Genomic DNA, 260,400 nt, shown 5'->3' with positions numbered 1-260,400 from the left:
TAGAATATAAAAGAGAAAAATTGACAATTTCCCATTTTTACCATAAATAATCTCAAACTTACGGTGTCGCGTTTTGTTTTTGACAAATACGATGAAGAGGTTATGTTTTGCAAAACTAAGCTTTTATATTTAAAATTATACGGTTATTAACGATGAGAGAAACATTCAGCTCAAAAAGGAGAATCTCCTAAATTTCCTCTCAAATTCAAATGCAAAGAAAATCTTTCCAAGTTTATGGAATCTTCATTCAATCAATGTTCTTGATCTTCCGAATTTCAAAAGCAAAAAATCATAGAAAAAATCATCTCATCAAAGAGAAGAAACTGTTTCTATCGCATGAAATCAATTGCAATTAGGTAATTCAAAAATCAGCTCATCCAAGAAGAAGAAGACCAGGTTTGAAGAATTGAAATCAGGTAATTCGAGATTCATTTCATCATATTTAAAGAAGATCATCATATTTGCATTGAGATTTAAATTAGAAAAAAGTTACAATCGATGATGATCGCTATTGTATTGAATTGTGTAATATTTAGTTCTGATATTCAATTATATATTTGGAATCATGAATTGTTTATGGATGAACACTGTTTAATGATAAAAATTGAACACTGTATCTTTTATATTGATGAACACTATATAGTTTATATTCAGCTCATTATTAAATAACAATGATAAAAATTGATTGGAAATTTTATCAAAACCTCAATGAGGAATATCAAAATGTTAATCTTGATATATATTGTACTAATAGTTTACTTAAGATTATCAATATAAATCAATATTTTAATATTTTGTTAACTACAATTTGAAGGTTTACCATTGACTTAAGGTTATCATTAGAAACAGGTTTATGATGGACTCTTTTTTATTTATTGAATATATTAGCAGTAATTTTTTTGATTTGAAATAGTTTATTAAAACAGTATTAGTTAACTATTAATAGTCGAAATGTATTCTACCAGTATACCAGTACAATTATCAGATCATGTAAATAATAATAATGATTTTAACTGATTTTATTAAATGTTTACAATTGTTATTTTGCAGGAATGACAACGTTGCAAATACTTGTTTACTGCAATGGAGTATGGGATGATAGTTTCAATTACTCGAATTACAAAATCAAAGAAATTTTGGTTAAAGAGGATACCGATTTTAAGATGATGAACGCTGTGATTTGTGGTGTACTGAAAGAGAGCAGCCGGGAAACCAAATGAGATATCAAATGTTATTTGGAACCTAATCAGGAGACTTTGGATGTAGAGGATAATGAAAGCATACAATTTTACTTAATTAAAACTTTTATCATCTCGATCGTAGTTGAATGAAAACAATTTTAAATTTACCAATAATATACTTGAATTTTATTTTGTAACCAGGAGTGTGCTTAATAATAGTAATTGGTTTGTTATAAATCATTGATTCATTTTGTTTTGTAGTATACTATTGGTCATTACTTGGTATACCGTTAGTAGCATTTTTGTACAGTTGTTATTTTGCAACTATTGTTGACAATCAATGAATAAATATGTTGTTATTGAAGCGAATTACTGTAAGATGTGTATTTCTCAACTATTGTATAAGTAAAATGATTATGTTAAATAAATAATCATGTGGTTAACCAAACAATGACCACCTAGTATTTACTAAAAATACAAGTTCATTTATACTATTATAAACTTATATTATGTTAGAAAAATTATCCAATGGTTAACCAAACGATGACCAAATATATACTGATAAACAATTGATATTGTTGGTATACCAACATATTACCAATTATAAATCTGAGAGTATAGCAAACACAATTAATTAAAAAAACTATCATGAATTAAGTAACATAAAATTAAAAAAAAATCTATTATATCAAATAGTAACTGATGGTGTATTTTTGTGTTACTTATTTTTGTGAATTAAGTAACACAAAAATAAACAAATTTAACTGAACAATCAATGTTAATGAATGTTAAAGACCTGTTACAAACAAAATCATAATTAAACAAATAAAAATATTTTAAAATAACAACTCATTTCATAAAACTCCAAAGTAGATACTAGTATGCAATCTGTTTAATCATTTCTTCGGTCTGCCTGCCTTCAGTTTCAATTATGGTTTAATCATTTACACTCCAAATTAGATACTAGTATGCAATCTGTTCAATCATTTCTTCGGTCTCCCCGCCTTCAGTTTCAGTTTTGGTTTAATCATTTACGCCCTCAAGATGGATAACTTTAACAGCAAAATGATCTGTAAGTTTAATATAATACTCCCCCAGTCCTACATTCAAAGCATTTATATAGACAAAAAATAAGTAAATACATATTTCAAAATGAAATCCGAATAACATCGTTTAGGTGAACCAGTAGATACCAACTAGTGTACCATTAGTAATAGTTATAAAACAGTTTTCGGCCAATGGTTCACCAAATAAAATGCTAACATCAAAAGCAAAAATTGATAAAGTAGGAAATTTCAAATATCAATGGCATAGATCATAAAAAAGAAAAAATAGCTACAAGTAAAAAATAGGCTTATCTCCTTAAAAATCCCCCACCTTTTAGCCCCAATTCGTTTGCACCCTCACGTTGTAAAACCACCAAATATACCCAAATTACGACCTTTTACTTTCAATTGCACCCTCAGCCATCAAATTGACCTCTTTTCACTTGAAAAATGTTCAAATTAATACTTTAAACTTTAACATATATTCTAAATAGGCCTTAATGTTATATTTAAAACGAGAATAAAACTATTTTTTTGAACATTTTTCAAGTGAAAAAAGGTCAATTTGATGTTTGAGGGTGCAATTGAAAGTGAAAGGTCGTAATTTGGGTATATTTGGTGGTTTTACAACGTGAGGGTGCAAACGAATTGGGGCTAAAAGGTGGGGAGTTTTTAAGGGGATAACCCTAAAAAATAAGTACAAACACTTTATAATTGCATTGGTTATTCTTAAACATATTGTTAGGAACTAACTAGACAACTGAATCACAAAAAACATACTAACAACAATTCAAATTTAAAATCAAATAAAAGAAACACTAATTAACCAATAGTCATCTGCTGGTTAACTATAACTCACTAACAATTAATAGTATACAAAAGAAATTAATATAGCACAAATAATTACAAACACTCACTAATAAAAAATCATAAATTAATTACATTAAACAAAATCATAAATAAATATAAACATAAACTAAATATCAAACATATACAGTTTAAGAATCAAACAAAGACAATATAACAAATCAACATAAAAAGCAAACCTAATCAAACACACATTTAAAAAACAAACACAGAATTAAACTAAAGAAAATCAAAAAACAATACTAAAAATTATGAAAAATAAGAAAAATACCTTCGGCGAATCATTAGTATGAACAGTAGTGGTCTTGCTTCTATTGATGATTTTGAAATCTTCAAAATCACTATCTTCTTCATCACGATTACGGACTCTACGATTCTTAATGGATGACCGAACTTCAACAAAATTTAGTAATCGAAAACTTCTTCGTTAGGAATTCTTTTGAGACTGACCTAGTTGCTACCACTGCAAAATTGTGATTTAAAAAAAAAACTGATTAGGAAGTTTGATTGAGGGTTTCCAGTTGTAGAGAGTGGAGAAAATAATGGAGAAAATCTCGGTTTCCTTTCAAAATTCAAATTGAATCAAAGACATGCAAAGCGGTGTATATTATCTCTAACTGTATCTTTCAAATTATGAAAGTATAATTTTGAGATAATGAAAGTTATAATTGCGAATTAAAAACATAAAACCGTAACTTTCAAAAGAGAAAAGAAGGCCCGTAGTTCTGAGAATAAAATAGGCTAAGCCCGTAATTGGTCTAAAAATCTCAATATAAAATGGGTTGGTCCATTAAATGACTAATTAGATTTGCCCAATGAATGGATCGACCCATTTTTGCTATAGCAAAAGGCTTTTGTTCGGAGATAAGGCCCATGGTAAACAATATTTTTTCTAGATAAATATATTTTTACGTTTTTACTTTAATTTCTATTACGATTATATTTTTTATTTAAATTAAGAAAACTAGTGATAAACTGTATTTTTAAAATTTATAAAATAAAAATATTCTAAAATAATATACAATAAGATAATGTTCGTCTTTTTTATATGCACGTCTGGTTGAGCATTTAGTTATAAAAAATTTAGTCATTAATTAAAGTATGTATTGAATTTTTATTGTGCCAAAGAAAGATACTTCCTCCGTTTTTTAGTTGTGCATGTGAAGAAAATGTTTTTTTTGTCTTAAATTGAAAGTGTAAAGACAATATAACAACATTAGTTGACAATTATTTTATAAATTAAATTATAAAACTATTTATTAGAAAGAGCAATTATGAAAAATACTTATTAAAACAGTTAAAAGTCCTAAAAAAAACTACTCCCTCCATTTTTTTAGTTGTCCATTTAGCTAAAATTGTACATATTAAAAAAGTGGGGTTTTCGTCTTAAATTATGAGAGTAAATACTCAAATAACCCTACTATATAGTAAATGTTTTTATAAGTTGAGTCATAGAGTCATTTATTAGGCAAGGGATAAATTTGGAAGATAATAACTAATATTATCTTAAATTTCTAAAAAGACAACTATTGATGAAATAAATATTTATATTTATCTAAAGTGACAACTAAAAAAAATGGAGGGAGTAATTTATATAGATACCAAATGCACAAATATAAAAAAATTAGAGGGAGTAATTGTAGAGACATGTGAGGTGGCTTATGGGCTCATGTGCTTTGCCTAGTTAATTATTGTACGGATTCACGTGACCACCTTCCTTTTTTTTTTCACTAGCTGCAATCTGCCCATATATAACTTATAATACTGCTGGATTCTCGGAATTTTAATTGCCAATGGAGTTCTGGAGTTTTAGCTTCAGTTATAACGATCAAAATAAAAAATATTTTAAATATTCCAAATTTTGAGTTGATTTTAATCTTGAATTACACTTAAAGGTGAACAGTTTTGGGAATTAATATGTGAATAGTTTATGTAGGAAGATAAAATAATTTATTAGGAGCATATGATGGTTCACGTGCACTGCCTTAGCATTGGGATCATCTTAACTTGACATGCAGCGTGATTCAAGCTATCTTACACCAATGCTCAATAACTTGGTGCCCATGCCATGCATTATTATGTTTAAAATAATCTAATTATGTTTAAAATATTCCAAAAACCTTGGTTATACATAAAAGTTAGAATTGCATGCATTTTCTTATTGCTTGCTGGTCATTTTTTATTTCTTGATGAATCAAATTGATTTTAGTTTCAAACAGAGGCGGAAATAATCAGCCCGAATTCATCATCTGGTTTATTTTTTATTTCCGGAAGTTTAGACTTAACCTCATTTTGATTTTGAATCCACTATAAACTGTATTTTTACTTAAAAAAAAAAAAGAAATACCAGCCTACCTTAATTTTAGAATAGTTTAGTTTTTGACTACAATGTGGTTATTTAAATTACATTTTTTAGATTTATAAAATATATTTGCGATTAAAACTAGTAGCATAGGCTTTTTTCTTTCATTATCAGATTATCAATTTTATCCTAAATCATGTATGGTATAGCCATTGCGGGTCCAATCCCATTCACAAGCAAAGAATATAAATTGCAAAATTAATTTTTAGAAATGAAGATAAAGCGCACGGTACGGTTGGTACTTTAGCCATTTTCCCCCTACTAACCACCGCCACCGACTATTACTAAAAACAAAATGTTAATGCCAGCTGGATCCAGTGGTGGTGCCGTCAGTCAGGCTTCTGCTACGCTCCTTTTTCTACTGCTTCTGTGTTTCCGTTTGAGTTGCCAAGTTTGGTCCCACCATTTGCTTTCGATTTTTGTCTCTATGTGCACAACCAATTGGCAAACAAAACTCAGAGTGTAGCCTTTTTAAAAGATAGTACTTAGTAATAATTTGATTGAAACAGACAACTTCTGGTTTGAAAAGTAGAAAGAAATTAAGCGGTAGAAGAATATGTACTAATGAACTCAAATCGTATAGGAGTTTCACAGTAAACTGTTAAGTCGTGTTTTAATACTTCACACAAGTGTTTCCGCTCCCTAATTATATAAAAAACAATCCAGGTTTGTGATTAATACTCAGTTGAGTTGCTGAGACATAGAAGCTTTATCAGGTTTCATGATCAGTACGAATCAAAGTAATAAGGAGCATTGACCAAGTACGTAATTTATTGAACTGCCTAATGAATTTATTATGCTTATGTGAATGATTAATGATTAATGAACAAGGATAATACAACTGTAGTTAACAGTAACTTCGAAAATCTTTTCCTTGATGCACTAAATAAAGAATTCTCTTGGGCATATTACTTTCTTTACCCTAGGTCAATCCTTAGCATACAAAAATGTGCAATGAATCTTTGGTTTAAGCAAAATAGGAATATAATACTAGTAACGCTTGATGAAAATAGAGCCAATGTTTCTCCTATACTATGCAAATTACCATTGTTTTCAGTGCTTAATAAACAAAATTATTTAGGAGTAGTGAATATATTTTCTTAATTTTTACACCACTGCCATTCATTTGCCCCCACAAGTCAGCTCCTAACTTGGCTTTTTTCACTTATTGAAGAGGGCGAGAGTAAAACAATACTAATAAAAATAAAAATAAAACCCATGCTGGCAGTCACAGAAGTAGAGCATGTGGAGCCATGTGTTGATGATTGCATGAGCAACTCCATGCACAACATTTACTACATCTTCTCTTTTTAAACTCTAACTTCCGTCCATTTTCTTGCTTGCTTATCTTTTTTAAGGTTTAGCAGAGTCTCAAAATAGTAACAGTAATGGACATTAATTGCATTAATTCTACTACTACTGCACCAGATACTTACTTCCCCGTCGACGATCTTCTTGATTTCTCCAACGATGATCTCTCCGCCTCCAATTCTACCTCCACCTCCTCCCCCGCCGCTGATCACCAACACCACCTTCCTCCGCCACTAAATCCCTCCTCCTTCTCCGCTCCTTTTAATCATTCTCTCGCTAATGACGACTTCACCAATCATCTCTTTATTCCTGTAAAACTTCCCTCAATCTCAATAATCTTTTATTTTTAGTTATAAGTTAGGCAGCACGGACACAGGCAAAACAGTGTTTTTATAAGATTTTTATGTGAAAAATGAAGTTCCCTGTGTGAAATATAAAGTATCAGAAACAAATATATTAATTGAATGAAGTGTGTGCGCTAACTAGTTTCATCAGCTTTACTTAAATGCATGTTTCGTTGTGTTTTTTGTTTGTAGAGTGATGATGCAGCTGAGTTAGAGTGGCTATCGCGATTCGTAGACGACTCATTCATCGATTTTCCATCCAACTCACTCACCGGCACCATTAACCTCCGATCCGACACGCCGTTTTCCGGCAAAGCACGTAGCAAAAGGTCAAGAGCAATAGGCGCAGGCACAGCAACTGCTATTACAATGACATGGTCATCTTCTTTGCCGGAAACCGCAACTTCAAAATCAAAGAAGGGAACAAGTAACAGATCATCGTCGCCGATAACTGACGGAGGAATTAGGAGGTGCAGTCACTGTGCTTCAGAGAAGACTCCGCAATGGCGCACTGGTCCACTTGGTCCTAAAACGCTGTGTAATGCGTGTGGAGTAAGGTATAAATCGGGTCGGTTAGTACCCGAGTACAGACCTGCAGCTAGCCCGACGTTTGTGCTGACTCAGCATTCCAACTCACACCGTAAGGTTTTGGAGCTCCGGAGGCAGAAGGAGATGTTTGTACAGCAGCAAGAGGATCCACGTATCTATCACCGTCATCACCCGCAGCAACATGATTTTGAAGTTTGCTAAATATAAATTCATAATCAGTTGTTAATTGGATATTAATTACATTTAACTTTGGGTTAATTATGTTTTGTGACGCTACTAAACTTTTGTTTTGTTTTAGCTGATTAGATTCTAATTGAGGAAAGCATATGTTCTTCTACTGATTAAAGATTTTGAACTACTGTTTTTTTATCATCAGTTGAAATATTTGAATGAATAGGCATGTGTGCTTAGAAAAGGACTTTCCACGTGATTTACTGGCAGATGAGGCTAAGGCACAGGAATTTTCTTTTTCTTTAAACGGCGTTATGGTATGGACCTTTTTCTTTAAATAGCGTTACGGTATGGACCTTTTAAGGTCACATGGAAACTCAGGGTGTTTGGTGTGTGTTTGGTGCGAAGAATTTAATGAAACCTAACAAAGGGAGCAATCCGAGGGTGGAAGCAGAGGCGGAATGCGGAATTAGAATTTTATTTCAGTCCAACTTTACTCTAGTCTACCTCTCAATTCTCATCGTCCGGCGGCTCAGACTTAACCTTCCTCTAGTCCTCAGACTCACTATAAATCCTACATTTTTTCTTTTGAAAATTTCTGATAACAATCTGGTTTAGAGCATGCCTTAGTCTCTTTATAGACCCGCCATTGGGTGGGAGAACATACAGTCAGAGATCATTCAGTCACAAACCTTAGATTGGACTCTGACTGCTGGTCATCAATAGTCTAACATCTAATTGGTTAAAAAAGAATTAATTTTCTAGTTTATTCATATACTGAAATGAGAATTGGTGAAATTATATACAAAATTTTCTAGCATCTAATTGGTTAGATCTATCAAACTAAAATTCTGATTCCATAGAAATTTGGGCTAAATTCAGGAATTATAGCGACAGCAATTTCATCAATGCATTTCATAACAAATTGATATAAGTCAGTTCACCACAGAAGGAAATTGTTTCATGTCCTTGATTGGCTCATATTCTTCAAGATAAGTTACAGACACCAACCTGTTCATACTCAAACCTGAAAGAACTTGGCAAAGGCATACAATATTGCTATTGTAGAGGGCATGTATTTTTTAGATAATAATAATAATAATACTAATAATACAAACAAAAACCGTTAAGCATTTACATTTTACACATTTCCAGCAAATACTGAGGCAATAAAATTAGGGTTCTGGCAATGATATGACAGGTCTCCTGCAATTAGCAAGTAGTATTATTTTGGTGATGTTGTATTGTTGTTTTGTTGTCCATGGCAAAAAGCCTTTTTGTAACTGTAGTTACTTCTCTGCAGATGAATCAGCAACTACATTACATTTTTGTCAACTTGGTACTCTACAGAGAAGCAATCTCCTACGTTTTAGGTACGCTTTTGTGGTTTAAATCTCAAGGACACAGAGCAAAAATGGATCATAAGAGAAGATTCCTCAGACCGAGATTCCATAGTTACTAATTTTTGTGACCTCCTTGGTCAAAGCATTCCTTTCTCGCTTTGCCTCAGAAGCAAGATTAGAGACCTGCCAGTGAAATTGTTCCACATAAGCAAGTTTATCAAGTATGGTATAACAACCGACAACCGTGTTTGTGGTTCACCCGTCATAATAGTGTACTAATCAATATGTGAAATAGCTAATGCAGGTAATGCAAAAACACGCGTGAACATATAAATATGTACTCCGCAATTGTTGCAGCAAGTGATACCGTGATTGTGGTTAAAACTACAAACACTTACTTGCGATCGGAATCTAGAAGCTTCTCGGCTAGGCAGTTCCTGAAGGATATCTTTCAAGCCTGACACACAAGATAAACAGTTTGAGAATACACTAGAACTGTGCTTGTAGAAGTCATCTTGCATAAAGTCAACAGCAAAAGAAATTGCAAAAAAAAGATAGTAGCTGCATACCTGCTGCTTGTCTAGCAATTTTGTAAGTTGAGCTAATCACACCTTGGATCTGCTTACCAGCTTGTCTATATAAAAAGAGAATTAGCCAGATTAGAAAATCAACAAACTCTAAGAAGACATAAATGTTGAATAGTTTTTCATCTGAAAACCTGAGTTTTGTCCTTCCACGAATCAACTCCCCTTCGGCTGAAGATACTCTTTTCTGAAAGAAAGAAAAAAAATGTATGCAACGTTTAAAGCCAAGGAACAGTTGACTAACACTAATAGTTGTATGCAAGAGAAAATGTTAATTTGTGATTTAAAACTTGATCTCCTAACAAGAGTTTGATGATTTTCTGAGCAACAATAAGCTAATTGACATTGGATCTGAAGGTCCCAAATATATGAGTGCTTTATTTATTGATTAACCTTTTGAAAAAGTAAAACGCTTTCTTTTTGTTTGGGTTTCAGGAAGCAGGTCTCTCGGCAATTTCAGATTTGACATTATCAAATATTGAGTGCTACATTTTATTGATTAACCTTTTCTAAAAGTAAAATGCATTTCTTTATTTTTTTTGGGTTTCAGGAAGCACGTCTCTGGCGAGTAGTTCTGAATTTGACATTAACATAAATTGAGTGCTTTATTGTCTTGATTAAACTTTTGTAATAGTAAAATACTAGTCCTTTTTCTTTTCTTTTTTGGGTTCAGGAAGCAGAACGCTGAGCAGAGAATTTTGGGAAAATGATTATACTGATCTTCAAAACTCCCGAGAAGAAACGGTTTTCTGACTCCAAAGAAACAAGCATGCTAAATAAAAGAAAGCTATTTGGACATAGTTTTAGCATCTCTAAATTGTCAGATAAACTTGTTGGAAGAAGGAAAGATACCTCTAGCTTCTCACTTTCAGCCCTAAGGAGGTTGATTGACTGCTGCAATTCCTTTACTTTAGCATCAGCTTTTGAAAGTAATGCCTGCAGCCAGAAAGAGCATCTCAAGTTCAAAACTTCAAAAAAGTTCTCCCAATATTATGTATGACAATTATGCGAGGCAATAGTTATAGTAACAAGAATTGTGTGCATGCATTGCATAGCCTTGTGTCATCAACTTGAGTCTGTGACTCTCAATACAATATAAAGCAAAAATGATCCCTTTTCAATTAAAAACTGCCAATAAGAAAAATTATTCAATATAGAAGTAGGAAGTTGCTTTAGTTGCTTGTTACAGATAAATCAACAAATTTCATTTAGTTTAATAGACAACCTTTTCCGAATACTTCTTTTCAGAAACTGCTTAGAAAAATCATCTATAGCACAATTTTTGCTACTGTGATTTGTGAACGTGAATGAACATTCATGAGGCACATAACAAGACTAGCATTTCAAAAAGGTTGGTCAATAAACAATAAGAAGCATTCTGCCCCACATTTCCAACTTGTAACATAGCACAAGACGATTGATTTCAGCAAACTACATCAAAAACTTTATTGGCAATTAAATAATAGCTTTAAATGAATGTGCATTTGTGATTGCTGCCAAGGGTCAACTAACAACCATGATGAAATTTTGCTCACCTCTTCACTAACAAATCTGCGCAAGGTATTATAGTACAAAAAACGTCTCGGCCCTGAAAATCAGAAACCGAATGCATAAGATCTTCAGCTTATAATTCAAAAATTCATCATAACAGACAATTAATTTGTTGAACATACTTTTAAATAGCACAAATCCTAAACCAGTAGCAACGCCGGTAGTAATCAATGGATGTGAAGCCGCAACATTAATGCCATCTACAATAATACAAATGATATAACACAAATATAAACACGTATTCAGAAGAAAGCTACAAACTGAACAACATAGTTTAACCGAGATGCACCTTTAACCTTTCCAAAAAGCATATCCTCATAAACAACAATCTCAGACCTCACATCTTGCAACGAGTCCTGTGTATAACAAACAATCACAATGTCTCAATTTTTATTTTACATTTTATGGGTAGAATCCAATTATGTTAGCAGTTAGCGGTTGATAGTTAGATTTTTCAGATGCTAAAATGGCCTTAAACAACTGGTCGAGGCTCGAAACCGAGACCTTAGTAATGCACTTGTCAACAATGTGATGAAGTGCATTTGCATTAATGAGAATAACATGAAGAAAAAAAATTGATGAGCTTACAATGGTTTGATTGAAGTGAGCGGACGAAGTGGATCGAATTTCGGAGAGGCGAGATCTTAGGGTTTTAGTGGCGTCATCGGCAGCCTCTCCGATTGTTTTCTGGTAAATAAGAGCTTGTTCAATGGCGTAATCGATCCATGGAGTGGCTTGTTCTAGGGTTTTGTATTTTATTGCTTCAGCTATTTCGCTGATTGGCGGCGAGCTTGGCTTCTCCACTGATGGTGGTGATTCTTCTGAAACTGTCGTCATTTGATGGCGGTGGTTTGATGGGATTGGTCAGTTTGGTTAACAATCCTTCGTGCGATTTTCGCCTCACTGAACTTGCTGTGTTTTGGTTATTTTTGGGTCTGATGGACCTGATTCGCGTCTTCAGTCGGGCATTACCCGTCCTTATGAAAAGTGGGCCTGCTCGTTTTTGGGCTGGCTTCACTTTCAAAGCTCACATTCTTGTACCGGCTCGACTATACATGTTTATGAGTCTGAGTACCTGTCCGGCCCGCACAGGCCCATCCACCTAGTGTCCGGCTTGAACACTGATTTTTGTTTCAAACCTTTTATGGGATAGTTCATTTTTATCTTTGTATAATTTTTCATATAAACTTGAAAAGACTATGTGAATCCTCAAAAATATAGTACAAGAGTTGGGCTTGTGTAGTCAAAATGAAGTTCGGATCAAAGTGGATCAGGTTTGGGTATCAGAAATGAAACTCGGATCAAACTTGGACTTGCATAAAAAAATCAAAAACCTCAATAGGTCCGGCCCATTAGTAGATCTAGGCTCAAAATGGAACGTTTGTTCATTTCGGGAGTCTTCTTCATAAATTACTCAACAAAACATTTTATCTATATTCATACTTTAAATATTTACTCCCTCTATTCAAGAAGATTCTCATTTGTAAAATGTTAGCTAACTTTGAGCAAATTACGTTGCGATCCTAAGGTATACATAACATTTTGGTACTCCTTGTTTCAAAAGTCTACTTAATGGTCCTTTAATTTTAATTCTGTTAACTGAGAGACTCTTCTGCTAATTTGGAGGGCCAAATCGTTTAGCGGAATAGAAACTGAGGTACCAAATCGCTTAAAAATGAGGTACCAAATCATTTAACAAGATTAAAATTGGGGGACCAAATCATTCATGAAATTAATGGCGGGGTACCAAATTGTTTGAAAGTAAGTGTCAAAATTAATTGAAGGGTCTAATAGTTAACGAAATTGAAAGTGAGGGACTATTGAGTAGTATTTTAAAACAAGGGGTATCAAACTATTAATTATGGTACACCTCTGAGATCTCAGCGTAATTTGCTCTTAATTTTTTATATATCACGAAAAAAACTTAACATTACATTAAGAATATTCAATATTTTCTATTTAATAAGGGGTCTTTTTGGGCGGCTATTAACTGTATAACCTTTACCTAAAATGGTAAAGGTGTCTTTCAATTTTAGCAAGAAATCGAGTAGTGTAAGTGTGTTGGCGGCGTGCTAGTGGGTGGATTCCAATTTTTATGTCACTTGACTTCATAACAAGTAATTGGGTCTTAATTAATCTTATAACAACTACTCCAAATTTTACTAAGTAAACGAGAATGAAAATACTAAAAATAAATTGAATTCAACTGTAATTGTCACGACCCAAAATATTGAGCCGCAACCGGCGCTAGGGAACGGGAGTGGTAGCTCCGGAACCCGTAGCAAGCCTTAAATCACTATTAATTTTTCGCAAATAATAAACAAATAACATAAAGCAACAGAAGCAAGTATACATAACATGTATACACAAACATTTACACTAACTGTTCTGTTATCCTCGCGGGCTCTAGTTACCGTACCTCGTACGAACTGGCCTCGCGGTACTATATACATCAGTTAGTGTATCCAACATATCACTAGCACCTAGTGCCATGCACCACATATAAAACACGTAGCCTACAAAAACATCTAAACTGGACAGCAAGTAATATGTACACTCAATGTGTACTGCTGTCTAGGCTATGACTCTGTCAACGCGGGACCACTACTGCAGCATTCACAGAAGTCAGAAACTATACATACACAGCTGACTTCTGGACTTCAAAATCGGCCTCTAGCTAGGTCCACAAACTAAGCACCTGAAAGACATCAAAGGTGAGGGGTCAGTATTTGGGAAAATACTGAGTGAGTTTGCATTTACTAACGGTATTATTATAGAAATATAGCATCGCATTTTAAATCAACATTAATACAAAAATACATATGAACAAGTACTCGATCCTTTCGAAACTAAAATCCTGAAACATGACGTAACTCACTATTATTCAAATCATACTGATTCCAATAGTCTGACCCGGGAGCGTTCACGTTCAACCACGTCAGTCAGAACATATCTCTTAATCCCAAAGTGGCACTAGATACGGGGCTCAGGTTACTCTAACCGAGTTCACTCTCGTGGGGCTCAGGTTATTTTAACCGAGTTCACTCTCGTATCAAATTCATATTTTAACTTTCATAATCATATCATCCATGCATATCAGATCGTACCTCATAGTCAGACACGCTAGACTGACACATTACTGGTGATCACACAGCCTATTGACACCCAATAGGTAGCTAGTTTCGTTGGATCGTATACTAGATTCTTGTACGTAAAAACTTATTCAAAACATATAACATATCAGTAATTCAAATATATATAGTGCGATGCATATCAACAGCATATAGATAGTAATACCAAAATAGTATCAATTGATAATACGCGAAAGTAAAATGCAACTCACCGTGACCGCAATCCAATCAATGACGTGGTCTATGAAATGATATGCCCTTGCTAGTCCGCTTCTACTGACTCCACTACTTGCTGACACGTCTGATAAATCATTAATAGTTAGACGTGATTCTCGCATTCTTATACGTATAATACTTTTAAGTTCTAAGTTTAAGTTGATTAGATTCCATTTCTAGTTTGCTTCTAAACTCGATGATCCTTAGTCGTACTTGCGACTTATCGAGTACTATTCCTCGTACTCGAGAATTATATGACTTTCTTAACTAATTAACATTCACTTCTATAATGTTTTACATCCATTTCAGGACATTTGACTGAGTTTCACACTCAAATCAAGCTATCGGAGGCTCATTTTCGCTCCCGGAAGTCCCACGGAGGTTCTGGTCGAGTTAGGGCACGTCGTGTCACCTTGGCACGTCGTGCCCTTCCATTTTTGTGAAGGGAACGTCGTGCCCTTCATGGTGCACGTCGTGCACCCTTGTGGTGCACGTCGTGCACCCTGTGGTGCACGTCGTGCGCCTGCACGACGTGCTGAAGTGCAGCACGTCGTGCACCGACGTGTGCAGCGTTTTTCCAACGCTTCCGAACCATTTCCGGGGCTCTAAAACTCCCAAAACTCATACCAATACATACCCACTTCATTTTAATCCATAATCCATCATTTTACACTTCAAAATCAATCCAAAACGCTCCAAAACGTCGAATTCAATATGATCACGATAGAAACGGTAAAACAGCCACGAAATCTTCATTTTTCATGGTAGAAACGTGTAACTAACCTTGTTTTGATGCTTGGGAGAGATAGAGGCTTGAATTCCGAAGAGATCGACGCGAAAATCGTTCGAAACGGACGCCGAACGGCGAAACGGCGACGGAACGATCGTAATCGGCGATGGTTTGAAACTTCTGGAGTCCTTTCCTTCTCGCTGATTCCTTTCTTCACTCAAATGGTAAACTCTTATATTAAATGGCTAAAAGCTCACTTTGATCCTTGTTCTTTTTGTTTCTTATCATCATCCTTTAAACTTTTCTTTTATACGATTTAGTCCATACCTAAATCGATAAACTCTTTTATTACGACTTATAAGTATTATTTATATCCGATAAATAATACAAAGCTCGATATTAACACTTTCCCGTCAAAATCTAATATTTCATTTTTCGACCCAAAGTGGCTAAATTACCACTTTGGTCCCTGCACTTTATTTTGGGCTTTTCTTGACATTTTTCTTTTCAATTCCAATTCTGTCTTTAGAATTGAAATATATTATTAAATTCCTCGCATATAATCCTTTCCAAAACCGACCTACTAAAACTTATTTATCGGAAAACTTTCCGATTTTGCCACTCTGGCAAATCCAAAATGGACACGTGGTCCAATTAAATAATTAAATATTTTGGGGTATTACATTCTTCCCCCCTTATAAAAATTCGTCCTCGAATTTTCATAAACTTGTTGGGACTTTTAAATTATTCTTATATCTCCCTTGACGCCCATTACTATGTGTTAATCACAGCTTTTTCTTTTGCTTTAACTCTTAGCTTTCTGCCTAAAGCCGTGACTTTACACTTATCACTAATCGATTATCCATCTTGCTCATAGTAGTCTCCTATTGTAGCATAGCTGAGAATCTTCTTATTGTTGTTCTCGCTCAATCCATTGCTTTTAGTATGACCTTTGTCATTTCTTTGATATCGTAATCCCTGGGTCTTCACCACCTTGTCGGGATTTCCCTTGCTGGTCGTCACTAAACATTGTTTAATATCCTCTCATTCCATTATTCCATTCTTAGCAGCTATTGGGTAGTTACGTACCTCTCTTATGGATAAATAGTCAATGACGTGTTACCCACATCCTTAATGACGTACTAACTTTATTCGTACTTGTAACGACAATCAGCGATTTTAATCTTTGCTGGCATCCCTTTCGCCACGCTTCTTTCCTAGGCGATTATCTTTCATTCCTACTTCTTTCTTTGACTAATCGCCATTTAGTTTCTTTGTCGATTAGTTCCCCTCGAACTGCACTTCATTTATCATTATCGCTATTTCTTTGCGAAGATGAGTCTAATACATCTTCTATTGTCTTTAATTTCCCTTCCCATTCTTCTTCGAGTTATGGGGAGCTTTACCTCACTGGGCTAATCAAGAACCGTTCTCTGTTACTATAATGTTCTTTTCTCATGTCATTATCTTTATTTCTTACTTTCATCTTTCCTTATCTGATACTTCGTGTCTTATTCAATCAATTTGTTTCAATTTGTACCTTGTCTATCACATTTGTTGTTTCTTAACATAGTTAATTTCTGACGCTTCTTTTACTATCTGTATTATTGTTTCCTTTATCTTTCTTTATATGATCTTTGAAGATCATCTCAAGTCTCATATTGACTTATTAGTCAAAACTGTCTTTCCTTTATGTCATAATTCCTTATTCATGTTGACCTTATACGTTTCTTATCATTTAACTTTCTTAAGAATCCCTTTTTCTGACTAATCTTCGCTTAACTTTATCTTTAATCTTTAACTAATTCATTAGATCCTTAATAACTTATTTACTTCCTTTATCGTCATTCCTTCTTTCTGTATAATCAACTTCTCTTTTATCTTACACTTTTGTTTCTTATTCTCAATTAGCTTCACGACTTTAGTTTCACTGATCGTAATCGTTCCTTAGCTTATCCTTATTCTGTCTCTCATCTTCTTCATAAAGGGTTTTCCGATTCTCCTTAACATTTAGATTGTACTTAACTTTGTAACTTCCAAAACAATTGGGAGTAAATTTCAATTTCTGTTGTTCAATATACTTTATGCCTCATTAATACTTATAACATGGTTCTATTTGTCTTTTAAACAACTTGATTCTTTTGTACTAGAACTGACTTCGTCTTTATAATACCATGGCTTTTTAGATATAATTCATTCCTATCTGTTCAATAGCAATGAAGTATCATCTTATCCTTTACTTACTGTATTCATTACGTCCTTCCTTCATTTATAATAGCTCTGCTACTGCTGTGCTATTCTGATAATCCTTCTGATATATCTCTAGAACTTTCCACTTTTCTATTTATCTTACTAAATCTTGAGGGTATATGAGTTTCTTCATTATACTTTCTTTCATATTATCCACAATTCTTACATTTACTGACACGTATGCCTATACGTGTGCCTTTCTCCTTATACTAGAATTTTACAACTTAACTTTTCTCCTTTCAGTTAACGCAATCTATAGCTCTTAATGCTGACAATAATAGGGTTATGTATCCTTATAATATTACTTGATGATCATCATCCATATTACCGTCTTCTCGTCCTTTATACTTTTAATTTCTCTCCTCCGACGTGACTTTTGGTCACTATGTTACTTGTCTTAACATAAGGATAATCATTATATTCTTCATCATTACATATTCATTACTTCCCTTTCGTCTAATTTAACTCTCTGACATTTCATTTTTCATTCTAACATAAGGATAATCATTGTATCCTTAAACATTGCCAGCGCATCGCATCCTAACTGCGTATGCTTTCCGGCGGTAACTCTTTATTCGAACTTTACTCTAGTCTTGTTAGCCTTGTCGCAATAATTGTTAACATGGCTTTATTTGGTTATTGGGATTTATTTTACAAGTCTTATTCTTACTTATTAAGAATCTTTTGTTATTCGTCGCAGAGTTTCACATCTGAGTTCACATACTCAACAAATGATTTCAAAACATTCTTTGGCTAGCTAGCACTTTAAATCATTTTTTTTTTTTAAATCATTTGAAATCGATAATACAATTGTAGCTCAGAGTGATGACACCTCTCATCACCAAAGAGTTGCTCAAAACCGCATTTTCTTCATCATTGCGAAAATATGATGCATGATCTATGCTTTGAAAATCATTCTTTTATGCATTCCTATCGTGATTATCTGATGTCATATGCGATGACTGAGCACAATTGTACTTTGAAAAATCTTAAAAATCTTTCATACTTTTCGTAGAACGTAAGTTTACTCCAGACTGTACTTTCTGCGACTATTAACGGCTTTCTTTATTGTTATTGGGTATATTACAAATTTTTGTATTGCTGTCACCTTCTGTCGTTTTACTGACTATTCTTCTGCTAACACTACTCCTTCTTTCTCCATATTTCCGATAACCCAGTTCATTCTGAAACTTCTTATAGCCGTAATTACTATTGTCACCTCTTTACTATACTTGTATCATACCATGTACCAGTATAGATATTGGTACACATCACTTATGAGTGCAGGTATCAGTTCTTTCATATCAAGTTTCCTTTCCAGTATTCCATCTTTTCTTTCACGACTTCTAGAACGTAACACAGGAATTACGTTCGCGATAAATGTATTATTTATCGTTCATTATATTATTGTTTTTGTAAGTTATGTTTATATATTCACTTCTTAAGCGTATGTTTATCGATATCGCTTCCTATAGGCCCTGCCTATTTGAGGTATTATCCTATAGGTACATTCTACTCGTTATGCTCTAACATGCATGCAGTAAACATATACACAACAATGCAACATATAAACACAAATACTCAAAGCATATTGATCATTTATACCTGGGGGTGCCTGATGTGGAACGCTAGGTTCCCTAATAACTATACCAGTGTGTCGACCCTTAACTCTTCTACTGGAGTTGCCTCCGCCTCTATGCACGGAGTGGGGGTTAGTCCTAATAACAGAGGATCGACTAGTATAATCTGGATAGAACGCACGTCTGAAAAAAATAGGGTCGAACAGGATTGTCATGCCACTCGCGGTCAGCCTCGATCTTACGGGCCATCATAGTGAGCGTCCCAAAGTGCTCGTGAACATACTCATATAGCTCATCAAACTCTGGTCCTAATCTCCTGACATATCTACGATTAATTGTTTCATTATCTTTATCTAGATCTGGGATTCCCTCGACCATACGTAAAAAGTCAGTGGAACACAGTCCCACTGGTAACATTCCTCGAGAAAAAGGAGCGCATCATCCTCCTAACCTGATTCAAATTCACTTACGCCCGATCATTTGCTATCTCTGCATCCTCTCTCAGATTGCGGTATCTCCGCACATTGGACCAGAAATATTCACTTCGGTACTCCTCGACGTTTGACTCGTCTGATAATTCTTCTTCTTCAAAGTCCTCTTCTAGTTCCTCCTCAGGGTTCTCCTCACTTTCTTTACTGTACTATATCTCTGATGGGTGGGTTCTACCCCTAACTCTAGAAGAACTGCTAATCCCAGATACCGACATGTAACCATTCTGACAGATAGGAGGCGCTTCCTCCCATTCATCTGCAGCATGTGACTAAGCTCCGTTCTGCCCAGACACACCAAAAAGAAACAGTTCCAAACGCCAACGACCATCTAAGCCCTCTTTTTCCTCGCTTAACTTCAATATCAACTTATAAGGTGCTATAAATGTTTATCATTCAATCAATCTGTATGTAATTCGCAAATACGCAATCACTGAATACCCCTTGCACAAGTAATAAACACTTAGTTGCCTTAGCCGCTCATATTTGCAAACATTTAACCATTTTCTATCTCTTAGCATAAGCAACAATTACTTAGTTGCCTTAGTCATCCGTATAAAGAGATACTAGTCACTTGCTAGTTTAATAGTCCTGATTCGCGCGCGTTATGCCATATACTACTAATGCACAGATCAAACGAATGCAGACAACTAAGGTCCGACTCTCTGCTGCAGTAGTTCCTAGGTTTACTTACTGACAGAGTATTCAAAGTCAAACAGACATTCAGACACAACTGACAGTGGTAATTAGACCAACTGCTCTCAAACAAACACTGAAACAAACTTGCAGTGGTAACTGGACCAACTGCTCTGATACCAACATTGTCACGACCCAAAATATTGAGCCGCAACCGGCGCTAGGGAACGGGAGTGGTAGCTCCGGAACCCGTAGCAAGCCTTAAATCACTATTAATTTTTCGCAAATAATAAACAAATAACATAAAGCAACAGAAGCAAGTATACATAACATGTATACACAAACATTTACACTAACTGTTCTGTTATCCTCGCGGGCTCTAGTTACCGTACCTCGTACGAACTGGCCTCGCGGTACTATATACATCAGTTAGTGTATCCAACATATCACTAGCACCTAGTGCCATGCACCACATATAAAACACGTAGCCTACAAAAACATCTAAACTGGACAGCAAGTAATATGTACACTCAATGTGTACTGCTGTCTAGGCTATGACTCTGTCAACGCGGGACCACTACTGCAGCATTCACAGAAGTCAGAAACTATACATACACAGCTGACTTCTGGACTTCAAAATCGGCCTCTAGCTAGGTCCACAAACTAAGCACCTGAAAGACATCAAAGGTGAGGGGTCAGTATTTGGGAAAATACTGAGTGAGTTTGCATTTACTAACGGTATTATTATAGAAATATAGCATCGCATTTTAAATCAACATTAATACAAAAATACATATGAACAAGTACTCGATCCTTTCGAAACTAAAATCCTGAAACATGACGTAACTCACTATTATTCAAATCATACTGATTCCAATAGTCTGACCCGGGAGCGTTCACGTTCAACCACGTCAGTCAGAACATATCTCTTAATCCCAAAGTGGCACTAGATACGGGGCTCAGGTTACTCTAACCGAGTTCACTCTCGTGGGGCTCAGGTTATTTTAACCGAGTTCACTCTCGTATCAAATTCATATTTTAACTTTCATAATCATATCATCCATGCATATCAGATCGTACCTCATAGTCAGACACGCTAGACTGACACATTACTGGTGATCACACAGCCTATTGACACCCAATAGGTAGCTAGTTTCGTTGGATCGTATACTAGATTCTTGTACGTAAAAACTTATTCAAAACATATAACATATCAGTAATTCAAATATATATAGTGCGATGCATATCAACAGCATATAGATAGTAATACCAAAATAGTATCAATTGATAATACGCGAAAGTAAAATGCAACTCACCGTGACCGCAATCCAATCAATGACGTGGTCTATGAAATGATATGCCCTTGCTAGTCCGCTTCTACTGACTCCACTACTTGCTGACACGTCTGATAAATCATTAATAGTTAGACGTGATTCTCGCATTCTTATACGTATAATACTTTTAAGTTCTAAGTTTAAGTTGATTAGATTCCATTTCTAGTTTGCTTCTAAACTCGATGATCCTTAGTCGTACTTGCGACTTATCGAGTACTATTCCTCGTACTCGAGAATTATATGACTTTCTTAACTAATTAACATTCACTTCTATAATGTTTTACATCCATTTCAGGACATTTGACTGAGTTTCACACTCAAATCAAGCTATCGGAGGCTCATTTTCGCTCCCGGAAGTCCCACGGAGGTTCTGGTCGAGTTAGGGCACGTCGTGTCACCTTGGCACGTCGTGCCCTTCCATTTTTGTGAAGGGAACGTCGTGCCCTTCATGGTGCACGTCGTGCACCCTTGTGGTGCACGTCGTGCACCCTGTGGTGCACGTCGTGCGCCTGCACGACGTGCTGAAGTGCAGCACGTCGTGCACCGACGTGTGCAGCGTTTTTCCAACGCTTCCGAACCATTTCCGGGGCTCTAAAACTCCCAAAACTCATACCAATACATACCCACTTCATTTTAATCCATAATCCATCATTTTACACTTCAAAATCAATCCAAAACGCTCCAAAACGTCGAATTCAATATGATCACGATAGAAACGGTAAAACAGCCACGAAATCTTCATTTTTCATGGTAGAAACGTGTAACTAACCTTGTTTTGATGCTTGGGAGAGATAGAGGCTTGAATTCCGAAGAGATCGACGCGAAAATCGTTCGAAACGGACGCCGAACGGCGAAACGGCGACGGAACGATCGTAATCGGCGATGGTTTGAAACTTCTGGAGTCCTTTCCTTCTCGCTGATTCCTTTCTTCACTCAAATGGTAAACTCTTATATTAAATGGCTAAAAGCTCACTTTGATCCTTGTTCTTTTTGTTTCTTATCATCATCCTTTAAACTTTTCTTTTATACGATTTAGTCCATACCTAAATCGATAAACTCTTTTATTACGACTTATAAGTATTATTTATATCCGATAAATAATACAAAGCTCGATATTAACACTTTCCCGTCAAAATCTAATATTTCATTTTTCGACCCAAAGTGGCTAAATTACCACTTTGGTCCCTGCACTTTATTTTGGGCTTTTCTTGACATTTTTCTTTTCAATTCCAATTCTGTCTTTAGAATTGAAATATATTATTAAATTCCTCGCATATAATCCTTTCCAAAACCGACCTACTAAAACTTATTTATCGGAAAACTTTCCGATTTTGCCACTCTGGCAAATCCAAAATGGACACGTGGTCCAATTAAATAATTAAATATTTTGGGGTATTACAGTAAAAGTGTTTATAATGTTGAAAAGTAAGAAAAATACAAATGTTTGTCGGTGATTTATCGTTGGGGGATGTTTTTTCGTGAATTTATTTGGGGTCCCAAATGATAAAGTGTTCTTTTTTTTTAATAAGGAATGTGGTGGCAGTTGAAACCTCTTCCAACTTCTTGTGGTTTCTTCAGGACCCCTTGAAGCTTCCAGCCTCGTGATGATTATGTTTCACATCAAACTTTCATTATATAATTGTTTCCCACATGCATGACTTAATGTAATATATCTAAAAAAATTAATGGAAGTTTACCTATATTTTTGTCTCTTTTTCAATCGTGGAAAGTTTCATTTTCTTGTTGAAATATAATACCCATGATTCGTAACTTTTTTTTCTATGTTTAACTCGTTTTCCACGTGTATGTCTTCATCTACAATCTCCTAAATGTGGTTATAAACATTTGTGCCCATCTCACAATTGTTTTTTAACTTCTGGAGGTTGGATTTCTTCTTGACGGAGTTGTAAACGTTTGCTTGGTGTATTTCTCTTTTTTTTCAAATACCCAACCTCTTTTGTTTATAGAAAAGCTTCTTTTATATTTTTGCGTTTGCACTACATATGATTTACGAAGACTTGAAAAAAGCCTCTACAAAGTGTTTTAGGTATGAAATTGTAATACCATGTATTTTTATAAGCTATGTGTAACGATACTATTAGTCGGGAATACGTAAATTAAAATTTAAACATAATTTAATCTATTGGTATATCAAAACAATAGGAGTTTAAAATTTAAATCGGAAATTTAAATTTTAATAAAGGGATATGAACGAGACTAATAGAATAAAGAATATGACCGGGCGCCGTATATAAAAACATAGTGATAATTAATATATCAATATATCACTCTAAATGGAGAGTTTATCATTTCGAATATAACCCTAAAGTTTAAATGTCGAAACTCGAAAATCTCGAAGAGTAACTAAAAAAACATTTTTATATATATATATATATATTTATTAAATAAAAAGAAAAAAAAAGAAATGAAATGAAATGGATCATGTGGTGTGTTGTGGAGAGCAAGAAAGGAAACAGATACGGTTTAGTCCCTGATTTTTTTTCTTTAATTAATTTCAGTTATTAGCTAATTAAATATTATTCGTTAGTCCAAATTGAAATTAAATAGTTTATAAGTCCCGAGCGAATAATTTTAATGTTAATATTTGCAAAATAATTTGACAAAACTACCGTCAAATTTTTATGAAATTTTGATATAGTAATTTTTTTCAAGTGGGACTATTTTGGACCTAATAAATCTTATGAGATTTATTAAAAATAAAATATAAGTCGGATGCGAATGAAAATTATATTTTTATTCGTTTTATATTTTATTATATTTTTTAGTTAAGTTTTGCGAAATTTGAAATTAGTCTCCGTTTATACTAAGGACGACTAATTAAAAGTTAGGATTAAAGTGCATGATTAAACTAATACTTAAGGACATTTTTGCCATTTCTATATATATGAAATTCCATACACAATTTCATACACATAATTTATTTCTTCATTTCAAAGGAAAAATGAAGTGAGTTGTTTAAGCTCAGAGACACGCCTCAAGTTAGGGGTTCGCGATTTCGCGATTCTTACTCTGATTTTTGTTGATAATTCGTACGTATACGAGGTAATAATCGCTAATTTGAATTCGGTTATTTATAAATTAGATTATAATTAAAATTATAACTTCGACCGTATCGAATCGATCGAATTCGAATCGGTTTAACGTTTAAATTGCGAAATCAGATTGTTAGATGTGTGAATTGGTGTTCGGAGCAAAAAAAAAAATTGGAACCACGTCGGTTTGATCCGGGGGGTTATCCCCGTGGCTGTGCACACGCACAACCAAAGGGCTATGCGGGCACACAGCCTAATGAAAGGTTATGCGGGCCCCCACCCTTGGCAAAGGCTGTGTGAGGGCACAGCCAGGACTGTGCGGACGCACAGGTCCCTCTGTGCGAACGCACAACAACACTGAAGGGGCGTAACTATTTTCGCCTGTTTCGAACAACATGTTCGATATTAGTCCAATCGGACTTCGAAAAGTAAAGTAAGACATTTTAAAAGGTTCGAATGTTTATGTAAAGTAAAAGGTATTCGGTTTATTAAAACAACTTGATGTTTTAATAAAGCACTACGTTAATCAAAGTGATTAATGTTAAAAGTACTGTAAGTCCATATCGATAACGGTTATAAATTGAACAATAGGTTCAATGTCGAGGTAGTTTATACATTATGTTTATAGAGTCGTCTATAAATGGGAGTTGTTTAAAGTCTATCATTTATACGATAGGACTAAGATTATGAATTCAAAGTCTGATATTGTTTGACATTTCAATTCTAACTATATATGACGAGTAGTCGTCGATTTGCCAAGTCAAGACACTATGGTGTTTGACTAGTTGGCTAACATGAGCATACGCTTTTGGGGGACATCGGTTTTGTGAGTTTTATTTTGTGGTTTTTACTTTTGAATATTTATATTTAAAATATTTTAAATAACAAGCTTCGTATTGGTTGTCAATAGGATTGTGTGATCATCAGTAGTGTTTTTCGATATGAGTGTGTGTTTGATATAGAGGTCAGTTAAGTCATTTTGGCGTTGGAATGCTAGACACCCTGACTTAACAGTCTGAGACGGCAGTAACGGTTATGGTCACATGTAACATTGTGATGGCAGTTTCATGGTTACGATCTAGACACCCGGATTAGACGACAGTGATTCAGTTCACGGTCTAAGGCCCGAGTCATATAGGTTGAGACCTATACAATAGTATACCTTGTAAGGTTTCATCTGGATCAATTGATTGATAATATTTTAAATATACAAAATATTTTATGTATTTGGGATTTGAATATTCAAACATAAAATTGTACTCACTCAAAAATATTTATATTTATGACCTTCCCCAATGTACACCTTTCAGGTTATCAAGGTTTCAGGTTGGACTTCTATAATAATTCTGGAAGTCAATGTCCACCATACTTCTAGAGCTGCAAGTAGTTGGGTACGAGAAGTATGTCTTTCTGGTTACAGTAGTTCATACTATTTTGATAAACTCTGATTTGAACTACTATATATAATGTATGATTTCAAAGCTGCGTGTTTTCTGAAACGCTTGTACCCGTTGTTTAAAGAAGTACATTGGTTTTGTGTAAAACGCGTTTTAGTATTATATTGAAAACAGAGCAGTCACGTCATATGAGATTGTTGTTTGCGCTCTGGTTTCTTGAAATACAATCGGGGTTTTAAGAACCCGTTTTCAGAAATATGTTTTCGTTAAACGAAAAAAGGTTTTAACAGTATTTTTCAAAAACAGATCATATGTGATATATGGTCTTGATTTGCAAAAAATATATAAAGGTTTTTAGGCTTGCTACGGATTTCAGAGCAACCACTTCCATTCTCTAGCGCCGGTCCCAACTCGAGTTTCGGGTGGAAATCGGGTCATGACATCAATTTGTCGGTTGAAGAATAACAAACCGATTTCTTCTTTAATTGGCACGTGTAAGTGTGCGCGCTCGTCAAGTTTGTACTTACTCGATGAGTGCCAAGTTGAACTATAGGTTTGTTGCACATACTCGTCGAGATTGGACATTGGCGGGCTTTTTCATTTTTCGACAACCTCATGTATTTTTCAACAGACTCTACCTCTTTTCCTTTTTTGTGATATTATTAAACACTACTTTACATCAGTGATAAATGTGCAAACAAATGAAAGATGGCGAATTTATATGACACTTTTTGAAGGACACGATTAAAATGAAAAAACATGTAAAGATGATGATTTTTTATGAAATCAAAAAAAAAAAAACTCATTCCTCTTTTTTTGTCAATTCGGTTGCCGAATCAGCAAAACTATACCTGATTTTTACCTTGCTGATAGAATTGCAAAAAAATATAAGGTGGTGAATTTATATGGAGCAATACTTGCATGAACCTAGTTCGCCACATAAGTTTATGAACTATCCATTTATCGTGTGACACGTGTTAACAATAATTGTAATAACCAATGAATAAATATCACATTAATTCACATTAAAATATAGACAATTAATGTGATATTTATTGATTGGTTAATACATTTATTGTTAGAATAAGATATGTATCATTTTGCTTTTCTCTCTCTAAGATTTTTCTCTTTAAGAAAAACTCTCATCTTCTTTATTTGTTTAAGGGTGGGAGAAGATGATCTTTCCGGCTAGCCGGAAAATCATCTTCTCTCCGCCCATAATACTTATTATTATAGATCTACTATTATTTTTAATAAATTCTTTTTAAAATTTCAGTTTTAGTTTGGGTCTTTATTTTGTTCATCTTTTAAGAAATAATAAGGTCTTTTATATCCTCATTTGTTTATATTTTTTAGATCCTCAAGAACATTTAGTGTTTGTTTGAGCTTTAGATCCAAATTCTTGTAGATCTAAAAAAATAGTGAAGTTGTGGATCTATCTCTTTAGGCTAATAATCACCCACGGACCCTGACTTTAGGGGTACCTTACGCTAAACCCACTGATAAAAAAAAAACTGCCGTAAACCCCCTTAACTTTACCTAATGATCAGCTAAACCCCTTTTACCCTAAAACCGCCCCAAAAAACCGCCCCAAGCCCTTTATTTTCTCAAAAATACCTAAAATACCCCTAAGGTCAATAACAAAAACCAAACCAACCCAATCTAACCAAATCTAAAGTCATTATCTAATCAAATCAGACATAAACCATCCAAATCATACTTAAACCACCAATCAACTCAACTAAATCAAACCATCCAACCGAAAACTTCCACCCGCCGCCGCCGGTTTTTTCCGGCCACCACCGTCCATTGCCGCAAAAAAATTATTCAAATAAAAACTCATTTAATTTTAAAAAATAAATAAATAATTATTTTTAATTTAAATAAAAAAAATAATTTTTTTTTAAAATTAATTTTAAACCCACCGTGGTGGGTCTGCTCACCGGAGAGCAGACCCACCACGGTGGGTCTGCAGCAGACCCACCGGCGTGGGTCTGCAGCAGACCCACCGGCGTGGGTCTGCTGCAAAGAGCAGACCCACCGCGGGTCTGCTCTTTGCAGCAGACCCGCGGTGGGTCTGCTCTTTGCAGCAGACCCGCGGTGGGTCTGCTCACCGGATTGGAAAAAAAAATTATTATTTTTTATTTAAATTAAAAATAATTATTTATTTAATTTTTAAATAAATTTAGGTTTGATTAGATTGTTTGGTTTGATTTGATTGGATCGGTTTTAAGTGTGGTTTGATTGAAGCTGTCTGGTTTGTTTGTATTTATTTACAGATTTGAAGGGTATTTTGGTCAATTTATGCGAAAAGGGGTTTAGCTAATTATTGGGTAAAGTTTAGGGGGTTTACGACAGTTTTTTTTATCAGGGGGTTTAGCGTAAGGTACCCCTAAAGTCAGGGTCCGTGGGTGATTATTAGCCATCTCTTTAGTATCTAAATGAAGATGGAGATCGGAAATAGTAGGTTTCAACAGATCAAGCGGATCGACAGGCAAATTGGAAAGAGAAATCATCTAACACCCGCTCAACGAATCGTTGTGTTTAAGTTTCGGGACTCAAGTTTAGATTTTCTCTTTTTTTCCGATTTTTTATAGTTTGTATTTGAATTTTTACTTATTATTTATTATCTCAAAATTAGAAAGATCATATATATATATATATGACTTTTGTTATATAACTTTCACTTGTTGTAATTTAATCTTCATCAATGATTCTAACTTTGTAAAAAAAAACTACATTTATTGTTTACATGTGTCACACGATAAATAAATGGTTCATAATCTTATGTGATGAACTAGGTTCACCTTAAAATTTCTCATTTATATGACACCTCTTAAAACACCTGATTAAAATGAAAAAACGTTCAAAGATGATTTTATATAATTGACCAATGAAAATGCCCTAATTTAATAGACAACGTGGCAGAAAATAAATGCCAAGACAAATGACCCGCAGGTAACTAAAGCATAACCCAACACGAAGGCACCTGTTTGTTTTTGCTTGAGATACATACAGCGTTGAGTCGGGAAAAGTTTCACCTCTATCTACTATCTGCAATCTTCGGAACCCAACTAGCATTCCATTCAATCTAATCTTCTGATACTCAAAGCACAAATACCTAGGTTTTTTCTTCAATCACAAACCCTAATTTTTCTGTCTCCCTCGCCGAGATGCGGACGTTATCATCAACAATTCCGAATCACGTACGGTTCTTGCTCCGCGACTTGACCGAAGACAACGCCGATTCTGTTTTTCGAGAGCTTTGTCAGGTATAATTTTCATTCGTTTTATCCATTGATTTACTGATCATCTGTTTCTGGTTGTTATTATTAGTTTCACTTCAGTGAAACCCTAACATTTTCCTATCTCCTTTAGTTTGCTACGTTTATGCTCTCTAATTGCATTTTTTGTGCTCCTTTATGGTGTTAATGTATAGTAGGAGATATGCAAACGTTTTGTTTTCACAACTTGAGGATGTGATCCAGCTAGAGACTCACTCAGTTGATTCGTTATAGTAAAATATTCTGATCATATGGACTAAATTTGCCAATTTTAGGTTTAGAAATAAGGGTGCTGAGTGCTGACCTAGTAGTGAATTTACAATGTTCAAATCAATAGCGTTCTTCAGGGTGTAAAAGGAGAATAAAGGAATAATATCAATTGTTGACTTATATGACCTTTTTAGCAATCGTTTTCTAATAAGGTTTTGTTTTCTGGCAGTTTATTGAATATGGTGTTGAGGAAAGCAGTATGGTGCTTCAATCTTGCTTGGAAATTGTGCTTTCCCAAACAACAGAATTGAAAAACATGCAGCTGGAATCAGTTGTTTTGTCTATTTTCAAATTTCTTTTGGAGAGACCGAACTTTAGCATGGTGCTTCGCCAGTCGCTTATAAGTTCAGAGATCAATGAAGAGTTCCTAGAGAATTTTTGTAACTTGTTGCATTTATCTCTTACTGAAAAAATTGCTATTGGCTTTGCTCTTTCTGATTCTGAGAAAATAGAAATCAGAACAACTGGTGGGTATTATTTGAAGTTGTTATTTCTTAAGTACTTGGCCTCTTGCTTTATTTACTTTCTTGCGCCTGAGGTTTCTCATTGTCAACAATTTTCCTCCATTTTCCAGCAAAGAAATTTTGCATTGCTCAGATTGAAGAGCTGTGTTCCAATCCAGTTTCTTTGAATTCTGCGGACCAAATTCAGAGTATTGTTATGTTCCTCCAGCAGTCTGAGGGCCTCTCCAAACATGTAGATCCGTTTTTGCAGATGTTATCCTTGGTTCAACCTAAAGATGTTTTCCCTTTCTTTCTAACTCCATTGCTCTCAGATGAATTGCGGGACAATAATTTCTTGAGGTTTTATTCTCTTATCCTGTTTTAATCCACTTTTTTTTTTCCAGAAATAACCGCATGATCATTTAAACTTGTCTGTACTCTGCTGTGAAGTCTATATCTTGCCGCCTTACTATATTTTTTATAGGAGCATGGATCTGTTCCATGAATCCGAGGAAAATGAATTTGATACTCTCTTAGCTGAAATGGAGAAGGAGATGAGCGCTGGTGATATTGTGAAGGAGTTGGGCTATGGATGCACATTTGATGCCTCACACTGCAAAGAGATACTGACCAATTTCTCACCTATGACTGAGAGTACTATCTCAAAGATAGTTGGGATTATTGCCCGGAATCATGCTGGCCTTGAGGAGAACCAAAGCACATTTTCAAACTTTGGCTTAGCTCTTGGTTGCAGCATTTCTTCTGAACTCCCACTGTTAAGCTCTTGGAATATTGACATCCTTGTAAAAACAATCAAGCAACTTGTGAGTTTACTTGTCTTCTTTTATTGCTTTATGTGGCAATTGCTAGAATTCAAAGCTCAATTGGTTTTCTTGCATGCATGGTGAATACAGGCTCCTGCTACCAACTGGATAAAAGTGATGGAAAATATGGATTATGAGGGGTTTTACATTCCAAATGAAGAAGCATTCTCTTTCTTGATGTCTGTATATCGACATGCTTGTAAGGTAAATCTTTACTGTGCTTTAATGATATGAAAATTTTGTTTCAGGATTTTGGTTCTATTAGAATAAGTTTCTTCCTTATAACTCTAAATTTCTACTATTTATGTAATAGGATCTCTTCCCTCTCCACGTCCTATGTGGGTCTATATGGAAAAATGCTCAGGGTCAACTATCTCTTCTTAAATATGCTGTATTGGCACCACCAGAAGTGTTTACTTTTGTTCATTCTGGAAGGCAGATGGTATGATACCGTTTCTAAACAGTTACTACTTCTGTTCTCACTTAATGGGTAAATTTTACCTGGTTACCAACTTTTTGTGCAGGTTTACAATGATGCAGTACATGGACATAAGCTTCAAGTTGGACATGCAAATCATGCGTGGCTGTGTCTTGACCTTTTGGAAGTGCTCTGTCAACTTGCTGAGAGGGGTCATTCTAGTTCTGTTCAATCAATGCTTGAATATCCTCTGAAGCACTGTCCAGAAGTCTTACTACTTGGGATGGCACATATTAACGTATATCTTTAGCTTTTTTGAATTTCAGATACTTTTGTTTTTCTATTTTCCTGAACTCTTATGACCTTGTGGGTTTTTGTTCCATGATTGCAGACTGCTTATCAACTTATTCAGTACGAAGTGTCTTTCACAGTTTTCCCCATGGTAATGAAAAATGCCTCAGGTAGTGGTATGATACTTTACCTCTGGCATGTAAATCCTACTCTTGTTGTACGGGGATTTGTGGATGCTTTCTACATTGAGCCAGCCTGCATTATCAAGATACTCGACATCTGCCAAGAGCTAAAGGTAAAAATTAGATGAAATTGATTTTGCTCTATTGATATGTAGCTTATTTAAGATGTCATGATGTATTTATGATAATATCTATAAAGGTTAAAGTTTAGAGAACTTTCAATGCCTTTTAGTTTTCTTTCCTTTGCTTAAGTGAAGCTGTTATATTTGCAGATTCTGTCATCAGTGTTAGAGGTGATTCCTTTTGCTGTTGGTATTAGATTGGCAGCTCTAGCTTCACGGAATGATTTTTTAGACCTTGAAAAGTGGCTGACTACTAACTCAGTAACATACAAGGATTTTTTCTTTGAGGTAAGTTCTACTGGTCCTCTCACTTGCAGAGTTAAGCATGGTGCTAGGAGCTCTGTAGTTTCCTACTTCATGCTGGAAATCTAACTTTCCTGTTGTAGCTAATTTATAATAAGAATGGATATGATGTGCTGAATATTTCTTATGCAACTTCTCAGGAATGTATAAAGTTTTTGAAGGACGTCCAACTTGTTGGGTCGCAGGAACTCTCTTCTAGCAAACCTTTCTATCATGAGAGTTCTGTTATGAATATTTATACGGAGACTAGCACTACCTTCCTGAAGGTTCCACATTCAATGTTCTCTTCTCTAATTCATCTCTATGAATATTTGTTTGGTTTTTTAATCCTATAATTTTTCCAGGTCCTTAAAGCTCACACTGGCATAATCATCTCTACTCATCTTTCTGAGGAAATGGAAAAATTACATGTTACTATGGATAATCCAAGGCTGCAAAATGGTGGCTCTGCAGATCCATCTACCCCTGAACCGTTCTCTGATGATATTGAGGCTGAAGCAAATTCTTATTTCCATCAAATGTTTTCTGGTCAGTTAACAATTGATGCTATGGTTCAAATGCTTGCTCGATTCAAGGAATCACTTGTACAAAGGTATCTCTTAAAGCTTTTTCATGCTCTTAGATTAGATTTACAGTCAGCTTTTAGTTTTTTTTTCCCTATATTGGCAGCTTGCATTGCAGAATCTTGACTTCGGTTTTGTGACAATTGTATATCATGACGCATAGTTGGGTTCATGGATTTTGAACACCATTAATTTTTTTTTTTGATGATATTTATGATTAACTTGATTAAATGACAGGGAGCAGTCTATTTTTGAGTGCATGATTGGCAATCTATTTGAGGAGTACAGGTTCTTCCCTAAGTATCCTGAAAGACAATTAAAAATTGCTGCTCTTTTATTTGGTGAGTTTTAAGTATAGAATGCAACATCATACCGTTCCGCCTATTTCATATCATATTGTCAAATAATTTTATGATATCATCTTAAGTTTACATCCTTGTTATGCAAGTTTTGTTCTTCACTCATTTGCTCTATTATATTGAGGATACCTTTTACTATTTGTAATTTTTATTCCTTTACTTAAACTATTATGATTGTTTCTGTAAGCTCTGGCTGTCCATGTATCTTCCACAATAAAGAATAGAAGTAAAGAATATATTTTTTATTCTCGGGGGAGGGGTGATTTTAGTGCTGAAAATAAAATTTTAATTGTTTCACCATTCATTAAATTCATCTAAGAAGTTTTAAATATGTTATTGTCTTACTGTGGCAGCACAAATAAATGTTTAAAGGGACTGATTTTGCCAGTTATTTCAGCATTTTAATTGCTTGAGTCACTGCTTTTGGCTAGTTCCAGTTATGCTATATTTAATAAAATGTTCAAAAATAACATGGGCACATTTTTAGATAAAATTTCGCTGACTTGGACACCCGATGTGAGTGGCACGTGGCATGCCACGTCAGCAAAAACGCCACAAAAAATTGCCGATGTTGTTTTTGAAAAGAAACGAAAGGTGATCCCTGAATTGACACCTTTTAAAGGTTGTGTTATTTTTGAGATTTCGTGTAAAGATGATTTTATTTGTAATTAACCCTTTTTTTAACAATCCGGTGGCATCCTGGTTTGCAAGGTTCTAGTTTAAATTCTATCTGCTCTGTGTACATGGAGCTAATGTCCATAAATAATTGTTCATTTAAGCTGTCTGTTTATGGGATAAAGAGATGTTAGAAATTAGGAACTGGGTAGTTGATGTTGACTCACTCGAAAAGGTGTTGCTGTTCTTTGCTTTTGTGCCTATGATTATTCAATATACATGCGTGATTATGGACATAGTATGCAAGATGATAATGTTTGGACTGTTCTTTTTTTCTTTTTTTCTTTTTTAATTTGAGCAATTTGATACTATGTGGAGTAGGGAATATTAACTGTGTTGCCTTTTTTCAGGTTCTGTTATCAAGCACCAGCTTGTAACTCATCTAACTCTTGGGATAGCATTACGTGGTGTTTTGGATGCACTACGCAAACCACCAGATTCCAAAGTTTGTTCGCGTCGTTTTGAATTATGTTTTCTTGCTTCTTATTATTGTGTAATGTTTCTGATAGCTTTTCTGCCTGCAGATGTTTGTCTTTGGGATCAATGCCTTGGATCAGTTTTTAGATCGCCTGATAGAGTGGCCACAATATTGCAATCATATCTTACAGATATCTCATTTGCGTTCAACTCATTCAAATATTGTTGCTTTCATAGATTTGGCACTTTCCAGGATCTCATCTGGTCATTTGGAATCTGATGTAGACAATGCTTCTACTGTTTATCAACGTGGATTATCTCAGTCTAGCTTTGGAAATGGGGAGGTAAATTGCAGTTAATTGTTCATCTCGTGTTGCTTTTTCTAATGGCTAGATGAGTCATGGGTATGAATGCTCTACAGATTATTACATTTTTAAACATTCTAAAGATTCAGCAACAAAGTTTCTTTGTATTGCATATGTAATCTAGTTTTGGCAACAGGCTGAATTTTATGCTTTAAAGTTTGCTTAAACATGCGGAAATTGAAATTTAAGAAAGAGGGAATTGTCTATTAAAACTTGTTGGAATGCTCTCTAGATTTGATTGATCATAGGGCATTTCTTATCATATATTCCTGCTTGTCACAGTACTATTATTAGTTTTAGTAGAATCTAAATAAATTGTTTGACTTGTATGCTCCAGTTGAGTAGAACTGACAGAATTTATATGTATTTTTTTTATACTTTTTTTTTCGTGGCTGCCCTATAACCTGATAGTTGTGAATCGCGATTGAACACAAATCATTAAACTGATAAATTGTGCTAACATTTCTTTATTTATTTGTTTCGTAATATAATAATATTGGAAAATACAGTTGAATGGTGTTAGCAGTGCGCAGCCTCTGCATCAACTTTCCTCTACACTCAATGTTCAACAGAGACATGAAAGTCCTCTTGATGACCGGCATAAAATTTCTGTGGCTTCATCGAACGATGCCAAACCTATTTTATCACCTGGGGGTCAATCTTCAGTTGCTCTTTTAAGTGATAATTCAATCATACCGAAGGTGTGGTTTCTATACTAATTACATATATGATTAGTTTTGCAATTGCATTATTGTTTGGCCTTACCTTCTTATATCTGAAGTTTCAACTGCAGAGTGCTGTCAGTGCTCCATCTATGCTGTCTTCTTCACATAGTTTTGTCCGTTCCTCCCGAGGAGTGACCTCAACCAGTAATTTTCTATTGCTAACTAGTTGATACTTTTTTTTTTCTGTCCGGTGTATTTAGCTGGCATGCCTTGCTTTATTTATGTAAGATGCCTTATAGTTGCAGTTTTCGTATAGGATTTGGCTCAGCTTTGAACATTGAAACTCTTGAAGCTGCTGCCGAGAGGAGAGAAACACCGATTGAGGTATGCTGTTGACTGGTTTCTGTTTTTTTTTTTTTTGTCGTTGCTTAAATCTGTAACTACTGGTGTAGTTTAGAATATCAAGATTTTTGAAAGGCTCTGCAGTGTGTTATTTATGGTGAAAACCTTCTAGTGGATATGTTTTGCCTTGCAGTCATTCATTTAATATAATTACCATTCTAACGAAAATTTAAATTATCCAAGGGATAATGTGTACCTCGCGTGCCTGTTTTGGCCTTCTTTCATTTGGAGAGTTCATGCCAATTAGAAATTGCCTTGCAGTTGAAGATTGCAAGTCTGTAAAACTTGTTATCTGCTGAAGCCTATTGTTTTAAGTTCATGTCTTTTTGGTTTTGAGGTGTTTTTTCTTTCTTGTTCCCTTTTGAATGATCGAGTCTGTCTAATGCTAATTTTTATTAGTTCTAGCTAATTAAAAATATTAGGAAAAGATTCTACTTTGTTTGGCATCTACTGTTATTCTTACATGGTTAACTATTTGAGTTCCTACATATTTTGCAAACCTAATCTTTTTTGTTTTTGGTTACAGACACCGACACAAGAGATTGAGGGCAAAATAGCATTCATAATCAACAATATCTCATCTGCAAATATTGAAGCTAAAACAAAAGAGTTCACTGAAATATTGAAAGAGCAGTATAATCCCTGGTTTGCCCAGTATCTGGTTATGAAAAGGTTAGAAGGTTTACTTATATGCTTTCCATGTGGTTTTACACCTGTCTCTCCTCTCCTTGGGTACGCCTGTATACCTCCATTTAGCATGCGGATAATTTGGGCTGTTCAGACTAGTTAATTTTTGAGCTAGCTTAGGGAAATTAGGAAAGAAGGGATGTTTGGTAAGGTTATTAGTGTGGACCCTTTCCCATAAATTTTTGATTTATGTTTTGGTCTGAATAAACCAAATGCAGAATGGATGTATCTTTTCAGTTGTGTGTACTGAATCTATGGTTTTGCTAATTGATTTGCTGCCATTTCTCTTCCATTCACCCAAGCAGTAAATAATTTGCATGTCTGCAAGTACTTTTGTGTAGCTGATATATACAAATTCTAAGTTGCTATTCTTTACTGTATTTATTTTAAAAATGGCTTGAAAAATAACTAAATGTAGATCATTGCTATCAGATACCTGTTGTTCTCAATATTTTGTTGCTGTTGATCATTACTGGGCACTGTAATTGCAGGGCAAGCATTGAGCCTAATTTTCATGATTTGTACTTGAAATTCCTTGATAAAGTTAACTCAAAGGCCTTGAATAAAGAGATTGTCCAGGCCACTTATGTGAACTGCAAGGTTTGTATTCATGCTAGCTGATTTAGACAGAAGCTTGATTGTGCAACCTGCTTTTAAGAAAATGAAGAGGAAGTGATGTTTGTCTTTGACAATTTGTTAATATTCAGGTTCTCTTAGGTTCAGACCTGATAAAATCAAGTTCAGAAGAACGGTCATTGCTAAAAAATTTGGGAAGCTGGCTCGGGAAATTAACAATTGGCAGGAATCATGTTTTGCTGTCTCGTGAGATAGATCCCAAATCTTTGATCATAGAGGTGATTTAGTACAAACAAAGATATTGTGCAATATTATGAAGTCCACTAACTGTTCTTTTAATTTTTTTTATCCTTTTAGAACGATATCTTGCTGTCCTCTCCTCTGTGTCTAATTTTCGTTTCATTGGCAGGCTTATGAGAAGGGTTTGATGATTGCTGTAATTCCATTTACTTCCAAGGTATAGTTAAAATGGTAGTTTTGTGGTGTTTGCCGTGAAGTTTAGTGTTCTGACACTTGTGTTCCCTTACTTGTGGTAGATTCTGGAGCCATGCCAAAGCAGTCTAGCCTACCGGCCTCCTAATCCTTGGACTATGGCAATTCTTGGATTGCTTGCCGAGATTTATTCTATGCCGAACTTGAAAATGAATCTTAAGTTTGATATAGAGGTATAGCTTTAAATTGTATTATTTCCGGATTCATGGCTCTGTAAATTTTATTTATTTGACTGCCATATGGACTTGAGCAATATATGGTATTCCTTCTTTATTTCAGGTCCTATTCAAGAATCTTGGTGTGGATGTGAAGGACATAACACCCACGTCTCTTTTGAAGGATCGGAAGAGAGAGATGGAAGGGAATCCTGATTTCTCTAATAAAGATGTCGGACCGTCTCAAGGGCACTTGGAAGCTAAAACCGGAATAATCTCTTCCCTTAATCAGGTTGATTTACCACTTGAAGTTGTCAACCCGACTAATTCTGCTGCCCCGACTCAATTGATAACTCCGGTTTGTTTCCATCTGGTCTTGTGTTATATTTCAAAGTCTATCTATCATTTTCTTGTAGCTTAATCTGTTGTGTTTGTATAGTATGCTGCTCCTGTTCATCTTCCTGGTGGGACATTAGCAGAGGATGACAAATTAGTTACAAATGTGTCTGATCAGCTTCCTTCTGCTCAAGGGCTATTCCAAGTTCCTCCCCCTCAGCCGCCTTTCTCTGTCAGTCAGGTTGAGTTGCTTCCCCATCTTATGTTTCTGCTCTTACCAAAAGATTGGCTTTTCGCAGTTACCAACTTGTCAATTCCTGTATGCTTTGCAGCTTACCAGTGCACTACCGAACTTTGCTTCCCTTGTTATTATCAACCCGAAGCTCAACTCTTTGGGGTTGCAACTGCATTTTCATAGGTTAGAAAGTGCTGATGCAAGAATTTCTTATTTTTTTAGGCAAGTTAATTTTGCAATTTGATGAATTTCTCTCATTCGTATATTTCAGAGTGGTTCCTCTTGTAATGGAAAGAGCTGTCAAAGATATAGTTAATAGCATTGTTCAGCGTAGTGTTTCTATAGCTACCCAGACGACAAAGGAACTTGTTTTAAAGGTTAGCTAGCATCTTAGTTTCCTATGAATCACATCTTAATCCCACTTTTCTGTCTTCTCTTATTGCCTCATACAAACTTGTTACAATTGTTGGTTTGACCATTCTATTTTGTGGAAGTTCATGCTTTTCTCTTTTATATGTGGGCATCTCAGAGTTTGTTCTAACATAATACTCAATTGTAGGATTATGCAATGGAAACTGATGAGACGCGAATATATCACGCGGCACACTTGATGGTTGCAAGTTTGTCCGGAAGCCTAGCCCATGTAACATGCAAGGTTTACTCTCTCCATCATACGGGTCTTTTTTTCGCCTTTCTTGTAGCAACCTGAATTGTGAATCTGTGACGTTCTTAGAATGTTGAGTTGATGTTAAGTATGTCTCCGGCTGTTAGGAAATGTTAACTGACATCATAATATGTCTCTTGTTGCTAGGAACCATTGCGTAATTTGATATCAAATCAGCTAAGGAATTCACTCCAGGGTTTGAATATAGGAAGTGAACTGTTGGAGCATGCTGTGATACTTGCAACAAATGATAACCTTGATCTTGGGTGTGCAGCGATTGAGCATGCTGCTGCAGAAAGGGTTTACTTTTTATCTTTTACATAAAGATACTCTATTTTTTGTATTTATGATTGTGTTTTTCATGTTTAATTGATAGAAACAGAAGCTCACTCAGGTAGGATCAGTTATAGGGTGTTAGTTTGTGGCGTGCCATACCAATTGGCTGTGTGGTGATTAGTAGTCGCTTAGTTATGCATTTTAGAGCCAGTGTAGCTTATTTGCAGCAGTCTGTGGTGCTGTTGTATGATATATCCTGCCCTGAAAAGCGTGACTTGCTTGTTATCTGTACGGTCTTGTATTTCTTTCATGATTCATTTTTGGCTAACACGTAACCGGGATTGCTGTAGTCTGTGTTGGCCTCTTATTTCGGGATTTTAGGAGCTAAACTGTTGGTGACCGATATCCTACCTTAGGTAGTGAACTGGAGAGACGTTTGTGTTCCTGATGACTTTAGCTAGTATTTTTAAGCGATAGGTCTGTGGTGTTTCTGGAGAAGCAGTAGACATTCTTTTATAATACAGCCTAGAGAGCATTTTAAAATTGAAATAATGATGGTAGCTGAGAAGGCATTGGAAGCAGTTGTAGATAACATTGTTCTTGCAGGGACACGAATTTTGAAGCAATTAGTTCAACCTAATCTGTTTTTCAAACTATGTGCAGGCAGTAATAGCGATTGATTCAGAAATCGAGCAACAGCTCTCTGCAAGAAGAAAGCACCGAGATGGTGTTGGTGCAGCTTTTTTCGATGCAAACATATATTCACAAAGTTCTATGAGTCTTGTGCCTGAGGCCCTTCGGCCCAAACCTGGTCACCTTTCTGTCTCTCAACAGCGAGTTTATGAGGTGCACAGCTGTTACTTTGTCGCTCGGGGGTATTTTGTTTGTTGCTTATAATATCAGCACTTAAAGTTTCCCTTGATATTTGCTTTGGCTTTCAGGACTTTCTTCGGCTTCCATTGCAAAGTCAATCTAGCCAGAGTTCACATACTTTACTAGCAAGTTCCTCAACTTCTGCTGGCTCTACTGCTATGGCTGGTACATACAGTTCAGGGTCAGGGATTGTCAATATAGGCCAGTCGTCAGCTCCTGGAAATGTTGGGTTTGAAGCAGTATCTCGGGCAATAGATATTACTACTGATCCGATTGAGTCTAATTCAGCTGCATTTTTTAGGTAATTCTCATTCTTATTGGTAATTTTCAGGTCGATACTTGAGTTACTAACATTTATATTTTATGTGTTATGTTTCAGTTCTCCTATTCATAGTGGGGTTGATGGTGCTAATCAGCAAAGTTCTGAAAATGAATCCGTCAGTGTTCCATTTTCTTCTGCTGCTCCAGTCCCTGAACTTCATTCGGGGGACGCTTCTGATGGTTTAAAGGTGAATAAAGATATCTTGTTTTGAATGTTATGCTGTCAAAAGCTTTATGGTGGTTAACTTGTTATTTATACGTCTTCTCAAATTGTTGAAAAGGAGACGGGAATTTCTTTACAACCAATATCTTCGTCAACTGCTTCTGATCGGCTTGTGAGTGGCAGTTCAGACCCTTCATTGAGTACGAGGGATGCATTGGATAAATATCAGATTGTTGCACAGAAGGTTTATTCCTGAACACTTTGTTTTTTGCTTTTATTTTATTGTTCTATTTAATCCTTTGGTTAGTTGGAAAATGTGGCATATCCTTCTGTTGTCTTATGCATGTTTTTCCAGAACTTTCCAGTTATTCTAGTATTTGGATGGTATTAAATTATTAATGGCTTTCTGTGAGATTTTTAAGCTTTGTTTATGCTTTTTATGCCCTTTGTTTTGCTTTAGCTCTAATGTATAAAATATGATCATCTGTCTTCATCTAACTTCTCTTTAATTGATTTCAGTTGGAGGCTTTGGTTATGAGTGATGGCAAAGAAGCAGAAATCCAGGTATTGTTTGTTTGCCTTGTTGGTATGAGATACACTTTGGGATGCTTGATAAAGATCTATTATTGGGTGTCTTTCTAGTATATTGGGAGAATAGTTGTCTTTTTTGTTTCAATCGTGTGAGATTTGTCAACTTGAATGCATTTGCAAATTTGTGTCCAGGGCCTAATTACTGAGGTTCCTGAGATCATCCTCAGATGTGTCAGTCGAGATGAGGCAGCTTTAGCTGTGGCTCAAAAGGTTTGCTTTGCTATCTACTGATGATATGTTTTCCATAATCTTATTGTGGTAGCTTCTGTTATATCCATTTCATTTCACGTTCTGTATTTTATTCATTTGTTCAGGTTTTCAAGGGTTTATATGAAAATGCATCAAACAATTTTCATGTCAGTGCCTGTCTTGCAATTCTGGCCACTATTCGTGATGTTTGCAAGCTTGTAGTCAAAGAACTCACTAGCTGGGTATGTTTCAACTCAGTTTTTCTGAAGTAATGATGTGGTTATGAGATCACTATTTACTTGGTTTTACAAATTGATTAATCATGGTGTGCCATAACGGTTCATTAAATTACGTCTATCTGCATTGGGCATGAACTTGGCTTGATTAGTTGTCTAGTTCTGCATTACTTTATTATTCGTGTTAAGATGCATCCTAATGTTCTTCCAGCGGAGTATGTTTCTTTATTTATGACTTTTGAGTTGTTTGCACAGGTCATTTACTCAGATGAAGAGCGGAAGTTTAACAAAGATATTACTGTTGGCCTTATACGCAGTGAATTGCTCAATCTTGCGGAGTACAATGTTCATATTGCGAAACTTATTGATGGGGGAAGGAATAGTAGTATGTATATAAAGGTTTTTATTTTTTAGTATGTACCACTGCAGTTTATGCAAATAGGTTATTTTTACAAATGTGCAGAGGGTGCAACTGAATTTGCTGTCTCACTTATCCAAGCTTTAGTTGTCGAGGATTCGAAAGTTATTTCTGAACTCCACAGCCTTGTTGATGCACTGGCTAAGGTTTGTATTCATTCTTCCTTTTTTTTAATGTTTAATTGTGTTAATAACTTAATGCTCTCTTTTTGTGCCCTTCTCCAGCTTGCTGCAAAACCGGGATCCGCTGAGTCATTACAACAGCTTATTGAGATTGTCAGAAATCCTGTTACTAATTCTGCCGTCTTATCTGGTTTTACTGTCGGAAAGGAGGAAAAGGTCAGACAGTCTAGAGATAAAAAGGTTAGAAGAGATGCTTGACTTCTTGCTTTTCTGGTCACAATCTGATCCTGGATTTTTTGTTTGAAACAGTCTTCAAATCAGCTTACCTCTAACAGGGAAGAACACGTCATTGTTGATTCTGCAGAACCAGATCCTGCTGGTTTCCGCGAGCAGGTTCTTTAAGTTTTTTGAGTGCATAACTCCATTAGTTGCAAGATTAACTGGTTTGAGTAATGCAGAATAAAATCAATTTTGTTTTAAGTTGATTGGAACTTTTGGGTTGTTCCATTTTATATAGACCACCTTTAATTTTTTATAACTTCCATTTAATTGCGAGTAGTTATTTTGGTCCTTTTGGTGAAAGTTTATAACTGGGCTTAATCAGAGACCTTCTGTTCTTATGAAAGAAGTGATTGAAAGTCTAAAACTTTTCAGTCCCCTGTATATGTGCTCTCTCTTTTCTTTAGCCTTCTTTCTCTCTCGAACATGTGGTCGCAAATGTTAGATTCCATCTTAAAACCAATTGGTTTTAAGTGGAGGTGCCCAACCAATATATAAACACATGTCCACTCACACACACAACCAATGTGGGATTTCCCACTTTAACACTCCCCCTCACGCGTAGCGTGTACGGGCCGAGCAACAAAGTCCCCCCTCACGTAAATCTCACGTGGGCCGGGCCAAACTCAAATTGTGTGAATGGACAAGGCTTTGATACCATGTTAGATTCCATCTTAAAACCAATTGGTGTTAAGTGGAGGTGCCCAACCAATATATAAACACATGTCCACTCACACACACAACCAATGTGGGATTTCCCACTTTAACAGCAAATACTCAGAGAGATACAAACATGTGCATGGAAAGATACAGTTCTAGTTATAAATCATTAGTGCTTGAAATTTTATTCTAAATGATTGAGCGCTTCATGTAAATATGCATATTGGCATTGTTTCATGTAGGTCTCCATGTTATTTGCGGATTGGTACCGCATTTGTGAACTCCCAGGTGCAAATGATGCAGCTTCCAATCATTATATCCTACAATTGCATCAAAATGGACTGTTGAAGGGAGATGATATGACAGAGCGTTTTTTTCGTATCCTTACAGTAATATTCTTTCCACTTTGACATATTTTTAAGCGTTTGTTTGAAGTTAAGTTAATATTGTGAATTCATCCCAGGAACTTTCTGTTTCACATTGCTTGTCTTCGGAGGTTATTAATTCTGGTGCATTGCAATCATCTCAACAAGGGCAGACTTTGTCCTTCCTTGCCATTGATATTTTTGCAAAGCTTGTCTTCTCAATCTTAAAGGTAAATATTTTGCTTATAGAACTTCCCATTTTTGGCTTTCTTGTATCTAGTTTTTATGTTATACCTTGTATACTTAATATGTATTTATATACTGGTAGGTGGAGCAGGGATCAAGCAGGTTTTTTCTTTTATCCAAGGTGAATCTTATGTCTAAATATATATTCATATTTATATATATATATATATATATCTGTTTTTTTGCTAGCTTCCCTATATGTTTAATACATATTCACGACTTTCAACAGATTTTGGGTGTGACTGTGAGATTAATACAGAAGGATTCCGAGGAGAAGAAAATATCTTTTAATCCAAGACCGTATTTCAGATTGTTTGTGAACTGGCTTTTGGATCTTGTTTCCTCAGATCCAGTTATTGATGGTGCAAATTTTCAGGTGAGGCTTTATTGCATACACTTGAATTAAATTGTGTTCTTTTCTCTTAACTCTAATTTTCATGTTACAGATCTTGACAGCCTTTGCCAGTGCATTTCATAACTTACAGCCCCTTAAAGTTCCTCCATTCAGGTTAGCATTCTGCGCATGTGTTTCAAGGATTGGTTAGTTGAGGCTAGATAATCAACTAACTGTAATCTTGCTTGTCGGTATTAGCCTGTCCTTTTTATTGTTAGCTAAATGTGGAGCTCCTGTTGTAGATCATATTCTTTATTTTGTCATATTTGTTTGATATATGGGATTAAATTAAAATAAACCTGCCCACCTTCAATAACACAATTTTATATCATTTTTAAGAAAATCTTATTACTTGGCTAGTATGAAAATTAGAGAATTGATATATTGATTTATGATGGTAGCTATCTTATTGATACAAAAAATCAAGGATGTGCTTTTCATGTGAAAAATTGAAATGTTGGGACATCTGGCTCATGGATTTAAATCGCGGTAACGGCCGCAGTCGCGGCCGCGGCCGTATATAACGGTAAAGGTTACATAACGGCCGTAACGTTGCGTAACGGTCTGCCGAAGCGCAATTTTTTAAATTTTTTTTGTAAAGTACATGAAATTAACATTAATTTAAAGAATTAAAGTGAGATTTAAATATACAAACCTCTAATAAAAAAAAACTGTATAAAAAGCCTATTTTATAATTTTTTTTATCATAGTTGAATATATATTAAATTTTTTTATAATAATAAAATTTATTCATATTAAAAACAAAAATTTAAATAGAATTTAATATGTTCACAACATAAATTATTACAAATAAAATCACACAAAAAATAATGAATATATACTTTACAAAGAATATATTCACTAACCATAACCAATGAGTTATAGCTCAAATGACCGAGACAGTAAAAACTGTTAGGTCGTGGGGGTGCTCTCCTCTTCCCAATTATAAAAAAAAAAAGAATATATTCACTATTAATATTTGTCACTTTTCTCCAATTATTTTTAGAGATATCTATAATTTTATGAAAATAATTAATTTTTCTAATTTTGAAATTGAATTATTTATTGACACACCCGAACCATTTATATTGTCCCACTTTAATTTTTAAAGTTACACATATATTATTATAAACAAATTGCTCTACCCAACCACTCACTACTAATTCTTCTCTCATTTCAAAAATCATGTGGCCTTCTATAGGAATAAGAGTTGTCATTCCTTCAAATCACATCATTTCTCTTCTCCTCATTTCACTTCATCTCTCCCAAACCCTTCTTTTGATCTTCACCTTTCTTTTTCTTCCGAAAAAAAGACATTTCTTTTCATTTTCACCGCCCGTTATGTAAAGGTAACGGCCGGAAAACGGTGGAACCTGTTACAAAATGGTGGTAACGGCCGTTACCATACAAAAACGAAAACGGGTGTAACGTAACGGACAAAACGGTAACGGACAGCTTCAAAACCTAGAAGTAACGTAACGGCCGTTATTTAAATCCATGATCTGGCTAGATAAGAACGTAGTTAAGCTCAGCTGATGCCCATGCTTTACCAGTCTATTTCTTGGTTTGAGAATTTTCTTTACAGTATACACTTTGCAGCATCTTGTCCCAGCAATTAGCGAAATTAAAAAGCTATGGTGTTTGTATTTTCTATAATTTTTGCATTTATAACTTGTTGAAACTGTTCTTCAGCTTTGCATGGCTCGAGTTGGTGAGCCATAGGAGCTTCATGCCAAAATTACTTACTGGAAATGCTCAGAAGGGTTGGCCCTTTGTCCAGCGCTTGCTAGTAGACTTGTTTCAATTCCTGGAGCCATTTTTAAGGAGTGCTGAACTAGGAATGCCAGTATGCCACCTTCACTTACTGCATGTGATCTCATTAATGATTTACCGTGTTGATTTTTTTTTTTTGACTTATTCTGTTCTCTTTTACAGGTTCACTTTCTTTATAAAGGTACACTTAGGGTACTGCTGGTACTTCTTCACGATTTCCCCGAATTCCTATGTGATTATCATTTCACGTTTTGTGATGTGATTCCTCCAAGCTGCATACAAATGCGTAATATTATCCTTAGTGCATTTCCCCGCAATATGAGACTTCCAGATCCATCTACTCCCAATTTGAAGGTGACCATTGACTTATTGGAATTGTGTTACTCGTTCTTTACAAAGCCAGTAACTGATTCTCTTTTTTAACTGGTGCTCGGGAAATTCGTTCCTTGTCTCATAACTTGCAGATTGATTTGCTACCTGAAATAAGGGAGGCTCCTCATATTCTCTCTGAGGTTGATGCAGCTCTTAAAGCAAAGCAGATGAAAGCTGATGTGGATGAGTATCTGAAGGTATTTTTTGCCTCCCTTTATTATTTATAGAGGCGTAGTCAATTGTTTTAGTTTAAATTGCTGAAATAGTGAAATCTAATCGGTTTTACTTCCTCCTTCGTTAAACTTGTTATGCACTATGCTCTTTTTTTTTAAAGGATGCACTATGCTCTTATTTCTGCATCACATTCACCATTATAGTCAGAAATCCTTACTTACATGGCATTTCAAGTTAAAATTTCATACTCTATTGCTGTATCCATCTTGTAGTATATAATTCCCTCTACTGCAATATATTCTCATATTTTTGTTTTTGGAACTCTCCTTAGACGAGGCAGCAGGGTTCTTCATTCCTGACTGAACTGAAGCAGAGATTACTGCTTTCACCAAGTGAAGCTGCTTCTGCTGGCACTCGCTACAATGTACCATTGATCAACTCGCTTGTGCTTTATGCTGGGATGCAGGTCTGTTCTACTTATATGGCATATATTTTCCTGGGGAGTATCTGGATTTATGCATGCCAGGGAAAGTTTGCATTAAGCTCCTAGGTCCATAAAGATAGACAAAGTTTTCATTGTGGGCGTCCCAGAATATAGGCAAAGTTGCTATTTTTATTTGGATGGTTAATAACAAACTTATTTTTTTAGCATTCTCAAAAAGCAATTGGTTTTTTCATTATATACAATTAATAATATTTAGAATATCCAGAAATTTAAATTAAGGAATAATAACAAAACATAACTAATTTAATTAACCTCTATTTTTTAATTCATGAGCACTAGTTTTGTTTTGGTATCGGTGCTTATAATTATCTTTTATTTTCTCTATAAAATAGAGATTGTAGTCTCTTGATATAATATTATTCACATTTATTTCTTAAACTTTTCTTAAACTTAGGCCATCCAGCAGCTGCAAGCAAGAGCACCTCATTCCCAGTCAACAGGGAACACTGCACCTTTAGCTGTATTATTGGTAGATGCTGCTTTGGATATTTACCAGACTCTTGTACTGGAACTCGACACTGAAGGGAGATACCTCTTTCTGAATGCTGTCGCTAATCAGTTGCGCTATCCAAACAACCACACGCATTACTTCTCTTTTGTCCTCCTTTATTTATTCGCTGAATCGAACCAGGTAGAGCTACCTTGTTTATTTCATGGTTTTCCTATATCTTCTATTACTGAAAAGATTATTAGTTTATTCAAATTTTTTGTATTATTATATTTTCTATTGGATTAAATATACACTAACCGAGAACTTTCTCAACTCAAAAAGTCAACAAATATTCATTTCTCCTCTCCAACTTGGGCGAAAGATCAAAGTGCAAGTCTGGCTTTCGATGAAAACATTCACAATTTACCAATTTTGGGTCATTTTACATCTTTGAACATCAAGAATGACGTCAGATTATGGTGTACAGAAAGGGTGTAAACTGATCCAAAATTGACAAGCTGTGGGTTCTTCTTGTCCATAACTGAAGTTTGACTCTTTTGATCTTTCCTCCTGAGCTGGAGGAGCCAAATAAATCTTTATTGCTCAAAAACTATAGAAACATGCTTCTCCTAAGATAAACACTTAGATGACGGGTTCATTTATATTCCAACAGCATTAACAATTTTGTTTCCCTTAAGCAGGAAATCATTCAGGAGCAAATCACCAGAGTTTTATTGGAGCGCTTAATAGTTAATAGACCTCATCCGTGGGGGCTTCTGATTACTTTTATTGAGCTCATCAAGGTAATGTGTTTCTGCTGTGATACAGCAATGTTTTGAGTTGGCAACCCCATTTCACTCTTTAAAATAGATTTTATGTTTTCATGCAGAATCCTAGATATAACTTCTGGAACCGATCTTTCATAAGATGTGCACCAGAGATCGAGAAACTCTTCGAGTCAGTTGCAAGATCATGTGGTGGCTTAAAGCCTATGGATGAGAGTATGGTCTCAAACTGGGCTTCTGAGGGCACACGCTGAGGGTTTTGACATGACTGCCTGATTTTTGTTCAACTTGTAACATTTTTATTATTTTGTAATTAGCACCGAGAATAAAACTTTTTAGGAAAGACTGATATCTTGTACAGGAATACATTAGAATTTGATGCATGATATCTTGTACAGCGGTAACAATTGAAGCATTCTTAACCTTTTCATTCGACTATCGAAGAAATTCAACTTACATTAGGAAATCAAAAAAAGAAAATCCTGTTATTTTTAGGGTTGTAAGAATATAAATTCACCAACTATGAATATTAATTTTATTATGTAAGAATATAAATTCACCAACTATGAATATTAATTTTATTATGTTTTATGAAGTGGATAATTGATAGACTATGCTCGTAGATTATGACTTAGAAGCTGGATATTTAAATTGATGTTTTGATGCGTGAATTTCTTGGCTAATTCCGGTTGCCATGTCATAAATTGTCACCTGACATTCAATCTGTGCCGGTGTATACTATAAGTAATGGTTATTTACATGTAAACTTATGAATTATACAAGGTTTTTGCAATTTAAAACAGAAGTAAATTGATTCCTAATATGTTGTAGGATACACTGCACAGAGTCCACACTCTAAACAATTGCAAGTGTGCTTTTACGGCTTAATACATAGTTTGACCCCTGAACTTGTACCCTTTTACCCATCTAACCCCCAAACTTAACGTCTCACCTATCGAACCTCTGAACTTGTTAAATAACCCGATTTGACCCCCGAACTTGATAAATTCGTAAACATTAAACCCCTCCGTACACAATTTCTTCTAGAATGTTTCAAGTGACAGGTGGAAACGAAGGGTTCAATATTTACATATTTATCAAGTTCAGGGGTCAAATCGGATTATTTAACAAGTTCAGAGGTTCGATAGGTGAGACGTTAAGTTTAGAGGTTAGATAGGTAAAAGGGTACAAGTTCAGGGGTCAAACTATGTATTAAGCCGTGCTTTTACTGCTTTATTTTGAATTTAGATATCAACAAAACAAACATGGAAAATTTTCATAAAAGTACCAGGTATAGCCTTACAGACAAATTATAAATTAATCTCAGATAATATATTGTGCATCGTATTCCCTTTTCGAATTGAATATATAGAATAATCGATTGAGACATTTGATTATACATTTGAAGGTTAAAGGGTTTGATCGACTATTTTAGATAATTCACCCCTTGCCTATCATAAAACATTATCATACAAAAAAAATCCAATAGCTTAACTTTTTTTTGGTTATGTTCTAATTTTTAAAATTGTCAATTTTGTTTGATTTTTTAATTTTAATTGCAGCCATTTTTATTCACAATTGATAAAATAATCAAATATGTCAATCGATAATTTTAATTTTTAATACATTTTAAACAAAAGCTTATTTAAACTACGCATAAGATATAAAAATTATATTTAAACTTCTTTCAAGGGAAAAAACTCTAATTTTAAAAAATAAATACCATTAAAATTAAAAATTGAACCTCTAAAAAAATGACTATTTTAAAAGTTTAAATTATAAATTAAAAAAAAAAGCCAAAAAGGTAAATTTTTTTGATGATCATGCCAAATCCAAATACAAATAGGATTTGGAGCAACTAATTAGATAATATATCAGCTTAACAAGTTATATCCAAAAGCAGTACTCTATATAAAAAGCAGAATGCCTACTGTGTCAAAAGATCATGTAATTATAACCACCATTCATGTAAAACCTGACTCAAAATCCAAAACTCAACATTCACTAATGATATCGCTATTCTCTACGAACAAGGTAGAGTTTTCCTACAACATGCAGAACTGCAACAAATGCAATAAACCCGATGCTCATGATCAGCACAACATTTGGAGAGATTTTGAGTCCTGGAGCATCATCTGTGTAAAACTGGAGCATAGTACCGGCTGCTCCGCCTGAGGTCCCGCCATTTGTTGTTTTTCTCCTTCGCAAACTTGCAGTAGCTGCTGCACTGCCTCTTGGGGGAGCGGTTCCACCTAATGCCATTTTCTGTAGTCACCAAAATACCAAACAGTTTAGATCCATATTGCTTTTGAAAGCTCATAGTTTGCAATTCTATCATTCATACAATACTGAATATCTGTTTCAATTAGATGATTATAAAGTTCATTGACCCGACCTAAGTGAATACAGCAATCTTACAACTAATATAGGAAAAATTTATAATCATCCGGTTAAGATCAATCTAAACCAGCCGATTATGCATAACGATTCAACATGCCAACTATTAAACAACTTAATAGAAACAGCCAATCAAAAATATTCCAAACCACATATACATCACCGAGAAGAATCACATGCGAGGCATATCCAGCAAGAGGCAAGAAATTTATAGGTTCAGTCTTGCCAAGTAATACAATTGTTCTTATGTTCTCCTAATGTTTTATATTTTAAATCAAAATAAAGCAAGTTCAACAAAAATAGACAAGCATGATTTCTAAAAGTGCATTGTACGATTAGACTTAAACTTCCGAGTCACATGCCCTCATTCACAAAATTCAATCAATAAAGGCGTAAAATGAAATAGTGTTTCAAAACAATGCAAGTATGCCGAAAAATAAACACGGAAGCTGAAAACAGATACAAAAATTGCATTTAGACAGCTAGTAGTTTGCAATTCTAACGCATAAAATTCTGAATATCTATTTCAATTTCTTGATTAGCTGTTTATCAAGTTCCGCACCTTAACTCGAATGCAGCACTCTCACAAGAGGCAAGAAACTTACAAATTTTTCCATGTTTTGTTTAAATATTTGATAATTGCCATCAAGATAAAGCAATTTTAACACAAATAGACAAATATATTACTATAAACTTAAAATCCAGATTTACATGCCTATATTCAAACGATTTTCAATCAATTTAGACAAAATATGGAGTATTCTTTCGAACCAATACAAAATCCACGCATATGTATCATCAAATATATAAAAACATAAATGGAGGCCGAAATTCAATAATTAAATCATAAACTGAAACAATGAATAGATCTGAATTCAAGAAATTCAACAATTAAATTATAAAATTGGTAAATCAAAAGATAGATAGATCAATTGAAATGTAAACCCTAGATCTAAATATTGTTTAAAATAAATTTACAACAAATTGAATAAAAGAGGTTGAGAAGAACTCGCCTGAATTGAGTTGGGAAATCCGCGACTAAGAGGCGATAAATGTGTAAACTAAATTTGTGAAATCTCGATTTTTTTTTAATGAAATTACAATTTGCTTCTGTATTTATATTGTGATGTTTTCTGACCACGCAAGCGTAGCCAATCTTGACCTGCCATGTAGGATTTTGGTCTTGTTTAGAGAAACCATGTGTTTCCATCTATGCTATTGCTACTTGCTAGGCACTGCTTATTATGAAATTATAAATATTTTAACTCATTTTTTTATCCTTTTTTATCATTACCTTTATATATTATGTGGAATTGTTTATTACTATATTACTATTATTTTAGCATTGATTCTTACAAAATTAATTCCAATGTAGTGCTAAATATACTGTTTTTTTTACTGTCAAAATTAACAATAATTATCATATATTTCAAATTTTTAGCATTCAATAGTAATTTTATAATTTTTTATTTTTTATTTTTTCTATTTTAGTATTTTAATTTTTGACTTTATACTTTGATTTTTTTTAACCATAGAACACAAACCAATATAAAACAAACTCATCTTTTTCATCTAAAATATCGTAGTTCATCTCTCTTTTTTAAAAATTTATTTTTAAATATTTTAATTAAATAAATAAAGTAAATAAAATGATTATCTTATTTTTTTTTAAAAAATTTTTTTTTTAAAAAAAGATGATTATCATAATGATTAATAATCCATGAAAGTACTAAACAAAACAGAAAAGATACCCATTATTGAATATCCATGTAAATATAATCAACCAAAAAAAACTTAATATTCCTAATCAACCAATTAAAACTTGAGAATCCTACAATTAGCAACAAATTTAAGCATCTCCGCGATGCAAGTAGAGTTTGCCGATAACATGAAGCATGACAACGGAAGCAATAAAGCCAATGCTCATGATCAACACAGTAGATGGAGCAATCCACAATCTATTCGTCTCGTCCGTGTAATTCTCGAGCATCTTCTGAGCTGCTCCTCTGCTCTTTCCGCCGCCTCTTTTACGCAAATTCGCGGCACCGGCACCACCTCTTTCACCTAAAAACATCTTCTGCAATCACCAAAACACTAAATAAGTTTGTTTCAAAACACATAAAACGACATTCAATTGTACTATCATATTTGAGTTTTAAGAATAAAATGGACTTACAGTTATTCTTGATGAGTTTTCTTGTCGGACAGGAATTTCAAAGCTTGTGACTAATTGGTGACAAAAACAATATGATATGCAAGAACGAAGCTTGAAGGAAAATAAAAGATGTGTTGAAGTAAATAAAGAGTTTACTTGCGTTTCTATTTATAGAGATAAATAGTTCTTCAAAATTCTACAAGTTTTTGGATTTTTTTAAATACAAATCCTAAAAAGAAAAGAAGTTTCATCCTAATACAATCACTCAATTAGTCGTCTGGAAGAATCATTACAGGAGCAAAGAGTCAACTCGGCCCGCTAACTTGTGTCTCCGGATCAAATAATTTCTAACTTTTCTTTATTCAATTAGATTTCAAACTCTCTTAATTCAGGTTACGTAACCCCTAATTTCTCAAACAACTTATTTGACCCCAAAATATAAGTTTAAGAATCTAATTGACTAAAAAAGTTGAAAATGACTTATTTGACCTCGAGGCACAAGTTCAAAAGCCGGGTTGACCTTTTTCTTATTATTATAGCATAAAAATTACAAAATTAAACAACAAAAGAATTTTTTGAATATCAAATTAACTATAAATTGATATTACATTCAATTATTCAAAGTCGTGTAATATCAATGATATTATTTATGCAGAGATTTACACATGTATTCCTACTAACTCAGATTACTATTGCTAACTGAATTAGAATATCTGACCTAATTGACGTCAAGAAGAAGGAGGACAAAAAAACCCTGCCTTTAACTTAAAACCTCTGCCAAATCCCCCTCTATTATGGACTAATTATTTCAAATAGATAAGATAATCACTGGAGGATTTGTATGAAGTGACTGAAACAACCTTGCCATAATTTAACCCTTCATTCCCTTGAAAAATCTACCACCTTTATTTCCCACTCCAGTTCCAGCAAGACTAGAGGAAACAAGAGATTTGGAATCTGGTCTCCATTTCAACTCTTTTAAGACAGAGAACAGAGATGCCAGCGCCGGACTCACTTCACCGTCTTTTATTTTGTTGCACGACATTACTCGTAATCTTTGAAGATCCTTCCAGTTAAGAATAACGGCTTCAAGACCTCCTGTAGTCAGCGATGAGCATCCTTCGAGAGATACAAGCTTCACCCTCCTATCAAGAAAGCCAAAATCAAAATTCATCATAATTCTGAGTCACTTTCTTTCCCAATGTAATGTAGTGATTTTAGAAAACTGGTTGCCATTGTTTTCATTGGACAAGATCATCGTACGGCTTAATAGCTACTCATCAACCAAGTTAAAATTGTCTCAACACAGACATAAGGGCGTTAGAGACCACTGACAGGGTATGTGGTTTCGTTATAACAGTCAACAGATACAAAAGCACATGTATTTGAATAGATAAAAAAGACAGGCCAACTCTAAATGAACCCGAGTAGTTATCAATTATCATTCTCAATACAGCTTTCGGCATGATCATATGGAAATATTAGAAAGATCATAGATAAGATCCACTTGAGGCATGAACGTCATGATTAAGTTATATGCTGTTCGAAGCATGAACTCATGATTAAACATCTGAAACTTATTAGAGAAGTGGAAGCTTGGAAAAGCACTTCAGGAAGAGAATAAGAAGAAGCTACTCTACTTATGTGGGTGAATTTTAGAAATATGCCGCTCTACATAGAATATTTGTTTGCACTCTGAGCAGAATACTATTGCAAAGAACTACAACGAATTCTTTAAAGATGACAGTGGAGAAAATAAAAGCACCATTATTAAAAAGGCAGAACTTCAAATAAATATACAAAACATCAGAAAACAAGTGAAGCTAAACACAAGTATTACATGAGATACATAAACTGAAAAATTAAGCTATTCTTCCAATGGTGTCGATATCATATACATATAGAAACAAACAAATAACGACACAAAAACCATACCTACAAACACTTGCAGTGGCAAATACTTCATCCTCCAGACCCCAGCAGTTTTGAAAAACAATCTCCCTAACAGCATCACAAACTAAAAAGAGAGCTTTAAGCCCAGGTTTATCCCGCATCTGACACTGTTGCAAATGCAACTCTTCAAGTGTAGGACAAGAACCCAGATGCTCAACCAGACCTGGACTCGAATCAATGCTCTTGCAAGACTTCATTGTCAACGTCTTCAAATTTACACAGAATGACAATGCAGCCAACCACCCACCATCCATTCTATGATCAGAAATAGTCAATTCCCCAAGCATTTGGCAACACTGCCCTATCGCTTTAATCCCGTCATAACTTCCCTCACATCCACAAAGCTCAAGCTTAACTAACCGACTGCACCCCTGTGCTAGAATTGTTAATCCAATATCAGAAACTACTGTATTATAAAACCCATCAACACAAGCAACCAATTTAACTACTTGTAAATTCCTGCACCCCGAAATACCATTCAACGCGAAATCCCCACAACAATGCAGTTCTAATTCTTGCAAAGTTTCGCACTTCCCCGAAATACTCAACAACCCAGTTTCGCTAGCATTAAACACCACAATTCTTCTCAAATTAGAATACTGTTTCGCAATCATTTCGAGTCCACAATCAATAAAATCCGAAGGCAAAATGCGACTTCCTTCAATAAACATCCCATAATCTGTATAATCAGTACCAATATGAATTGACAAATACTTATGAGTCAACACAATACCAGAATTCCTCGGCGTCACGAAACAAGCATTGAGAATACCAATCTCTACGAGATTCGGAAACCGGGTGAAGATTCGACCCGAATTAAGAAATGACCATTCATTGAGCTTGATAGATTGAACCAAACGGCCATGAATATACAACCACCGTTTGCACACAAGAGAATTAGATATATACTGAGAACTCGGAAGCCTAGAGAACACTTGAAGAAGAAGCTCGTCGGAGAGGAGAGAGGTGCAGTCGGGTCGGGTAATCGGGTCAAGTGGAGATTGAAACCCTAATAATGAAAAATCAGAATCTGAAGAAGGCGGCGACGGTGTAGTAGATAAGGATCTGAGATGCATTTTCCAAACTACATGCTTCAGCGATTGATCTTTGAACCATACGTCCGGTAAGCTTAAAGTTCTGCCCCGCTTTGTTAATGGAGGTGGTGGTTTTGAATTAGGGTTAGGGTTAGGGTTAGGGCTCGGTGGATTTGAATTTCTATTTCTAATTCTACCCGGTGAATCAGACATTTGGGAATTTATAAGGATTTTTTTTTTTTAACTTTTTACTGTCTTAAATTTGAATATCTGGGTTTATTTTCAGCTTGCTGTGTCGTTTTTTTACTGCTTTTTTTTTCGTCAGGTTATTAAACGGGAAACAGATTAACCTTATTTTATTTTTTTGTTTTGGATTCGTTGGATTTCTGGTTTTTATTTTGTCCAATTCATTTGGAACTGATTATAGTGATTTTTTAAATGTCTAAAAGGAGAGTTTTAGTTCCACATTTTAATGACGTGGCGAATTTTCATTGGGTGGGATTGAGTTGAAAGAGCTGTACTTGATAAATTTGTTAACTAATTGATTATTAATTTTGGAGGCCGAAATGATTAAAGAAATCAGCTTTTTGTTTTGTTTAGGGTTACTTGAAGAATTTATATTCTGTCTTATGTATGGTTGTGCAATTGTGGGTATAGTACCTTAACCTTTAAGGCTAAAAACTCATACAATCAATAAGAAAGAGGATTTATACACTTTATTGATTTTTTTTTAATAAATTATCTGACATTTTAGTTTTCTTGATGAATTTTTAAAATGTTTTTTGCAAAGTAAATAAATAAATAGTTAAATTTATTTTTGTTTTGTTCGAGAGATATAATATGAAGGGTTAAAAATTCTCTAATGCATTTTTGAAGTTTCGATTTTGAATTTCAATAACTTAAGTGGCAATTCGCCATAAAAAACTTGTAAGTAAAGGGCAATTAACATATAAATTAATTTTATATACAAATTAGTCACGAACTTATTGATTATGGACAATTAACCCCATTTTGATAATTTGTCCGTTCAACTTATAAACTAATTGTTCCCTAAACTGAGAATTTGTCTCTTCAACTTGTAAGTTAAGTTGTCAAAATGGGGTTAATTACCCATAATTATTAAATTCGTGACTAATTTGCCTACAAAGTTAATTTATGCATTAATTGCACATTGCTTATAAGTCGGGGGGGGGGGGGGGGAATTATCACTTAGCCAGTGGTCTAAAACTAACTTAAAACTCTACAATTAACTACTAATCACTCACTAATGACGTAATTAGATTTTCATTTTGTAAAAAAAAAACATCCATATTGGTAACTTTGAGTCTTCATAGTAATCATATGTTCGAGTAACAAAATCATAAGAAACCATAGTGAGATTGTTTGAGAACTATTTTCATGATAAAGTCGAGTTCAGATCATCGAAAAAATGAAAGCGTATTGAAGTAAGAATAAGTGTTATCTTCAAGCGATAACTGCCCTTATCTCTTTATAGTTTTTCAAATCAAAAAGTTAGTATGAACTTAAATTGTCCACCTTCAATACTTTTCTTACAGTTCATAGCTCATGATTTAACGAATGATATAAAATAATGTGTATCGCCTATATATAAATGGCTATTCGCCTAACTAGTTCGGAGACTCGGTACATGATCCTAAATTAGTTTTTAATTGAAATAGGACTATATGTAAAATCAGATCTATATTTCACTACAAGGCAAAAGGTGATGAGAATGATACAAATTTTACTTGAAAAGGGCTGTAAAAGAATTCAGAAAATCATATTTACTTTTAGTAGCATATTAATCTAATAATAGCTGTTTGGAACTTGTGATTAATCAATTTAGGCATAAATTACAAACTGTGGTGGGCCAAAAATGATATCTCTACATAGTGGCAGAAGAAATGACATGTCACACATTTATTTAATTTGCTGACGTAATAGTTTCTCTGACATTGCTGATGTAATACTCTTATGTTCTGTCTGTCCATAAGCCTGCTTTGTACGGCCCAAAATTATGGGTTGGATTGAACCAGCTAATAGTAATCGGTATGTATTGGATTTCTTGGAGTTCGCATGAGTCCATTATTAGGAAACCCACAGCCACACATCACAGAAGGGATATTGCCAATATTATTATTATATGTTAATAGTATTTTACCTAAAATCAGTAAAAATTCATCAAAAGAAGAGCTCCAAATGAAATATATTGCCATTTAAATAAAAAAGAATAACAAAAATTAAGAAATACTTAAATTTTGGACAAGAAAATCCAAATTTATCTATAATTTTAATCAAATAAAATAAAGAATGGCAATCAACTAAATATACAACAAAAGAAAGTAGTAATAGCACATTAAAAATGAATAATCTGAGCTAAATTAAGTATTCTCAAATCTATTTGGAGGCAATTAATACTATATATTAGGGTGAAGCTATTTTCGGGCAAAAGAAAAACTAGACAATTTTTGTAAGTAATTTTTTATTTTGTCAAAGATTAAATTTTTTATTAATAATAATAAAAATTATATATATGTGATCACCTAATAAAAGATACAGTAGAATATTCAATGGTCACCTAAATTTTTTTCTTGCTGTAATGTGGTCCACTATTTAGGAATATTTACTCTTTTTAAATAATTTTGGACTTTAAAAATTTACTATTACACGTGTGAAGAGTACCGTGCATTTACATGAAATAGCCCCCGGCAGCTCAAACTTCTCACGCGCAGTCGCCAGACAACTCCACTGGGTGACGTCAGCATTAAGGTCCCACGCTAATTATTCTCCTATCATCTCATTTATCCCGCAATCCTTCGCCTCAAATCTTCAACAAAGGATAAAGGATCACTTATCCCCCTAAATTTTTCATGAAATATCAAAATTTACAAAAATAGACTTTGACATAACAGACCATAAACTTGACACTTAGAATCAATCAAGTCCATTTGTGTGCCACTCATTTACAAATCAAAGGACTCGATAAATATTTATTGCTACAATAAATCTATTTTTGTTCAGTTTGTTAAACTTTGTGTTTTTTAGTAGTTTTTGTTTTGCTTTATGATCCAGCTAATTTATTCTTTTATATTTGTGGAACAATTTCATATGTAAGCTCACTTTTATCTATGTTTTTTTGTTGTGGCTTATATTTAAATTCATATCAATGAACATCTTTAGTTTATTTGTCAAGATTTATCATTGTTTTTAAAGATAAAATCTTAAAAAAAACAAAAACAAAAAATATGCGGCGTACGTTTTTTTGTTCGAAAATCATAAAGATTCGATATGGAGAGGACCTGAGTTAAATTTTAAATTTGTATTTAATGAATTAAATATATAATTTTTAGAAAAATAAGAAAAATGACTATGACTTGAATATTTAAAAATTTATTAATTTTTGGATTTGATTTTTTTCTATATAGTTTTTTTTAAAAAAAAACTCCCCACATTTTAATCGATTAATCCATCTTTAACTTTCTTCTTTTTGACTTGTTCAGTTGACTAAAGCGGGTGTGTGTGTATACATATCGAAAATATGTCATTTGTATCTTACATTATAAAAATAAAGACTAATATAATCCTATTAATCAAATTATTAGTTAATCAATATTTTGACTCGTTGATGTTACGAATTCGTTTAATAAACATGTCGTGTTTGAAATTGTCATTTTAACACGATTGATTGAATGGATCGTTTGCGATGTTGGATATATCGCGTTTATAACAAGTAGACACAATTTTCAACTCTAGTTATTATCATACAATCATTTATAAAAAATGATAAATTTGAAAGATAATGATCATTTTAAACTTCTAAAAGGACAAGTGATCATAAACAAATAAGTTTGATTATAAAGAAAAACAAAAAATTTGAAGGAGTAGTTCATATATGTACAAATTACTCAAACACCATTAATTGATGTATGCACAATTGTCACCTTTCCTATGTGAATATTGACTATATGCTCTTTTCATTTTATTTTTTTTAATTTTTATTTATTTTTTATATTAGTCAGTTAAATCAAATTACTTGATTTCATAAAAATAAATAAAATCTAATTTTTAAATTTATTTCTATTTGTGATATAAATATAAATATGAATATTATATTTTTATAAAATCTAATTGTTTAATGAATTCAATTTATAACTTTTCCTATTATATTATATTTTTTCTTTTTAAAAAACTAAAACTAAATATTAAAAAACTAATAAAAATTAAATATGTAAAACTAAATTGAATTTTTAAGTCATTAAATCTCATTAAAAATACAATTTTTGTTTTTATTCATATTTAAAATGAATTTAAAAGCAACTGAAATTTAATTATAAGAAATAAGTTCTCTAACTTAGTGTAATTAACAGAAAAATTAAAATGTAAACCAAATAAAAATAAAAACTACTCCCTCCATTCTTTTTTAGTTGTTACTTTAGACTAATATATTTATCCATTATTAGTTGTCATTTTAGGATTTTTATGTGACATTTGCAATAATTTTTCAAGTTTAACTTTTTTATTAAATTACCTCATTAAATGTTGGTTCAATTTTCAAAGTTAAATTATCTAATAGTATAATTAAAAAATTAAAATTAAATTTTTCATAGTGAAGTTTATAAATAGGGTTAAACTAGTCTTTATGCTTGTAATTTGAGACAAAAGATCACTTTCTTAATCTAATAATTTATCCAAAAGTGACAACTAAAAAAAATTAAGGGAGAATATTACTTAACTTTTAAGTAAGACAAACTATAAATTATGATAAATGCTAGAAATGTCATCATAATATATTTGGTCTAATTGATAAAAGAGTTAATTATAGGAAAATGCTATTTAACTAACCATTTTGTACCTTTTTAATTGTCCCTTTTTATGTGGTAACATTTAATTCGTTCAATTACCCTCCAAAAATATTTATCTCAAATAACTTGTAATTGAACCACTTTTTTTTGATAATTGGGGAGGAGAGAGCGCTTGTGGGAGGATTTGAACCCACGACCTTGACATTTGCTGCCCAGCGCTTATACCATTTGAGTTACAGCTCGTTGGTAATTGAACCACTCTTTTAATGCCACATCAGATGGATTAAAAAATGTGGGTTAAAGAGGAGGGTTATATAGCATTACTCTTAATTATATTAACATAGTTAGTCTAATTGATAAAACAATTAATTACAGGGTCACGGATCTATTACGTGCAAGTTGAAGAAGTAGACTACTATTTAAGTCTTTGGGTTGAGCTAAAAGTGTCAATTTTTGTGCCAAATGCAAGTACCAACATGATCCTTTATCCCTTCCAATTACTTTTTTTTTTTTTTTTGAGAAGCAATGTAGGATTTTATTGCAGCACTAGAAAATGTATTACAATTCAAGCATATAGCTTTTTGCGAATACATTAAAAAACAAATAAATAATAAAAGCTGCAACCCTCTTGCGCAAATCAATAAGATAAGAATTCCCGATGATAGCAATATGAAATCGAAAATTGCAAATTGTTGATAGAGCATCACAATGTCTTCTGGACGCAACTGATCTGGATTTCGTCAATTGGGCATTAGATTCAAAGTACACTTTATCAAAATCCACAGCTCTGACAGTTTCAATCTGAATTGTTCAACTGGATTATATATTTGAATGAATTCAATTGAAAACCTAAAAATAAAAATTTCATCATAAACGATTCAAATCTGCACCGCAATAGAAGATCCACAAAGGGAACATCAAATCCCATAAAGGGCAATATAAAATTTCCACGGAGGAAAATATAAACTCCATAAAAGGAGAGATAAGAACAACCATAAATAAAAACATAAAGTAGCAAAAAAACAACGATCATAAATAGAATATATAAATAAAAACTAAACTAAAGGAAAACGAGACCACCGCCGATCAAAATATTGATCGGCGGTGGCCTTGAAGGAAGCCAAGTTTAGAGTTTGTTTTTTGTTGGGAGAGGATGTGTGCGGCTAGGGTTTTTTTTGAAACGTTATCCCTTCCAATTACTATATGCAAAAAGATTGCACCGTCGATCAAAGAATCCAAACCGGTCATCTAATGATTGTAAATAATGGATAATTGATTTTCAGATATCCAAATTATTGTTATTTTATATCCATGACTAAACTTTGATTATTATTTTCAATTGAACTTTACTTTCATTTTAATAGAAATTATTCTGGTTAAGATACATCCATTACAGCCAAATTTTACTTATTTTTGTAACATAAAAATCTTTTTACTTGCTTTTCGCTAAAAACTTTATATGTACATATATATATTAAAATTCTGTCAAACACTGAATATACATATATGACATGTTTTTTTAAAAAAATTGTGCTATTATAGCCAAAAAGCTTCATATTAAGTAAAGTTAAAATTTGATTGTTAAAATTACAATCACAAAATGGTGATTTTTTTAGTTGTTCATCCGATTTTTAGAGTTTTGTCCTGATTAATCTGGATTCGACCTCTATTGCTCACCTAATATGATGGGTGAGTTTGCCAGTAGAAAACTTTTACATTGACAAGACTCGAACCCGAAACCATATTTAAGTAATATCAAACCGCTTACTACTTGAACCAACTCCGTTGGTCAAAATAGTAATATTCTAAATAACTTTATAATCAAATATACCATGTAAATACTAGTAATGGCTAGGCCTGTGCATCGGTCGGTTTCGGTCGGTTCGGTGAACCGAACCGAAAAAACCGAAACCGAAAATAGGCTAAAATCAAAAACCGAATCGGTTCCGAAATAGACCAAAAACCGAAATTGAACCGAACCGAACAATTCGGTTCGGTTCGGTTCGGTTCGGTTAAAAACCGATTTTTTTAATTAATTTTTTTTCCAGTTTTTTAATATAAAAAATTAAAAAAACATTGATTAATAATAATTTTATATATGTTGTTTGTATATTTTATCTATTATAATAAATTTATTAACTTATATATTACATATTATTAAATAATAAATACTAAAAAAGTATAAATAAACATACAAATTTTAAATTTTTCAAAAAAAAAAAAAAAAAAATTTGTTATTCGGTTTTTCGGTCGGTTCGGTTTCTAAAAACCTAAAACCAAATTGAAAACCGAATATCAAATTTTTAGGTTGACAAAAACCAAATTAAACCGTTTAAACCAAAAAACCGAACCAATTTTGAAACTTCGGTTCGGTTCGGTTCGGTTTTTCGGTTCAATTCGGTTTTTGCACACCCCTAGTAATGGCCCACCTTTCTTTTCAACATTTAATACCCCAACACTCTTAATTTTACCACATATGGACCCGAATATCTGCCCCCTATTTTCTTCCTTTGCTCCCTCAAAATTGTTCTTATCATCTTCCACAGTAAAGGCCAGACCACCCTTCATCACTACTTTTTTTCCCTATCCTATTTTCATTATTCCATTCCCACATTACACACGCTACATCAAAATCAATAACAAGAATCTCTCTCCCTCCAAATTTAACCAATTATAAATAAAATATATAAATATTCTTCTTCTTCTCATTCTACAGAGAATCGTAAAAATAAATCATAATTAAACTAGCCAAAATGAGCCAGTGTGTTCCTAGTTGGGATCTTGATGATAATGTACCCAAGCTTTCTCTTCGATCCAATAACACCCCTGATGTACCCATGTAATTCTTTATCTCAAATTTTATGTTTTAAGTATGTTTTTAAAAATATTATTATGATGATGGAAATATTTATATTTTGCTCTGTAATTTGTTGCAGATTAGACTATGAAGTAGCAGAGCTGACATGGGCGAACGGCCAGTTAAGCATGCACGGTCTAGGTCCGCCGCGCTTGCCTGCCAAAGCTGTGCCTCCGTCAAAATACACATGGGACAAGCCACGCGCCGGTGGTACTCTCGAATCCATTGTAAACCAAGCCACTCGTTTACCGCCGCCGCAGCAGCGCAAAAATAACGGCCATGAGATTATTAACTGTAACACTTGTGGATCAGAGGAGGCTGTTCCATGGTTCGAGCAACAGCGCCGTCGTGCCTCAGCTCCTAGTGCCAGCTCAGCTACTATGACAATGGACGCTTTGGTCCCTTGCTCGAACCGGACGAATGATCATCACCGTACCCGTCAGGGACACGTGGTTGAATCCGTGCATGTAGGAAATGGCGGCAACTGCGCGGGGTCTTGTAGCGTCGCCCCTACAACTGCCACACAAGAGGAGGAGGCTCGACTCCCAGCTAGGGCGGCGCGTGTAGAACAAAGTGTTAGTGGTAGCGCAACTTTTGGAAGAGACAGTCAGTTTATAACGTTAGACACGTGTGAGAAGGAACTTGGTATGGGATTTACTTCTACTGCTTCGTTTGGATCTCATGAAAACACCAGCTACGGCCAACAGATGACCAAAACTGTCACCGTCGATGAGAATGACTCCGTTTGTCACAGTAGATCACAGGCACACGTAAGAATTGAGTGTTTATTCCATGCACCGTTATAACTCGTTATTTTAGTTAATTAGTATTTGTGGTGAGAAATTTTTAATACTAATTGTTTATTTTTTTATCACTAAATAATAGTATATGGTTAAGGTTTTATTGGTTTATTGTACGAATAATATGACATAACCGTTGTATTGTATAATTATTCGTTAAAATTTAATCATTTTATCAAGGATTAATTGGTTTTTTTTATAATAATCTAAAATTAAGTGTTGTTTGTTTTTGTGGTTAAAAAGAAAGAAACAGGTGATGAAGAAGAGAAGAAGAAATGTAATGGGAAATCGTCGGTGTCAACAAAAAGAAGTAGGGCGGCGGCTATTCATAATCAATCTGAACGTGTATGTTCATTTTCTCTTTTTTCAACTATATATTAATTACTTGTAAGAAATTAGTAGTTTTTTTTTTAAATAGATAGTATATTGATAGAAACAACCCGAATTTACAAAAAAGTTGGTGCCGATTTATAGTTGGAATCCGTTGAGGACACCTCTGATTTGGTGCCGATTTATAAAAATCAATGGAAAGTATAATAATTGTTATAATTTGTTTAATTGTTACCTTGTTAGTATCAAAGTATTCTATATTAATCCTACCGATTTTAATTTTTTTTATATTTACTAATTAAATTTTATCAATTATGACTCGTGACATGCCATTGAATATTTTTTGCTAAACTTTTATTTATGTTTAAAATATATAAAATATTTGCCACATTTTATTTATTTTAAAATTATAAAATTATAGTATAATTTATTTAAAATTTTAAATGACATGACAAAATTTAGAAAGCATATTTTACTATCAACTATGTAATGATAATTTTTTATTTTAATTTATTTAATAATTTTTAGGTGTTGGTACAATAAAAATTAAATTATTAAAATATAAAAATTTAAATGAGAACTATAATTTGGTAAGTGCAAAAAATAAAATATATAACAAAGAAAATCCATTTTCTTTAAAGAATATATCAAGAAAACAAAAAAGTCTGCAGAAAGTCAACCACGTTATATATATTCAATACTGTCAAAAGGTACTGACTACAGAATTTCATTACCAAATTAACAGTGTCTACAATTTGATTTCTTTTTGCTATAATTTGTTCATGCTACTATTTTGTATTCAATAATTTATTGATGTTTATTGCCAGAAAAGGAGAGATAAAATTAACGAAAGGATGAAGACACTGCAGAAGTTGGTCCCAAATTCCAGCAAGGTACGGAGTTTCATTGGCAGCCTTTTTTTTCTCTTTTTGTGCAAAAATCAAATCAAATTAAGTAACCGTCCAAATCGACAAATTTAATTAATTTATTATTATATAAAAAGTAAGTTTTATTTCGATGTAACATTTTATTTAAATTTTAATATAAATCAAACTAAAACAACCAAATCAAACTGAAAAATACCAACTGATGGTAAGATTCAGTTTATAAAAATTTATTTAAAAACGTACATTGTTTAATTATGTTAATTTCAGGATATTAGAACTCGAATTAATCCTTAATTTTGACATTGATGGGCTCTTAATTATAAACATAAATATTTTGGATAGACATTAAAAGAAAAAAAAGGTGCATGGTTGAAGAGGCTGTACCATTCAAATGGCAATGCGTATCTGGGACTGGTCCAGTAAATATAGTCCACATACATAATATGCTATGGGGACTACTTGACAGAAGCTTGTGTCTTTGTGGAGACAGTCATCTGTTTCCACTTAAACTCATATAGGCCCTAATGTTCTTTGGCCAAACCCATGTAGAGGCCCCTGTACTTTACACTTTTTTTTCTATAGGTCCTTATACTTCATTTTTGTATTATCTGGTCCCTCTACTTACTTATTTTTTATTTTCATATCCTTTTTGAGTTTTTTCCAGTCCTTTTGTGTGACTGGAGAAAAAACAAATTGTAAGTAGAGGGACTGGAGGAAAAAAAATTGCAGGTACAGGGACTGGAAAAAACTCAAAAAGGATCTGAAAATCGAAAATATGTAAGTAGAAGGACCAGATAATACAAAAATGAAGTATAAGGACCTACGGAAAAAAAAGTGTAAAGTACAGGGACCTCTACATGGGTTAAGCCATGTTCTTTTGTTTGTTCATAATTGTCCATTTCTCATCTCATTTTTACTTTTTTTTTGGGTGAAATATCAATTTTATTACTAGTTGCCGCTATAGTAATCATTAAATGAAGGTTAACCCATAAAAAGTATTTACACTTTCAACTTTTTATTTGTTTAATCCCTTTTTAAAAAATATTCTTATTTATTTCTTATTTTTTATAAAAAAATTGCGAGCATATCGCTACGTAACTTTATAACGTCATACTTTTACTGCTTAGCATTTACCACATAGCAAATAATAAAAATTCATATATTTTTTAATTTTTTATTTATTTGATTTCTCCTTAAAAATTGTTATTCAATAGGTCCATATATTATTTATTCCTATAAACGAATAAGAAGATGTCATTTTGTTGACGTGGTCTATTTGACTAACATGTCGAGTTAGGTGACATTTCAATCTTGTCTCATGTGCGTTTCACAAGTTATATGCTACACATTTTGTATCCGTCCAAAAAAATTTAAGAAATTAAAAAATACAAAAATTAAATTAAGAGAGAGGTTTAAAATAGCACGGGATAAATCAAAAATTTAAAATGTAAATTGTGGGTCATATGAACTACTAATCATGGTTAAATAAACATGCTTAATACTTAAACTATTAACTAAATTGTTGTTAATTTGTTATGCAGACGGATAAGGCCTCAATGCTGGACGAAGTGATAGAATACCTAAAGCAATTACAAGCACAAATTAACATGATGAGCAGAATGAATATGCAGCCGATGATGATGCCGATGCCTATGCAACAGCAGCTGCAAATGTCCATGTTGGCTCCGATGAGCATGGGCATGAATCTAGCCGGAATGGGAATGGGAGTCATGGACATGAACCGTCCCAATATGGCTCCGGTTCTTCACCCGGCTGCTGCTTTCATGGCGCCTATGACTACGTGGGATGGCTCCGGTGGGGGACAAGTCTCGTCTGCTCCGGTTATGCCTGACCCGTTGGCTGCATTCCTTGCATGCCAGTCACAGGTTAGCTTATTTACTAATCCCCTTCAATTCTACTCAGTATTTTCTTTTATTAACTTATAAATAAATCTATGTAGTGATGCATTCTTTTGTTATGTACTCATTTGAATCAAATGCGTTATAGCTCATGATAAACAACGGTGATTAAGAATCTAAGTGGACTTTCCACACAAAATCTTATTAAAAACTTTAAAATAAATAATTGAGTTACCTATTATTATTGAATTAGGACTTATCATTTTATTCTTTTAACTAGTTGGCTCCAGTTGAAAGATATAATTAACAAAATTAGATCAAAATTAACTTTTCTTGAATACTGTAAATAGAAAAAGTCATAAAGATCAAATGTTTTTGAGTTATTAGGCCACCAAACTTAAAAATCCAAAGCTCGATCATAAACTATAAATTAAATACTCTAATAGAAATTTATAGTTTTGTGTATATAGTTTTGTATGTACTTTCGTATAATGTTGTTATAATTTGTTGTTGCAGCCTATGACGATGGATGCTTACAGCAGAATGGCAGCCTTATACCACCAGCTACAACAGCAGCCACCAGCGTCTAACTCCAAGAGCTAGAAATTATTGAAGAAGCCGACGAGCCATTGATAAAAAAAAGCCATTGAATCCGATAAATTGCGGCTGTAAATATGTAAATAAGTGTATTTGCTGCGCATTCAATCGGAATATTCTGTTTTCATAATTAATTTTTGTGTACTTTATTTAGCTTTACAAATTAGGCAAGAACATGACTCATTTGATGCTCTTTTTTGGGTGCACAACTTGTGTAAGATATTTCTGTCTTTTCATTATTTCTGGCCAAGTTTTACTTTATCTTTGCTTTTATTTTGTCAACTTTCTTCCTGTCATGATTAATAAAGAGGTAATTAATCTATATACATTTATAATTTAAATAAAGACAAAATTAATATAAGAAAATAAGTAGAAAATATTCAGCTTATCAAATTTACTCAACTTCTAAATATATTTATATATAATTAAATTAAATGTAAGAGGGAAAAATTAAAAGAACAATTATTACGGCATCACAAAAATCCTAAATGCTAAAGGTAATTAGCAATTAGTATAAATTTAAGACTAATTAATTTTGAGAATCATTACTGCAACTTTTGTAATATTTCATATTGATCATGTGATATTTTGTTTTTAGTTATTTAATTTTCATTTCTTTACGACAAGAATGTTTTAACTAATTTAAAGTTAAAAGTTACCTTCATATCATACGTGACAATTAATAAATTACTATAGTATTTTATTTTGACCATGAACTTTCATAAACAATCACTCATTTTCATGTGTTTGCGAGTTTGAATTCCGGTTACGTCCTTTTTTAATATGGAATGGTTGGGGTTAGGCTGTTGGCCATTATAATTTGAAATTATTAGGTATATGGGCTTGTGGGCGGTCCATATTTCGGGATTTGACAATGATATTAAATTTTGGCTCAATAGAGTGAGTCCTCGTCAAAAAAAAGTGACCTGAAATGAGATAACATCTTCCTATTATAAGAAAATTAAGGTTCAATCATTATATTGAAACAAATTAAAATATCATAAAACTTTACAAACTTTTAAAATTAAATACTTTAATTATTAGATAGGTATATCGCCTCTAGATTGATATAAAAATATTGAGCTAGATATGACTATATACATTTTTTTGTAAGTGAAAAAAAGAAGCATCTGTGAAAATTATTAAACTCATGATCTAGCAGTTTGCTGCCAATAATTATAATATTTTATAATTAATCAGTTATGATTGGTTACTTCATAAAAAAGAATTAAAAATTTATTTAGTTCAAGTAATAATAATGGGCATTACTTGGAAAATTACATCATAAAAAACAAAAGAATTAGCTTCCAAAAACTCATGCCATATGTTTTAAATTAAGTATATTTAACTATTAAGATTATACTATATATTGAATACTGAATAGTATAATAAGTGGAATCTTTCTTCAAAAATAAAGGCTAATTACCGATTATTTTTCAATAGCATCTCGATTTTATATAACGGTCAACTTTATCTTATTTTATATTTTTGATTTTTAATAATGCCCCGACCTTATAAAATAGTCAATTTTACTCCATATTTTTAACCCTCAATAACACTTTAAATCATCAAATTGAACTCTTTTATTTAGAATTTATTTGAATTTTTTAAATTGAATGACTTGTTTGAATTTGTCCAAACAGAAAGAAAATGTAATCGACACATACATTTAGTTGTTTTGAAATATTTTCATTCATATAGTATTAAAATCATCTAATTTTTTTAATGTGAGATGCTAAGTAAAAAATACAAAATAGGGTAAAACTGACCGTTTTTCAAGGTTAGAGTGCTATTAAAAAAAGGTCTGTAATTTTTCAGCCTATTAGCCAAAAATTAAATATATTTATAATATTTTCATTTATTCACAATCCTAAAATTTTACTTTCACCTCTTTTTAATTATAAAAAAAATTACTTTCAGTATAAATAAATATATTTAGAGGAGAAAAATACGCATGTTTTTAGTTAAACTATATTTTGTATTTTGGCGAAGTAAGTATTCTTTTCATCTCGTTTAAAAAGGACCATATCCTTTGAATATGAATAAAAAAGATAATAATTAGTATTTTTTAATCATTTCGTCTCTATTAATAGTACCTCATAAATTCTATTTAAAATTATAATCATTAATTTAGAAAACGGAAAAATAAAATAAGAAGGTTCCTATAAAATAATATTGAAATATGTTATTGAGTTTTTAAAAAACATTATGTAAAAATGAAATATGTCTGTTTTTAAAGGAGAGAAGATGAGAGTAATAAACAATTACTAGAAATTATCTGATTTTATGTCTTAACAAGAAAATGTAGAACATGCAATGTTTATAAAAAGGTAAACATATTGATGATTGGATGCTTATTTGTTAGCTTGATTTAATTTGTCTCCACACATTTTTTTTAACAACTCAATCTATCATGCTTCTATAATAATTGAAGCAATACATTTTTTATCCGTCTTAAACCACATTTTTCATTTTATATAAAATGAACAAATACTTTTCATCAAAAAATTAAATATTTATTTAAAATAATTGAAGATGTTATAATAGAAATAGAGTTAGATAAGTACGAACTCTAGTCAAAATAGTGGCAGCAAACATGAGTATATTTTTTGATAAATCAAATTAATCGATATATTTCGTTTAAATGCTTTTGGTTAATTTGATAATTCATCCGGTTTGATTAATTATTAATTTATATCCGGTTACAACTAATTTTTAAAAAAAACAGTCGGCTGAGTTAATTAATCTTATTATTTTTAACAATTCTTTTTTATATTTAATTGGTTTAACTAAATTAACCATAAAATTTAATCAGTTCAATTTTGTCCAGTAAGAATTGTAGTTTATTCGGTATCAGCTAATTTAATTAAATTATTTGATTCAATCAGAACAATAAAATAGCAAGCAAATAAAGGTACCTTTGCAATGATTTTCTTTCCGCATGGAAATTTAATTTTGTTGAGTTTATGTGAAATTTCTAAAATAGAAGTGTATAGTGTTTGTTTAATTCTCACATTGCTTGGAGATAGATCATTTATTGGTTTATAATGGTGGACTCTTCCACTAGAATTCACACTCCAAAAATAGTGGAAGAGGAGATAAATTCTTTTCGAACTATCACATATTGTTCGATCGTTTGATCTGGTTTTTTTGGTCGTTTTAAACACTTATTATTTAATTTTCTAACGTTATACATATATCTATTTTTTTTTTTACCAAAAACAATCTCTTGATTTGCTCTACTGTTTTGAGTTTCGAAACATTTTCACTAATATTTTGCTTCAATTGAATCACCTTTTTACAAATCCTAAACACGTGTATTTTTTGCAAAAACTGAATTTTTGAACAATAATAAAGAGAATGTTATAGATCGATAATTCACAGTGTGCAGTGCTTAGCATATATCTACACAACTGCTTTATCTTGGAAACAACTTGATTGGTTGTCGATTTGCATCAAGATGGTAGAGCCGTAAAATATTTTAAAGAAAGCGACATAATTCACGATTCAACGGTAACGTTGTTTGATAATTTTACTCTTTTTATAATCTGTTTCAACAAGTTTTACTAAGTTCAATCAGTTTATAACCAAATAGACTGTTTGTTCGACCCCTAAGGGCAGAAACTTTGATTAAGGACAGAATAGAAAAAATAGAGAGTAACTGGTCATCCAAGAAACGCTTGGACTATGGAATGGCCACATGCTTTACTTTTTCCATAAAAATCTTAAGATTTGCGAAGATTGTATCTTAATTAAGGCAAGGGCCAGAGTGCAACAAATTTTGTTTTGGGTGATGTAGACTCAAAAAAAGTGATCAAATGGGGGATTTTATGTAGACATGAATATACTCTTAAACTTTTATATAAAGAAAATAAATAACTTTTTTTGTGTGTGTAGATAATGGGGATTTCTGAAAACCATATTGGAGATGCCTTAGGACCAGATACTGACCCATATTAAGATTGTCAATTCTCAAGAATTTAGTTATTAAATCTTCTTCTTCTTCCTCTTCCTCTTCCTCTTCCTATAAAATAAATCCACCAAAAAAAACGACTTAAATTGAATATATGGATCCTGCATTATTATTCAATTTTTGATTTTCCCCTATATATTTCTGTTTCTCAAATAATATAACTGTCCACTTTTATTTGGTTAAAAAATAAGGCTTCTTTTATATTGAAAAATGAATAAAGGATCACTTTAACCTTTTAACTCGTGTCAATATATCAAAAAAGTTTAAAATAACAAAACCAGATCACTTGTACCATGAATTTGTATAAAGAGAAAATATACTCTATTTTTTAAAATAATATGAATTTGTACCATGAATTATTTTTTAAAATAATTATACCTACTTTTTATTATTATTTTACTCTAACTAAACTTCTTTTACTCTAATTATATTACAACTTGTCATTTTTTTTATTCTCTCTCTTCTTTTTCTTCTTCTTTTCCCTTTTCTTCTCTGTTCGTCATTTTTTTTTGCTTCTTCTTTATTTCTTCTCTGTTTTTGCTTTTTTTCTTCTTCATCGTTCCTTCATCGCTCTGCCATTACTCCGCCATCGTTTCGTCGTCATTCCGCCGTTCTTTCATATTTGATTTTAGCGATTTTTTTCTTAATTCGTGGTGATCAATACGATTTATGTTAACTTTCAGATCTAAATAAATTACTCTTTGATTTTTTCAATTTTAGATCTAAAAATCTTCATGACACCTTAATTAGAGAGTGAATTTTATAAAATTATAATTTATATTAATTAATCATATTTAAATACTAATTTAATCATAATTAAACTCTAATCAAAATAAATTAAATTAAAACCCTTTTTGATCCTTTATTAAAGTTTTTTCAATATTTTTTTAAAATTTTGTAAATAGATTGGCCGAAAAAAATTCCGGCCAATATGTTCCTCTTGTTCTTGAAGAAGAGAGTTTGTTCTACAAGAATGGTGAAGATCAGACCCAAATGGATTAACAATTTATATACATCTAATTTTTTTTATTAAAAGATGAATTGACACCGTCACACGGATTGATAACCTTTTTGTCAAAATAAAAATGTAGACTTGTATTTCTAAGAAATAAAAGTAAAGATCTAAATTCGAAATTAAACAATAATGGATGAGCTAAATATATATTTTACCAAAAATTTAATACTAACGCGTAAAAGTGTCCTCATTTCCAATTGCAATGCGATTGTAACCTTGCAATCACCGACTTCATCCCCAAACGCATGTTTATTGGGTGTTAATTCAACTAAATTTCTAAGGGCGTTCAATAAGTTACCCACATCTTCTTACTTTGTTATTTGAAAGCCAAACAATATTGTTGGTAGGGAAGAAGCAACCAAAATTAGGGTTATAAACAAGCCGTACCGCTCTTCAAATTTAGGATTATAAATAAAGTGAGTCGTTTATAAAAAATTTGGCTTTCGACTTGATAAAAGTTAGGCTTGGTTAGTTGTATAGATAAACAAATTCAAACTCTAATTTTTATATTTATAAACAAACTGATTTTAAATTTAGTAGTGTCCAGTTTGTTTCTATTCACGAATAACACATATATGAGCTCGTAAGTTGACTCGATTATAAGATCGCAAACGGACTCATATATAAGCTTAATTTTGAGTTCGTATGTGAAACTCGTTCAAAAGTTCATGAATTGACATATATGTAGGTAAAATAATGTAGTTCTAATTAACATGATATAATTTTTAGTTAACTGGTCTAAATTGATTTATGTTTGTTAGATTACATGTCAAACGAGTTTGGTTTATGAGCTTGACTCATTTAACACTTTAATGAAAAAGCTCAAACTCGATTCTTTTACCACCTATATCAACGAATTCTGATTCTACTCATTTAGCATCCTAACGAATTGACACAAGCTAATCTTGATCCAGACATAAATATAAAAAATTTAAATGGACGGTCTTTAGGGATCTTGGACAATAATTTTTCATTCTAAGCCCGGCCCGAGCCCGTACCCGAAAAAAGTCCGCTATTTTACGGCCGGGCTCGAACTTTCATTTTTATAGATTTACAGTGTAACCCCGCGCAACTCTAGCCCGAGTCCGCAAAAATATAGTGTTAGGGCTAGATTTGAGTACGAAACATAAAGTCCAAGTCAGGATTGGGTGGAGATTGGACTTGTATAAAAAATTAAAAAGTCCGGTGGACCCAGCCCGAGCTCGAGCCCGCCTATGAAGAAGCATACCCTCCACTAGTACATCTCCCTCATTTTTTTCCTTATCTATGTTTATTTACCTGTATTGAGTTCTTTTTTTTATTTTTATGACTATGCGTACTGATTGTTGCATTATATAAATATTTTGTTAATTATATCCCATGTATATATATTATCCATTAAATAACTAATCCATCTTTTTTATATTTTATATTTAAACTTAATATATTATATTTTCTAAATTTTATTTAAAATGTTATTTGTTAATATGATTTAATGACGTGATAAAGATTTTTTTTAATTAAACGATTGGTTAAATATTTAGAATTGAATTTTTGCTATTATCGGGACAAAAATGAATTTTTGCTGGGCCTGTGGGGGGGTCGTGTTTATTTGAAAAAGGACACCTAAACTATTGTAATTAAACTGGGTTACGATAAGCCCATATATAAGTGGGCTTTTCTGTCTCTAGTCTATTCTTGGTTGTGTGTTTGCACCGAGCCCTAGTTTCATTGGCTCTTGTTTTCTCCATATATTTTAGAGGTGTTTAATAAATATTAGGAAAAGAGTACATATTTATAAAAATATTATCTAATTTTTTTACGAAAATATGATTCAAAAAAATATTTATAAGAATATGGTTTTTGATACAAAAATACATTTTTGATAAAAAAAAAAACAATTTCGTATACATTTAGTACAAATTATGCATATAATCCGAATAATATAAGTATATAATTTATCACTTTTGTATATAATTTATAATTTTATATACATTTAGTACAAATTCCCTATATAATACGGAGTATATACGGTTTTTTTTTAAAATACCAGATCTGTAAATTTTAAATCTGATATTTCAGATCCGATCTCATATTTGATATTTCATATCCAAACCATACAAATCATGTAGGATTTACGAGCCATGACATCGTGTAGGGTTGATGAGCGGCAACGACATGAAGGATTAATGAGGGACGACTGTGTGGCGAGCGAAAAAGGAGGACATTGGCGGCGAGCGGATAGGGAGTGTGGCGGCGCGATATGATGTTGTGGTGGTGATTTGTAACGGAAGATTGACGGTAGTGGATGGAGTTAATGAAATAAAGGAAGTTTTAATAGATTAAAATGGTGAAGAGGAAATTTAAAATAGGATTTTCTGTGGTACTTTTTCTTCTTGTTAAAAAGGTCGGACAAAGCAGGATTGAACTATATAAACATACACATATTAAATTGGGAGTGATAATATAGGTCATGACACCAAATGATTTGCATAATAAAAAAATAAATTATTATAATTAAAGGTAAATGTGTTTATGTTATAAACAGATCGGTCTTATTATGACACGAATTAGAATGTCTCGTGTAAGGGTTACCATGTAAATTCATTTAACTTACACGACTTAGAAAGTTTAATGCTATATCACGCCGTGTCATGTCAATCATATCAAATATGTTATCGATAAATATGATAAAAATGCTGTGTTTGCGTTACACATATTTGACAAATTTACGAAAACGAGTTAAATGTATAGTGTTAGTATAACTTGTATTCAGCGTATTTAGATAAATAAATTGAACGTGTTGTATTGACATGATCTATATTCAACCCATTTATGATAATATATATTAAATGAATAGATTATATTTATTGACACACATTATTCATCTATTTTCCGTATCATGTTCATATTAATGTTTATTGAAGAGTTTGTACTTTTATTTACTCCAGTTATAAAATAACCCGCATGACACAAATACGATCCGTCAATCCATTACGAGAGCCCTATACCAAATGTTCCATAATATAGTGTGTAGTATTCTTTCTATGAGCAATTTATTTTTCATGAGTATGTGATTAAAGGGGGAAATAGAATGTAGGGTTATAGTATTAAAGTATGTGATTAGTTGGGAAGTGGAAGATTATGTGGGTTGAAAATGACAAGTTGATTACACAATCTGGCCCAACTTAGATTCTGAGCCTTTGATATTCAACACTTTTGGATTTTGGGTCGATATAGAGTGATTCTGGGTCTTTATACATTTGCTGGGCGCCATGTGGGCTCTACTGGGCCACTCAGATATTTTATTGGCTTTATTTCCTGTTTGAGAAGCTAAAACTTTAAAGGAAAAACAAAGGATGTGAAGATTATTTATTTAATAATCTATTTCCATGTTTTAGAATGAGATGGGAGAAGATATGTTGGAAAATATCTTTTGTTCAATTCAAAAATAAAAAAATGGCACTATAATATTATTTAATTTATTATATTTTTCTAATTTTTTAATATATTAGAGATCCATTCAACTTTTAACTAACAATATAAAAGATAACTCAGTCTTTTTAGAGCATCCCCAATGGTATTCTTTAAAATAAAGAGCATCTTTTGTAAAATAAAGAGCGTCTTAAAAATAAAGAGTGATATTTAAATTTTTTACTCCAATGGACTCTTTAATATCAGTTTTTTGTTGTATATAATTTTAATAATTAATAATAAAATAAAAGTATTAAATAATAATATTATTAAAATAATTTCCTCTCCGATATTTAATTTTATTTTATTTTATTCTCATAAAAAATATTAATAAAATATTAAATATTAATAAAAATAATTTTTTTATTTAATTTTTTATTCATTTATTTATTCAGTTTTATTGTCAAACTCTTTAATTTAAAGAGTTTGACAATTTTAGAGAGTCCATTGGGGATGCTCTTAGAGCATCCCCAATGGTATTTTTTAAAATAAAGAACATCTTTTGTAAAATAAAGAGCATCTTAAAGATAAAGAGTGATATTTAAAATTTTACTCCAATGGACTCTTTAATATCAATTTTTATTGTATATAATTTTAATAATTAATAATAAAATAAAAATATTAAATAATAATAATATTAAATTAATTGCCTCTCTAATTTTAAATTTTATTTTATTTTGTTTTCATAAATATTAAATATTAAATATTAATAAAATAATTTTTTATTCAGTTTTTTTACTAAAAGTAAAAATATAAGATTTAAAAGTAAAAATAGCCACCTTATTTTTTAAAATTTAAAAATTTACTATTTGAAAAATGAAGTAGAGAGTGAAAATGACTCTCTACATGTGGAGAGCCATTTTCACTCTCTACTCCAAATATAAAGAATAGAGAGTCCATTGGACTCCTAATTTATTGTCAAACTCTTTAATTTAAAGAGTTTGACAATTTTAAAGAGTGCATTGGGGATGCTCTTATAACTCTATTTTCATTAAATTTTAGATGGCACGGTGTTAATTTTGATATTCATATAAACAATGATAGAGAAATTTAAATCCATTAGACATCATATTACATATTAAAACTATTTGATTCTATGTTATCGATGTTACGTCGAGTGTAATATCAGTATTGAGCTATGTGATTTGTATAATTTTAATATGTACCATGATGTTAAATAAATTATTAAAATATTTTAATTTAGTCCATCCATAGATTTTTATACTATTATCTTTATTTATTTTATCTTAATAAATCTTTTTGATTTTTAAAGAATTTCTTACTATTAATTTTATGCATTGGAATATTGTTTGATTAACATAAAACAATGATGTTTTTATAATATTAAAAAAACTCACAAATATACAAAATTAATTTGAATAAAATAAAAGCTAGTTGTGTATAATTATTTGGATGCATTTAACCAAAATATTTATTTTCTATATAAATATTTAGCTAAAAATAGAGTCATACTAACTATACAGATTTTCAATATAGAAATAATAAAATTGAGAGATTTATAAATATTAAAATGTTTAAGTATTTTAAAAATTAAAAAATTTAATATTTTTTATAATTTTAACATTAACTTTCAATTTTGACAATTTAATACGAAAATTGTCATTTTAAAGCATATAAAAAGTTACTAATGTATGAAAAAAAGTAGAATGCAATGGGAGGGTAGTACTCGTCGGTGTCCTTATGAGTTAGGGTGCAAAGGGGCAATGAAATAAGGAAGAAGGTCAAAGCAAAGTGCACGTGTGTGAATAAGACCCAGTTTGGACTCAGTTGAAAGCACAAATCTCAATGCAAAAACTGCACTTCGTCGTCTTCTTCTTCTTTAATGGCCATATATAGAGTGGGCCCTCAATCCCAAACCAGCTATGAATTCTTCCATTCCTCTAAATGCCCACTGTCGGCGACCTCTTTTTTTCCGCCATTAAAATATTTTTTTGTTCAGGAAAGATCCCTTTTTAAAATATTATTAAGGCTTAGCTGTTTTTTCTGTATTTTAACTTTACATGGAACAGGATTTATTTTCTCATATTATCTTTGCTTCCATCTACCTTCCATTTGCATCGAACCAATTTCATTTCTTATTTCTTTATCACCAACTACTCCAGTGTCCACGGTTGCATTTAATTAGATTTAATTCAGTAGTTATAAATAAATTTTTTTATAAACATAAAATTAAATAAAATTTTGATTCAATTTTTGTAATTTAGTTTTATTAAATTAATAATAAATTACATGTAATTATTAAACTACAATTCTATCCATCCCAAATTGATAGAAATAAAAAAATGACAGTATTTAATTTATTTAAATAAAATAAATTGTTTAATAAAAATAAATTAATTTATAAAAAGTTATCATAGTTATTCTTATTTGATGCAGTAGTAACATTTTTTTAACATATCTACTATTATTAATAAAAATATATATAACTACAAATTATTAAAAAAAATAACTGATTGCCGATAATTTAGAACATTAATTTTACAGGAAATTCATCTTAATTTTTATACGTTTTTAATTTTAGATATGTTTTTTAAACTTTAAATTTTTATTTTTTAATCAGTTTGATAAATTAGTGATATAAAATAAAATAAAACTAAAATTTTAAAATTAACTTGATTCATTAACATTCAAATTATGATTTTCAATTTTATTATAATTAATAAAATAAAGATTTGATTGATTAGTTAAATTCTATTTTTGCTACACCATCAATTGCCTTTAGGCTACCTACTGAATTCCACTAACAAGTATAAAATCCCCCCAAAAACCCATCACCTCTTACCCACTTAACCATTTCTAGTTATTTCCAACCCTCTCTCACACCCTACACTAACACTCTCAACAAAACTTAAAATCTTTCTTGATTACAACACCACCATCAAGAAACTTCAATCAAGAAAAATGGCTTCATCTTCTCTCGCAATTTCTCCAAGAAAACTCCGATCAGATCTCTACTCATACTCCTACCAAAATGACTCAAACACCCCTCTCGTCATCTCCGTTCTCGCTTCACTAATCGAAAGAACCATGGCGAGAAACCAAAGAATCGCCAAGAATTGCTCGTCGGCTTTAAATTTATCGACGGACTCTAAAACTCGAGTCTTTGATTGCTATGAGACTCCAGACATGACGATTCAATCGTATCTTGAAAGAATTTTCCGATACACTCGAGCCGGGCCATCCGTTTATGTCGTTTCGTATGTTTATATTGACCGTTTTTGCCAAGCAAATCCTGGGTTTAGAATCAATTCAAGAAATGTACATCGATTGCTTATTACAACTATCATGCTCGCTTCCAAATATGTCGAAGACATGTAAGTCCACGATCTTAGCAGAATACTGCTGAACGCTTATACCATTAAAGCTATTTTTAATTTGTTTTCAATTGATTTGATTGGTTTTTTAAATTGGGTTTTTATTTTCTCAACAGGAATTACAGAAATTCATACTTTGCAAGAGTTGGTGGATTGACGACAAATGAATTGAACAAATTGGAGCTGGAATTTCTGTTCTTGATGGGTTTTAAAATGCATGTTAATGTCAGTGTTTTTGAGAGTTACTGTAGCCATTTAGAGAGAGAAGTGAGCATTGGAGGAGGATATCATATAGAGAAAACCTTGCGATGTGCGGAAGAAATTAAATCAAGGCAAAATCAAGATAAGAGATACATTAATAATCAAATTGCTAGAATTATGTTCTAGATTATAAATTTGAGGATGAAATTGCAATTTTTGCCTGCAATTATAGGAAGTATATAATGTGTATAGCAGATTGAATTGTATAAAACATATGCAATGGTTTTTTTTCGAACAAAGGATCAATTTACCCCCTCAATTTGGCACGAAATATCAAATTAGTCATTTTGGACGATTTTAGGTCAAACTAACCCACAACTTAACAAAACCGGATCATTTTAACCCACAACTTAGCAAAATCGATCAATTTCACCCTCCTGACACAAAAAAGGAGAGTGAGTTTTCTAATTAAAAAATTAAATTTTAACTAATCCTAATTAACACTAATTAAAATTATAAATTAAACACTAATTTAAAAAATTAACCCTTCTTCTTCCCTTCCACCTTCCACCCCTGCCGCCATCCACAGCCGGCCGCCGTCCACCCTTCAACCTTCCAGATCTGAAGAGGAGCAGATCTGCTCCTCAGAGAGCAGATCTGCTCCATCAAAACGTGGAGCAGAGCTCCTCTGAAAACGAGGAGCTCTGCTCCTCGTTTTTCCGGGAGGAGCTGCTGCTCCTCGCCGGAAAAACGAGGAGCAGCAGCTCCTATGAAACGAGGAGCTCTTCTCCTCGTTTTCCGGTGAGGAGCAGCTCCTCACCGAGAAAACGAGGAGGAGCAGCTCCTCGTTTTTTCCGGTGAGGACCTGCTGCTCCTCGCCGGAAAAACGAGGAGCCTGCTCCTCAGTTTTCCGGCAGCAGAAATTGGGTAGAAAAAAAGTAAAAAAGAGTCCCTGAGTTTTAGTTTATAAAAAAAATTGATTTTTGAAATTTTGAATTATAGTGGGCAAAATTAAAATTTGAAATACATTAAGTATTAAACCAGAAAATGAAAAAAACATTGAGTATTATTTTGAATTTTTTCCCTTTAAAACCAGACAGTGGGTTACACTCTCTTAAAGAGGGTGCGATTTGTTCGATTTTGCATAGTTGCGGGTCTGTTTGATCCAAAAACGGTAGAAATGACTTATTTGATATTTCGTGTCAAGTTGAGGGGGTGATTTGATCCTTTGTTCGTTTTTTTTCTTCCGGGTAGTTGGTTTCAGTAGTAACTAAACTTGTTTTAATTAGTTACTATAGAACTTTAATTTTATTCGATGTAAGATTACATGCAAGAAAATACATGCATGACAATCGATTCTTATTTATTTTTATATGAAAATTTGTTATGTATACATAATTTAGCCCGATTACTTTCTCATAAAATAAAAATATGCAAATTTAGTTATCCATTAATAAAAATAAGCAAAAAATGGTTGCCACGTATCCAATTTTATTTTATTTTATAAAAAAGTACATTTTTTAAATTTAAAATATAGCCTTTAAGTTTAAATTTCTATATAATTGGCCCCCTTAACTTTTTCCTCGTTTAAAACCCCGTCTAACTTTTTTTTTTTATACTAATATTTATGGCTATTAAATTTTAATTGTTGTGTAATCGACCCTCATTCTAGTTCCGGCTCCGCCGTGGCCATATATACATTTTTAGTCTGAAAATGTTATGTTGAAATTAAATTATAGTAAATTATAGTTTGGTCACCGAATTTAAATAAGATGACATTTTAGTAATTGCAAGAATCAATTACCATATATTTTTCTTCTCTTTCTGATTGTAAAGGGATTTGTTAATACAGTAAAGGCAATCATGTATAAGCAAGTTTTTAGTTTTAAACACAAGAAAAATTAACAGATTTTGCTCTTATAGATATTTATTCAATTGTGCTACTATAAATAAAAAAATTCTTAATCTTCCATGTTGACCTTCATTCACTAAATATTTTCCATTTAATGGTATTAATATTCTGAAAATGGAAACAAAATAAAATAAAGGAGAGCAGGATTTGCTTATGCTGGCCATACAGTAGCTCATGTGTGTGTCGGTGTCGGCATATATTTGTATCAATTATATGTATTTTAATTTCCATAAAAGTACAAGCTATCGATTTTTGTGTTATCAAATCTCTAATTGATTAAAAATTTAGAAAAAATATATCTTTATTCTGATAATTTGAATGTAAAACATTAGTTTATCATCGAAAATTTATAATGTGAAATCACTTAGAGCACTTGGAGCATGTTTGGTATAGATGACTTTCATAACTTTTAAGAAATTCATATAAAAATTTAGAATATTCGTATTTGGTTTATTTTAAAATTCTATAAAATTCATTATACTTATTTTAATTCCTAATAAAATTGATGGCATTTTCAATGAATATTCCATAACCTTTTTAGAATGATAAAAACTATCTCTTGTAGTTAAAGAAGAAACTAATATATATAACTCATATAATATTCTTAACAAGATAAAATATTTAATTAAATTAGAATTACTTCAAATACAATTTTAATTAATTTGAAATAAATTCTATATATTTAGTTGAAATACTAAACATAATAGTTCATTTTAAAATTTATTTTAGTTTAAACTTTGTTTAAAATATAAAATAAATTCTAATATATAATTGAACTAAACAATACCTTAAAGATTATATATGAGCAAGATGTTTTTAGATACCCAAAACTATGATCATTTCGATCTATCATTTATTCAATATGTGCCAAATGTTACATACAACTTCCATGGAGTATTAAAATATCATCATTTTGGATGATTTATATTGTTATTTGGATATTTAAATTGTATTCCAAAAAAACGATATAGATATATTTAACATATACCAAATGAATAATAAATTAAACTAACACAATATTAAAATGATGATGTATATGACAAACAAACTATAGCTATATATATATATATATATATATATATATATATATATATATATATATATATATATATATATATATATATATATATATATATAGTTTGAATTTACGGTTAATTAACTATGAAAAAGTGTTGAGAACTTATTGGTTCGAATTTTATATATTCTATCATGATAGGTTACCTTTCTTAAAGGAATATGGAATGTTCTTTTGAAGAACTGTCAATTAAAAATATACCCGTGCGACCTTTAGCTAATATATTATCATTTACCACTACTAATCTTTTTAATGCCCAATTATGTATTATAGTCTTCTGTTAATGATATGATACTCCGTCAAAGCATGTAAAGCTGCAAAATCGACAAAATTTGATATAATGTAATTAAACTAAAGTAATAATGTAGTATCAACAGAAGACAATCTATAAGATAGGAAGGGGGAAGGAAACAGGGCGAATATAGATTAATTAGTTAGTTAATTTAAAAAATATTAAGTACTGTATATTAAGTTAGCTGATTAGAAATAATTTAATGTAATCAACATTATTTTTAATGAAAATTTGCATTGTTTTAACATATTATTCTATTTGATCATTGTCCTATTAGCATTTCAATTAGGGCAAGCAACTAGTTCCAAAGTTTAATTAGAAGAAGTGGTTCCATCACCAACCGACGAACTTGATTCTGTAGATTTGGTTCAATGGACAAATACTTGTATGAAGATATGTGTATATGCATATGTATATAATAGTCAAATTCTTATGACCATTTTAATAATATTTAATAATATAAAACTTGGGTCCACGCAATTATCATGTTTCTAAAGTTTACATCTACAAATAGAGAGAACCATTTGAGTTAAGTGATAATTTGCCTTCTAAATTTACAAGCGGTGGCTAATTAGAATTCAATTTGGTTAAATGGTCGATTTCATTATAAATTTGGATTTTTAATCATTTTTTTCTATTCTTAGCATAATAATTATCATTAGAGTTGAAGAACACGCGCTAAATCAGATGTGAAAATAAAATAAATTGGTAGAAAATGTAAAGTTTAGGACTAAATTGAACATAAAATTTAAATATATGCTAATGAACCCTCACTTGCAAGTTGAGAGGTTAAATAGCCATTTAATTCCCACATTATCATTGAACCCATCAATCATGAGATTATTACCCGCAAATCTATTTTTAAATTGCATGAGTATGAGAAATTATGGAAATTAATTAGGCCATTAAATCAAACATCAAGTAGGTAGTCTTTTGCTTTTTATGCATTATTTTTTTAGCTAAGTGCCTAAACCCAACCACTATGAAATTAATTTAAGATGCTCTAATTGAAAGAAAGCAATAGCTCTGCCTGGCCAACTTTAATTTAATGATTAATTTGACGTACGGATCATACAAAAGATAAGGAAAAGGAAATTAGGAGAGTGGCTTCTTCTCTCAAATTTTTAATCCCTTAATTTTCCTCTATTATAAAAAATATAAAACAACCCCTTTAAATAGGAAGAAGGAGTATTATTTTTAATATTAAAATATCTTTGTGGAAGCACTAAATTACTCATTTGCTCAGCAATATTATAAATTAAAGTTTTTAGGTCAGACAGAAAAAGGGAAAAGCTCGGCATTTGTTTGGTAATTTAATTAAGTAGTATCATTGTTTACGACCACATTCTATAGGGGATACACAACCATTAAATTGTTAATTTATGCATTTCATAATACAATTAAAGAAACAACAAACTGAAATTTAAAGTAATAAAAATAAGCCAGTGTCTATATTCGATTGAAAGAGTATTATATAGGAATGGAATTAAATGTTATCTAAAAGTACTTTTTCCCCTTTACAATGATGATTAATGATTATCGAGGCGCAAAAATGACCCGATTGCTGCCACTGGAAAGCAAAAATACCCTAATATTCTGAAAATTGAGATTTTAAACCTCTGTTAGACAATGATATATTAAACCGTTAAACTAGGGGTCATTTTATACCTCTAAAATTATTATGGTCAATTTTGTGCCTCGATGGAGACACTAGGGCCATTTTTGTATATTTTTGTTCATTTGTATTGAAAAATTATTTCTCTAAACCTCTAATATAAAATTATCACGTAAATTATTATCACATTTAATTAACTTTCTTTAATCGAAGTTCAAAAATGACCTTAATAAATTTTGAGATGCAAAATGACTCTAATTTTAACGGTATGATATAACTTTGTCTAACGGGGGGGGGATAAAATCTCAGTTTTCATGAAGTAAGGGTCATTTTTGTGCCATTGTAGCCACATTCATGTCATTTTTGCGCCTAAAAAATCATTAAGGTCATTATTTCACTTCCGAAGCAACATTGGGGTCATATCCGTATCTTTCCCCCTATATATAATAATTGGTCTTTTGTTTAATCTTGAATTAGGCCGGTTGTTTTCCGCGAAGCAGTTGTCGTTTTGGCTCTGACTAAGAATGACAATGTGACAATGTCATAGTTTTGTTCTTGTCGTTTTCGCATACAAATCAATTATTGGATCTTCAATTTTGTCTTCTATATATATATATTTATTGGCAAGTAAAGCCCTGTGCTTTTGTAATTTCTCGACACTAATCATTTACGACCACTTTCTATTAAAAACTACCACCATTTTCAAACTTAAGCCTCTTAATTAATGATTTTATTATATTTTCAAGGCATAATACAACTAACATTGTTCCTTATCAACCCCATCTTATTGTTAATATGCATCTTTATAAATCTCTGCTAATCATTTTAGATTGGATTTTCTTCATAGGATCTCTCTGAATCCATGCATGGATCAATTTACTTTGTTAATTTGTAATCACTTATGCTATTTTCATTGACATAAATATGGTTTAATGCATTATTCCACATGAAATTTGTGTATTTTCACCTATTTAATATTCAAACTACTAATATAATATTTTACACTTATGAGCTTTTATTATTTATCAATTGAACCTCTAATTATAGAGAGAGCAACAATTGCTCTCATGTGGTTAAAATATTATAGCATTGGTTAAACTAAATTACATATATTATGATTATTGTATTATTAAACCCGTGATGTGTTACACTTTCATATATTTTACCTCGAATTACTAATTTAACCTATTGTGCATATAAATTTTTATTTGCCAAATTAGCTTATAATACGCAACAATCATTTACGCATTTAAAAGTGTTTGTAACAATTGTTTGTCCACGCTGTACGACAAAGGTATAATTATTATATAATTAAAAAGATTATAAGTTAAATTGACAATTAATACAAATTTATATATGCAATATATGGTTCTAATAGTCTAGGGGTCAATTGGTGAAAAAAATAAAAATCTAGAGGTGAAATGATGATGTTTCTTTTACAAAATGTTGATGTCTATACAGAGGCGAAGTTCTTGTTTTTCAGATAATTTATAGACATAACTAATAAATTAATAATATAACATTAAATTGTGTTTTTTAGCTGATTATATTATTTATTGGGCTAAATGTCTTAAAAAATACTTATCTTTTAACTCATTTTTAATTATATATTGACCTTGTAAAATCATAAATTCTTTAAACTAATCAAATAAGGGTTTGTATTGGATCTAATCATGGGCCAATTTTGGACTTAATTGGATTGGACCCAACTGAACTGACTATTTTAAAATAAAAAATCAAATTCAATTTAGGTCTCATACCTACTATCTGAACTCAAATAACATATTATACTTATAGAGAGGGTGTTTGGTTCAGCTTTTTGCTGAATCTTTTAGCTTTTACTTTTTAAAAAACTTCACCAAAGTGTTTGGTGAAAATTTGTTTTTAAAGTTTTTTTAACCTCTAAAAGCTGCTGCTTGAAAAACTTTATTTTGAATTTTTTTTACCAAAAGCAGCTGATAGCTGTTTCAATATTTTTAATTATTTAGACAAATTTACTCCTATTAGAATATATCGTTTTTTTAATATATAAAATTATTTTTAAATACTCTAATCATTTATAAATTATATAAAATTATTTTATTTATATTAAAACAACTATAATTTAATAATTTTTTGAACATTTTATCATAATTTAAAAAAAAAATATCTAAAAAGTTTAAACTAAATATTTTTTTTTATAAAAAAAATAATTATTAATATTTTTACTAAAAAATATATGATATATAATATATTCATAATTTAATAAATAAAAACAAAAATTATGTTTTTTACGGTCATTTTATATATAAACAGCTGCAATTAATTAAATTTCATCAAACACTTATGGTCTATCAGCCAGTGTTTTAAAAACCGGACCGGACCAGCCGGTCGAACCGGTTGAACCGCGAACCGGCCAGTGGTCTGGTCTAAAACTGCAAAAAACTAGATTTTTTAGTTGGACCGGGTTGAACCGGTTGAACCGGTACAAAACCGGATATTGAACCGAATCGGACCGGATTGAACCGATAAAAAACCGGTGAATCAGAATTTTTTTCAATTTTTTAATTTATTGAACCGGTCATTGAACCGGTTATTGAACCGGTTCAACCGAAAACTGGTGGCCTCACCGGTTCGGTTTTTAAAACACTGCTATAAGCTACCAGTTACCAGTCAACAGCTACCAGTTATAAGAAACAGCTGAATCAAATAGGCCCATGATTTTGGATTGAGCTTTTTTGAGACCATAATTAAATTTAAACAATTGTAAAAGTTCAAATCCGCCCATTAAAATGAGTTATTATGGGTAGGGGTGTTCAAATTCAGTTTGATTGGGTTATGAGCTTATAACCATCCAAACTGAATTCTTAATATTATCTTGGGTTATAACCCAAATAATTTAGGTTATGTTAGTTTAGTTATTCAAAACTAACATCGGTTATGTGGGTTATCTAACTTGCTTTTCTTTGCTTTTTACCACTTTAGATGAAAAATTTAAAATTCAAATTTCAATCTGATTTTTTTATAAATAATAATAATAAAAAAAAATTCCAGAAAAAAAATATATTTTTAGGAAAAAATTAAAATAAATTTTTCCCAGAAAAAATATAAAATTTTCCCAGAATTTTTTATTTTTTTAAAAAAGAATATTGTTTCAAAAATATTTATTTCCAGAAAAAAATATCAAAAAAATTATTTTTGAAAAAACTTGGTGAATCAATAAATAAATACATATGTACTTTAAATAATATACTCTCTCCTTCCCACAAAAATAGGCCACCTTTCTATTTTGGGTGTTCTAAATTATAGGCCACCTTCTATTTTTGGTTAATAATTTTAAACCTAAAAATCTTACTTACCCCTAATAAATGTACATTGTTATCTTCAACTTAATTAATTGCTCCATATTCCAATATGGAATAAATGTCATTTTTTAATACCAATGCAAAATACACCAATACAAAAATTAGTCACCAATACATTATTAATTTATTTAAAAAATTATTAAAGGCTAAAAATGGAAAAATAAATAAATAAACTAATTTTAACTAATCTAACTTTTTTTTTTTAATTTCCGTGTTTGTCCAAACGGCTTATTTTTGTGGGACGGAGGGAGTATAACCCAAACAAATCCAAATAAACCAAGAAACTTTTTTATTTGGGTTATAAAATTTCAATAATCCGATGGTTTATGATTAAAATGAATATAGTGGTTTGGGTTGGTTTCACATGGTTATGTAAATTTTGTACACCCCTAATTATGGGCTCTGATTTAGACCAGGCTTGAGAAAAAGACAGTTAAATCTCGGTCCAAGGTGGATGGTGCTCATGATCTGGTCTGATTTGGCCCCATCTTTGTGAAAAACAAATAGTTCCATGTCAGCTTTTGGATACTAGGTATTGGATTTCATCTAAATGTTAGGATTTTCTGACATAGATGGGCTAAACTAGGAACAGATAGTATTGGCTAATTTACTGTTTAAGCCCATGTTTGATAGATAGTTCATGCACCGTTCTATAGGGTAGATGCAACAATTTCCAAATGTAAGAGGCTTGACCATGTTCTTAAATTATACATACACAGTAGGTTATAAGCGGTAGAGTGGTCGGCTGTTAACTGACTGATTTTTAAATTAAATTTTATTTATTTTCTGGTTTTAAAATTATGAAAAAACGTATCTTTAAATACTTAAATAAATCTCCATTTTAAATTATGTTAGTTATGTGACAGTCTTTTAAAAAAAATTCGCTATTTTTAGAGTGTGAATCATACGTTGTTAGTGATTAAAAACATATTTTTTTTATAAGTGCAGAGACCAAAGAGAAACAAAATTTATTTTATAGACCAGTTAATTAAAATACGTATAATTTAAGGACTTAATAATGGATCTATATAGTGTTAGGTAGTGAAATTTCACACAACGTTTTTAGTATGAATGGGGACAAGGCGCAGGGCATGGATGGTCTCACCCCAGCGTTTTATCAGACATGTTGGTCTATAGTGAAAGGTGATCTGGTTAGAGCCATTAACGGTTTTATTCAGACAGGTGTGGGTTATGAGGTATGAATGACACTGCAGTAACGTTGATTCCGAAACATAAGTATGCTTCAAAGATGAGTGAGCTTCGGCAATCTCGTTGTGCAATGTTTTTTATAAGATCATTTCTAAGATCTTGGCAGGTCGTATGAAGAATAGCTTACCGAATATCATCTCCGAAAGCTAGAGTGCTTTTGTGCAGGGTAGATGTATTTCAAACAATGTGTTGATAGCTTTTGAAGCAATGCACTTTTTAAAGAGAAAGAAGCAGGGGAAGGATGGTTATGCAGCATTGAAGATTGACATGACAAAAGCTTATGACAGACTTGAGTGAGGTTTCCTTCATAAGATGTTGTTAGCTTTTGGTTTTGGGAAAAAAATTTAGTGAGCTGATTTGGCGTTGTATCTCTTCTATAAGATACTTTGTTGTTCATGATGGGATGGAGATTGGGCCTATTGTTCCTGAGCGGGGTTTAAGGCAGGGCGACCCTCTTTCGCCCTACCTGTTTATTCTGTGTGCGGAGGGGTTAAGCTCGATGTTACAAAATAGAGAGCGTATGGGTTTGATTCATGGCTTAAAGATTTGCAAGAGGGCCCCATCTATCTCTCATCTGTTTTTTGCAGATGATTGCCTCTTGTTCTTTAAGGCTAATATGATGGAGTCTGAGCAGATTTGTGAAGTTCTGAGTATTTATAAAGGTTTTTCTGGTCAGAAGGTGAATTACTCTAAATCTTCCATTTACTTCAGTAGTAACGTGTAAAGTGAAATTGCCGAGGGAGTTAGACAGAAGTTGGGTGTTTGCGATATGAGCATAGATGGATCCTACCTTGGGTTACCATTTACGATTGGTAGGAATAAGAGTGTTGTTTTCGGCATGCTTAAGGGAAGGATTTGGACTCGGATTCAGAGTTGGAAGCATCAGTTTTTATCAGCTGCAGGTAAAGAGATGCTTATTAAGTCTGTTATGTTAGCAATTCCAAATTATTATTTCAACGTTTTTCTTATTCCATTGAGTATTTGTGTGGATATTGAGAGTTGCCTAAATGCTTTCTGGTGGGGTAATAAGAAAAAAGAGGAGTCTAGAGGTATCCATTGGAGTGATTGGGATAAACTTTGTCTTCCTAAGAACCTGGGAGGTATGGGTTTTAGGAAATTGAGAGACTTTAATTTGGCTATGTTGAGTAAGCAAGGTTGGAAGCTTCTTAGTTCTCCTAATTCCTTAGTTTACAGAGTCTTTCATGCTAAGTATTTTTATAATTCTGATTTCTTGAATGCTAAGTTGGGTGCTAATCCTAGTTATGTGTGGAGGAGTCTAATGGCAGCTCAAGAGATTGTTAGAAAGGGTACTAGATGGAGAATTGGGAGAGGGAACTCGGTGAGAATTGGGTTAGATCCTTGGCTTCCTGATGATGGGTTTGGCATGGTGAATTCTGTTTTGGATGATGCTTGTAAGCAGTCCAATGTGGAGTCTCTGATTACAGTTGAGAATGGAGTTAGGGTGTGGGATGGCTACTGTCTTGGGTGATGCTGATAGGGAGGTAATTAGAAAAATTGTTTTGCTCAACAATATTGAGGAGGATCGGCTGATTTGGTACCCAGAGGTGAGGGGGACGTTCTTAGTTAAAAGTGCTTATAGAATGTCCTTTGGTGATAGAAGAAATGATAGGGTTGGGGAGGAGTTTTTCTGGAAATGGTTTTGAAAGTGTAAGGTTCCAGAAAAGTGTAAAATTTTTCTTTGGAAAGGGATGCGTAACTGGCTGCTTACGTTACATGCATTGAAGGCTAAAAGATGTGATGTTTCTAGTTTATGTCTCTTGTGTGAGAATAATGCTGAATCGGTGCCTCATTTATTCATAAATTGTGTCTTTGTTATCAATTGTATGTGGCTGATTAGTATTCCTAATAATAACCGGGTCTGAAACTCGATCCTTGACTTTTTTTATGTGGATGAATATATGCATGAATGAGGAAATAAAGCAGTTATGGCTGATGCTTCTGTGGAGCGTGTGGGCAGCGAGAAATAATTTGCTGTGGAATAAGGTTAGAGATACCCCAAAGGTAGTGGTTAATAGAGCTAGTCATGTTCTGTATCAATGGCAGCGTGTGAAAGGGCCTCGATGAGGGATGTTCTGAACAATACTTTTAAAGGAGGAGCTTTGGTGTGGGAAGCACCACCTGTTGGGTGGTTGAAAATTAATGTGGATGCTGCTTGTTTTGATTCAGGAATGGGGACGGGGTGTGATGTTGTTGAACGAAACCAGACAGGTGCTTGGGTTTCTGCTTTTACGAATAGAAAGGCAGAATGTTTATCTCCAATTGTGGCTGAAGGTTGGGCTCTTAAGGAGGCTCTTTCTTGGATCAAGAGTGTAAAAAAGCAGAAAGGTGATTGTAGAATTTGATTGCTTGAATGTGGTTCAGTTTCTTAATGCTGAACTTAACTCTACTTATGTTCTATCTTGTTTGTTATTAGATTGTGTTAGTTTGTTGAATTCCTTGGTTGATATTAAGGTTATTTTTGTTTATCATTTTGCGAATTGTGTTGTTCATAGTCTTGCTAGAGCCACGTATTCCATGACAGGACGAAAGGTATGGGTGGATAGTCCACCATACTTTCTTACCGATGTATTACGCGCTGATTATCCTTAATGTTAGTTGTTTTGAGTAAAAAAAAACATTTTAATTGATCAAACGGTTCAAAACATATAAATTACGGTACATTTATCATATATGTTTATTTCATGCAACGGATTAAACCAGCATTTATGCATTGTTTAAACCATTTTTATAACTGAGCAAACCCAATTTAGGACATCTTTTGCTAATTTGAGTAGTTTACTTTAGGCTTAATGGCAAAAAAAACCCAAACCTTTACGACTTGTTGCAATTATATCCAAACCTTTTAATTTTTGCAATAATATCCAAATTGCATTATTTTGTTGCAATAATATTCAAATTGCACTTTTTATGTGAATTTTTTTGAGTTTTTTGTCATTTTTTTGGGACTTTTACTATATTATTATACATCAAAACATAATAATAGCTTAATATCTTAATTAAAAATAACAAGTCTAGCCATCAATTTGACTATTATTGCTACAAAAAATACAATTTGGATATTATTGCAACAAAATAATGCAATTTGAATATTATTGCAAAAATTAAAAGGTTTGGATATAATTGCAACAAGTCGTAAAAGTTTGGGTTTTTTTTGCCATTAGGCCTTTACTTTATTCTCAAGTATTCTTATACATACATTGCTTTAATATTTTTTTTTTGATAATTTACATTGCTTTAGTATTTCTCTTTTGGAGTTCTTTCAAACCGATTTTCTTTAAAATAGAATAAGATAAATAAATTTGAAAATCTCTTTCAAACTGCTTCATCTGCTAATTAATCAACTTTATTGTCCATCTCTATTTTAAAAGCCACATGCTTTTATTGACTTCAACAATCTGATTTTATGCCATTTCTACCAGTGGTATTTATTTTAGGTCATTTTTAATATTTCACCAGCTATTATGGCCAGATATTCACAAAAATATATGACAGACAACTTCTTATCTTATAAATTTAAATAATAAAATATTATTTAAATTCAATAATTTAATTTTTTATTTTATTCACCTTTATAAAATTATATAAAAAGTTATAATTTTTTATTTTGTTTTTACAGATTTTATGAAAAAATTATGAGGCGTCCACTGCCTACTAAATATTTTTTCATGAAATGTGAAACCATTTTTTTCTAAAAAAAAAATAGTTTATTTTTTCTATAATTGAAATATGGTCTAATGCCTTAAAAAGTTCCGACCTTTTAATCCCTTTTCAATCATAATCTGACGTTAAAAACTGGTTAATTTTATCCTATTTTGCATTTTCTCGTCTCAACTGTACCACAATTTTTAAATTTTTGACAATCTTTTTATTTAAAAAATGAAAGCATTCAATTAATTAAGTATAAAGATAAAATTAGATTCATTTCTATTCAATAAAGTACAAATAAATTCTTTATTTTTGAAAACTAACTAAAAATCATAATCACATTAAAATTATTTTAAATTTTTAATTAATTTAAATAAATTTTAAACATATACAATTAATATATGCTAGATATGGAGAACGTTTTCGAATTTTTTTTAAATGAAAAAGACGTCAATTTAATATGTGGCGATACAATTGAAACAAAAAAAATGCAACATAGGGTAAAATTGGTAATTTTCCAATGTTAAAATAGGATTAAAAATAGGTTACAAGTTCGATTTTTTAACGCATTAGGCTTTTAAATATTTATATAAAATCTAACATGAATGTAAACTGAAAATGATAGCCGTCGTGGCTTATGTATGCTACATTTTAAAAGGAAAAACAGAGTTAAATTTCTATTAAGTCGGCCTCAATTTTGTCCTTTGATTGTGATAACCATGTGAAAATCTTGCTTGATTTAAGTTTAACTATTGGAGTCAAATAAACCATAACTCTTTCTTTTTTTTATCTTCAACATTTTCTAAACAATTTACATTATTTTGTTTAGCAAAATAATTACTAAAATCTACATTATTCATCAATGTCCCTACCAAACATGTGAAAATTTATGAAAGCCATTATACATCACTATCAGATAGCCTCATCCTTGTGATAAATAATAAATAATAAACACAAAACACAACAAAATTACATGTTAATAAATTAAATAAATAAACACCAAGACCAAAGTGAATTGGTAAGGCGCTCTTTTAATTTAATTGAGATTGCAGATTCTAACAGTATTCATGTATGCATCTATTTAAAATTTAAGATTAAAATTTTATCTCTCGCAAAGATCTATCCGGATCAAATAGAATTAACTTGAAAGTAGAAAGGTTTAAGGTGTATATTATAGTTGAATTCATTCAATCAAAACACCTTATGTTAATAAAAAAATGAATAAAAAAATAGAACAAAATACCCCAATTTGCGGCAAATATTGCGTTTATGAATGATGTGGAGTGTCACGTGGAAATAGGAATAATTGTGGACCGTTGGATGAAGGAATCAGGTGAGATATTCAACTGCCAAAACCACATTAACGGCAAAAGTAACGAACTCTTTTCGCTTTCAGTTCGAATCTAGTAAGAGTCCAATTCGTATCCCTTTGAAAACGGGTGGAGGGCCATACCATGCATGTGATACTATCAACTGATTAACTTCCATGCACAAGCAGACGCAAGTTAAATGCCAAGCTTCATTTAGAGACAATTAATTGTATTAATTTCAAATTTAAAACTGATTTTAAATTGATTTGTCATGCCAACCATCTTGATTGATTATTAGCATATAAATATAGCAAGCTATTAATGAAGATCTTCCAACAGATAGCGATTATTATGTTCTGTAGCTAGTAGTCGGCTAACAACAATCAGAAATATATGTGAGAATTATGCACAGCTCTTGAGAATTTATAGACAAAATATATTTATCTATCCATAACTATGTCTAGTTTTCAAAATATATAATAATTTTACAATATGACAAATCTGTTCATTTTTTTTTCGAATCTTACCAAATATATCCATACTTTAACCGATGTGGCACGATATTATATATAAATGGACAAAAGTAATTTTTTTTAGACACACACACATTAGTAGTTTATGTTTTTGATTATTGAAGAGAATGGAGCGTTTATGAGAGAGATTAAAATCACGGTCTTAACAGAATATTGCTCAACACTACTATTTAAACTATAGCTCTTTGATTATATTGTTATATAGTTTAATTAATTAGATATACATTGTTACGTTAAAATATATAATTCTTTTTGTCAATCTCTCATCTTCCATTTTAAATAATAAATATACATTCATGTAGTCCAAATATGTACACATCAAATGATAAATATATATATATATATGTCATCTTAAAATATGAAACACACATATATAATATATTATAGCTAAAAGAATTTTGGATGCAGGATAGACCAAGAGGATAATAAAATCTTTTACCCTTTTTCATATACATTTATCTATGGCCCATAAGAATTTTCAAATTAATTCCGTATCTCAAAGATCTAACATTTTGGCTTCTTCCTGAAGTAAAGATCACTGGTACACTTGGCACTTGATTACTGGTTGCATTGCAAGCCATGCACTCCCTATATACTCTATAAATACGGCTCTTATTATCTTCTCAAATCCATCAAATATATTCCATCATATTTAGTGTTTCTGTTTGATAATAAGCAATAATAATGTCTACTGTCAAACAAAATTCAATCCTCCTGTCAGTCTTTGCACTTGTCTTTTTGTTGAACTCTTGCCACTGTTTTAAACCCAAATCTTTCAATGTTTCAATGTCTTCAGACTCTGATTGGTCACCGGCCGGAGCAACTTGGTACGGTGGTCCCACTGGCGCCGGTAGTGACGGTATGATAAAAATGAAAAAAACAAATCAAATTAAATAATGCATGATGACAAATAAAGCATTACTATTTTGTTACTATAAATTTAAATTATGATGAATTTTGTAGGTGGAGCATGTGGATATCAGAATGCAGTGGATCAGGCACCGTTCAACTCACTGATTGCCGCCGGAAACCCTACAATATACAAGTCCGGCAAAGGATGTGGAGCTTGTTATCAGGTGAAATGCAGCTCACATTCTGCATGCTCAGGCAACCCAGTGACTTTAACTGTAACGGACGAGTGTCCAGGTTGTACATCAGAAGCAGTTCATTTTGATTTAAGCGGTACTGCTTTTGGAGGTATGGCCACTTCCGGCCACGCTGATCAACTCCGTAATGCCGGTGTCTTGCAGATTCAGTATAAAAAGTAAGCCATCGATATAAAAGACGCTAAAATGCCATATCAAATCCTTCTTAATTATTCTAAATTAGTTTATAGTCACATAATTTTGGTCAACCGTACATAATTCGTTTTTATTAACTATTTTCGGAAAAGGACTTTATGTTTGAATATTTCACGATCGATTTCAATACTTTTCATGCTTAATTAGAATAATTTATCATATTATGAGAAAATAAGTATTTTAATAGCCTAATAGATAGAAAAAAAATCAATTTTTCGAACATATAAACCAAAGCTTTGGTTATTTTAGCCTAACTTAAAAGTTTGACACTATTTTAGCTCATTATTTAAAATTGCTTAATAGTTATATGAATTTAAAAATATATACATAGATATTTTTTATGCATACATTAAAATATTAAAAATACATACATGCCAGATTAAACCATCAGTGGAACTTGCTAAAATCACAATCAATTTTTTAAATACGATTGTGAATATTGTAATTAAAAGCTTAAGCGAAACTTGTACGATGACGGAAATAATTTTTTTGGTAAGTTAAATATTTAAATATTATAAACCATTGACCTAACTTAATTTATAACACTATGGGTATCAGAGTTCCGTGCAACTACCCTGGCAGAAGTGTGGTGTTTCGGGTGGATTCTGGTTCAAACCCTCACTATTTCGCAACCCTAATCGAGTACGAAGACGGAGATGGCGAGCTACGTTCCATGGAGCTCAAAGAGGCTCTAGACGAAGAAGAGTCATGGATGCCTATGCAACAATCTTGGGGTGCAGTTTGGCGGCTCAATTCTGACTCTGTTCTGCGTGGCCCATTGTCTCTCAGGCTCACCTCACTCGAGTCCGGCAAGACCATCGTCGCAAGTGGCGTAATTCCGGCTGGTTGGCAGCCTGGGAAGACTTACCGATCAGTTGTCAATTTCTAGGATAACTGTAATAATAACTATATATATTATAGATTGTAGCTGGTATTTTCCATGGAGCAGACTTGTTAAAATTAGAGTCCACGTGGAAATTAAAGGCTTTATTGTACTATCTGATTATGCCCTACTATTATAAAAAAACTACCAGTACTAATTACTATAAAGTTATATCTTTTTATTAGGCATCGGTTAATCTCAGGTGGATGTGTGGTGTGGATCTAGTTATGCTAATTTTGTTTGTCCTGCATGCATGGAAATAAAGACCAAATATTTACCATACAATTTAAATTTAAGTAAAATATTTACCATACAATTTAAATATAATGCTCAAGAAACAGGATTATGTAAGCATAATTATTAGGGTTTTAATTCAGCTGATCCTAAGTATTAAGCATGGGAGCATAATATAAGTTGGAACTGATCATCAACTCTCCACAATGGGCTTCAGGCACAACTCATTTTCTCATTTAAATGGACTTCATGGGCCACGGAATTCAACTCAGCAACTGGCCCTGACCCCTTCTCTGTATTATTATCCAACGTTCGGATGATCCAATCATTCAAATCCTACTATCCTAGGGGCCAATGCAGCTGATCACAACTATTAAGATCAATTTCTATAGGAATAATTGGTCTAAACTCTTTCAGATACACCATTAACATGTCTGAATTATTTATTTATTTTGCTAGATAAATTATTAACCTGATATATTAATCACTGTTACCCCTTTAGTTTACTGTTGTCCCCTATAAATTTTCAAAAATCACATTTCCCCTTTTACACTTTAATACTTTAAATTAAAACCCCATTATAGAAGGGTTTCATCTGTGTAAACATTTAAATCATAGAGGTGATAGTAATTTTCAAATGGAAAAGGGAAATAACATTTTGGACCTAAATTTAAAAAGATAATAATAACTAACCCTATATAAATTAGATATCAAATAAGGTTTACGTAAGTGGAAAGTTAATTAATTGCTCAAATACTGATAGGCAAATACGAAAAAGTATTGAAAATATTAATGTAGTTCGGCGTTAGTGTTAGAGTCGAAATAGCTTTTAAAGAAGTCTAAGTGACACACATATTGTGTTAGAGTCGAAATAACTTTTAAAGAAGTCTAACCGACAAACATATTGTGTTAGAGTTGAAATAGCTTTTAAATAAGTCTAATGGACACACAAATGAAAAGCAAGATCACCCCTACTTAACCTTCCGGAATGTAAGGCGAGGTGTGTAGCGAATGTGTTATACCCTCATGAACTAATGCAATTATTTCACTTCTAATTTTTTTTTCCACTACTTTAAAGACTTTAAGTAAGTTTAATTTACACTTGCAAAAGGCTTTCTTTTGAAGAAAAAAAAATTGGGTATTGCAAAAGGCTTTGATATGAAATATGATCATCTTATCATTGCCATAAATTGCCAAATTCAAATGAAGTGGGTCACTTTGTAATCAGTTAGGTGAATCACTCATTTAGTGAAGTGGTAGGTACTACTAGTAATTAATCATCTAAATTAACCAAATTAATTTAAATTAACTTATTTAGTAAGGTGTCTCAATCAAATAGCATTGCTAGAGCAACTGAGATTAGCTAGTAAAAGAACTAAACTATAAGCAAGTGAGCTCTTTACTTGTCACCATCACCTACTTAAGTAATCAGTAATTAGATTTGTGTATGCTTTAAATCGAAGCATAAATATAATTATGATAATTAATGAATTATGGACTAAACCCACTGCGCTACTCCATGGAATTAAAGCTTTGCTTAGCCTTGAGTTCAGTACCGACTAGTTGAAAATGCCCACTCCAACTCGATTCATTACACATATAATGCTATTATTTGCGTTAACTCTGAAAAATCTTTAACAAGGAAAATTAAAGCTACTTACCTTTAATTAGCGATGAGGTGGAGTACATAATGAATCAAAAGTTAAGACATAACCCTCCGTTTTTTTATTAATTGTTGTTTTAATATTAAAAAATTATTCTTTTATTTTAAATTACAAAAATTTAAAATTAATATAATCATATTTGTTAAGTTCATTGGTGAAAATCTTAATTTTGAAAATTGAATTGCCTACTTAATGACGTGATTTGATAAGAATGATAAATTTAAATTACAATTATAAAACTATCTAAAAATTATAAAATACTATCATCTATTCATAAACAAATACATTTACTTAAATAGAAAACTAAATTAAAACGAAAACAGTATACTATTTTTTATTCTATCAAAAGAAATATTGATGGAAATTTAGGGTTCCAAAATTTTAATCAATATTTCTCAATTTTTTTTGGATCATTTGACAAATAGGATCAAAATAATTGGAGTAAATTTCACTAAATTTTGATAATTGTAGTTCAAATTTAAGGATTTATCATTAATTTCAGTCTACTTTCAAAATATTACATCTGACATGATGCATCAAAATTTAATTTTAATAATTCATATATATTTATTTATAAAACTATAAAAATAAATTTAAATTTCAAAATGATATATTAAAGTTTCTTAATTCATCATTGAATTTTTTACATCATTAGGACATAAAAATTTATGAAGTGAAAGAAGGTTAGCTACTTATGTTTAAGTATAGGTTAATTTCTTTTTTTCCTTTTTAAGAAATAAACTTTATCAGTCCGCCATAATGCAAGTCTTCAGTGCATTTTATATTTTTTAAAGCAGCAAAAATCTAAAGGTATTTGAAAGCAGCAAACATTCAAAGTATAACCCTAAAAAGCAGAAATAACTCAAGATTAGAACTAATAATATATAAATGAGAAATAAAATTTTCTTTCAGCATTTTCGGATCGATTCCTATATATTTATGTATCAATCTTTTCAAAAATTCATTACAGAAGGAAAACTAACTATTCAATTAAATTTTTGTGGTACAATATAGAATTGATTAAAATATAGATTTTTCCTCCGCAGTGGCATTTGCAAAATCAAATAAAATTGATAAAGTCTACAAAACTGTAATTCTGCGTCTTTGGACTGAGAACTCAGCTAAATTAACTTATCCAATTGCTTAAAGATAGGGAAATCAAACAAATAAGAGACAGAGAAGGAAAATTAGAGGAAATAATGCGTTATAGTCACCTTATAAATAATACTCCTAAAATATAATTTAACTAAATATTTTTATTAATTCAGAACCACTATATATAATAAATTAGAGACAAGATTTATCCACCAACAATTATACCTTATTTATCATAAAATATAAATTTTAAAAGTTTAGTTTGTCATTTTTTAAGTATCGTTAAATATGTATTATCACGTCACTCAGCTCAAAATGAATCATAAAGATATTCAACGTTCGAAAAAAATAATGATAAATTGACGAAATTCAAAATTCATAATATATATGACAAATAAGTTATAGTTATTGAGAGATAATAAAATTTATCTTAACTAATTGACAAAAGAATTAGTATATATATTATAAATGAAAATAATACTAATCAATAATAAATTAATGTATGATGATGAATTAATGATAATTAATAAGCAATGCTACCGCATAATATATGTGTGGAAAAGCAGCTAGAACCAACCGACAGACAAGGAGAAGCATGGGTTAGTTTTCTTGGCTTGGAATTGAAGGGATATGAATAGCTTTGGCAGTTAGAACCACTCTCTCTCACTCTCTCACTCTTACACTACACACACACACACTTCATCACTAATTCTATCCGTTGGTTTTTTCGCGGCGGCGCCACCACACCACCACCTTGTCGTCGTAGAAAAAGTCTCCGCCCCTCTTCCCCTCCCACCACTTGTCATTACACTCCTTATCAACTCTTACTTATCCACAAATACACAACCATTACTATTTCTAAAAACTAGGAACTTTCCACTAAACAACTTCTTCACCATACAACCCCTAAACAACTTTCACTACAAATTCACCCCTCTAATTCCAATTTCATTTAACCCCATCTATTCTTTTTTTTTCTCCCTTTAATTTTAAATTCCATTTACATGGCTTTAATTGTTGAGCAACAGCCTAATAACTATAAACATTTTTGTAAAATTTGCAAGAAAGGCTTCGGTTGCGGTAGGGCTCTCGGGGGGCACATGCGCGCGCATGGAATTGGCGACGAAGGCATTCAATTAGACGACGATGATCCAGCTAGCGACTGGGAGGGAAATAATAACGTTCCTCCCAGTAATAAGAGAATGTACGCGTTGCGAACAAACCCTAACCGGTTAAAAAGCTGTCGTATATGTGAAAACTGCGGTAAAGAATTTTTGTCGTGGAAAGCTTTTCTTGAACATGGAAAATGCAGCTGCGAAGACGCTGACTCACTCATTTCATCGCCGGAATCCGACGGTGATGATGATACGACGAGGAGAGGCTGTAGTAATTGGTCGAAAAGGAAAAGATCACTTAGAGCTAAGGTTGGTTATAATAATTATAACTCGAGCTGCCCTTCAAGCGAAGAAGAGGATCTTGCAAACTGTTTGATGATGTTATCTAATGCAACAGTTGATCCGTTCGTCGCTGAACCCGAAGAATCATGTGCTTCAGCTAGCAAAGACGAGGAACAACGAAGAATTAACCCAATGAATTTCATGGGTGCAACGCCTCTAGCTTATCGACCAGCGCCTATAGGCGACAAGGCGAAAAGCGCCGTCGCGAGTAAAGGAATGTTCGAATGTAAAGCGTGCAAGAAAGTTTTCAATTCTCACCAAGCTTTGGGAGGACATAGAGCGAGTCACAAGAAGGTTAAAGGGTGCTTCGCAGCTCGACTCGACCAGGGACTGGATGATCAAACCCTAGCTGATCATGATGATGATGTTATTACACATGAAGAGTTTTTCCCGACAAAATCAGCATCCACATTTCAGTTTGAACACGGCTCTTTAAATCCGCCGCTAGCTTCGACTTCAAAGAGGAAATCTAAAGTACACGAATGCTCAATTTGCCACCGTGTGTTTTCGTCCGGTCAAGCTTTAGGTGGACACAAAAGGTGCCATTGGATAACTTCAAATTCACCAGACGCAGCTTCTTCATTAGCTAAGTTTCATCAGTTTCAAGAATCACCAAAGTTTATAACCAATTCAGAAGCCCTCGACCTTTCGCTCGATCTCAACCTCCCTGCTCCGGCGGATCATATCAAAATCCAGCGTGATTTACCGGCGAACCCGCCGAGCTACGAAGTATCGACAGAGATTTATTTGAAAACTTGGGTTGGTGTTGAAGCAAAAGACAAAGACAGCAACGAACACCAACAACACCAAAATGAAGATGATAATAAAGACAACATTAACATTAGTAATAACGTTAATAACTGCAGCGGTTCAATGCAGAATGTGGAAGATGAAGTGGACAGTACGGTGAAATTTGCGAAGCTTAGTGAACTAAAGGATATGAACATGAATGGAAGTTCATCGCCATGGCTGCAGGTAGGAATTGGTTCAACAACAGATGTGGGTGCTGAATCATAGAAATAAATAGTGAAGGGATTTTGGGATCTTCTCATTTTTTTTACATTTTTGGAAGCTATCTTTTTGTCCATTTTTGTATTTAGAAATTGTAACTAAAGCTGGACAGATTGATAAAATAGTTTTACACCATTTTTACCTTTTTTTTTAACGGAGATCAATGCAAATTTTGTTGATTTTCATGTCAAATAAGATGATTTTTTAGTAAATGCAGGCATCTACGTATATACATCACCATGAAATAATATACTAGGTTAGGTGTGCATTTATTTAGAATGATTGCATGCTAGGAAGAAATTAATTTACACTATCCTCTTCTACATACAACCATGCACTAGAGTAAGGCTAGTAAATTATATTTAGAAAGTGTTGGTAATTTGATAATACATTTTTCTGATTTAAATGAGGTTGTGGATCCAAACCGCAATCATTTATACACCCGTTCAAAATTTAGAATTAGCACTTTATCTTTCGCAAGTGACTTATCCGACTCGAATAATAGTTAATATGAATGTGGAAGGTTGTTCCATAATTAGGACTCATGCATAGCAACTCAATAGTTAAACTAAAAAAAAAAGCTAATAAAGTTACAATGTCATGTTTGTATGATTGTTTATTTGATCTAGTGATTATAGAGGTAGTGTACCATATTGGTTGGTCTAATTAGTATTACTATATTGCACATAAAGTAAAAGTATGAATCAATTTATGTATATACATTGCACTCCCTTCAGATGCTCATATAATATGCAAAGAGATAATCTAATTGATCTATAATATTAATATGTAAAAGTCTCAAATCTATCGAATGTAATTATAATGTTAATTTAATTGTACATACGGTAGTAGATTGATAAATGACACAATTGAATGATTGATTTTTTTAAAGAAAATTAGTTACTTTATAATTTATGCTAGTTATATTTAAATAGTAAATGAAAAAAAGGTCCAAGTGATAAAAATAAAATATTTTACTCTCTTTAACTTAATATTTTGAATTATTCTTTTAATTAGAATATTTATCATTTAATCTAGTTAGATATAATTGACTCAAAATATTAAATTGTAAACTGTTAAATTGTTTTATTCATAATATTTTTTGTTTATTTTATAGTTATGGATATAATAATTCATTTTCCCATATTTATAATTTAGTTTGTAGACCTATAATAGATCGTGTTTTCCATATATTAATATTTGCTAATGATTCCATCTATTAGACTATTATATAATACTAGTGATTTAAAGTTCTATATCCTTGCTTCAAAAAAAAAAGCACTATCTCCTTATACTTATATTGTTAAGTTAGCATGAAAAACATTTATGACGGATTTAGTTAAAAAATTAAAATTAAAATTAAATAAATCACGCCAATTAAAAAATTATTGTAATTATATTTAAAAATTTATTAATGTTGTTTTGTGTCAAATTGATTAACAGTTTAGAATAAATTTGAGTATTAAAAAAATTAGTTTATTTAGATATAATAAATTAATTTTTATATAAAAATATATAATACTTGTTAATATTTAACATAGTAGTACTTTTTTTATAATTAACATAGCGGTAATTTTTATTTTTACAAAATCTTTATTTTTTTAATACATTTTACTAATGATGATATATATGATAATTAATTATTAAACTAATAACCCATTATCTATAATTTAGAATAAAACAATTGAAATAGTATCAATTAATTTGAAATGGATGAAGTAATAAATACTTTTAGTTTCCCCTTTCCCATCCTTTAATTTGAAAGGGATGAAGTGATCAATCGCTATCTTATTGTATTAGTTACAATCTTTTTAAAATAAAATAAAAGAAATTATATATAGTTCATATATTTACGTCTAAAAACCCTGGTCAACTTTGACATTGTTCAACTTGATGTTGATCGATGGAATTGTGGAGATGTCTGAGCTAAAGTTGTGGTGGGTGTGACACTTTTCAAACTTTGCAAGACCAACCTTGTTTATCGGACGGCCACAATTCAATGACAGTTGACACCTGAGCATAGCGAGTGTTTCTGATGCTAAACTCGGAAAAAATTGTAAACGATAAGAAACACAATCAGCTATAATATTTATTTAAAGGATTGGGATTCCCTCAAGTTCATTTTCAACTTGAGGGAGTCATGTTCAGATCTACACCGTTCATTATAAAATGAACGGTGTAGATCAAAAATATATAATTTTAATTAAATTAATCTACGCCGTTTATTTTATAATGAACGGTGTAGATCTAAACATGACCCCCTCAAGTTTAAAATGAACTTGAGGGAATCCCAATCCTTATTTAAATTATCAACATTTTATAATAAAACTGTAAATTACAATAATCTTTCAAGATCAGAGAAACTTAAGGTGGAGATGGAATATTGCAAATCAAATTCATTAATTCTATGAAAAATACAAAGATTTTAAATAATAATAAAAAAAATATATAAAAAGGATTTTTTTAGAAAAAGGATAAGAAATTAATTTACTAATGAGATATATTTCAAATGATATATGCATCCAGTTCATTTTTCTTTATGAGCTTAAAAAACATCCTCTTCAAATGATTAAAAATATCTATCATGAGAAGTTTCTCTTATATGATATGTGTAAGTTTAAGTTTAAAAGATTTTAACTTTAGAGCACAAGTGAGTTGGTAAGGCGCTCTTCTATTTTAAGTAACGTCACGGATTTAAACCATACTTATATATATGCATCCGTTTAAAATTTAGAGTCAGAGTCTGCCAGCCGAAAGGACCTACACTATTCGGGTGGGGATTACTCTGAATGTGGAAGGCTTAAGATATCGTCTTATAGTTAAAACTCGTTCAGAATACCTCATGGGGGCATAGTTTAAATGGATAAGGCACCTCTAAGCGCATTAAGAGTTTGTGGGTTCGAACCACGTCTCGGTAACTAACAAACTAACAATTGAGATTCTAAAGAGTTGATTGCCAGCTTTGACAAAAGAAAAAAAAAGAATAATAAATTAGAAAAAAATTATTCTGTTTTATAGTTCTTTTAGAAACTTTCTAATTAATAAAAATAATCTTTATTATAAAGAGCATCCTTGGAGATGCTCTAAAATATTGATGTTTAGAATATTTATATATGGATATTTTTGCTATTTAAATTAATATTTTATTACTTTATTTATATGTGTGTTTTATTAAAACTAGACATTCAAAATGAAAGAGATGGTAATTTTTTTTCTTTCAGAGAAAAATAAATGTCAAATTTCACTAATCATATTACCAAAATCATATCCTAAGTGATTTTCTTTTTATATCTTTATGCATCAAATTAATTACGTTTTTTAAAAATAGTTATATTAATTTATAATGTCATAGTAGGTATAAAAAGAACAAAATAGAAAAACTAATTTTAAAATTTCTTGAATTTTGTAATGATGAATATATTATTTTGAGATGTTTAAAAACTAAATAATGTATATATTTTTTGGAATTAAAAAATATTATCCTCAACAGGCATGTTCTTACATTATCCTCACTTGGCGCTAACTTCCTTCACCTGTAACATATAGAGCGCCAGTTCAACCTGCAATCATAATCGTGATGAACCACCTCGCCAAAGAAAAAAATCAAACTGTAGAAATATTACTTATATAAATCACCTTATACTCAAATCCTAAGATAATTCTTTTTCATTCCATTTTATATTTGTCTTTTTTTTTCTTTCTTCTTTCTATCATCAAAGACTAATTTAATCGTTAAAATAAGCATCTGGAAACCACCTTCCAGCTAGCATTCTTTCTGACCGTCGTTCTCTGTTCTCAATCAGGTTGGAGCATATCAAATCCTGGAGGTTCTCACATACGGCGCCAACTTAGTCGTGCTCCGGGATTGACATGCTTTTCATAATATGTTTCATATTGTTCCAATTTATTCTTTTACCATAAAAAATTTAAAATATATAGAGCACATTTAAACTTTTTTCTACTTCAATTTAAACGAATGGCTACAACTAAAATAAAAATTAAAAACTGGAAAATAGGTAAAAATTGACAATTTTAAAAGTTTAAATAAAAAAAAGTTTAAATAAAAAAATTAAAAAGGTATAATATTTTTGGACGATGAAGCCTAAAAATAATTAAATCAATCCAATCCATTAACTATTGACAAATTAAAACGGCAGTTTGCTAGTATTATACAAATTATAGAGAACAAAGGATCACTTTACCCCCTCAACTCAGCACAAAATATCAAAGTCGTTCAAATTGAGAAAACCAGATTACTTTTACCCTGAATTTGGCAAAACTGGCTCAGACCCCCCCCCATGTTGACGTGGCACTTAATTAGATAATGAAATTTATAAAAATCATAATTAACTCTAATTAATCACATTTAAATACTAATTAACTCTAATTAAAATAAATTAAATCATAGTTCTTTTTAAACCTTTTTCAAAAATATATATATTTCTTCAATAGATTGGCCGGAAAAATTTTCGGCCAATCTAAGAATAGAGCCGCCGTTCGGTGGGTCAAGGAGGAGCAGAGCTCCTCCTTGCCTGAGAAACAGTTTTAAAAAAATTGATTTTTTGTAAAAAATACAAAATAGTCCTCTATATTTTTAATTAACATTAATTCGATATATAAAATTTTAAAATAAAAAGGATTAATTTTTTTTTTCAATAATTAGGTATTAATTTAAAATGTTAAAAGAAATAGGATCATTTTTAAATTTTTTGCCATCAAAAACCCCCAAGGAAAAAAAAACCATCATCAAAACTGGAGAGTGTGTCTCACTCTCTTCGGTGAGAGTGGGGAGGGGGATTTTGTACCAATTTTCCCAAATTCAAGATAGAAATGATTCATTTTTTTAATTTGGACGTTTTTGATACTTTGTGACAAGTTGAGGGGGTAAAGTGATCCTTTATTCAAATTATGGAACTTCATAATTTGGTATATGTTGTAACTTTAAGCACAAAAAGGCAGGGAGAGGGTAAAAGTCTCATAGGCCCCTTATCTTCGAGTAGAATCTTCATGTAAAGTGCCTGCCACTTAAGTTTGACCATTCAAGTCACTACAAGAGATTGTTAAGCTACCAAAATAAAACTATAAATTTCACTCTCTACAGCAAAAGACATGCTTGAAGTTGATCAATTAATCTTCACGATCAATACCACTACATTAAATTTTATATTCATTGTTGCTTTCAATAATTGAAACTTCATTCTTTGAGGTATTCATTTTCCATTGAAGGCCATATTTGGTGGCTTATATCATGCCAAATTAAAATATTTTCTTCCAAGTTCAATTTGTTGCCTAGAGAAGGCCTTCTCTTCGATTCTATGAACGTTAGATTTGCTTTACTTTTTGTGCTGATTCGTAATGCATAGTATAATATTGTGCTGCGTCTAGGGGTATGCATCGATCTGCTCGATCACTAAATCAAACCAAACAAAATTAATCATAAATGAATTTTCAAATTTTTATAAAAGTAACCAAATTGAAATCGAACGGAAATATTGATTTCGGTCGGGTTTTTTAACCAAATAACTGCATTTTATTAATATTATTATTTAGTAAAAAAATTGCTATTAATTTTTAATTATATACGATAAATTGATATTTATTAAGTCCTATAAAAACTACAAAAATACCTTAAATATCTAAAAGGAAATGCAAAAATGATATTATATAAATAATTTGGACAGTTCTGTTAATTTAAAAATTTCAGATCAAAAGACTGATAAAGACAAATTAACTGTAATTTTTAAAATTGTTATCCACAATCGAACCGAATTAACTAAAAATAGAATCAAATTAAAATTTTAATTTGATTCGATTATTATTCGGTCATACCCTAATAAAGCACACCTAGCTATGCCAACCCTATCAAAAGTTTTTTAACCAAAAATTTAAGTTGAGAGCTTTGGTCTTTATAAGATTACCATTTATGTATTACACACACTTGGAGGCCACTCTGAGTACTGGCGCAATTCATTAATAAAATATCAATTCATTCCTCAACTTGGATCAAAATATGAGCAGTAGAGTAGGCCGATTTCACGGACTGCCTTGTACTAACCAGTAACTACTAACTATAATAATGTTGCTTAATGAATGGAAAAAACAAAAATCATCTATCCATAACTATAGTTCATTTGTAAAATATAGGATTACTGTTGTAAAAAAAAAGCAGAAAGTACAAAAAAACTCTCGACCTTTTCTCAAAAGTATATATAAGCCTTTTTATTTTGGGCACAATTAAGTCCGTGTGTTTTTAAAATTGAACAATTAAACCCTCGTTATTTTAGAATCGAACAAATAAATCCTTTTAGTTTATTTTTGGGACACTTACCCCCTCAAATTTTCGGTAAATATTTTAAATATTAAAATTACTTTTGAAGTTTTTCATAAATGATTATGAGATTAACGAGTGTTTCTAATGGTGTTGAACGAAAAGAGTTATTTGTTCTATTTGAAAACAAACAGGACTTAATTATATCCAAAAAAAGTAAAAGAATTGATCTGTACTTTTGTAAAAACTAAAAGATTTTTTTTTGTACCTTTTGCCCATAAAAAATTTCACATTTCGTGTTTTTGTCGATTTAAGCATATTTTGCCAAATCACATCTCAACCTTTTATTTTTGTCATTTTAGATTCTAAATACATCCGACGTCGTTTTAATCATTCAAATCGGTTAAAACAATATTGTTTCCACAGAAAAAATCCCTAAGACGACACTGAGTTATATGATTAACAATTTGGAAAAGTTGAGATGTGGGGTGTTACATTGATAAAATGTGCTTAACTCAAAGAAAAAAACAAAAAAAATTGGAATTTTTATATATATGACAATAACTCTTCAATATATTATAATTTTTTAATTTTTCCAGTTTTGTATATTATTTTTACAATATTTGCCAAATATATTAATATATAATTTAGAGCTGGTGTGATACGATTTTGTACATGCCAAATAAGATATGTTTTGTACACGTAAACGAATAATATTGCGTAATTGTAAATTAGTTGTGAATATATTTGATAAAAACCATAAAAATAATGGATTAAACTGTTATAAGTTTAAATTTGTTAATGTATTTAACTATCGAATTATAATTATGAAATTTATTTTCCATAAAAATAAAATATAATGATGTATTTTACAAGAAGAGACAATTGAAAGAAGATTGAAATTCTTCTCAATCAACTTCCCATTTTTCATGCCAATAGACGTGCGTTGTGTGAGCTATATAACGCCAATTTTTAGTACATGCACCAAAGTTACAGATAGGGGCATACATCGGTTCGCTTCGATTTGATATATATTAAAATTGATAGTACTTAATTACCTATATATTAGCCCAACTTGTTTATCCACTCCCGTTTAACTCGAGTCATCTCGAGTAATTTACGAGTGGCACAACTCGTTTATATTCCTAAGAAAGAGACACTCATTCTCACTCACTCTCTACCTCATATCTTATCAATAAAATTTCAAATTTTAAAATTATTTTAATTATATTTTCTTTTAAAAATATAATATGAACATTTTCCTAACATACAAATTTAAAAAAACAATAAAAAAATAATAAGTTAATATTATTAAATATTTATAAACCAATTACTTCCTAGTTCAATTGGTTGGAAGTGAGGTTTAAGGCTTTAGATGTCTTGGGTTCACTCCCCATGAAGATAAAATGGTGGATATTTTTTGAAGATATATGGAAAGAGTATGTTTGGGCATTAAATTTTTAAGAAATGGCTACGAGCGTTAGAAACATCGGCTGCATCATTTTTTTAATCATGATGATGAGATCTATAGACGATGTATTCAATATAAACGACATAGATGGTGTGAATGACGTAAAATTTGTACATATTTATTAATATTTGTAAATATTTATATATGTCAAATGTCGTAATCTGGTAAACAAATCATTTATGAAACAAAAAGTGATGCCAATGGGGGCATAGTTTAAATGGATAAGGCACCTCTAAGCGCATTAAGAGTTTGTGGGTTCGAACCACGTCTCGGTAACTAACAAACTAACAATTGAGATTCTAAAGAGTTGATTGCCAGCTTTGACAAAAGAAAAAAAAAGAATAATAAATTAGAAAAAAATTATTCTGTTTTATAGTTCTTTTAGAAACTTTCTAATTAATAAAAATAATCTTTATTATAAAGAGCATCCTTGGAGATGCTCTAAAATATTGATGTTTAGAATATTTATATATGGATATTTTTGCTATTTAAATTAATATTTTATTACTTTATTTATATGTGTGTTTTATTAAAACTAGACATTCAAAATGAAAGAGATGGTAATTTTTTTTCTTTCAGAGAAAAATAAATGTCAAATTTCACTAATCATATTACCAAAATCATATCCTAAGTGATTTTCTTTTTATATCTTTATGCATCAAATTAATTACGTTTTTTAAAAATAGTTATATTAATTTATAATGTCATAGTAGGTATAAAAAGAACAAAATAGAAAAACTAATTTTAAAATTTCTTGAATTTTGTAATGATGAATATATTATTTTGAGATGTTTAAAAACTAAATAATGTATATATTTTTTGGAATTAAAAAATATTATCCTCAACAGGCATGTTCTTACATTATCCTCACTTGGCGCTAACTTCCTTCACCTGTAACATATAGAGCGCCAGTTCAACCTGCAATCATAATCGTGATGAACCACCTCGCCAAAGAAAAAAATCAAACTGTAGAAATATTACTTATATAAATCACCTTATACTCAAATCCTAAGATAATTCTTTTTCATTCCATTTTATATTTGTCTTTTTTTTTCTTTCTTCTTTCTATCATCAAAGACTAATTTAATCGTTAAAATAAGCATCTGGAAACCACCTTCCAGCTAGCATTCTTTCTGACCGTCGTTCTCTGTTCTCAATCAGGTTGGAGCATATCAAATCCTGGAGGTTCTCACATACGGCGCCAACTTAGTCGTGCTCCGGGATTGACATGCTTTTCATAATATGTTTCATATTGTTCCAATTTATTCTTTTACCATAAAAAATTTAAAATATATAGAGCACATTTAAACTTTTTTCTACTTCAATTTAAACGAATGGCTACAACTAAAATAAAAATTAAAAACTGGAAAATAGGTAAAAATTGACAATTTTAAAAGTTTAAATAAAAAAAAGTTTAAATAAAAAAATTAAAAAGGTATAATATTTTTGGACGATGAAGCCTAAAAATAATTAAATCAATCCAATCCATTAACTATTGACAAATTAAAACGGCAGTTTGCTAGTATTATACAAATTATAGAGAACAAAGGATCACTTTACCCCCTCAACTCAGCACAAAATATCAAAGTCGTTCAAATTGAGAAAACCAGATTACTTTTACCCTGAATTTGGCAAAACTGGCTCAGACCCCCCCCCATGTTGACGTGGCACTTAATTAGATAATGAAATTTATAAAAATCATAATTAACTCTAATTAATCACATTTAAATACTAATTAACTCTAATTAAAATAAATTAAATCATAGTTCTTTTTAAACCTTTTTCAAAAATATATATATTTCTTCAATAGATTGGCCGGAAAAATTTTCGGCCAATCTAAGAATAGAGCCGCCGTTCGGTGGGTCAAGGAGGAGCAGAGCTCCTCCTTGCCTGAGAAACAGTTTTAAAAAAATTGATTTTTTGTAAAAAATACAAAATAGTCCTCTATATTTTTAATTAACATTAATTCGATATATAAAATTTTAAAATAAAAAGGATTAATTTTTTTTTTCAATAATTAGGTATTAATTTAAAATGTTAAAAGAAATAGGATCATTTTTAAATTTTTTGCCATCAAAAACCCCCAAGGAAAAAAAAACCATCATCAAAACTGGAGAGTGTGTCTCACTCTCTTCGGTGAGAGTGGGGAGGGGGATTTTGTACCAATTTTCCCAAATTCAAGATAGAAATGATTCATTTTTTTAATTTGGACGTTTTTGATACTTTGTGACAAGTTGAGGGGGTAAAGTGATCCTTTATTCAAATTATGGAACTTCATAATTTGGTATATGTTGTAACTTTAAGCACAAAAAGGCAGGGAGAGGGTAAAAGTCTCATAGGCCCCTTATCTTCGAGTAGAATCTTCATGTAAAGTGCCTGCCACTTAAGTTTGACCATTCAAGTCACTACAAGAGATTGTTAAGCTACCAAAATAAAACTATAAATTTCACTCTCTACAGCAAAAGACATGCTTGAAGTTGATCAATTAATCTTCACGATCAATACCACTACATTAAATTTTATATTCATTGTTGCTTTCAATAATTGAAACTTCATTCTTTGAGGTATTCATTTTCCATTGAAGGCCATATTTGGTGGCTTATATCATGCCAAATTAAAATATTTTCTTCCAAGTTCAATTTGTTGCCTAGAGAAGGCCTTCTCTTCGATTCTATGAACGTTAGATTTGCTTTACTTTTTGTGCTGATTCGTAATGCATAGTATAATATTGTGCTGCGTCTAGGGGTATGCATCGATCTGCTCGATCACTAAATCAAACCAAACAAAATTAATCATAAATGAATTTTCAAATTTTTATAAAAGTAACCAAATTGAAATCGAACGGAAATATTGATTTCGGTCGGGTTTTTTAACCAAATAACTGCATTTTATTAATATTATTATTTAGTAAAAAAATTGCTATTAATTTTTAATTATATACGATAAATTGATATTTATTAAGTCCTATAAAAACTACAAAAATACCTTAAATATCTAAAAGGAAATGCAAAAATGATATTATATAAATAATTTGGACAGTTCTGTTAATTTAAAAATTTCAGATCAAAAGACTGATAAAGACAAATTAACTGTAATTTTTAAAATTGTTATCCACAATCGAACCGAATTAACTAAAAATAGAATCAAATTAAAATTTTAATTTGATTCGATTATTATTCGGTCATACCCTAATAAAGCACACCTAGCTATGCCAACCCTATCAAAAGTTTTTTAACCAAAAATTTAAGTTGAGAGCTTTGGTCTTTATAAGATTACCATTTATGTATTACACACACTTGGAGGCCACTCTGAGTACTGGCGCAATTCATTAATAAAATATCAATTCATTCCTCAACTTGGATCAAAATATGAGCAGTAGAGTAGGCCGATTTCACGGACTGCCTTGTACTAACCAGTAACTACTAACTATAATAATGTTGCTTAATGAATGGAAAAAACAAAAATCATCTATCCATAACTATAGTTCATTTGTAAAATATAGGATTACTGTTGTAAAAAAAAAGCAGAAAGTACAAAAAAACTCTCGACCTTTTCTCAAAAGTATATATAAGCCTTTTTATTTTGGGCACAATTAAGTCCGTGTGTTTTTAAAATTGAACAATTAAACCCTCGTTATTTTAGAATCGAACAAATAAATCCTTTTAGTTTATTTTTGGGACACTTACCCCCTCAAATTTTCGGTAAATATTTTAAATATTAAAATTACTTTTGAAGTTTTTCATAAATGATTATGAGATTAACGAGTGTTTCTAATGGTGTTGAACGAAAAGAGTTATTTGTTCTATTTGAAAACAAACAGGACTTAATTATATCCAAAAAAAGTAAAAGAATTGATCTGTACTTTTGTAAAAACTAAAAGATTTTTTTTTGTACCTTTTGCCCATAAAAAATTTCACATTTCGTGTTTTTGTCGATTTAAGCATATTTTGCCAAATCACATCTCAACCTTTTATTTTTGTCATTTTAGATTCTAAATACATCCGACGTCGTTTTAATCATTCAAATCGGTTAAAACAATATTGTTTCCACAGAAAAAATCCCTAAGACGACACTGAGTTATATGATTAACAATTTGGAAAAGTTGAGATGTGGGGTGTTACATTGATAAAATGTGCTTAACTCAAAGAAAAAAACAAAAAAAATTGGAATTTTTATATATATGACAATAACTCTTCAATATATTATAATTTTTTAATTTTTCCAGTTTTGTATATTATTTTTACAATATTTGCCAAATATATTAATATATAATTTAGAGCTGGTGTGATACGATTTTGTACATGCCAAATAAGATATGTTTTGTACACGTAAACGAATAATATTGCGTAATTGTAAATTAGTTGTGAATATATTTGATAAAAACCATAAAAATAATGGATTAAACTGTTATAAGTTTAAATTTGTTAATGTATTTAACTATCGAATTATAATTATGAAATTTATTTTCCATAAAAATAAAATATAATGATGTATTTTACAAGAAGAGACAATTGAAAGAAGATTGAAATTCTTCTCAATCAACTTCCCATTTTTCATGCCAATAGACGTGCGTTGTGTGAGCTATATAACGCCAATTTTTAGTACATGCACCAAAGTTACAGATAGGGGCATACATCGGTTCGCTTCGATTTGATATATATTAAAATTGATAGTACTTAATTACCTATATATTAGCCCAACTTGTTTATCCACTCCCGTTTAACTCGAGTCATCTCGAGTAATTTACGAGTGGCACAACTCGTTTATATTCCTAAGAAAGAGACACTCATTCTCACTCACTCTCTACCTCATATCTTATCAATAAAATTTCAAATTTTAAAATTATTTTAATTATATTTTCTTTTAAAAATATAATATGAACATTTTCCTAACATACAAATTTAAAAAAACAATAAAAAAATAATAAGTTAATATTATTAAATATTTATAAACCAATTACTTCCTAGTTCAATTGGTTGGAAGTGAGGTTTAAGGCTTTAGATGTCTTGGGTTCACTCCCCATGAAGATAAAATGGTGGATATTTTTTGAAGATATATGGAAAGAGTATGTTTGGGCATTAAATTTTTAAGAAATGGCTACGAGCGTTAGAAACATCGGCTGCATCATTTTTTTAATCATGATGATGAGATCTATAGACGATGTATTCAATATAAACGACATAGATGGTGTGAATGACGTAAAATTTGTACATATTTATTAATATTTGTAAATATTTATATATGTCAAATGTCGTAATCTGGTAAACAAATCATTTATGAAACAAAAAGTGATGCCAATGGGGGCATAGTTTAAATGGATAAGGCACCTCTAAGCGCATTAAGAGTTTGTGGGTTCGAACCACGTCTCGGTAACTAACAAACTAACAATTGAGATTCTAAAGAGTTGATTGCCAGCTTTGACAAAAGAAAAAAAAAGAATAATAAATTAGAAAAAAATTATTCTGTTTTATAGTTCTTTTAGAAACTTTCTAATTAATAAAAATAATCTTTATTATAAAGAGCATCCTTGGAGATGCTCTAAAATATTGATGTTTAGAATATTTATATATGGATATTTTTGCTATTTAAATTAATATTTTATTACTTTATTTATATGTGTGTTTTATTAAAACTAGACATTCAAAATGAAAGAGATGGTAATTTTTTTTCTTTCAGAGAAAAATAAATGTCAAATTTCACTAATCATATTACCAAAATCATATCCTAAGTGATTTTCTTTTTATATCTTTATGCATCAAATTAATTACGTTTTTTAAAAATAGTTATATTAATTTATAATGTCATAGTAGGTATAAAAAGAACAAAATAGAAAAACTAATTTTAAAATTTCTTGAATTTTGTAATGATGAATATATTATTTTGAGATGTTTAAAAACTAAATAATGTATATATTTTTTGGAATTAAAAAATATTATCAGTGTATATTGAACATGTCATGGTAAGCAGAATTTATTCAGGTAATAGATTAATACAAGGATAATTTTTTTTAACAGAGATAGTTATACAAAAATAAATATTACACTAATATAAGAGATAGGATATTTAAAAAGGAAAAATAGCTTCACCAATATATCAGGATTATATTTATTATAAAAGTTAAAAGCAAATCAAATCTGTTAAATAAATGGTGTGATATTGTCATCGATGAACAGTTTTGTTCATACCATATTTGGCCATAAGAAATAGGGATCAGCAACAATTAAAATCGAATAACCAACCAGACTAAATCAATCAAATTAAAAAATATTTTATTCATTTTGGTTTTCAATCGTAAGTAAAAATTAATCAAACTGGATCGAACCTAAACATTTTAATTCAATTTGGTTATGTCCAGTTTGGTCCAGTCAAATCTGATTTTAAAATTATTTCAACCACGTCTATTTAATAATCAATTTTTATAACCGATTGATTTTATTCTTTGGATCGGTTCAATGAACTAACCGGCCGCTGCTTACTCCTAAAAAGGAAACAAGACATACACAAAAAGAATTCTTTAATCATCTAAGAGGAAATAAGAATTACAAGAACTTATGTACCAAAGCATTTTTTGATTAATTGTACTCCATATGCTTATAATTTTATAAGTTTTGACTGTCTCAGTTGAATTAGGAAAACTGTAGAAGCTAGCTACAATCTTTAAGTCAATTGACTGGAAATTCTTGGCTTGCTCTTTATTATTTGTTTGTTAGTTAATAATCCAGTATTTGAGAGGTGTAGAAAATAATGGTAGCTAAGGATGCATTTAAATATTATATACTTTTGATGACTGAATATTTTAATTTATTGTAACATATATATAGACAGAAGTTTTTTTAAACATAATATTGATTTTTTTCTAGCAATGAACAAAAAATATAATAAGATTTTAGTTCTTAAATTATAATCACTAAAATATGTAAATGAAACTATAAATAAATATAAATTAAAATATGTAGTAGAATAATATTTTATGTAGATATAAAGATATTTAATTTATTAAAATAATAGAGAAAAAGTATGAAAGTGAAAAATATATATTTAATATAAGTAATAATATAAAGAAATAAATTATATAGTTCAAATGATATGCATGTTCAACATAATTTTGTTAATTGCGTGACTTTAATTTTTTTTCTATAAACACTAAAAAATTCTCTTGTCGATGATAAAAAAGTAATAATATACTTTAATTATATAATGATAATTTTGATTTATTATTTAAATAATATTTAATTCAATTAAACAAATACTGAAAATTTTGAAAGAAAAAAAAATCATGTGAACAAGAATATGTTAGTAAGTAGTTAAGAAAAATAACAAAAGAATAATGGACCGAGTCTTCGAACCCCAAACTAAACGGCATTTACTACTCTTTGCTCTCTTTAGCTTCTCAAAGCAAGGAGGAGGTTACATTTCTCACCCTTCATTTCTTTTCAACTAAAGATCCATTTTTAATGCAATTTTACCCCTAATTAAAGTTAACTCAACCTCTTTTCTTTTATTACATTTTCCTTTTTAACAAATTAATTCAATTTTAAAAAATTAAAATCCCAGCCGGTCCAGCCGGCTTGCTAGAGCTACCTACAGTGACAGTTGGCTTCAAAATCACCGCCAAAAGTAGACAGAATCACAGATCTCCAATTCATCCTTTTAAAATCACATAAATACCGCAAAATTGGGGATTTGATGGGATGACACGTTGACGAGTTTTACTGTTTTAGATTTCATCCTGACCGCGTGTTAAATTATTAAAGTCACAGCCATGTATTATTAAAAGTTTATATATTGTGCTTCGTCGTTACAACAAACCCAGCAGTTTTCTTGACTTGTACAAGTAAGCCACAGGTTTATTCTGGTAACCTCCAAATTAATTTTCCTCAATTACCCCTAACTTACATTACTAAAATTAAAAGATTATGCATAAAAGGTAAGGGTAAAAATGGGAAATCAAAGAGTGGTTAAAGGTAAAAGAATGGTTGGGAATAAATACAGAAACGGGCAAGGTTCGCATGTTACATGTCGCTCTTTCTCCCTTCAAGCACACGCTTTTAATTAAGTTATAATTAATTGTTTTAATTGCCGTTTTAATGCTAATTAAATTCAATTACTTCCTAAATCAAAAATTCTATTGTGAGTTTTTTATTTTTTTAAAAATAAAGCTTTAGTTTTCGTATATAGTTCTCTTGGTGGAGGAATGCTTGTCACCTACTCCTTTTTAGCTTCCACTCTCTCTCAACTTCTTTAAAAAAAAAAAACTCATTCAAGAAATTAAATTAATTCCAGTTCTTAGTTTTTAAGTGTTAATGGAGAGACATAAATGTAAACTCTGCTTCAAGAATTTCTCTAATGGTAGAGCTTTAGGTGGGCACATGAGGTCTCATATGTTTAATCTTCCGGTTACTGAAAAACATGTTGGAGAAGAAGATGATCATGGTCCTCATCATAATCATAATCCACCGGTTCAACTCAGTGAACATACTGAGTCAGCTTCGTCTTCTTCTTCGTCTTCGGGTGAAGAAGAAGACGATGAAAAAGGCGTTTGTTACGGTTTAAGAGAGAATCCGAAGAGAAGTGTTCGGTTAGTAGATCGTGAGTTCGCCTTTCCTGTTGATGCTTCTTCTGTTGTTCTTCAAGATAGAGAGAGCGAAACTGAGTCGTCCAAGAATCCAACTCGGAGACGATCTAAACGGACAAGAAAGTTGCTAGAATATCATCAATATCATCTTCATCAAGACAGCAACATAAACAGCAGTAACAACATAAAAAAGCTCAAGTTTAACAGCAAGTTTGTTAGTAGTTATAAGATTACAGAGCCATGGATTGAGCCGGAACCAGTAAGTTCAATCTCCGACGCGACTACAGAAGAAGACGTAGCTTTCTGTCTTATGATGCTATCGCGAGATAAGTGGAAAAGGAAGGAGAAACAGAACTACCATCTGCAACTCGACGAAGAAGACGAAGATGATGAAGAAGACGAAGAAGAAACAGAAAAGTCCATTGATCAAGAAACAGATGAATCGGACGAGTTCAAGTCGTGTAAGACACGAGTTAGAGGAAAATACAGGTGTGAAACATGCAATAAAGTATTTAAATCGTATCAAGCATTAGGAGGACACAGGGCGAGTCACAAGAAACTTAAACTTAACACACCAAATCAAGAAACAGAGTTAAAAACAGTGAATTACAATGCAGTAACTTCGAGCTCTACAGCAGTAAAAAAAATACATCAATGTCCGTATTGTTTAAGAGTATTTTCATCCGGACAAGCATTAGGTGGACACAAGAGATCGCATGTAATAACTGGTTCAACTACTGTAATAAGAAATTCGGCAGCAAGAACAGCAAAAAATGAAGATAATTTGAGTTTAATAGATCTTAATCTCCCTGCTCCAGTTGATGAGGATGATCTTAGTCAAGTATCTGATGCAGAATTTGTCAACCACATCAAGAGGTGACTGGTGAGTGTTCTTTATTTTTAATTTACTGTTCTAATGATCTTCTAAAAGAAGATTCGATCCAAAAGTAAAAAGTTTTTTTTTGCTTTTGCGTTTTGGGATCTAAAATCAAGCGAATTTGTTAAATTTTAATTTTAATATATGTTTTGTTATATTAATCCAAAGACTATTTCTTTGGTTCTAACTGTAATTCAATATATTTTTTCTGTTCTATGCTCTGTTTCTGTAACAAGTTGAATTAGATACGTCCATTAATGGAATAACAGATATATATAATAATATTTTTAATTACTTAAATAACACAGAATTTGAATTGTGAAGTTTTTCTTTGTGTTGTTAATCTTGTTGTGTTTTTTTTTTGTAATGGGTGATTCTGTTCAAAGTTGCACCGGTCATTTTCTTAATTTAAAATCAATGGTTATTGTTTTGGAAAGAATGAATGATGAATTAATTAAGTTGATAGTATATTAATAATTAAAAATGAATAAAATTTGTGGAAGTTATTATTTTATTAATAGAAAAGTAACTTCCACCACCTGTCTCTACTGGCATTGTACAGTTCAATGAAGGAGAAGGCAATTCTTTTTTGAATTTTTAAACAAAAGGTCATTGCGGTTTATGAATTTGTTCATTAGAGTCAATTAACTCAAATTTTAACCATTTTAATCAATTTAAGGACAATTTTTATTGTTTTATTGTCAACAATATACTCTATTTTAGATAACTTAAGGATAAAATTGGGTTTTGAACTAGTTTATATGTTGTATAATTGTATCTTAATTGACCTAAAAATAGCTATGATTGTGCTTAGTTGATTAAAATGATTAAAATGTGCGTAATTGATCTTGATGAATAAGTTTAGGGACTGAAATGACCCTTTTATTCATTCTTTTCTTCTTCTGTTAATCTGCAACTTTCTTGACTGTTTCAAATTTATGCTTTTGCTTAAGCCAACAAAGAGTAGAAAAAAACAAATAAATTAAAGGAATGGCATTTAATGAGATGATCTACAGCATTGAAGTAAGAATCTGATTTACATTAATAAATTTGCAAATGTTGGAAATCTGAAAAGATGAGAGAAAATAAAAGATTGTTTTGGCATGATCAGAGAGCATCTCCTTGAGTCAGGCTCAGTGGTATTATATGGAAATATCATTTAATTTCATTAATTAGGTAATTGTGTAATTTGTGTGGGCACCTTTTTAGATATTTCTGCAATTCTTTTTAGTTAGTGCAGTTATTAGTTTGAATGCTGATTGCTGGATTGTTAAAGTTAAAGTAAAAGCTGAATATTGAACAGAGCTAAAAAAATTGTTAGCTGGTTGTAGTCTAGGTTATGGCAGGATGGCAGATTCAAACCTTAGGAAATCGAATAGACAATTTATTTAGGGTTGTGCATGGTTAGGGGAGCGGCAAATCTCCACAACTTACCGAAAAATGTAGATATATTGAAATGAAATTCAGAGTTTGTATCAAAATTTAGTTCGATTTGGTATAGAAGATTTTATATTATTTTTGATATGATTTGGTATGGAGATTCGGTTTTAACGAACGGAGATAATTCGGAAGACAGATTACTAGAACTACATATACTATATATTTTATACAGGTAAATTGAATTCAGCCACTCACAACTATAATTTTTTTTTTATCAAAATATATAACACAATTTTTAATTTTTCTTGTTTAGTCCATTATTATTTTAATTTTTACCAAATATATCTATGCCTAGTTCGGATCTGACATGATAATAAGTTATTGTATATTTCCAAGTATGATAACTAAAATACTATTTATATATATGAAAAAGACATACAAAATATTAAAGTTAATTAAAAAGACATACTGATTATAAAAAAAAGGTAGAACTTATAATTTCAATGAATTATATACCGATAAGACATTATAAAAAACTAATAAAATATTATTCAAATTACACATATTGGCCAAATTACTAGTAAAAAATTCAATCAAATTACATTAAAACAATACACTTTGGAGTGTAAACTGAGGTTAGACATGCGTTTAGCATAATAAGAGCTGCTAATCATATAAATTTTGCCTTTTACAAAGAAACTATACTACTCGAATGTAGAAAGTTTAAAAGTGTCGTTTAAATGGGATCGTTCAAAAAATCTCATGAATATTATACCCAAAAAATACACTTTGGAGTTTGACCAAAATATTATCTTTAATCCGATTACAATTTTTGTACTTCAATTCAGCAGTTTAGGATGATTCTTGTTATGAATATCTACCTAAAATCTAAAATTGTATCAAGTACAATTTTGGTCCATCCGATTCAAAAATGGCTCAAAAATATTTTTCATTTCTTAATATTTTTAGTTCGATTTCCGTTCAGATTCAAAATCTCTAGAATTCGTGTACAACTCTAAATAGCCAAGATATCAATTGGTAAAAACTTTCCTCTTTAAATGAATCGATTTTGAGTTTGAATAGCCACTGATAGGAGTGAATTTTTTTTCGTTCTTTCAAAAAAAACACTAGACCAAAATCCGGCTGTTGATGACAAATGAATTAATTAGTATTTTGAAGCGGCTACAAATCTTAATAGTATTTAAAAAAAATTAAAATAGCAAAATTATACTCTTTGGTGTGTAAACTGAGGTTAGACATGCCTTTAGCAGCTGCTAATCCCTAGAGAAGACAAATAATTATAGGATTCACAAGTTGAGCACATGGCTTCTTGCATGAAATTGCGGATTAAGTTAATCTAATAACAACAAATTAATTCTTGTAAAAAAAAAAACAACAAATTAATTTGTTGCATACTTGCTTCATTGTAATCCTAGTTCTTTAATTTTTAGGATTACACTGAATATATCTCTGCGTATCGCATAATATTAATACCCCTTGAATACTGAGATCACAATAATATTCTGGAATAATCTCCATTTGCTCATGAAAACCAAATTTCGTTACTCATTAGGTCAAAATTATAACGCTTATATATTCTTGCGTTAATAAGATGATGCCTATATTTCATAAAAAAAAAAGATGACGCCTATATATTTTCTATACAAAACATTCTTATATACTTATAATTATGGTATGTTTGTAAAATATGCCACGATTTTGAAATCGTGCCAATTTGATATATCATTTATTCGATGTGTGCCAAATATACTCACAATACTTTTGGAGTATGAAAATGTCACCATTTTGATATGGTTTACTCCCTCCGTATTTTGTTACATGTTCATCTAGTCAAAATTGTACATATTTATTTTATATTTGTTTTAAATTGCAAGAATACAAATTTATATAACCCTATTAATTAAATCATTAGTTAATCAAAGCTTTGATTCATTACTATTACAAAGTCATTTGAGGGATGAACTCGAAAACTGAAAGTTAAAATTTTATTAAAATTCAAAAAGGATAAATAATTTTAGACAAATATATATATATATATATATATATATATGACTAGATGGACAAGTAAAAAAACGGAGAGTATATCATTATTTGAAGATTTAAATTATGCTCTAATGGAATTATGAGTATATTTTGTCACATGTCGAATAAATAATGAATCAAACTGAAAAAATTTAAAATCGTGATATATTTAGTAAAAGGACTATAGTTGTGGGTATAAAAGAAAATTGGCTTAATTACTTAAAAACCACCCACCTTGTAATTTTTTTTCATTTATACCATGACCTAGGAAAGTTTTCAATTGTACCCTATTTTTGATTTTTATGTTTCATCTCTACCCTAATAAGTTGAATTGATTTATTTTCTTTTAAAAAAAGTTTAAATTAGTCCTTCATTTTTAACCTATATTCTAATAAAACGTTAACGATAATCATTTATGTATCTTGTTTTTAATATTTTCATTTTTAATTAATTAAATTATCAAAAAAATTACTCTTACAAAACATAAAAATCAAAAATAGGGTACAAATGAAAATTTTCCTAGGTCGTGGTATAAATGAAAAAAAGTTACAAGGTGGGTGGTTTTTAAATAATTAGGCCAAGAAAATTTTACCAATATTTTATTATTCCCTAATCTAACTTTTTATCCATTCACTATGGTCCTTTATCTTTCCAAACAGAAATAGTAAAGAAGAAAAAAATGAGATTACATACAAAAAGATACAACTAAAACTAGTTTGCAATTAATACTTTAATGCATGAAAAAAATACCGTTCTCTCTTAATATTCTGTTACTACTTTGAGATGCTGTTCATCTCTAACACTGACCTAATAAGCTATAAACACATGAAATAAAAAGGTACTGTAAGAATAGAAATGGGCAGGACAGCTTTGGGTTGGTTGGTTGGGTAGCTTGCCTTTAAGCTTTTATAGTTGAGAGAAGATATGAGTCGGTGGGTCGGTTCTTGGTTCGAACAATTAAAAAAGAAAAGTGAACCGAAGGAGTAGAGAAGAAGGTAAAAGAATAAGGTCTATGTATGACTTTATGAGAGTGAGTGCTACTTCATGACTTGCACTCAAAGTGCATGGTCAAGGTGGTGGGGCTTATTGTAGTAGAAATATATTGAGAAAACAAAAACCCCTAAATTTGCCGGCTTGCTAGACTTGAAAAAAAGCCTCCATAAACAAAAATTATTTTGATAATATGTGAATTTTGTTTTCTTTATCAATGTGTTTAGTATCTTTTTTTTTTTATTCATAAATATGCTTAAATTTTTATTTTACAGCTAGTAACATGACACAAGAGATACAACCCCAACCACCTGAAAAATCACTAGAGCCAAAATCAATCCAAACTGGCGGAACTACTCCTCTGGTAAACTCCTAAAGACAGTCGAGTTAACTTATATCATAGGCAAAAAGATAATACTATAAGCAAATCAAGACTGAACTAGATGTAACTCGAATATTACTTGGTCAGTAAGATTATACAGGACCATAGAGATTTATCGACATGCGAAAAATGTTCTCCGCGATGACATATTCTTCCAAAACTTGTAAAAATCAGTAATTAGTATAAGAATTTATAGAAAGCATCTCCTGAAGCATAGAATTTCTATATATAATTTCCTTAAGATAAAATCCTAATGATTTCAAAGAAACTTATTATTTTCTTTCAAAATAAAAATACCACAATGAGAAAGTTAAAAAAAGAATCTCCAAAAAGACAGAGTCAACAATGTCTAATATTTCTCTTCCACTTCTCTTTTATTTCTTCAAAGTTCCAACAAACACTACATCATCATTGAAAAAGCACTTTGTTCTTGTAAGTATAGCTATCAACATTTTCTGTTGTTGAATTCTTGTTCTTATCATTGTTATTATGACCAATATATATATGTATTAGTTTTGTTATTCTTCGGAACACAATATACAGTCTCATGGTATGGGCTCGACTATATATATAGAGATAGAATCCGTCAACTACTAAATAGTTCAAAAGCACTTTGTTTTGGGACTCGGCAATAGCATTTGTTGGCATTGCAACTTGAAACTAAACATATATTTAATGTTTTAGTGTTATGTAAATATGTATATTTGTTTATGTTTTGAGTCAAGATGCTTGCTTATTGATCAAATCCATCATTATTGCATAGTTTCATTCTTTGTTTCTATGGTTTTTGATACATTTGGACCTATATTAAAGGACTAAAAAATTGTGAATCGTCCATTATTTAAGTGAGTGAGACGGGACTTTATTGAATATACTAACCAATTTAAAATATTAATTTAATTGATAATATTTTAATTAGAAATAAATGCTTTTTATTAATTGATTATTATATTCAATAAAATCACATGTGATACAATTAATGAATAGTTTATAATTTTATGTAATAAGTTAGGTTAACATAAGAATTTTTCGTGCATGCGGATAGCAAAATAGAGAGTAAAGTCAAACATATTCACTAGTATGTGTGAAAATATAATATTAACATAAAATTTAGACTGGCCTTACAATTGAAGCGAGAGTTTGGTCACCTATACGGTCCAATTAATTATAAATATTGGAAATTCCGTCCAATCGAGTTGGATCGGATTGGACCGATTGACCCTTGTTAAACAGATGGTTGAACCGATGGTTGAATAGATTGTCCATAAACCATGTTGTAATTTAGTTTTTACATACAATCTATTCAATCGGTCGATAAGTTCGATCTAATTCAAACTCGTACAATAAACTCGAAGTAATTAAAGTTGAATTTGGCATAATTAAAATTCAGCTCCGTTCGTTTATACCACTAGAACTAAAGGTCGCAGTTTTATATCCCAGGAAGATTTGTATTACCTAACATATGAACAGAGTCCTCAACTGCCAAATACTAATTCATCATTTGCTATATACAACCAAAGTAACAGAAAATGAGAATAGTCACAATTTATTACCATGATTGAATAAATCCACTCTCCACTTTCTTTTTTGAAACAAAAAATAAATGAGTTACCACCATTTGTAAGAAAAGAAACAAAGGCTGAAGCTTCAAGATTTGGTTTATGTCTTCATTTCAATTCTTAACCATAAAATGACTCCTTACCCACTTTGAGAGCATGGAAGACAGCTTACACATATCCTCAAACCTTTTCCTTTTTGGGTATTTATATTTTTTTTTTTGAGGAATTTTTGGGTATTTATATTGTTCTCACATGTTTTGTTTCTTTGCTTCTTTTTGGGCTTTGTTGGAAGTTTTTGACTATTAAGGATGCATAGTGATGAATAGGAGTGAAAGTTTTGTTATAAATATAGGATTGGGATTCCCTCAAGTTCAAATGTACTTAAGGAGGTCATGTTCACGATCTACACCGTTCATTAACGATGTAGATTAAAAAAGTACAATTTTAATCAAATTAATCTACACCCTTCATTTTGTAATAAACGGTTTAGATCGTGAACATGACCCCCTCAAGCTGAAAATGAACTTGAGGGAATCCCATTCCATAAATATATTCATTTTTCGAACATAAAATTAATTTAGCTTTCGTGACGTTAGAAAATTTAGTTGGAAGAGTAAATTTTTATACCAATCAGGTCGGAAATCAAAACCGAGACTTTCTCTTTTGAAAAATTTGCACTTCTTGACCACTTCTGACTAGGGCGGACCTACGCCTCTTCCCATAATTTCATACATAGCTCGGGTTGACAATATTCACAATTTTATTGTCCATTTCTAATAGATGGTGATAGACAAAGTTTATTTGCTATTTTTCTTTGCATTAATTCATTAATTTAATTGCGGGATTGGAATTTTTGTTTTGTTTATACAAAATGTAGGCATTACCTGTGATTCACGCCACAAATCCCATGATTCCATACCCCTCTAATTGTAACTCATAGACAGTCAAAAGACTCAAAACATCCACTAGTTGTAGATTTTTATGTTGATTTCACATGTCAACTATTTCTATTCGAAGGCTGTAGTCACGGCATATCATGATCAGCCAACCATCTTGGTTACCTTTTTGCTCTTCTCTAATTGAGTAATTTCCTTTCACTACCATTTACAAATACTATAATTTATTTCCTCAGTTTTAATTTAATTGATAATTTTTTTTATATTTTTTTCTAAATTATATTGTTTATCCTTTTCAATTTAATGCATTTGATTTATTTAAAAGTAATACATTTCATATAATATAAAGTGTAAAATGTAAAAATAAAATTATTAATTTTATTAAAATAATATACAAAGAAATCTTATCATTAGATTGGTAAGGAGTATATGGTTATATTCTTTATTCACATTAATTTTATTTGCAAAAAAGCTTCAATTAATTGGGGTTCTATTGCTACATAATGGGGCTCCGTGAGACAACAAACACAAAGTGGCTGTAGTTTAGTGGTAAGAATTCCACGTTGTGGCCGTGGAGACCTGGGCTCGAATCCCAGCAGCCACAAATTTTTGTGTTTTTATTTGATTAGTTAAATAATTAATTTAATTTGTATTTTTATTTGACGTGTTAAAATGTCACTTTAACACCTTTTGAAATCGATATGGCGTGCTCTTATGGTGCTTTGCCAATTGGGGAACAATTGATTACTCGATGTAATATTAAAATTAAATGTATTTACTATTGTGGGGCTGAATCAATGGTTTATATGCTATTTTTTTTGTCCATTTGTTTAGAAAAGATGGTTTGTTTCTCTATTGGACTTGTTGAATTTTCCATCTACCTTTCATGACTACCCTTTTGATTTTACAAAATCCATCTAAGAAATTGTTAAATCTCCGTCGTTTTGTTTGTTGGTGTATATGGAAAAATTAAAATAAGTTACAGTTTAAACATGAAAAACAATATGTTAAAGATGGTGCACGCTGCAGTTGTTGCTTATTCTGAATGTGCAGGCATTATTCCAAATTTTTTATCCTCATATTCAGTAAATAATAACATAACACTTCATGATGCATGGATATCACCTCCTCCAGGATTCATAAAACTGAATTATGATGCATCTACTTTACAATTATATTATTTCGGTTTTATAGTTGCGATAACAAGGGACTCCAGTCGTTTTCATGCATATTTCAGCCATATTTGGAATTCGGGAATTTCAGAACTTTTGGCACTTTGAAAATCTCCGAATTGGGCTGTTTTATGTTCATGGAATAATGTTATAATGGAAGGTGACGCTCAATTAATGGACTACCGTACTTGGAGATTTGTAAAGATATTGTATGGCGTCTCGAGCAACGTTTGTTAACTGTTTCGTTCAATATGTTTAGTCATAGGTTTAATGGGTTAGCACACGACTTAGCTTCTGTTAAGTCATCTTATATTCAGGTATTGTATGATACTTCTTATTTGTTACTTTTTATAACCTATCTATCTATTATCTTTTTCTCCGAAATTTGTTTTACCAAAATTATGTTTGTAAATATAAAAATCAATTTGATTATTTAAAATAAATAAAATGTGATTGTACTTTCATTTTTATAATTAAATTAGGTTAATATTATAAAGGATTCTTTACAATCTTTTTTAAAAAATTGTAAAATTTAACCATCAAATTGAAAGTTTTTAAACGTACTCCATAAGTTATAAATATTTACTTTTTTATTTGCAGTTTTAAATGGTTTCTAAAAAACACAATTTGAATTAAATAGTTTTTAAATGAATTTCAGACGGTTTTTATTTTTTTTATTTGCCACTGGTTTTAACAATTTCTTAAACAATTTATAAAGGTTTCAAAATGATTCAAATAATTTTAAAGTGCATATTTTAGAACCGTTTCTAAAATAATTTCAAATAATTTTTAGAAAAATAAAGTATTTTTATAAATTTTCAGTGTATAAAAATAAATTATAAAAAAAGAGTAAAAAAACAACTTCTCAAACCGAAGTATTTTTTTGCAAATATTACAAAAAAAGCGTTTGACAAAAACTCAATTACAAAGTCTAAACTGGCCTTTCGTAAACAATTTGGTTTGGATTGAGCTCAACTACTAAAAATACATGAATGATTAAGGCCCAATGGGCCTTTGAAGGTGTACAACGAATAATAATTGAAAATTTATCACCGAATCCTGATACTACCTCCGCTCCATAATATTTTTCGCATTTGAGAATTTTTTTATAATATTTGTCATGTTATAATATTAAAAGAAAATTAATTGCTATTTTACCATGTTTACCTCCCATTAATTTATTGAAAAATACAATAAACAAATAAAAATAGTAGTTATTCCCTCCGGTTCATAATATTTGTCGCATTTGACTTTTGCACAAGAATTAAGAAAACTATTAATATGTCTTATTTTGTAAACACTTTTACTAAGTTAACCCTACATTGAAACTTGTTTGTATTTATGACTACCATTTTTATTTGTTGATTGTATTCTTTCAATAAATTAATGGAGGACAAATATGGAAAAATAGCAATCAATGCTCTCTTAATATTATAACATGACAAATATTATGGACCAAAAAAATTTCTCAAATGCGATAAATATTATGGACCAGAGGGAGTATAAATGTAAATAAGTTTCAATGTAGGGTTAACTTAATAAAAATGTTTATAAATTAAAATATATTAGTAATTGTTTTTTTAATTCTTGTGCTAAAGACAAATGCGACAAATATTATGAACCGGAGGGAGTAATAAATTATAAATTATCCAATAATAACGAAGAGAAACATTTATTACCGGGCGGTTTATATAGTTACAGAATTCATTTCAACAGACATACGATTGAAACCCAAATCCGCAACCGATCGCGCTGCATTTTTCTCGCCTTTTCTATTTCTTTATTCTTCCCATTTTCGTCTCCTCCAATTCTTAAACAAGAAAAAAAATGTCGAAACTAAACTCACTGGGCAACTCGTTCGTGACTCAGAACCAATTCATGGACTCACTCACAGCACACATCTCGCTCTACCATTCCAACTCGCTCCCCGTAATTCAAAATCAAAATCAAAACCCAAGGTCTTCAATTCTCAAATGGTTCTCATCTCTCACAATTCATCAACGCCAAGCTCATCTCACAGCCGTCGATTTTAAATTCGTACAGATCCTCATTCAAATGCTAGCCAAGCTCCGTTCACAAGGTCACTGCCGTTTCATTATTCTCCCCGACCTTCCCTCAGGTGACGACCTTCTCCCCGGCCTCTGTTATAAAAAGTCACGTGGCCTCTTATCTCGAGCTGCCGAGTCAAACGAGTCAGAACGGCTGATTTTTGAGTCGACTCGGCTTTTCGGTTCAAGAGAAGGTGAGAAAACAAACGAATGTTGTTCCTCATCGGTTAAGAGTTTGGATACGTTGACTGTAAGCGAGGACCTGGTTGGTGACGTGGATAAATTTGTTCATATCATGGATAGGGTTTCGAATGGGGGATTTTTGAGAGGAGAAGAGAGTGAATTGGGATGTGATTGGGTGGAATTGGAGTGGCTTAAAGCTAAGGGTTATTATAGCATTGAAGCTTTTGTGGCGAATAGATTAGAAGTTGCGTTGAGGCTAGCGTGGTTAAATTGTGGTAATGGTAAAAAAAGAGGGGTGAAATTGAAAGAGAAAGTTGCTGCTGCTGGTGCTGCTGCTAATGTTTTCTTGAGAAAGAAAGGGTGTGTTGATTGGTGGTTAAATTTGGATGATGAAACCAGGAGGAAATTTTTCAATGTGGTTCTTGGAAAAGCTGCAAAATCATTGGTATTGTTTCTCTTGGTCTTTTTTTAGTATGTTTAATTTATTGTTTTATTCAATATTTTTAGTTTAGTGTTAAATGTTTCTAGCTAATTATGTTATGTTAAATGCTGGCATTAATTGCTTAAATCCATAGGTGAGAAAAGTAGTAACAGAAATTTTATTTTTCTGTAGAAAGCTTATGGTTAGTTATATTAATAGATTGTGTTTTGAGATGCTAGCTATTAATGGTGCACTGAATTACATTTAATTTGAAAAAACCTAAACTCTAGCTTAAATTTTTGGTGCTTACGAGTACTCAGACGTGTGAGATCCTTAAGGGGGCGAGTGTTGCTCGAGAGGATGAGAGGTGGTTGTTCGGATCAGGAGCAGAACAACCATTGAGGCATATTTATTCTGAATCACATCGACAAGCTATTCTAAAACTCCCAGCTGATGCAGAGTTTGGTTTGCCTATTAAATGTGGTTCCATGTCTGGGTCCTCCCGGAAAGCTGCTTCTTTGGAGAATCTATTTAATTGCTTATTTGTGGTTCGAGACATCGTCAGTTTGATTTTGCCTGGTGAACATAGGGCGCGTGATGTGTCAAAGATATTTTTTAGCACCTTGAGTTCTGTGAATAGCATTTCTGATTGTGTATTAAGAAAAATACGGGCACTTGTCATGGTTATTTCACTTGAGTTCACAAGGCTGGATCTTCTTGAAGAGGGAGATATGAAGCATTTAACCAATAAACAAAAGGAAAAGCCTAGCACAGGAAGTCGTAGGAAGAAAGGAAAGACTACTAAAATGAAAAGGTCAAATCCTGATCTGCAAACAGTTGCAAATAAATCTTCTGTCAATAAACCTCTCAAGGTTAGGTACTGTTTCCCCTAATTTTTCCTGGTAGTAAATTTGCGACTTCTTACGGTTGAACACTTATTTTAAAACCATTTGTTTATTGGTATTTCAATTCATGTTATAGGATCTTGAGTATGCGCAGATTCATCCTGAGATGGTTGACGCAATGGAGTTCAATGAGATGCTTGATATACATCTTGGAAAGGAAATACAAGGAGGCACATTGTCTTCAGCAGTTGAAATGGTTAAATAGTTGCACACTTGGATAGTCCTTTTATTGATGATTTGAATTGTTAATAACTCGTAGTATGTCATCAGGAACATTCCCAAGGATTGGTTCTTGAAAAAAGACGAACTGCTGCAAGGAAAAACAGGAAGGGGAGAACTAAAAATAAAAGTAGAAATTCTGACTTTAACAATTCCAGCGTAATGAGAAATCTTGTTCTCTCTTCAGGTTAGCCAGCAAAACTTTGCAGGGTATCTGATATTCAGCCCGTCCAGAATGTATCAAATGATGATGTAGTTAATAGTTCCATGTTTGCAGAAAACATAAGTTTCACTGGCTCTGCTATTGAATCCAGTAAGGAGGAAATTGATGCCCGAAGCATTCATGAAAGTTATGTCATTGGCTGCGATCAAGGCATATGTCAATTAGGCTCGGAGCATAAGCGGTCCTCAAATGGCCAGATTGAGGACAAAAGCATTTCATCTAAACCAAAAAGATCAAATGTTAAAACAGCAAAAAATGTCACTTCACATATAGTGGACATGCCTGAACGTGACACTGTTTCCAGCATCGAAGACAATACCTATAAGAATGAAGAATCCAAGGGAAGCTTAAATAATTCCAACAAAGTGGTCGGAACTCTTAATGTCACAGAAGATTCCATTTTATTTGAGAGACAGGAAAGTAAAAGATTTGATAAGGCCAAATCGACCAACTCTTCAGGGTACATTTCATATGAGTGGCCTAGTCTAGCTCCTGTCTACTTTTCGTCTATTACTTCACATCTTCTTCCTGCTGCTGATAGATTGCATCTGGATGTTGGTCGTAACTGGCATAATCACGTTCGCCAACCTTTTGTTCCTACAATGCACCAGGCAAGAAATCCTCCCCTTGAGAGTGGGTATAACCTGCCACTACCTCGACCATTGCCAATGAGTTTGGATTGGCCCCCAGTGGTAAGGAGCATTTCTGGATTGGCTCCCTCCATGACATGCAATTATGATTCTGGATTTATCTCAAGGTGGCAGTCTGCATTTTACCAGAGTTTTACTGCTCATAACGTTCAATTTACTGCAACGACCGCTGATGATGAGAGAAGGTATTCTGGGGACTTTATAGACGCACCTGAATCAGCAAATGCACAAGAACTAATGGAGGAATATGAAAGTCATTGGATATCAGAGGAAGAATTGGAAATGCATGCAGTTTCTGGGATAGATTATAATCAATACTTTGGTGGCGGTGTGATGTACTGGAATCCTTCTGATCATCCGGGCACTAGTTTTTCTCGACCACCTTCCCTGAGTTCTGATGATAGCACGTGGGCCTGTCATGAAGCTGACATGAATAGGACAGTTGATGACATGGTTGCCTTCTCTTCTTCTTATAGTACAAATGGTTTGGCTTCACCAACTGCTGCGTCATTTTGTTCTCCATTTGATCCTCTAGGACACCAAGCACTTGGTTATGTTGTATCCGGAAACGAAGTACCTGGAAAGGTTACGCCATCTTCATCAACAGTGACAGACACAACTACAGAGGAGGAGGTAACTGGACCTTTGGCCAATTTGTTATGTGATGCTGAAGGAAAAGTGGGAGATTCATTTCCTTACCCTATTTTGCCTCCTATCATAATTCCAAACATCTCAAGGGAAAGATCAAGATCTGAGTTCAAGCGTAGTCATAATCATAAAAGCCCATGTGTTCCTCCTTCTAGGAGAGAACATCCTCGCATTAAAAGGCCACCATCACCAGTTGTGCTTTGTGTCCCACGGGCTCCTCGTCCACCTCCACCCTCTCCTGTGAGCGACTCCAGAAAACATCGAGGTTTTCCGACTGTTAGGTCTGGTAGCTCCAGTCCAAGGCATTGGAGTATGAGAGGTTGGTACCATGAAGGAAATAGCTCAGAGGAAGCTCGTGTACACGTGAATGGTACTGAAGTTATTTTGCCTTCTTGGAGAAACAAAAATATTTCAACCCATCCGATGATTAAGCCCCTCCCAGGAAGTCTGCTGCAAGATCGTCTGATTGCTATTTCCCAGCTAGCATGTGATCAAGAACATGTGAGTATGGTCTTGTGTTATCTTTCTTAATATTAGTTGTAAGCAGGAAAAGGCAAAGCACAGAGTGGGAGCAAGTACTTAAACACTCTTCGCCTAGTGACTATATTATCGAGTGTCATGTTTCTTACAGGGTGCATGATGGTTTAACTGGTTGAAATTCTTGTGCAGCTAGATGTGTCATTGCCATTACAACCACCTGAGTTGCAGAACTGTTCGGGAAGGAAGACATCTCTTTCTTTGATGCATAGCCTCCTTCATGATGAAATTGACTTTTTCTGCAAGCAGGTAGACGGCTTAGATGTTGCTTATATCTTAATATTTTTTTGATATGGACTGCAACTATGGTTTAACTATTAATACTTGTCCGGAATGTCCATATTGAAGGTTGCTACAGAAAATATGGATCGGAAGCCTTTTGTTAATTGGGCAGTCAAGCGGGTTACTCGGTCTCTCCAGGTCTTATGGCCTAGATCCAGGACAAATATCTTTGGTTCAAATGCAACTGGACTGTCCCTCCCGACAAGTGATGTTGACCTTGTCGTTCGTTTGCCTCCAGTGAGGAACTTGGTAAGAACTCTGTGGGAGTGATGTTTATTGTTTCTTCCTGTTCCTAATATTTTCAAGAAAGGAGCATTAACTTCAGAAGCTTTTGTTAGGAACCTATCAAGGAAGCTGGGATTTTGGAAGGCCGTAATGGCATAAAGGAAACCTGTCTTCAGGTATATTTTAGCTGTAACCCTAATATGTCTTGGTGTACGGCTGATGCAGCTGCGACATGACTGTTGGTGATTTTTGTTTCTTCAGTTCAAGACGCATTCTTATCTATGTGATTATTTGCCTTCCTTTTTCCCTAAGTGGCTGATATTGCTCATTAAGTACTTATCTAACTGTTACACTTTCATCTTATTTTTGGTGATAATATATAATCATAAGTACGTTAATTAGAACATTTTTCACTCTATAAATGTCTTGTTCTCAGTTGAGATTCATATCGAGCTTAACATTCTTCTTTGAAACTAGTCTTAGCTAATACATGTCTATACATTTCCTTTTTACATGCTATATACTCCTTCCGTCCCATTTAGGAAGTCTCTTTGCCATTCTTTTTATATCCCACTTAAGAAGTCTCATTGTACCTTTTTAGCAGAATTTTCTAATTTTACCCTTTGTGCTTTATTAATGATTAAACACATCTACAAGACAATTAATGATATGTGTAGTTCCAAAGCACAATTAATGAGGGTAAAACAAGAAAAAACAATATATTTTATGTCTTCTTAATATGTGTGTAAAACAATAAATTGACTTCCTAAATGGGACGGAGGGAATATTGGGCTTGTCATGGAAGAAGAATGATAAAGGCTATTCTATAGCTCATAGTATTTGAGAATATCAATTCTCATTACAGTAGAAGGATATTGATGCTTTTAGTTGCAGGAGATTTTTATAGCTGGCATATTTTATAGGCTGTCTAAGAATCTGACCCAGACTATAAGGAAAATTCTCCCTTTCCCCTTAATATCACTCAATTGTTATAATATTCTAGTGTTTCTGGAAGTGAATTGATTAAGTTGCACCAACATATATTTGTCGGTCGAAGGTTATGTGATTGATCTATTTGTTTTAAAAAATTCTTTCTATTTTGTTTTAAGAAAACTCTTTCTTATTATTGCTGTTTTGTGTCAAAAAAGTTCCTATTCGGGGAAAAACTTTGGCTTGAATGATTATTACAAATAGCTATAATTATCTAATTGGCACTCTGCAAAAATGTCAATGTTTCTTCATTTCTCAGCATGCAGCTAGGTATCTTGCCAACCAGGAGTGGGTGAAAAATGACTCACTGAAGACTGTTGAAAATACAGCTGTAATGCCTCCCTTTTTTGGAATTCATTTTACTTAGTTTTATCACTTTAGTGTCTCTTTCTTCTCTGTTGCTTCTTATCCCTGTACTATATTTTATTTTTCAGATACCAATCATTATGCTTGTGGTGGAGGTCCCCGGTGATCTGATCAACTCTGCTGCTTCTAGTATGCATTCACCAAAGGATGAGCCAACTCTTTTGATTGCTGAAAATGAAAATAATGTTCACCCGGATACAGTAAGCTCAGAAGAGTCGAGTTCTCCAAAGTGCTTACAAGTTAATCATGATAGTTCTAAGGATGTGAAATCAATTCGTCTTGATGTCAGCTTCAAGTCTCTATCGCATACAGGGCTTCAAACTACAGAATTGGTAATCAAAAGCCTGCTACTTTTACAGCTTTAGTATTTAGGAAGATGTTAGTTAATGTACTTTCGGTACCCAATTATGTAAGTCAATTTTCCGGAGTAGAGTTTAGGACTATATTAAGTGCTCCCTCTCTCCCTAAATTATAGAAAATATTGCTACTTTTGATGTTGCCAAAAGATAGAAAATATTGCTACTTTTAGTGTTAGTTAAAGACAAAATTATCAAAATATTCTTATTAATGTTATCATATGAGTATTAATTGACATCTTTATTTTTTAAAATGGCTGGAGTTTATGCAATATGAAATTCTATTAGGTCATAGTTGGTGTAGTTTTTATTAAGGCACAAAGTTTGAAATTCTAAATGAGTTGTTAGAAAGTGCAATATTTAATATAGCAGCATTAAATTTTGTAAATTATTAATCCATAAAGGTTCACTTCAAAAACATTTAAAGGGTGTTTTAAGAATATTATAATACATTAACTATAATTAACTAATCTCTTAATCCTTGTGAAATTGTAACATTTTTGTATCTTTAAGGGAACGGAGTATCAGGTCAAAGACTTGGCCTGCTGCGTTCTGGTATTAAACTTTAGATTTTTATTAAGTAGCAGGTCAAGGCTTATTAACTATTTGGGTGTAGGTTTATATATCTTACCCGAGGATTAATAAAATTTCATCTTAATCTGGATATTATCTGTTTCTACCTCATGTATCATTGTAATTATGTTTCTATTACTTTCTTATCCTTGTATGTTTTCTCAGGTAAAAGATCTTACTGAGTGGTTTCCAGCTACAACACCTCTTGCTTTAGTACTTAAACAGTTCTTGGCAGATCGTGGCCTTGACCAGTCCTATTCTGGTGGCTTAAGTTCATATTGCTTGGTAATTGTGTTTCCTTTTCTGCTTTAACAGCACTCGGTTTACAAGAAACATATTAGGACTGTATATCATGGGTGTTTTAACTTTTCATTCATTACCGATGGTGTACCAGGCTGAATGATATTTCTCAACTCCATCTGTTTCAATCCACTAGCTGAAGTTGAACTGCTGTAGTTTTCTTAGTTTCATGTAAAAAATGTAAAAACTGTTGAACTAGATTAAGATGAATTTACACCTTGGAAAGATAGATCTCTTAATTTTTATGGTCCACAGTTTTCCTTTATTTGCTTTCATTGTTTTGGCTTTTCAATCTTCTACTTTGTTCAATTAGGCGATGGGTTTGATTTTGATGCTCAAAGTTTCTGATTGTCATTGAAAGTGTAAGTGCTGTCAGCTAAAGTTCAAAGGCTTGGAATGTAGCATCCATGACAATTAAAGCTAGGTTAATTTTCTTTTATTAAGTATGGAATTTAATACTTAGTTGAGTTGAGTGGAGTAATTTTGAACTTAATCTGACACCTTTTGGCTGTTTCTTAGTTGAGTTGAGAGGAGTATCTTTGAATTCAAATTGACACCTTTTGACTGTCTTGAGTTCATCTAAAATAGGCTAAAAGAGATCTATAAAAAAAAAATTGTTGTCTGATCCCTTGTTTGCCACTTAATCTACTGAAATGGACCTTGAATCCAATTTTTACTATAGACTCTTAATAGACTTGCCAAGCATTTTAAACACAGGTTGGTTGCTTTCTCCCCCACAAGATCTAGATAACTATCATCTCTTAATACTTTTTAATTCATTTTTTCTGTCTTAACTTGTATAATACTGCTGAAGAACACATTTTCTTCCATAGCATTAGCTTGGTTTGTCATCAAATTGCTCACATGCACATTTCATTATTGCATGAAATGGGGGATGCTTTTATTTTTTGGGAGGTTATGAATTTTTACTTGCTATCTATTTTTTCAGGTGCTACTTATTACACGTTTTCTGCAGCACGAGCATCATCTTGGCAGGCCTATCAATCAAGTTAGTTTGTCTTTTGAGTTTTGAATGTCCTCATTCATGTTCCATCTTTTTCTGCCTATATTCCCTGCTGGGTTTAGTATTTTATCTGATTGATGTTCTGGGTATTCTTGCAGAATTGGGGAAGCCTTCTGGTGGATTTTTTTTACTTTTTTGGGTGAGTTGCAGTTTAATGATAGATTGATTTCCTTACATTGCGTTGCTGGAAGTTGTTAGCTTGACCGACTTCAACATAGCAATTGTGAATAGTCATATAACGTTAAATATTTTTTTGTACTTATTCACTGTTTCTCCTTTAAAGGAATGTGTTTGATCCTCGCCAAATGCGCATCTCAGTGCAGGGAAGTGGAGTATATTTGAACAGGGAAAGAGGTTGTAGGTAATAATTGTACTACTTCTTATGTTAAAACATAGAAATGTTTTGGAATCTTGATAATTCTTTTCACTCTACAATATATTGATATTTTACCTTGTGGTGTTGCAGTATTGATCCACTACATATTGACGATCCTCTCTTCCCAACAAATAATGTGGGAAGAAACTGTTTTCGGATACATCAGTGTATTAAGGTAAGACTGTATGTTTCTCTTGTTACATTTACCATTGTAAAATTAGTTGGAAACTGGTTTTAGGAGTCACTTTATTGTACAGCCGCTGCTTTTAGCTGTTGAATTATCATGCACAATCTTTGGTTTGCTTCTCTCCCTGTAAAACTACTCAAACCAACTGAATTAGCCCAGTATTATTATTAACTGTGTGCAAGTTCTTTCCATTTCAAAAGGGTTGTTTTTTTTTTTTTTTGTCAAAACAAGAATTATATTGATATGTGAACGTAGAAGTACATAATGTTTCTCAGCAATTGTTGCTGCAATTAACATAATACACTGAATAACTCCTAAAAAGGAGGATATAAGGACTTATTAGCCACTTCATGGGCCATCCAATTACACATTCGCTTAACTGTGTGCAAGTTCTTTCCATTTCAAAAGGGTGGTTAACTATAATAAAAATTTGTTCAAATGGGCGGTTAACTATCATAAAAATTTGTATGATGCAGGCATTCTCAGAAGCTCATTCAGTTTTAGAGAATGAGCTGACGTCCCTTCATGACAAGGCTGATGCATGTTCAAAGTCTCCATTTAGGTTGCTTCAGAAAATCATACCAAGTATCAACTCTTTGCTGAGAACCTAATTATCTGCAGAGTACTTATCTGTTTGTAAGGTATCCCTCAGATGATTAATACCTTATTCACCGACCTGAAGTTTTAAATTTAGCCTCATCAAACGTTTTGTTTCTGATGTAAGTCCACACTGCATTAGATCTGAATGAGCCAAGTTTCCATATCATGCATGGCTGTTTAGATTAAGACTAGATACAATAGAGAGAAACGTCGTTTATTGGAGCTTTTCTGGAACACTCTTAAAAGACTTTTGTTTCACTTTACTGGCCCATTTCATGAGTTTTCAAGGATCATAACGCACTATAATGTATATGAGAGTAATCAAATCGCGGTTTTTAATTTTTTACTGGGCCATGTGAATTTTAGGCTTGAATTTTTTTTCTGCATATGCTTACAGCTGTTCGTACTCCAATTGCAACATTCAGCGACGAAGTTGATTCTGAACTACGAAGGAAGTTATACAGATGTAAGCAGGCAGCTTATGGCTGTGCTAAGGTTTGATGCTTCCATTGCTACACCCTTGTTTTTACATCATTTGCACATGACATTTTGTGCCTATTGCTTGGTATGTATTGTTGTATCATCACACTATGAATTATTTTCAACAAAAGAAGAGTTAAAAGATGCTGTATTTTATTTGGTGGTGATAATATGATCCTTGTGGTTTAGCAATTGCGCCAGAAAATAGTTGAAAGGCACACAAAATAACAAATAAAAAATTAACACAAATGACAAATTCAATGAGACAATTGGTGAAGTACAGCAATAGATTTACATACTGTCGATATCATTATATATTCAGCAGAAATTTAGTTTTGTATGCGGAGGAGAGGCTGTTGCATTTGTGTTGCCATTATAGCATAGGATATAGCTTTATATTATGAACTTATCACATGAATTCTTTTAGATATTTTAAATTCTTTTACTTCATGCAGCTGGCCAGTAAAAGAATGTTATTCTATGCAATGCATTTAGATTATTCTCTTAGACTGACCATATGTTGGTATGTAATATCAGCACTGTTTTTTTTCCCTTATATAATGGACGATATTCCCATAACTTGCTGGCTATACTTTTCAATGAAAACTGACCCTTTTTTAAATAGGAGAAAGTGACATTTGAGAAAAGATATTTCAATTCTTTTTTCAGAAACTGACCTTCTAGTTTTGATTTCTAATTGACATGGGGATCTCTGGCAGAAGATTGTCACTCCATGCTTTTTGGTCTGCCCGACAAAAAGAGAGCTGCCTGCATCTTTCAGAAAGCAATACATATTTGCCCGAGTCCATCCCTGTGGTAATTTCATTGTATGAAATGCAATATTTCATTTGAAAAATATGAAGGACAGAAATGAATTAACAATGTGATATTTTCTGTACATATCTCCACATCCAGGAAAACATTAGCTAGAAAGTAAATTTTGCTTTGCTCAGGATTTTCAACATTACACTGTTATTATCATCTTCTTCAATTTGTTCTATTATTGCACTGCGTGCTTGGAGGATATCAGAAAATAGTTTGGATTTAGATAGCTTGGAAGAGTCAATTTTCCTTCTTTTAAATCAGAACTTGGGGGATTTGAAAAAGAAAAGTGTGCTTTTGTTTTTTCAGGCTGCAAGTGAAATCCTCAGAAAAATGTGATTATTTTGTAATTTTGTATTTCAGTATTTGTGTTTATGGGTTTCCCGGTTCTCTGTTGACCGACCTTTTGATCATTAGCTAATAGTGATAGTTCTACTGTAAATTGAGGCTCCCTGGTTTCATAGCACCTATGTTAGTGCTCATTTCTGTTTATGTTTGTTCCCACATGAACCTGCCATGTCTAATTTGATTCATGCCCTTACTCAATTTGAGCTTATTTTTGATTTTCAGCAGAAATCGTCTCACTTCTTCAGCTGTAATACAACTGCTGAGTAGTTGCGTTATTGATTGGGAGGCAAGGTTTTCCTTTTCCAGCTTCTGCATCGATCTGAAACTGCTAGTGAAATATCGAAAAACGAAAAGAAGAAGGAATACAGAAGAGAAGAAAGCAAGTTGCAGCCAGCGGACGAAGCAAGTGTTTTTCCGTCCATCCCATATTTGCAGCCTTGGCTCGTGGGAGGATGAGTTGTGATGAAGGTATTGTATAATTGATAAAATAGAAGACTGTTTTAACCTACTGTTCGTTATATGCTCATCTTCCTCTTCATTTTTATTTTCAAAGATGGAGCATGAGAATGTAGGAGATCAAAGGGGTTTTCTGTTCAGTTCGCTCCACGCCCTAAGTTCCCATAGAATAAGTGAAATTAGAACATGGATTTTGTCATTTGCAAGAGTTCTCCAGTATGCTCCAATTGCGTGAAACTGGGGTGTGACGAAATGCAAATCAAATGCTTAATGGAAGGTTGAGTCGGATAGAATGTCTAGGAATAGAATATTAGAATTCCAACAGCAGAGAAGATGGAATTGAAAAATTCAAGAACTGAAGAGAAGTAGTTGTATTGATAGAAGAAAAAAAGTAATTATAATGTATATATAAACTCGGAAATGAACAAAGAATAGTACTTTTAATTGTATAGCAAGAACTGTAAAGTATGTTATAAAGACTATATAACAATATGCTGATAATGAAAGCAGAAATTTTACCGTGAAAAGACAGAATGCCCGAATTTGTTGGATTTTCCTGTGAAATGACAGAATGCCGTTCAATTTTCCTATGAAATGATAGACTATCACAGGATGCCAAACTCATGAGAATGTTCCTTTAAATTGAAAAAGCTAAATTTATTTTAAGGTCTTTAAACTTTTATTTTTTTTTTGGTTCTCCTTCAACATTAATTTGACTTTTTCAAATCCTTAAATTTTCATTTTTTAGTTCATTGGGTCTCTCAATTTCAATTTGATTTTTTCATGCCTTTAAATTTTTGTTTTTTAGTTCATTAGGTCCTTAAATGAAGATCCATTTAAGGACCCAATGAACCAAAAAATAAACAATTTGGGACTTGAGAAAGGCAAATAAAAGTTGAAGGACCTGATGAACCAAATAATGAAAGTTTAATAATCCGAAGAAGTTAAATAGAAGTTAAGGGACCTAATGAACCAAAAATGTATAGTTTAGAGACCTCAAAATAGGTTTAGCCAATTTAAAACTATTACAGAATGCAGTTCTTAATAAGCAATAAAATAAGATAAAATTATAGAAAATGAAGACCCATTGAGAACATTTTGTTAAGTTGAAAACTCATGAAAAAACTATAGTTATGGATAAATACTTTTTTTTTATGTATAGATACTTTTTTTGTGTATAAATACTTAAACAATAGTAATAACTAAAAGGGTTATTTACAAAGATGAAACCTCACAAGTCACTCATGTAGCGATTCAAGGACATCGTTTAAAATTTAGCATAAAAATTTCAATCTTTCAGTTTTTAAATTTTATAGTCTAACATCATCATCATGAGTCATTTCAATCATTAAAATCCGTCAAAACGACATTGTTTGGTGAGGAAAAAAATGTTTTTATGTCATAACTGCCAGGAAATGTTATATTGGGTCTTTTATGCCAAATTTTAAGAGCCGTATCTAAATTGCTACAAAGGTGAAAGATAATTTTTTTTTTTTTGCAAATACCCTAATTAAAATATTTACATTGTTCCCAAGATCCAACAGTGAAGATTATCATAGATGGTGTGTATTGGTGATCTTCATATTAATCTTAACTAAAGATAACTTTTATATAAATTAAGAAGTTTAACTAGGGGAATTAATATATTCCCAAGATATTTGTTTCTTGGAACAAGCATGCTGCTGAGCTTCTTGTTTTTTAATGTATTTTTGTAATTCCCATTTGATTTTCTCAAAGAAGAAAACAAAATCCCAATTATAAATTTTTTCTTGGTGCTCTCCAGCACGTATCATATTCTGCTTTTTGACTATAACAAAATATCATACAAAATAGTACTATCAAAATAATAAATTTATTTTTCCTTTAATAGAAACCTATTTTTCTTTTCAAAATAAAAAAAGATATAGTTTTATCAAAATAATAAATTTAATTTTGTCTCTAATAGTAATCTTATTCTAAAAATAGTCACTCATAATTTATGAGCTAAAAGCTGGCAACAACTCATGAGAAATTCTTGTGTGAACCAAGTTCGCACATAGGATTATAAACTATTCACTTATCGTGTGACACATGACAATAATAAATATGATAACGGTTGAATATTAAGTGTGATGGAAATTACACATTGAAAAGATATGAGTAGAATGTGGAACATATAAGTCGAATGGACTATCTAAACCACTGTCTTAGGATTGAGTTTAATATGGTGTCTGGCGCACTGTTATATGGTCTCATACTAGCCTCATGAAGGCATTCGACTACATTGCGCTATTTCTGGACTAACAATAACTAATCATTTATAATTAATATAGTATTTAATGATTGATTATCATATTTATTATTGTAATGTGTCACACGATGAGTGAATAGTTTATAATTTTATGTAGCGAGTTTGATTCACACAAGTATTTCTCCCATCCCACAATTCGCATGAAAGTTGTTTACGATCATCAATTGTCATTATATTTAACTAAAGAAGGAAGCATTTCATAGTTCGCAAATCATATATTCCCTAATTTATTTATTTTCAAAAACTATTCTTCAACTTGTTCTAGTATTATTTTATTTTTCCAGTCTCCATTTCTAGAGGAGATTCCTCGGAATCATCCTTTTCACTAATACCTTTCTCACCACATCACAACTTTGACCTACTCATAAACCACCCTTAGATACTCTTCAACAACAGCTACGGCACCAATCGAAAGCAAGTAAATCTTCACAAGCATGTTACGCTAGAAGTCCCCTTTGCTAGCATTTAATAGGAAAAATAATATCAATTGGTATTTGAATTTTTTCAAATTGGCTGTTTAGTCTCTAAACTTTTAAAAAATATACTTTTCGTCTCATTGAAAATGTTCAATTGTCTCTTTTACATTGTCCCACTTAAAAAAATCTCCTTTGATTTTTAGTATTTTTTAACTTAAACTTTTCTTTTACTGTTTTTCTTAACTTAGTTTATAAACAAAATTTACAAAACAGTTAATTACTAATTAGTAGAGTTTTAAGGGATAAAGTAAGAATAAAAATGATTATTACCTTCTCAAACTGTGTATAAATTAAAATAAAAAATTTAAATAGAACAGAAAAAATATCAAACAAATGCTTTTAGCCGTTTTCGAGTAATCGGTGCTAAAAAGACAAAAATGAATTCCATACTTGCTTAATTCATTGCCATATCACAAAAAAATGACTATAATGTCCATAACATTAATGGAGGAATCTGAAACCATAGATTGAATAGAATAATAAGATACAAAGGAATAGATGCTAACTATAGAAGAGAAGCCTTAAACCCTAAAATAATACAAGAGGCCTTTATATAGACAAAACTAAACAATAAAGGAAAAGATTATACTACCCTACAATAGTATATTAATTACGCTAACAAATGTGTTAATTATGTATTTATTCTTTCGGAATTAAAACAATAAGTAATATAAAAAATTTATTTTCAGCGTTATTAGTACTTCGATGGTCGAAAATGGCTAAAAATACTACTGTAATATGCTTTTAAAAAATTAGAACACAAGTTTTAAAGAAATAAAAATTTAGACACTAAAATATCATATTCATAAGAGTTCAGATATCAATGTAATATTTTTCCCCATTTATTAAAAGAAACATCCGTTAGTACATTAAAAGTCCATATTTCATAAGATTGGTCTTAAGTATGACAATAGTAATAAATAACCGAATATGCTTCCACTTCAACGACTCCTTTTCTAACAGCCATTTCATCACGCCAAGCATATCCCTCTAATATTCTCATTTGCCTTCCCTAATAAACTCTCACATTTTCTTTTTTTTTTCTTGATACCTTTTCTTCTAATAATTACATTTTCATTTCTTGAAAATGAAGTTCGGTAAAAGATTAAAGCAACATATTCAAGAAACACTGCCCGATTGGCGCGATAAGTTCTTGTCGTATAAAGATTTGAAGAAGCTTGTTCGATTGATTTCTTCTGCTCCATTGCTGTCGAATGAATCAACCGAGTATGGGAAAGTGGAGGCTGAGTTTGTTTATTTGTTGAACAGCGAAATCGACAAATTTAACGCGTTTTTCATGGAACAAGAAGAGGATTTTATCATAAGAAATAAGGTAATTATACTAATTTCATTTTCATGGGTTTAATAACTGTATTTAGAGAGAGCATTAATAAGTGCATTTGATACTACAATTTCGGGATCAACCAACATGGAGTAGAAAGAAAATTAGTCAGCTGAGTTGACTCGTTCATTAGCATTTTCAGTAACATTTTGGTACACCTCCAGTGCATCAATATAGCTCCACAAAGGTCTAATGTTGGAGACACAATGTAATTAATTATATATTCTTGTGAATTAAAAAATCTACTATATAATTGATCGTATTTTGGGAAATTTATTTACAAAGTAAAGAATATCTTTACATAAAAGACTCTTGTTATTATGCATACTTAGAGAAAAGTGCATTATATGAAAATTAAAGAATATTTGCTCTCGACGAGATCGGTTAGCTCAAGTGATCCGAGCGCTCCACCTAAAATCATGATGTCGTAGGTTCGAGTTATCATAGATAGGAATAAATTTTTTTAATCCTCTTCAAAAAGAAAAATCATTATCTTTTCAGTCAAACATGTCTTTATCTCACTAGTGTACTTTTTGAAACTTGCTATAGTATCTATATTATGAGAATATATTTGAAATTCGAAAATCAAGTAATTAATCAACAGTTCACGATATTTTCGAGAGAATAAATAAATAGATATAAAAAGTATAGCAGTATATATAATACTCCTAAAAGGGGCATATTAAAAAAAGTTGCATTTTTGCTCTTTTATTTTTTCATTCAAGGAATATATATGCTGAAAAGTCTATTAAATTCCGCACTAAAGTTGCAGAATTCACAAAAATATATGAATTTCAGGAGCTACAGCATAGAATTGAGATTGTGATAGAAACTTGGGGAGAGAATGGAAGGCAGGCTTCAGAAGAGAAATACAAGGAGGAAATGAGCAAGATTAGAAAAGATATTATCAATTTCCATGGAGAAATGGTGCTCCTAGAACACTATAGCAATATCAACTACACTGGTAATTTACTTCATCAACCAAATTTTGTTATAAGAAATCAACCAAATGACTACACACTCATAACATTTACCATAATTCACACTTGCATTCATTTATTTTAGGATCAAACAATGTGGTCCTTATATCTAAATTCCATTAATAATTAGAGTGTTATATGAATGAAACATTATTAATATTTGCAGTCAAAAAAATAAATAAAAAACTGTTTAAAAATTTGTAAGAGGGAGACTAAAGTATTGGAAATGGTCAAATAATAAAAAATTTACACAACATTCTAATTGTTCATATAATTGAAACTAAAGGATCACTTTATTTGATCCTAAAACAAGAGGAATATAGCAATTCTTAAATTTTTGTAACCAAATTTTAATTTTATCTATAATAAAAGGTCATCTTTATATTTGTACGTATATGAACAATGTAATCGGTCATATTTTACTTACTTTAAAATTATCAAAAATTTATTTTATTTTAAAATGAATATTTAAGAATATACATTTTTTTCGTGGGCTATTTAAGTAATTTTCTGACACGAATATATTTTGTGAGCTTCCATTATTGATAATTCAAAATTTAGCTATCCAAAATATAAGAATTCGAAAGCACATAATTTTAGGTTATTGTCAGCATATAGCATAATTTTTAGTCTTTTTTTTATTTAATCTCAACCTTTAAAACGTCTCAACTAATAGCACAACATTTATATTAACACAAATGCCTAAAACGACGTCGTTTTGGTCGTCTGTACGATTAAAAACAGCGTCAATTAAAAAAAAACAAAGCATAAAATACATACGGGTCTATAAAATGAAAAGGTTGGAAAGGTTGGGCTAATGGATGAGACGTTTTAAAAGTTGAGTTTAAATAAAAAAAAAATGCTAAATGTAGTGCTATTTGGTTAGATTAACCCCATAATTTTTTAACCATGTCTAGGAGGCAATTTGTATAACTAAAGTGGATTGCAGGATTAGGTAAAATTGTGAAGAAATATGACAAGAGAACTGGTGGACTATTACGGTTGCCCTTCATTCAGACAGTACTACAGCAACCATTTTTCACGACGGATTTAATCTCAAAACTTGTGAAGGAATGTGAAAACACAATAGACGGCGTATTTCCGGTGAACGAAGTAGAAGAAAAAGTAAGAGAAGGAATAATAGTGGCCGGAGATGAAGGGATATTTAGAAACACAGTAGCAGCATTAATGAGCATGCAAGAAATCAGAAGAGGCAGTTCTACTTACAGCCGCTTCTCATTGCCGCCGCTTAACTTGCCGGATTCTGATCTCATTCGATCATTACACGTCAACTCTCCGATACCCATTGTCTGAAAACCCAGTTGGAAGTTATATACTAGTTAGATTTGATTAGTTTAGCTTGTGTTATTCTGTCATACATTTGTAGTAAAAGTATTGATTAACACAAACATGGTCCAATTCTCTTGGATCATGGATCGGTTTCTAGTTCATACGTTCAATGAGTTTTTCCTTTCCAATTTTAATTTTTCATGTGCTTACAATTCAAAATTGAAATTGATAGAAGATAGAGTGATTATTAGTGATGTTTTAACTCAAATTTGGTCAGCATGTATTATTCTTGATTGATCAATGAAATAAATTATACTTTGTTTGATGATAAAAATAAGATAAAAGAAGTATAGAAAGTCCCTAACCACCTTCACATTTTAGATATATCCATGCCTCCGAATATTCATTTGGTCCGTCTAAATCTGTCCTTTTTAAACCGAGTCCACTTAATTTTTATTTAAAGTCCGAATGGGTGGGCTCAGAGTTTTATTATTATGCAATTTTTTTATGTATGTCTGCAAAAATATAAGAGAAAATTACACCATATCCCTCAAAATCTCAAAAGTTTATGTTAGTGACCCATCTTTTTTTTTCTTGCAAAAATCCCTCAATTTTAAAACATTCTTTTCATGCCTACCTTTTTATATTTATTATTCCTATTTTATCCCTAAAGTATATGTTTGTTATTGTGTGTTTATTACACTGAATTATTTACCCCACTATATTCTTCTTCACTACCCACAACAGTTATCTAATTAATTTCGATTCAAAACATCACAACTTCTTCACTGTTCATCACATTCTCCACAATCCCTTACATTTCCTTCGTTTTCTATGAAATCTCTGCTTCACTTGTTTATTTCTTATTTTCACCTATTTTCATGGTTACTACATGTAGTGCATATGATACTCAAGCTAATATCAAAATCGAAAAAATGAGGCAGAAGACCATCACAAAAGGAAATCCTAAAGAAAGAAAATTATATTTGTAGATCTGTTATAATGGAAGAAATTATATGTAAAATGGAAATTTTAATTTGAATAGTGGGAATTTGATGTATTGGGTTGTAGTGTAAATTTGAGAAATTGAAGTTTAGATTTTATTTAATTGTGTGGAAGTTAAGAAGCAATATCCATCATGATGATCATTAGCGATGGCCGGTGATGGGACGGCGGAGATTGGAGGTCGGAGATGGAACAATAACTTTTGCTTTAGAATTTTACTTTCTAATTAAGATTACTAATTTTTAAACTATGCTTTTTAATTGAGAAGAATTTTACTCAATTATAACTGATGAAAAACATGATTGAGAATATAATAGAAAGGAGGTGGTGATGGTGAGGAATAGTAGAGATGACAATAATAAAGATATTAATCCTAATGTGAGCATTGATAAAAAAAATTGAAACAAGAAGAATGGTTTAAAGTCATTGGATAAATAAATGTACATTACAAATGAAAAATACATGAATTTGATATAACATATACATTGGAAGTGGAAGTTGAATTATATCAACCTGAATGGTTAGGTTGGGATATGTTATGTTGTACATTTTACTAATGGTTTGTTTTACTGGAAAAGAAAAAAAACTGAGGTGAAGATGATGTAAAAAGTACCATTTTAATCATAATAATGTTAAATTGATATTTTAACAATTATTAAAAAAAAATTATATTTTTATCATAATTCAAGTCACGATATTTTTTAACTTTTTATTTGGTATAAATATTGAATAAATTAAAGTTTATCATAAAGTTAAATTTTAAATGATGTTTTATATGGAGAAAATTTTGAGATTTAGTGTAATATACAAATTGAATCTCTTATTTAAAATGAAATATATTTAGCAATCTATAAAACTAAAAATCAACCTGATGTGAACCGGATGTGAACTGAACTACCCTAATTCAATTTTTAATAAAATCCGTCTTGCTGCTCTTTACAATCTTAAATGATGTTTTATATGAAGAGAATTTTGAAATTTAGTGTAATATACAAATTGAATCTCTCTTTTAAGTGAAATGTATTAAGGAGTCTATAAAATTAAAAATTAACCTGATGTGAACCGAATGTGAATCTATATCAACTGAACTATCCAAATTCAATTTTTAATAAAATTTGTCTTACTGCTCTGTACAATCTTAAATGAGATATTATATAGAGAGAATTTTAAAATTTAATGTAATCACAAATTGAATATCTTTTTTAAGTAAAATATATTTGACATAATATAAAACCAAAAATCAACCTAATGTGAACCGGATGTGAACCTATATCAACTGAACTATCTTAATTCAATTTAAATAAAATTTGTTTTGGTACTTTTTACAATCTTAAATGACATTTTATATAGAGAGAATTTTGAATTTTAGTGTAATGTACAAATTGAATATCTCTTTTAAGTTTATTGTATTTGACAGTCTATAAAACCGAAAATCAACCTAATGTTAACCGGATGTGAACCTATATCGACTGAACTATCTCAATTCAATTTTAAATAAAATTTGTTTTGGTACTTTTTACAATCTTAAATGACATTTTATATAGAGAGAATCTTGAACTTTAGTGTAATATACAAATTGAATATCTCTTTTAAGTTTATTGTATTTGACAGTCTATAAAACCGAAAATCAACCTAATGTTAACCTAATGTGAACCTATATCAACTTAATTAATTTAATTAATTTTTTATAAAATTTATTTTACTGCTCTTTATAATCTTAACTAACTTTTTATATAGAAAAAATTAGTGTAATATACAAATTGAATATCTCTTTTAAGTGAAATATATTTAACAGTCTATAAAACCAAAAATCGACCTAATATGAACCTGATATGAACTTATATCAACTGAACTACCTTAATTTATTTTTTTATAATTATTTCTCATTTTGAAAACTTAAGTTGATAGCACTAAGTCTCAGTTGAAGAAATAAAATAAATGTAGAGCCTTTAGGGATAATGCAAATACCTTTTTAATGTCCAAATTATCTTTTTCTTCCACCATGATTACAAGATCTAAACACTCACTGCACATTCCTTTATCCCCTTTTTGACAGAGCTGAATCGGACCAGGTTTTAGCTTTTAAAGCAAAAAAATTCGGTACAGCTCTTGATAGAACAATAGAATTAAGACTTAATACATTAAATCTCTTGCACCTGTTAATTTCAACAAAAATTAAATTAATCTTTGTCTTTTCCTGCTAATCGATTGTTCACCGGCAATAATTTTTGTCTTTTCCGGCTAATCGATTGTTCACCGGCGAAAACATCCACTTTGACGGATGTAATGAAATCTCCTAACTTTCTTCTTTTCAGTAATCTTTAATTGAAATCAAGAACATCTGTTCTTGGATAACAAATCCCTCTTCTGGTTTTTATTATGTGGTGAAATTGATTTTGATTTATCTCTATTTCTTGAGAAATAAAGAGAGAACAAAGACAAGGCACAGTGAGAACACCGAGACCAAAATTGGAACTGCCAAGTCTATCAAGCGGCGAATATGGTTCTCTCCGATGGAACTCAATGTCCGGTTACAGGAATCCTACATGGAATTTCATCACAGACCCGATGAATCATCCAATTATTTTTTCTTTCTATTCCAGTTAAGAAGAAGAGGATATAAATGTCACAATTTAAGTCAAAATCACCTTATTTTGGGTTATGGGTGATTTGTGAAAACTTTTTAATTTTTTTGAGTGATTATTGCCAAAATTAAAATCTTGAGGTAAAAATAATAAGTAGGTCAGGTTTTAGGGGATTTGTGTAGATTACCCAAAATATAACCCGAATCGGTATAAATTTAATGCATGAGACGAGTTTGGTTAACAAATATGAAATCCGAACCGGCCTCGGGCCGGACTCAGGCTTATATTAAAAGTATTTAAGTTCAATTGGGCCTGGCTCGAGTCCACCCAATGAACAGGTCTATTCACAATATAGCTTGTTAGAAATAAAGGCCGTAGCATATGGGCCTAGCCCAGGAATGGCAGACCAGCATAACCTGGACCAGATGATAGAGAAAACAGAAGCATTCATAACTCTCATTTACTAAGAAGCGGGTGTGGGTCGGGTCCGGGCGTTGTTGTTCTAGTATTTCCGACAGTGGTTCCGATGCGGAACGATCTACCGGACAATATCTGCGAGTAACTGAGACATCTCAACAAGGTATGCCCAAACAATTTATCATTTCAACCGTATTCTTATTTGAATAATTCAATTTAGCGCCAAATTAATTTTCCTAGCTGTTCAATTAGAGCGTAGCTGATTTTCCTTTACAATTGGAATTAGTGTTACAGATACGTAATATGGTTTCTGATAGGTTCCTTAATTCCCAGTTTCTTGAGGTTGATGTGTTTATGTTTTGTTTTTGATTTATTTTACTGTGTCGTTTTTTTTTTTTTTTGAATTCTTCAATTTCATTAAATCGAATATGAAACCGTTACATGTTGTTAGAAATTAGGGAAAATTTGAAAACTAAACGATGACCTGATATGGAACAGATAACATGCTATTACCAGTGTTTCTTAATTTAATTTAATCTTTGATTTTGCAGTTGGTTTAAATCTATATGAAGTATTCTGGAGCTTAGATTCTACAGTTTTTGTACATTAATTTTTCATCTTGCTGCTAAGTTTGTTTATGTATTCGTTGAATTCGTGTGTTTCAGAGGTCGAAAGCGATTCTCTTGCACATATTTGGTAAGGCTTCAACTGTAAATTAAGCAATGACGACAGCTCTAGTTAAAACTCCTCCGACATTATCAAACATTTTGGTGTCGTGTTCCCGTCCCAAGTGTCTGAAATTGTTTAAATCCCCTGACGTGTGTCGCAGTTTTATCTTCCCCAAGCTTCGTACTAGTCCCACTCTTGTTTGCTGCACAAAATCGACTCCCTGGGAGCCTTCACCTGTCACATACGCTCCCACTGATAATGCTGATGGTAGCTTCTTGGAGAAAAGTAGCAACATATTCGAAACTCTGAGTTCCACCGACAGCAATGAAGCATCTTCGCCCAACATTCGAGAGAATACGGATATTGACCCTCAGCCATCGGTGAAGTTTCAGTTTCTTAAATGGCCTATGTGGATTCTGGGCCCTTCTCTTCTCCTTGCCACGGGCATGGTACCAACATTATGGCTACCTCTGTCGTCCATATTCCTAGGTCCAAACATAGCGAGTCTGCTTTCGTTGATTGGATTAGATTGCATGTTCAATCTCGGTGCTACCGTTTTTCTTCTTATGGCCGATTCTGTTTCACGTCCTAAAAACCTCGCGGAAGCCAGCAATAGCAAGCCTCCAATTAGTTACAAATTATGGAACATGGTCGCATCCATTTCCGGACTTATCATTCCTTTGACGATGCTGTTGGCATCCTATAATGGCTCCATACAACCGCAGCTGCCTTTCATCTCATTTATGGTCCTGATGGGTCCCTACCTCCTGCTTCTCTCTGTACAGATTGTAACTGAGATGCTGACTTGGCACTGGAAGTCACCTGTGTGGCTGATGACCCCGGTTGTGTATGAAGCATATCGCGTGTTACAGTTGATGAGGGGGTTGAAGCTCGGGGCTGAGCTTATTGCACCAGCATGGATGATGCATATGATTAGGGGACTTGTATGTTGGTGGATCCTTATTCTTGGGATTCAACTCATGAGAGTTGCTTGGTTTGCTGGTTTCACAGCTCGAGCTCACCAGAAGTCGTTGTCGACAACTGCCGATTCTTAATAATGCTCATTGTTGTTAGGAACTATGAAAAATAATTGCTTCGGATGCACACATTAAATCTACCGTCAGACAAATATATAGATCATAGAATACATGTTGCAGTTACTTTATTATTAGATGAATTGTAATCAGTTTCATGGTAAAATATGTAATATATACTAAAAAATACAATGATTATAGAAAAAGCCATGCATTTGTGTTATAAGTTTCGCACTTTTATATGGATTTATTATAACTTCCATAATTTTGTCCAATTTTTTTGGTTATTTGTTTACAAGAACCTGCTTTATTTGAGCTCAACAGCTCAGCTAAACGTCTAAATTGCACTTGGCACGTAGACTTGTAATTTATCAAGGAGCAGTGTTCGATTTGTATTTGTACAAAGGACAATTGAAAAGTTCATTTTGAGTCATGAAATTTGTCCTACCGATAATTGTTTAAAATTTAATTTGTCATTCCGTGTAATTTGCCCACTTCCAAATCCTTGTGGTAAATTAAAAAACTCGTTGTGGTGAATTGGATCCCTTATTTAGTTTGACCATGATCTTTTTATGATATCCCGTAATCTTTGACCATGCTCTTTCTACATATTCTTTAAATTATTTAAAAAAGACCCATGATGGAAAAATAATAAAGATGGTTAAAATAGCTTATTCATCAAAAACTATCTCACTTTTCGGCTTATTTCGTTTATGGTTTAAACTTTTAAAATTGTCAATTTTAGCCTACGTCCTATTTTTCAATTTCATTTACAGCCATTTGTTAAAATTAAAGTGAAAAAAAATTAAACATGTTTCTCATATCCAATTTGTCTTTACACCATCAATAATTTTAAATATAAAACAACACAAAGGGTAGATTTAAATTAAATTTTTTTCCACTTTATTTTAAACAAATGAATATAATTGAAACTGAAGATCGAAAAACGAGCTAAAATTGAAGATTTTATAAGTTTAGACCGTAAATAATAAACTTGAAAAATATGAGATATTTTCCAATAATTAGACTATTTAAATTAGGGGTGGGCAAAAAAACCGGTCAAACCGCAAAACCGAAACCGTAAAACCGAACCGGAAAATATGGTTAACCGGTCCAAGAGTTTAGGTTTAGGTTTTGATTTTTGATTTTTATGGTTAATGGTTTAGGTTTAGGTTTTAGAATTCTAAAAACCGCGGTTAACCGGTTTATAAATAATATATATTTTTATAAATTTTATATATATATATATATACATATATTTTTAATTATTCAAATAACATATATTTTATATCTACACATATAAAAATTCTAAACAAAAAAAAATTAAAAAATATTTTATTTATCAATATATTTTTATTTTAGGTATATATATATATATATATAAAGAATTTTATTTTTCTTGATAAAATATTTATATATCTAATTAATAAAGGAATAAATAAAATTTATATTTTAATAATTAAATAGAATGAAAATTAAAGTTTAATTATTAGAATATTTAAAATTTTATATGTAAATTTTATCTTTTTTATATCTAATTTTTTTTATGGTTTCATGAATAAAAACCGCAAAACTGAAAAATCAAACCGTTTTTAATGGTTAACCGAATTAATGGTTAACCGTTTAAAATTTTAGGTTTAGGTTTTTAATTTTAAAAACCGAACTGTTATGCACCGATTTACATATTATCCTTGTGGACCGGTTAACCGGTCCATGCCCATCCCTATTTTTAACTAAAAAGAAAAAAAAACTAGTATATCTTTTCGTTGTAATTTTAAAAGTTCAAATTCAAAAAGATATTGTTCCACAGACGACATTAGTGGATGGTAAAAGAAAAAAAGAGTAAACTAAAGAAAAAGACAGTGGTGACCGGAAACAAACCGGAAACAAACGCAAACCTGAGATCGAAGTAAACACTAAAACATCGCTGTCCCACGTTCTTCTTCTTATTTCTCACAGATATTACACTAACTCTCATTATCTCTCTCTGTTCATTATTTTTCTTCAGCTCTCACCGATCCCATAGCCATGGCTAACCTCGAACTCCTCACCATCGAGCCTCAAGAGCTTCAGTTTCCATGTAACCAAACACTCCTCTTCATTACAGCTTATACATCTTGGCTTTTGCTTTGTCTTAATTAGTTTAATTTAACTGGATCCTTGTTTTTTTTTCATCAGTTGAATTGAAGAAGCAGATCTCGTGTTCTTTACAGCTGCTAAACAAGAGTGATAATTATGTGGCTTTTAAGGTATTATTATTGCTGTTTTAATCTCAATTTTTTCATAATTTTATGTCCTAGATTTTTGATGTTACCGTTAATTTTAGGTTAAGACAACGAATCCTAAAAAGTACTGTGTTAGGCCTAACACTGGGATGGTTTTGCCACGGTCCACTTGTGATGTTATAGGTCTCCCTCCCTTTAAATTTTATCATTTATTTTTTGGTAAAAAGAATAATTTTTTGATTGATTTAATTGCCAATTTGTCACTTAAATCAGTAACAATGCAAGCACAAAAGGAGGCACCTCTTGATTTGCAATGTAAGGACAAGTTTTTACTGCAGAGCGTCGTCGCAAGTCCCGGAGCTACTGCAAAAGATATCAACGCCGAGATGGTAATCGTAATTATTCATCTTTTTGTATATTTTTAGGTCGAATCAGCTTAATTTATCGTTTGCGCTAATTGGTTTTTGTTATTTTTTGTATGGTGTAGTTTAATAAAGATGCAGGTCATGTAGTGGAAGAGAGCAAATTGAGGGTTGTTTATGTAGCTCCGCCTAGACTGCCATCTCCGGTTCATGAAGGATCAGAGGAAGGTTCTTCACCTAGAGCTTCTGTATCAGACAATGGGAATCTGACTGAACGTTCAGTGGTAAATTTTTGATGCAATTGTTAGTGCATCCAATCATGTTATGCTTTGATCTATTCTGTTTTCCCGTTATGTCTAAATATCTCGTCTTGTTACTATGTAACTTGTGTCTTCAGGTTTCAAAAGCTTTTGCGGAGAGACATGAGCCTCAAAATAACTCGGTTGAGGTATCTTCTTTCTTGTTTTTCGTTTCTTTTCCCTTTAGTACTACGATTGGAGGTTTAAATTTCTGTAAACAAATGGAAAACTATTAAATGATACTGCCATGATGAGTATTTCCTTGCAATTCATATGCTCATTTTGTTTGTGTGGCTTCGTTTATATAATTTCATTTATCTTTGAAGTTAATTTGTAGAACTTTAGTGTATCATAAGTGCTGTTATGCTGACTCATTCAGAGAGAGCAATGATCTCTTTGCTTAAAATACTATTCATTATAATTATTTGCTCTCAAGTACTCGACCAATATTGCATTGTACTTAGCCTTGTTAAACAATCTAAATCTTTCTTAGACCTTTTCTTTTTTGAATTTGTTTAGATTCATCAACTACCGCTTTACTGATTTGGTGATTAATAGTGCTGTTAGAATCTGAAATACCTTGCAGTTAGTTCTTCATGGTTGAGCTGTGCTATTCTAGAGACATCAAATCTACTATTGAAAAATGACACCTGCAATCATGAGTGTTTTTCACCTCTAATTCACATTTCCTTCATGATATTGGTAGATGGAGGTCACATATTGAAAATCTATGTATACTATCTCTCACATGCTGAATAATTTGATAAATTATTGTAATATTGTGGTTTATGTGGCCTTTCACTTATAGTAATTCTCACAATTGTAGACAAAGTCTCTTATTTCCAAGCTGACTGAGGAGAAAAATTCCGCTATTCAGCAAAACAACAAGCTTCAGCAAGAACTGGTAAGGCGCTTGTAACGTTAATTTGTTGTAGACAGTTCTGTGCCGCAATGCTTATAGAACAGCAACTTAGACATTGCTTGTTTATATCTTTGGTTACTGGAAGTGTCATTAAGCATGTAAAAGTCTATACTTTGCTACTAATTAGGAGAAGCCAATAATAATTAATAAATTTCTTAGAGCAAATGCTGGGACACTTTACTTTTTCCCATGATTATATGTGCTATTATCCATCAATATATACCTAGAGAGGATTTTATTAACAGCTGCAGTTGGACTAGCAGTTAAGTAATACTTAAATGCTTTTAGTACTTACTAGTTCAGTAGGTGAGAACAGGGCTAAATATTACTAGATAACATACTGTCTATGCTTGCAGATGCATGTCTCCTTGTACTTAGATATAAAATGCTTCATGCAATGAACTTAAATTGGTTGATCTAATGTACTTTTGTTTCTGTCATAGTACTTTGTTGCAGTTTTTTTATCGAAATGGAACTACTCGAGTGTAACTGACATCTTCTATTAGCAATCATCACAGATTTATAACACTGAATATGCACATAACTATATGCAGGAGTTGTTGAGGAATCAAAGTAGCAAAAGCCGCACTGGTATCTCATTTATATATGTTCTTCTCGTCGGATTGGTTGGTGTCCTTTTGGGGTACATCGTGAAGCGAACATGACCAATCAAAAGCATGTTGATGCTTATGTTGTACATCCCAATTGAAGAATTGAAAAGTTGAATCTTAGAGACATCAACTATGTGGCTGATCAGCATGTAACTCTTCTTTATTGGTACGTATTTTACAGAAAGTGTCAACTGGTAGATGCTGTTCACTGTATTAATTATTAGCAGCAGTTGATAGTAGGAAAGCTCAAAGGACTTGTAGATTCTGTAATTGCCTAGTTTAAGCTTATTGTGTGACCACTTCTCGATGAGTATTCCGTGCCCGACTTCCCTCGTATTTTTGTGCTTATGCAATTTTTACTTTCTGCTTTACATCTTGCAGTCAATATGCTGCTTGAAGATGCAGGTTGTTTATTTTGTTTACATTATTTTCACACGACTCAAAATATTAGAGCCAGACTATTTCATGGTTCTACAAAATGCAACTCACTTGACTCCTTGGACCAGGATTAGTAAATTGATTTAACTAACCAAGCAAGCTTTCATATGCTTTCTCAAAATTCAATACTGCAGGACAAAACAACAATTTACCACAACAAATATAGAAGATTACTTACTAAAAGATTGATGCTAAGATTCTTCTTGTAAACAAAAATTTAAATGAATAATTTGTTTTTTCTTGAAAGGCCAAATCATTCAAGTATGACAAAGTTCAATTACAACACATCCTTATCCTAAAAACAAACTATGAATGAAAACCGGAGCTAGGATGGTTAAATCCGAGCTAATTTGCTGCATGCTATTGTCAAAATGGCAACTTCTTGTGTGAGATACTTGCAATCTAAAGCTTCATAGGAAGTGCAAAACTGGGTCTAAGGAATTATAAAACTTGATTCAGACAAAACAAACAAGGTGACTTGCTTCATCCGCTAAGCTATCAAACAGGGGAAGAAACACACAGATAAAACCTTGTACACCAGAAGAACATCTTACACAGCCCTGATGGAACATTTCAGTACTCAAGGACTGAGTAAAAAGTAGGAATTCATGCTTCGTATCAAATTCGAGAATCTCCAGGCATTCCTGAAATAGGGTACATTTACCCATCAGATAGACTAAATCAGAATTCAAGATGAATAAGCATAGGTACAATCACTCATTATAGCGTCAATAATGATAAAGAAAATTCATGTGTGCCACACCTGAAAACTTCAAACTGCATTCTTTCATACTCATCAAGACTTTTCAGACCTTTGAATCATGTTACAACGGCTAGCAATCTTACCAAAATCGTCGAGACTTAGCTGCAATGGAACCAGTAAAAAAGTAGCCAAGCGAAAAATGTTAAGAATTGATAAACAATCCATCCACAAAATTTTATTAGCATAAACTCATGAAGCCTTTTTAACCAGACTGTTGCTCCATCATATTAGTTATGTAAAGGAAATTTATAGAATGAAGAAAAAAAATAAAACCAACCCTTCCATCTCTATCACTATCGAAATAATGTATCATCTCATCCAATTCCCTATCTGTCCACGTAAAATCATGAGCCGTTGCAAGTCTTTGTAGATCTCTAACTGTTAAATACCCGCTCCCTTGTTCTGCATGCCAGAAAATGCCTATATGAACAATTCTATGACGTTTGAACAAAACATATAAAGATTTTGCATTCAGACTACTAAGGCAAAAAGGTTCTGCATACTAAATAAATTGAACATCAAAATGATAAGTCTTCATTTCTTCAAATACAAAAATAATTGATCGATAAACAAACTAAGATGAAAGCTTTTGTAGAAACAAAATTTACACCCTAGAAGCTTAGTCATCATGCAAAGGAGTGACCATCCCCCATTTTAGAACATGCCATTCATTTTAAACTTAGAACTCATTCCATTTTCAGCACAGGAATCGCAAACATATGAATCGAGATATCACTTCCTGATTTCTCTCTCAGAAGATAAATTTGGAATCAATACGTTATCATATAAGACACTGATTCCAAATTCAGAATGTCATGGAGTTCTTATATTTGGATCTTTGAAAATAATAATCATGCGAACCTGTCTTCTGTTTAAAAGACAAAGAAGTGGTATATTACCATCAAACTGAAAGAAGTATAAGACCAGGTCATCCTCAGTCATCTGAGCCCTATTACTTAACTGTTGACAAAAAAGAAAATACAAAACAAAGAAGCAAACTTTATAAGAGGAAACTTGAAAAAACAGAATAAGTTCGCACAATAATAACGCCGATACAAGACCAAAACAAACCGGTTTTTTCCTCTTCTTCGTTCCTGAATCTTCCTGAATGTTATTATTTTCCTTTCTCTCTTTAAGGGTGGCAACTTTTGCAGAATCTTGTAATGAAAGGGCAATGGCCTATATATTGTATCCCATAGTTACTTTTAGCTACAATTGAAATCACACCAACACAAAACAGTATGAAATCGAAAACCATCACGAACGTTACCTGCATTAGCTCATCATCCTCTTCACCAATGTTATCTGCACTGCCAAAATGCAGTTCAGAAAGAAATTTCTTCTTCGGTTTTGAGACTCCCCTCTTAACCTAAACAAAATGTCAAGAAAAGTAAATAATCATCAGGGGCAAATAAAGAAGTTCACTTTAGACCCGGCACCAAATAGTTGAACCACAATCTAGGTAACACACACTTCATTTAATCAACATGACCCGTTCCGGAAACATTTCAGACACTCAACGTTTCGGACAACAAACTTCATTCTTTACATCGTAAACCTTAAAGTAACACTGTTTCGCAGTGTCCGTGTCCCGTGTCCATGTCCCACATAGACCAGAATTGAAGCTAAACTGAGAACATTCCAGTTTCCACTGTTAAACAAAGTACTAATCCAATTTCATTAATTGACGAGAAATTAAGCAGCCAATACCTTGTTTTTACGGGATTTTGAAGAAGAATTTCTCACAAAATCTTCATCTTCATCGTCATCTTTGTCATCAAAATCATCGTCATCTCGCTCATCATCATCATCGTCATTATTAGGCCGATAATCTTCGTCATAATCATCAACGACCTTACTTTTCCCCTTACGCTGACTAATTTTCCGATTCTTCACCGTCTTCTGAACTGAAGAGCCTAAAGAAGACGCCATTTTATGAAGACCCAACGCCTCCATCCTTGCTTTGTTTTCCGCAATTCTTGAGAGCCTCTGTTTCTCATAATCTGATATCTTTTTAACATTCTTTTCTTCGTCGCTTAATTTTTCAGTTTCTTCGAATTCTGACTCTGAACTCGAACCTGGCGATGTATTTTCCTTCACCATTCTGATTCTACTTTCAATTGAATACTGTTCGCGCCGCGGTTCAAAGAAAATTGTTCACTTGATGCTTCGATTGGAAAAAGATTGAGTTTTGAGCAAAAGGTCAATTCGGTCCTCAAGTTTGTATCTCATGTTAAATAAGTTTATTTTAATTTTTATTGATCAGTTAGATCTCACACTTGTGTTTTGGAATCAAATAAGACATTTTTAATCCCTTTTAGTCAATTTTAGATCAAGTAACACTTAATTTGTATATCTTAATCATGTGACTTATGTGATCTCGAGATGTATATATTTAGTGATATATTCGACTAAAGTGGTCCATTTTCCGAAATACAAATTTGAGAATTTAATTAACTAATAAAAAATTAAAAGTGAATTATTTGTGATCAATTCTATCAAATATTTCACATTTTCTTCTTTTTGATAGTTCGTCTTTTTATATATTTTTATTTTTACACTGAGCTATAAAATTATTTAAATGAAAATTTTCTCCATCTTAAAACAACAATCAATTAGCATATATTTTAATTTTGTTGTTAATTTAGTCTGAAATATAACAATTTTTATTTTTATCCCGTTTTTACACTTAATGTGGTGCGCTCAGTTTTTTATGATGCTAAAATGGGACAATTATGGCTAAATTGATCATAAAATTAAAATATGGGTTAATTAGCCATTATTTGCAAATTGAGAGGTTAAAGTGCAGCTTAAGTCTGTGATCTCGGACTTTGTTATCAACGATGTAACGCGCACTTGCTGCGCGTGGGTACACTCTCCTGCATCACTCATTGAACATTCCGTATAAAATGGTCACAGAAAACAACAAATCAGCTAATCCTAAAGACTACCATACAAGAATTGCCGCACCAAATTGCAGAAATTATTTCACTTATCAGAACTCAATGTTTTTGAATTTCGGTTCACTAATTTCTTGCTCCTTAACTTCTCACTAATATTATTCAATGGCGGCTTCTCTCGTGAATTTAAAGAGGTACAGTTTGAATTTCGGTTCACGCTCATGCCCATGCCGAACTTCATCTAAGAAAATTTCATTTCTTCCTCAACGCTGTCCAAAAACTAATCTTAGATTAGTACTGAATGGACCCAAAACGGTACTGTTTTGTGCTCCGGCAAAGATGCGGCGCCTGATTACTGCCGTTGCTAGAGCTGATTTTGGCCAAGAAGATATCAATCAGGTATTTTAAACTGATTTTCATCTCCGTAGAAAATTAATTTGATTGGGCAATTTTAATTTGATTTGATTTGTGAGTTTGTATTGACAATTGTATGGGAATGTGTAAGTTGTAGGAAGTTGAGGAAGGGAATAAGATAGGGGCAAATGAGGAAACTTCTGTAACAAAGAGTTGGAGTCAATTGAGGAAAAGAATAGTGTTTGGGGTTGTAATTGGGGTATCTGTTGGAGGTGTTGTAATGGCTGGAAGATGGGTTTTCGCTGTGGCGCTGGCAGCGGCTGTGTTTGTTGGTTCGCGTGAGTATTTCGAATTGGTTAGAAGTCGTGGAATTGCTCAAGGAATGACGCCTCCTCCTCGTTATGTTTCAAGAGTTTGCTCTGTTATATGTGCTCTCATGCCCGCCCTTACTTTGTAAGTAGTAATACCAAAGACGCCAATGCACCTTTACTGTTTGATTATGTCGATACATTGTACTTGTCCTGTGATTGGCTGTGAAGTTGTTTTCGTGTTTTCCTTTTCCCTTTATTGTTTGTGCTATGAGATAATGTTGCAGTTCCATGCCCCGCCTGGTAGACATTTTTTGATAGATTGCAATCTCTATGTAAGAGATGTTGACCATTCATGTGCTGATAGGCTTTCATGAATTCATATTGGCCATTTGCAACATGCAGAGATTCACTTATCGTTTGATTCTTTTACACAATTTGTTGATGCAATTTTCGTTACTTGTATAGTCTCATTTCATTTCATATCTTTTGTTTGATTAAGAGAGCTTTTCTATTATATTGTTTAATTGAGTTCGTCCACTTCCATGTAGCTGTCAAAGGTTTTTGTTTAGTCCTATGTTTGTTCTTTCAAAAGTATAACAGCAAAATTTTCAATAAATGCATGCCACATATATCTGTAGGTTTTGATGGTTGTCTGATGTTAGTTCATGGTTGGCATGCCTGTCAGGTATTATGGTCAGATTGACATTCCTGTGACTTTTGCTGCTTTTGTTGTTGCAATGGCATTACTCCTCCAACGAGGCAATCCTCGTTTTTCTCAGCTCAGTAGTACTATTTTCGGCCTATTTTATTGCGGCTATCTTCCTTGTTTCTGGGTCAAGCTTCGTTGTGGCTTAGCAGTCCCAGCCTTGAACACTAGTAAGAAGCTATTTTAAGTAATTTTGTGGAATGGTTAATTTAGAAATTACTAGAATAGGAATATTGTCTTGACAAATATCCTTCTCCTGCTTCAATTATGGTTAATTAATTGTTAAGCTGGTGAATGATGATCTATCCACACTTTCTCAAATGCTCGTGAACAAATTAATTTATCCAGTATCATGCAAATTGTTTTTAATCTGTTGAGCACATTTCAAGTTACTTATATGTGAAATATAATATGAATAAGTGTAATCTATAGATTGTTTTAACTTTCAACCATAACTATAGCTCTTAGAATTGATGCTCAAACATTGCATTACATTAACAACTGGTAGTTTATAAATCCCGTGATTTAGTCCCATTTATTCAGCTACCTCTGCTTCAGACTTTCAATTTTCATTTAGTTCCTTTTGACCCTGCAAATAAAGGTAACATAAAAAAATGAGGTTGCACATTGAATTATAGTTGATACGACATGTTGTCTGATGTTGAAAATGATTTCTTCATTGCCTAATTCATTAAAATGAAACCTCATTTCCCATATATTAAGTGCATTTACATTCGCCAGGGATAGGAGCAACGTGGCCAGTTCTTTTTGGTGGCCAAACTCATTGGACTGTGGGCCTTGTTGCAACCCTAATTACGATAAGCAGCATTATAGCTGCTGATACATATGCATTTATGGGTGGCAAGGTAATTAGACTTCTGAAATGTTAATTTACCATTATTTTATCTTAGAAGTTCATATCCACAATACTCCAAACAGCATAAGATTATTTTCCTACCCCAATACAGGCATTTGGAAGAACTCCATTAACCAGTATTAGTCCAAAGAAGACATGGGAAGGGACTATTGCAGGGCTTGGTGGCTGTATAGTAACTTCAGTGGTGTTATCAAAAATCTTTTGCTGGCCAACATCAGTTCTAAGGTAATGCATTGCTTTATTTTTCTGCTCTTGTACCAAAGGTGGCAACTTCAACTTGGGTAATTCAGGATTTACCATTTTGGAACATTTAAAAGTGAATTTGACATATCATCTTTATGGACAGCAGTGCAATAGCTTTTGGGGTCCTAATTTTCTTTGGTTCTATATTTGGGGATCTTACCGAGTCAATGATCAAGCGTGATGCGGGTGTGAAGGACTCTGGCTCTCTCATACCTGGACATGGTAATGATTTTTTTATCTCAGCCTCAATTTCTGTAATAAGGCATTATTCAAACCTGTTGACTGTTGATGGCTTATTTGCTTGAATTTAATTGAAAGTAAAATTTTCCATAATATTTCAAACATTGTGGGTTTAACTCATGATCTATTTCAAAATGGCACATTCCACTGAACTACAGCCTATTGGTCTTTGATGCCGGTTTCCGTAGTTGTCTTCGTCCTTTTCACATATAAATCTCATTTTTAATGGCATGAATTATTGTACTCGATCATTCCTTCATAATGTTAATATTGTACTTTCTCATTTTGTTCTTTACGAACTATTAACACGTCTGATAAATAAAGGAAACCAGTTCCTGCGTACCTACAAAAATGACCCTTCTGTTCATGTGTTGATAAAAGTATCAAGTATATATTTTGCTCTTGTAAAACTGTATTTCCACTTTGTTTGTTACTTTGATTTTAATTCATTTGGCATCATATAGACATTTCGGTATTTGCTCTATGATTTCATTTCTGCAACTGTTATCTTTCCATGGATAACTGGCAAGACACAGATTAGGTGAATTAGAACTTTGTTTGTTACTCTCTATATCCTTGTCTGTGGTATACATTGAAATTAAATGCCAGTGCTATTTCTCTTCTAACTTCACTGCCAAAATTGGAATTGAATACAGGGGGAATATTAGACCGAGCGGACAGCTACATTTTCACGGGTGCACTCGCATACTCATTTATCAAAACTTTCCTACCCCTTTATGGAGTTTGACATGCAAACTTATAGTAAATTATGGAAAAGAAGCAAAAGGCGATCTTTGGCGGGTTTCCTCGTTACTGGAAAGCTAGAAGCACAAACAGGCATATTCTTATTTGAAAGTTGGAGAATCCATGGAGAAAAAAATAGGCCTTCCGTTCTGAAAAGGTATACAAATCTATACACGGTGTGCATAATCATCACCAGATGAGGATTTCGAGAGAGTACGATTGCTTGTACTTATTCTGGAATCACATCAGATCGAAAGCCGATAACAAGGGTTCAATCTTAACAATACAGTAAAGGTGGAGCCTCTTTTTGCTGTGAACAATCCATTATTCTAACTACTGTTAATTCAAGTAACATTTTTCTTTTGCAATAAAAGCAATTGCAGTCTCTTCATTTTTAGCCAGTCTGTTTGGGAGAATTTTCTTTTCATTCCTGTTGCATGGATGCTTGATTTTGATGTTTAGTTACAGAAATGTTTTGGGCTGGGCTTGGGCTGAGTTCAATTGGGCTTGACTCTGTCTTTTTGACAATCTTTAAAATAAGTGTTTTTTTTGGTATTTCTAGTAGATGATTTGCAGACATGGCATATGAGTCAGATTTAATTATATTACTAACTAATTATTCTGGATAACCTGCTTCATTATTAGAATTAATTGCTTTAAAAATCACAAATTTTCCATGTTTTACAATTTTAAAATGAACTTCCAATTGTGGTAATTTAATAGATGTCTATTATTCTTTTGCAATTCAAAACACCGAGCAATTTTCAGTTCAATAAATGTTGATATAACCACCGGAGTAAACATTGTTCCGACATCCATGTCAGCATTGTTCTTATGGAAAATTGTACGGCGTTTCAAATTGCAAAAAATCAGAAGTTAGTGTCTGATATTGTTAAAATTGCAAAAAAATCGGCTAAAATTAAGCCTAATAAACAGTTGATGAGACATAAATATGTTTTATAGTAGTTGTACTAGAAGTCAGAATGCGACCTCATTATCTGTAATATCATAATCTGGTAGTTATATGATTAAGGTTATGTTAATGATTAAGAAAACTACAGAGCATGTCAACCTTAATCCAAAAAGAGAGGGGTCTACCAAGTTTAAGTAACTATCAATGGCCAAGATCAACTCATTAGTACTTTAGTTAGTTGTCAACATTTGGTGGCGCCTGATAATTCTATAATTAAAAAGAGCTAATCTAATTGGTTGGCATTCTTATCCGAAACCGAAATGACTGTTAATTATTAAGTGATTATTTTACACAACGGTTTTATATCATTTTTCAAATAAATCAATGAATATATGCCATAAAAAATTACTTAATTTGTGTTTATTTTTTTAAAACATTTTGACATTACAAAATATTTTGTTAATTTATAGTACTAGTATAAATGGGTGTGGCATAACCGTTGTATTAAATAATTTTTTTTAATTATTTGTCAAAGTGGATGTGAAGTGATGAACCAATAATATGTCAAGGCAACTGCCACTTAAAGACATGGCTTCCAGTAGTTGGACTTGTAATTTCACGTGGACTTGTTTGTTTAACTTCTCTTATTTGGTCCTATGTTCTTCGTCAAATTCAATGGTTTTGACACGTGTCGCCTCTCTATTGTACATCCCATGGTTTATGTCTGGAAATGTTTATTAATCAAATTTAATTAGAGATTGACTTGCATTGCATGTAGACATAATGCATTAGCTATTATATGATCATTTCGTTGGGTATTACTGTTAAAGAGGGGAACCAATGACTTGATAAAGATAGATGAAACAGCTAACGAAAAAATAATATCATAACCAATGAGCAATTGCTTAATTGATATAAACGTTGAGCAAAAATTGTAAAAATTGTGGTTCAATTTCTTCCACAAACAGTTCCCTCTTATAAAAAAAAAAGTATATCATAAATTGGATCATTGAGTTTGGGTATTTATAATATCACCGTTTTACAATTTGGTAACGACATTTTAATTCATTTCAATTTGGTTATTAAACTTTAATTTAAACAATAGATTTTTTAGTCAAAATGCATATGTGAAATGAAATATGACAAATCTTTAGAGAAAAACCAGCGAAATTCGACATAATTAAGCAAAATCCGACGCCACTTATTCTTTTGACCGAAAAAACTTATTTTGAAATGAAACTGAAATTTAGTAGTTAAAATAAAACGAGTTAGCGTTTGATGATCAATATATAACAAAAGGATAGTTTGTGTACGTTGACAACCAATTGCCCGAACATAGTTCGAAATAATCGGCGATAGTTGTCAATCGGAAGTAGTTGTCTATTATATCCCTCAAAAGCGGTCATGCGTATATGGTACTATCATAAACTACGAACCCACATTGTTTTATACAAATGTGAAAAATATAAAGTAATTTTAATTTATTGAACTTTACATTAAAAATATACCATATCCTTTATATAGATTGGCTCATGAATGTATCTATGAAGAAGTAAAGCAACAAATTAGCTAGCAAAATTGTAGTACGGCTCGAAGCTAGGAAAATACATGTCGACATAAAATTTAAATAAAGATAATTGAATAAGGCCCTCTTGATTGACGAAGTGTTTTGGTTGTATTGTATGCATTAAAAAAGACGACATTTCTAAGGCATTGACCAAAATATAAGCAAATAATTAGAATTTGATAATTTTGAATGCAATGAAAAGAAAATATGAAAAAGACGTGAGAGAAGTGAATGTTGGGTTGACATTTCGATTTAAATGGAAGAGATAAAATTGAATTAAAAAATGATAACCGTAACTTGCCATGCAAAAGTCTTGTGGAGCCAACTCTCCACCAAAATTTAATTAACGGAAACTACATGCTTAATCCGTTTAAATAATAAGTAATTAAATTTTATTAAAATTAATTATATATATGGTTTTGATTATTTATAATTATAATAATTTTATTTGTTTATATTAAATAAATTTATACTTTATTCAAATAATTAATTAAATTAATAATATATGCAATTGAACATATCTATATTTATATATACCATATCGTATAGCCCGTATTAATATCATTGCCGTGTTTCAATTTTATATTTTAATTACAGTTATTAAGCTCATCGTATTTATATTTAAATGAATCGTATTTCATATTTAAATAGTTATGATTGTCATCCCTGCCCAAAAAAAATTGTGTTATTGGAGATGAGATAGACCCTACCAAAAAAAACGGTGTGTTTTGACAAGCATGATTGCCTACTTTTTGTAATTTGGCACATAAATTTTTATAAGTAAAATGTGTGGAATACAAAGATTGCGTTGTTTCTAAGCTGACAAATAAGCAAATGAAGGATAAAAAATAAGAAATAAAGGAAGAAGAAGATAAAAAAGAGGAAAACAAAAACAATGAAGGAAACATAAAGAAGAAATGGTGGGCAAGCATCTACTAAAGTTACTAATTATATGGCAAACATTGAGACACAAGTAAAAGATCGTATGAATCTTTTCTTGCACACCCACATCCATGCACATTTCTATCTAGGATTGTTCATCCGGATCGAATCGAACTAGATTAAATTATGTGATTTTTGAAAATTAAACTAAATTAAAAAATTTAAAAACTAATTTTTTTTAAATCGAATCGAATCAAACTAATTGGTTTTTATAGATTTTTAAATTCAGTTTGATTATTCTGAATTTATTTCTCAATTGAATTTTGAATAAAGAATTATTGTGGTTTTTAATTTTGTAAGCTGAGATCACTTATTTTATACTTAGTCATTTAAATAAATATTTATGAATAATACTCTTTAATTTTATTCCAATTAACTTCAGAATTGAGTCGTACATTGATATCCGTGAATGCTTTCATTTTATACAATTTGGGAGTTAATTAATCTAAAGTTAAAAAAATATTGTTTTTAATTGATTAAATTTATTAAGTGGAATTAGTTAATTGATCTTTATAATAATTCTTAATTGATTAAAATTACTAACTGTAAATTAATTGATCCTCGTTGCATATTTGGAGACTACGATACTCCTTTTTCATTAAATTTTTATATTTAATATCGAGTTGAACCAAAAAGAAAATAGAAAGAAGTATAATATCTAACCGAATCGGCTCGGTTTGATATGACTTTTACACACCCCTATCCCTATCCATCCGCCACTAGCTTACACCTCACACGCTTCATTTTTGTTTCTATTCTTTTCTTTGCTGTTTTGCCTTATATGCTTTACCAACGTTTTCTCACATTGCCTTTCCTTTTTTATTTTAAATCTTAAGTCTAAATTTCCTCTTTTGGATCAATAAAAACTATACTAATTTAATTCGTCTTTGAAGTATATACTTATATGCGTATTACATTAGGGGTAATATTTTAAAAATACGTTGCAATGTATTTAATTGTAAAGGTTTGAGAATTAGAGGGACAATGGTATAAATTTTTGGAGGTAATTACATATATTTTAAGAATTACGGTCCACCTCTGATAACCTTAGCTTCGTGCCTAAGGAATACATAAAGGTTTAGAAATTCCTTGAAATATTTTTAAGCTAGAATAATATGTGCATGGATTTATATATTAACACACGTTTCGTGATAAAATGTGTGTATTAAGTTGATCTACTGTTATCTACCAATGATAGAGATATGATCTGTTTGATTTATGACTTGTCATGTTTTCCTCTAATTTAAGAGCACAAAGGAATATTATTCTTGGAAATAAATCTTTATCTTTATCTTTATTGTTACAATAGTACATATAAGGCAACAGAAAGGCTACGGTTAAAAACCGTTGCAAAGAAATCAACAAAATTTAAAAATTTACAACATAAGGCAACATATATAAAAAACGGTTGCATTAGATTAAGAAAATACAACAGTTTGAATTAATCTAGCAACACTTCTAAATTGTTGCCTTATCTTAAATACAAATTTCTGAAGAAAAAAATAATAATTACAATTTTGATTAAAAGAGGTAAAACTTTTTTTATAGTCATTTCTTTTAGGCTTTGTTTGGAAAAGAAGGCATTAAAGTAAAGTACGGGTTTTTAAAGTAAAGTACGGATTTTTAAAGTAAAGTAAAGTATCGTAAGGGACGGTAAAGGAAGGTAAGGGTTGGCATATGAGGGTTGAGGGGGTTGGCATATGAGGGTTGAGGGGGGTTGGGAAATAATTTTCAACCCCTCAAAACCTTTAAAAAAAATTTACCAAACAGGGGTTGAAATTTTACAACCATTTCCTTCCCTTCCTTTCCTTTCTCAACCCCTAATCCAAACAATATGTTAGAAGACAATAATTTTTTTATTAAAAAGGCTCAAAATCACTTACCCAATTTTTATAAAATTCTCGAAAAATTATTTTTAAATGTTTGTTGATGGCTTTTAAGAGATTTATGTTTAATTTTAGCATGTGTCTTCATAAACTGATAATATTACAAAGGACCAAACTTAGTTTTTCTAGATGGAAGGATGGGAGAAAGAAATTGAAGCCCAAAACCTAACCTAAATATGAGATAGAAATGGGAGAAGAAACTGTCAGTGCCGACGAGAACCGCGCCACTCATTGTCGCCGCGAATGCCGCCGCTTGCTGACGGCGTGAATCGCGCCGCTCGTTCATGACGCAAATGCCGCCGTTCGCTGACGATAACCCCGCCGCTCGCTGACGATGCGAACCCCGGCGCTCATTGCTGCCAACGCCAACGCTCCAAGTTTCCATACAAATATTTGCAATCCACATCGCTATATTCTTATAATTTTAGTGCTCTTTACTACTATGATTTCTACACTGGTTTCTACTCCATCAGCTGGTATAGCTATTTCTGCTTCTATCTTTTATTATTTTATTATTTTTTATGTTTTCAACCATTTGATATTGATTTTGTTGTTCTTTCATTTTTGCAGTTATCTATGTCTATTTCAAGGAGCAATTTTACAGTTTGATTAACAAGCATATGTCATCACAATTTGCAGGTAAAACCCTAATTAATCAAACGATTTTACATTTTGATTAGCAAGCATATTCATAAATCTGCATTTGCAATCAATATCTGAAATCAAGTTGTATGAACTTTGCAATTCAATTAGCAAATCGGTAGTCAGTGAAAACATCATAAAATTTGGTTTGTGAACTTCGCAATTCAGGAGCTTCAGCTTAGTGTTAGTATTATTTGTTGGTTTAATAAAAATAGTGTTAGCGCTGATTCTGTTCAGGTAATAATTGTATTGTTGAATTTAAAAGAATTAATACCTGCTAATCTCTTGGCTGGTCCTTCTTCATCCATGTCCTCTTTTCTAGCACATTGTTCTGATTGTAAGATAAGCTATAAGGTGCAATTAATGTGATGTTTACTTCTAATGTTGATTAGATGGTGAATTTGCCATTGCAGACTATATAGTTTGTACAAGTATCTTCAAACTTTAATGGCCTTGGTGATTGTTTCTTACATAATTGCAAGTGAATTTTGTTGTGTTGTGCTGTAGATTTTAGTTTGTCTTGAAAGGATTCTGATCTCGCGGATATATGGCGAGAAAAATGAGGAAAATGATTTGTTGGATTTGTGAAAATTCAAACTGTTTTAATTTTATCGAGTGTTGATTGTGATTATTGTGACCTTTTTTACTCTGCTAGCAAAAAGCTAAGGAAGATAGTTTTGTCAAGAATGCTTCTACAAACTGATTCGTTTTAAGTAGCATATAGCCAACAAGTAAAGTTGGTGTCATTACATTCATCTAAAACATTATGTATGCATATTGTTTATGGTTTGAGAGTACGAAATGGTGTCCTTCAATTCAATTATGTTCTAACATTCAATTATGTTCTAACATTGTCCGAAAGCTTGTTTATGGACTTTTCAGTGCCATGATTATGTACCTAGTTAGTGCAGGTGAACTTTTTAATCAAGCTAGTGGCTCTAAAACCTGTGAAGGTTGTTCAAAAAATGATAATGTAATGCTAGGAAAATATGAAGGAGCTGAACTGCTGAAGATACTGCTAATAAAGAGGAACACTAGGGTTGAAAGTAGTTCAAACGGAATTGCAGGAAAGGTGAGTTCGATTTCGCTGACGTTTGAGTCCAGGTGATTGAAATGAATTTTGATTTCTCTTTCCCTTTGATTTATTTACTTGTTCTTTAACCTGAATCATATTACGCTTCATAGCCAAGTGTAACAAGACGAAAACCACTTCCTGTACGCTCAGGCATGTTTCTTGACATGGTTACCAAGGTACCCACTCTTGTTTGTTTCTAATTTTGTCTGCGAGTGCATGCTTGTGAGTTGCTTATCCTCTTTCTTGCTTTATAAGTGCTCCAGTTCAACAAATGGTCACTCGCTAACTTGCATTAATCAATGCAAGTGAATTTATGCTTAAATGGTAACTGATGATTTTCTCTACTTGGATTATGTATGTGTTAGGCGGTATATACTCCGGAAATGTCACAAGCATTACAGCACAACATTTAGAATGGGTAAATTCTTTTGTTCTCAGTACAACTAAATGACTTTTTAATATGCATCCATAAAGCCTCTATTTATTTCATAATTCTGATCCTCATGCTAACAGAGTATAAAAAGCTTTCTAGGGCTTTTAAAAAATAGCAAAATGGAAGAGTCATAACAAAATGATAGCAATTTAATTGAATTTTTGTTTCTCTTTAATGGATGATGAATACTATGGTACTGGAATTGTAGGAATAAGGAACATGTGACTATTAAAGGTGCACAAAGCTACTTGGAACTTCTATTTGTTGTCATGTATTATGTGTCGTCACATATTATAATATTTTTGTAATTTACATGTATAATGATATTTTGTTGTCATTCCCGAAACAGATGTTTGATGGCATGGTCAAACAAATTGCAATCTACTTTGATGTTCTGAACATAGCAAAAATTGCCAAGGCTTCTAAAGAAGTCAATATTGCTGAAGTTGGAGCTGACATTGAACTGTTATCAAAGAACTGAATCTCTTTATCATTGTTGAGTAAGTCTCTTACTTCACCTAACTTGGAAATTCTTGTTATGCTCATGATTAGGGGTTTGCTTGATTACACTTACGCACATGTAAATCATTTGGATTAAGTTAAAAGTATTGAGGGCTTCGGGAATAGTTTTTGCCTGTACATTCATCTTCAATGTCGCTGAATAATAATCTTTCCCAATCATATATATATGGGTTAATTACATATAAAATCATCACCTTTACACGATTTTTCAAAAATAACACGACCTTTAAAACGTGTCAATTCAGGGCATCACCTTTCATTTATTTTCAAAAATAACATGGGCACGTTTTTAGATAAAATTTTGCTTACTTGGACACCCAATGTGAGTGCCACGTGTCATGCCACGTCAGCAAAAATGTCACTAAAAATATGCTCATGTTGTTTTTGAAAAGAAATGAAAGGTGGTGCCCTGAATTGCCACGTTTTAAAGGTCGTGTTATTTTTGCAATTTCGTGTAAAGGTGGTGATTTTATATGTAATTAACCCTATATATATTTGAATTGACTTTTACTTTTCATAATGGAATGGAAAGCATAGGACAATCCATATGCATACGAGTTGCCTTATTATTGTGATATTTGTGCAATGCAATCTATTTCAGGTTGATTGGGGATCATTACATGAATGTAACGGCGGAGGAAAAATTGATCATGATTTAGCCTAATTTATTTACAAATGGTGAGCAACAGAAACTACCGATTTACTTTAGTTACCGTGTTAAATTTACAAAATGCACTGAGTCATGGTTATGTCTTGTTGATATTCTAAATAAGCTTAAAGTGGACTTTTTTGTTCCAGACATTTTCAGAAAAGGTACATAGTTCCTTCGGAAAGAAAAAGATGGGTTTAATTTATATGAATCCTACTCCGGCACCTGTGGATGCTTTTCAGACATTTGATGGCAACTGACTTTGTTTGTGAGTTATTTCTTGCGCTATATCCTTGTTAACCTGCTTGTTTTTAAATTTTTCTAATAATGCCCAAGCAAAACAGAACTTCTATTAAAAAATAAAGTAAATAATTAATTGTAGATTATTGTTGATTTGCCGTCATTTTTGTATTAATTATTTACATGTATGAGTTTGGTTTGTCTTATATTGTTAAATAACTTGTAGATTCATATTGTTGGCCTATTGATATAATGTCAAAGCGGCATTCGAATATTTAACTGTTGGTCTATTGATTATAATACTAATTTCTGGTGCACTCCAAATTACAAGAGCTCCAAAATAGTGGAAGTGATGCTTTTTCCACTGTTATAGGTGAGAGGCCTTTCGGTTGTGCACTTCTTTATGAAAGAGGGGTTACGAGAGGCAATTTGAAGAACAGAGAAGGAAGCAGTTCTTCAATAATTTTGATGGAATATTTTCCGTTTTCTAGTTTTTGTGAATATTTTTGTTCGTGATGTAATGGATGAAATATTTTTGTGATGTAATAGATGAATGTAGTATTTTCTTGATGTAATGGATGGAATATTTTCCGTTATGTGATGTAATGGATGGAATATTTTCTAATTTTGAATTTAATAAATATTTTCGTTTTCTAATTTTAGTGAATATTTTATGTTTTCAAGTTTAGTGAATGTTTTCTGGTTTTAAGTTTAGCGAATAATTCAGTTTTAATTTTTGTTCCTCAAATTAAAACCGTTGTCTTTTTTATATAAACCGTTGCTTAAAGTTTTAGTTAAACCATTGCAAATAGTATATATAAGTGGTGCATAAAGTATTATATAAATCGTTGCCTTATAAAAAGGACTGTTGCCTAAATTACATTATTCAACTGTTACATAAGATGTTTAAAACCGCTGCTTTTGCTATTAATTGCAACGGTTTTATTTCTATTACTATAGATTAGAAAACCTGTTGCAGTAGCTATTAAAACCTATTGCAGCGGCCGCAAATGTAGCTGATTTAAAACCGTTGCAATAGACTTACGGCAACGGTTTTTGTACATTATACAACAGTTATCTACTGTTGCCGAAAATGACTTATGTGGTAGTGTCAGTAAAAGAATTTTTCATTTATAATATAAAAACAGATTGAAGGAATCAAAATCTTGAATATATATATTAAACAAGTAAAATTGGAATTATATAAATTTTATTAATTGAATGCTTTTGCAATCTAGCAATAATAAGTTTATGGACCATATGAATTATCAATACTGTGTGCATAGTATATAAGCACTGAGTAACATTTCATTAAATTCGTGTGTTAATTTTTTTTATAAGCACTTTCCTTTTGATGATCGAAAAAACTATTGTATGGTTAAATTAGAGTTTTGTTGTATCAAGCGATCAAACACATACCATTAGGTCAGAAGTTACTATTATAGTCAGGACGCAGCTATTTTTATATAAGTATTGAGCTCAAACGTGATAATTCGACTTGACTTAATTTGGCCTCTGGAATAATTGATGTCATTTATCTAGTCAAACAATTTTTTTGATGAATATCTAATTTATCCATCTCCAATTATTTCCGCTGAATATCAAATTCATGACTCAAGTTCTGATACTAATTATTCATGCGTTAATAATTAGGTCAAAAGTTGTTAGTTATGGTGTCACTTTTTTAACTTATAGATATTTAGTTCAAGTGTCATGTTTCGACTGTAACTTGACTTATTGATTTTTGTTATTTGAACAGGTTTAATAGTTAGTGATTAATGGCCCATAAATTGTTATATGTGTTAGATAGAATTTTATTATAGTTGTAGGTTTAAATTTTCTTACAAACGCCAAAAATCTAACTCTCCAATAGTAAAAAAAAAGGTTTAATAAAGAAACATAGATTGAAGAGATGACAAAAGCTGGCATTAGTAGGAAATCTTTGTTGTTATTGAAAAACAAAGGCTTAGGGTCTGAAAAACTACCGACCTTTCAATTTTTTTTCAATTGCACCCTCACCTTGTAATTTCTTCAATAGCACCCTATTTTGTATTTTTGGCTTTCAATAGCACCCCGACCTTGTAAAATAGTCAATTTTATCCTATTTTATATTTTTGACTTTCAATAGCACCATAAATTATCAAATTAAACTCATTTATCGAAGACTTATTTGAACTTTTTTTAAATTAAAAAACTTGTTTAAAAGTGTTCAAGTAGAAAAAAGTATGATTTCACCTTTAAATTTAGTTTTTTTGAACTTTTTAATCCTTATAGTAATCAAATCATCTAATTTTTTTATTTTAGAGTGCTATTGAAAGTCAAAAATACAAAATAGGGTGCTATTGAAAAAATTACAAGGTGAGGGTGCTATTGAATTTTTTTTGAAAGATCAGTAGTTTTTTAGACCTTAAGCCAAAAACAAATGTATAAATAACAGAATTCCTCACTCCTAGGAGGCTTCATGAAGACAAAAGTGCTTACCTTAATGAAAAGTTGTTTATCATTATTAGACTTTTGTCTTTTAATTTTTTGTAAGAAGAGGATGAAAAAAGTGAGCAACTTTTATGGGGTTCCATATCCAGAAGATGCCCTTGATCTCTCGCGCACTATAGAACACGAATAATCTGCTTTCATTGAAGTGACTAAAGGCGCAATACAATGCATTGTTGAAGAGATATATAGAGGGTTTTTTATTGGTTTTTTATGAGAATTATATATGGGAAATTAAAGGAGAAAAAAACAAGTAAAGCCTCTTTTGCTATACATTTGTTTCTCTCCACGTATGTGCAAAACAAAAAAATAAAATCCTATGCCTCAGATAATGTCATTCTGCACCCACTACTGGCGTGCCCTCGGTTAATAATTATAAATAAATAAAATTATAGATAACTAAAAGCTAACTATATTAATATATAAACAAAATTAAGTAGTAATATATAAGTGAAAAGAATAGTATCTAGTATAAATTGCTGAAGTTTGTATAAGATAGATTTATAATGGTCTAATGTCTTAAAAAACCCCGACCTTTTAGCCCCTTTTCAATCATACCCTGACGTTGAAAATTTGTCAATTTTACCTTATTTTGCATTTTTGTGTTTCAATTGTACCCTGAAAAATTAAATTAACGTCTTTTTCGTTTGGAAATTTGTTTAAAACATTCTCCATATCTAGCATACATTAATTGTACGTTTTTAAAATTTATTTAAATTTAGTTAAATTAATTAAGGAATTTAAGTTAGTGTTAATATGATTATGGGTTTTAGTTAGTTTTTAAAAATAAAGAACTTATTTGTACTTTTTGAATAAAAAAAATTTAATTTCATGTTTAAACTTAGTTAATTGAATGATTTCATCATTTAAGTTAAAAAAATTAACAAAAATAAATAAATTGGGGTACAATTGAAAACGGAAAATTCAAAAATGGGTAAAATTGACAAATTTTCAACGTCGGGGTGGAATTGAAAAAAAAATTAGAGGTGAGGGTTTTTTGAGTGATTAGGCCATTTATAATTATATTGTTTACCTCTTCGTCTATCATTTTTAGCACATGTTACCGGTTTTGATGTCAAATCTCAAGGGAAAACCTTCCTCTCTTTTGTTCTAATCGAGTTAATCAATTGAAATAATTAATTTTAGGGACTATTTTTAAAACCGAATAACAACTCAATTACAATTACGATCAACATACTAAAGAATTAAAAAAAATAACTTAAAAATATCTTCTGAAAGTGCTATAATATCTTTATCACAAAATCAATAATCTTTACTTGAAAGATTAAATCGATAACAACATCCAAATTCATTTTATAAAAAACCGTTAGGGAAGAGGGAGGGGCGAAGCTAGAAATTATCCGAAACGGGGGTAAATTTTATATTTTATATAAAATATAAACATAAGGTGATCAATTTATGTTAAAAATTAATTTAATTGCATTGTTTAACTTAATTAATTCAATGTATTGGTTCAATTTTGTTTCTTGAAAGGTGATCAATTGACCCCCTTCTTAACCATGCGGCTTCGCCACTGAGGTGGCCATAAAGATGAAGTATTTTTTTTTCATGAAGCCACTAATCTTCTTGCTCTTGCTTATTTGCTTTATTAATTATTGATGAAATTTCACCGGTCAATTTGATTATTAGAAGAAGAAAAAACAAATTTGATTGAATATTAATTTTAGCGTCTGCTTTCTATATGCGTTCTAGTAGAAGAATATATAGAAAAGAGTTTTTTTAGTGCTCTCTAAATAATTCACTAAAGTATTTCATTAATCAATTAAAAAACTTTTAGATATAAATACGAGCAAAAACTAAAATCCAATTCAAATTAAATCCGATCATCATCCAGTAAAATAATATATTAAAGAGGCTTAATGTCTTAAAAACTCCCGACCTTTCATCCCTTTTTCAATTCTACCCTGAAGTTGAAAAATTGTCAATTTTATCCCAGTTTGCAGTTTTTCATTTCAATTGTACCCTAAAGCATAAAATTGACCTTTATTTATTTGATAAAAGTTCAATAAATTTTTTAAAAAATGGTCAATTTAATATAAAAAGTTAATCTAATGCAAAAAGGGTCAATTTAGAGAATTTTTGCAAATAAAAAAAAGGTCAATTTTATGCTTTAGGGTACAATTGAAATGAAAAAATACAAAATAGGGTAAAATTGACAGATTTGCAACGTCATGATAGGATTGAAAAGGAAATGAAAGGTCAGAGTTTTTTTAAGACATTAAGCCTTAAATTAAATAATATAATATAATAGATAGATAATAATATAAATATATTTTTTTTGATGAATAATATAAATCTTTAATATTGAAAAGAATAAGAAAAAATAGGTTTTTCTCTTCTTCTTCTTTTTCCAAAGATAACTATATATAAATATATAAGAAGAACGGCCATCTCATGAAGATGATGAACCATTCTTAAACAGAAAAAATAAAAGTGGACTTCGCGGCTACTAATTGAATCATCCAAATACACATTCGTTTAAAAAATTTAAATACCAATGCGTGAAAATTTGTTAAATGAACGGTAGCAATATAGAACGATAAAATTTTTTAAAAAGGAGTACTGACCGTTGGTATCGACTAAAGTAATATAAGTATTACCTTAACTTTGCAGAACGCACAATTGATATATCGGGATCATTCAGAACAAGGCACACCAGCATAGCAAACCTGATCATTTAAATTTAAAAATAATATAAAAATATACGTTAATCTTACCTGATAGTAGAAGAGTTCCACCAACTGACGACGGCAGGCGGGAGCTAGAAGGATACTAGAGAAGCCCCTCTTGTAAAAGTAAATAGTATAAATAAAAAATTCCTTATATGTAATAGGGAAAAGGTGCAAAAATGACCCTAATGTATAGCCCATGTCTCATGTTGGCACCTCATGTATTTCGGATCTCCAAAAGGACCCTAACGTCTTGAAAAAGTGTCAAAAATGACCCTTCCGTTAACATTTCCGTTTAAGGCCGTACACATTTATGTTTAACGTCGTCCATGTTTTGTGTTTTTTTGAAACTTTTTCGCAATGTTAGGATCATATTTGAGATCCGAAATACATGAAGTGCCAATAAGATACATGAGGTATACATGAGGGTCATTTTTACACCTTTTCTCTATGTAATATAGACGCCCACAAAGGGGAAATAAAACACCCAAATGGGGAAGAAATGTTTCTTAAAAAAAATGATAAAAAAACACAAACTATTCAAAAGAAAAGAGTAATTTCTAAATTAAAAAAAACTCACAACATCAAATAAAATTAAGTTACCAAAGATCAGACATTAATGAAGTCATACATTAATGAACAGAAATTACACAAGGAAAATCTGTTACAACAAAATTTATCACATAAAAGTGCTTAGATTATCATTAACTGGAAATAAACAATCTAAAAGTTCATTTCACAGATCTTATATATGTCAGTCTTATATCACTAATTCAAAGTTATCCAGTGATTTTAATTGATGGATAAATTATGTCAATGGTATTTGAATTTTTTTCAAATTTTCTATTTCGTTGTATGTACTTTTTTTTTTGGTATAAGTGTTTTATTTTTTAAAATGTATCAAACAATTATTTTAGAAATTCTCGGCAATCGATGTGCTAAAAAAGGACTTCACCTTTTTTCACTCCTTTCACTTAAATTTAGATGCCGTATTAATAAAAAAAATGATGATTGTATGTAACAGTACACTTGTATATGTGAAATTTAAATTACAAGTCATATCAGCAAATTTAAAAACGACGACTGTGTGTGCAATAATATTTATATGGTACACTTTTAAGAAAAAAAACACTGATATGAAACAAACAAAAGTTCAGACACCAAACAAAAAATTTTAAAAAATTCAAATACCATAAAGGTCATTTATTCCAAATTAATTAAAGAAAGCTATGTTGCAACATTAGAAAAATGAGTAATAGATCAATATGGTTCCTCAACTTGTGACTCAAGCTTAAATAATCCAATTCCAGCTATTTTAATCAATTAAAAACTATACTTTTTATTTTTTGGTCAATTGAAAACAAAATTGGCATAATATGAACAATTACAAGGATCAGAATAATTCAGTTTTCCTAATTGATTCCAAATATATTTATAATTAATCTAAAAAATAGAAAAAAAAATATTATTTTTAATGGCTAAAAGTGTATTATTTATACCCGAATCATAAATTTAGAAACCAAGTACACCTTTTTACTCATAGAAAAACCATTGAACAAAGAATAAACACTTCCAATGAACTTGTAACTCAGGGTCATTTAACGCAATTTTAACTTGTTTGAGTAACTAACCCCAAAACCTTTCATTTTTGGGTCAAATTGCCTTATAATTGTATTTTTAAAACGCGTAAAATACAAATTAAAAATGAGAGATGCGAAAAATAAATTAAAAAGTTCACTAATTATTGCAATAAAATTATCGTAAACTTATTTTTTACAATAAAAATATAAATTATGGGATAATTTGATCCACAAATAAAAAAAATTAGGATTAATTATTAAAATAAGTTTAAAGTGGATTAGATGATCTCGTGTTACAAATTCAGGGTCTGTTGACCCATTGTTCAAAAATCATTTACCTAAAATTCAATAAATCTCTAGATCTTTGATCAATTCAAAAACAATAATGGTATTATAGCTTCGGCATGTAGTAACACAATCCCACATTTGTACCACCTACTTTTGAACAAGCACAGATTTAATCACCCAAAAACCGCAATCATCCAACGGCTCAGATCATCTGATCATGACATTTCACCATGGAAGAGAAGTAATGTCTCTGATCAGATCATGTTCATTAATTACTGTGTGCGGACCCACCGAAAGCTAAAAAAGCAGATAAAAAAAACTCCCGTAGACATGGCAAATAATCATCCTATGTGTACGTTGCCATCGTCAAGTCTAATTTGTAGCATTGACCGTACACGTGGCGACACACAAGATAAAGACCATTCATTTCCTTTGCTTTTGTGGGGACCACGAAAGTAAGTTACTTTTGTGAGTAGAGAAAGATATGTACCTGTCCACTTGTCATTATTATTTGGGTCGGGTCGCTGTCCCAAGCAATTGCAGTATATGAGACAATCAGTCACTATCCATTGGATCATCCATTTTTAAGAGTTTTGTTACGCTGTGTTATCTCTAGAGCTACTCTTATTTTGGAGATTAATTTCTAACCTTTGGATTAGTAACCTTTTAAGATTGAGGGGACACAATTTTCCAATTTCCATTTCCTCCAGATAAATTTTGCTTTCAAATCAAACTAAAAATGATCACTGTTCAGGATTTCGGTAAACTAAAAGTACACCACAATTATTAGGGTAATTGTACATTTATGCCTTTAAATTTTGTACCTTTGGTCACCTATATGTATTTCAATTTTTATAAGTATTTATACATCAAACTAATCTTTTTATTATTTTTTAACACATCTCAAAATGTTAAGCTGGATAATACAACTACTCAACCTCCTAAAATTTCAATCGATGATCAAATTAATAAATTTGGAAATAGATAAAAAGTAACTACTCACTCCGTTTCAATACAGTTGTCTACTTTGACTTTATCACACAGTTAAAAAAAGCAATTATTGTTTATGAATTTTATAAAAAAATTCTTATTTTTTTTGTCATATCCAATATAATATAAGATCCACTTGCAATTTACTTTCAATTTACTCATTTGTGGAATTTAAATAGGGATAATATTGAAAAAGTAAGTGTAAAAATTACTAGTTCTTTTTTCAAAATGGACAAGAGTTTTGAGATAAAAAAATTTCTCAAATTGGACAACTCTATTAAAACGGAAGAAGTATTTTATTTTTTCAGTTTGGCAACAAATATCACTATAATAAAGACATATTAATCTACATATTCATTTTTTGAATACAAATAAATATATATATATATATATTAAATAGCATAATAATATTAATTTACTGGTTTAACATTAAATGTTAAGAAAGTAATTCACTTAACAATTAAAAAATATCGGATTCTTTTTATTTACTTTTTCTGTTTTTTTAATTGTTCATCTAGTTAAAATTATAAGTATTACATATTACGAAAGTAATTTATTTGTCTTAAATTATAAATAACTCAGTTAATTAAATTATTAGCTAATAAAAAATTTGTACACTTAACCATGCAATCATATAATTATGAAAGACAAATTTAAAAGATATTCATTAAAATTATCTGTACATTATAAAAAGTTAAGTATTCATAGATAAATATATTTATTTTGATATACAATTTAAAAAAAAACGGAAGGAATGAATTTAATCCGAATTATAAATATTCATAAATAAATAAAAGAAGGGACCACACTTTGTTAATTGGACCACCTATTAACTTAGGACCACAAATTCCACCTTGAACAAAATCAATAATCTAAAGCTTAACCATCAACACACAACAATTAACATTAATAATAATCACAATCACAATAATACCAACTTTATTCACATTTCCTTCTCCATGGAGCCTAGTCGCCCGACGTTTTTGGCTTTCTATTTTGCCAATCTACATCATTTTAAAATGTACTCATTTTTTTGTATTTTTAAGAAAACCCTCCATGTCTCTTTATGTCTCTACCATACGTACCAAATGGTGTTAATTCAGTTCAGGTCCAATTAAACTTTTATAAAAAAAATTAAGTTTTTTTTTCTTCTTGGAAAACTAATTAAGTTACTAGAATGCAATATTTTGAAAACAAACCAACGTGGCCCAATCGAATCAGTTAATTTTTTCCGATTCCATTAGATTTTTAATTCCAAATTGTACTCAAATTTAACTTCTTTTTTCTACTTACAAAACCTAACAAAATTTAAAAGCCATTCTTTATAATCAAACAAAACCGGACTAAAATAATAAATTTAATTTGAGTTCAATATACCCCTATGTATAAGGAAAGGCTTACTTAATCAAATTATTATGTCTCCCCCAAAAGAAAAAAAGAAAAAATTATTTTAAGTTGTGTATAAACTGGGAGCTTTTCAAAGGTGGTGAAAGAGAAATATATTATAATAACCACTAATGATACAAGACCCATGTGATTTCATCACCCTAATGAAAAGAAGTGGATTCAATGTATTATATTATACAATTGTTAACATACATAAATACACCTTGGCCTGTTTTGTGTCTTTTAAATAATACACCCTTACCTATCAATTTGACATAATTTAATTAATACTTTCATAATTGAATTTTGAATAACATTCATAGTCAATGAAAATTTTCTTTTAAATTCCCTCTCATTTTAATAAAACAAAAGACTAATTTGTCTATACAATATATTTCCAATGAAATGTGACAGATTGTGAGTATATCTTTATACGTTTTAGGTCATAGAACCATATGCTAATAAAATAATTAAATTTTATAATGATCTGCACCCACCTTAACAGACATTTAGTAAATAATCTAAGATAAATTTCTTAGTAATATTAGAGAGAATTTAGAGCAATATTCTATCATTGAGACCTTAAATGACAAAAAAATCCATAAACCCTTAATTCTTTTTGTTAGTTTTCATGTTTAACTAATCGATATCGATGCATTTAACATTGGAAACACAGATTATCGTAATTTTAGGCAAAATGATAATGCACAAATAAAAATTTCTTATCTAGACAATGTCTTCGTGGATCCATTTCAAGAGAGTACCGATCCGCCATAATTCCGACCATAAATCCGGTCTAGACAAAAATTTCCATACAAAAATATATATTCCCAACATGAAAGCATGACAAATTCTCAAAAGCAAATCGGATCATACTAAACAGTCTTAAAATATCATCTGAAACCAGTAGTAACTAATTAAGAAACAGAGATTAGGACAATCATGCAGCAACTAAATGTAGCAGACAATCCAATCTTGAACATGTTAAGTTCTCCAAGATTTCCGGAAGCTAAGTTTACTGAATGTTCAAAAGAAAGGGACAAAGAAATCTAAGCAGTATAATTAGGATATGCATTTGCAGAAAAATAATACACAATAGACAGTTTTGAAATGTCAATTTTAATTACCAAATCTTGGTTCTCCCATTGTTGTCAATGTACAAGAGACAATCACCACCGTTAACAGGAAAATAACCATAAAACAGTTACACCTAAAGTGACAGGAAATAAGAACCATACAGAGTGATTCAATTAAGTTACTAAAATGTTGGGTTTCTTGACTTCAAACAATAAGCCAAAAGGCACAGAAAATTAGCATAGTAGAATCACAAGACAGCAAAATTCAAAAAGATCAGAAATTAAACCAGTAAGTTGTGAGGAGCCTCGGAACCATGGAACCGACTATCGATATATAGAATTCGATCCTCAACACCTCCAAGCTGAAGCCGAGACGAGTTCCTTGCGCTGCCAGCAGAGAACTAACGAAGATTGCCTCTTTTCGACATGGAAACCCCTAACCGGAGTTCGCTGCACCAAACACTCAGCTTGTGACTCTGCAAAGTTACTAAATTGGAACGGAGTGAAACCCGATTGCAAAAACAAACTTCTCCACGGAGGGGTTCGTTCCGGGTGGTGGTGACGACCGACCACGATTTTCTCAATAGCGGGCTGAATTAAGAACCTCTCAATCTTCTGCAGAGCCTCAATGTTCATATTCACAGCTTCTAATGATTCAAGTAGACCCGAATACGATTGAATCGCATAATTCACATGGTGAGCCAACGAGAGGTCGGTCCGGTCGCAGCCCCGGTCCAAAGAGACCACAATTTTAGGAGACAGCTGCTTAACAAATCGAAGTACCAGAGGCAGATACGATGGATAATTCGAAAACGGCGCAATCGGAAGATTCACACAAACCACTTCTTTCTCAGACATAACAATCGGCAAAGGCCAAGGACCAGAATTTAAAGACTCAAGGCTTAAAATTTCAATCTCAAACGGCATATTAATTTCACTAGCGAACATTTTAAGATTTTCTTGAGTAAAACGAAGCTCAATCTCATCATGTGAAGCAGCAGAACCAAAAGCTGTGATCTTCAAGGAAGGAACATTACCATTTCTCAAAGCTAATTCTTGCATAAACGAAGCCCATTGGCCACCAAATCCAATATCAAAGTCAAATATGTGAATTCTGTCCGAACCATCGCATGACTCGAGAAGGGCTTGATTGCAAGTAAAGTTTGAGAATTGCAGAATTGGTGAGATTTCAGAGAAAGATTTGAAAGCGCCAATTTTGAATATTAAGTTACAAGGTGACGGAGAGGGGTTTGGTTGGGTGGTGGTGGTCATATGGAGGAGTAACTGTAGAGCCTCTTTGAAGTAAAAAGCAGCCCGAATATGAGGCTTACCGATCGAAAGAGAGAGCTGGTGATTGAGCCGCGCCAATATCCCTTGCGCGAGTACCGGATTGCCAGTTTCGATCAGCTCTGCCGCTTGGCATATTGGGTTTATTAACGCCTGCTCAAGCTGTTGGGCCGCCAATTCATCCGTCATTATTTTTTGCTTCATCATATTCGGTCTCTGTTGAAGCATTTGAAACTGATTTTGAACCTGGAAATTACCTCCAACCGGACCTAAGTTAAGCCGCTTCGGCGGCGGCGGAGATAGAAGATTCTGATGGTGTTCCTGCAACTGAGCGTAAGAGAACGGGAGGAACATGGCTGGATTCTGGTTGAAGTGAGCTTGGTTCTGGTTAATTATAACCTGTGAGTTGAAAATCTGCGGTTTTTCCTCTGTAACTTCAATTGGCGGTACCGGCGGTGGAGGGTGGTGGTTAAACACACCAGGGAAGAGATTGTTGCCCGGATTTGGGTTGTGGGTTTGGTTCAAAACCGACCCGATTCTAGCATTGTGGCTGAGAAGTGGAAACTCTGAAGAAGTTGGTGCTGGGTCAATGCAGTTAATCAAGTTGACACAGTTTATAGGTTCAAACCCAAACCCTTGATCTACAACACCAAAACCCGCATTGAATTCCATTTCATGAGACGACCCGGTTCCACTGTGTAACAGCTTGTTCAAACCCAACGATGGATCTTCAATGTCACCCATAATTAACCTCAAAATCGACTGTTCTTGCTCTTGGTTAGGAGACCCAGTTGGCAACACTCCCTCCCAATCCTCCATCCCAAGCTGTTGTTTTTGCCCACATTTTTCAGCACTATTCTCTACAGCTGCCACTCCGGCTGAGTTGGTGGTGGTTTCAGTAGAGGCACCTCCTCTGCTTCCGCCTCCGCCGCCACCGGAGCGAGCAGCACCGCCTTGAGAAGAAGACAGCGTGGACGAAGATGTAGGAGGGCTTGGACTTCTTCTAGCGTCAAGAACAGACGTGGGTTCACTGCCCACATAGCAGAAATTCTCCTTGGTTTTGCTGTTTTGCCAGGTTAGAAGATTTTGTGGCTCTAGAAAAAGTTTTTCAGACAACAAATCTGGTGAAGAAGATGAAAAAGAAGAAGAAAAATCTAACACCCCCTTCCCTTGAAAATCCTCAAAGGGTAGGGGCATGGCCTTCATCTATTGAAAAAAATCAAAAACAAGAATTAGAAAAAACAACACACCCCAGCTTCCAATATTCAAGAAACAAGAAAATCTTGATGGAACATGATTTAAAGATTTTAAGAAGGCAAAGAAAATTTTAAAAAATGCATGCAAAAAAAGAAGTCAAGAACAAAACCATTTTAGAGCATACACAAAGAACTTAACTTCTTCTTTTGTAAAAAAAAAATTGTACAAACTTAATTTAGAACCATCTTTTATCTTCTTGGTTGGGTCGGGTTGGTTTTGGTTCGATTAATTTGGTTTTGTGGTTTTGTAGTACTGTGTGTCTTGCTTGTGTTTGCTGGTATGGATGCGTGCAACATATAAAAGTGGTAAAAGCGCTCTTCAATCCTCTCTCTTTCTATCTCTCTCCTTAAAACTTTTTCTCTCTCTAAAATATTTAATACTATTATTTTTTATTATACTTTTTTTTATGTGGCTTTTGTCTGTAGACGTAGTTATCTCTCCTGGTGGTAGGCCTTCTTTTTACTCTATCTATGCCCACTCTCATTTTCATGGCGCGTCCCCACCAATTCTTCTTATTTCCTTGATCATGTAAATTTTTATTAATCACTTCAAACTAAATTCTTGATCTTCTAAAATGGTTTATAAATCTTCAACTATTTTACAAATTTAACTTTTAAAAATGTTAAATATAAACTATTAATTTAAATTAAAAAAAATATATTTAAATATATAACCAATATTTATCTATTTTATTAGAAAATTATGTAAAAATATGAAAAATATGTGTTTAATAGTATTAAAATTTAACGTGATGTTGTAACTATAGAACATTTTAACTTTTTATATATAATTATACAATGTTTTTTCAAGTTTACTTTTTTTTTACTTGTGAATATAATTTTACAATTGAATATTATCTTTTGAAATGCGATTCATCAAATGATTAAAAAATTAGATGTTAATTATATACGGAGATATAAATTAAAATGCAATAAAGATTTTTCTATATACTTAAATACAATAAATTAAACTAAAAAACTAAGCTTCAAAATAAATAATATTGCCACCTTAAAACTATCCAATTAATAGATACAAATTTAATATTCTTCGCGTCTAAATTAAAAGACTTATTTTATAATTATATATATTAACTCATCATTTCAATATAATTTTATTAAAAAATGATTTACATAATTCATATAATGCATATAAAACTAAAAAGATGTACTAGCAGCTACTATTAATTTTAAAAAGTTAATATTGGATGGTTACTGATAATACACAGATTTTTTTCTGAGCTGAAAAAAGAAAATAATACACAGTTCTTCACTGCTGCTTGTTGGTGTATATTTACTACGCCCCAGACAATCACGTGGGCTAGTCATTCTGAGTACTACTTTTCTTAATTATTTTCTTTTACAGAGACCAATGACACAGAGAAAAGGTTATCTGTCTGAATTTGATTTTATAGTTTAACTCAATTCCCATTAAACCCTCCTGTATTTCCCGCTGTTCCACCCAGTTATCACCTCAAACCCAGAGGTAAAAACAAGGGTATTATCGTCATTGCGGAGAAACAGGTTCTGCTGGCCTGGATTTCGAAACTGAATCTGACGGGCAGAGGAGATGAGCGAGGCTTTTAGGAGTTTTGAAAACATCGAGACTGATTCAACGGTTGAGATATTTTGTTAAAAGTGAATGGCTGTGATCTATTTTTGTCCAAAAAAATTAAAGATAAAAAGGGAAAATCAGGTTTTCGGGTCCAACGAGGGAAGTTCTTGACCAATGGGTTTGGGTGGGTTTGATGAACTGTCACTTTCTAAGTTCCGGTTAAAAATAAAAGTTAAAAAGTAAGTTTGAAAATAATTAACTTGTACGACTAGTTTAGATTAGGCAAAAGGCTCATTTTAGTCCTTAAGGTCAGAGCGAAAGAATTAATAAAACCCTAAGGTCAAAGGTTGCTCACTTTACCCCATAACGTTGTCCAAACTGGCTCAGAACACACCAAAAATTTAACACCGTCTGTTTTTCAGTTAAATGATGACGTGGCATGTATGGAAAAAATTCAAAAACATCCTTAATGTTTAAAATATTTACCAAAGTTTATATTTATAACTTTTTTTTAACTATTATCACCCTTTTTTTCATTAAATATCAATAATTAAATAATATTTTAAAATAAAATGTTTATTAAACAATCGAAACTCAATTAAACACGTCGAAACCTAATTAAACAAATTGAAATCCAATTAAATAAATTGATCGCCGAAAAATTCATTTAAAAATTAAATAAATAATAATTTATTTTTTACGAATATAAATTTACTTTAATTGGAGATACGACCACTAATCCATCGCCGAAAAACATCTAAAATTAATTTTTTTTTTTTAAATTCCGGAGACCCCCCATTTAGACCTACCGTGGTGGGTCTGCTCTAAAAAAGAGCACAACCACCATGTGGTGGGTCAGCTCTTTAATAGAGCAGACCCACTGTATGGTGGTTCTGCTCTAAAATAGAGCAGCCCACCACGGTGTCTGCTCCAAAAAAGAGCAGAACCACCGTGTGGTGGTTCTGCTCTAAAATAGAGCAGACCCACCGTAGTGGGTCTGCTCTATTTTAGAGCTGACCCACCGTTGGTGGGTCTGCTCTTTATTTAGAGCAGACCCACCACGGTGGTCTGCTCTTTTTTAGAGCAGACCCACCACGGTGGTCTGCTCCGGTTTCGAGCAGACCCACCGACGGTGGGTCTGACGGATCGTTCGATTTTTAGAATTAAAAAATAAATAAAATATTGTTTTTGTTTATTAATTTTTTTAATTTTTTTGTTTTGTTCGGAATATTTCTTTCTAAAATTACAAAGGTGGTATCCGGCGGATGAGTGTTTGATTTAATAGGTTTAAATTGAATTTTGATTGGTTTTATTGAATTTTGAAGCGTTTAATTATATTTCGAAGTGTTTAATTGGGTTTCGATTGTTTCAATAAATGTTTTGATTTTAAATATTATTTAATTATATATATTTAAATGAAAAAGAGGGTGAAAATAGTTAAAACAAATTATAAATTTAAAATTGGTAAATATTTTAAACATTAAGGATGTTTTTGAAAATTTTCCCTAAGGGCCACATCATCAGTTAGACGGAACAAACTAACTGTGGTGCGATTTGAGCCACTTTGGAGAACGTTAGGGGGCAAAGTGTGCAACCTTCGACCTTAGGGTCTTATTAATTTTTTCGCTCTCACCTTAGGGGCTAAAGTGAGCCTTTTGCCTTTAGATTATGATGGCTCTAGCTTAATTTTGGATTTTGATATAGCTAGGTTTAAATTCGTATTGTTTTAGTTTTGTTAAGACATCCTGTAACTGGGTGGCGCATATTGTGGCCAAGAAAGCCCTTAGAGATGGTGTGTTTTGTTCCAATCCTCTAGCTCAAATGTCGTGGCTAGATGAGAGACTTTTGTAGTCGAAATCTTTAATCAATGAAGTTATTTCTTCCGATAAAAAAATATAGCTAGGTGCATTTGGATTAATTTATTTAGAGTTAATTAACATTTCAAGAAAGGTTCGTTTTGCCCTTCAATTTGTCATAAGATGTCAATCGAGAACAAATTTTTGACTTTAGATAAAAACCTCACGTCCTGGTTAATTTGGCTCATTATGTGCTCTTAATTGAGATGGCAGAAAATAATTGAAACATTATTTATATATTAATTGAAAATAAGAAGACAATAAAATGGACTTAAATAACAATTTGGCCTCTCAACTTGTAAGCAATGTGCAATTAACATGTAAAATAATTGTGTGGGCAAATTAGTCACGAACTTGGTAGTTATGGGCAATTAACCTCATGTGGGCAAATTAGCTTACAAGTTGAGGGGGTAAATTGTCAATTTAGTAAACAATTAGCTTACAAGTTGAGGGGGCAAATTACCACTTAAGTCCAACAAATTGTGTACTATTTGAAGTTGAATGGATAAAATAAGATTAAAAAAATGCCAATTTTGAGTCTTTTTTTTTTTTAATTAAAGATAGTCCTCCGACTCTTTAGAGTCTCAATTGTAAGTTGTTAATGGCTGAGGTGGGGTTTAAAATAAATCGTCCTACTATGTGAAAAAGTTCAAAACAAACCCTCCTACTGTCACTTGATGAGCAAAAAAACTCTTCAATTTTCTATTGGGATGTTTAAACCCATAAAGCATGAAAACATATATCAAATAGTGTAAACAAATGCAAATGACATGAAGAGCGTACGGCGTGAAGTTCGGTGTACATCTTCAAACTTTAGTCACCGTCATACTGTTATTTTAAAAATGTAGAAGATTATGTTGTCCAATTTCTCAGAATAATAATAATAGAGTGCCGCCTAATAGCACCGTGAATTTTATTAATAATGAGATGTTGTCCAATTTCTAAAAATACCGGCTAATAATCACCCACGGCTCCTGACTTTAGGGGTACCTTACGACAAACCCCCTGATAAAAAAAATGATCAGTAAACCCCCTGATCTTTGTGACGGCGCTCGCTAAACCCCAATATGACGAAAATACCCCTGCCGCCGTCTTTTTCAGTCAACTGTTATTCTTTACAAAAAAAAAACTGACGGCGCCACGTCAGCTGCCATGTCAGCAAAATAACTTAAAAACTTCAAACACCTAAAATACCCCTAATTTAATTTAGAAAAGACAAAAATTAAACAAATCAACCCACTTTAAACCATTTAATTAACCAACTCAACCGCCAACACCACCCAACCACCACCGCCACCGCCGGACCGGAAAACTTTCCGGTCATCTTCTCCGAGATGACCGGAAAATTTTCCGGTCATCGTGGAAGAACATCGGGGCTGTTCTTCCACGAAGAACAGACCCATGTGGGTCTGTTCTTCGTGGAAGGACAGACGGATCTGTTCTTCGTGGAAGGACAGACGGCGCTGTTCTTCCACGAAGAACAGATCCAAGGTCTGTTCTTCGTGGAAGAACAGACCTGGGTTCTGTTCTTCCACGAAGAACAGATCCCAGGTCTGTTCTTCGTGGAAGAACAGACCGGATCTGTTCTTTCACGAAGAATAGATCCCACAAACAGACCGGATCTGTTCTTCCACGAAGAACAGACCGGCCGGAAAAAAATCGTCCATGGCGGCGGTCGGTGGTGGTGGCCGGAGAGCGGTGGGGTGGTGGCCGGAGAGCGGTGGGGTGGTGGCCGGAGAGCGGTGGGGTGGTGGCCGGAGAGCGGTGGGGTGGTGGTGGCGGTTAGGGTGAAGTGGTTTGGTTGAATGTCATTGGGTTAGATTTGATTGGGTTGGGTGTTCTAGGGGTATTTTAGGTTTTTTTTTAATTTTTTAGGATAGTTTGGTGATGTGGCAGCTGACGTGGCGCCACTATTTTTTTTTTCTTTAGGAAAAAGGTCAGTTGACCAAAAAAACGGCGCCAGAGGTATTTTCGTCCAAATGGGGTTTAGCGAGCGCCGTCGCAAAGATTAGGGGGTTTACTGATCATTTTTTTTTATCAGGGGGTTTGTCGTAAGGTACTCTTAAAATTAGAGGCCGTGGGTGATTATTAGCCAAAAATACCATATTGTATAGTAAGGAATTGTTTTAAAATACTTATCATCTTTAATGAGTTATATTATAATCACAGCTTGTGTTAATTAAGTTTATATGCTTGTGTCATATGAACATTTTTAGCACCAAAAGATGCAGATTTTACGCTTGTGTCATTTTGGTCCTCAAAATTCACCGTCAATAACTTTCTCGAATGATTTAATTATATTAGCCAAATCATATATTTGGATTTCTACACTTATAATATTTTTGGCACTGAATCTTTGTACTTTTAATTGCAAACATTGAATTGCTACTTTTTAATTTTATAGACATTTGGTTCTTTTTTTATGAAAATAATGCACGTACATTTCATTATAATGTCAGTGCAATTTTTTGTTCAGTTTTAAACTTTAATTTTATTAAAAATTTAGTTTTATTTTTATTTTTATTTTTGTCGATGTTAACTCGATGTAATGGTTTTTATACATCAATTAGTTGCTTATATATATTCACACATATAACAAGGAAAGCATGCAAATTTATACTTTTAAACTTTACATTTTTTTATCAAATTTAGATAAAATTATTTTAATTTCAGTTACAAATTTAGTAAATTTTGATAATGATTATGAACTCATTTTATGAATTTGTTTAAAATTTTAATTTTAATTTAAAAAATTATTATAATTGATAATAAGAATTATTAACTTAAATTTTAATAGTTCAATAAATCGAGTTGTTTTGGAAAAATTAAATAATATTTGAATCTAATTGATAAAATAAATAATAAAATATTATAAACATAGGGACCTAAATATATGTTTTCCCATTCTAATAAGTTGAATCAACTATTATTGAAAATAAAAATTAATTTACAGAATACCAAACTATATAATAGATATACTATGCTTGAAATGAAATTAATACTTAGTATTTACAATATTTTTTTATTTTTTTATTTCAATGTTTGAACACAATATACAAAATAAAAATAACTTTTAAAATGACATTGAGAGAATAAATAAAATAAAATTCACCTATTATACTTTAATTTCATTAAATTAAGATTGACTCGCAAAACTTTAATGAATTTCATAATTAATTATTAAGAATAAATATAAATATAAATTTTTAAAAAATATTCAGATTAAAATTTATTCACAAGTTGTTTAATAAAATATTTATATCAGAAATTCACATGAAAGAATATTTAAAATATTAAGCTGAATTCTTGAATAATTTTGTTCTATTTGCATCACTGGAATTCTCTCTATATTTTTGCTTTAAAAAAGACAGATCCTTATAAAAAGTAAATTGGTAGAATTACAAAATTTATATTTAGTTACTAGGGTTGGTACTTGACAATTTAGATATGGTGATAGCATTGGCCTTCTAAAAAAAATTGAAATTTATTTTAAGAACTAAAAACAAAATTAACCTCTCTGTCTCTCATACATGGTTATGTTAAAGAGAAGCTAAATTGATGAAATAATTAAATAAGTTAGTGTGTAAATGAGGAGCTCCCAAAGTGGTGACAAAAGAAAGATTATAAAATAATCACTCAAAGTTCTAATGATACAACACCCATGTGATTTCATCTAATATAGCCATTAAACAATAATAATGAAAAATAATAGTGGATTCAATGAATTACTACATTATAGTAAGTGTTGGCATAAGAATTTGTCCAATTTGATAATTAATTAACAAAATTAATTATTTATGGCACCCACCTTAACGGACATTTGGTGGCTAATGTGTATAGATAAAGTTATTGGTAATGTATATATTTGAGAGAATTTAGGCCGACATCCGCTCATTGAGACCTTCAATGCCAACAATTCATGCAGCTCTATGTTATACTATAATCATTCATTTTGCTAATTTCGTCTTAAAACGCATTTTTTTACTAACAAATTGATCCTTGTAATTACTATTGGAAATATAGAATTTTATCTTCGAGAGTTACACCAGAGAAATCCATAACAAAAATGAATAAAAACTGAGCCAAATTCATTTGTAGTGACGAATTCCATGAGCGCATTTTTATACTTATCACTATCTATAAAATAAATATAGATAGCGATAAGTATGAATTAATGACATTAAAATACATAGTATAATATAAAAAAGGAGGACAAATGTACATTTTAATAACAAATAAATATGAAAAAAATAGTACTTTAGAAAGAAAAAATGTAGACTGAATATTATGTTATATTTTAGTTTAAAGAAGTTTTACTATTTTCTTAAACCTCAATTATTGTAACATATCAAAAACAAAGGTGTTTAAAGTAAATGTTTCATTGTATAATTATTTAAAAGCAATAGAAGGGTTTTTGGTATAACTAAAGTAAAATTGAGGAGTGTTTTAGTCTATTTTTAAATATCATGGATTAAATAGGGTAATATGTCAAAGACTCAAAATGGGTTGAAAAGTAATTAACTCTTGATTTATTTAAAAATTTAAGGACAACAATTGTTAAATCTTCTAAAATTAATTTTAATGAAATGAATTATAGTGTAAAATTGAACTAAACTTAAATAACATAAGGAAAAATCTATGGGCATTACACCTCTGTTAAATTCAACTCTTGAATAGGCTGCAAATGAACAAATTAGCATGGTTTCTAATTGCACTGCTCACTCAGTACTAAGGCAATGAAGCCATGTTTGTACAGACAAGACTTGTATATTTGAAATAAATGGCGTTCAGAAGTTTGTTCACTTTTAAGCTTCTGCTTCACTTGTGTCGTCTTCTTGAAATTCAGAAGTAAAAATACTACGTACCAGCCGGTGGAGTTCTAAGCATAATATAATGAAAATGTCAATCCAAAGTTCGCTGCACCAAAAACTCAGCTTATGACTCGGCAAAGTTACTGAATTGGAACTGAGTCAACCCAGATTGCAAAACAATCTAACTCAAAAATTTCCGGCATTTACTTCTTTTACCGATACATGGGCGCGGTGGGATGCCGATACTAGCTTGGACGAAGGTTTATCCAAGTAGTCGGCCTCTGTCGAGGGTTCCCTCATTTCAAAAACAAATCAAGTTCTACTGGCATATTGATTTCACTAGCAGATTATTTATGTGTGTCTAAACTTAGTTTATACATGTACGAATTTTATTTTAATTTGGAGATTTGTTTGGTTAGTAATATTATACAATATATTTATCATAATATTCTATGTATTGGTGGTATATATGTGTCTCATTCGCATAAATTAGGAGGAGCAAATGGTCATTTTGATCTCTAAATTTATGCATCGGGATCTATTGACTCACACTTAATCATTTTAATTAATTAAAAAAATATTATATATTTTTAGATCAATTAACTTCTAAGTTATACACAGTTGACGATTTCATAAACCGCGATGATCCACTTTAGGAGTTAGTTAATTAATATAAAAATTTAGAATAATATTTCTTATTGACCTACAAATAGAGAGTATAATTTTTAATTGATTAAAAAAGGGTTAATGTCAAAAAAAATCACGAACTTTACTCGTTTTTTCATTTTAATCACAAAGTTTAAATTTTCTCATTTTCATACACGAACTACCACTTTTTTCCAAATTCATACACAGTGCTGAGGTGGCACTCATTCATTGGTGTAAAATGACCTACACCTCAGCAAATTACACGGAGCCATGACACCTCAGCACCGTGCATGAATTTGAGAAAAAATGGTAGTTCATGCATGAAAATGAGAAAATTTAAAGTGCATGATTAAAATGAGAAAACGTGTAAAGTTCGTGAATTTTTATGATATTATAAAAAATGCCAAATTTTTTATGAAAGTTTCACAAAAGTCCAAACCTTTAAATTTTATCTAATTTGTCCTAAAACGCATGATTTTGCTTCAACTATATCTAATTACACAATTTTATTTATATGGCGCTGAATGTCACATTAGCACCATGTATGCGCCATATGAGTAAAATTACATAGTTGGACATTATTGAAGCGAAATTGCGTTTCAGGACAAATTGGATAAAATTGAAAATTTTGGTCTTTTATGAAACTTTTATGAAAAGTTTGGCTTTTTCTGGTCATTTGGGCTTGATTAAAATGAGTATGTGTGAGTCGATACTCAATTGGTACTAATGTATAAATTTCTGGACCACAATAACCTTTTATTCAAATTAAGAGTGTAAATAACATTGCTGAAAGACTTACATTAGGCAATGTGTTACCATCAATCAAATCAGATAATGAAGAAAGCAAGCAACTTACATGGTGGATATAATACGAACCCATGTATGAATTTGTCTGGTATTAGATCTAAAAAAATGTTATCCAAAAATACAAATTTAGCCATTTTTGAATATAATTATTTCAAATTTATGTAATAGATATTTTCTTAAACTTTAAAATAAGCCAGTAAATAAAAATCAATAACACCATCTTAACCCAAACAAGAATCCAAAAAAATCCATAAAGTGTTGCTTTCAGTGGACAAAATAGCTTTCAATAACACAGAGTTTTATTTCATTAATGTTGCTCTCAAATTTCTATTTTTTTCTGATTTTATCTAATAGATTCAAAATGGGTTTCACTCCAAATTAGTAAAGATGCACAGTAAATGTAGTGTCACTATCACTTCTCCACCCTATACTTTCCAATAAATGATGAAAGTAGAAAAGTGGACATAAATTACTTGTAAAAGAGACAATAATGGAAACCCTAAAAAGGGTATAATGGGAAATAGAAGAAATGGGTAATTTAATTTGTGTAGACAAGATTGAAAATTTGGGTAATGATGTGGGAAGTAAGAAGTGGAAAGATTGGGGACATGGCTAATTGTTTATGGAAATTATGATTTAGACATGTCATGAACAAGGCTTTAGTTTTCTTTCATCCCCATGTGAAGGGCTCAAGTGTAAAGTGACCCAACTCTAACTCATATATAAATTTAATTTAATTAATTTTAACGATTTAGCTTACAATTTTTAAAAAATAGAGTTAAAGGGCGTAGATAATAATCGTAAATATATCTTTATCAAATATTTCATGTCAAACTTTGATATGTTTATTTTTTATTTGATATTTTATATTAGTGAGCATATGTTATTGAAGTTTTTTTATATGAATGTATGTTATTGAACTTATTCTAAATAGTTATAAACTAAATTGTTAAAAGAAAATTGATTTAGATGAATCCATTTCGTAATTTCAGGGACCATAATGATTAGTGTGGCTTAAATACTTTTACGGTTATTGAATTATATACTTTTTACAAAATAATTATCGATATTTCATTTGTTATATTTTAATAATCAGACTATCATTTTTCTAACAACAAGAGGTTATCTAATCGGCTTTGGTCAATAATTATCCACGTGGATGACAGATTGTTGAATATTGCTCCAACTTTTATAGTTTACATATCCTTTTTTTGTGATTACTTACTTACTTAACTATTTATTAATCTAATTTATTAGTTTCTCCACATATATTTGTGTTCCTTTGTTTGCTAAAAGGGGTCTTCTTTGTCATGCTAATAAGTTCTTTTCTCTATTCTCAAGACACCCAATACCTCAAGCAACACAAACACAAAAGGAGAAGGAAAAAAAAATGGTCATGCTATAGCCCAAGCAAATATAAAGCAATTGTAGATGATCACTTTTTCATGGACAACAACTTCATTCTTGTTCCTGGTTTTTGTTATATTGAAGGTTTCCTATGATTAGAGAAGACTTCAAAGTCGTATAATAGATTAAGTAAACCCCACCCACCACCTTATCGATGGACTTTTGTTTATTTAAATGACCTTATAATTAATTAAGTTTCTTACAATGTTTTCTTGTTACGTTTAGAATAAAATATATATGTACATACACTTATAAAATGTATATCCAGGCTAATTTACAAAGTATGTTGCACAAAAAATTGTTAATTTTTATATTTTTGACCTTTCAATAAATATTAAAAATCCAAATATTTTGTAATTTATTTTTTTACGAAAATAATACTTTCATTGCTTTTTGATTTAGTTAGTTAAATACATTTTCTAATTATAATATAATCAAAATAGATTAACATTATCTTTTTGAAAACAATCATTTATATGCATATATTGCTTACAACTTTTCCAAGTCAACCTCTAGAAATATAGCATGTCACAACATCATTCAATTGTGAGTTATCAATTTAAAAAAAAAAATTACAATATTTGGTGTCTAATTATATTTTCTTTTAATAAATTTTTAAAATGTATCAAATAAGCATTTTCAGTAATTTTTCGATCAACATAATACTAATAAAGCTAAATTTTAATTGCAGATATAGTTTGTCATTTTCATTTCACATATAAATATGCATCATTATTTGCATTTACAATCATTATTTCTTTTATTAATATATAAATTTAAATAAAAACAGGACTTATCAATGTTTTTAGCATACCGGTGATCACAAAAAAGATTAAAAATATTTATCTGATATATCATTATTAAAATACTAATACAAAATAAATGAAATTTCAGACATTTTAATAGTAAAATTAAGACCACCACCATATAATATTTCGTGGAAAAAGAAAGAGCAACAGAAAACCATGAAATTGAAGCATGTACGTGTCCATTTACATTGACAATCAAACATTAGAAGTGCCTATTAATTTTTGTGCTTCAATTAAGGGACAACTTCTTCTATATAAATTAATTATTTTGTATTCTTCCTAATATTTTAATTTTCTTTTATCTATTTTTATAATGCATCTTAGTTGGCACAGCCGACCTTGTCGTGTTTCCTCTCTTTTTCAAAATAGCACATAAAATAGAGAAAATTTAAGTGTCGTTGCTGGATAATGGGCCTGGATTGTAAAACATATGGGCTTAGATTTACACTTTTAAGTAAATTGGCCCCTTTTGCTATTCATGTATAGTCTGATTAAACGTTGGGCCTTACTGGGCTAGATGATGTGTAATAACGTAATCAACGAAGTCAATTGTTCGATGAAATTTTGTGTTGACGTGGCGAGTATTGACTGATAAGTGTAGCGTATAAGATACAAATTGAATTGGAGAGGAAACCGAACTATGAATTTAAAACTCACACGCATACTCTTATTCATCTGAATTTTCATAGACTCTCATCGCCGCCTCCGTCGCCGCCGTCGTCTTTATCCGTAATTCTTTTCGATTCCATCGTTCCGGTAAGTGCCTTTTTTATATATATAAAAATTAACTAGTTAATCTGTAATTTAGAATTAGTTTTATGTTATTTTGTATTACTTGCAATTGATCAAATTGACCAAAATATCAATATAGCGTTGAATTTTTGTGGTAAATTCGGATTGATGATGTTTGTGATATTGTCCAGGTGTTTGATAGAAAATGACAAAGAGTAGTTTCAAGTTAGAGCATGATTTTGGTATGATTTTAGTTTATGGAGCACACCTAATTTTTTAATTTTGTGTTTATGATTTGGAATTTTGGTTGTGATTGTAAAATTGTGTTGCCTCTACAGAGAAGAGACGTGCTGAGGCTGCTAGAATTAAGGAGAAATATTCAGACCGAATTCCGGTGAGATTTTTTTCACTAGTTCTTTTAGTTTGTCAATTGAATTTGGTGTCCTATTTAGTGGCTTGATTTTGATGATTACTTTTGTGCTAGAATTTGATCAGATTGATGTTTTGTGTTAGATATGAATTTCAGTAATTTTATTCAACCAAGGTAGAATAAGAAATTTATTATGCCAAGTGAAGTACACTCATAGCATAATTCAGTAGATTTAGGCAGTTTTTGCGTTGTTCCTTGTAATTGTTAATATATAGGGGGAAAAGGTGTAAGAATGGATCATAATAACTTAGTTGACAGAAATGATAATGAGCAACCGTCTCTCTATTATTGTATCTAACAATATTGCTCTTTGACAATATTGATTTTTCGTGTGTAAGTTGTTTGTGCCATATGGTTATACCTGCTTAAGACGTATTGCAATCTGCCTGTTTTATGCAATTGATTATGTGTTCTTATTGTTGATAATTCTTGCACATTCTAGGTAATTGTTGAGAAGGCTGAAAGAAGTGATATACCTATCATTGACAAGAAAAAGTAAGAATCATTTCTATGCTTCAATGTTACCATGTTATGTTTTACTTCTTCCATTACTATTTATTGTTTTTACGTTCATCCGGATTTGTGACTAGTGATTAGCATAGAGTGTTTCTCTATTCTCTATTGTCTATTTTCACAGACTCATTCAAGCATGCAATTTAGACATATTTGATTTGTAATTTGGTAGAGAAGTGAATTAGTATTGCTATGCTTGCATCATGATTTGATTACACCAGTTATTGTTGTCGAAACCTGGGAGTCGGAGGTTTGAACATTCCTCTCCCCTTCTGTAATAATAATAATAAAAAATGCTTCATCACCTGTTCTCATTTAGCATTTTAACTCCTTGATTTGCTGTACTTTTGTGACTCTAATTTAATTTTATAGGTACCTTGTCCCTGCTGACCTAACAGTTGGTCAGTTCGTCTATGTAATCCGTAAAAGAATTAAACTGAGTGCAGAAAAAGCCATCTTCATATTTGTGGATGATGTCCTCCCACCAACAGGTAAAATTTGTCATTCTCCAATTCTGTATGCATACATTGCAAACCAGTAACCTGATGCTCAATGATTTGATCACTTATTCAATGTTACATGAAAATATCTGATTGATCTAACTGGTGCTAATGTTACTGTTTTGATTTATTAATAATCTAATTATTTGACCTCTATTCGAAATATAACCTTTTTGTTTTAGGCCATGTTTGGTTTATGGAATAAGTGCGGAATGAAATAGCTATTACATGAACTTGATGTATGAGTTTTGGTCATCTGTAGTGTTCTCTTCATTGTAATACTGTGTAGCAACTTTATTTAAAATGCTAAGTTTACGGAAATTGTGTAGAAAATAACGGCATTTCTATTGCACAGGAGCAATTATGTCTACTATCTATGACGAAAAGAAGGATGAAGATGGATTTCTTTACGTAAGATATAGCGGAGAGAACACATTCGGATGGGAGTTACTGCAGTAGTTGAATCTCTTGAATAATATTCATTCCCCCATTATGTTATTATCGCTATTCAGCTCATTATTCTGCTTCAATGAATATTTCTACCATGTACAGTTACTGTATATACTTGTTTTCTTTCAAGTAAATAAACACCAACTGCTGAATAACATATCATTTTAACGACACTGGTTTAATATTTTACTTTTGTACCACCTATTGTATTAATGGTTTTTACTTGTAATAATTTCCACTTCACCTAAATATTATAATGTTTGATCTTGTAAGCCAACCAAGGTTTTGAAAATAAAACGTTATTTTGATAAAATAAACAGATGAAGCTTGCCAAACATTCTATTTACAGAATCAAGGCCGTGTATCAAGCAAACTCATAAATATTAAAATCTTATTCCTGAAACTATAACATAAGCCCAAGTTGCGTAGATTGAGGTACGGTGCCGTGGAGACAAAGGGGTGATTTAACCAAGATTGCTCGTCTTTAACAATACACACAGTGTTGGGCTGATTGTCAACGTCGATCACGAATCCCCACTTTCATCTGAACCTGAGCCTGTCGCGCCGTCGGTCGTATCCAAACTTCATTGCACCGCACCGCACAGCACATGAGCCCGTTATTATTGCTAATAATTTTTTTTATGATAAAGTAATAACTATAAAGGTTGTTTTCTTATTAATTGATGATTAGTTTATCATTCTTTGTTGCCAAAATTAGTGTATTACTAGTATTTAGAGTTCCAGATTTGTATGCTGAGTCATTTTAAAAAGAGATTAGTAGAGAAACATTAAAATTATTCGATTTCGTTTCCATAAATTAAAGGGAATTATTAGGTTTTCGTATCTATTGGTTTATTTAACAATGAGAATAGATCACCTCAAATCCAAATTTTTCTCAAATCTATTTATTAGATGTTTGACACCTAAGTAAAATGATAAAACTGAAGTTATTTTTTAAAGGGGGAGTGAGTCTCGAACATGAAACCTCTTATCAAAATGCTTGTGGCTTTACCACTGTGCTACAAGAGCAATGGCAATATTATCATTTGATTTTAGAATAACTCACTCATTATAGGTGAAAATACATTCATCAAATATGTAGTTACTACTTTAGGCTTTGATAAAATAAATTCACAAGACCAATAGCAAAATATGTTGAATCTAATATAATATTTTATTGGATTGGGATTCTCTCAAGTTCAAAATGAACTTGAAGAGGTCATGTTCACGATCTACACCCTTCATTGCAACATGAACGGTGTAGATAAAAAAAGTACAATTTTAATCAAATTAATCTACACCCTTCTTTTTACAATGAAGGGTGTAGATCGTGAACATAAATGAACTTGAGAGAATCCCAATCCAATTTTATTTGTTCTAAATTGATATGCATTATTTCAAATGATAAAATGATATGCCGTTATTAGTTGTAGTAAATGCCTTAAGAATAAGTACGATACTTTTTAATCAATTGACATAGATAAGCTAACCTTTTAATTAACATTTGTGTTTTCCTAATTTGTCCATCAATTTATATGGAATGAGTATATATCAAGATAATAAATATCTTATAACATTGATGTTATTGAATTTAATCTACAAAAGAATAACTTTACTTGATGTACCAATTTTTGTTGGCTTAATCATTCTTTTGTTTATTTTTATTTGTAGTCCAAAGTTTTAAAATGACTATAATAAAGAAAAAATTGTTTTAGAATTTCAGGAGAAAGTAATTTAGAAAAGAGTGAGCATTTTAGCGGGTCGGGCGCGCAGGACCAGTTAAGAATGTCTATAAAATGGATTTTATGCGGCCGAAACCAGAGAAGAAAGCTCAAGCAGATCACTTGAAGAAATGAATGAATCACATTGCCAATTGGCACGTGTGAGATATGGCCGGTATTGACGGTTAGGCCTCTCTTAGGTGTCCCATGTTAAAGGAACATGCAAGGACGGTCCATGAGCCAGTGTCCCTTCCCTTTCTTTGTCCCTACCAATCTGTGTCTGCTTGATCATGTGGGTGTCACACAACAATATTGATGTCTTGTCCATTTCGTTTGTTTTGTTATTACCATATCAAAACACTTACAAATTGATCATTTCATACTGATTTTAGCTTAATTACCGTCGCTAGAGACTAATAGAAATTCGAATTCACAGGAAATTGAGGTAAGGGCTGAATTAGAAATTTTAATACAAAAAAAGTTATTGAAAAAAACTTTGAAAGTTTATAGTAAAAGAAAAAAAAGTTAAAATATTAGTTTACAAAAGAAAATTGGGAAAATGGTTGCCTTCAGTTTAAAGTGTTGGGTTGGCCCCTCATTGAGGTCCTACTATACATCAGACATTTAAATATTCAAGTTAGAACTTAGAATTACACATTTTATAAATTACACTAGTACTATTTAGTATTGTGATAATTTCAAAACATAACGGTAAAAGTCTTTAGATTTTTTCCGCTGAAACAAAAAATATTATACATCTGCCATTAGAATATTAAAGGTAATATTTTCAAGGTGAAAAAGCCAAGAAAGACAACAAACAAGGAGGCATAAGTATGCAAGTGGTAAATGTTCATTACCAAGACAAGGAATAGAGTTTCTCTTGGTTAAGAAAACAAGAGAATGCACTATTAGGCGTGTAAATAAAACGAGTTACTCACGAGCAGTTGGTGTTCGACTCGATAAGAACTCGGTTTACGGTTGTTTGTATTCTAAACGAATCAAATTCGAATTAGATTTTGTGTTTATTAATTTAAACAAGTCGAACATGAATATAATAGTATCTGTCTCGTTTACGTTCACGAACAACTCGATTACTAGTTCGTGAAACATTTAAGCTCAAATAAGAGTTCATGAATAAATTCGTGAACAAGTTAGAATAAGAATTTGTGAACAAGCTCGTTAAAGACTCTATTAGGTGTATTCGCGAACTAACTCATATTTAAATTAATTTATATAAATATCTTATATAATTACGAAATAACATAGATCTAGCAAAACTATGTAGTTTTGATATAATATAATAGAACGGGTTTGCGAACGAATTCGTTTAATACTTATAGACCTTGTTCGCGAATCCGTTCGTTTAGCGGCTAAACAAACGATCACGAGCTGAACAATAAACACTATAAAATCTAAATAAACCGAACACGAACACCACGTTTAAAACTCGAACAAATATAAACCAAATATGAGCACCAGCTTGTTGTTAAACGAGATGAACATGAATATTGTAAGACTCGGCTAGGCTCGTTTCATTTACATTCCTATCCGTTTTTACTTCTCTTGATTTTTATTTACTTTTTTTTTAATTTCAGTTGGAACGTATTTTGTAAATAAATTAACACTCTTTCTTTTTTTATTTAGTTGTTCATTTTCTAAAAATACCCCTTTTGTCACATTTAAAAAGAAATGTGTATGTCTTTTGTACATGGATATATACAAGACAATGAATTATATTACTATTTTTTTATCATTTTACCCTTGTGAATGGTGATCTTATAAACTATGTTTAATGTTATAGTTATTAATTTTAAAATGAATCAAAGAAAAGGTAAAATAAGAAATTTTATATAAAATAACACTAAAAACGTGATATAAATTAACTTCTAAAAAGAGACATAAAAATGAGATATATCCTATATAAAATTTATAATTTAAGATAAAAGAATATTTTTTTTGATATTAGCAATTTATTTAAAATGGAAAACTAAACGAAAAAGAAGAGAGCATTTTGAATATTAGTTAAATTTTCACATGTGCAATAGTATCATATTTTAATATATTAATAATATAACAAATAAAATTTAAATATTTGTTACTCTCTTGCCTCATTTTAAAAATCTTATATACATAGATTGAACAATTATTTATTAATACATATTTTTTAACTTTATCTTTATTAATAACAGTGAAGTTTTATAAAATTTATTTTTGAATGATTAGAAAAAAAATTCTAAAATAAAAATAAAACTTTTAAAATGGGACATCTTAACATAAAAAGTAAGATTTCTAAATGAGAGGGAGTATATTTAAAAAAAGTTAAACATTAGCATAGAAGAAATGAAGTTTAAATACCTTTTTTCGGATAGATGAAGTATATATACTTAAATAGCAGATTTATTTTTTTTTTTTGTCAAAGGCTAAATTTTATATATCAAAAGTGTAAAGAGTACAAGATTAAATGGCACCTCAACAATTTTGAGTGAGCCATTCTAAAACAGAATGATGAGAACTGCAAAAGCAGTCATCGACCAGGGCTTTTTTAGCCACCAAATGGGCTACCCAATTACATTTGCGGTTAACATATTGAAACCTAATTTCCGTTAACCGGGAAACTAAGCTTAGTATGTCTTCCAATACTACTCCGGCATCTCTATCAGTGCTAGAGGAGGAATTGACGGCATTAATGAGAACCTGACAGTCTCCTTCAAAGATTAGTCGACTCTCTGTAATAGACAACACCTCCTCCATTGATGTCCGAAGCGCCAATGCTTCTATAACCATAGGTTCAATTATGCCCATAAAACGTCGAGCCCCAGCCAAGATAAAATTACCTGCAAAATCACTGACCACAAAACCAATAGCACCTGTCCGTAGGTTCATATCAATAGCACCATCAAAATTAACTTTATGAAACCCTATCGGTGGAGGTACCCATACAGGTGGATTAGTTTGCACAGTTGAGCGAGTACTCGACATGCCATCCAAATTAGATCTCTTATGTAAAGCTGCTATATACTCTTGATTTTGCATGGCTGCCTTGCTAACTATTAATGAAGTAGGCATATGATTTCGATTAAACACTACCTCGTTGCGTGCTTTCCAAATTTGCCAGAGTAAAAAAATGCATAGAACAAATTCTTCCTTTGCATTTCTGAGTTGCTGCAAGTCATTTACTAGAGCATTCCACCACTCTATTAATGAATCCTGGGGAAGTTGATCTGAATGAAGACCAAATTTTGATTCAAACCAAACCTGATAAACAGTAAAGGAGTAAATCATTATCAAAATTCTGATCAATATGTAAAAAATAACATATTAATAACATTAACATAATATACAAACTGACAAAAACCTTATTTACTCTGCATTACATACAGCAATATAGGAGTTGATTACATCAACTCCTATTTATTTTATTACATACAGCAATATAGGAGATGGGTAAATCATTTCAACTAAGTGTATTGATATCGTATACAATTTCATATATTACATCTACCTTTATTACCTTTTTTGTCATTGGTAACTTTTGGCGTAGTATATTCAGATTTGAATTGGTATGTTTTCTTTCCCTTTAGTTTTTACATATACATTTGCTTATCAGTATGTACTAAGCACACAAAGTGTTGGATAAAATGCCTAAACTGGTTCCCTTCTTAGTTGTTCTAATTCCTATTGTTTAAGAAAAAATTCGTTTATGTATATGTTTATTTTCTTTTTATATTTATGTTAATTTTCGATAAATACATTGTATACAATAATGTATTTAATAATGTAAACATATATTATTCTTTAAAATTACTGTCTTGATTTGAAACTTGCAATTCGATGGTACATATATTGCTTCAATGTAGTGAAGAGTAGTTTCTCCTAATTAAAATTATAAGATTTAACTTAGTTTATTTATGCATATTTACTATATAATACCATGAAAATAGCAGATTTAGAAAAATTGAGATACCAATGATATAATCTATCCAATATTTAACTATATAATACCATGAAAATCTATATTTTGGACTCTGATCTTCTTCTTTCTTTGATTATTCTTCGTGTAGGCTAAATCCTGCAATTCTCTTTCTATCTATTAGGGCTCAATATCTTTGGGACCCATTTGATTGAAAGAAGAAGAGACAAAAGAAACCACCCATATCTTTCATAACTTCATCAATTTTAACCCATAAATTTGCATGTTCTTCAAATACAGTCGGTAATCTCCTGCAATTAATGCTGTTACTACAAATATCACCATTTTCACTACTTTAGCTATCTGCGGTACTATTTCTACTACATTCTCAACATAACAACCTCACTGAGTACTTTTGTTCGCAACAAAAAAACCTTAACCCCTGTCTAAATTAATAAAATGCCAATCACTTATTGTCTTCTTCTGTTTCTATTGTGCATTCTTTTGCATGCATGTAATGCAAGAACTTTTCCCGCTTCAGATAATAACGACCTCGACAAGAAACTTCACATTTCCATCAAGGTTGGTGCAATTTATTTATAAATGCAGAGAATTTAAAATCTTACTTGCTTTGTTTGTTGCTGTATATGTTCATAAATATATACTTATTGATGTATCTTGACCGTCTTTTTACAGAACGGTGATCAGAACAAGGTTTCAGTTGCAGAAAACCTAACGGAAAATTCCCAATCAAATGAAGTAGGAGCGGCCGATGAGACTGACAGTGACAGCATTCAAGAATCGAATGAACCGAAGGAATCATCAGATGCTGTTCTAAAAGAATCTGCAGTGGTTTCAGTTTCATGGCGTGTACCTCATAACAAACGAGGAGAGCAGCATCCGGGTTTCAACTTGGATTACTCACCGCCGAAGACACACCCACCGTCACACAACTGATCAAATTAACGTTTCAATTTTGCCATTTTCTTGTAGCACTAATTCTCTTCCTCACAGGCTAATCTAATGAAGAACTTAATAGGGTATACTACAAACCCTAGGGTTCTAAATCTCAGCCTTGGTGGAATAACTACAGAAATTCACATAGCTAAGATTACAGGTCTCGGACTGGTTTAAGGTATTAGAAAATACTATACCAAGCCTCTACTCATTGTACATGCAGAATGTTAAATTGCTTCGTTAATTAAGTATCAAATTAATTTCAGTATGGCTCGTCAAGCTCTGATTCTTGCTGGTTATCATTTCCTTGTGATCTTTATCGGGCTAATTGATTCTGAGGTACCCAAAATATCACCGCTTTATAATTTGATAATCAAATTTTAATTCGTTTCAATTTAGTTACCATACTAAAATTTTGTTTCAACGGAAAGTTTTTCGGCTGGAATGCATGATGACATCCGGCTTGTGCTTATTTTTTCAATGTGACAAATCAATTTTTGCATATTTTTCTCCGAAAAAATAATAACATTGTATGATTTCAATTGAGCGGAAAGTTTTTAGATTAAATTATAAATAAGCGCATGTAGCCAGTTTTCAAAAAAAAAAAAGAAGCTACAATCATCTATCTCATATGTGTTGACAAAAAAAAACACTGAAACATAATTAAAATTCAATAACCAAAATAAAACTAATTCAATTATCAGATCTTTATCATCATGACTTGTCAGTAATATCATTTAATGAATTCATGATGTTAGTAGGACTAGCTAATTTTATGTTAATTTAGCAATAATTAAACATATAATAGTCTTCTTTTCCTGTGGAAAATTTCAGGCTGGTTTTACCAGAAATTAGCTAGCCACCACCAGGTGGTCATAGATAAGCGCGAAAATTCGATTTTATTGACTTTAAAAAGGTCTTAAATTAAAGATATAGTTCTAACATACTACTCCCTCCGTTCCAATAGAGTTGTCTATTTGAAAAAAAACATTATCCTAAATTTTTTGTCTCACTTTCAAAAATAATTAATTTTTACACTTAATTTTTTTATATTATCTCTAATTATAAATAAATTGAAAATAAATTGCAAGTGAATCCTATATAATATGGATATGATAAGAAAAATAAAAAAAAATTTACAAAACTCATAAATAATAATTTTTTTTTAAATTGTGTGATAAAGGTAAAGTGGACAATTCTATTAGAAAGGATGGGATAGTATTAAGTGCTTCATTGGCTCTTCGATTTAACAAAAGAATGGAATTTGTATTTCAAATAACTCCAGATTTAGGATCTAACAAGAGAAATGGGATGCGCAAAATTCCAGATTGTGTCTCGGAAATACATAAACAAATACGTGCGCAATTCAATTCAACTCAACGTACGTTGAAATTCCCAAAACATATAACCCAAGAAAATTCAATTTTGCTTGCTTCCACTGTCGCACTGCTTCGGCAAAGACAAACATACTATTTGTGTGAAAAATATACGGGCTCACTAAACTATGAACATGTATCAAGAGTCAAGAAAATATCAGTAATTAAATATTACTATATCACTCGATATTATTTTATTAATTCTATTTAAATAAATTTTAGTGTGATAATCTTAATACAACGTGTCATAACTAACTGAGAGTACATATTTTAAAGAATATTTCATTCCATTTGTTTTGTTTTTTTTTTTTAACAAAGACTAAAATTTCCATTAATAATAACGAAAATTACATGAACGTTTTTCAACATACTGAGTCAACTATTCTAGAAAAGATGATGAGAACTGTAAAAATACAGTCATCGGCTAGGGCTAAACTAACCACTAATGGTCACCCAAATTTGTTAAAACTAGATCTAATAATAAAATTTAGAATATTTCATTCCATTTGTTTTGGTTAATAAGTAATTTTAGAGCAATTCAAGGAAGTAATTTTTAAAATAATTATTATGGGGCAAGATAGAAGAAGTAAATAGTGTTAATTATTTAACAATTGTAATATTAAATACAAAAATTCTCAAATATAATTTTTAAACAAAAAATGTTAGTCTATAAATTGGATGAAGAAATCTGCACTCCAAGTGGTCCCCATTTGAGACATCATGTTAGATTTTGTGTTTCCTAATCAACTTTGACTCAAAATGTACATTTTCCGGTGCTCATAGGATTAAGTAAATCATGCTCGTTTTATTCCATTTAAAGAGAAGTATGTCTAATTTTTATCTGTTTTATTTCAATAAATATAAATTATTGATTAATGAGTTATAACTCAAATAGTATGAGCACGAGATAACAATCTATTAGATCATGTGTTCAATTTTTCCAATAAATACTCCTTCTCAATTATCAATATATATATATATATATAATCGTCTTTTTAATTTTTTATACAAAAAATTTATATAGTTCCGTTAAAAAAAACATATGAAATAATTTTATAATATAAAATATTTAAATACACGATTGTCGCACATATTTTATATATGAATCAAAAATATCTTTTATAATATATTTTGAAACAACTATTGTTTATCTGTCTTTTTTTAAATAAAAACATAGTGATTAAATATTGATAGTCATAGATTTATATTGTACAACAACATCGCAAAATGGAAAGTTTATAAAAATAGTTTAAAACCAATTAAAATTATAAATAAAAAAACATTTATAAAAAAACAAGAGATATTTGTGTATGTTCAATGTTTTTACTTTGTGTTTAAAACAAAAAATCATTTCATACATCCTATAATATAAATATGTCACTGATGTTTTGTACATAAAATGTTTTTCTAGACTTGAAATAATTTTTTTAAATTAAATAACTTTTTTGATTAATTTTATATTTTTTCCACTAAAATGCCCAAGACATTTTGAAGCTTGGTGGACGATGGGCCTAATGACTACAGCTCTTTAGCCTCTAAATCATTACACCTATCTACAAAGTCCACAATATATATATATATATATATATATATATATATATATATGGACAATCTATAATATCCGGTGACGGAACCAGGACTTCCATCTAGAAGGGCCAATTTATTCATATTCGCCGATTTAGAAAAATCAAACAGTATAAATACGGTATAAATGTGTAAATTTGCGGTTGTAGGAGCGGTTTTAACCGCCTATACGGAAGAAAAAAAACTGCGCCTAACACATGTATGAACGGTTTTATAACCCTCCCTATTTTAAAAACTCCAAAAATCTATTTTTTTGTTCAATTTTTTTTCAACAAGAAGGGTCGACCGATCCTCCTCGTCCCTCCCTAGTTCCGCCACATCTAGAGCATATTATTGAGACTCCATATAGTTTAATATTTTTTTATTCAAAAATTCTATTAAATAAGTTTTTATTTTTAATTATATAAATAATTGGAAGCTTTTTAATTTTTTATATATTATATCATTAATAAAATTAAAAATGAGATACCAAATCGTTTGAATGTAAGTATTAAATCATTAATGAAATTAATAAAAACTCCTAATTATTAACGAAAATAAAAGTGAGAAGCCATTAAATAGAATTTTTAATAAGAGATATTAAATTATAAATTATAATATCTGTGAGGATCTTAGCGTGTTCTCTAAAATTTATACAAGACTACAAGTAAAAAAAAGATAGTATATAAAAAAGAGTAAATTACTATGAAACCCCTCACATTTAACATAATTAACATTTTAGCCCCTCTTGTTTAAAAACTAAACTATATGGCCCCTCACTTTTACTTTCGTTAATATTTTAGTCCCTCCATCCATTTTTAGTGTTAGTCAACGAAGTCAAAAGATTTATAGGTAAATTAATTATCAAAACTGAGAGACAAATTTGTTGACAAAAATAAAATTGAGGGGTGAAATTTTTGAAAAAAACAAAAGTGGGGGACCATATAATTTTGTTGACTTCGTTAACTAACATCCAAAATGAAAGGACTAAATTGTTGACAAAAATAAAAATGAGGGGCTATATAGTTCATTTTTCAAATAAGAGAGACTAAATTGTAAATTATATCAAATATAAGGAGTGTCATAGTAATTTGCTCTATAAAAAATTACTACTTCCGGTCCATAATATTTATCGCATTTAGCTTTGATATAAGAACTAAGAAAACAATTAATTTGTCTTAATTTATAAACATTTTTACTAAGTTAACCCTATATTGAAACTTAATTACATTTATGATTATTATGTTTATTTATTTATTATATTTTTTTGATAAATTAATAGAAGAAAAATGGAAAAATAATAATTAATGTTCTTTTGATATGATAACATGACAAATATTATGAACCAATTTTTTTTTTCAAATATGATGAACTAGAAGGAGGAGTACATTTTGACAAAAAAAAAAAGAAAAAAGAAGGAGGAGTACATTTCAATTCTAAAGTGCCTTTTAATGAACAAAGGATCAATTCACCCCCTCAACTTGGCACGAAATATCAAATGAGTCATTTTGGACGATTTTAGTACAAACAGACCCAAAAGTTGCGTTTTCGTATCAAATCAGCTCCTCTCTCATTCTTGCCCACTCTCAACCCGCGTTTGAAACACACTCTCCTGATTAAAAGTCTAGAATAGTCCTCATTATTTTAAAAAATTACTGAATTAATACCTAAATTAAAAAAAATCTAATTTTTTTAAAAAAAATCTAATTTTTTAAAAAAAAATTGTAGAGGAGGAGCACTCCTCCGGCTGCCGGAGGAGTATGGCACTCCTCCACTGAGGAGCAGACCCAGATCGGGTCTGCTCCTCACCGTGGAGGAGCAGACCCGATCTGGGTCTGCTCATCCGTCGTGGAGGAGCAGACCCGATCTGGGTCTGCTCCTCACCGTGGAGGAGCAGATCCGATCTGGGTCTGCTCCTCCGTCGTGGAGGAGCAGACCCAGATCGGGTCTGCTCCTCACCGTGGAGCAGACCCATCTGGGTCTGCTCCTCTGTCGTGGAGGAGCAGACCCAGATGGATCTGCTCCGGCGAAGCAGACCCAGATGGGTCTGCTCCGGCAAAGAGCAGACCCATCGCGATTATGCGAGAACCGTAAAAAAAAAATCGACTGAAAATTAAATTCCGGCGAAAAAAGAGGGATGAATTAAAGTTAATTGTGTTTTATTAGAATAAATTAGGGTATAATTAAGAGTTTTGATTAAGTAAAATATAATTTTTTTGATGAATTTTATTAAAATATAATTAATTAGAGTTAAATGTGTTTTATTAGTTTAATTAAGGTATAATTATAGTTTTAATTAATTAAGATATGATTAATTAAGTTAATTAAAGAAAATTAAGAAGCTCACTCTCTCGGGGGCTTTTTTGATACGAAAACGCAACTTTTGGGTCTGTTTGTACCAAAAGCGACGAGAATGACTCATTTGATATTTCGTGCCAAGTTGAGGGGGTGAATTGATCCTTTGTTCGCCTTTTAATTGAACTAGCTTTAGTTTGCAGAAATAAAAAGAACTTTCCCGCTAAAACCACCATAAAAAAAAATTAAAACCATTTTGAAATCTCCTAAAAAAAACTCAACACTCCAATACAAAATCAAAATCCTACAACAAAATCAAAGAAACTGAAATCATTTAGAGAGGAAAAAAATGGCAGTTGAAGAGGCCGGAACTTCTCTAGATTCTCTGATATCTTCCTTCAACACTCGAATTTCCGACCTTCAACAACTCGTTATCGGCAGAAACAGTAAGTCACTCACCATTACCTCTCAAATTCTCCTTTATTATCACTTTGTCCATTAAAATCTAGTGTCAGAGCAAAATGTTTGGATTCTATTGTATGTATTTGCAGTGTATCCGGCGAGCAGCATCACCGATTTATCGGCGGTGGATGCTTCAGTGAAGGCGATGGAGCTGCAAATTCAGGCGATCAAGGACAAATTGCGCGAGGAAGTTGCGGCTATTCCAAAAGCTAAGGTATCTTTTGTTTTTATGAGTCAATTAGGGTTTTGTTTTGTTGCTGATGTATAATTTAGCTAAAATTTTAAATTATTTAGGTTTTACAGTTATTTTAGCTTAATTAGAAAAGTCTTGCTATTGCAGAAGCTGATTGATATGTCGCTTCGGCAGCAAAAGAAAATACAGAGTATGACTAGTCATGTTCCCTCATATTTTCCTGATAGAATGGCCTCACTGAATTTGGATACAAATAGAAGGTAATGCAATTGTTGCCTAATTTGGGGATTTTTGTTTCCATTTCTATAATTGAAATGCCTTTTTTGTGCTTATATTATATGTCAATTAGTGTGCTGCCTGAAGTCCCTAATCAACAACAAGCATCTTTTAAAATTGAGGAGCCTGCACCGTTACCTAAGGTATATAAAATATTAGTTTTTGTTAAAATTAAATCAATTGGAGTTTAAATGATTGATACTACATATTGGTATATATCATATAGTGATTGTCTGATTGGTTTGGAATTTTTTGCTGTTTTGTTTGAAGATAGAATTTGTGGTAATTTTCTCAATCATTTTTTTGTTCATTGTAGGAGAAAAGAGGTCGTGCACCTCCGCCACTGTGGTATATAACTGCTGATGAGCTAGATTCCCTGCCATCGTGCGTTAAACATTCAACCTTTTTTGTTTCTAATTATGCAATTTTCTCATTGATTTGCTATTGAGTTATCTAATAATATAAGACTCTGCATGGAACAATGTTTATTAATATTTGTATATTCATTCAAAATTGTATCTGTGAATGTACAATGCGTTTTGCACTTGTTTGAGGTAGCATACATACTTGAGTTTACTATACTTAAAAGCCCTTTTATTGTTGTATAGGTGATACATAAATTCCCAGTACATAGGCATATGATGCTTTCCATTCCGACTCTGAGAACAAGCTTGGATGATTTTATATCATGACATAGAGACTAGTTTTTAGGGAATTGAGCAGTAAAATTGGTCTGATTTCTAGCACATGTTGCTGCATTGTAATTTATTTCTACGTCTTCTACTTAAATGCAGATACATGAGAGGAAGACTCACTCTTGATAAGGTCAATGCTGCAATCAATGACATGGCAGCATATGCTGAAGCGAATGCTCACCTTATTGCAGCATCAAAGAAGAAGGTGCCCATTCAAATTTTGTTGTCTATTCTATGCATAAGTTTTTTAAACTTTCATCTAGCTGATTTTTTAAAATTTTCTCATGAAGCTGTCTGAGAATCTTTGGGAGAAAGCCTTGGTGAGTTAACTCAACTTTGCAACTGTTCATTTTTTTATAAACTGCTCGTGTTTCTAAGAAGACTAATTGCTTCTCTGGAAAATTATGAGTACCCCGCATTGCTGCTCTATGAAGAGCTAATGTTAATTGTGATAGTAAAAACTAAACATGGAAGCATAGTGTTCCATTTAAAACAGTCAACATGATATGAGTGCATTAGGGTAAATATATCCATTTAAAATTCATATGATAAATAATAGTTGATTTTGGATAATGCGACATGCAGGAAGTAAGGGATATTGCAATGACAGAATCTGTTAAGGGAAAACACTTCTTTCTCGAGTCTGATGTAAAGGGACCAACGATGAAGCTTGACAACACTGGAAAAGCAATACTGACTGTAGGTTATTTATTTTCTGTTCTATTAGGTGATTAAAAGTTTTTCTAATAAAGGAGCTTCATTCAACAAACACAATTTAAAGAATTTTTTAGCAGGTCAAAATGTTTTATCAGTTTCATTTCAATTCATAGATTAAGTGATGTGTGGTATTTCTACATTCTGATTTAGGTTCTTCGTCACCTTGGTCGCATCAGTGAGACTCGGATTGGGCATCATCGTGTACTGATTCTTTCGAAGCCCTAGTGAGTAATGATCTGCTTTACTTATTGTTTTCATTTTCATTTAGCATATCTTAAGCTGTATCTAGAATATTTGCTCCACCCCTAGTGGTATGACTACACAGATGAAGTGGCAATCTTCACTTAAAATTAGGAAAAAAAGATACGTTACCGAAAAATCTGCTGCTTTACAGTTATAGCCTGATGTGGAGTTAATTGTCCATATTATTCAATGGTACCTTTGTAATGCTAGACTTAGGATAAGTTAAAAGTGTTGACTATGGAATTTGGATATTAATCTTCCAAATTTGTTTGGCAATTTTTCCTTCTTACCCTACTATACCAACTTGCACCGATTGGAGTCCACAAGTAGTAAGGACATTTCATTCAATCATCATTTGTTGTTTTTGAAACATGTCGGAAACTTGATGTTCCGGAAACCAAACTTCATTTTTAATATAAAAACCCTTAAAATAACACCGTTTTACTGTGCCCCCGTATATAAGCGCTCAGTTTTTCGGTGTCTGTTTCCATGGTAAATAATTGATATAAACAATAAGATTCGAGTCTGAAATTTAGATAATTATTAACTTTTTGTTTGCATGCATACCCACCTGCATCTCTCTGTATACAAAGAAGCATAGCGAATGCATTTCATCACCGATATAATTATATTTTTGTCCATTCTCTGAAAGCTGTTTCAGATTTGGAACATATCCTACATGACAAAATATCAAAAACGTAGTCAACTGATAAGAAGGGTAGATCTTTGGGAAATGGGAGAGAACAGTAAATAGTAATAAGAATAAGTAATGTGATGTCTGTTTCATTCTGATACATAGTGGATGCTAACATAGAATTCAGAAACCTCCAAGATACGAACCAACTAGCATATTGCCAGCTAGGTAGGGTTTGATTCAATCCGGTGTGCTCACATGGGTCACTTTCAGATGTTTTAACCCAAACCAGCAACAATGTCCATCTATAAATATCCTAAACTAGTTCACTTGTAGAACCACCCCATCTAAACTCATTTTCTAGAGTCTGAAAAAACTGTATTTTCATCCAAAATGGGTTCTAAGGCAGTTGCAAGAATGGCTCTTCTTCTCTCACTTAACCTTCTCTTTTTTACTCTAGTTAGCTCAAAGCATCATCACCATGATGTCCCTTGCCCACCACCACCACCACCAAAGACACCAAAATGCCCACCACCGTCATCTCCTACGCCTACCCCTCCTACGCCAACCCCTAGTACCGGTACTTGTCCAAAACATGCCTTAAAACTAGGAGTATGTGCTAATTTATTGAATGATTTGCTTCATCTAGTAATAGGAACTCCGCCAAAGGAGCCATGCTGCTCTCTCATTAAAGGTCTTGCCGACCTTGAAGCTGCAGTTTGCCTTTGCACCGCCCTTAAGGCCAATCTTCTCGGCATTAATCTTAACGTCCCAATCTCCCTGAGCTTGCTCTTGAATTACTGCGGAAAGGGTGTTCCTGCAGGATTCCAATGCTCCTAGAGGGTCAAACTTTCTACTTTCTAGTGTCTGATTTCAATCTCCGGTTGATTTTCCTTTTCTGCTTTTATATGTTTGTTTGGACTATTTTTCATTTGGCCTTAAGATTATGCTTCGAATTATATGAAAAGATTGGAATATGTACTATTGTCATGTAATAGAATGTCTGTTTCTTGTCCAATAATGTCTTAGATGGGATGGTTTGATTTTGTCTGCAACTTGTATGATATGTAAAAGCTTATAAGATGGAGTGTTGCTTAATGTTTAATAATTTTATCCTTAATGAAGTTATGGCAAGTCCAGTTCTATATCAACTTGCATCTCGAATATCTCCTGCATATACTCGATTAAGTAATTACTTGTTTTGTTACAATTTTGAGCATGGGAAATAATTAAATAACCGATTCTATATTTCTGAAAATAATTTACAAAAATTTAATTGATTGATAAATCATGTCTATATTCTTGTTATGTGGTTTTATATTACACTTTTAGAGAACTATGGCTTTCCTTCCTGTTATACTTGATTGATAAATCATGTCTATCTTACGAGAAAAATATAGATGCAATGCATTCTTTCCTTGAAACATTATTATAATGTTTATGAACATATTTTTAAACATTAACAATGCAAAAGTTAATTAAGTATTATCTAAATACATTATATTGAAGTAAAAGATATAGAAAGGAAAGTTTAATATTGAAAAAAATTAAAATGCTCAAAAGAATTGCCTTGAGATAATTGAACTTCCTCGAGAGAAGTAGTTCGATTTTTGATTTCTAATTCACTATCTGTAGAAATGCTATGACTACATGATTAGTAAAAAAAATACACCTTACAGCATAATTGATTCATTATTGACAAGTATTTTTCTTCTGAGATGTAATTCGATTTTTATTAATACAATTAGGTACAGTTTTAATGTTTTATGCTATTAGATAATATATAAATGGCCTAATCATTTTAAAAATATCCCACCTTTTTGAATTTTTTGTGTTTATGGGATTTATTTTTCTAAAATCTTCAATTTTAGGCAATTTTTAATTTCAATTATAATTGTTAGAGTGGAAAGAGGTTCAATTATACCCTTCATATTGTTTTATGTTTGATTTTTTTTAATAAAAATGCAAAATAATATGAAGCAATATAAAAGGTATATTTAAACTTTTGCCGCTGTAGTTTGAACAAATGCGTACGATTAAAACGGAAAAATGAGAGATGGGTTGAAATTGAGGATTCTAAAAGATTCGGCAACAAACAAAAAAAATTAAAACTATGGGGTATTATTGTCATTAATAGAGTTAATGCATTGAAATATATATTTTCTTCAAAATAAAATTAAATCCTCATTTGGTTTAGAATTATATAGTTTTCGAAAATTATATTTACCAGGAAGTTTATTACTCAAATAGTTAGTATGCATAAAATAGGTGTTTGTCTCATTTGTTTTACTTACTAACATTTCAAGAAGTTTCATTTTATTTTTAATTAATTAAAATTTTAAGCTCCTCAATAACTAACTAAAGCAATTAATTTAAAGGACATAATTATATTTTGTAACAATTTAACCAGCTAAGTAGAACTTATCAAGATTTCTTTAAAAAAAGTTATTTTTTCAATTGAAATAAAATCAAGCCATCAACTTTTTGGATGATCAAAAGACAAAAATTGAACCAAATCAATGTATGCTACTTTTCGATAAAGTTATATTTTTTCAATTAATTTATTTCCAATTAAGCGAGACTTAACTCATAAACATGTACATTAATAAAAGTTATAAAAATTTATGAGAAAATATGTATATAAAAGAAAAAGAAAGTGATTAGATAAAAAATGTGGCTCCTGCATAGTAAACGCGTGTTTGAATAACACATGTCTGTTTGTTTTGTCTTGAATCAAGGTTCACATGGTGTATTCCAGTTATCAGACTTATAAGAAAAATTATTATATGTAACTGTTGCACCATGTCATTCATATAATAAACCAATGATATATTAGTTATATAAAAAATTGATAATCAAAAAATTAAATATTTAAAAGATTCCCTAGTGGATATTTTAGTCGGCGAATGTGTTGAGCTAGCAAATCAATTTAATAATGTTATTTTTATGTTTGTGAGACGATCTGTGAATCAGACTGCGCATATATTAGCGCAAAATATCTGTTCCATCTCAGGTTATCAGGAGTGGTATTATCATTTTCCCGAATGTCTCATTAATGTAATTGTTTTGGATTATTAATAAAATTTCTTATTTCTACAAAAAAAATTAAAAAAAATTCTTATCGCAAATGTTTATCGACTTGTTGTAAATAGGACATGGCATAACTAATAAATGAATAAACACTCGACTTATAACGATAGCTAAATAAAGGAGAATTATAAGAAGAATTAATTAATAATACTTAAATTAATAGATAATTGCAAAGGACAAGATTGAGTTTTCGTGCTTGGCTGTAATGTACTGCCATGTGGATTCGAAAATTGTTGAGTGACGATAATATCTCCAAAGCGTTTTGATAGCAAATCTTTAATTTGGGACCAAATTCCTTTAATCAAGTCCGACACTGTTTTTTGTCAAATGTTTCATACATATAACTAGGGTGGCAATTTTCATTCTGACCATTTTTAGATAAGATCCGTTTGAATGATATTATATGATACACAATTAAGCGGATATGAGTATTTTATATAAATTTGAGCAATAAACAAACCGATATATTTGATAAAACAAACAATTGATTTAAAATATGTAAAAACAAATTTAACATAATTTAATATATAATAAATATGATTTTTCTATTTAATTGGTTGTGTTAATGAATGAATCTATTAATATCACTCAACTATTTATATGATAAAATTTAAACTTAATCACCAAAAAATGCCAAAACTATATGTTTTGTGTCAATTATAGCCAAACCTTTAAAAATCACCAGATTTAGCCAAATCTTATATATTCTGTTTCTTTTTTAGCCATTTTTGAATCGAACCGGTTTTCTGACACCGTGTCATCCACATCAAGCAATTGGCTGGCATGGAAGCTGAAATATTTAAATAAGGTTTGGCTATAACTGACACAAAAAAATAGGTTTGGTATTTTTTAGGTGAATAAACCTAATTTTAAATTCAAGCCAATTTTTAAATTTAATAATTAGTAAATTAATTATATCATTTATGAAATTTATATATATTTAAAAATAATTATTATTTCCTATTTAATACTAATTAATTTTAATTTTAATTTTTTATTAAACCTAATTAAATCTAATAAATTTATATTATAATATATTTTAATGAAAATGTAATTAAAAAATGAATTAATGATATTACTTAGGAATTAATGTTGAATTAAATTTGGTGAAAGAGTTTAATGTTCATGATGATTTTGAACTTGATTTTTTATTTTTAAAGTTGATGAGATCTTATTATGACTGGATTTAGATAATAAATAAAATAGTTATGTGTAAATTAAGGTAAGTTTTTGGCTATGCCGAGTAAAATGACATATGCGTTTATGCTTATAAACATCATGATATATATTAATTACAGCACAATGAGCTTCACTTTTTAAAGAAAAAAAAATGAAAAAATAATTACACTCGTCCTTTAAATAAGCAGTCTATTCAGTGATTTATGTTTATGTGTGTATAGTTGAATCATAAATACTGTCGTATGTTTGTTGTGTATATTAATCTCAAATTGTTCGTCGGAAGACGAACAATTGGGTCTCAAACGGCGGCGGTGTCAAAGAACCGACGACTGGAATTTAAAAAAAAAATTAAGATGAATATGACATTTTTTGTTTTTAATAGAATTTAAATTAATTATATATCCATCAAATATGTAAAAAATATTTATTAGAATTATTTAAATTTAGTAAAAAATAAAGTAATTTTAATTAGCGTTAAATAAAAATATTATTTTTTAAATATATATAAATTTTAATATAATATAATTAATTATTTAATTATTTAATTTTAAAATTAGTTTTATTCACTAAAAAATACCAAACCTATGCATTTTGTGTCAGTTATGGCCAAACCTTATTTAAATATTTCAGCTTTCATGCCAGCCAATTGCTTAGTTGGCGGTGATGTGGACGACACGGTGTCAAAAAAACCGGTTCGATTCAAAAATGGCTAAAAAAGAAACAGAACATATAAAGTTTGACTAAATCTGCTGATTTTTAAAGGTTTGCTTATAATTGACACAAAACGTATATGTTTGACATTTTTTGGTGATTAAGCCTAAAATTTATAATAATATTAAATATTTGAAAATCTAGACTTTCAAATGATTTTTTTTAATGATTTAGTCATTAAAATAAGACAAAAGGCTAAAAAATAATCCTCATGTTTCCATATAAGTTCTTAAGGTTTCTTCATGTTTTTTGAAGTTTAATTATGACCCTCGTGTTAATAAACCCTAAAATTTGCACTTCTTTCTAAAGACATGAAGGGTCATATCTGAGTTTCACGAGGGTGCGAATTTTAAATTTTGTGAACATGAAAATGATAACTAAGTCTCGAAAGACCTTCAAGAGTTTAGGTTGAAATATAATAATCATTTTTAGCATTTTACTAAATAAAAAGTAACTTATTTTGATAAACATACATATGAAATATATCTATCAAAGTTAGGCTAAAACTAATGTTTTGGAAAAAAATTTGAACAATTAATCAACCAAATCAAAAATATTGATATTTTAAAGTGATTAAATTTATGTTTTATTTTAAATTGAATAAATAATTTTAAAACTATGATTTGTATAATTTGTTTGAACATTATGCATTATGTTATCTGTTAGAGTTTATATCATAACGGTTGTGCCACGTTATTTTTATAATACGTCAACTGACATTTATAGCTAGTGTGGACCTAACCTAGATGGTTAAGGCGTCTTCAAGTACATCAAGAGGTCATGGATTCGATCCCTATCTTCGTAACTAACAACTAACAAACTGAAACTTTAAGAGTCGTATTTTATCTTTGGCAAAAAAAAAACAGACATATATGATAGAAAATTTTCAATCATTATTTAATTTTTTATAATTAAATAGCTTAACATTGTAATTATTTTATTGATATGCTGCATAAATGATTTGACACAACTATTACATTATATAATTATTTTATATGTTAAATAATGAGTTGAATTTAAATTTAAAACTTTATAATAATTATTTATATGGATTAAATTAATAAATAGTGACGTAATTAAGCAAATAAACAACGCGTTTGTAAAACGTTCACAGATTGAGAGCCACTATCAATCCACTTGTCTTAGCCCCACAATCAGCAAAATGAATACTAATGAGAAATAATTGAAAAAAAAGGTGATTTGGTTTGTTGAACAATAATAGAAAAACCAGTTCACGGGTTATTTCTTGAAAGTCTTTTTAACAAAATACCCGGCCCTACCAAAATTGTCTTTGTTCTTTGGATCTCATCACCCTAAGAGATAATATAAAAATTATAGATCCACTTCTTTTATTATTATTATGTTTATGCTCATGGAATGATATGTGATTTATGAAAAAGTATTAATGATTTTTTTATATTAAAAGTAGAATTACACCAAATTGGATATTAACGGAAGTTAACAGGGTTATCTATTTTCTAATTCAGTTCACTGGCTGTAGAGGGGTTGGAGGATTGCCAATCAGACCAATCCTCATTTGCCATTAATGATATTTAAACAAATGAAATTATTATTTCAGTATTTGTTTCTTAAATAATGTTTTCATCTAAATTGAAACGGTAATTAAATTAATTAAAATTTAACATGTTTTATAATTTAGGTTACATTCTAAAATTTGATATTAATCATAATATATACATTATAAATATATTTGTAGTTTTTTTTATTTTTAAGAAGGGGAGCGCTTGTGAGAGAAATTGCACCTAGGAGCTAACAAAATGATGCATATTTTTAATGGTCTAATACTTTAATAATTCCGACAATATAACCCCTTTTCGATCCTACTATGACGTTGAAAACTTGTCAAATTTACCCTATTTCATATTTTATCGTTTCAAATGTACCCGAAAATTAAATTGACGTCTTTTTTATTTGAAAAATATTTAAAAGCGTTCTCCATGTATAACATATATTAATTGTTCATATTTAAAATTTATTTAGATTTAGCTAAATTAATTAAAAAATTAAATTAGCTTTAATTTGATTATGGTTTTTAGATAGTTTTTAAAAATAAAAAAACTTATTTATACTTTTTTGAATGGAAACAAATTTTATTATATCTTTAAACATATTTAATTGAATGATATCATCATTTAAGTAAAAAAAATTGATAAAAATTTAGGGTACAATTTAAAAGATAAAATGCAAAATAAGATATAATTGATAAATTTTCAACGTCAGGATAGAATCGAAAAGAGTCGACAAAATCGATATTTTTTAAGATATTAAGCCTATTTTTTATTGCGTCAACTAAGTATGCGTAATATTCTTATATATTTTAATCGCCTATTAGATGACACATACGAAAACATTGAGAGAAATAACTATTTTATATAACGATTGTGCCACGTCATGCGTATAATAAATGAATAAGATGAATAAAATATTTGAAATGTTAAAATATTTAATTATAATAAATAACTAAATATTTAATATTTTAAATACTCATTGATTCATTATAAAAATAACGTGGGAATAACTATGTATGAAAAAGTCTCTTTGCTGATAGGGGTTTCAATTTGATGACATGGATTGCCATGTTAGATTTTTGTTGGACTAAGCTTTGTCACATTATATTAAATTGTTGAAAAACTCATTTTAGTCCTTTACCTTTTCATGTTTCTCATTCTGGCCCTTCTCTATTTCTCTCACTTTTTTTCACTTGCAGAGCTCTGTTGCTCTCATCCTTCATTCTTCACCTTGAAATTATACAACTATCTCTAAAATCAAATTCTCTAATTATAATCTTGAAGTCCTAAAATGACAATTTAGCCACCTAAAAAAAGTCAATCAAACCTTCCATTCTTTCTTTATCTCCGAGGGAGGAGAAAGATAGTTTATAAAACTCCCAAAAGCTATGGATACAAATAAATTAAATTCATTGTTCAATAATTGCCAGACAGGCATAATTAAATTGTAATTGTTTAGAAATATATTTTTATTCATAAAAAAAATTGTTTAGAAATAACCATGAACATATATATAAACTAAAGGATAAATCACTTTTTTTTTTTGAGAATAATGAAAATTTCATTAATAGAGAAATAAAAATACAACTTAATCAAATATTGAATATATCAATATATTCAAGAGGTACAATAATAGAACATCAGTAAAATAACAAAAAATCATATCTAATTTCTTCAATCGCCTTGACGGAGCTCTTTGAATGTGCAACTCGGCGATCCGTCCGCTCCACTCGAAGGTTATTTTAAACCACAAATCGACTCTTTGGTCTTTAAATGAGTCCGATTGAGAGAATATTAGAAATAAAATTTCTACTGATAGCACTTCAGATCTACGTTCCGTAGATCTGGAGTGCTATCAGTAGAAATATCCATCAAGGAAATAGCAAAACCCATAAAGGGTAAGAGTCAGAACTCCATTAAGGAAGACAAAACATACATAAAGGAAGAAAAAAAAAACCAACAGATCTCGGATCTGTGATTATTGACGTAAAATAAACTAAATACGAGATTTAAAGAGAAAACGAGAAGGTAGGGAGGTGATTTTGAACCAAACAATGGCCAAAATCACCTCCCTCTTGTTGCGGCTAGGGTTTCTGAAAAGAAAGAGAGAGTTTAGAGAGTTATAATTTTATTAGGATAAATCACTTATTAAATCCAAACCATTGCTACCTTATCGTTCAGACCAGTAATTTTAATTTTTATAAATATTTTCCATATCGAAATACTTGTTGCAATTATGTCCATTTTCAAATTGAAATTTAATTTTGCTCGAGTTCCATACACGTATTATCCCAAAATAACCCCTTATAAAAACCGTAAAAGCTTGTCGAAAATTAATATGTTAAATTCTTTTGCCTACCGGACAATACATGACATGTCACGAAAAAATTAAATTCAAACTTTAAAAATGGACATAAATGTAACAAACTCTTTCTGAGGACATAATTATAAAATTTAATAATTTTAGTCGCAATTAATAAAAAAACGCAAAACTTAAATTCCAAAAGTAATTTCACCAAAACTAAAATGTAAATTCAAGCAAGAGATACATAACAAATAAGAGCATGTGATAGATAGAAATATATAGGGTTCATGCACACTTGAAGCCTTGAGGAACTTCCTTGCCACAAGCACTTAGAAGCAAACTAATAGCCACCGGAACTTCAACTTTGACAACTCCGAGGACATTCGCCTTTATCGCAGTGCACAAGCACAATGCAGCTTCGAGATCGGCGAGACCCTTTATAAGTGTACAACATTCCTTGCTTGGTTTAGTCCCAATGACCTCATGCACCAGCCCTAACCAGCTTCCACATACCCCAAACTTTAGGGTATCTTTAGGGCATTTGCCCGGTGGTTTCGGGACGGTTGAAGGTTTGGATGGAGGAGGAGGGCATTTTGGTACATTGTGAGATGAAACGCAAGTGAAAAATAATAGATTAAGAAGGATTGCAAGAGATGCTGCTCTGGAAAAATTGAAAGCCATTGTTTATCAAATTTACGAATTTGGTAGCAGTTTTGTTATAGGATAGTTTTGGAAGAAAGAATGATTTGTACATTTATAGTAGATGATTGGCAAGTTAATTATTGTAGGTAGTAATGACCAGAACTAACTATATAGATTTTTTTAGCAATATTTGTGGATAAGGTCGATAATTTTATAACTCTCTCCGCCCCCAAATAATTGTCCACTTTGTTTTATCAATTTTATACCAAACACTTATTCGGTTCTAGTATAAAGCTACCAAATGTGGATTAAAATGGCGCCTTTTTTTAAAACGGTGTCAAAAAACGGAAATGTGCTATATAATACCATTGAAAGGATAGGATGTTCGAGTGCGATGGCGGTACAATATTTTAGAGGATGTGGTTAAATCACGCGTTGGACGCATCGGTCACCAATATTGTTGTGGTAGGTTTGTGTTAGAGCTAGATTTTTTTGGCAATAAATGAATGGAATAGACAAAAGAGAAAAAAAATCTTTGTGTATGTGGCTGATATGAGCCTTGTGTAATGCTCATCATCTGTTAGAAGATGAAGATAAAATGAACCATGGAAGTAAGGCCCCAGCTTACCCCAGGCTTAACCCTTCATCAATCAACACAGAAGGAATTGTCTTCTAAGTTCTATCTTCCAGCCTGGGTTACGGTACAGCACTTTCATTGCCATGTTGTCAAAAGGAATTTCCAAATCTATAATGAAAATATGTTTATCTATCATTGCACCCTTTCTTTCGGACTTGAAATCTAATACGGTCGAAATGTTATTAAAATTCAAAACTAAACTTGACTCGAACTGAAATTAAATTTCATTTTAAGAGTTCGAAGCTGGTAGAATAATGAATGATTGAATTTGATTCGGCTCAATTGGTCATCTGTATGCTCCAAGATTACATTTCAGTATAAAATGTAAATGTATTATTGTAAAGATGTATTATAAAATATTTAAATATACTTAAAAATTGATTAGATCCGTGAGTCGGTTGAACAATAGATCGTAATATTTAAACTCGACTTGACATTTGAAACGAGTAGCTCGTACTTGATTTGATAAGAATCAAATGGATTTTGAGTCTATTCAGTAACTTAGGAATGGACTCTATTCGGTTGCAAACATGTGCCAGACTAAATTATGGGCAGAAATGGTTGAATTGGTCAAGAAGTTTGAATATTATCCATTCTCATTGAAAAGTGATGTAAATAATTTGGAGGTTAAGTTTTGTCTTGGAAATCAAGTTACCTATACTATAAATTATTCCAAATAACCATCAAACTATGCATACCCATAATTAATAAACAGCTTAATAGATCAATTACGAACAGAGCAGCATGAAGCCAGCGGTGAGCTTTGTTTTTGGAACAATGTTTGGGGCGTTCATAACACGAACCATCGGACGTTGTCAGCACCACGGGTTACACGGAAAATGGCCTTGCCCTCGCCAAGCGCGGACCACTCCGAGTTCACCACCACCAACAACTCAACAGACAGTTACCTCACCGGCCGCCAATAATTAGTTATATGATTTTTGATGCCTGAAATTCAGTTTAGTCTAAATCCAAGTCTTTATAGTAATAACTTTTATTTCACTTGGTCTTTAACATGTATTTTATTCAAGTAGTCTTTTCTATTTTTTACATTTGTAATCCTTTTAAGGATGAAATTATGCCGTCGTTTACATTGGCATGGAATGGCGGCATTTCATGCCTATAAAGATTACATGTATATAAAATAAATAGTTAAAAAACTACTTAAATATAAAATATTTATTAAGCACCAAGTGAAATAAAATCTAGTAGTATGAGAGATGTAAGATGGTTTTAGTTTCTACTTTATTTATTTATTTGGTTTATGTAATTGAGCTGTTTTGTTGTAAAATATCAATTCTAAAGTGTGTTTGAATAATGTTCATGTATAATTTAAAATTTAAAAATTTAATTAGTTTTAAAGAAGTGTACTGGGTACTATATGTATAAGGTATACCCTTATTGTTATCTATTTATTTAAATATTATCAACATAAACTTTAATCAATCTATCTATATAATAATGAAAATATATCAAATATATAATAAATTCCTTATAATAGAATTAAATAATAAAGATAAATAAATAATAGTAATAAATATTTCATTTATAACTTAACAATTAAATCATTAAAAAATAAAACAAATTATTATGACGCCTCTGACATTTATCGTAAGTCATAACTTCGTTTTTTCTATTTAAAAATTAAAATATATGATCCTCTATTTTTATTTTTATTAATAATTTAATAATTCTGTTTATTTTTTTATGTTAGTAAGCCAAATGACTTGATTCATTAGGAAAGCCAAGATAGCTTACATCCTTCTCTCTAAAATTTATTCTCTCTCTTCTCTCTAAAAAAACTCTCATCTTCTTTTATTAGAATATGCCTAGAATGCTAATTCCTATTTGTATTAGAACTCTATTAATGAAGTGTTTAGAAGGAGGATAACTTTGTTATCATTGGGCAATTAGGAAGATATAATTCAATTTGGATTAGTACTCCTAATGCTACAAATAGATTATTCACTCACTATATATAGCCTACCTTATTCACCTTTTAGACAACACCAAAACCGAACACACAATGTAGACATTGATGTGAATAAGGGGAAAATGGGATGTGTGTGATGTGAGGAATATAAGTTAATTCTTACTCTTTTGGGTTACTTCTTGTAAAGAGAAACACTTTGTGGGTTATTCTTCTAAGAACATATTTACTAGAGATGTTCTCTATTTGGTGATTTTCCACCAATTTTGTAATCCTTTTGATGATTAGTGGATGGCTCGAATCTTTCGCCCGTGGATGTACGCTTTAAAGCAGAAACACGTAAATCTCTTGTGTTATTTATTATTTTGCTATATTATTGTTTGTTGATCAAATCCATAATTAAATACCTATCGAATGGTTTCGATTCCGCTGCGCATACCAATCCGGTTAAGAACTGTTCACGACAATTGGTACCAAAAATTCAACAATCGGTATCAATGTTACAACATCTTTACTTTTTTTTAGGGTGGGAGAAGATGATCTTTCCGGACCCATAATACTTATTATCAGAGATCTACTATTTCTTTCAATAAATCTTTGTTAAAATCTTAGTTTTAGTTTGGGTCTTTATCTTGTTCATCTTTGAAGAAATAATAAAGTCTTTTATATCCTCATTTGTTTATATTTTTTAGATCTTCAAGAACATTTAGTGTTTGTTTGAGCTTTAAATTCAAATTCTTGTAGATCTAAAAAATGGTGAGGTTATGGATCTATCTTTTTAGGATCTAAATGAAGATGGAGATCGAAAATAGTAGGCTTCAACGGATCAAGCGGTTCGACGGGCAAATCGAAAAAAGGAATCATCGAACTCCTGCTGAACGAAATCGTTGCGTTTAAGTTTTGGGACTCAAGTTTAGATTTTTCTCTATTTTTCCGATTTTTTATAGCTTGTATTTGAATTGTTGCTTATTATTTACTATCTTAAAAATTAAAAAGATCATATATATGATTTTTGTTATATGACTTTCACTTGTTGTAATTTAATCTTCATCAATGATTCTAACTTAGATCTTATAATACAAATTGAATACATTAAATCTTAGATCTTATAAAAATATAATTTATATTTATATTTATTTCAAAATTAAATTTAAGGGCTAAACTAAAGTTTAATTTTTTGAATAAATTTTTTTGACTTGCTTGAGTAACACCAAAAATGAACCAAAAGATTAAAATATTAAAGGAAATATAAGTGAAGAACCATACTGTTTGATTCAAATAGAAAAAACGAAACTAAAAATTATATCAAAGCAATTGTCTTAAAAGAAAATTATTAGATAAAAGAATTATAATGTTTGTTATATATATTAATTACTTATAATTTTTTAAAATAATGGTAATGTACCTAAAACAAACTAATTTCCTCAACTATTGTGCATTTTGAATACTCTCACATTCATTGAACATTGACCAACTGTAATTCCATTTTCAGCTATTCTATTATTTTTTTAATTTAGAACAATTCTTGATTTTTCTTTGTATTTAGAATTGTAGTTTCAGCTAGAGGTAAATGCTTTTGTAATGTCATCATAACATAAATTATAGATGAAACATAGTCCACTAGTTAGATTTTAGATAAACAATAAAAAAAATCAGCCATTAAAAGATTGTCCAAAATTTCTTGTGCAAGAAATGTAGAGTTGACCCGTGGAGGAGGAGTCACAAGTTGATACAACTTGTTGTGAAAGGAAACGACTCTTGGCAATTACGACAATGCAAGTTTAAGTGTTGCATATTTTTATCCTTCGTTTACTAAATTCTATTGATCTGAGTGAGCCAAAACAAACAAATATGGGCATAATAAGGAAAAGCTTCTTTTTCATCGTTGGAAATTTAAGCGGGATATACATAGCCCAAAACTATAACATCCCCAACATTAGAAAATTCGCGCAGCTACGCCTTGACATGGCCAAAACTGTTGAACAAAGATATCGCCGCACACCTACAGGTGAACGTGACAACAACAACAACGGCGATAATCGTGATGGTTCCCAGTAATTTTGTAATCAGTATGGTCCCTGGTTATGTCCCATGTCTAACCTTTTTAATTCTTTAGATTGTTGCTTATATAAGCTATGTTTTCTGTCCTCGTTCTATTGATAATGTATTTGATATTTTGCTTCTGGAATCTACAAGTCTCATTTTCCCCATCTCTTCATTTCAAAAAAGATTAATGTATTCATTATTTCGTTTCTGGAATCTACAAGTCTCATATTCCCCATCCCTTGTTTCAACAAAAAAAACTAATGAAATGACACGTAATGTGCTAACAAGAACTATGAAATTAGAAGTTCAAAGTTTGTTTATAGAACTAAGGATTTTCAACTAATTAATTTAGTCGGGGAGTTGATCAAGCCTAAATTGTGTTTTAGAGCAGGAATTTTGATTTGCTAGTGCAGGGGTAATTTTGGTAATTTCAGAATAGTACAAGACAATATTGATGTAGCAGAAATCTAATTGTTTTGACTTTTATCAGCAGAAAATGATCAATTCATGACAGAAACCATAAACTACCATCTATAACCACAGCCCCTAACTTCGATGTGCTATTGGACCAATCTAATCACCACTGGACCAATGGAGTTATTTTTCAAACATGTATAAGATGAATAACTTAAACTGCCAATACTACTTCAAATTATATTTTTACAAACTATAAGAAGAATTATAAAGTTTCAAAAACTATAAGTATGACTCTAAAATTTGAAGTCGCCACTCCAAGCTAAAAATATCAGTTGTATGATTTTTTTCTATGTACTTTTCAAAATATAGCCAATCAGTAAACCAACAAGGAGCACTAGGAATAATGAAAAAGTACCAGTACGCTTTTTGTTAACGTGCCTTTTCATCAGTTCCTGTTGCAACAAAAGAGCACGTCAACGGCAAGGGTTAGTATATTCAAAATGCACCAAGCATCAATCAAGACACTAACTATTTCATGCAACATATGTGCCACGTCAAGATGTAAAACACCTCTTACTTATGTGTTAACAAGTTCCCCCTTTTTTACTTGAAGATCAATAAAAGTCTAAAAAAGGACCCACATATTTATATTTGTGAGAGATATCTTGTATATTGACATGGCACGTCCATTGTATTGGACAATTTCTCCAAATAAATACACTGACAAAGCAAAATTTAGTTCCTAACTCTTTGCCTTGCATCTATCACAGGTAGAAGATACTTATAATTCATGAAGATCCTGTCATGAATGCATGTCTCATATGGCAGGTTTTATTAGTAGATGCACCCAGTGTTGTTTAAGGCGCAAGGCGCTCTCAAGGCGAGATAGCCATATATCGCCCGAGGCGAGAAGCGCTCGCCTTATCGAAGTAAGGCGCCTATACCTAAAAATATTAAATATATATATTTATATATATATATATAGTAAAAAAATCACTGGATTTGGGTCATTAGGATTTTGCATGTAGTTGTATTTCCATCCCGGATCCTTCTTCTTTTCAGTGGGTGTTGAACCATCAGTGCATGGTTGAGGTTGGCAATCCATGGCGTGAGAAGAAAGAATAAAAGGCTCTGCTTTTTACTTAACATATATTTTAATTTGAAGTTATTGTGTTTTACTTAATCCTAAACACTTAAATAGAAACTTGAATAGACTTTTAGACTTCCTAAAAGACTTTTAAATTTCCTAAGTTAAATCCATTTAAAGCATTAATTAAAGCATTAATTAAGGCATTAATTAAGGCTATCAAATAGGAATGTCTAGATTAGAGTAAAAGTCACCTAAAAAACGTGAAAAAACAAAAAAATTCAAAAAAGCGTGTTTTTTTCATATTCCAAGGGGAGCCAAGGCGAGCGCTTAAGCAAATAAAGCGCTCGCCTTACTGAAGGCGCCTCGACTGGAAGGTCTGGAGGCGCCATCAGTCTGTGGCGCCTCGCCTGAGCGCTTTAGGCGCTCAGGCGAGCGCTTTTAATAACACTGGATGCACCATCTAAGAAACAGTTCTAAACCTACTTATATAACAGGGTAACTCAATTTAAAAGCAAGAACAATTGATGCTCCCAGCTTTCATCAAAGTACTTATCAAACTTAATACAGTGAAATTACTCATACCAGTTCTTCACATAGCTGTTTATGTTGCTGCAATGCTAAAGCTTTCTCTTCAGTCAATCTTGATATCGTAGACCATACCTGAAAAGACCATAATATATACGATTAGAACAGAAAAAATTAGATAAGCAAGAAACCAACATAAACATGTAGCAATATAGAAAATAAATCAATATCATAAGGTGCTGATAAACCATATTTAACAATAATATTTTGGAACCTCCTCGGGAACTGAACCAAAATACTAGAATTCAATATTTGTTTGGCTTGTAAACATAACCTCTACTATAATAGACTCTTCAGAAGATACCACTAAGCTTTGTTATTCTACATGCAATTAATTAGATCTCTCAATAGCAATATGTCTACATCAGTTCAAACAGCTCACTGACATAGTGGCAAGTGACAGCCAACATGAAGCATTCAAGTTGGGCTGTTAGATCAACACCCTTCTCAAATATATAAATAAAAGAGCTCGGAAAAAATTCAATTCTAAATCCAATCACATTGTCAAGCAATATTCATGCAAGTTACAGCATCACAAACGCATTCGCAGGTTTTCGTGATCTTTGGAGATGAGTGCAGAGATTAGAAGATGCCAATTAGTTTTTATAACTGCAATTAAAAATTGAACCCCTGACCAATACAAGTACACAACACCATCAAAGATTCAAAGGACCGTAGTTCACAGCAGTTTATATAGTTAAGCATTAATGCTCATATTAGGAAACCATTAAAGAGCCTGAGCATATCAAAAATCTTTAACCAAAAGGCAGAGAGGTATAACAAATCTAGAAATCCACATGATCAAGATACTGAGACTATGCAAAAGAGGGCAAAAGGAAAGTCACCTCTGCAGATTTCTCTTTAGGCTCCTGTAAAGATCTCGATACCTGAATATTTATGCATAACATCAAATAATTATGCTGCCAACAATACTATTTTCATTCAGAGACAGTAACAAATATACTTACAGCTTCAAGCAACAAGGAATGCTGATCCCCATTCTCAAGTACAGAAGCAATTGGAGATAACCCTTCTTCAGGTTCTTCCGGGACAGGCGAGGGAGGGTTAGCAGGGATGTAAGTGACTCGCAATTTGAAATCCTCAACAACATTACCAACCTCCTTATTAAACTGTAAATTCAATAAAACACAATCACTACTGCAAAACAACAAGCGTAAACTCAATCTTCACGAGCTACCACAAAAACATCCCACCATATCCGCAGTTATATCTTTTGTCGTTGCACCATCAGGTACAGCAACACTCTGAAGAAGGAATTTATCCTTACACTGCATATCAGGTGGCGCCTCTTTTTGAGCTTGCATTGTAACTACAACAAACAAACAACCAATTCGAATTACGTTTATCCATTTGACCAAAATGATTATCTAATTAAAACATAACCGCAACTCATCAAATACAGACCTATAACATTGCAAGCCGCCCCGGGCAAAATAATGCAAGTATTGGGACGAACACAGTACTTCTTAGGGTTGGTTGTTTTAACCTAATCAACAGTGTTAAATAATCAAAATCAAAATGCACAATACTGATAAATTAAAATCAAGACAAGCTAATTAAAATTACCTTAAAAGCCACATATTTATCCGACTTGTTAATTAATTGAATAGAACATGCGCTCTGCTTCCTCAATTCAACTTCACCAAATTTCCGATGATAAACAAAAATTAAATCAAAATAAACCATTTAAATTAATTTAAAATGATATTTTACAGTCTACACTATTCTCCGGTGACCAAATTTCCGGGAAATTTAACATAAGAGAGGGACTTACATGGGAATTTGAGTTCTGAGGGTTGAACGTTGAGGAGATCTCCGGTGCTCATGGCTCTCTAGTTTTATAACCGCTTCAATTTTGAAATTTTTTAAGATTTTAAATCAATCTTTAGGTTTTTTTTAGTGGAACAAGTAGTAGTTATGTTTTTGAAAAGAATGAATAAAATTTAAAACGATTAGAAACATCAATCGCATCGGAGCGCCTTCTTCACTTTTTTTTTTCTTTTGTAATTTTTAAAGTTTTTCGAATTTGGTAAAGGAATTGTTGGACCAATACGCACCATTTTCTGTGAAGGAAAGTGGGTCCTCCCTCACTAGCCATTATTATGGGCCTAGTATCCGCTCAGGCCCGTCTTGAATCGGGTTGGGAACAAATCCGTAATAAATTCGATTTTTATGAGCATTTTTAAAGTTTTACATCATATACTCCATCCGTCCCGTTTAAGAAGGGACATATCCCATTTTTATTTGTCCCATCTAAGAAGGCCATATCGTGTTTTCTGTGCCAATTTATATTGAACTTCCACTTTTATCCCTTTAGTTATTTCAATATGCATTAAATGCAATTCAATTTACAATACATATATTCTATTATTAGAAAAAACCATACTAATTAATAGGAGTAGACATGACAAAATAAAATATTATCTTATTTTATTAATATTTGTGCAAAACTCATTTGTCCCTTCTTAAACGGGACGGAGGGAGTACATTTTTTATAGAAGTATGCAAAAATTTAATTTGAGCTCACATAAATATATTATATCAATTTAGTTTGAATAGTAAATATGAAATTTATATTGAGCAAGATTTTGTGGATGTTTATTTTATGTTTAAATCATATCCTATGTGACAATAAGCTGACAAATTATTTGATGCATGTTATCCAGCTTCCTTAAGAAGAAAAACACATCTAATAAAATTGGACAATAGAAAGATACGATTAAAGATGCACTAATTATACCAATGGGGTTGATTCAAGTGGTAAGCGGTTTGATACTACTTAAACAAAATCTCGGGTTTGAATCTTGTGGATGCAAAAAAATCCCACTGACAGACTCACCCATCATGTCAGGTGCGCGACACGAATCGGATCCGGATTAATCAGGACGAAACTCTGAAAATTGAATGAAAAAACCAAAAAAAATAGATGCACTAATTATATCCTTGGATTAAATTGGAGTTGCATTGTAGCAAGAGCCACTTCCCTCTTAATAAGAGATTTCAAGTTGAAGCCCTTATATGGGATTAAATTAAATATTGGAGAGTTTCAAGGTCACATTCGGCTCGGTCCAAATTAATCGAGACAGTAATTTGGACATTAGACAGGTATACAATTATTAAGAATTTATTTATCTTTTTTAACTTGTTTTTATGCAATATTGAGCATGACTAAAAAGTATATTTTTTTTTACTTAAAGATGAGTTGTTTTTTATTGATTCATGGCAGGATGTTGCACTAATTAGAGGAGGGAGAATACCAGTCTCTATATAAAATATAATTTGGCATGTCCACTGAATATTCAAATTAGTGGCTAAGCTTTATTTTTATTATTAATTTAATAGATTTCCTTATTGACTATTTATCAAATAGAATATTATCTAAAAATAATTACAAAATATACATATAACCTTAGTACCCTACACATTGATTTTCCTGTCAGAGTTTTCATATTTTACATGTTTATAAAAGACAAAAAAATCCCCAACATGGTTAGTAAATACAAAAATTACAACCAGAAAAACATTGCAGATATTGGGACATAATTTTGTTTGTTTAGCAGCAGCAAATTAATTAAAGAAGTGGATGATTTTACAAAATATTGAAGAGACTTGTACGTGGTCCCAAAAGGGTGTATAATTGAATTTGAAGACATTTGGGAGCAGAGGCAGGCTAAAAAATATGGTACAAATTTGTGTCCCCTCCGGTTATGGACATTACTAAAGCCAAATATTTTAACGTTCTTACTTATTTGCTGATTCATGCAGAAAATCCCACATCACTTCTCTTGTCTTTATTTCAGGTGTGTTTATATTATTCTTGTGATTCCAACAATATGAATTTGAGAAGTCTCTCTATTCACGTGTTCCTGAGGAGTAAGTAATCCATATCTATAATTTGTAGGCTAAATTTATTATCAGGTCATTAAACTATAGATCTTTTATTAACTGGTTTTTAAACTAAATTTTATCTCTTTTTAATATCAGAATTGAAGAAATACATGTGATTTCCGTTAGAAATTATGTTATTTATGTCACGTTTTTAAAAAAAAGTAGCTCGCCAAGTTTGGAGCGTGAATTGCACGCTTTTAATGGAATGACTTTTTGATATTTTTTACAAGTTTGGGGCTAAAAAGAAATAAAATTTAGTTTAGGGACTAATTAATTAAAGAACTAATAGTTAATATACCTAATAATGAGTTTATCCTAATTTATATTATTATTATACACTCAGTGACCAGAGAAGAGGTCGAAACAAAATAGTTATATAATATAAATATAATCGGGAGTAATAAATGATCCAAAAAATCAAAAATTGTCTGATCAAGAATGTGTGGGATGAGTTTGAATGAACTTGGGTGAGACACAACTAAATTTGACTCTTTTAAAGGAACTTCAAATTTGATCCATATCAACTCATGCACAATATTCACTAATCCAGTCGGTCTATGTATTTTATATCAACAAATATTGTCAAGAAGACAATAACAAAAAAAAATCAAAATTTGCCGATTAGACATGTACAGATTCGTAAGCCGAGTTTGGATGAATTTGGACTGGAGAAGACATAATGACAAGTTCAAGCCTTGTCTAGATCCAACTCGTGCGTAATTTTTACAAGCTAGCCTTATATATTATATTTATACGGATTTTGATTGAAGTTTTTGTATATATAAATAAGTTTATTACGAATTCATATCATATTTGAAATAAAAGAAGTGTTCAAATCTGCTTAAACATGACGGATATAGACGATCCAAGAATATGCGGGTCGAGTGGATACGCCGTCCAGTGATCGGATCTAATTAGAAAAAATAATTGTCCCATCCTACCAGATGTATATTTTCTACATTTGCTAATTTTGTGCCAAGGTCCTTTAATTTTACTAGTATACAATCAATAGGAATAGGGTTGAAGATAGTAAATGGAAGGATGAATTAAAGAGAGGAGCGATTGATAGTAGTTGTAATAATTTGTTGTCTCTTCAAAAGATTTGGTCTATGGATATGAAGGTCTTTTAAGGCTACTTGGTTGCCTTGGTCCCCCAAATCTGATTTATTTAATTTGTCTTCCCAATCCTTTTATTATGTGTAACTATCATGTACTTTTTCTCATAAAGGCTATTATATATTTTTACTCACTATATAACTTTGTATCTTTTTATAAGAAAAAGTTCTTTTCATTCGTGGGAAATTTCAAGCCTTAGGCTTCATTTTCCTTCATATGCCGACTCCAATTTCTGCAAAGAAATGTTCAATAATTATGCATCATAATAGAAAAACATCACGAGATTGCCCTATTTGATCATCGATTATGTAAAATTATATTTTATTTCAATTAAATTAAATTGATTTGGACTAGTTCTACATCAATATGTTACTACTCCCTTCATTTTTTTTAGTTGTCCATTTAGCAAAAATTGCACATATTAAGAAAGTGGGGTTTTTGTCTTAAATTATAGGAGTAAATACTCATATAACCCTATTATATAATAAATGCTTATGTAAATTGTTTCATAGAGTCATTTATTAGGGGAGGGATAAATTTGTAAGATAATAGCTAATGTTATCTTGAATTTTTAAGGGCTTAATTACTTAAAAACCACTCACCTTGTAACTTTTTTTCATTTATACCATGACCTAGGAAAATTTTCAATTGTACCCTATTTTTGATTTTTATGTTTCATCTCTACCCTAATGAGTTGAATTGACCTATTTTCTTTTAAAAAAGAGTTTAAATTAGTCCTTCATTTTTAACCTATATTCTAATAAAACGTTAATGTTAATCATTTATGTATCTTGTTTTTAATATTTTCATCTTTAAATTAATTAAATAATCAAAAAATTTACTCTTGGGGTACAAATGAAACATAAAAATCAAAAATAGGGTACAATTGAAAATTTTCCTAGGTCGTGGTATAAATGAAAAAAATTATAAAGTGAGTGATTTTTAAGTAATTAGGCCAATTTTTAAAAAGACAACTATTGATGGAAAAATACATTTATCTAAAATGACAACTAAAAAAATGATGGGAGTAATATTTAATGGGAAAATCTATTTGGCCCGAATTATGTGGACATAAAATGGCCCGAAAGAGGACAATATAATTAAAAATACAGCCAAGGTTATCTCTGCAAAAAACAGCAAATATTAATTGTTTTATTTTCTCTTTGATAATTAATAGGTTATTAAAGATGCATAAGATAATGGGACTAACTGCCATTTGGACTCCTTTTTTAATTATGACGTGGAACTCACATTAATAGATAACCTATGTCTTTCTTCCACAAAAAATAACCTATACTTTCTTATTATATCATATCATTGAATATAGGCATACATAATCCAATTTTTTCTTTTTAATTTTTGTTTAGAAGATAATGGTAAATAAAATTATCTTTATATATGTTGGAATAAATTATTAATATTAAAATAATTAATTAAATGATATTTTATAAAAAAATTATATAATTGAAAATGTAGGCATAAATATATAATAGTACGAATTAAAATACAAGCTTTTGTTTAATCATATACTATATAGAAAATAATTTTTTTAGCTGAATCAAATTAAAATATTTATTGAAAACAAAAACTAATAAAATTTTATAAAATTTTGTCAGCCAACTTTGGTCAGGAGTTAAATAATTATAAAATAATTCTATAAAATCAAATAAAAATAATTTAAAAATAATAATCACAATTAAAAGAATCGATACTAGTATGTAAGTGGCAAGTGAAGTGTTGGTTTTCGATGTAAATGTCTATTATAAAATATAATACATACACATGTTTTTATATATAATATCTGATTATTTAACAAATTTTTTTATATAAATTTGTGTACGATATAAAATTGATAAATAATTTATTGTGAATCCTTTAGTCTAATAATTTAATAATAGTTGATGAGATCATTTCCAAATTATTAATTTAAAAACAATATACAAAAATAAAAAAATTTATAAAAGTAATTCATATTAAGTTGACTAGTTTTATTTTTTTCGATCGATAATATTTATCGTATTTGACTATTTAACATAAATTGAAAACAAAAAATGTTTGTGAACTTGAGGGAATACATAACTTAAATAAATTGCGCCTAACCCGAGCTACATCAAGCTTGAACTGGGATGCATTATGCAAGTTTGAACAGAAACTCGAACGAGTTTAAATTTTCAAGCTCAAACTCGAGTTCATATAACATCCGAGCTGTCAAACTCGAATAATATCTTAGCAACTTGAGGTCGAGCTCGACATGATTTCAATAAAAAAATTCTTGATAAAGCCGCAATATCTATAGAAAGAAAATACGATTGTCCAAATTGTACATCTAAAAAGGACATATCTATAGACCCAAAACTCTCTTAATTTAAATCAAGTATTCCCAAATTTGTACACCTCAAAATGCGAACTTATTTGATCCCAAACCGCATAATTGAAGCCCTAATTGACTAATTGACTTATTTGACCCCGAAAATACAAGTTTTGGATTTAATTGATCCAAATAGTTAAAATGAATTTATTTGACACCGAGACACTAGTTTGAGAACTACGTTGACTCTTTATTCAAATATACATTTTTATTTTCGTTTTGACCACATATTTCAAGCTAAATTTTTTAGCTGAATTATATTCTAATAATTTATTAAAAATAAAAATTAATAAAATTTAGTAAATTTTATTAAGAGTTAAAAAAGTAGCTCTTTACATTTAAAAGAATTCATATTAGTACGCAGATATTAGCTGAAGTGTCAATTTTTTTTAAAGTATGCATATAATCAAAATAAAAAATTACATTATTTTTGGCTAACATGAGTTATCGGATTATATTTAATTTTAAAATATTTACAAATATAAGATTATTTATGTGAATAATTCATATTAAATCCGCTAGTTTTACATGATTAAAGTGGGCCGAGTTTAATTCGAGTTACATCAAAGTGTGTTATACAAGTTTGATCTCGAATTTGAATGAGTTTTAATTTTTTCGAGCTCGAGCTCGAGTAACATTCGAGAAGTCGAGTTCGAATAACTTATGAGATATCCGAGTTCGAGCTTGTCTCAATTTTAATAATAATAATTATCAAAATAATCTTATGCTATGTATTTAATTTTTTTTAACTAAATATGACAATACACACTTAAATTTAGAAGAAATATAATAAAAAGTAAATTAATTAATTGAAGTCAACAAATAGTAATATACACTGTAATTTTTATTAAGTATCACGCATATAATATAATGAAAGTAGTTTGTCATGGTTAGTAGTTTTAATTTTAATTTAATAATCTAGTCTTGGAAATAGTTTATTATTTATAGTCACAGAGATTAATTGCAGTGGAAATGAAAATTTACTTGTATTGGAAATCTAAGTGTTAATTGCTCTTTTCATCAAAGAATATAACGAGGTTATTATGCAAACAGTTCCTATATCGGTCCTTACTTGCAAATAAAAATAATATTCTGTCCATTTTGTGTCCATTTTTTTCGGGCCAAATAGCAGTGCCCATATTTAATGATTGTCATGAGAAAAACATATTTAGTTCTACATCAATATGATAATATTTAAAATGGCTACCAATTTTGTCTCTATTGACTATTGTGCCCTATGAAACAATAAAAGAATAAATGATTTGAAAGGCTAAAACAGGCACTATGTACGTGCGATCGCAGCATCCAAATCACTGTAAGCATTTTCTGAAATAAGTTGACAATTTATCATTTCCATTCCTTCAGACACTCAAAACAATAGCCACCATTTTGAATTGCACGATTTTTGATGAAGAAAATTTATAAAAAAATTAAAATTATAAAAATTTGTAAATTTTAAAAATCTATCATCTATCATTTTAAATTAGTCATATTTTATTACGAGTGATGAGTTGTTTTACTGTTTACAAATTGTTTTCATATTAAATTCTAATAATGAAAATTTTAAATACATACTAAGTGATCCAAATATCATTAATTTGACTCAAATTTGATTATATGTGAGTGGAATTTCTGAAACTAACAATAACTTTTGTAAAATGCATTTCTTATTTCAAATATAATTATCATTGATGATCAAGTTTGGTTGGGTTGTATATTTACATCCAAATTTATACTATCTCAAAATTATTTGCTGTGTAGAGAGGAATGACTGATATATACATAATAATGTTATTTATAATTCAATTTATTCGTTAGTCCTATAAATGATTATTAAAATAAAAGAGTAATACAAATAAGAATATATGTTAGTGCTTTAGTCTTTGATTATACAACTAATTTTATTTTTACTAGACCTCAGCGTTTTTCTTAGCAAAGTAGAGCTAGTTAAGATAAAAAAAAAATTAAAAACATTGAAATTTCAAACATCGATAGAATAATTATACTCCCTCCGGTTCACTAATATTTGTCGCATTTGGATTTGGCACAAAAACTAAGAAAATACTTAATATGTCTTAATTTGTAAACACTTTTACTAAGTTAACCCTACATTGAAACTTGTTTACATTTATGACTACAATTTCCATTTGTTTATTGTATTTTTTCAATAAATTAATGGAGGGCAAACATAGAAAAATAGCAATTAATGCTCTCTTGATATTGTAACATGACATGTATTATGGATCAAAAAAAATTCTCAAATGCGACAAATATTATGAACCGGAGAGAGTAATTATGATAATCTAATTTTGAATTATTTGCATATTAAATTCTGATCATTTTTTGAAATTTGTCATTTTATAGTAGCTTTTATTTTTCGACGACACTATCTATACAAAACGACTCTGCTTTAGTATATATTGCATAGCTTTATATTTCATCAAATATTAAAATATACTATAAAATACCAAATGTAAAAACGATGAAACGTGTGATAAACAATATATTTAAATTGCTATAGCATAAAAAGTCATAATTCAATATACAAATAACCTTTTTATTTTTGAAGAGAATTGACATATTGTTATAAATAAAAGGGTCAGTTGAAAATGCATACACAAATTTTATCCTAATTTGCAATTACAATATAAACTCTGAAATTTGACAATGTCAGTAACCAATTTTTTTTTTTTTGGCAAATTGGTACACCAACCAATCATGCAATGACACATGGCGGTATATTACAATATCCACATTAGTGTTTTTCGTGTTTGGTGTATCGATTTGTCAAAAATGTAAAGTTGGTTATTAACATTGCCAAGTTTCAAAGTTTATGTTAATTGCAAATTAGGATAAAGTTCGTGTATGAATTTGCAATTAACCCTAAATAAAATAAATAGAAAAAGAGGGTAGTCTTAAACATATAATTATGACATCAATTTTTTCATTTTCTAAATCTCAATTTTATTTTGTAACAATAGAATTATTGTCACCATACAAGTTTTTGATTTTTTATTTATTTAAGCACAATCTTCAAAACATCCCAATTCAGTTTGCGTTCTATGTTTTAATTTTTGTAAAAATGATGTTATTTTTTGTTGTATGAATGACCAAAACGACATCACATTAAACATTTATACTATATGTCACATAATGAAAATTTAAATATTAGGTGAGATGTTTTAAAATTATGCTTATCGAAAAAAAACACACGAAAGATTATGACATATGGAGCCACGAACCCGTAACAATACGATGACTATAGAAACTCTTACGAATGACTATTTTTACGAGTCAATAATTGACTTGAAATAACACGCTCATTATTAACGAAAATTATTTTTTCTTGTTCTTTTTATAGTCATTTTTTAACATTTATTCTTAAATTACAAAATTTAAAAACTTAGTAAGATTAATGAATTATAAATAAACACAACAACATGGACTAATAGAAAAAGTTAGAAAATTCAAAAGAAAGAGAGATTATTGAAGATAATAAACCCATCAATCAAAGAAAGAAAAGGCAACTAAAACAGGGTCCTGTCCTATCCTCTCCTCACTATTAATTTACTGTAACTCTGTAAAAGAAATCCCTAAAAAAGAAGCCATTCAATGATGATTTGATTTTCGATTTGCCAGACTCAAACCCACTCAATTTCAGGGACTTATGTGAGAGAATGTCTTTCACAAAAATTACCATATATTATCCCCAAATTACCCTTCTATTAACATTCTAAATTACCAATTCTACCCCCTCACCGTCGTAATTCAATACAGCGGAGCCCGGTTCGGCGTCTTCTTTCTCCGATTCATGAAATTACCCGATATTTCAGTTATTCGTGGAAAAATCGGTCTACAAGCCGATAAGCTGCTTCTTTTCTTTCTGACAACCTCCGTCGTAGCGGTGCAAGCGAGAGTCCTGCACTCAACTTCACCGCACCCGCCGGAGCTAGACGACGTCCGGGTCGAAGCGGCCGGTTCAAGAACCGTATCGGGTGTCATCAAACCGTCTTCTGAAGAACCCGGTTCGGGTAAAGACAAGAACTTACAATCGAATAGAAAATTTGACAGCCCAATTGCACCTTTTCTTCTAACCACATGATCAACCTGAAATAATTTTGTACACAATCATTAATCAAACCGAGAGGAACCCATTAAAAATTAAATGATTATAAAAAATGGGTAATCGACAGAATTATGATTAAAACCTTGCAAGAAAGTGAACAGAAAAGATATGGGTCTTGCAAACTTCGCTCGCAAGTTCTGCAAATATTGCCGGAGACTTTGAATTGCCGTGTTTGGGGTCGTGGGTTTATGAAAATTACCTTGGCACTGTTAGTTGTGTAAGACTGCAGGAGAAATAACAAATTAATTCTAACCAAAAAAAAGTAAAATAAGTAATCTTTAATTAACGTATGAATTCCAAAAGAAGAAAGTTTTAAACATGGGTGGTCCTAATTTTCTGAATTTTAATTACAAACTCGACTACAGAAATTTTAATTTATCATTCATAATTAACATTTAAAATTCAATTACTTACTTGAACAGAAGCACAGTCGAATAATTTGTGAGCATCGCTCATTCTAATAACATCATGATACACGTATCTTCTTATCTGAAAACCAAAACAAAATTCTCTGAATTTATTTTTTGAGGTGAAAAATCGAAGGACTTCAGCGTAAACTAATGAAAAATTGAGGAACCTGCAAGAGTCTGTGAGAGCTGTGAGGAGACAAACAGTGAGGGCAAATACTGATGCAACAGTCCAAGCAAAAGATATTTTTTTCATTTTTCTTAGCGTCTTCATGAATTACACAAGCGTTAAAGAATTTTTCCGAGAGTAAAACTTGAAGCCAGTAAGGCAATGGATTTGAAGAATCAAGCTGCATGTACTAGAATTCGATTAAAACATGAGAAAAATGGATTAAAATTTAGAGCAATTAAGTAATTTACCATGGTTTCTTGATTCATTCTGGTTCTTGGAGATGAAATTTGAAGAGGGTATATAAAGATAGTGGTGAAGGGAAATGTAATGGGAGAGTAAGAGAGAGAGAGGAACGGCGCCTGGCAATTGATGCTGCTGCTGCTGCTACTGGTGTAGTGTTACTGTTACCAATGAAAGAACAGGAGAGAGAGAGAAATATAGAGAGGCTGAGGCTGGGCTCATTAAAGAATTGAGAGTTTGTGTGGATATTTGTCTTAATAAAGTTTTATTTGATCCCTCTAATTTAATAAAATTATAAAATAGTAAGTTAATAATTTTGGCAAAAATATTCATTTTTATCTTTTTTATTAATTCATACTATTTTTTTCTTATTAAACTAAGTTAGATTATGATAATAAATTAATTCAAATTTTTTATTGAAAGTTATTTAACACCATTTGAATTTAAAAATTTAAGATGAATACAATTTATGAATTTTGCATAATTTATAAGTTTCACCTAATTATTTAGTATGAAAAATATTATAATAATTCAGTTGATATAATTCATCGTGTTTTAAACATTTTCATTAGAAATCTCACATCTTAAATAATGAAATATATTATTTTTACAAAATTATGGATTATTTTAAAAATAGCTATATAAACCTATTGATTTTATATATAATTCAAACGGTAAAATTTGTAAACGTATAATTTTTATTTTTTAAGAGTTTTAAAATTCCAAAATTTAATACTATTAAACTTTTTAAATTTTTAAAATTATCAATTCAAGTGGTATCCTTTTTTTTTTACATTTCATTTTTAATAAAAGTTTTTTAAAGTTTTGTGTTAAATTAGAGGGGTCAAATGAAACTTGTTGATATTTGTGTCATGTATGTACACCGCACTCTACTACTATAGGTAAGGTTGGAGTTTGTAAAAATGGAAGAGAAAGACAAAATGTTAACATAGCAAAGGAAAATCATAAAAAATTGAATAAAATTAGATGAAAATAAAAATACCCTTTTTAAAGTTTTGGTGTTTACTAAGCGCCCATGCCCCCAAAACCCTAACCAAATGGTTCACTGTAAATGGCTGGCTAGGGTTCCTCCTCCAATTCTCTTTCCTCTGTAGTAAGTGCTAAATGACAAGACTAAAAAACAGCAACTTTTCTCAGTTCTCGGTGGAAAACGGTAAAAAAGGGTCCGCAAGTGGCAATTTGACCGTTTTTTAATACAAATAATTCATTTTAATAACCAAATTCATATTTTGATTCATAAAAAAAGAATGATTCTAACCGGATTCTTCTGTGTCATGATGTCAAACCAGGACCTTGAAAAGTTGTGTATTCATGGAACAAATTGGATTTTAATTTTTGGTTTACTGGTTTTTATGTACTTTTTCACCATTGGAACAGTAATTTAGGTGAGGAGATGAGTAAATGTTATCTATAAGTTTAGTGCAGTTTTCTGGTTTTTAATTCATTGGGAAATAACATAAACTTGAGGTCAATTATAGGTAGCCATATTAATACTCTGGTTATTTCAAAGCTTTTTACAGATAATTGCCACTCAATTCAATTTACAGTGTCACTCTTAAATCAAAGATAGTAGTATATGATTGATGAAAGTTGTATATAATTACTTGGACTGAGATTTTGGTGTTGCCTTCAATTGGCTTTCGAGATAATTGATTTTCAAAATGCCTAAACTATCACGTTATTTCAGTTTTATGATCAAATTTTCGGACGAAAGATAACTAATTTTTGTATATTTTTATTTGAAAATTTATCATATGGTATAATTTATTTCAGCATAATTTTTTTTACCAAATAATAGATACATCATAAAATTTCCGCTAAAAATAAGTAAAAATCGGTTGTGACATTTGTAGAATGGCCGAAAAATGAACCATAATCTGATCATTAAAATGAAATAAGACGATAGTTTGGGTATGAGAATAAATTAGGGTTTTACTATTCACCGCCCAAAATTACTATCCACCGTCCAGCTTTTTACCAAGATACCCCTAAATCATTTTTAGTTTTTTTTAAAAAACTCAATCCTCTCAACTCAACTAAAAACCCAACGATATCCGAACTGATTTATAATAAAAATGTTAGAATCGACTAAAAATAGAAAACAAAAATTTCTAATAATTAATCGGTTCTTAATTTTTTCGTTTTAAATTTTTTGATTTTTTTTAATTTTATTTAATGGCCATCGCCCTGAGGTGGCGATGGCCTAATGTGCCATCGCCATCTCAGGGCGATGGTCCAGAAGGACAGGGACAACATCGTCATCTCATGGCGATGGCCCATTAAAAAAATTTAAAAAATTTAAAAAACGTTTTAAACCGATTAATATTAGAAGTTTTCGTTCTTTATTTTTAGTCGATTCAAACATTTTTATTATAAATCCGCTCGGATATTCGTTGGGTTTTTAGTTGAGTTGAGAGGATTGAGTTTTTTTTTTAAACTGAAAATAGATTAGGGGTATCTTAGTAAAAAATTGGACGGTGGATAGTAATTTTGGGCGGCAAATAGTAGTCTACGTAAATTATTATGACTTTCGGTTGCAAAATTTTATAATTGGGGCTGAGTATAATTTTTTTGAAAGTAAGTTGGAAATATTAGTTTTGGTTGAAGAGGCTGATTTTGGTAATTTATGGGGGCAGAAACAGAACCGTACGAATTAGCGAAGAGGAGCAGCAGTATAGGGCAGGTCTGAGCAAAGCAGCTGAGCAGCCCACATCCAAGCATGCCTCTCACTTCCTATTAGGCCACCCTCACCCATATGTAATGGTGTGCAATATTGTATAACCGTATTAGCCTATCAATTCAAATCCAGATTTTTGTTTAGTTTATTTTTTTTATTAATTTGGTTTGGTAATTGTTACCTTTTTTTGAAATGTTTACTAAGTTCGATTAGATTTTTTATTTGTTTTTTTTTTTAATTAAGCCAACTAAATTAATCAAATTATGGAATAATATAAAAATGTTATTTTGAAAGTTTAAGGTGTTACTGTCATTATTATAGGATTTAAATTTCAATTTGTACCTCTTTTCTTTTACATGACTAAAATTTAAAATCTAATTGTGTTAGTTGTTAAGTTAGCAAACTATTAGTTACACTAAGCTGAGACTTTAAAAATATATTTTGAGAGTCTAGCCACCCAAACTGACTCTCATTAACATTAATTTATCTCTTCAATTTATATGTAATAAGATTTGATTATATATTTTTTTTGCCAAAGATAGAGTACGGCTCTTGGAGTCTCAGTTTGTTAGTTGTTAGTTACAGAGGTAGGGATCGAACCCATAACCTCTTGATGCACTTGGAGACGCCTTAACCATCTAGGCTAGGCCCACACCGGCGAGATTTGATTATATAATAAACTGAAATAAGCAATCGGATTAAATATATTTTGACTACGGTTCAGTAAAATTTAAATAACCCAACAAATCATACACACTAAGATTACCTAACATTTCAACAAGTGGTTATTAACAAACATATATAATTTAACAAATGTTTTTTTTCCTTGAATTTTGCATAAAATATCATGTTAAGATAAATTTATGATTTTAGATAAAAACACATATAAATTGATAAATTTGGCTCATTTTACCTCTTGAGTTGAAGTCTATAAAAAATAATTGGAGCATTATGTATAAATTGGAGCGGAAGTGATATAAAACTATTGAACAATATGAAACTTGAGGAGTAACATGAACCATAACTTCAAATTTGGGAATGTTTTCTTTAAAATGCCAATTTTAAAGATGTTTTTGCTCAAAGTCATGATTTGGACTTCTGTTAAAATTTTGTACCAAGTTGAAGGGAGAAAATAAACCTTTGTCATATGGGTTATAATTTTGGCCAAATTGTCTTATTGCTCTAATTTTATTTTTCATAGTGTTTAGTTTATCAGTTTACACTAACTCACACAACAGTTTTTCTTTAATCCTTTTAGTCGAGGAGAGTTGTCAAAATTGTGCACAATTCAACTCTAAAATTTAAAGTTTAAAATTCGATTCCGATTCGATTCTAATTGAGTTTTATTTAAAGAGTTATAGCTGTCTTATTGCTCTAATTTCATTTTTCATAGTGTTTAGTTTATCAGTTTACAGTATGTCAAACAAACAGTTTTTCTTTTATCCTTTTAATCGAGGAGAGTTGTCAAATTTGTGCACGATTTAACTCTAAAATTTAAAGTTCAAAATTCGATTCCGATTCGATTCTAATTGAGTTTTATTTAAAGAGTTATAGCTCTAAATTGTTGTGATAATTAAGACTCAGTACAAGCGCTGGACATCAAATTAAGGGCGTGGGTTCAATCTCCCACAAACGCTATCCCTCCCCAATTATAAAAAAAAATATTTTTTAACTTAATTTTTAACATAAAAAGTTACGACAATATTGTAAATCTATACTATATATAAAAGTACGGATGGGGGGGACATGCAAATTTACTGAATAATCCTTTTCAGTTCACTATTAAATAAAAGTTTTATGGTCATTAACTAGTTAGTTATTTAATTAATCACTATTGTAATTAAAGTCCTAATTAGAATAGGTAGCTAAATTATCTCCAATTTAGTTTTTAGTATGTAAAAAATAACTAAATTTTCTCCAAATTAATAGAAATACCTATCTTTTAGTTTGATTGAACTACAAAATTAAAATACTGTATTTGGTAAATATAATATTATTTAAATGTATATCTTATTATTTTAAAGATATTATTAATAAAATTAAGTTAATTATTTAATTATGGTTATTATAAAACTAAAAGAAGAATAAATTCAGTATGGAAAAATATTTTATAACCGAATATATTATATTTATTTTTACAATAACTTTTAACTAATTTAATATTAATTATAAATAAAAAATTGATATAATTATAATAAATTTACTAATATATGCATTGACGAGTTACGTTACGAGCCACGTGTATAGCACGTAATGCAAAACTAGTATGTATAAATATAGATACTATATATTAATTACTTGAAGTTCTATTAGACTTACTAGTTTAATAAGCAGAATATTTTAATGTTCGAATGCGATCTAATAATTAATTTAAATAGCTCAAACTTAAAGTCGACTCGATCAATATCCAATCAATTAAAATATTGATTGAATTGAAGCGAGTACAAAGTTGGTTTGACCCGTTTTACGGATCTAAATGATTCAGTCAGCTACTAATAACAACAAATAATTAATTTAAAGTACTAGTAAATCCAGATGAACTTGTACCGCATTAGAATCTAATTGTAATCACTAAAGTTATTTTCTTATGATGGAAATTAATAGAAAGAAAACCAAAGTACAAAAGTAAAAAAAAGCTGTAGAATGAAATCAATACAATTATAAAAAGTGGACTACTATTCGCTGTCCCAAATTACTATTCACCGCCCAACTTTTGACTGAAATGCCCCTAACATAATTTCAATTCAAAAACAAAAAAACAAAAATTCTCTCAACTCAAAAATCTCTCAAACTCAACCTAAAATTCCGACGAGAGCCGGAGCCGATTTATGTCGGAATCGACGAGAGATAAAAAATGTGAATCTCCGGTAATTAATTTTGTTTTATTTTTAATTGTTTTAATAATAATAAAAAAAAAAATTAAGGGCCATCGCCCGGCGATGGCCCTGTGCACCATCGCCTGGCGATGGCGATGGTGCAGAGGGACGATTGTCCCAATGGTCCATCGCCAAACTATGGCGATGGCGCCTGTGGGCCATCGTCATCGTCTGGCGATGGCCCATAGGCGCTATCGCCATAGTTTGGCGATGGACCATTGGGACAATTGTCCCCGAGATCAAGATCAAGATATAAACATGGCATTACACATTAAATTGCCTAACAAACTCAGAAAATTCAGAATCATTTACGCCATTGATCAAAAGCTTGTGAGAGGCTTGTTAAGTCAAAGCACGGTGGTTGGAAGAAGGATAACTTTGTTATCATTGGCTAATTAGGATTTATAAATCCAATTAGGATTAATATTCCTAATGCTATATAAATTATTTATTCACTATATATACCCTACCTTATTCATCTTTTAGACTACACTAAAAACCGAACACACAATGTAGACATTGATGTGAATAAGGGAAAAAAGGGGGTGTGTGTGCTGTGAGGAATAAAAGTTAATTCTAACCCTTTTAGGTTACTTCTTGTATAGAGTTAAACAGTTTGTGGGTTTTTTTTCTAAGAGCATATTTATTAGAGATGTTCTCTATTTGGTGATTCTCCACCAATTTTTTACTCCTTTTGATGATTAGTGGATGGCTCAAATCTTTCGCCCGTGGATGTACGCTTTACTGCAGAACCACGTAAATCTCTTGTATTATTTAATATTTTGCTATATTATTGTTTGTTGATCAAATTCATAATTAAATATCTACCGAATGGTTTCGATTCCGCTGTGCATACCAATCCGGTCAAGAATCGGTCACGACAATTGGTATCAAAGATTTAACAATCGGTATCAATGTTACAACAATTAGCAAAGAGGATCAGTGATGAGAAGAGGAGCAGCAGTATAAGCATGCCTCACCCATATGTAATGGTGTCAATATTATATAACTGAAATAGCCTATCAATTAAACTCTTTGTTTTAACAAGTTGGTAAAAAAAAAATAGCCGTCTTTTTTTAAAAAAAAAAACCTCTCAAATTCTAGTGATTTTTTTCCTTCTTGTACATTTGGGAGGTGGTTTTTTGGCCATATTTGGCCAAAAATTATCTCCCCAATCTCTAAAATCCAGTTTTTTTCCAATTTTTATCATTAGTTTTAAATAAAATTTCTTTCTTGGCCAATTTGGTCTAAATCTAGAAATAAATTTATACCCTAGTATTTTAATTGGAGTTAGATCTGATCTAATCGAAATTAAAAGTAGTTTTTTTCATCTTTGAAGATGAAATTATTTTTTGCGGTGTAAATGACTTGGATTGCTGAAACATTTAGAGTCTCCATCTTACGACGGATCTCTAAGAACCAGAGGCGGTTTGAGTTTTGGAGTTGATTAATGAAGAAGGTGTTTCTGTGGATGTTGCTTTAACGGTGGCTCAAGCGATGCAGAACTATCGAGATCAATAATCACTTAGTATGGAACGTTTAGAGATTAGGCTTTTCTAGAACGTTCTGAAAGTTGTGTGAGCATGTTAATAAAATCATGCCTAATTTTTTTGGATGACCCGCTTGGTGGTTAGAAAAGCCCTAGTCGATGACTGTAATTTTTTACAGTTCTCATCATCTTTTTTAGAATAGTTCACTCAATATGTTAAGAAATCGTTCATCTGTAATTTTTATTATTATTAATAAAAAATTTAGCCTTCGAGAAAAATAAAAGAAATAGCCTATCAATTCAATTTCAAATTTTAATTTAATTAGTTCATTTTTTTATTAATTTGGTTTGGCAATTATTACCTGTTAAAATGTTTAATTAATTTCAATTATTTTTATAACTTCAAAAAGTTTATAATATTATTGTTTTTATTATAGGACTTGAATATTAATTTATCCCTTTATTTGTATATAATGAGCATTTAAGACTATACTGATTTTTTAATTAATGAAATTTATTTATTTGATTAACTGAAATAATCAACTGAGTCAAATATATAATTTAGCTACGGTTTGATGTAGTAAAATTTAAAGAAACACCCCCTACCCACTCTCCCTTATATACATTCAGATATATATCTAGATTGATTTATACATAATTCTACTTTCTCTAATTGACTAACTTCAAGAATAACTTTTATTTTTACTTTTGCTTAATCTTCAAGATGGTAGATGGATGAGAATGTGTATCACCTAGCAATTCAACAACTGGCCGGTTAATAACAAACATATATGTAGTAATATTAGGGATTATAATTTTGGCCAAATTGAATTATAGCTCTAAATTTAAGTGAAAAGATGGTGTTTAGTTTAAAATTTTACAGCATCCGATAAATTTAACAGTTTACAGCAGCTCATACAACAACTTTCTTTTATCCTTCTAGTCAAGTAGAGTTGTTGGCAATTTCGTGCTCCATTCGACGCCTTGATTTGTTGAGTTTTATGTTAAAAGATCGAGCTCGAAGGATAATTGAGACTTGGCTTGAATATATTTATTAGTATTTAAAAATTAAGATAATATTGTTAACATGTTACAGTATATAATTATAAAAATTAATTAATTACATCTCCATTTTGCTTACAAACTAAGTTGAGTATTTCAACATTCGAATTCGATTTGATAAGTAGTTAAGGTGGATTAAACTCGAGATCAACTCAATTGCATCAAATTAATTTTAAATATTTTTAAAATTTTCCGAATTTGTGGATGCATCCGTCTCTGAAACTCGTCCCTCTGCATGATATTTTTTCTTCTGCTATCACGCTTCATCTTCGCAATAGAAACAGAAATATTTTCCATGACGAATTTAGCCTTCCGGCCATTCTCCGTCTGAATCTCCACTCTCGTTCTCGTTATCTCTATTACTTTCTTGACTCGCGATAAACCGCCGGTCATTCGAGTTCTCTCGTCTTCCTCACGTACGGAAGCGGCCAGCGCCGTCGATAGCTCGCTCAAGTTAAACGGAGAGTTGACCGGTTCTTGATCAAGAGCTTGTGAGAGGCTTGTTAAGTCAAAGCACGGTGGTTTCTTCTCAGTGGTGGTGGTGGCGAGTCGACTCTTTCTTGACTCTGGTTTCATGATTTTAGACCTAATTAATCAAATTTGAAGAGAAATTTAATGTTATGAGTTACTTATGAGTAAGTGCTGTGCATTAGATTTATAGTAGAGAAGGTATTTATATAGGTTTTAATTTTTTAATTCAAATCTTATTAGGATTTGGATTCAATTTGGCGGTGAGCAATTCTAGATAGTATGTCTGCTTGGAATAAGAAGTCCAATCCTATTTGGTTTTAGATTTCCTATTTCGTGTTCTATAGTGGACCTATCGAATCTGGCTGTTATTGGGCTATTTTGATGTCCTTACTTATGGCCCATCTAGGTTAATCCTGCAAGGAACTTTGATTGATATTTGTGTCAATTTATCTGAGGATAATTAGAAAAATATCTAAATAGAAAAAATATTAGCATTTGTTAATTAAGCGTGTCATGCATTTATCTTTTAACTCTTCTATTTATTTTTATACTCTATTTATTCTTTAACTCATTCAAAGAAAAATAACTAATATAATTCAGTAATTTAATTCAAAATTTTCAGCTCATAACGATTGACTAAACTGATTTTTCTAATTCTATCATTATTTTAAAAAAATTTATTATGACTTTCAAATTTAGTGTCCGATCTGCTCGAATTTTTAATTCGTAATCAAATCGCTTCAAATTTCACTTTGAATTCAAATCCAACGATTATAACTTTTTCCAAAAATAAAGAAAACTGTAAATTATTAATTTATTTGTTCTCATTAAAAATCTGTTAAAAACGGTTTCAAACAGTTGTAAATGCAATTTCAAACGGTTTCAAAAAATTTCTAAAATATAGTTTTATTATCATTTAAAAAAAAAATATAATGGTTTCAAAACTTTACAAGTGTTTCTAAAACACTTTACATTTTTTTAAGTAGATGGAATTTGACCATAGAATTTGGTGGATGGAAGATGCTGATCTCCGGCTTTTGGCTAGAAATCCTTTCCCCGTTTGTGTATATTTCGAATTTTTCTTGAATAAACTGGTCTGTCATGGAGATTTTTGCGTGGTTTAGTGTGTTTATCTCGTGTGAGTTCATCTTGTGGTTTCCGTATTCAATCAAGTTTTTATTTGTTTGGCGATCATTTGTGCCAATTCTTGAAAAAAATTGTTTTATGAAGTTTTCTTGATTTCTTTGAGATTGCTATGATGGTTCCAACTTGCTTTATTGCAGAGTAATGTTGATTTTAGCTATGTTTGTGATGTTCTAAGTTTCTAAGTGTAAATCTTTTCGGATAATCAAGTTTGTATTCAATTATAGCGCAATTGTGTGCTTCATCAATCTTTTTATAAGTTTGTAAGACAAATCAACGATTAAGTCGCTTATTATTGTAGTTTAAGCCATTTTTTCTTTGTTAAATTCACAGAGTTATGATGTATCTTACAATGTAATTGTTTTTGTTTTTAAGTTGATATAAAATTGTCTATGTAGATTTAGAAAGAAAAAAAGTTAACTGATAACTTTTATTAATGCTTTTGCTTAATCTACAAAATCGATCAGAAAATGTATTACTTAACAATTCAACAGGTGGTTATTATAAATAATTATAGTAACATATGGACTATTATAATTTTGGACAAATTGAGTTATTGCTCTAAATTCAAATGAAAACATGGTGTTTAGTTTAACAGTCTACATCAGCTCATACAGCTTCTTTTTTCTTTATCCTTTCAGTCGCGTAGATGTCAATTTCGTACTGAAACTCGACTTAGGTTCAAATCCGATTGAATTTAATTTTAAGAATTCGAGCTCAAACTTGATGGAATATTTGAGACTCGGCTCAATTATATTTATAATATATTAAAGTTTAACTAAGAACTTGTACTGCATTAGAATCTAAAGATAATCTCTCAATTATTGTCATGATGGAAAATAATAAAATGAAAACCAGAGTATAAAAGCAAGAAAATTGTAGAATGAAATAAATATAAACCTAAAGATAAACATTTTTTTATTAAAGTGCCTAACGAAACCCAAAACTATAACTATTTGGGGCATAATCAGTGAACATGAATAGCGCCTCTTTATATTTATTAGTTTCATCAGCTAAAATTTGCCGATTCTGTGGAAACGTCCGTCTGTAAAACTCCTTCCTCTGTCTTTCGCACTTGGACACCAATTTCACAGCTTTTCTTCTGTCTTCACGGCTCATCTTCTCAAGAATAACAAATATATTTTCTCTGACGAATTTAGCCTTCCAGTCCGTCTCTATCTGATTATCCATTATCATTCTCCCTATCTTTAAAACTCTCCTGAATCGCGATCTAGCACCGGCCATTCCGTCGTCTTCCTCGCTTACGGAAGCGGCCAGCGACTCTGATAAGTTGATCGGTTCTTGATTAAGAGCTTGGGAGAGGCTTGTTAAATCATAACACGGCGGTTCCTTCTCGGTAGTGGCGGTGGTGGTGAGTCGATTCATTCTTGAGAATGGTTTCAAAATGAAAGACATAGTTTATCAAATTTAATTTTATGGGTAAATTGAATTCAACGAGTATCAAGAATCTGTTTTGTGGTGCTTTAGATTTATAGCAGAGGAGGTGTTTATATACTAGGTTTTGATTGATGTTTTTAATTCCTATTGGGATTTGGATAAAATTTGGCGGTGACTGGTGAGCAATTCTACGTAGTATGTCTGCATGGAATAGGAAGTCCAATCCTGTTTGGTTTTGGATTTCCCGTCGTGGTCTATAGTGGGCTTATTGAATCTGGCTGCTATTAGGCTATTTTACTGTTCTTATTTATGGCCCATCTAAAAGGCAACTTCAATTGTGAATTTTTTATAATTTAAATAGCAATTTGCAACCTCAACTTGCGACTAAGATAGCATATACAGTAATTTTATGCAAATCAGTTATGAACTTACTAATTATAGACAATTAGTCACATTTTAACAAATAAGCTTATAAATTAAGAAAACATATGTTAATTGAGAGAACAATTAATTTACAAGTTGAGTTGACAAATAGTCAAAATAAAACTAATTGCACATAATCAAAAAGTGTATGACTATTTAGCACAAAATTAATTTATATGTTGAGAGGGCAGATTGCTATTTAAGTTAATTTATTAGACCCAATGATCGTTTCCGCCCAAATTCGTATTTGTTTCGAAGTCCGGTTTGAATCCAAACCTAATTTTTTTATGAACGAATTTGAGCTTTTATTATCGAGTAACTTCTATTTGTTCGTTCATTGCTCTTCTTCATTTTGGATTGGAAAATAAAAGAGTTGGGTGTATATTTTCATACAAGTAAAAATATTTCAAGTTGGCCAAATTTACCCTTTGGCTGTTAATTCCCCTCATTTCAGATTTCTTAGATACTTCAAGTTACGATCTTTTTATTAATTTAATTTCAAACTTAATAATATTTTGACCTACGAAAATAATAACAAATTTGTTAGCTCAAGCCAAAGGAGTAGATAGGAAATCCTCTTTTCTGTTGAATGTTTTTCTAAAAAAAATTAATAAATTAGGTTGTACATTAAAATAAAGAATAAATTTATTTGATTTAATTATATACTTCTAAAATTTATTTAATTTAATGAATAAAATTAAAAATAACTAATTATTCCACAGTATTTTTCATTGATCACTTGCTTTTTTGGTAATTTACATAGACCCAACACATAGGATAAGAAAAAAAAAACAATACAATACAATTGAAATGGAGATTATTGCTAAAAACAACTCGAAAAATAAAAGAAAAAATTTATCTGCCTGTCTTCTCTACCAATCACAGTCACAGAGCAGAGTCATCTTTCAAGGTAAGACTTTCAAGAGACAAAATATCAGTAATCTTTAACTGCTTCCATTTTTTACTGTCATTATTAACCTTTTTACCGCCATTCCTCTCCATATCAAACAACAATTTGACTGCATAATTCCTCCTCCGATCCTTCTCTTTAGTAACAGCAAGTAATTTTTTCTTCATCTGCAATTGCAATCTCATTCGCCCGTATAATCTCTGAGCTCTCGCGATCTCTTCCACGATCGTTTTGTCTCTGAATTCAACGGCGGAAGCAGAAATTAGCGCCTTGGAAACCTCGCTGAAGTCGTAGACTCCGGCGGAATTACGGTTGTTGCGGATCGTTCGTTCGTCTTCCTCCGTTTTAAGAGCTTGAGAGAGATCGGTTAAATCGAAACATGAGGCGGTGGCTTGAGTGTGGAATTTCTTTGATTCTGGTTTCATAATCGGATTTTTACAGGATTGCAAATTGAAAGGTAATTGTTTAACCTAATTCCCAAATGGAACGAAGATGTAGCTCTTATTTCTTGTTTTTAATCAAATGTCAGTATCTTTTTCGTTTTTTTTTTGGTGTAGGTTCAAATTAAAGTAAAAATAAGTCAGAAAAGTAAATAAAAATTTGAGGTCAGTCTCGTATCAAAACTTAGTTCAGTTATTAGGGCCCATTAGTGCTGTTAGGACATTGGGCCTGTATTTTTATGTTAGGCCTAGTTACATGTCTAAATCGCATAGCACTAGACAAATGAGTTTCATTTTCTTGAAAAATTATTCCAACGACATATCATTCTTGCAATAAAATAATTATATATTAACTATGTGGATTTTTTAATAATTAAAAAATTAAATAATAATTAAAAAATAAATTATTATAAAATTTATTGATATGACATGGTACAACCATTAAATAAGATAAACATTTCATTTTCTATACTATATGTATGTGAAGTATAAATTTTTATTATTGTCAAATATTAATTAATGCTAGGCAAAATATTTTTACCAATAACTATGAACTTGGATAAAAAGAAACGAAATGACTCACTCATTCATTAAATATTATTTATTAATTTAAAATATTAACAGTTTGATTTATGATTTTATTTTATTATTGTCAAGTAAATTATGTTCAGTTTGTAGTTAATGTGACGCAATATTGTATATACTAGAAATGATGAATTTTATTTATGCAACAGTATAATGTTATGTTGTATCAACTTTAAACGAATAATGAATTCATTAAATAAAAAATGAACAAAGTAATAAATCGAATTGATTTTTAAAGAGATTATTATATGTATGACACGCGATTGTAGATATAGAATTCATCTTATCTTAAAAACACAACATGAAATAAACAATATTATCAACGAGTTTTAGTTCAAATATAAGCACTGAGCAACTATTTGCTATCATCGTGGCTTTATTTCTTCAATAAATGCCCTGCCTCCCTAAATTATCAATAAAATAAAATAAAATAAACAAAGTTTAAATTTAATGCAACGATTTGCAAGCTTGAAATAAAACTAACCAACATATACTATATTTTATTGTCTAATAGTGAAAAAAATTCAAACTTTTACGATTTGTTATAATTTAATATTTATAATAATAATCAAATTGTATTTTCCTTTGCAATAATAGCCTAATTGAAGATAACAAAATTGACAAGCAATTTGACATATAAAAAATATAATTTGGCTATTGTTATAAAAATTACAATATTTGAATTAAATTACAACAAGTCGTAAGAGTTTATATTTTTTTCACCTTTAAATTTATTTTATTTGAGGTAAGATCTAATTAAGCTGACTAAGGTGGCTGTTGATAAAACTGAAAATTAAGCATTGAAAATTAAGTGCTGAATTTTAAGTGCTGAAAATAATAATTGCTGAATTTTTTAAGTGCCGAACTAAATAAGTCTGTTTGATAACTGCAAGTCTGTAATTACTGAATATTATTGAAATTATTATTACATTTTAACCTTTAAAGATTAACTATTTTAAAAATAAATTTTTTAAATATAAATTATATGTTATTTAAATTTTTAAAATATAAATAAATAATATATAACAAAAACATTATAAATATTACATATATCATAAATAAACTTATACATTTTAGTCGCATATGTTGATAATTAATCCTTAAAGATTATAATGATGCCCCCCTTTAATTTGAAAATAATTCTTAAAATAAAATATTAGTTTTTAAAACTCTTAAAAAACCGTTTAAATCCGATATTTAATGTTCTGTGTTACAAACGAAAGTTTAAATAATGTTTAAGAGCGGAAATATTAAATAAATGACATATAAACTATAAAAAAGTAAAGATAAAAAATAAAATATTTATAGTGAAAATATAGTAATTTGTAATTTTAAGTGTTGATATTTGTAATATTAAAACAAAATATGAGATAAAATATTTTTATTCAGAGTAATAAATGCAAATAATAAGAATATAAAGTTTATTCAATGAAAAAACTAATATTTAATAATATAATGTTTTTAGTAAAAAAAAATAAGTCAAAATTTTTGACTTATTATTTTAAGTGGTTTTTGACTTAATTGAATAAGTTAAGTTGAATTTTTTTGAGTTATCAAACCAACTTAAAACAATTAAGTGTTTAATACATTAATTTAAGTAATAAGTTGGGTTATCAAACACCGCCTTAGGCTTTTCTGTAACCATTCGGAACCTGCATGTTTGATTTCGACCTCTGATATTTAAATTGATTCAGTCTATAATCGAAAACAACTTAACGATTAATCATATTTCGCTAACAAATTAGTGAC

General features: G+C 31.2%; 27 protein-coding genes, 1 long non-coding RNA gene and 1 other non-coding gene across 47 annotated transcripts; 20 read left to right on the top strand and 9 right to left on the bottom strand.

The window, feature by feature from the left end:
- Positions 1 to 6,702: 6,702 nt before the first annotated feature.
- On the top strand, positions 6,703 to 8,032 carry LOC126686192 (GATA transcription factor 4-like). The gene is made up of 2 exons (XM_050380239.2): positions 6,703 to 7,078; positions 7,304 to 8,032. The coding sequence occupies exons 1-2, from the start codon at positions 6,845 to 6,847 to the stop codon at positions 7,859 to 7,861; spliced, it is 792 nt and encodes a 263-aa protein (XP_050236196.1). The 5' UTR covers positions 6,703 to 6,844; the 3' UTR covers positions 7,862 to 8,032.
- An 875-nt stretch (positions 8,033 to 8,907) lies between these two features.
- Positions 8,908 to 12,262, bottom strand: LOC126654123 (RGS1-HXK1-interacting protein 1). The gene is made up of 9 exons (XM_050348189.2): positions 11,898 to 12,262; positions 11,599 to 11,665; positions 11,432 to 11,509; positions 11,294 to 11,346; positions 10,611 to 10,694; positions 9,893 to 9,945; positions 9,744 to 9,808; positions 9,573 to 9,631; positions 8,908 to 9,357 (listed from the first exon to the last, which is right to left on the bottom strand). The coding sequence occupies exons 1-9, from the start codon at positions 12,144 to 12,146 to the stop codon at positions 9,268 to 9,270; spliced, it is 798 nt and encodes a 265-aa protein (XP_050204146.1). The 5' UTR covers positions 12,147 to 12,262; the 3' UTR covers positions 8,908 to 9,267.
- Positions 12,263 to 29,141: 16,879 nt separating this feature from the next.
- On the top strand, positions 29,142 to 48,462 carry LOC126688113 (uncharacterized). Of its 3 annotated transcripts, none has more exons than XM_050382696.2 (51): positions 29,142 to 29,396; positions 29,848 to 30,145; positions 30,253 to 30,481; positions 30,606 to 30,945; positions 31,036 to 31,149; positions 31,259 to 31,387; positions 31,470 to 31,661; positions 31,755 to 31,949; positions 32,109 to 32,246; positions 32,402 to 32,527; positions 32,606 to 32,853; positions 33,062 to 33,165; positions 34,209 to 34,303; positions 34,383 to 34,619; positions 35,150 to 35,341; positions 35,434 to 35,509; positions 35,622 to 35,689; positions 36,234 to 36,379; positions 36,886 to 36,994; positions 37,102 to 37,248; positions 37,380 to 37,427; positions 37,507 to 37,635; positions 37,742 to 37,975; positions 38,057 to 38,194; positions 38,286 to 38,371; positions 38,460 to 38,565; positions 38,748 to 38,843; positions 39,000 to 39,152; positions 39,792 to 39,974; positions 40,070 to 40,302; positions 40,381 to 40,510; positions 40,604 to 40,729; positions 41,005 to 41,049; positions 41,209 to 41,286; positions 41,391 to 41,507; positions 41,757 to 41,886; positions 41,965 to 42,065; positions 42,144 to 42,281; positions 42,351 to 42,434; positions 43,223 to 43,369; positions 43,444 to 43,575; positions 43,674 to 43,712; positions 43,821 to 43,967; positions 44,038 to 44,099; positions 45,678 to 45,831; positions 45,921 to 46,112; positions 46,223 to 46,327; positions 46,636 to 46,770; positions 47,204 to 47,440; positions 47,941 to 48,042; positions 48,129 to 48,462. In XM_050382696.2, the coding sequence occupies exons 1-51, from the start codon at positions 29,298 to 29,300 to the stop codon at positions 48,276 to 48,278; spliced, it is 7,239 nt and encodes a 2,412-aa protein (XP_050238653.1). In that variant the 5' UTR covers positions 29,142 to 29,297; the 3' UTR covers positions 48,279 to 48,462. The 3 variants fall into 3 exon arrangements, with proteins under 3 accessions (XP_050238653.1, XP_050238657.1, XP_050238652.1); XM_050382700.2 differs by having other exon boundaries at positions 35,422 to 35,509; positions 42,144 to 42,257; XM_050382695.2 differs by having other exon boundaries at positions 29,143 to 29,396; positions 35,422 to 35,509.
- Positions 48,463 to 49,957: 1,495 nt separating this feature from the next.
- LOC126685989 (protein transport protein Sec61 subunit beta) lies at positions 49,958 to 51,593 on the bottom strand. The gene is made up of 2 exons (XM_050379994.2): positions 51,435 to 51,593; positions 49,958 to 50,289 (listed from the first exon to the last, which is right to left on the bottom strand). The coding sequence occupies exon 2, from the start codon at positions 50,284 to 50,286 to the stop codon at positions 50,041 to 50,043; it is 246 nt and encodes an 81-aa protein (XP_050235951.1). The 5' UTR covers positions 50,287 to 50,289; positions 51,435 to 51,593; the 3' UTR covers positions 49,958 to 50,040.
- Positions 51,594 to 52,148: 555 nt separating this feature from the next.
- LOC126688150 (F-box protein At5g51370-like) lies at positions 52,149 to 55,791 on the bottom strand. Of its 3 annotated transcripts, none has more exons than XR_007644191.1 (3): positions 54,512 to 55,791; positions 53,295 to 53,721; positions 52,149 to 52,498 (listed from the first exon to the last, which is right to left on the bottom strand). XR_007644191.1 is itself a non-coding variant. In XM_050382754.1 (3 exons), exons 1-2 carry the CDS (start codon positions 55,774 to 55,776, stop codon positions 53,448 to 53,450), a joined length of 1,539 nt encoding a protein of 512 aa, XP_050238711.1. In that variant the 5' UTR covers positions 55,777 to 55,791; the 3' UTR covers positions 52,149 to 52,498; positions 53,437 to 53,447. The 3 variants fall into 3 exon arrangements, 2 of the variants coding, with proteins under 2 accessions (XP_050238711.1, XP_050238710.1); XM_050382754.1 differs by having other exon boundaries at positions 53,437 to 53,721; XM_050382753.2 differs by lacking the exon at positions 52,149 to 52,498 and having other exon boundaries at positions 53,164 to 53,721.
- Positions 55,792 to 62,848: 7,057 nt separating this feature from the next.
- On the top strand, positions 62,849 to 67,956 carry LOC126653654 (transcription factor UNE10). Of its 2 annotated transcripts, none has more exons than XM_050347590.2 (6): positions 62,849 to 63,204; positions 63,302 to 63,992; positions 64,266 to 64,367; positions 65,180 to 65,245; positions 66,781 to 67,125; positions 67,615 to 67,956. In XM_050347590.2, exons 1-6 carry the CDS (start codon positions 63,119 to 63,121, stop codon positions 67,699 to 67,701), a joined length of 1,377 nt encoding a protein of 458 aa, XP_050203547.1. In that variant the 5' UTR covers positions 62,849 to 63,118; the 3' UTR covers positions 67,702 to 67,956. The 2 variants fall into 2 exon arrangements, with proteins under 2 accessions (XP_050203547.1, XP_050203548.1); XM_050347591.2 differs by having other exon boundaries at positions 62,850 to 63,204; positions 63,302 to 63,986.
- A 10,968-nt stretch (positions 67,957 to 78,924) lies between these two features.
- On the top strand, positions 78,925 to 79,961 carry LOC126686129 (cyclin-U2-1). Its single transcript, XM_050380160.1, has 2 exons — positions 78,925 to 79,471; positions 79,588 to 79,961. Exons 1-2 carry the CDS (start codon positions 79,059 to 79,061, stop codon positions 79,856 to 79,858), a joined length of 684 nt encoding a protein of 227 aa, XP_050236117.1. The 5' UTR covers positions 78,925 to 79,058; the 3' UTR covers positions 79,859 to 79,961.
- Positions 79,962 to 89,888: 9,927 nt separating this feature from the next.
- LOC126687957 (uncharacterized mitochondrial protein AtMg00310-like) lies at positions 89,889 to 90,783 on the top strand. Its single transcript, XM_050382509.1, has 2 exons — positions 89,889 to 90,458; positions 90,565 to 90,783. The coding sequence occupies exons 1-2, from the start codon at positions 89,889 to 89,891 to the stop codon at positions 90,781 to 90,783; spliced, it is 789 nt and encodes a 262-aa protein (XP_050238466.1).
- A 417-nt stretch (positions 90,784 to 91,200) lies between these two features.
- Positions 91,201 to 91,729, top strand: LOC126687956 (uncharacterized). Its single transcript, XM_050382507.1, has 2 exons — positions 91,201 to 91,465; positions 91,554 to 91,729. Exons 1-2 carry the CDS (start codon positions 91,201 to 91,203, stop codon positions 91,727 to 91,729), a joined length of 441 nt encoding a protein of 146 aa, XP_050238464.1.
- Positions 91,730 to 95,248: 3,519 nt separating this feature from the next.
- Positions 95,249 to 96,983, top strand: LOC126688078 (putative expansin-B2). Its single transcript, XM_050382652.2, has 3 exons — positions 95,249 to 95,487; positions 95,592 to 95,892; positions 96,488 to 96,983. Exons 1-3 carry the CDS (start codon positions 95,313 to 95,315, stop codon positions 96,816 to 96,818), a joined length of 807 nt encoding a protein of 268 aa, XP_050238609.1. The 5' UTR covers positions 95,249 to 95,312; the 3' UTR covers positions 96,819 to 96,983.
- Positions 96,984 to 100,449: 3,466 nt separating this feature from the next.
- LOC126688156 (zinc finger protein ZAT9-like) lies at positions 100,450 to 102,428 on the top strand. The gene has a single exon (XM_050382763.2). It carries the CDS (start codon positions 100,810 to 100,812, stop codon positions 102,277 to 102,279), a length of 1,470 nt encoding a protein of 489 aa, XP_050238720.1. The 5' UTR covers positions 100,450 to 100,809; the 3' UTR covers positions 102,280 to 102,428.
- Positions 102,429 to 118,132: 15,704 nt separating this feature from the next.
- On the top strand, positions 118,133 to 119,631 carry LOC126686056 (zinc finger protein ZAT9-like). Its single transcript, XM_050380076.2, has one exon. The coding sequence runs from the start codon at positions 118,316 to 118,318 to the stop codon at positions 119,465 to 119,467; it is 1,152 nt and encodes a 383-aa protein (XP_050236033.1). The 5' UTR covers positions 118,133 to 118,315; the 3' UTR covers positions 119,468 to 119,631.
- A 7,615-nt stretch (positions 119,632 to 127,246) lies between these two features.
- On the top strand, positions 127,247 to 127,318 carry TRNAH-GUG (transfer RNA histidin (anticodon GUG)). Its single transcript has one exon. It is a non-coding gene; the product is annotated as a tRNA-His (tRNA).
- Positions 127,319 to 129,594: 2,276 nt separating this feature from the next.
- Positions 129,595 to 141,632, top strand: LOC126654076 (uncharacterized). 10 transcript variants are annotated; one of them, XM_050348130.2, is made up of 20 exons: positions 129,595 to 130,562; positions 130,859 to 131,410; positions 131,538 to 131,639; positions 131,714 to 131,849; positions 131,940 to 133,684; positions 133,853 to 133,969; positions 134,069 to 134,251; positions 134,341 to 134,403; positions 135,477 to 135,548; positions 135,652 to 135,915; positions 136,678 to 136,797; positions 137,762 to 137,821; positions 137,935 to 137,975; positions 138,120 to 138,197; positions 138,303 to 138,387; positions 138,876 to 139,040; positions 139,397 to 139,494; positions 140,199 to 140,295; positions 140,872 to 141,117; positions 141,203 to 141,632. In XM_050348130.2, exons 1-16 carry the CDS (start codon positions 129,714 to 129,716, stop codon positions 139,008 to 139,010), a joined length of 4,602 nt encoding a protein of 1,533 aa, XP_050204087.1. In that variant the 5' UTR covers positions 129,595 to 129,713; the 3' UTR covers positions 139,011 to 139,040; positions 139,397 to 139,494; positions 140,199 to 140,295; positions 140,872 to 141,117; positions 141,203 to 141,632. The 10 variants fall into 10 exon arrangements, with proteins under 10 accessions (XP_050204087.1, XP_055962220.1, XP_050204083.1 ...); XM_056106245.1 differs by having other exon boundaries at positions 131,520 to 131,639; positions 139,397 to 139,465; positions 140,875 to 141,117; XM_050348126.2 differs by having other exon boundaries at positions 131,520 to 131,639; positions 139,397 to 139,465.
- Positions 141,633 to 144,829: 3,197 nt separating this feature from the next.
- Positions 144,830 to 147,677, top strand: LOC126686229 (SPX domain-containing protein 3). The gene is made up of 3 exons (XM_050380274.2): positions 144,830 to 145,204; positions 146,012 to 146,177; positions 147,143 to 147,677. Exons 1-3 carry the CDS (start codon positions 144,959 to 144,961, stop codon positions 147,505 to 147,507), a joined length of 777 nt encoding a protein of 258 aa, XP_050236231.1. The 5' UTR covers positions 144,830 to 144,958; the 3' UTR covers positions 147,508 to 147,677.
- A 3,822-nt stretch (positions 147,678 to 151,499) lies between these two features.
- On the top strand, positions 151,500 to 153,427 carry LOC126653998 (uncharacterized). Its single transcript, XM_050348003.2, has 2 exons — positions 151,500 to 151,653; positions 152,156 to 153,427. The coding sequence occupies exon 2, from the start codon at positions 152,213 to 152,215 to the stop codon at positions 153,212 to 153,214; it is 1,002 nt and encodes a 333-aa protein (XP_050203960.1). The 5' UTR covers positions 151,500 to 151,653; positions 152,156 to 152,212; the 3' UTR covers positions 153,215 to 153,427.
- Positions 153,428 to 154,967: 1,540 nt separating this feature from the next.
- On the top strand, positions 154,968 to 157,983 carry LOC126687198 (vesicle-associated protein 1-2). Of its 2 annotated transcripts, XM_050381641.2 has the most exons (9): positions 154,968 to 155,102; positions 155,202 to 155,273; positions 155,372 to 155,442; positions 155,520 to 155,601; positions 155,692 to 155,807; positions 155,906 to 156,064; positions 156,178 to 156,228; positions 156,906 to 156,983; positions 157,556 to 157,983. In XM_050381641.2, the coding sequence occupies exons 2-9, from the start codon at positions 155,222 to 155,224 to the stop codon at positions 157,664 to 157,666; spliced, it is 720 nt and encodes a 239-aa protein (XP_050237598.1). In that variant the 5' UTR covers positions 154,968 to 155,102; positions 155,202 to 155,221; the 3' UTR covers positions 157,667 to 157,983. The 2 variants fall into 2 exon arrangements, with proteins under 2 accessions (XP_050237598.1, XP_050237597.1); XM_050381640.2 differs by lacking the exon at positions 154,968 to 155,102 and having other exon boundaries at positions 155,131 to 155,273.
- A 283-nt stretch (positions 157,984 to 158,266) lies between these two features.
- On the bottom strand, positions 158,267 to 160,992 carry LOC126687197 (NAD-dependent protein deacetylase HST1-like). Its single transcript, XM_050381639.2, has 7 exons — positions 160,524 to 160,992; positions 160,084 to 160,182; positions 159,885 to 159,992; positions 159,713 to 159,773; positions 159,091 to 159,215; positions 158,814 to 158,915; positions 158,267 to 158,694 (listed from the first exon to the last, which is right to left on the bottom strand). Exons 1-6 carry the CDS (start codon positions 160,914 to 160,916, stop codon positions 158,847 to 158,849), a joined length of 855 nt encoding a protein of 284 aa, XP_050237596.1. The 5' UTR covers positions 160,917 to 160,992; the 3' UTR covers positions 158,267 to 158,694; positions 158,814 to 158,846.
- A 750-nt stretch (positions 160,993 to 161,742) lies between these two features.
- Positions 161,743 to 165,585, top strand: LOC126653672 (phosphatidate cytidylyltransferase 4, chloroplastic). Of its 2 annotated transcripts, none has more exons than XM_050347612.1 (7): positions 161,743 to 162,112; positions 162,225 to 162,520; positions 163,064 to 163,254; positions 163,826 to 163,950; positions 164,053 to 164,186; positions 164,311 to 164,426; positions 165,101 to 165,585. In XM_050347612.1, the coding sequence occupies exons 1-7, from the start codon at positions 161,879 to 161,881 to the stop codon at positions 165,190 to 165,192; spliced, it is 1,188 nt and encodes a 395-aa protein (XP_050203569.1). In that variant the 5' UTR covers positions 161,743 to 161,878; the 3' UTR covers positions 165,193 to 165,585. The 2 variants fall into 2 exon arrangements, with proteins under 2 accessions (XP_050203569.1, XP_050203568.1); XM_050347611.1 differs by having other exon boundaries at positions 164,308 to 164,426.
- A 5,453-nt stretch (positions 165,586 to 171,038) lies between these two features.
- Positions 171,039 to 174,664, top strand: LOC126688281 (uncharacterized). Of its 3 annotated transcripts, none has more exons than XR_007644215.2 (8): positions 171,039 to 171,135; positions 172,050 to 172,242; positions 172,324 to 172,389; positions 172,579 to 172,631; positions 172,996 to 173,146; positions 173,770 to 173,846; positions 173,967 to 174,085; positions 174,431 to 174,664. It is a non-coding gene; the product is annotated as an uncharacterized LOC126688281 (long non-coding RNA). The 3 variants fall into 3 exon arrangements; XR_007644216.2 differs by having other exon boundaries at positions 172,041 to 172,242; XR_007644214.2 differs by lacking the exon at positions 171,039 to 171,135 and having other exon boundaries at positions 171,160 to 172,242.
- A 9,919-nt stretch (positions 174,665 to 184,583) lies between these two features.
- Positions 184,584 to 187,449, bottom strand: LOC126687211 (scarecrow-like protein 6). The gene has a single exon (XM_050381659.2). It carries the CDS (start codon positions 187,048 to 187,050, stop codon positions 184,906 to 184,908), a length of 2,145 nt encoding a protein of 714 aa, XP_050237616.1. The 5' UTR covers positions 187,051 to 187,449; the 3' UTR covers positions 184,584 to 184,905.
- A 12,154-nt stretch (positions 187,450 to 199,603) lies between these two features.
- On the top strand, positions 199,604 to 201,786 carry LOC126685862 (autophagy-related protein 8f). The gene is made up of 6 exons (XM_050379839.2): positions 199,604 to 199,746; positions 199,914 to 199,964; positions 200,061 to 200,116; positions 200,595 to 200,647; positions 201,038 to 201,156; positions 201,521 to 201,786. The coding sequence occupies exons 2-6, from the start codon at positions 199,928 to 199,930 to the stop codon at positions 201,622 to 201,624; spliced, it is 369 nt and encodes a 122-aa protein (XP_050235796.1). The 5' UTR covers positions 199,604 to 199,746; positions 199,914 to 199,927; the 3' UTR covers positions 201,625 to 201,786.
- Positions 201,787 to 205,805: 4,019 nt separating this feature from the next.
- LOC126687955 (uncharacterized) lies at positions 205,806 to 206,859 on the bottom strand. The gene is made up of 2 exons (XM_050382506.1): positions 206,848 to 206,859; positions 205,806 to 206,591 (listed from the first exon to the last, which is right to left on the bottom strand). Exons 1-2 carry the CDS (start codon positions 206,857 to 206,859, stop codon positions 205,806 to 205,808), a joined length of 798 nt encoding a protein of 265 aa, XP_050238463.1.
- A 531-nt stretch (positions 206,860 to 207,390) lies between these two features.
- LOC126654138 (root meristem growth factor 10) lies at positions 207,391 to 208,482 on the top strand. Its single transcript, XM_050348205.1, has 2 exons — positions 207,391 to 207,828; positions 207,943 to 208,482. The coding sequence occupies exons 1-2, from the start codon at positions 207,706 to 207,708 to the stop codon at positions 208,201 to 208,203; spliced, it is 384 nt and encodes a 127-aa protein (XP_050204162.1). The 5' UTR covers positions 207,391 to 207,705; the 3' UTR covers positions 208,204 to 208,482.
- A 5,169-nt stretch (positions 208,483 to 213,651) lies between these two features.
- Positions 213,652 to 216,299, top strand: LOC126653523 (spindle and kinetochore-associated protein 1 homolog). Its single transcript, XM_050347428.2, has 9 exons — positions 213,652 to 213,883; positions 213,989 to 214,113; positions 214,240 to 214,352; positions 214,442 to 214,511; positions 214,685 to 214,752; positions 215,163 to 215,268; positions 215,354 to 215,383; positions 215,649 to 215,762; positions 215,931 to 216,299. The coding sequence occupies exons 1-9, from the start codon at positions 213,787 to 213,789 to the stop codon at positions 216,003 to 216,005; spliced, it is 798 nt and encodes a 265-aa protein (XP_050203385.1). The 5' UTR covers positions 213,652 to 213,786; the 3' UTR covers positions 216,006 to 216,299.
- Positions 216,300 to 216,978: 679 nt separating this feature from the next.
- Positions 216,979 to 217,808, top strand: LOC126653524 (14 kDa proline-rich protein DC2.15-like). The gene has a single exon (XM_050347429.2). It carries the CDS (start codon positions 217,051 to 217,053, stop codon positions 217,495 to 217,497), a length of 447 nt encoding a protein of 148 aa, XP_050203386.1. The 5' UTR covers positions 216,979 to 217,050; the 3' UTR covers positions 217,498 to 217,808.
- Positions 217,809 to 225,639: 7,831 nt separating this feature from the next.
- On the bottom strand, positions 225,640 to 226,252 carry LOC126654057 (putative lipid-binding protein At4g00165). Its single transcript, XM_050348100.2, has one exon. The coding sequence runs from the start codon at positions 226,150 to 226,152 to the stop codon at positions 225,757 to 225,759; it is 396 nt and encodes a 131-aa protein (XP_050204057.1). The 5' UTR covers positions 226,153 to 226,252; the 3' UTR covers positions 225,640 to 225,756.
- A 5,089-nt stretch (positions 226,253 to 231,341) lies between these two features.
- Positions 231,342 to 234,855, bottom strand: LOC126654125 (vesicle-associated protein 1-3). The gene is made up of 8 exons (XM_050348190.2): positions 234,614 to 234,855; positions 234,406 to 234,476; positions 234,244 to 234,325; positions 234,033 to 234,148; positions 233,787 to 233,948; positions 233,664 to 233,705; positions 232,816 to 232,893; positions 231,342 to 231,595 (listed from the first exon to the last, which is right to left on the bottom strand). Exons 1-8 carry the CDS (start codon positions 234,663 to 234,665, stop codon positions 231,491 to 231,493), a joined length of 708 nt encoding a protein of 235 aa, XP_050204147.1. The 5' UTR covers positions 234,666 to 234,855; the 3' UTR covers positions 231,342 to 231,490.
- An 8,822-nt stretch (positions 234,856 to 243,677) lies between these two features.
- On the bottom strand, positions 243,678 to 245,368 carry LOC126688073 (protein RGF1 INDUCIBLE TRANSCRIPTION FACTOR 1). The gene is made up of 5 exons (XM_050382646.2): positions 245,165 to 245,368; positions 244,915 to 245,094; positions 244,752 to 244,826; positions 244,420 to 244,560; positions 243,678 to 244,318 (listed from the first exon to the last, which is right to left on the bottom strand). Exons 1-5 carry the CDS (start codon positions 245,180 to 245,182, stop codon positions 243,980 to 243,982), a joined length of 753 nt encoding a protein of 250 aa, XP_050238603.1. The 5' UTR covers positions 245,183 to 245,368; the 3' UTR covers positions 243,678 to 243,979.
- Positions 245,369 to 260,400: the final 15,032 nt, after the last annotated feature.

Source organism: Mercurialis annua, linkage group LG6 (assembly GCF_937616625.2).
Source record: "Mercurialis annua linkage group LG6, ddMerAnnu1.2, whole genome shotgun sequence".
In the NCBI taxonomy this organism is placed as follows: Eukaryota; Viridiplantae; Streptophyta; class Magnoliopsida; order Malpighiales; family Euphorbiaceae; genus Mercurialis; species Mercurialis annua.
Note: the sequence above shows the minus strand (reverse complement) of the source record. Positions and strands in the feature narration are given on the sequence as shown.

Bases quoted from the DNA above. Each gene is read 5' to 3' on its own strand.
- LOC126686192 (XM_050380239.2), top strand. From the start codon at position 6,845: ATGGACATTAATTGCATTAATTCTACTACTACTGCACCAGATACTTAC. The intron at 7,079-7,303 runs GTAAAACTTCCC...TTTTGTTTGTAG, and splicing joins CCAATCATCTCTTTATTCCT to AGTGATGATGCAGCTGAGTT.
- LOC126654123 (XM_050348189.2), bottom strand. From the start codon at position 12,146: ATGACGACAGTTTCAGAAGAATCACCACCATCAGTGGAGAAGCCAAGC. The intron at 11,510-11,598 runs GTGCATCTCGGT...GTATTATTGTAG, and splicing joins GCTTTTTGGAAAGGTTAAAG to ATGGCATTAATGTTGCGGCT. The intron at 10,695-11,293 runs GTGAGCAAAATT...TTCTGGCTGCAG, and splicing joins GCAGATTTGTTAGTGAAGAG to GCATTACTTTCAAAAGCTGA.
- LOC126688113 (XM_050382695.2), top strand. From the start codon at position 29,298: ATGCGGACGTTATCATCAACAATTCCGAATCACGTACGGTTCTTGCTC. The intron at 39,975-40,069 runs GTGCACAGCTGT...TTTGGCTTTCAG, and splicing joins CTCAACAGCGAGTTTATGAG to GACTTTCTTCGGCTTCCATT. The intron at 44,100-45,677 runs GTTAGCATTCTG...ACTGTTCTTCAG, and splicing joins CTTAAAGTTCCTCCATTCAG to CTTTGCATGGCTCGAGTTGG.
- LOC126685989 (XM_050379994.2), bottom strand. From the start codon at position 50,286: ATGGCATTAGGTGGAACCGCTCCCCCAAGAGGCAGTGCAGCAGCTACT.
- LOC126688150 (XM_050382754.1), bottom strand. From the start codon at position 55,776: ATGTCTGATTCACCGGGTAGAATTAGAAATAGAAATTCAAATCCACCG. The intron at 53,722-54,511 runs GTATGGTTTTTG...CTTTCTTGATAG, and splicing joins GCCACTGCAAGTGTTTGTAG to GAGGGTGAAGCTTGTATCTC.
- LOC126653654 (XM_050347590.2), top strand. From the start codon at position 63,119: ATGAGCCAGTGTGTTCCTAGTTGGGATCTTGATGATAATGTACCCAAG. The intron at 63,205-63,301 runs GTAATTCTTTAT...AATTTGTTGCAG, and splicing joins AACACCCCTGATGTACCCAT to ATTAGACTATGAAGTAGCAG. The intron at 65,246-66,780 runs GTACGGAGTTTC...TTTGTTATGCAG, and splicing joins TGGTCCCAAATTCCAGCAAG to ACGGATAAGGCCTCAATGCT.
- LOC126686129 (XM_050380160.1), top strand. From the start codon at position 79,059: ATGGCTTCATCTTCTCTCGCAATTTCTCCAAGAAAACTCCGATCAGAT. The intron at 79,472-79,587 runs GTAAGTCCACGA...TTTTCTCAACAG, and splicing joins TCCAAATATGTCGAAGACAT to GAATTACAGAAATTCATACT.
- LOC126687957 (XM_050382509.1), top strand. From the start codon at position 89,889: ATGAGCATAGATGGATCCTACCTTGGGTTACCATTTACGATTGGTAGG. The intron at 90,459-90,564 runs GTGAGAATTGGG...CTCTGATTACAG, and splicing joins GAATTGGGAGAGGGAACTCG to TTGAGAATGGAGTTAGGGTG.
- LOC126687956 (XM_050382507.1), top strand. From the start codon at position 91,201: ATGAGGGATGTTCTGAACAATACTTTTAAAGGAGGAGCTTTGGTGTGG. The intron at 91,466-91,553 runs GTGATTGTAGAA...GTTTGTTATTAG, and splicing joins GAGTGTAAAAAAGCAGAAAG to ATTGTGTTAGTTTGTTGAAT.
- LOC126688078 (XM_050382652.2), top strand. From the start codon at position 95,313: ATGTCTACTGTCAAACAAAATTCAATCCTCCTGTCAGTCTTTGCACTT. The intron at 95,488-95,591 runs GTATGATAAAAA...TGAATTTTGTAG, and splicing joins CACTGGCGCCGGTAGTGACG to GTGGAGCATGTGGATATCAG. The intron at 95,893-96,487 runs GTAAGCCATCGA...TATGGGTATCAG, and splicing joins TTGCAGATTCAGTATAAAAA to AGTTCCGTGCAACTACCCTG.
- LOC126688156 (XM_050382763.2), top strand. From the start codon at position 100,810: ATGGCTTTAATTGTTGAGCAACAGCCTAATAACTATAAACATTTTTGT.
- LOC126686056 (XM_050380076.2), top strand. From the start codon at position 118,316: ATGGAGAGACATAAATGTAAACTCTGCTTCAAGAATTTCTCTAATGGT.
- LOC126654076 (XM_050348129.2), top strand. From the start codon at position 129,714: ATGTCGAAACTAAACTCACTGGGCAACTCGTTCGTGACTCAGAACCAA. The intron at 131,850-131,939 runs GTTAGCCAGCAA...CCATGTTTGCAG, and splicing joins AAATCTTGTTCTCTCTTCAG to AAAACATAAGTTTCACTGGC. The intron at 133,685-133,852 runs GTGAGTATGGTC...ATTCTTGTGCAG, and splicing joins TAGCATGTGATCAAGAACAT to CTAGATGTGTCATTGCCATT.
- LOC126686229 (XM_050380274.2), top strand. From the start codon at position 144,959: ATGAAGTTCGGTAAAAGATTAAAGCAACATATTCAAGAAACACTGCCC. The intron at 145,205-146,011 runs GTAATTATACTA...TATGAATTTCAG, and splicing joins ATTTTATCATAAGAAATAAG to GAGCTACAGCATAGAATTGA. The intron at 146,178-147,142 runs GTAATTTACTTC...AGTGGATTGCAG, and splicing joins TAGCAATATCAACTACACTG to GATTAGGTAAAATTGTGAAG.
- LOC126653998 (XM_050348003.2), top strand. From the start codon at position 152,213: ATGACGACAGCTCTAGTTAAAACTCCTCCGACATTATCAAACATTTTG.
- LOC126687198 (XM_050381641.2), top strand. From the start codon at position 155,222: ATGGCTAACCTCGAACTCCTCACCATCGAGCCTCAAGAGCTTCAGTTT. The intron at 155,808-155,905 runs GTAATCGTAATT...TGTATGGTGTAG, and splicing joins AAGATATCAACGCCGAGATG to TTTAATAAAGATGCAGGTCA. The intron at 156,229-156,905 runs GTATCTTCTTTC...TCACAATTGTAG, and splicing joins CTCAAAATAACTCGGTTGAG to ACAAAGTCTCTTATTTCCAA.
- LOC126687197 (XM_050381639.2), bottom strand. From the start codon at position 160,916: ATGGTGAAGGAAAATACATCGCCAGGTTCGAGTTCAGAGTCAGAATTC. The intron at 159,993-160,083 runs GTAACGTTCGTG...TACAATATATAG, and splicing joins AGGATGATGAGCTAATGCAG to GCCATTGCCCTTTCATTACA. The intron at 159,774-159,884 runs GTTTGTTTTGGT...TTTTGTCAACAG, and splicing joins CGAAGAAGAGGAAAAAACCG to TTAAGTAATAGGGCTCAGAT.
- LOC126653672 (XM_050347611.1), top strand. From the start codon at position 161,879: ATGGCGGCTTCTCTCGTGAATTTAAAGAGGTACAGTTTGAATTTCGGT. The intron at 163,951-164,052 runs GTAATTAGACTT...ACCCCAATACAG, and splicing joins ATGCATTTATGGGTGGCAAG to GCATTTGGAAGAACTCCATT. The intron at 164,187-164,307 runs GTAATGCATTGC...CTTTATGGACAG, and splicing joins TGGCCAACATCAGTTCTAAG to CAGTGCAATAGCTTTTGGGG.
- LOC126687211 (XM_050381659.2), bottom strand. From the start codon at position 187,050: ATGAAGGCCATGCCCCTACCCTTTGAGGATTTTCAAGGGAAGGGGGTG.
- LOC126685862 (XM_050379839.2), top strand. From the start codon at position 199,928: ATGACAAAGAGTAGTTTCAAGTTAGAGCATGATTTTG. The intron at 199,965-200,060 runs GTATGATTTTAG...TTGCCTCTACAG, and splicing joins CAAGTTAGAGCATGATTTTG to AGAAGAGACGTGCTGAGGCT. The intron at 200,648-201,037 runs GTAAGAATCATT...TTAATTTTATAG, and splicing joins CCTATCATTGACAAGAAAAA to GTACCTTGTCCCTGCTGACC.
- LOC126654138 (XM_050348205.1), top strand. From the start codon at position 207,706: ATGCCAATCACTTATTGTCTTCTTCTGTTTCTATTGTGCATTCTTTTG. The intron at 207,829-207,942 runs GTTGGTGCAATT...GTCTTTTTACAG, and splicing joins AACTTCACATTTCCATCAAG to AACGGTGATCAGAACAAGGT.
- LOC126653523 (XM_050347428.2), top strand. From the start codon at position 213,787: ATGGCAGTTGAAGAGGCCGGAACTTCTCTAGATTCTCTGATATCTTCC. The intron at 214,353-214,441 runs GTAATGCAATTG...TATGTCAATTAG, and splicing joins AATTTGGATACAAATAGAAG to TGTGCTGCCTGAAGTCCCTA. The intron at 214,753-215,162 runs GTGCGTTAAACA...ACTTAAATGCAG, and splicing joins GAGCTAGATTCCCTGCCATC to ATACATGAGAGGAAGACTCA.
- LOC126653524 (XM_050347429.2), top strand. From the start codon at position 217,051: ATGGGTTCTAAGGCAGTTGCAAGAATGGCTCTTCTTCTCTCACTTAAC.
- LOC126654057 (XM_050348100.2), bottom strand. From the start codon at position 226,152: ATGGCTTTCAATTTTTCCAGAGCAGCATCTCTTGCAATCCTTCTTAAT.
- LOC126654125 (XM_050348190.2), bottom strand. From the start codon at position 234,665: ATGAGCACCGGAGATCTCCTCAACGTTCAACCCTCAGAACTCAAATTC. The intron at 234,149-234,243 runs GTCTGTATTTGA...TGTTTGTTGTAG, and splicing joins GGCGGCTTGCAATGTTATAG to TTACAATGCAAGCTCAAAAA. The intron at 233,706-233,786 runs GTAAGTATATTT...ATAAATATTCAG, and splicing joins ATTCCTTGTTGCTTGAAGCT to GTATCGAGATCTTTACAGGA.
- LOC126688073 (XM_050382646.2), bottom strand. The intron at 244,827-244,914 runs GTTCCTCAATTT...TTTGGTTTTCAG, and splicing joins GCTCTCACAGACTCTTGCAG to ATAAGAAGATACGTGTATCA. The intron at 244,319-244,419 runs GTTTTAATCATA...AAATTATTTCAG, and splicing joins TCTGTTCACTTTCTTGCAAG to GTTGATCATGTGGTTAGAAG.